At 37.2% G+C, this 280912-nt stretch overlaps 8 protein-coding genes and 1 long non-coding RNA gene across 17 annotated transcripts; 3 read left to right on the top strand and 6 right to left on the bottom strand.

Annotated features, from left to right (window-relative positions):
• Positions 1-12705: 12705 nt before the first annotated feature.
• Positions 12706-27108, bottom strand: b3galnt2 (beta-1,3-N-acetylgalactosaminyltransferase 2). Its single transcript, XM_032554005.1, has 12 exons — positions 26840-27108; positions 25255-25381; positions 24751-24851; positions 20628-20827; positions 20374-20469; positions 18590-18700; positions 18419-18497; positions 17744-17927; positions 16586-16711; positions 16325-16484; positions 15575-15631; positions 12706-14195 (listed from the first exon to the last, which is right to left on the bottom strand). The coding sequence occupies exons 1-12, from the start codon at positions 26958-26960 to the stop codon at positions 14058-14060; spliced, it is 1500 nt and encodes a 499-aa protein (XP_032409896.1). The 5' UTR covers positions 26961-27108; the 3' UTR covers positions 12706-14057.
• A 7339-nt stretch (positions 27109-34447) lies between these two features.
• Positions 34448-49031, bottom strand: gng4 (G protein subunit gamma 4). The gene is made up of 3 exons (XM_032553633.1): positions 48375-49031; positions 45192-45297; positions 34448-36978 (listed from the first exon to the last, which is right to left on the bottom strand). The coding sequence occupies exons 2-3, from the start codon at positions 45288-45290 to the stop codon at positions 36850-36852; spliced, it is 228 nt and encodes a 75-aa protein (XP_032409524.1). The 5' UTR covers positions 45291-45297; positions 48375-49031; the 3' UTR covers positions 34448-36849.
• A 1490-nt stretch (positions 49032-50521) lies between these two features.
• Positions 50522-131774, bottom strand: lyst (lysosomal trafficking regulator). Of its 8 annotated transcripts, XM_032553162.1 has the most exons (54): positions 131708-131774; positions 130116-130368; positions 117603-117694; positions 110687-110885; positions 106827-106917; positions 102724-104812; positions 97068-98016; positions 96176-96337; positions 92393-92549; positions 88629-88843; positions 88478-88544; positions 86475-86584; positions 84573-84936; positions 84348-84504; positions 83145-83318; positions 82322-82482; positions 81454-81644; positions 80831-81076; positions 79690-79863; positions 78395-78544; positions 76793-76930; positions 76513-76711; positions 75645-75773; positions 74333-74948; positions 74086-74266; positions 72929-73098; positions 71779-72009; positions 71487-71653; positions 70335-70487; positions 68544-68735; positions 68239-68450; positions 67144-67353; positions 66883-67059; positions 66693-66769; positions 65945-66133; positions 64973-65118; positions 64793-64889; positions 64662-64723; positions 63738-63793; positions 63513-63665; positions 62897-63141; positions 62692-62758; positions 62457-62613; positions 61077-61217; positions 60776-60993; positions 59965-60195; positions 57762-57951; positions 57549-57685; positions 56586-56684; positions 54565-54704; positions 54389-54486; positions 54127-54283; positions 53272-53343; positions 53050-53188 (listed from the first exon to the last, which is right to left on the bottom strand). In XM_032553162.1, the coding sequence occupies exons 2-54, from the start codon at positions 130194-130196 to the stop codon at positions 53050-53052; spliced, it is 11475 nt and encodes a 3824-aa protein (XP_032409053.1). In that variant the 5' UTR covers positions 130197-130368; positions 131708-131774. The 8 variants fall into 8 exon arrangements, with proteins under 8 accessions (XP_032409054.1, XP_032409053.1, XP_032409058.1 ...); XM_032553163.1 differs by lacking the exon at positions 131708-131774 and having other exon boundaries at positions 50522-53188; positions 130116-130587; XM_032553167.1 differs by lacking the exon at positions 131708-131774 and having other exon boundaries at positions 70350-70487; positions 130116-130587.
• Positions 131775-134197: 2423 nt separating this feature from the next.
• Positions 134198-153854, bottom strand: nid1a (nidogen 1a). The gene is made up of 20 exons (XM_032553668.1): positions 153552-153854; positions 148643-148945; positions 146867-147093; positions 146519-146787; positions 145545-145685; positions 145212-145463; positions 144344-144544; positions 144040-144273; positions 143801-143938; positions 142834-142962; positions 141777-141920; positions 141098-141217; positions 140204-140428; positions 139373-139542; positions 138854-138980; positions 138610-138781; positions 136918-137075; positions 136714-136837; positions 136191-136303; positions 134198-134713 (listed from the first exon to the last, which is right to left on the bottom strand). Exons 1-20 carry the CDS (start codon positions 153753-153755, stop codon positions 134589-134591), a joined length of 3576 nt encoding a protein of 1191 aa, XP_032409559.1. The 5' UTR covers positions 153756-153854; the 3' UTR covers positions 134198-134588.
• A 6126-nt stretch (positions 153855-159980) lies between these two features.
• On the top strand, positions 159981-169602 carry gpr137ba (G protein-coupled receptor 137Ba). The gene is made up of 7 exons (XM_032553354.1): positions 159981-160646; positions 164520-164569; positions 164657-164879; positions 166494-166640; positions 167354-167482; positions 168779-168900; positions 168984-169602. The coding sequence occupies exons 1-7, from the start codon at positions 160284-160286 to the stop codon at positions 169096-169098; spliced, it is 1149 nt and encodes a 382-aa protein (XP_032409245.1). The 5' UTR covers positions 159981-160283; the 3' UTR covers positions 169099-169602.
• A 4451-nt stretch (positions 169603-174053) lies between these two features.
• Positions 174054-197458, bottom strand: egln1a (egl-9 family hypoxia-inducible factor 1a). The gene is made up of 5 exons (XM_032553355.1): positions 196455-197458; positions 180867-180986; positions 174998-175134; positions 174854-174921; positions 174054-174776 (listed from the first exon to the last, which is right to left on the bottom strand). Exons 1-5 carry the CDS (start codon positions 197139-197141, stop codon positions 174721-174723), a joined length of 1068 nt encoding a protein of 355 aa, XP_032409246.1. The 5' UTR covers positions 197142-197458; the 3' UTR covers positions 174054-174720.
• A 1319-nt stretch (positions 197459-198777) lies between these two features.
• On the top strand, positions 198778-205627 carry tsnax (translin-associated factor X). The gene is made up of 6 exons (XM_032553636.1): positions 198778-199104; positions 200257-200346; positions 200437-200551; positions 200814-200944; positions 204779-204900; positions 205051-205627. Exons 1-6 carry the CDS (start codon positions 199089-199091, stop codon positions 205426-205428), a joined length of 852 nt encoding a protein of 283 aa, XP_032409527.1. The 5' UTR covers positions 198778-199088; the 3' UTR covers positions 205429-205627.
• Positions 201669-218118, bottom strand: LOC116713468 (uncharacterized). The gene is made up of 3 exons (XR_004337873.1): positions 217994-218118; positions 203082-203087; positions 201669-201680 (listed from the first exon to the last, which is right to left on the bottom strand). It is a non-coding gene; the product is annotated as an uncharacterized LOC116713468 (long non-coding RNA).
• Positions 209622-265823, top strand: disc1 (DISC1 scaffold protein). 2 transcript variants are annotated; one of them, XR_004337872.1, is made up of 14 exons: positions 209622-210226; positions 215274-216103; positions 217468-217537; positions 219239-219395; positions 219976-220060; positions 220414-220646; positions 224224-224278; positions 227227-227329; positions 227509-227697; positions 241634-241694; positions 250970-251213; positions 252186-252225; positions 253247-253291; positions 259948-260042. XR_004337872.1 is itself a non-coding variant. In XM_032553635.1 (14 exons), the coding sequence occupies exons 1-14, from the start codon at positions 210157-210159 to the stop codon at positions 263397-263399; spliced, it is 2484 nt and encodes an 827-aa protein (XP_032409526.1). In that variant the 5' UTR covers positions 209627-210156; the 3' UTR covers positions 263400-265823. The 2 variants fall into 2 exon arrangements, 1 of the variants encoding a protein (XP_032409526.1); XM_032553635.1 differs by lacking the exon at positions 252186-252225 and adding an exon at positions 263182-265823 and having other exon boundaries at positions 209627-210226; positions 259948-260071.
• The last annotated feature ends 15089 nt before the right edge of the window (positions 265824-280912 follow it).

The following is a 280912-nucleotide window of genomic DNA, read 5'->3' as shown; positions in this document are numbered from 1 at the left end:
TTTTTTTAGATTTGTTTCCTAGAAAGGACTCACTAACCAAAAAACTGATTTAATTCATAATCATCTAGTCAATATTTTTCTAATATTTTAAATTATTTAAGTTGGTCCTGATGTCACAAATTACACATTAAAATACTTCTTTCTTGGAATGAAAAATATTTAATCAAACCCAGCGACATTAATTTCTGATTTGTAGTGGGAAAACAAATGTCAACAGTCACAAAATCTAGAAAACGAGTGTTAAAAATTCCATATTTTCAAACCGGAACTGCCTCGTAAACATCCTAGCAGTTGTTTTTTCTGTAATCGAGAAAGAGCATCTGAAATGAATCACTAAAAGCCCAAAGTCAATGACATTCATGCCTATGATGAGTGGATTTAACCTTCTAACCAGAACTGTTTTTGTTTCTCAGGCGGCTCGCCGTCTACCTCCGTTTGAGAAGCTCTGACTACCAGTGAGCAGAGATAAAGACACCCGAGGTTTTCTTGGATTTTTGTCCTTGTGTTGGTTACAATTCATCTAAATCCGGCATTATCTGCTGTCTGTTAATTTGAGTTTCTCCCTCTGCTGCTGAAAGGAAACGCAGTCCTGTTGATAAAGCCTATCTGTCCCAGACAGCTCTGTTGACTCACTGAAGCCCCAGCTCTTGACAGCTGCAGTTCAATTAATCATGTGTGTTTTTTGGATTGCATTGTGCCATCACATCTATTCATCAAAATGTCAACTTCTTGAAAATCTTTGCCACTGCTAAGAAGTTAAGAGCCGCAGGAAAGCCTGATGCAAATGAACGCCTGATTCGATAAACGGAGAAGAAAAAGCATAAAGTCGGTTTTGTAGATCTAACTTAAGTCCATGACATAAATCAAAGCTCTCTCATGGCTTTCATTTCTCCTCTCTGGCTGGTGAGATTGATTTTTTTTTCACCCAGAGTCTGAGAAAAACAAACAGAATAGCTTTTGTATGAAGAGTCGCCGTCTCCCTCATGCTTTGGATTGTTTCTCACTGAGCTGCGTCGCTCAGATCCAGAATGATATAAAAAAAAACAACAACCTTGATTTGGAGGGTGTAAACAGACTTGTCTTGTTTTTACTGTGTTTTTGTTGATTCTGCAGAAATTTCACTTTTAAAATCCTGAGATGTTGCCATAGTTTTTACAGGTGTTTTATTTTATTTTTTTACACCTCCACGCTGGCAGAAAGACAGTCGTCCTTCCATCAAGGACTGTTGAGCTGTTCCTGGCAGAGCATTGTATTCCTCTTCAAGCCGGCTGAGAAAATATGAAAAACATGTTCATGACAGCTGAATTGTTTCAATTAAACCAGCTTCCAGTTAAAACCATGTTCTGTCATTGCAGCTGAATAAAATACGCTTCAAATGACAGAATTATTAGTTTGCTGCAAGCATCCAATTATGCAGCATGCAGCGTTCAGTGGGGTTGATCCCTCAGGAACCTCTGATTTCCATCTACTTCTTGCTCTCATCATAAAGCCATTTGTCCAGTGACAGCCTTTTTTTTTTTTCTTTTAAATTGGCTTTTGGGCCAGAACAACGGCTTCACAGCAACAGAAGATTAAAAACTGTTGGGAAGCATCTACTGGCTGCAGATTGGTGGCACTTGTGAGTGACAATAACAGCCAGCAGGGCTGACAAAATAAGCCCACAATGCCCAAGCTCGTGCTAATGAGTAAATGTGTCACACTTATGTCAAAAAAAAAAACCATGCAGGAGTGGAGATCTGCTGCTGGGGGTCAGACTCTGTGTCAGCAGAAGAGTTCAAGATGGTGGGATGAGAAGAATGGATGGATTAGGGCCAGAGACGGCAATAAAAACAGAAATAAAATGGTGTTTCTTTAAAAATGACAATGGAGTCCCTGGAGTAGATATTTAAATTGTATTTTTTCAAAAGGTTGGGTGATATTTGCAGGTCAAGTTTTAATCAGGCAAATTTGGGGCAAAAAAATGTTCTTTGGATTCTAAATACAGTAAGTCAGGTCTGATCTGTCGTAGTGAAGAACGAAGTGAGACCAAAAATATTTTTTCTTCATTTACCAGTTCATCTAAATATCTAATTATGAGTAGATATTAAATCATACATCTGTTCATAACAAAAAAATAATAATTACAGGCGTTTTATGTTGTTTATTTGGATCCCCATTAGCCATTGCCGTAACAATGGCTACGCTTCCTTGGGTCTACATAATAAAAAAAAAACAATTTTTACAAAAACAATAACACACACTTAATATAACATAGGACATTGATTCATAGATGTACGATTATAACACTTTATATAATAAAATAATTAAGCAGGTCTTTTCTAAAACTCTAGCATTTGTTGCATTCAAAACAGATGAAGGAAATGAGTTCCATGTTTTCATTCCTCTAAAAAATATTTTGTTGAGCATTCCTATTGGAAGAGTAAAACATACCTTTTATAGTATACCTTGTATTAAAATAAAGTGTAGCTAAATAAAAGATGATTGTATAAAACAATATAATTTCCACATAAACATTTATGTAGCACCAATTCACAACAAATGTCGTCTCAAGGCATTTCAGTTTAAACACATCCATTCCAACTGTTATCAAACAGAACATTTTGATCAATTAATTATTCAAAGCAGTTTAAAAAATTTCTAAACAAGGAAACCCAGCATAAGGAATGGCTCCTAAGTGGGTTCTTGAGAATTAAAACCCAAAATTAGATTTTTTTTTTTTTTTTCAGAAAATCTTTCCAATAAGTCTTAATTTTTGTGCAGGACCAAAAACCGTGGGTGTGGTTTCCCACCTGCAACCCCTCCAACATCGAGACGCATTTAAGCTCCCATAAATGCATCTCTAGCATTTTTACACGCAACACATTTTTCCAACTTATCACCAAGGAGGAAGTTGAAGCAGCGGGATCACAAATATTGCCCTTATCTAACTCTTTCTCTCAATATTTAGCATTTCAAAAACACTTACCTAAACTGTTAAAATATAAAATATTTAGAGAACCATCTTTACATTTCACCAAACAACTGAGGTTCATTTTGCAATATTCATGAAAGTCTTGTTGTGAGAGTCGTCGTTGCTCCCACAGCAACACATGTTCTCATGCATAATTCTGCCAGCTTCCAAAAACCCTCGCTGCGTCTGGATGTCCCATCGGGCTTGAAGAGGAAAAACAAAACACTTCCCACCTGCAGCTACTGTAACGTGTATAAATCTGTCTTGTTACAGCGAGATTTTACCCGTGACGTTCAGATTATTCACCATGGGGAGCTTTAGAGCACACAAACAACAGGACAGATGTGTCTTATTGTTTGAGGTTCTGATGGGGAGCTTAATGGCACCATCACTCTCATCTCAGCTGGGATTTAGACTTCTCTGACAGAAATCCTGTGTTTCAAAACTGGGAAATGGGATTTTGAAGAAGTAGTGTTCACCGGGTTGGAGAGGTCTGATAAAAGATGCTCTCCGGGTGCATTAAGGGGAAGATGTAGGGTCCAGTGCTTTTGGAGAGGGCTTATGTCTGCTGCATCAATTTTCTTTTCATCAAATCCATCACTTGAAAACCTCCCAACCAAATGCAATGGCAAATGGCCCCAGCCCTCAACTGTGTCTATTTGACACGATGGCATTTCTTCTTTACAGCGTCTCGCCACCCTGAATGTCCTCCCCCGGCGGAGACATCAATCAGTTTGTTCATGTCGTACATAGATTAGCATTATGCCCACACGCCATGTCCACACACCACAGAAATGTCACTTTTGCTGTTTTACAGCCACCATTAATTTTTTTTTTGTTCATAATTGCTGCAAGTTCTTACACGTTAACTAATATTTACATGCAAATAGAGATTATTACAATGGCATATTAGGGTCGCTGTAGACAGAAAAAAATGAGTATAATTCTGAAATGTTTAGATTAATCTCAGAAATTTCCTAGAAAAAAAATTAGGATATTTCTGAGTTCCAAATGTTGAACATTTTAAAGTTTCTCCTAAAAATCTGTTGAGATGAACCTAAACACTTCTGGGGGTTTTCTAGCAATTTTTTGATTTTTCAAACTCAGAAAACTCAGTTTTTCCTAGCTATTTTTTTAGGACAATCTAAAAACTTTTGTTTTTTCCTTGTACATTTTTTAAAACTTTTTTTAAATATACTTTTTTCTCCCTTAATAGTTTTTGGCAGAAATTTAGTCCTTTTTTTCTCTATCCACAATGGCGCTCATACATCTTTGCAGATTATAGACATGCGGCTAGTCTCATTGGCAGCTAGGTTGATGTATATATTTGATAATGAGAAAAAGCAGCTTCAGACTACTGCACAAAAATAACTCTCCATAAAGGAAAAAATTAGGTAATTTAACTTTTTTTTTGTGCAAATTGGAGTCTATAAGTTGAATAGCGCTAGCATAACCGTGCTAGCTCTAGGCAAGGCGTGCCCAAAGTCTGTCCAGCATCCTGTCAGGTCCTTAGTTCTCTCCCTGGTTGTACCAACGACCTTTTCAGCATGTCAGTGTTCTTAGACCTTCTAACGAGCCATCATTTGATCCAGGTGCGTTAAACCAGGGAGAGAACTAAAACATGCAGGACGCCGGCCCTCGAGGACCAACTTTGGGTACCCCTGCTCTACGCTAAGCTAAACAGGCTAATCACTGCATAGTTTTCACATGCTAACACAATCCATGTGTTTTGTTTGGGTAAATGAATACATTTTGTTATTCTAATTTTGCCCAATGTTCATTGCTATTTAAGTCCAGTGTATTTAGTGTTATTGACATTGAAATCATTAAATGCTCTTCTTTTGTTTGTTACAAATATTTAAGTTTTTTTTAAGTTAACGCACTTAGTTCAGAACTCAGTGGAGCGGAAGTAATGTTCAGTACGGACTATTTTGTGTGTGACACAAGTGAGTAGAAAAAAAAAATACATTTAAGTAAAGCGTGTGCTTACCTTGCAGGTGGTATCAACAACCTTTTCAGCATGTCAGTGTTCTTCTTAGGCCTTCTAACGAGCCATCATTTGATCCAGGTGCTTTAAACCAGGGAGAGAACTAAAACATGCTGGATGCCGGCCCTCCAGGACCGACTTTAGGCACCACTGGTATAAACAATCTGTAAATAAAGAACTTGTCCCAGTGGTGACTGATGAGCGTAACATTTAGATGAAATTGCCACTGTAGTGTGCCACCCTTCTACAGTTTGTGGCCCCCTAAGAAAAAAAAATCTAGACACTGCCCTGCAGCTGTTTCCAGGAATCTCATGATCAGGCAGACGAGCAAATTCACAATCCTCCACAGACTGGATGACTGTCAGTAATGGCCGGGCTAATTATCTCTCACAAACAGTATCGCAGTAAATCTGCAAAGTTCCTGCAGCATGGGTCAAGTGGGCTTATGAAACTCGCTCAGCGGTTCCTTCACTTCCTCAAAGTATGTAATTACGTCCACCATCTAACAGCCGACCTTTCACCCAAACGTGTCATGGAGCCGATCCAAAGTGTTGCACTCATCGCAGCTGTGTTCTGCAAATGTTTGCAGATAGTAGCAGCCCTTTTACCTCACTCTCCAGCGTATTGTTGATGCTGTGGAAATGAGACTGGGAGGTGTGGGAGGGATTTCAAACTGTTTGCCCCAGTAGGACAGAGCCAGCCGTGTGTCTAATAATATCGCCTTGAATCCTATGAATCAGAACCAGTTAGAAATGGTGGGTCTTTTGGATGCTGGCTGTCATGAATAAATGATTTCCTCTTTGATTTTGTGGTGCACACAGAGGAAGAGCTGACTGACAGGAGTGTGTAGCACTCCATGAGGAAAATCTGGAGTTGTTTGAATGAGTATGCAGATGCATGGCGCTCCATAATTCCCTTTTCCTTTCTGGGAAGGCTGAGCTCAGTCGTCGTTTCATTACTCTCTGACAGAAGCACAATTTCCCTCTAAATGCACCATGTATTTAATTCCTACTTGACTGGGAGTTTTCTATTTGGCTTCCAAGGATTTAGATTCTCCTTAAATCCTCAAAAGTGGCCTTGATTAAACAGAATAGGTTTAGTTGACAAAGATTTTGTTTAAGAGTTTTGCATCTGCAGTCAGTGGATAGTGGCTCCCTTTGTTTCATGAAGGTCATTCAAATTGATTTTTCATACTTTGTCTGCTTTTTTTGTTTCTAATCTCTCCAGTCCTCATCCTTGACTACGACAACATCAGAGCTACATTTACTTGAGTAACATTTAGGGAAAAAATGCATTTTTATGAGTAGTTTCTATACAAAGTACTTTTTACTCTTACTTGAGTAAAATTTCTGTATATTCTGAATGAAGTGCAAATATATTTTATAATCAAAACTTCGCCTTTTTAGTGAAAAAGAACTTATTGCCTTATGTTATTTTCTGTCTACCGACTCTGTTGTCACTTTTCAAGGTCAAGTGAATATTCAGTAAACGCCACATATTGCGTTTTATGCTAATTACTTGCTTAAACAAATTTTGCATGTTTTTTTTTCCCCGTTTTATTTTTTATTTCATTCACTTAATAATAAATATGAATAGTCAAATAAAAGAATGAAAGAAGTATAAACTTATAATACCTGCCCCTCATTCACTTAAATTAAGTATTCAGCTCAGACTATTACAGACATATTTCAAATATACAAAAATACATAAAACATCAGCTTGTTCAATGCCACATTGCTTCATCGCATTGATTTACAACTTTCTTTTAAAAGCAGACATTTAGATTGTTTTTTTTTTTCACTGTCAAGATTGTTCCACAAAATGACACCTTTAAATGAAATGCATCTTTCCGCCGTTCTGAATCTAAATTTTTGGAAAATCTCAGTTCCTTTTAAGTTGTATTTGGTTTCTCTTTTTACAAATCTGCCCTGAAGATTGTTTAAAATAAATCGGGAGATTTAGAAAAGTGTTTCTTCTGCTTAAAATATGGTATTTTGAAATTATGTTGTTTATCCATTTCTTCATTTTAGTCTTAAAATATAATTTCCACATAAAGATTTAAACATCTTAAATCAAATATTACTCACCACTTGAGTAATATCTCAAGCCTTTTCACCAATTTGTTTTTTTTACTCGAGTAATTCCTTGAATGGCTACTTCTTACTTTTACTTGAGTAAAAACATGTTGAAGTTTGTTTTTACTTCTGCAGTAAAAGTGATTTTACTTTTACTCAAGTAAAAGTAAAATCACTTTGACGTTGATTAAAATTTTTGCATTATCTACCCACCTCTGGACAACATGTACATAAGGTAAAGTGGACGAGATTAAGACAAAGGAAGAATAATCAGGTTTAAAACAAAAACACGTAAAACACATGAGCAGTATCTGATAAGCAGCGTCTTTAAGACATAAAAAAAAGATCAGACAAGGCAGAAGCAGGACCAGAGATGTTTTCTCTACCATATGCCAAGTCTTCATCTAACAGCTCTGAGAATCAACTTGTTAGTTCAAAAATACAATTTTCTCTCTGTCAGACTGTTATCTTGGGTATTTTTTTTAGAGATTGATCTGGGGAAATGGGAACATATTGTTGTTTTGAGACAGGCTGTTGGTACCAGAGGGCCCCAATGTCCAATTTATTTATTCACTAGTTCTTTGCCAAGTTGTCAGTTATGTGGAGCCACAGACACTAGTTCATTTTTGAGCTTAGGGACATTATTTTCATGCCTGAATGATACAGTGCCTTCCATGAGGATTCAGTTCCCTTGGTCCTTATTTATTTGCTGTGTAACAACAATGGTGGTGCAGCTGGTAGCACTGTTGACTTGCAGCGATGCTCCAAACATAAGATAAACAATGGATTAATGGATGTTACACTGCAAAAACAAAATCTTAGCAAGTAATTTTGGTCTAGTTTCCTCTAGTAAGATGAAACTAACTTACAAGTAACTTTTCAGCAAGATATAGGAGCTTGTTTTAAGAAAATTATTCCTAAATATTAATGATAAAGTACTAATTCCACTGAAAGATTATGTCACTTATAACAAGATATTTTCTCAACACCAAAAACATAAACTTATTGCTAAAAAATAAGCACTTGAGCTGATTTTAGAAGCAGTAGAGGCCCAAATGGAAGTATAAAAACATGCAAAATGTGAATTTTGCATAACAGAGCAGCACTGTAAAAGGGAGCTTACACCAGTTTTACACACTTTTCAGATTTTTTACTGAATACTCCTCTCTTCGTCAGAATTAAACACTACTTAGTGTTGCTCTGCCACACAGAAAACCAGTAAGGCTTTTAACAAAATGTAGAAAAGCTCAAGGGGTATGAAGGCAGAGAAAGGTGAATTAACAAAAACACATTCATCTGAAAGTCGTCAGGTACCGCCGGACCAGAAAAATGAAGCAAAATATCAAAGAAACCCTTTAAAAGAGCTTCAGAGAGCATAGAGGGAACTATGAAGAGGACTTCAAAAGACTGCAACAAAGTCTAGCAGCTCAAAACGAAAATGAGGGACCTCCTGCTAGTAGACGTTATTAATCAAAGTCACGTAACTGAATTTCCTTTGAGAAGATTAAAGAAAATTAGTTTTAATCATTGGTTGATGTGAAGACTCCTGTGTCAGGCGGATCTTTTCAGAACAAGAGAAAGTCGTTTAGAAAATGAGGCTAAAGATATGAAATGGTGAAATGCTGCAATTCAGTTTACATGAAAATGATCTTATTTGATAGTAAACAGTTAATATAATAAACAAAGAACTGCATGAAAGGATGGGAAAATATGTTAACATGGTAAAAAAAAACAACAAAAAACTGGATACAGTTGAAACCAGATGTTTACATACAGCGAATAAAAAGAGATTTTTTTTTCTCACTTTCAGAAATCAAATGAGACCAAACTTTTCTTGATTTAGGCCAGTCAGAATTACCAAAATTATTTAGATTTGCTAAATGCCAGAAAACTAAGCAAGAACATTTTTTTAGAAAATTTTTCTGCAACTTTCTTTGAATTCAGAAGTTTACATTTATCTGATCAGTTTTAGAGATAACTGTCTTTTAAACTGTATGACTTGAGTCAAACCTTTTGGGTTTAATAGTTTACAGAAGTTCTGGTCCATTCCTTCTGACAGAACTGGTGGAACCGAGTCAGATCTATATGCCTCTTCAGATCTACCCACAAATTCTCCAGGATTTTGACAGCCGTGTCAAAACATCGATTTTGCCTTTAAGCTACTTTATAACCACTTTGTCTGAATGTTTAGGTTTATTGTCCATTTGGAAGACCAAAGCTTTAACTTTCTGGCTGATGTCTTTAGAAGTTGCGTCAATATTTTTGAAGTGCACCACTTCCTCCTGCAGAAAAACAGCCCTGCAACACAATGCTGCCACCTCCGTACTTCAAAGTTAAGACAGGAAAACCGTCCCTATTCTGCCTCCAAATGTAACGATGGTCATTAAGTCTAAACAGATCCACTTTAGTTTCATTAGACCACAGGACATGTCTGCAAAAATTGAGTCCCTGTAATCTGGATTTCTATGTTTCTTTTGAAGTAAAGGTTTTTTGGTTGATTTCTTTGAATTTTTTTCATTATGTTAAATAAAAAAGCAGGTGCGACTTCCATTAACTGAAATGTGTTAACCTATCAGACGTTTGTGGAAGGAAACCCATAAGGTTTTACTGAAGTCAAACAAGAATCCCTGATACTGACCAACTTCTGAATTGGAGGAAAATTGTTGAAAAATATCTAAAAAAAAAATGTTCCTACCAAATTCTCTGGCATTTATCAAATATAAATTTTTTTGTAATTCTAACTAATCTGAAACAAAAGAATTTCGATCTAATTTAACTTCAGACAGTGAGAAGAAAATGTGTATGTGACTTTCTTTGGTGTAAATATCAGATTTTTACTGTATATTAGGGAATGTGGTACAGATAGAGATGGACAATTCAACTTTAAGGAAAAACAAAAACATCAAAAAGCTCTGCTGATTGCCTTGCAGCACATCTAGCAGCTTCTTTAAAATTGTGCACCCATTTCATGCCTCAACGAAGAAAAATTACATATATAGAGAACATATAATAGAGCGTCTGCAAAACCCATTAAAGAAAACAGGACTCAAATTTGTACCATCAACAAACCCTTTTATTCAATCTGCAGCATGAAGATGAGTTTGGGGAAGAAGTGAGACTCAAGATGAAAAGGATTTTCTAAACACAATTAAACGCAGCACGCTCCCCTCCATTTTCTACAGGCAGTGCCTTCCTCATGCTGAACTGATGATTGCACTTTCTCTGGGAAATATTAATAGAGTGAAAATTAGACAATGTGCTCTCTCTCTTGAAAAACTACATATGCTTGAGGACAGACAATTTAACTGGTCTGAGTCTATAATGATCAAACAGAGATGAATTGGATTCTGGGTCAGCCAGATTACATCTTTTCATTAAACCCAGTTTCACTGCTGCGCAGCTCCGCTAGTTCAGATTATTGATCTGTCGGAGATCAAGGGGATTCTTCAGAAACGGTTTTTCAATCTGAAGCCAGTTTAGGAACGTTTTAGCATCTACATCTGGGGATTGACATAGAAACTCTGAAAAGATTGCATTAATTTTGTTACATTACAAGCATTTTATTTGGATTTTGCAGGACAGGGCAACACAAAGTAGAACATTATTGTGAAATAGAAGGAAAAAGATGCATAGTTTTAAGTTTCTCTTTAAAAATTTACTTAAAATTGGGCGTGCCGTGGTGGCGTAGTGGTTAGCGTGACCCGTATTTGGAGGCCTTGAGTCCTCGACGCGGCCGTCGCGGGTTCGACTCCCGGACCCGACGACATTTGCCGCATGTCTTTTCCCCTCTCCTTCCCCGTTTCCTGTCAGCCCACTGTCATATAAGGGACACTAGAGCCCACAAAAAGATGCTAATAAATATTTTTTAAGCAAAAAAAATACACATTTTATTCTTTTTTAGCAAAAGATGCATCTGCAGTTAAAAAAAATAATTCGATCAATTTAACCTTGATCTAATATCAATCCACTGTATGGCTGATCTGTTCGGGGGTTTTTTGGATTAACTGATTAATAACTGAGCAAAAGGCGATTAATAGATTTATTTTTGAACCAGGCAAAGCCTGGTTCAAAGTCACTATGTCACTTTATGTCTCTTGGGAAGTTTGGAATAGAACAAAGAAGTTTTTTAATTATATACCTTAAATGCAAAATGTATGTATTTTTGTAAGGTTTTGTCTTAATTGCTGTTCTGAGTGTGTTGTTTTTTCAGCAAATGGTCTTACTTTGAATCTGTATGCTCCAAATAGCTATTAATTGATTACTAAATTAGTTGATAATTATTTCAGTCATCGTTTTAGTCCTAATCTGATCCTCGTCCATTATGATCGATGGAAGATTTAGTTTGAATTTCCTCCTTCTCTCCATTAATACAGCTTTTCAACTCCTCTTGGGCTACGTTCACACTGCAGCATAAAGTGACCTAATTCCAATTTTTGTCAAATTGGATTATTTAGCAGTGGCCGTTCACACTTCCAAATACATGCGACATGTACGTGGGCTCCAGTGGGAACTGTAAACAATCTTAAAGTGTCCCGCATGCGCAGTAGAGGGCGCAATAATGTCACAGAGAGAGAGAGCGTGCTCGGTGTTTTGCCAACCTCCGTAAAAAAGAAGTGCTCAGTGTTTGCGGAAGTAAACGTGGATGCTAACGGTGTAGCATAGCTTACGATTTTGAAGTTGCCCGATCGTAGCCAGCATATTAACATCTTAATCCTCGTTATTGTCCGCCGTGGTTGTTTTTATTCCCGCTTGCGCATATCAGGGCGCAGAATAGTGACGTTTGTCGAGCATCTATGACGTCGGATGAATGCGACGTGGACGCTAGGTCACGTTTGAATCCGATACGTATTACATATCGGATATCCAAGCGACCTGGGTCGCATTCGAAAAAAATCCAACCTGTGTCCTTCAGACTGTCATGAAATGATCAGATTCATTAATTTATTACTGCAAAAAAACAACAACAACAATAAACGTAATTGTGTTACTTCAGGCTGCAGTGTAAACGCAGCCTTAGTTAGAGTTCAATCTTTAGAGATGTTAATCTGCTGTTCCTAGTTTAGCATTGCTTTGTGCTACTCGCATATAAACAGTTTCACTAGTTATAGCATGAGGAAAAGTGAAGAAGTTCAAAGTGTATGGATACATTTATAGCGACTGATAAACGTTCTATTCCAGAAGCCTAAGGAGAATCCAAACACAATACATTACACAAATCTGCAACTAAACATGCTCCAGTTTGTCCACAGTTCCAGTTCAGCTGATTTCATCATCTGGTAGCATCTGTATGTACGACTGAGCAGGCCTGCAAATCAAGGATTTAGAGGATTTGAGATATGTCAGTGAGTGACAACGTTTCCACATCGCTCATCAAACTTAAGACAAAAATCAATAACTCCATAATCTACAGAGGCACTCGTACAGAAAGCGAGATTATTTTTCATCTCCCGTGTCATTTCCACGCTCTCGGCTCACGACGAGGGGCTCCGAGCCAAATCAGAGGGAGAAGCTGATGGGCTGGAAAAAATGGCGTGCTTATCTAAGCTGAGAGAGTGGAACAGATGCAGGATGTGGCAGGATGTGTTATCATGAAGCCGAGTGAAAGGATGAGAGTAGGGGAAAGGAATATCTGCTGCCATGTCAGGACCTCTTTGGTTGGCAGAAAAAAATAAATAAAAATCCAAACAAAAGAGTTGTATAATTCTGCTTTAATAAAATATGAAGCATCAGCTTTCATTATTTATGAAAACAAACAGCCTGTGGGGGACCTTAGCTGTCGTAACTCAGCTTCGATCTGCCGTCTTCTGATCAACATCGATCAGTTCTCCAAAGATTTTCCAGCAGATTTCTGCTTCCTGTCGCTTCAACACAATTACCGGAGGAGTATTTCTTATTCCTTTTAAAAGAAGACTCAAGTCTGCTGACTCTCTGTTTGGAGAGGTCGAGTTTCCAGCTGAAAATAAACACCAAGCAAAGTCTTCATCTCTCTTCTTGGGTTCTTTGTTTCCCTCTCAGAGCTTCTGCTTGTCGAAGCGTCCGTTTCAGTCGCTCAAGACGTCTGCGGCGAGATCGCACACGTACGGAACGATGGCGAACAAACACGGTAAGGCCACATCACTCACTATTTGCACGAGAACTGATACAGTACAAAGAGTTGCTGCTTGTGAGAAATCTACAAACGAGGGGGGTGACAACATGTTCACAAAATAAAGCAACTCGTCTTTAAAATGCTATTAAATATTCCCTTTAGATCACATTATTAAAGCCTTCTAAAAGTAATTTTGTACATGATTCTTCTCCATCACTTAAACTTTTCTAAAATTGTTAAAACTAACAAGAATTACTGACAGTAAAATACAAGTAAATCTGAGTTTAAAGGTGCAATATGTAACTTTTATATAAAACAAATGTTTTCTCTCACCATGTTATCAATGTTTGCTGTGAGACAGATAATCGGTGAAAAGATCTCCACTGCTCCTGACCAAAAACAACCAATCAGAGCCAGGAGGAGGGTCTTAGCGCTATCAATCAACCTCATGTACTTGCTTCTTAATGTGCTAAAGGCACAGAAGCAACTTACAGATACAGGAAAATTGTTTTTCTGCTGTCATGCTCACTAATCTGAGCATTCATGACGGGTTGTGCTAGCTGCAGCGTAGCAGATAGCAATGGCGGGAGGGAGAGGGGAGGTGAGCAGCGCAAAGACGCACCGTCGGACTCTGGTTGTTTCTAGTTATCACTGGGATCACTGGGAGAAGGCAGAGGAGCTCGATTTGTTCACAGATTATCTGTCACCACATAGTGATTGTTACAACAAATATAAATATTTTTTTTATAAAAGCTACATACTGCAGCTTTAAAACAAACCCTTTATCTGCAGATTGTTTATTTTAATATTTTCAACATTATAATTCAGAAGAAAATCACTTCAAGTCTTTGCATCGTAGCAGAATATCGAACCACTGCTGAGTTTGACGTTATAAGAAACCGAACGAGGGAAAAAGTGTTTTCTTTTTACCCACAGTGCCACTGGAGCGGACCACGATCAGCGGTCCCAGGGACACCCACAGGGGTCTCCGCAGGTCCTCTTCCTGTCCCAGAGGACACGCAGCTCCTTGGCCGTGTGCTGTGGAGACGACAGCATGTCCAGGTAGCATTCCTTCTCACATAGCCAGCCGGCATCCTGCAGACAGACGTCAACTCATTATCAGCAACAAAAACTGGTTATTATGGAGCATGGATTAGTTACAGGCACGCACAACTCCGAAATGCCTCGAAATGAACTTATCTTTTGTTGGTGGAGCATAATCTCAAAATCAAATTGTTATTTTTTGAATCCCACATTAGAAAAGTAATATTTTTAAGATTAGAGTCTCATTTCTCTAAGCCATTTCTTCACTGCACAAACACAAAATTTTACCAAGTATTTTTAAACAGTTGTTAAAGGGATGTTCTCCTTTATTATTGTTGAAAAGCCGCCATTTTGAGAAACACTGCAAACATTTGACACCCAGTGCAAAGTAGTTAGTTTGCACTACCTGCCACTTTTGCCTGTTTTCCCTGTCTGAGCTTAATAATAATTATTTCAAATGCAATTTTGATGACATAGACTTTATTGTTGTTTCCATTTTGTTTTCTACTGTTAAATGTTTTTCAGAAATTAAATTTTTTTTATCTTTGAGTGGATATATGTGTAGTAATAAGCCATTATTATTACATTTTTGTTGAAAATGTGACAATACTATTGTTTATTTCAATAATTTCTAGGATCATTTGTCAGCAAGCAAAATGTGTTATTGTGACAGGCCTAATCTTGACAAAACTAACTTGCAAGTAACTTTTCAGCAAGATATAAGCAAATATTTCCTGATTATTGATGGTAAAAGTTCCAGTTACTCAAATTAAAGGTGGGATTTTTATAAATGTTTTAGTGTGAGATTGAGAGTCTGGTATAACAGATTTATTTGTTTTAAGGATTTTTACTCATCTTTACCAGGCAGGTCAATCAAAGGAAATGGTGTGTTGCTAAGCAACATTAAAAATAAATGCCACAAAGATGTAATATAAAACTTGTTTGCACAACACAACTATTTTCCAACTTAAAACATCTGTAAACTAGTTGAAGCATGCTAGATTAACAGGAAACAAAGCTCTGTCTCCAACTCAGCTGAAATGCATTTGATTGAAATTGAATTTATTCAACTGATAACATCATAAAAGGTTATTAAACATGACTTCTGCTCCAATTTTCTTTTCGAAAGAAGAAGGTATCTGTAAAATAATGACTTACAAACAAATGTACGAATAAAGGTCAGTTTTCTTTCATGCAGCTTTGATTTTATGTAACGTGCAAATGCTGCTGCTTTCCTCTGGAGGAAACATTATTTGTATGCATTATTCATTTCCCTTCTTGAGTTTTTTCTCTCTTAATGTCAAACTCTGACCTTTGTGAATCCAGTGGTAATAAAGGTGTACAGTGAACATCGGACACAACAATGTAGAACATCAAAAGCCTGATTAGTTGTTTTGCAGCTCAGAAAATGTGAATCTCATTTGTTTCACCTGATATTTCTGCGGTCCGACGGCTGCCATCCATATTCCCATGCTTACGTCTTCTCCCTGTGACAAAACAACCCAGACGGGTCGCTCATTTTTATAGAAATGATTATCTGTCACGGCTGCTAAGCATGACGGCTTATGAGGGCGATTGTAGATAAAGAGAAAGGAAGAGTGAATTTCAGCCAAAAGTTTTTAGATTAATCTCAGAAATTTTCTTTTAAAAAAAACAACACATTCAGGGTTTCAAAAGTCTGAAATTTTTGAATTTTGAAAATCAGAAATTTTTAAGAAAATTAATCTCAAAATTTGGGTCTTTTGGCAAAAAAAATTGTAATTTTTGCAAAACTTCTTAGTTTCAAAAGTAGAAAATATTTTTGCTTTTTCATAAAATTCCCTGTTTTTTTTCTAGAAAATTTCTGAGATTAAATAGCAAAATTTGGGGGATTTTTGCCAAATTTTTTCAGCTTTTGGAAAATTTCCTAGTTTCAAAAGGAAAAATATGCTGGCATTTAAGACTCAGGAATTTCCCTTTTTTTCTGTAAAATTTCTGAGATTTTTCTAGCAAATTCTCAACTTTAGAAACCTCAAGTTTTCACTGTTTTTACTAGAAAATTTCTGAGATTAATCTAAAAATTTCTTAGTTTTCTAGCAAATTTTTTGACTTTTCAAACTCATAAATTTCCACGTTTTTTTGGCAGAAATGTACTCTTCTTTTTCTATGTTCTTCTAAAGTTATAGCTAAGTGATCTCTACCTGATAGGCCTTCAGCTTCTCTGCGTTGCTGGCGAGCCACTGGACCAGGTCACGAGAAACCACGTACCCAGAGCCGCAGGCGAACGCTGGGTAAGCCGGGCTGGCATACTCCAGTTCCTGCCACTTCCCGATCCGATCCACGGCCCAGCTCTGCCTGAAACTGGGTCGGGAGGTAATATACAGTCAAAGGCAGAACCGAGGAAAGAAAAAAAAAAGAAAAGACATCATCATCATCAGGATCTGACACCGAGCTGTCCTTACTTCCCCCACCAGAAGTTTCTGCGCTTCAGACCCTTGTGGTCAATTTTCATTAACACCGAGTCCACGTCGATGTAACAATCATCATCCGTCTTCAGCAGTAGATTAAAGTCAGCATTTCCCACGGACCTGTCAGAAAAGGGAATTTGCAACTTTAATTAAAAAAAAAAAAAAAAGCACCCGATTGTTTGCAATATATCAGAGCAGATTTATTCTCTAATACCACAGCGAGAGAGAATAAGACAAGAAGCCTGCAGATAACCTTAGAAGAGCACACACTCCTGGTAAAATGCCAGAGAAAATGAGACTATGACACAAAATTTCCAATATAGTTTTGTGCAATAAATCCCACACAACTCGACAAAAAAATAAAATAAAAAATAGGTTAAAATAGGAGATATTTTATTACTCCCCTGAGGAAAATCGTTGCCACGACAGCAGCAGTGAAGCCATTTAAAACCAAACCGACAGAAAACATGTAACATGGCGCATTAGTAACATAAGGACATTTCCATCAATTATCTATACATGGTACAGTATATGACAATGTATAGAGTCAAATAAATGAGTGAATGGAAGATCCAGATATGACTGTTTGTAGGAGAGTTTAATGGCTGCTAGCAGGGATCAGAAATTAAAAGAAAAAAATAAAAATGTTGAATAACCTGCTGCAGATTTAGTACTTCCTGGCATCAATTAGAGTCAATCTGATTAATCTGAAATAAGGCTGTAGCACTGTTACTTCGCAGAGTATCTGCAGGCTTCAGCAAGGTGTCTTCACATTGTGAACTTTTCCATGTTGAGTAATCAGAAGATGCTTAAACAACCTTTCAGTTTAAGGCTGTTGCAGATTTGTTGATTTAGTTAACCTGCCGGAGATTATTTGTCGTACTCCTATTTTATCGCATCTCAAAAACAGGAATGTGTACACTTTCTAGACCTACTGCAGCTGTCAATTTAAAGCCTAATACCGCTCAGGGAGTACATTCTGCTATCTGATGACTCACAACGGTGAAGCTTCTCCGACTGGCTGATTGCAGCCGTAATTTTAGCACAAAGACGTTTTGAGGCGACGGCACGCTTTCATTTCAGGTTGCTGATTTCCTCTGAGGGCTCAGGCAATTTGGAGACAGAGAATCGAGTCATTAGCACTTGGCATACCATTTATAGAACTGAAGCAACTTGGAAGGCACGTTCCTGTAGGTGTCCACCACGTCTACGAACACCACATCGCCATGCCTGAGGCTTTCCTCCTGCAGAGTGGCGTCCTCCCGCCTCAAACCGGAGGCGTGCTTCTCCATCCTGGCAGCGCGGCCTCGCAGGAGCCCGGACAATCCGTCTTCATCTGACACCCAGATACCACCATGGAGGTAATCAGGAGCAAAACGATAGAAAAAGATAAGAGTTTTTAGATGCTGCAAGGATTTATTCTGCTAGATTTTCAACAAAAGCGCATTCTTGAGATGATAGCTAATTACTGGCTGTCAAAACAATGATAAAGCTGCAGCATGTTACAAAATGGATCATTAAGTCTGTTTTCAGAGACGCTGAATGATTAATTGAACTTTTTTCCACACAAAATGGCTATGAATTCATTCTCAAACAGAAACAGATGTAAACACATACGAGTAACAATCAATAATCCAACAACAACAGGTGTCCATTTGGCATAAGTGCAGGAGCTTTCAGGTATCTCTTAACCTGCCAGAATGAGCAATGCCTTTTTGAGCTTTTAGATTGCGATTATCTTTTTTATAACAGATGGTTCTTGGATGGATATTGATTGAACACTTTTCATAAAAAGCACAGCTGAATCAACGCCGTCGCAAGACTAACCGTAGATGGTAAACATGAATCCTCCAGCCAAACCGGGAAATCCAAGAGCACTTCTGTGAGGCAAGACGCCTTCTGCAATCTGCATTTCCAAAGAGCAAAACAACGGTTTTACAGTCTGAAATATGTAAACATCTCTCCAGGTGTGGCTTTCTTTGAGACGTAAATACTTACAGAGGAGATCTTGAGGACGCCGCCGCCATCATTGAGCTCCACGGACGAGGAGTTGACAGTGGTGAGCGGAACAGAGTCCTGACTCTCCCAAACCAGCGTCCCCTCAAAACCCTAAACAAAAACAAATTCATTCAGGTGCATGATGATGTTCAGATTTTACACTGATTTAAATAAATGAAATAATTGAACTTTTACACATTTTGTCATGTGGTTGTATGTATCTGCTCTGCATCCCCAGGACTAGAACCAAACATGCAGAAGCAGCATTCAGCTTCTATGCGCCACAAATCTGGAACAAACTTTCAGAAAACTGCAAACAGCCGAAACACTGAGTTCCTTTAAATCAAGTCTAAAACCCACATGTTTTTAGTTGCCTTTGAGCCGTTACACTGGGTTACAAAAAATATTTTTTTAAGTTGTCTATTTTTTCAACTGAATTATGACTATTTTGAACCACTGAATCCAAAAATGACACCCATTTTTCTCAATCAGGTCAGTTTTTATTCTAATTTGATCTCAGTGTGAATCAGTTACTTGAATAACTCTTAGGTTCAAGAAAAAACAGTTAAAAGAAATTCATCGACATGCAGACATGGGCTCGGCCAGAACAGGAACAGGCTCATTTTTATTTACTTGTTTTTTTTTCTTTTCTCTTACATTATTCTATTTTGAACTTTGAATGCTGTAGTCTTTCTCTGGAAAACAGATTTATAACAGTTGCTTTATTTATCAAGATGAACAAGTCTTCTTTTCTTCTTAAGTATTGAAATTGACATTATGTTATTGTGGATATATGTCCTGTAAAATTAGCTTCCTTGGGAATCAATAAAAATAAAATAAAAACAAAAGACTTGGGTTTTGTTCGCCTGCTGTGTCGACGTTTCTGTCGTCTCTAGAAATGCAAAGCTGGTGGAGAAATACCCCAAAATGACATGCAGCTATAACTGCAGCAAGAAATAATCCTGCAAAGTATTTACTCAACGGGATGAAGAACCTTTCATATTTTTATTTGCACTTCTTTGTGTTGGTCTAGTAGTGCATAAAATATCACAAATTTGCGCTTTTTAAAGGTCAAAACCTTTGTTATCTAGAATGATTCAGATGTTTTCCAAACAAAACTGCATTAAAGGTTAATGTAAAACCTAGATACTTCATTTTTGAGGCTTCACCGCCATGTGAAAAATGTGATATTCTCAATGAGGATTGAGTAAAGCAAAATGTTTAAAATGTTACAGCATGAAGAGCAGCACTGCTTCCGAGTTTAAATAAAAACAGGAGCGGACTTAAAGTTTTATCACAATATTTAGTGATAATATTGTGATAATGAAAAGTGACAGTAAGAACTATTTATTGCTTTTTTAGGTAACTATATGGCTGCTCTTGAAATACACATAAAGCATAATTTCAATCACTAAAATGCTCCCAGTAACTGCATTAAACTTTTTTTTATTGGTACTTACTAATACACATATTGAAAAAGCAGTGGAAAAAATAGCATATAATCCTGACAACATGCACAGTTTTTAGACATTAATTGGAGTTTATTGTGACAACAATAATTCAAAATCTTATGATTAGAAATTTATGGCAATAAACCCCTGATTAAAAGGTCATTTTTGTTCATAATATATATACAGATATTAGGATTTAAAAAAAAAAATCAATAAAAAAAGAAGGAATGAGCTATTTGTAAAAAAAAAAAAGAATCCATGTTTTTGACTCAAGCCTGAGGGTTTTCATCCCTGGTTTGGTTGAAGCGCGGCACCCAGAGTGGAGAAACTGACCTTGGGCAAGATGAACTGCTCCACTGGTTTGTACCACACCCAGTTCACCACGGTCCCCATGCTGATGGAGCTGAAGCGGGCTGTAACCACAGCCTCCTGCAGAGAGAAAAGAAAAACTAGAGTTATTAAAGAATCAAGAGCGTTCCACAATAAAACATGAAAGCATCAGTTTTTAAAAGTGAGGTCAGCCGAGTCCTCCAGCTGCCCCCAAGCTCAGTTTCTACCGAGCTTCACAGATAAAAGCGCTCCATCACCTCCTGGTCCAGCTGCAGAAGCTTCACCGTCACGTTGCCGTGCAGTTCAGGCCGCGTCCCACTGGAAAACACCCCGAGCCGGGTGATCACCACCGGGTGCAGGATTTTAAAGTCCAGAGCGATGGCCGACACGTCGGAGGAGACGAGCAGCGAGGGGTCGGCCACCGTCACAATCTCCATCTCTGCATCCTGACCCAACACTGCATCACAGGTGGTCGGGAAAACACATTTATTATTTATTACTGACATGCACACAGTACTTTTTCCTGTGATAAACACTCAGCGCCTTTAAAGGAAGAAAAAAAAAACTCTTTAAAGCAACACTAGCAGCTCTCTGAGGAGCTGGTTTTCTGGATTGCTCGCTTCAAAGTGAGCTCCTGCTCACCAGCGTGGCTTCTTAATTACAAAAAGAGAAGTTTATTATTCGGGAGATCAATGGAAAGATCAAGGCTGTTAAAGAGAAGCAGGGTTTTCACTTTAGATGCAATCTGCACCAGTTTCACTGCTCCATCCAAAATAAAGGCAATTAGAGGTGAGGAATCACAGGGAGTGAGTAGCGGTTTATCAAACCAAATGTTTTTCTCCCTGACAGAGTGGAATTGAACTGCAGCATCTGAAGATGTAGGTGATGTTTCTGTGCTGATTAAATGCAGAAGCTTAGCCTGTGCAAGCTTTTCAAAACAAATGGAGCTCCTGCTTGCAAAGCCCTGTTTGTGAAATGTAGATTCGCTATAACATTAGTAATAAAGCTTAATTATCACTTGCAGTAATTTTAATTAAATTAGATTTGGCAGCTAGATACTTCTGAATCTGTTTTTGTTTCGAAGCAATTCAGCTGGAGCATTATTCGTCTCCTGTAGTGTTATTAGCATTAGCCCACTGCGTATTTAGTAACATTAGCTTTGATGGTTTGTTTAGAAAAATGAGTGTAAGTTACTTTGTTCAGATATCTGAAGGCTTTGAAAACTATTACTGCAGTTTGAAAGAAACAAATGTGTAGAACCATAGAGATCTGCTTTTCCTCCTAATACTCTATGATGATAATTAACTATACAGACTTCAATTCTGTACTATAAGTTGAACTGAATTCTTGCAAATCTCTCAAGTGTGTTGGGATGATGTTTGTTGAGAATTTGTGCAGTAAAAATCAGCAACATGAATGTTTTTTTATGTGACATGTTGATTCATGTCATCTGAGCCAACAGAGCCGCAGTAGCAAAAGCAACAAATGCTAAGTTCACTCAACATCCACCTGGTGTGACAGAGGAGAGAGCGTCTGCACAGTCATCCTGAATTAAACGGTAGTGACAGAGGGGAAATGCATGAAGTGTGTTACACAATAGGCAGACTTTCACATAATAATCCTGCTTTTCTGTCTCACAGAACTTCTAAGACCAAACCTGCTTCATTTATAGTGCACTTTGAATTAAAACATGGCTTACAAAGTGATTTACATCTGTGTAGTATATATGTACAGAATATGTACACTTATACATACAGCTCTGGAAAAAATTAAGACCCCGCTGCACTGAAAACCTCCTAGTTATTCCACCAAATATTGACTTCTGAGTTAAAATATTAGTACTGTTGTTTCTAAATGAATATGAACTTGTTTCCTTTGCATTCTTTACAGTCTGGAAGCACTGCATCTTTTTCAGAATTTTGACCATTTCTCATTTTCTACAAATAAATACTAAATTTTTGCTTGGAATTTCATAGACATGTCTAGTAGTTCATAGAATAAAAGAACAATGTACATTTTACTCAAACATATCTCTGATTTTACCTATAAAAAGTAAAATCAGAGAAACTGATCATTTTAAGTGGTCTCATAAACTTTAATTTTGTAAATAAAGCTTAACACTGGAACTGGAAGATATTTTAAGTATCTAAAACAAAACACAACTACAAACATAAAACAGAAAATAACTATAAACCACACACATCCAAAACCATAAAGAATGGATTATAAAGTATCTGTAAACAAAATAGTTAATTTTAAATAATGCCCTCCCCCCTTTAACATTTCCATTCTTTATTTGTTCTTGTTAGTCTTATTTTTTTCTAACACTGCGAAGCTTTATATCTGCTGCTGCTGTTAAACTAGAATTTCCCCTTTATGTAGCAATAAATGCAATTTCTATTCTATTCTTTTTCCATTCTTTTCCAAACCTGGAAAAAATCCTATACGTTATGTTTTTCCAAACTGCAGAGAATAGCATTCGTTGTGAAAATAATTAGCATTATTAAGCATTTCTCATTGATACATTGAGGTATGAAACAGGTTTCTTTTCAAAGAAACCTTCATCAGAAACCATGAAAACTGCTTTACCTCACTATAAAAATATTTTCTAGCAAAATTAAGCATTTATAATACAGCATTTTGTTCTTTTGCTATATAACTTGAAAGCCTGGTAGGTCATAGTAATTATTTACCCGAGCTGAATATCAGAAGAAGCTGCGTGCAAAGTACAAGCTCATTTCAAAAAAACTAGAGCAAAGTTTTAAGGGGCTAATTAACATTCACCTCATTGTAGTCCCTGAGACAAATGCATCACAAACAAACACGTTTCAGCAACAAATTAACTTGTGCTTTGACCTGAATCCAGAGTCCAGCGGCTAACTGTCTTTAAAAGCAGCCGCTGTCTCTCTTTTCTCTTCCAATTACACTGAGCACCTCACACTGAAGCAGCCTGCGATTCGGAGGCAAATCACGTCAATGCGTGTGGCCATTAACACGGCGGCGGTGAGCGAGGGAAAATAAAACGCTGCTCTGACCTTAAAGGCTGTCGTCTGAAAAAAAAGTCCATTCTGATGAGCAGTAATTATGTTTTCGTGCCGAGCAGAAAACACGGAGCTGGACCGACTCTGTGAAGGTGAGAGACGGTAACTATCACTGCAGACGTCCAATCTGACAATTGATTCTGTCCAATTACAGCATATATGGTGCATCTAAGCACGGCTGGAGGGATAACCTTGGTAAAAAAAAACAAAAAAAAAAAAAAACACCACTGATTCACTGGATCAGAGTACCATAACATTTTTAAGCATATTTATTTTTAGTGCATCTGATATTTCACTTAAATAAACAGCTTTTTTCCAGGTTTATTAAAAATGTCCTTGCAGATAACCTCTAATTTGATGCAGGTGGCGTCCAAATCCCTAAAATGTGACAAATACATCCGTTTGGTATGCATTAGTTGTTAAATTAAAAAAGTTTCTAATAAATGAATTTACTAATTTAGAGGCTTTGAAATGATCCAGAACTACTAGAAAAGGTACTTTATGTAGTGTTTGTTAATATGGTAAACCTTGAGAGTGGACTTGTATTTTATATTCAGTTAATGAGAGAACATCTGGATCTTTGAATGTGTAAAAAGTCAGAGCTATGAGATGGTATTATGTCCAAAATAATACCTTGTTGACATTTTTGAGTCTAAAGACTGTAATTCCAACAATTTGAACTCACTCTCCCTTCAATTAATCGCATAATAAATTAAAATTATTCTCATAATCTGCATGTTTTATCATTTATTTCTTTTACTTTGATACTTTGAGGTGATAAATTGTGAGACTATTCAGTTTGAAGTAATTTGTTGTAGCTAAATAACAAAACGTCAAACAGAAAATTAAAATAATTCTCATAATCTATGGCACTGATTACAGTAGTTAAAATGCTTTTATCTATAATATTTATTGGCTGTTCCAGGTTTTGGAAGGTAAAATGTCTATTTTGTAAGTGAATGCAGTAGCCTTTTGTGGGCCAGCTGAGCAGAGAGCACAGCAGTAGGTGGAGGAGGGGCGATGCTTTATTAATCAGTGCCTAGCTTCATTTTATAAGCGCCACTTTTCATATTAGTGAGCCATTCCTTGTTTCATCTGCAGCAGACTTAGTCAGTCAGTCATTTCTGCAAAAGCCTTGGATGGAGAAAAGAAAGTTGTCCTTGAGCTGTGGCTGAGCATGAATAACGCTTTTTCACCTCCTTTTTTTCTGAATACTCATTCTTTTCATTCTCCCAACTCCTCTGCCGTTGTTTTGCCTCCGCTGCTTCTGACAGCACGTTGCAGGCAGAGAGGCGTACCCCGGCATTGCAGACCGCAGAACTCGACCTTCTACTCTCACCTGGCTCGCTGAAGTTCAGGAGGGAGCAAGAGTACGGATCCTCCCTGTCCTCATCCGGGATGGGACACCCATGCCGACCCACGATGAACTTCACCGCCACTCTGGAAGAAGGAGCAGAAACACAGCAGCACGATTCATTTAAAAGAAAAAAAATTAATTATTTCAACTTTTTTTGTTGTCGTTTTGTGCAACATCATCCAGCTACAAACATCTCGAAAGCCTGTCCATCTCTCTCTCTCTCCACCCTCCGTTACCATGGTTACCGGGGGGTTGCTTAAAGGCCATCCACACCTTATCGGTGCCCAGATCACCGAACGAGAAGAATGAAAAGAGAGAACAACATTGGCCACTGGTCAGGCCGAGATAAAAGGATGGATTCCACAGTCAGGCATCTGTTGCCGGCTGGAGGCTTTATTTCCACTATACGAGTTCAGAGTGAAAGTATTAAAAAAAACAGACAGAGAGAGAGAGAGGGCGATGAAGTTGGAGCGTCGGCTCACAAACCTGTGCTGGAAGTGCGGGTGATCTGTAATGTAGCCCAGCCATGTGTCTCTTATCGCTTGCCGGAGGTCATGATGGTGCCTTGCAGACAGAACTCCCACCAAAACGTCAAAGAAAGGCAAGCGCTCATCTGCATTGAAAATGTACAGATATTTCCATGTTGTGTTTGAAGTTTAAGCAAAGTGGTTAATACCATTCGTTCATTAATTTCTATTGATCATAATGCGTCGTCCATAGCCCAAACATCAACTAAATAAATGCCTCGGCCTGAGGATATTTTGGGAATTCCTTCATTTTCTATCTTTGATAGAAGCGACTGCCTCTATCAAAGATCCTGCAGAGCGTATTCTCTCTTTTGCAAGCTATACTCCTTAGAAAATAAATAAATAACCCAACATATCAGAATCCTCAGCTCAGATCTCAGAAAACGCCATGAAATCTGTATTTTAGTTTCCAGTTTTCACAAAATTCAGCTGAACAGTCACTTCTTTTTTGTTGCAAGCTGATCTGGCTACTGAGCTGGGTAGAAAAATGTAATAGCATTAAATACAAATGACATGATGGCTAATTAAACACTAATAATTAAAACAAAACAAAATAAAATAAAACAAAACACAGTGATCTGGCAACCTAGCTTGATTAAAACGAATGTAACATAAACTGGATTGTAAAAATAACCAAGAATGATGCATAGAAATAAAAAAAAAATTAAAAATAAGTATCAAGCAGGGTAATAAATGGCAGCAACTTCATATGAAAGCTTAGTTTTATCATTGCTAATTTAATCTTTTTTGCAAAATACAGATACATATTTAAGACATGCTTTGCTGAAATCATTTAAATTTGATACATTTTTAATGTGCCATGTCCTCAAACTTAAACTTAGCATTCGTTAATAACTCAGTTTTTTATATATGACAGTCACCAAATTTACTAATGTATATCAAGGCACATTTTTATGTCTAAATTCTTTGGAAAAACTAAATAATTAATGACCTTTCTTACAATAGTAAATTCAACTGTATAAACAAATATTAGGATTAGAAAACAATACAGCCAAAACAAAGCAAAAATGATTAGACAAAATATAAATATTTATATAAGCAGGCAGAGATAACAGAGATTCATGTTTTTGTTCTGATAATTAGTCTGTTCAATTATATAAAATAATTCATTCATCATCCATCAAGAGCAGCTTCATTTATACTCAAGTGTCAAAGAAGGTTCCTCATGATTCTATAAGTGGTAATCCGTGTAAAGACAGCATAAAGAACCAGATTACACACAATCCAGGGTCTAAAGTGAGTCTTTATCTACAGTCTGGGGATAAAAGGCTGAGATGCTGCGCTCCCTGACTATCCCAGCAACGCCCAGCACTACTGAACTGGAATATTCACATAATTTATCCACAAAACGCACAGAATAGCACACATTATTATACAGCTTAGCCATTAACTACTTGTTCACACACAAACTGAATAACACAGCGGGAGGTAAGCGGCAAAGTTAGCCAGCTGCTACCACGTAAAAAAGTTCCGAGGCTTCGCAGAGGTAAAGCCCGGATAGGGAGGCTAAAAATTAAAAGTACCCGAGCGTGTGCTGTTCTCCAGTGGGGTGAAGAAGAAGGAGAAGGAGGGTCGTTGTGCCAACCACAAGTGCACCAGGACGGCGACAGCACAGGGCAGCAGGAAGAGCGCTAGCCTCCGCATGGACGGAGCCCTTCATTCAGCCGCAGCAGGCTTAAGCTGGAGCGGAGTGGAGCCTCTTCCTGAGCCACACGGCGCTGCGTGGTGTGAGCCGCTCCGTGTGTGCGCTTCATTTCAGCTCCGCAGATCTCCGCCGGGCTCCCAGCACTACCTCTAGTCCTGCCTCCGCTGCTCAGGGAGCCGGACCAATGGGAGGCGGCGAATTCTGCCGTGGTGCATTCTGGGAAGTGAAGTTGGAGCGTATAGCTAGGAAGCTAGTCAAAGAAATAAAATAAAATAAAAACAATATGTTATATGAAATAAAATAAAATAAAAATTTAATTAAAGTAATAAATCTCCAATTTACGTCAGAATACAAAGGACATTGTAGATAAAAAATAAATAAATTTCCGCCAAAAATCCACAGAAATTCTTAGATTAATCTCTGAAATTTTCCCAAAAAACTTGGACATTTCGCCATTTGAAAAGTCAAAACTTGGCTAGAAAAAAAAAGATTAATCGCAGATATTTTCTTGAAAAAAAATTGATTTTTCAAATTAATCTTTTTTTAAAAATAATTTCTGAGATTAATCTCATAATCTGGAAGGCTAGCCATCTAAAGTAATATACAATTTCAGAATTGTACCATATAAATGGCGAACATAACAAACAACCTTGAGCATTTTCTTCATCAGATAGTGACACAAAAAAGTGTCTTCAGTGAGAGGCTTCTTCAAGATAATATGACTTACAACAGCATTAAGTTTCCCTCTGAGATTAATCAGAACTTAATAATTCAGTTAAAAAACTGTTGTTATTACAATTGTTGTTGTTACTATCACATCTTTTTTTTGTTTTTTTGATAAAGAACAGTAAATAGGTAGTCTGGTATCTCATAAATTAAAAGCACTGTAGTCAGACTTTTTACGTTTATAGCATAAAAAAAACACTTTTATTTCCTTGAGTTTCCTTAATTCAGCTTCCTTTCTTTTCCCTTCAGTTTGCTCTGCGAGTATCTAATGAAAACAGAAAAACACTGTGAACAGAATACAAAATTAGAATATGAATCATTTTAAACTTGGAAAAAAAACCACAGTGACATGTTTTAAATTTAGGTTTGCTTAGAGGAGAACTTTATCAAACCCTTTTGTTCATGCAAGCCATAAATCATTTAAGCAGAAACCTCTGTGCATGCAGATGGATGCATGAAGATGACTTCCTCTGACTCTGAAAGCATTAGTGTTTTTCATACAGAGGAGGGGTGTCTGCAGCCTTAAGAAAGGCTTTGCTGCTGCAGATTTTGTTTGTATTGATTTCTATAAAATTCGGTGCTGCATAAATGGCAGATTAAAAAAAACGTAACACCTTTTCTATTGATGAATAACAATGTAATAGGGTAAAATCAATAACAAACTACTTCAAAATAATATACGGTGGTTGTTAGTAAAATAAAATGAATTTAAGTTTATTCTATATACTCCCTTAGTTTGCGCACACAATTATTTTTCCAGAAAAGATTGTTTTTCTCAGAGTAACTCTTTGCTTTCTTAGCAATTTAAACAACATCTATTGGCATCCCTGGTAAAGATGTGTTGTTATTTTCTCCCTTGCTGTTGATAAATTGATTACATTTATATTAGGGTTAGGGTTTGAGCTTAATATTGCATCAGACATAAACTCAATCTGATCCTTATTGTTCTCTCAAAAAGCAGGTGAAGTTCCTCCACTTTGAAAAGCGAGGCGGTGCCACCACATTTTATGCAACCCCTCTACATCACCTGTACATCAAAGAAAATGTAATAATAATTTTTTTTCTTAGTTAATCTTTGAGCATATGATGGATAACATTATGGTAGTTTAGAAAGCGTTCCTAAAGCTTGATGTTTGTAGGGAGTTTGTGTATTACAGCATGCAATATTAGATTTTTGTTTGTTTTTTCCACTATGTTTCCAAGGTGAAAGAGGTGAAAACATATATATGTTATTTCATTCTCTTTTAGTGCATACATCCAGCAGCAGGCAGCATCACCGAGGAAATCAATAAGGGTGTCCTCTGTGTACCTGCTGTGTTTCTGCTGCAGCACCTCAAACTGCTGGAGGCTTTTAGTGATGACCTACCTGGTGACCAACATGGGCAGTTGCCCAGGGCAGCATTAACCAGTGGGTGAGGGCTGCATGAATAAAAGAAAACAAAACAAAACAGAAAATATTGCAAATATGTTTTAGTAGAAACGTACTTCATCCTCAAATTTTTGTCATTTCATGTTTTATTTAACCCTTTTAGACCTAATTTTCAAATCTCCACCTGGAAATTTTTGCTGATTTTAACTGTACACAGTTCTTTAAATGTCCTATGAGTAAATATATTTGCCCATTTATCCATAACTGGAACTTTCAATATCAATCAGTTATTTTTGCAGTCTGAGTGACCCTCATATTAATTTCATTCCCTGCTACAGTGGGGGTGAAATTACTGTAATAACACAATATTGGCTGGAAAGAGCAACGTCTCCTCTTTCAGAAACTGTTGGAATTTTTCAGCTAGCGCAAAGTGTGGCGGAATTACGGTTCTGCGAATTTGCCTGGCTCATCACCAATCCTTTTGGTCTAGACGGGTTAAAAGGGCAGTATTATATATTTTCTAGGTACATAATGTCATTATATAGCACAATCAAGTAACCATGTTATCTTCAGTTGTAAAAATTCTATATATTTCAAATATGACTTAAAAACAATGTTCACTTTAAAATTTGGCGCTTTGAATTTGGGCCTCTGTCTATTTAAAACCACCACTCTTTCTGAAACGCTGCCTTCAGGAAGTCATCACAATATCGCTCCACTATTAACTCTTTAACAAGGTTTTTCCCAGAGTTGCACAGAGATGTGGCTCATACAATGAGCTCAGCAGATGCACAGCTCCACCAGGTATTTGCTAATTGCTGCTGGCTAGTCTGAAGGAGCAGAGTGGTGGAGACATGGGGGACGCGTGCTCTGTGAAGTGGAAGCTTGGAAACTGCAGCTCTGAAAAGGAGCTGCACCTTGAAGGCGGGGCTTGGTCCATCCAGGCATTTTGCACTGCTGAATGGTTGAAATCTAGATTAAAGGATTTCTCAAACATGCTTAAAACAATCAAAGAAACACACCAGGTATGGTTTTGATGAGCCAACATTATTAGATGATGCAAAGCTCAAAAAAGTCAATTTTACATTATACTGCCCCTTTAATCTCATAATCAATACATCTTATAAATTATCTTGTAGTTTCAAAATGGCATACTTGAGTAGCATGTTCTCCTGTTTTTCCCATTTTGAAACGTGGCTGTAAGAAAAATGTGCCTGTGTCATGTTCAGATTAAACAGATGCGACTCTGATCAGATTAAAAAATATTCATTCAAAAATCTTTCTGGACATTTTTATAGCAATTGTTAAGGATGTTATTTAGATTGGAAACAGAGATTTTATTTAAAATAAAAGAACAAGAAAGAAAAGAAGAGAAAACCATTACTTGTTAAAAGTTGATCTGAATATGCAAATTGATAACAGAAGTTTTCTAAATTTTCAGTGTGGGATTATTTTACTTCAATAACAAAGGCTTTTAGTTAGTTTTTATTCTTGCAGCTTCAGTATAGTGATTTATTTCCTTTTTTTCCAGCTGAAGATAAAGGCTTGTCTCATCCCACTTTACTGTGGCATCCAACTTTTGTCCCCTATGTCTTTTACTTTCACCTCACATTTTATTCATAAACTGCACCATATGCATGCACTAACATCTCATGTTTCAGCTTGTGTGAGTATCTGTGTGTGTTTTCTCCCTTTTCCCCTCGACTCTGCAGCGCTCAGAGCATCCAGGATTCACTGTTTTCTCTATAAATTTCTCTTTATTCATTCCAGTCCCAGCTGAGACTCATGTTCCCCATAATATCAAGTCTATTTCTTGAATTTCACATTTATTTTTGGCACACAGGATATATATTTCTCCCGGTTTCAGAAAACCAACAGTCTGGGGACACAGTCGACTGCAAGGAAAAACTCAGACAACATTGCACTTTGAGGTAAATTAGTCATCTGAATTTAATATTTATGAGTATTTTTACTTCGGTTTGGATTATCCATCAACAAACATTACTGTTGGTTTGGAGAAAAAGCACCCAAATTCCCTTTCATCACGACTATGTGGGTGTGGATTGATCAGATATTACTAGCGGTGAGCAGCTGCACACAGAATACAGTGTATTCATTCAGGACCTCATCATTCATTGTCAGGCATTGACAGAGAAAATGTATTTCTGCTGCCTTTGATTTAAAAGAAATATATGGATGGCACTCTGCAGCACAGCCAGTCCCGAGGCTTCACAATCCTCCTTCATAGCTGCTCATGTTTTTATCCACAGCTTGATCCGTTCAGATTAGAGGAGAGAAATCGTTGAGAGATGCCAGGATTTGCATCATCATGCAAAAACCCTCACATGCAATTATCTGTTTTCATCAAACGTAATCTGCTGCAGCATCCAGGTTCTTTTTTCATGTTTTTCTGTGATACACAGGTGCATCTCAATGAGAGAGAGAGCGTACAGTGGAGGTTTATTTATTTGAGCAATTCAGTTTAACGGCACAAAACAGATGTTTTATATACAACAATGTAGTTGAGCCACTGTAAGAACATAGACAACTTAAAGAGAGGAGTACATTTTTGGCAAAAAACTCAAACATTTTTAGATTAACCTAAAAACATGAATAGAAAAAAATAAAGACATGTTTGAGTTTGGAAAGTTAAATATTTCCTTGAAAAAAATGCTGAAATTTTTAGATAAATATTAGAGATGTTCAAGGAAAATTGACTTTGTGTGAAAGTCGTTCATTGAGTCCATTTTATTTTATTGTTTTATTTTATCTTTTAACAAACCTTTACAGTTGGAGAAACATACATGTTTTTGTTTTGTTTTGTTTTGTTCTGTTCTCTTCTGTTCTTCTACATTGAGACAGTTTTCCACAGGGTGACATGCCTGTATAAAAATCCTATAATTCTGTAACTGTATAATCCTATAACTGTATAATAATCCTAAAATTGGGAAAGCATCATTATCCCTGATGCTTTCCCCAATTTCTTCCTACCACCTAACTTTTCCCTAAAATGTTATCATGCAGCGCTCAATGAACAGTCAGCTGTGTTGGCAATGACCTAACACTCCTCGCGGAGGATATAAGCTTATTAGAAATTTGAGTAATAACAGGAACCAGTAATTAGAGTAATAAATATGAACCAGTAAATGACAAAACAAAAAGTGAAAAATAAACAAAACAAAATAAAAACAACAACAAATATTTCCATACCAAGGCAGGTTGTTAAAAAATAATATAAATTAATGAACAGAAAAGAACATAATCATAACAATTAACAAAATTGGAAGTTTAGCACTATGTGCAATGAATTCATATGACAATGTTTTGACTTTTTAAAGTGAATATCTAAAAATAAATTCACTTTTTGAGGAGGATGGAAAGAGCTATAATATGAAAAAAAAAAAAAACAGTAGAAGGAGCTTATTCTATTCAAAGTTGAGGCTGTGAATGAATGGGCACAAAACGAACAGCTACAAAATAAACATACAATAATAACAAAGGGTATTATTGTATGTATACTTCATGCAAATAAAGGCTCTGCATGCATTATCTTCTCCTCTGTGTGCTTTTGCAGGGAAACAAACTGAGGTCGAAATGAATCAGATATTTTTTTAAAAAGTGTCACAACAGATGTAGAGAGCATCCAGATGGCCTGTGGCTCCACTCAGCCACAGGAGGTCTCCACTGCACAACAGCAGCAGCATGTTTCCTCTGTGAGACTCAACCATTTGGCCTTTAATGCTCCCAGTGTGATCAGACACTGGCTGGAAACCTCAAAGAGGCGAGACATGAAGCGGAGAGACACAAATGGGTTACCGTTTTCCTTTAATTCATTTGATTCTTCAAAGGGTTTACAAAGCCTTCTATTTAAATGCTTTTCCTCCATATTATCATTCATACAGCTGCTCGTTTTATTGGCACATCCAGGCTCCAGCGTGATCATACTGTGCTGAGTACAGGGCCAGCCGCATTTATTGGCACCGCTGGTAAAGATGCTTAAATATTCTTAAAATAAATTCAGCCCGTATTGCAGCATTTTTTTAATCCCACTAAAAAATTTAGAAAAATCCAACCTTTTGATTTTAGTTCCTTAAAAGAAAATTGCTTGTACAGTGCATAATTCCCAAATAACAAATGTACTTTCCTTTTTAAAGTTCATCCAATTTTTCAAGAATGTATTATAATATGACAAAATAAAGCAAATTTCTCTTTGCCAACCACTCTTCAAAATGGTAAAAACAAGAAAACATGGCAATTAAGTGAGGTAAATGTGTAGAAAATGGTGGCATCTTGGAATATGCAAGTCTTTGTAAGAATAAGAAGAGGTTATCCACATGCCGTGTTGTTAAAAAAATGTCTTCTTTCCTACCATATCAAATGTAAACGTGAAATTTTCAAAATGCTTCTGCAAATTTAACTGGAGTCATGTGATTTGGTCAGATTAGGCCAAGATGTTTTAAAATGTTGTCTATATAAAAGAACAATAATATATAAAAAAAACAACTTTATACCTAATGTTAAGTATGGTAGAGGTTCTGTAATGCTGTGGGTCTATTTCTTTACAATCGTCCCTGCTTTTCTTCTGAGAGTGCAAAGCATTATCGGCACCTCAAAATATCAAGAAATGTAAAAAAAAAAAATCTGCATTAAAACTGAAAATGGTTTGCTATTTTTATTTATTTGTTTTTATTTGTATTTTTCCAGGCATACCGTATGAAGAAGCTTCTTGGCTTCATGTAGCCGAGAAACAAAAACACAAAATATCTTAATACACTTGAAATAAGACAAAACTAACTTACAAATAACCTTTCAGCAAGAAATATGAGCTTGTTTTAAGTCAATAACTTCTTGATATTGATGAAAAAGTACTAATTCCATCGACAAATTATTTAATTCATAACATAACATTGTTATAAGTGAATTTATCTTCCAATAGAACTAATATTTTTTAAATCAATATTAAGAAATTATTAACTTAAAACAAGCTCCTATGTCTTGCTATAGAAAAAGCAAAAACAAAAAAAAAGCTTCATTATATGGAGTAGTGATTCAAAACATTTGATCTTTATGGCCATTTATCCTACATCCAATAATAGTCCTGCAGCATAATCTCAACAATCTGTATTATGTGAATAAAAACATGATTACTTCTTAGAATAAGGTTTTTGTCTGCACTAAAATTAAAGGTTGAAATTTTCCCAAATATTCAGTGTGAGATAAATCTTCTGTTTTGAAAAATTAATTGGATTTTAATGCTTTCTACATTATCTTTTACCAGGGGTGCCAATAATTACATCTGGCGCCGAAACACCAATAAAAGTCAATAACAGTGCGACATTTCATATTATAACAGTCCTCCCTGTTGTAGACAGAAACAAATCCATGCATTTGTCATCTTTAGATGTTTTAATCTTTGTTGTAGATTTGGCACCATCTTCACATGAAATAAAACCGTAAACACAACCTGTATCAGGGGTGTGATTCGTATGTTGAAGGTAAAATTCAAGTAACAGGAGGGAGGAAATTTCTCTCAATTTTACAGAAATGAGGCAAAAAAAAAGGCCTGAACCACTAAAGGGATCATATCGTGTAAACAACCCTTATTGTTGTTCTTAAAAAATACAGAGATAGTATCAATAATTGCAATGATTTATAAACAATTGTTTCTTCATACAAGCTTATAGTAGCACTACACGTCATGTACCTGTCAGTGCTGTGCAACAAATATTCAATATTACTACTGATAATAACAATAATATTAACGATCATAACAAGTTATTGTAAAAATTCGCAAATGCTATTCAACTACCATGTAAAGGAAACGTTTCGACAGTGTGCTTTCTCCGCCGAAACGAACAAAAGGGAAAGAAAGGGCTGCAGGGCCTGCAGGGTGAGAATCACGCTGCTCTCACAGAAATTGGCACTGTTAACATACTGTACACTCTAAAAGACCGACAGTCCCTCGGAAAGAGAGGCAGCTGTCAAAAAGAGGAGGAGCGGAGAAACATGCAGGCCTCTGGTCCGGCATTAATGTCAAAGGCCGTGCCATTCACTCTATTGGACAGGCAAAAATAATAATAAACAAAAGTAACCAGTCTCAGGAAACAGGCCCAGAAAATAAACAGGGAGGAAAACTCCTCCTGCAAATTGAAAGATAATACTCCAGTCGGGAGCTACACGACCTCATAATGTCTCTTATTTGTAGGGGATAAAATAAACTGGAAGCAAATCAAAGAAAACACCAAAGCAAATGAATAATTTGCTTGTTGTGATAATCTTGAAAAAGTCACCTGATTGTTGTCATTGCGCCCTTTAATAAATAGATTCAATCCAATTACTTGCAACAGAATTGATCTGCAGCCTTCTCTCTCTTATTGTCAGTGCAAATTAAATGATTTATTACAAGAAACTGTTTCTTTGTGCTTTCGGCGAATCCTGACGGGTGAAGTGCAGATGTTGTTTCTCTCAATTCATAACTAAAGTCATTTTTTCATCAAGTACATGATGTTTAATATGATATTCATTCAGCTGGAGAGACACCTGTGTGGTCATTATTATGGTGATGAACTTAGTTATACAATATCAACAAAAATGTAACAAATGTTGGGTTTTTGCTTCCCAATCAAACCAAGTCTAACAGATTTGGTTTGAGTTTAAGTCAAGTTTTTAGAATTTATGTCTACATGAGGTCTCACATCGTCACAGGAAGAGTGTTCGTCAGGTCTCTTGTCTTTAAAAATGTTTAATTTGTGAATGAATAAAACCATATGCTTTTATTTAGTCAATCCCTGCATTAAAGACATGAACTCATTAACTCTATACTGAACTATTTGGGGGTTACAAGTTTTTCTCCACCTCAATTTGAATTATTTAGAACCGTTTTGTAAAGCCTAACAGGTAAATATGCTCCAAAGTAAGGTATAAATTACAACATTATGCCTGGGGCACTGTGGAAAGAGTAGATAAGAAAGTATTTTGACATTTTTGAATGAAAGTAATGGAAATACTTTTATTTTGATAAGCAGGAAGTGGCTAGAGTGAAGGTCTGCCAAAGCTAATAAATCAAGCTAATGTTTTCATAGGAATATTATGCAAATACGATGTATTATGTGTCAGAGCTGCAGTCATATCAGATTGTTTTAACCTCTGATTATAAAGAATCCCAATCAGACTTGAGTCCCGGTCCATGAGTCCAAGTCAAATCTAGATTTTAAATGAAATTTGAAGTTGCTTTTTGCCAGCTTGAGGCTCCAAAAAAGAAAGTGAATTTTTCTGAGACTCCTATCAGCTTAAAAGGAGGCATCAAATTAAATTTCAATGTTGCTATAAAATCAAACTGCACCACTCTTTGGAAATTTAATTAAAAACTTTGAAAACTTTGCTCTGGATAAAGTAAAAGGGGAAAACATGATGTAGAAGTTTCAACACTGGGCAAATTTTCTGTTTCCTGAGGCAAGTTACGATCCAGCACAAGAAAATTCAAAAAGAAAAAGAAAAAAAACACATCTTTCATCTCATTAAGCACTGAGCAAGGCTGTTCTCTAACAACAAAGCAATAACAAACCTATTTAACAAGACATGGTAACGCTCACTGGGTTGCCAGTTCGGTGGCTGACTCCCCCAAAACCCTCAGCCACTAAGACAGAGCTGACCAGCAACAACAGAGTGTCCACCAGGCAAAACTCAACTCAACGCCTTTGATGGCCAATAGCTTCAGGTGTGGTGAAGACGGAGAAGCCAGGCAACGCCAAGCCTGCACTCGTAGCGGCTGCTGCGGCGGCGGCGATGGCTCATCAGAGGATGTTGCAGAAGAACTTCTTCTCCCGGAACGGGTTCTCAGAGGCGGGGACGGGAACGATGAGGGGGTCCTCGCGTGTGTGGGCGTCGCAGTACGCCATCAGGTCTGCAGCTGCTTTGGAGACCTGGGGTGTGGATGTACAGATGTACAGATGCTCGTCAAACTTTTAAGAGTTTTCATATTTACAGAAATCCATCTTCTATTTGACATTTTAACTGTCAAGTAGACAGTTAAAATGATCCACTTTTTTCACTTCTGATACAAAAACAGATATCTGAGGTTTAGTATCAGACGATACAAGAGGTGAGTAGAATACCCAAAGCACTACTTCCTCATATTTTTATTCAAGTAAAAGTAAAAGTATCCATCCAAGAAATTATTCAAGTAAAAGTAAACAGTATTTAGTAAAAGGTCTGATCAAAATATCAGTCATTTAATTTTTGAAAATTTCATCATCAGACGTACCAAAATACGAAGTTAAATGGAAATTTTAGTATTTTAAGGACCAAAATATACGTAGCAAAATCAGAAAAAAGACAATTTTTCCAAATCAGTTTCTTTCAATAAAAAACTTGATCAAAATCTTTAGCAAAAACTGCAGGTGTGAGTCTGTGTCTGGTGAATTTCTAGTTTTAAAAATGTTTGTTTTTCATTCACTGGGTAGAAAATCCAGAAGTTTTATTCAACTAAGAGTAGAAATACTTTATGATAAATTTACTCAAGTAAAAGTAAAAAGTACAGCATAGTAAAAATACTCCTAAAAGTTTTCTTTTTTTTTTGTAAAAAAAAAGGTTACTCAAGTAAATGTAATAGAGTGAATGTAACTAGTTAGCACACAACTCTGGCCGATTGACTTAAAATGTTCCTTTTTTTAAACTGAGGCATAAATGTACTGAATTGCAGATTTATTTGATTACTCTGCAGCACACGTAAATAGCTTCAAAAGTTTGGTCAAACATGTAAAAACAACAAAACTTGAATTTGTTCAGGAGAATTACAGCCTATTTTTTTTTTAAAAAGTTTAAAAATCATCATGTTGACTAGGTTGGTCAAACATGTAAAAAATAAACTGCAACAAACCTTCTTTCTAATGGTTAGTTAGAAGTTAGAAATTCTAAATATAATGTAAAATAAATAATAAAGCCATAGAGCTACACTGATTAGATCTGCTCTTATGGAACATCTTCAAAGCTAATGGAAATAAATAAAAACGGTAATGAATGGAGAAAAACTACAACTAACTGGAACTATATTGTGTGTTTATTAAACTAACTAAAAGATACTGAAATTACAGACTTAATTAATCTACTTATTAGCCTTTCGAACTGCACACATAAACAGTTTGTATCAGCAAATTACGGCACTTCATTTTCCTCCTGGCAACAGAAAACACCAGTCAGTTTGTTGTTCAACAATAATTGAATAAATGTTTTGAAAATCTTATTTTTTGTTGAGTATTCATTACCTAGTTACAATACGATACTTTGACCTTTTTCTGCACCTAAAAATTAACCAAAGTATGAAAAAACTAAAACATGATATTATAACTAACGGAAACAAAACAATATGTAATTAACACATTCTAAAAATTAATTACAATTAACCGAATTAGACAAAATAAAACTAAACTATATTGAAAAACACAGAACTGAACCTTCAGAGTCACATAAAGACGGTTACAAAGTCAGTCTTCTATCACCCGAAGAACATTTAAAAGGGCTAAAGGACTAACATCCCAACAAGATCTACAGAAACTCATCAATGCGCTTATCGTTAGTCGCATTGATTACTGCAACAGGCCTGATTGAAAAAAATCAGACAGATCCAGAACCAACAGAAGCTCAGGGAGGAAATCGATATTTTCACAGATTATCTCTCATAACAAACAGTCACAACATGGTGACAGTTTTATAAAAGTTACACACACCAGCTCCTTAAAGTGGTTAAAGGAAAAATCTGTAAAATGTGCCTTTTTTATCCCATTTATCAATTAATTGTCAGAATAATCGATTAGTAAGCTAATCGTTAGTTGTAGGCCTGATCTTTTTACAGTACAGCCAGACTGTATGTGAGCGCAAGCTTCCACTCGGGAGCGGAGTGGGAGTTACAGGAGGGGAGGCAAATGGAGAGCAGAGGAGCAGCTGCAGCAGAGGGACGGCCGGGGCCCGGGGATCCGCACGGAGCAGAGAGCCATCTGATCTCCCGCCTGCCACTTCACCTCACCCACTGCTGCTCTCAGGGGAGAATGCATCACACAACGCTCATCATCCGGCCATGTGAAGCACTCGCTTCGACAACGATGCAGCACAAAGCCAAAAATATGATCAGCAACGGTTCCGACTTCAGAAATCAATAGAGCCACTGTTGATGTTTTCTCTAAATGTTAAGGAATCATTTTATGTGCATCTGCATGTCAGACAAATCTTCTGACTTAAAGACGCTGATTTAAAGAGACGCATTTACTTTTAGTACACAATGTGTAATTTGTCAAGGTAGGGTGTCCAAAGTGCGGCGTAGGGGCCATTTGAGGGACTTGGATTGATTTTGTGCGGCCCCTGACTGGAATTCAGGAATGATAAAAACTTGGCCATTGAGGCTTTTTACTTTTGAATAAAATCAATAGGACAAAATAAATATAAAATATTAATTAACACAAAATAATTATCTTTCAGTAAATTACACTTTTTTAATTTTCTTTAATTTCATAGTAAAGAGGAACAGATCTGTCCAGTGAATTTTACTCAAAAGCAGACTTTGGTGCAGCTAAATCTGCTTTCACTAAGTTTATTAAGCTAGGCTGAATAAATAAGCAATTTCAAAGTGATATAAATCCTATTCCTTTTTCTGTTTTCTCCAACTAAGCTCAACATAATTAGCAAATAGGATCTCTTTTATTTCATATGGTAAACATGCGACTGTGACAAATTAACATTTTCTTTTCTCTTTATTCTGTTTAGTTTTGACCCAAAAACTTCAAGTATCTAAATATCAAGAAGAAATGTATTTTTCAGCATTATTCTGAGAACAAGCATGCATCTAAATCTTCCATAAAACGACTTCATGGGAGGAAAAAGTAAAACTGTTTTCAGAACCACATTACAGAAAAACCCATAAGATGTCTGTGGATGAGATGTTCTCAAATCTGAGCGATTTGAAGAAGTTTTGCAACATGTACAGTTGAAATGAAAGAAAGAAACCTTATTGTTTCTGTCATGCAAAATACATCAATCTTACAGCAAAAAATCTATTTGTGTGCTGGTATTGTTTTCTGAAAAACTAAAATCCTGCATCCGTACACAGAGTCATAACTAGATGAGCTAAATTAGATCAGAACAAAGTCTGAAGTTCCCGGTTTTCTCTGCCTGAGTTCCCTTTGTTTATCTTCCAGCTCTAAATGTTGACGGAAACATAATAAATATGATGGATGTTTGTTTATGAAGAATTTCTGGGATGAGATTAAAGCTGGTTAATGAGAAGTCGGACATGATTCATGCTTAAATCCTGCTTAATAAAAGATGGATTTACTAGAAGCAGCAGAAGAGATGTTTACTTTAGACAAATATGTTCATCGCTTAAGCAAAGCTAGACATTTAAGAAAACAAGAAGTGTTTCTGTATCTATTTAATGATTAATTGATTTTTTTTAATCTCCATCCTCGTAGACCATAAACGTTTTACCAGTTCGCCTTGCGTCGATCAGTGCACGCTCTCTTACTTTGGTATTTATGGATGTTGAATTGCTCTTCAGTGATCCGGTCCAGAAGTGATATTACATTTATGCCAGAACTATGAACTTAAACAGCGCAATACTTTTTTTTATAAAACGGAAAGCAAACAGACTCTTTCAACCCCCCAAAAAGTTGCATGAAAACGTTTAACAGCTTTTAGGAGTAGGAAGGAGTTTATGTGAAATTCAGACATGTTTTTTCTGTTTATTAAATTTTTCAAAACTGAAAACTTTCTAATCATGTTCTTAGAAACTCACAAATGTTTGGTTTTATGGGAGGTAAGTCACAGATATGATGGTTCAAAATGTATAACACTTAAAAACCTGGAATGTTACCAGGAGTTTGTACAGTTTTAAAAGCCACTGTAGAAGCGACTCAGCCCACCAGTGAAGATCTCATCGTCCCAATGATTTGAAAAGTGCTGCTGGCATCAAATTACCACTGGGTAGCCAAACAGATTTCACTGCAAAGAAGCAGATTGCAAGAGCTGCATCATCGTCACGCATGGCTAAAACTCTGCACACTTCTGTTTTATTTTTTTCTGCTCTAACTACAGTACCGTCGCTAGTTTCTTCCAGATGATCTACTTCATTTTATTTCTGTCTGCAATGGTACACCTGCGATCTGTTTGCAACTTCTCTGCAGCTAAAAAAGCTCAAAAATCACAAATTATACTTGTGTGAGGATAGGGTACAATTGCTTAACGTGACAATAAAGAATTTCTAAGCTAAAGCTATAAAGCCGAAGACGCCGTCTGTCTACTTTCTGAACAACCCTCTGCTCAGTCCTTCACAAAGTGGAACTTTAACAAAGTCGTCTCCAAAAGAACAACCCAATTATTTTCATAATGAAACTAAATGCAGTAATTATATAAACTGCAGAGAGCAGGAGCCCCACAGGAGGAAAAGTGGTACTGCACTGAGGGTGTCATTAGGCCCAGACTGATTGTAATTACACTTCAGCCCCATGATGGAGGGAGAGTCCTTCTAATTAGCACTGATCACATTTCTTTGGCTGGCTGAGCAATTAATGAGAAAGTGGTGATCCCTGCTCCTTCCACTGATACCAACCTCCTCTCAGCAGATCTCTTACTTAAGTTTAAGAGAAAACCAAAACTCTCGTTGTAAAAATCTGTAATTTTTATGTTTTTACGGAGGAACAAAGATGTAAAAATTGAGGATTTTGCTGAAGAAACTCAAGTGTGAAGACTGTAGTGGTGATATGCTCCTGCAGGTTGAAGGTTATGTACACATAGACTTATTAAAGCTGCAGTATGAAACTTTTGTAATAAAAATACATGTTATTCACATATTTGTATTAGGAGGAGGGTCTTAGTGCTGCCAATCACTCTTGTGTACCCATGTTGCTCTGTGCTACGTTACGTTCATCGTTAGCATCCATTTTTACTTCTGCAACCAAATGGAAAAACATTGTTAAATTTGGTTCACCAAAATGTTTTTCAGCTACAATCCAATAGCTTCACCACAGTTGTGCAAATTCATTCAGGAACTCACTTCAGGCACGAACACAATGTGTGAAAATACGACAAAACAAGCAGCTGGTTCAACAAGCCGGCAGGCGACAGTCACGTCAGCGTCTAATCAACACTTCATTTTCATTTGATGCACATGTCTAGCAAAAGTTCAGATCTATTCCTCATATCTACTCATATTGTTGTTGTTTTTGTAAACAGTTGTGGATGTTGTCCTGGCTCAAAGGGAACGCTGTTTGCACCGTCAGCCTCAGGGAAGAGAGGAAACGACTCCTGGAGCACATGAGGAGCTTCTGAACGACAATGATGACACGGTCATTTCAGCTGCACAACAAGCTCTTTATAACACATGTTAAGACCTTCTATCTAATAAACCAAAATTTCAAATGTCACAGTTATGAGACTGACCTTAACTTTAAAGAGGGAAATAAAAAAAAAACCCTACTGCGGTGCACGCATTTATGTGTTTTTCCTTCAAGTGGGAACTTTTCACTTTGGAAAAACAAAATGAGGAGAACCCAAATTGATCCCAACAGAAAATACCAACAAAAAAAAAAAAAATGGTGCTGGAAGTAGTTTGGAAAAAGTGTGCATTTCAATTTCAATATTTTCAGCATCGATATGATTTAATATTTTGTAATACTATTGTGATAACAACAAAAAAAAAAACTATTTATTACTCCTTTTATAGGTAACTGTATGACTGTGTCTACATGATACAAATGTTTTGTTCTTGAAAAACGTTAATATTTTAAACTGGTTTCTTGACTTAAAAAACTTTACCCTGTAACATCATTTAATAATATTTTCTATTTTTCTCATATTTATTCATGATCTCATGAACCAAACAGTGGAGAAAATAGAAAAAATTACATTTCCTGTCATACTGTTGGTCCTGTTTTTTGTTTACTATCAATAACTAATTATATAACCTTCCTCACTAAATATTTATTAATATTTAGTTTGTAAATTAAATATTTAGTTTGTGAATTAAATATTTAGTTTGGAACTCTGACTTTTTTTCTCTTTGAAAGGTTGAATAAACCAAATTATTAGTGTTGATTTCTGACTGTGCAACTTTACAAATAACACCAAAAATAGCGGAATAGCGGAAAATCTAAATATTTACAAATCATAAAACTATTAAACTAAAATGACACATTTACAAAGACATACGCAATGTTCAACATTATATATACATAGTACATTTCTGTAACCACTTCTTAATTGTTCCTCACACTTCAATACTCATATTGTTTTTACTACTACTATAATTAATTTGAAGTTGAAGAATAGCAGAGGGATGTAAAGAATAAAAGCTCCAACCTTTCCGCATAAAGCAGGTACAAATTATGGATGATAACTTATAAAGAAGAATTAAGCATTTTTATTATTGCCGACCTCCATATTTAAGTAAACTAATATTTACATGTACAAAGTAAAATGAACAAAATGGTAAAATGAATACAAAATGAAAATGAAGAGGGGAACAGACTCAACTAGTAGCAATATTCTACCTAAAGAAAATGTAATGTGGCACGCGTTATGTAATTAAAAAACATTCATCTGCTTTAGAGGAAGTGATTTTGGTCTTGATAGTCATGTTGTTGACAGGCTAAATATTCTTTGCCACATGAAATGTAGTCTAAAACGATATCGGTAAAAAGCGGTACAGGTGTTTAGGATGGGTTTAGCAGATACTGACTGTAGAGAGAGAACAGATATATTATCAGTTTTGTGCTTATGGGAAGAATACTGCAAATTATAGATCCTGATAAAGGCAGAGCTAAAAGGAGCTTGAGTAGTTTTGCCACTAAAACCTAAAAACATCGTGCTTGTGCTTCATTTTATGGAAATCCAAACATGGAGAAGACTGAGACTCACAGGTCTTTGCTCTTTCAGCTCTCCATATGGCAGGTACAACTGAACAGTGTGAATCTTGTCATCATGCAATCTGGAAACTTGTAGGCATCAGCGTCTGCAGACCAACCAACTGAGGAGCAACCCACAGCTTCAGACGTGTAAACAAATCGACATATGTGCGCAGAATGTGTCTGCGATTAGATATGAAAATGTCCCCGCCTGGCAACCAATATTAGTGTTTACCTTCAGTCAGAGAGCAAACTTACGCTTTCATTAGTAACACTGCAACCATTTTTTCAAGGCAACCTCTCTCAATACTGGTCCAGTTAATCGTTTAAACTCAAAAAAAGTTATTCAAATAACTGAATTTTCCTTCAGCACCTTCATTATTATATATACTAGAAAGAGAAATAACACAATGAAATTGGAATCAACAAAAGAATATCTTAGAGTGTTAGGATAAATCAAAAGTTTCTCTTAGTGATTCAAATGTCTGATTAAAGTGGCTAATTGATGTTAAATAAAGCAAAATTGGAGCAGAGTTAAGAATAAAACTGTTTGTTGTTCTGCAAGTTCCCACAGTTTTAACCTGACAGATGGTGAATAGCACAAACATCTCATTAAAAATGTATTCAATTGAGTGCAAAACAAATATTTAGCTTTAATAATCAGGTATTAGAGTAACTTTTCTGAACTTCTCCTGGTCAAAGTCATTTGTAGAGCTATTGCTGCTGTTAACTTTGTGTACTTTCTAAACTTTTCTTTAAATAAAAAGTACTTCCTGTCCATTGATTGTGTAAGTAGCTAAGTGTCTTTCCTGTCTGATGTTATTTACTTTCTTTCCATAATAAGTATTTCTTGTTTAGTGATTGCATGGTTAGCCGTATCTCTTTGACTGTTTTTTTCTTTGTGGTTAAGTGGAGCGCAGTACTCGTCCATTACTGCAGAGTTTATCTAGCTGCTTGCAAATGGTTGCATTCTGACTGGCTTTTTACTTTTGTTTCTCTCTACTGTCACCACTTGATTTCTGCAAAGTCAACAATTCTGCAAACGGCTATTCTTTTTAGATAATCTCTCATAAAATGACAACATGATAACTCGAGTGTATTATAGTGCACTATGCTTACAATTAGTATCAGATACAAATCTAGACCATTTTTAACACTTGGTGTGCAAGAGGACTTTCATGCATCTGAACCAAGAAGAGAAAAACCTGCACAAATGCTGAACCTGAACCCAAACACAACCAGTGTACCTTTATCCTGTCCATGCAGGCCTCCATCTTCAGCTGCTCCACTGCTTTCCTGGCCTGGGAGATGCTGGCTGTGCTGTTGTTGGCGATGCTGTCCTTCATGGTGTGCCTGTGACAGACAGCAGAGGTAGAAAAGAAAGTGAGCAGGAAACTCTGCCACGTCTCCAGCAGTTCGTTCCTACAAGCCTGTTTATTCGTCTTGGAGAAGAGATTTTGTGCAGTGCAGATTATTTTTGAGCAGCTAAATTTTAAGTGTTCGCCACTTATGTAAAGTATTTAAAGTATTTCATCTTGTAACGTTCGCAAACCTGCCTCAATTGGAGAAAATCTGTCCACTCTTTGCCTAGCTTTCTCTTAAAGATGACCTATTATGCTTCCGTGAACAGTTTAGAATAGGTTTTGTGTTTTGGTCTACACAAAACATGCTCATTACATTTTTTTGCACAAAATCATTCTTAGATTATGAAATTTCAGTCTGCTCACTTCTGCCTTTTTGAGCTGTTTTAGGGCTTCTTGTCACTTTAAATCAAACTAAGGGGCTGCTGGCCACGACCCCCAGCTCAACGCAGCACATAAAAATGGCTGCAAACAGATGAACACCCACATCTTTGAAAAGCAGAAGTGGAGCCTCCCGCACAACCAAGAAGAATCCATCAAGTGGTTTCTGAATGGTAAGAAAGCAGCAAAACACTTATCGTTTCCAGCAGCCATTGTACAGCACATATAGCATCCAAACGTGCTGGAGCTCAACTTTGGTTGCTAGGTGATGAGCTGGACTTTGGGGTTGCTAGGTAACAGCGGATTGGAATGTGATTCAACAATCACAAGGTTTTTGAATCGGATAGTTTTCCAGACACCAAAAAATATGAACTGATTGCCAAAAAACAGTGGGATAGTTATTTTTAAGCCTCTGGGTTGTTTTTAGAAGCAGTTGATACCCAAATGGAAGTACAAAAACATGCAAAAATATTAATTTTCCATCATAGGTCCCTTTAAAACATGCCTTAATGCAGCTGCCCCACCTGTTCTGCTAACAAATAATTCTGAACCAGGAAAGAAAACCTGGTTTTAACATTTTTGTAGAAGCAAAAATTTGACAGTTTATTGAAATTCAGCCTCCTTTAATCTGATACCCCTAAAAACATCTTTATCCAAAACACTTAGCATGAACCAAAACTGCAAAACACTGCACATCACTCTGAACACATCATCTCCACAGTGAAACATGGCGGTTGTGGCATTATGCTGTGGTCTGCTTTATCTTCAGTGAGAACAGGAAACCTGTTCAGAGTTTATGTAAAGATGGATAGGTTGGTCTACTTTATTTATTTGTATTTATTTATAATTTGTCAGGTAGAATAGTTTTGCAGTGGTACAAAGCATAAGCATACATGCAAACATACACTGTAAAAACATATAATAATCCTCAAGGCTCCACAAATCAAATTCAAATCAAACCAAGAGACAGTAGAGAAAAATAAAACTTAAAAACTAAATATAAAAATAAAAACATGAATAAGCAAAATTAAATAAAATATGTTATGGATTAAACAAAGAGCAATACTGGAAGAAAACCTGTTAGATTTCCCCTAAACTTACAACTAGAACTGCAATGGAGAGGTTACTTGTGTGTTAGCATGGCCTAGTCAAAGTCCAGACCTGGATTCTATTGAGAATCTCTGACTAATTTTAACAACTGATGTTCACTGACTTTATTCATCCAATCTGACTAAGCTTGAGTTGTTTTGTTAAAAAAAAAAATCTGAAAACAATTAATCTTCTTTCTTGGCCTAAAATGATAAAAAGCTTTTTTTTTTTAAAAAAATCAAAGAGTGTGAATCAGAGTTACATTTACTTGATTCACTTTTTGGGGGGAAAAAAATACTTTTTAGCGTAATTTTACTATGATGCATTTTTTACTTTTGTATGAGCAACTTTATTATGAAGTAATGTGACTTTTACTTGAGTGAAATTTCTTGATCTTCTACCCACTGTGAGTAACTCCACTGAATGAAGAACAAACTTGTTTTAGCCAAACATTTACCGGACACACACCACAATTTCATAAGCTTTTTGTATTGAAAGAAATTGCTTTGGAAAAATGTTTGCCTCGTTCTGTTATTTTGTAATTAGACTGATTAGATTTATTGTCAGCTCTATAAATAGTTTGTTTATAAAAGCTGAGGGCTGTTATAAACAAACAGTCCAGACACATAAAACGAGACAGAAGTTTGATCTGGGAAAGAAATAAAAAGGGGAAAAAAATACTGTTTTTCCATCTCTTTGTTTCTGGTTTTATATAATTATGTTATTTACAAAAATTACTTTCCACTTGGTCTTTAAAACACCAAATTTTCCACATAACTTTCTATTTTGATCCATCTGTTTATGTAATTTTTAAATATTAATTCACTTACGTTTTGATTGGTTACTCGGTACACAAGTTTTAACTCTTATTTTAAGTCTTGGATGGCTCCTTTCTACTCTTACTTGAGTACAAATATGTTGAAGTAGTTACTTGAGTACAATGTTTGGATACTCTGCCCACCTCCAGTCACCACATTTGACAAGCAGTGACCAAGACTTGCTCTGGTTTTGACCCCCCTCAGCGCTGATTTGGCCCAGTTTGGCAGCAGCAGCAGCAGCAGGGAGAGGAGGAGGCACCAAACCACAGATGTGTTTCATAAGGATGAAGACATGAAGCCTTCCACCAACGTGTGGTGCAGCCGGATGCATCCTGCCTTTATTTGTGCTTCACTTCCATCGTATCAAACCGAGATAAGTCAGAGATAATAAAGCAGATGGGAGATAGAGTGTTTCATTTCTAATGCATCGCCTTTTTTTTTTTTGTATTTGTGATCAATTTGCAGCTTCTAATCACACACCCTCGCACGAAGCTACCAGGCCTACAGATTCCCCCTCAATCCGCGCATCGTGAGGCTTCATCCGACTGGATTTCAGCCTCTGATCGCCTGTGTGTCGTTTTATCCAAACGCACCGATGCTGATTGTAGAGTCAAATCTGTCAAAACGAGACGCGGGCGCCTCTCCTTATTTCTAAGGAGACAAAAACAGAGCTGCGGCCCTGCTTGGACCTGAAAAGCCCACGCTACGAATCAGATTCAAAAATCTGGATTTAAGGACTAAAATGCTCGACTATAAGCAGACATTAAATCAGGCTTCCTACCTGAGACGTGCCAATGCTTTTCCAATTTGGAGAATTCCGGGTTGACTCCACCCAACACACACACACAGAAGAAGGAGAAGAAGAAGAAGAAGAGGAGGAGGAGGAGGATGTGTAGGAATAATAAAAAAAATGAAACGATAGGAGGAAATCCCAGCCTCGCTTCTGATCTGAAGGAGGAAAATCCGAGCGGGTTCTGATGCGATCCGAGCGGTCAGGTGTCGGTGCGCTCCACGGCTGGACCCGGAGAGATGTTACGCATGCAGCAGAGGGGGGAAACCTCGGTGTGACGGAGAGATCTGTGATGCACAGGCTGCAAGATCCGCGGACCAGGAGCTGCTGCAGCAGCGACGGAGCGTTTCCAGTGGACAAACTGGCCCTAAACGCACCGCCTGCTACTCTAATTAGAAGCGGACGGGTTTGTTGTTCCCCCTCCCTGATTTACCGCTCCAGAAGGCGGCAGAGATCTGCAGGCTTCCCCGTTTCATTTTTACATCAGCTTTGACATCACCGGGTCCTCCCCGCAGCAGCTGACGGGCCTCACCCAGTTTTAACGACGGCTCTCTTCACATGGATTAATAACTAGATTTTAATCATGCATTTGTTGATATCTCCCCCTTGGCAGAGATGCGTAACAAGCCTTAAAATAAATCCAACATTTAACCTGAGTGCATGTTAATTGATGTCTTTTTTCTCTTCAGCTCACCTGGATGTAAGTCGGGATCAGGTGGCTGAGAAAGAAAGCGGATTTTGTGTCCACTTTTAGGTGGATTTTAGTTGTTTATTTTGGACCGTTATCAACTTTTAAGAGAACCAGCCCACAGCACCACGGATGGTACATGGCGTATTTTCCCAATCTCAATCGTTTATCAAGTCACAAAATCACTAATCATCATATTTTCATATTTATTGATGCTCTAATGAAACCAACAGTAGGCAGGAAATAGCATAACTAATTTTAGATTGTTTGTTGCTATGATAAATCTGAATTATTTTATGAAAATCTTCATAATAAACACCTAGTAGATATAAAAACAGCAGATTTCAGCTGTTTACTTCTTTTTCATGGAATAATAACTGAATTTATACAACAGAAAGATTGTATTAATATTTTTTAAATATTCTTTTATAAGTAATCCTTTGTCATGTTTTATATGTATATCTATATATATAAAGAAATTTTTCACAAGTGGGAAATGGTCTGGGCTTCGTTGGGGTTGCTAGGTGACGTTACATTCCAGGTGTTTTTGAAACAACTCATTTTCCAGGTGCCAAAAAGAATCAACTTAATGGCAAAACATGGCTGAAGGTTTATTTATTTTTTAAGAACTTGTTTTTAGAATCAGTAGAAACCCAAATGTAAATACAAAATGGTGCTAAATGTGAATTTTGCATAACACATGCTCTTTAACAGAGTCCCACTCCCACCAAAACTCTACAAGTATTAAATTAAAGGTTGGATTGTTCTAATTTTTTTCTTGTTCAAAGCAGAATTTATTTAGAGTTTTTAAAGGCAGTGTCAATAAATCAGTTAATTTTCTCGTTCTTGTTCTTCATACAAAGAAATGGACACAATAAAAGCAAGGCGTCGTAATACTTATTCAGATATTTATATACATATATTTATATATTTATAATATTTATCACTTGGTTTGTCCATTCAGACACACACATATGTACACCAAAAAAAAATAGAAGAAAAACAACACAACCATGATGCCAATCTGCACAAAAAACACAATACAAACTAAGACAATGATCTTAAATTATGCATAGCTTAAGTTATTAACATGAAAAATAAAACTTTCTTCAGTCACACGCAGCCTTATTTGACTTCCTCTCACGTAACAAAACAAATTAGAAACTGAAAAACAAAACACTTTGATGCAAAGGAGAAGATAGAGGATTTGTAGATAAGCATTCGAGATGGTAAACAAGCAAAACAATGCAACACTTTCCCCAAGAGTCACTCAGGTAAAGTAAGACGAAGGAATGATGATTAATGAAGAAGACTTCCCTTTCTCTAAGACAAATCAACCTGTGAGGCATTTTTCCTTCATGCTGCATTCAACACAGAGGCAGGAGTTGTTTTTCAGAAGATCTAAAAAAATAAACTAAAATAAAATAAGACATTTCTTGTGAGTGAGATATTGCTTCCAGGTATTTATTTATGTGCAGCATTGAATCACAGCCCCTGCTCACATTAAGACCACAGATTATTCTGCTACTCTGGTAAACAAACAAAAAGTGCTTCTGACAAATATTCAGCTTAAAAACAGCCAACATGTAAGTGCAGCGAGTCTGGTGGGAATGTAGAGCGAAGAAGTGTGGATCTTCCGGATGTGTTCAATGGTCAAACTTTCCTCTCAGTCCATTTCGCTGGACTGATCAGTGTAGTGTTTACAGAGTCTGAGAAAAACCTCAGCATCATCTTTCATCTGAAACTCCCATCAGCCAAAACCTTTTATTAACACTCAAAAGGGCCTAACGAGGACCAATCATCGTTACCAAGGTTACGGTTTAAAAACATTAATGCTACGACTTTAAGTCATACTGTTCCATCTGAAACAGATGGCAGAGTAAAGCCACACAGAGCCGCCCCTCCCCTGCCTTTTGCTGCAAACTGCCAGTCAGCTGACTGAAAGGATCAGAGAGAGAAATTGGAGATATTACAGAAAACACAAACAGTTGTGGAGTGAAAACAAACTGAGGATCCTCCTACCCCCGATATATCTACAGTAACTCATTTCAGCAGGATACACAGGAGCTGATAGCCTGACTAACTCCAAAACATCAAACTTTTAGACACCAAACTACTGCTAAATTTAGCAGGTGGTTTATTCTGCATTTTTACCAAAACAGTAACTTTATGTTGACGTTATTCTTAGCTTTTTTCTGGCTAAGACGCCAATTTCCTGCTTTAAGATCTCATCTGCTAATAAAGAATTAAAGCAATTTGGATTTTGTAAAGGAAGACAATGTATAAAAGAAAAAAAGAAAAGGTTTTAGTTAGAGGTCACAGTTATGAAGCATGACTACTAGATTAATTTATTATATTTTTATTCAGCTACTGAATGTTTTTTTTTTTAGAGTTTGTAAACCGAAAATAGTGAGATCGCTCATATTGGATCCATTTAATAAATAAAGCAAAAAAGGACTACAGCTGATTCAAATCTCTGGTTGACTTATCAGTGCATCTCTAGTAATGTGCAATATTTTACTTTTAGCAGCAGCAGCTTCTCTGTTTTAAATAAAATTCAAATAAATCATGCTATTTTTGTTCTACTTTCTTGTAAAACCAATAAAATCTTGATATTTCTCTTCCAGGTCATCATCTCATGATAATCTCATGCCGGCCCGGTTCTAGAATCAGAGAAGATTCTGGTCCTCCTCCGTAAGCATTTAATGCTCTCTGAGTTTCAGAGCAAAGGACTGACGGTACACTGCAAAAACACAAAATCCTACCAAGTATTTTTCATCTGGTTTCTAGAACAAATATAGTATTTTTGTTTTATTTCAAGCGTACTAACTTTTCAACATTTCAGTAAATGCCTTCTAGTTCTACTGGCAGATTATTTTACCTATAACATGAAAAAATGTTTTTGCATAACTAAAATAATCTGGAACTTGTACTTTTTTATCAATATTAAGGAATTATGTATCCAAAGCAAGCTTGTTTGAGCTTGTACTAAGTTATTTGAGGTAGAAATCAGACAAAAATAATGTTGTGTTTTTGCAGTGTGGCTTTTTTAACAGTTAAATCCAGCAAAAAAAAAAAAATACAACTAACCCCCCCACCCCCCAAAAAAACCAAGAAACATGAGCTTCAGTTTTGAATAAATACATAAATATGAGATTTACTAAACGCAAGAAGACATGTGCAGCCCAGGTAGGCGTTAAGACGGCGAGCTCATGACTGGAAATGTCATCTCTGCATTCACAAAGTTAAGGTCAGCATTATCCTGGCATGCAGAAGTAGCACAGAACAACAGGCAGCACAAGGTGCAATTCATGACATCCCGTCTCCCCTGCGGTTCCTCCTCTGAGCCGGGCCGCAGAGTGAGGCGGGCCGGGCCGTGACACCGCTGTTCAGACCAGAGCGGGGCCGACAGCCGCCTCACGCAGAGCGGGACGCCTCCTGGTGTCAGGCACAAAGAAAGGAAACGGCGGCGTCAGCACGACACGCTCCAGCTCTGGCAGGAATCTGTCAGCAGAGAGGCGAGAGATGAGCGGGGTGGTGGTGGTGGTGGGGGGGGTCCTTCACACTTTTTGGTTCCGGCTTTGCTCAGACAATAGCAGCGTACCCGGGAACAGATACAACAGAAAGAAAAAAATAAAATAAAATGGAAAACAGAAGGAATCAGAGTTTTAAAAAAAAAAAGGAAAAGAGGAGGAAAAAGTGTCTGTTGCAGCTGAAGATTCGTCCACTCCTCCAATATTTTACTTTATAAGTATAAATCTATTTACACATAACGCTCGCTTCTTAATGCTGGGTGTGGTAGCGTTTGCTCAGCTGGGGATGGAGTTATTAAAAGTCAGGGCGGGTTCGGAGAGGTGGACGCCATGCTGGCGCGTCCTTTCCTCCCCGTCAGTGCTGACAGGATCAGAGGGAGGAGGAAGAGGAGGAGGAGGAAGGCGATCTCGCTGGGAAGTGGACAGAGGTAAACATCAGACTCGCTCAGCCGGCCGCGTAGCTGCTCAGGAAGGAGTAGAACATGGGCAGCTTCATACGCTGCTGGTCCCGTCGGCACCAGGCCATCACCGTCCCCTCGCTGTTGGCCGTGTAGAGGTGGTGGCCGTCGCACGAGTACGTCAGGCTGCGGTCGCCAGGAGAGACGGGCATCAGCAACGTATTTATGAAGTAAACAGGAGGTGGAAGATCGTCGTGCTGCTAAATTACCTGATGATGGGTTTACTCGACTTGGGGAAGGTGATTTCTCTGACTGGTTTCAAATCCCAAGTGCTCCACAACCTGGACAGAAGAAAATTCAATTCAATTTATTTAAATAGCCCCAAATTCACAAGTGTCATCTTGAGGCACTTTACGAAAAAAAATACTGAAAAATCATTTCAATTCAACTGTGCATCCATCTGATTTTACTCACTTTTTTTCTGAATGAAGAAATTACAAATGAGATGGGAAATATTTTCAAAAAATGGCTTTTATTTCAATCCTCCCTTCTCTGAGCTGTCAGATGGAGGCAATGAAAATTTCTGTTTATTTACGAGAATATTAGCGGAATAAAGATGCAATTTTATCAGAAAAACATCTTAAAATTACAAGAAAAAAGTCGACTTAATGAAAAAATAGTATATAGTTACTACTTCATTCTCCAAATATTTATTATTTAACAATAATAGGTAATATTATGATTTTATTCTCATAATATTTAGATATTTTTTATCATATGACTTTATTCTGATAGTACAACAACTGTATTCTTGTAACATTAAGACTTCAAAAAAAGATCTCAGTCTGATCCTTATGTTTTGTCACAGAGTTGACCTGAATTCAAAGTCCAAATAAATAGGTGTTAAAAACCCTCGTGAAACAAGATGGCCGCCTTTGATGTGCTGACATCACTCCGAAATAATCCAGATTTTCCAAAACGATTAAAACATCAAAAGACAAAAATCCAGTTAATTAATCAATACTCAAAATCAAAAATTAACTGAATTGTTAGATTAACCTTGTGAATTTTTATTTATTCTTTTTACAGATTTTCACCACACACTTATGGATCTGCTTCAATACCTGACGACGCCGTTCTCCAGACCACCAGCGATGACGTTGACGGAGACACCCTCCGGCTGGTTGGAGAACGCCACAGAGCAGATGGTCTCCCTGCAGTGGACATGACCAATCAGGTCTCCGTTCACCGTCCACAAGCGGAGGTCGCTACCTCCACCCTCTACATGCGAAATAAAATAAAAATTAAAAAAAAATGAAGAGAACCAGTGATTCCAGATTCATCTGTGAAGCAACAGACCAACGTTGCTGAACAGTCAGGTCTCACCAGAGTTACAGACCGTGGCGATGTCACCCGTGGTTTCGCTCGCAGAGACGGCCGTCACTGGACTTTTGTGACCTGTGAGGCTTTGAACGTAACAGAGTCTGGGATAAAAAATAAAAAGAAACAGTTCAGAAACTAAACAAACCGAGGCTTGTTTTTACTTTTAAAACCACGCTGACCTGTTGAGGTCCCAGAGGATGCAGGTGCCGTCGTTGCTGACACTAATGAGGATGCTGTAGGGTTTGCACACAAACAGGCTGGTGACTTCTCCTGTGTGTCCGTACAGGTGAACCTGAGTCTCCACCTCCATCTCTGACGGCTGTAAAAAAAAAAGAAGAAAAGCGTAACTAACCTGCAAATTAACTGTTTTGTTTTTTTTGCTGATAAAGTGTGTAATTAGGTCACTTAAGGCATCATCTTTATGTTTCTGTGCAAATTTTAACATTTTCATGTAAGTTTGTTTAGTTCTGCGCCTCAGTGCTGCCCTCTGTAGGTCGAACAGTGCCTCTGCAGTTGAATTCTCCTATTTGTTTAAAACGGTACCTCTGTCGCCAACTTGTCGATATATTTAGTGATGTCAAAGAAAGGACCAGCAACAATTATAATGGCTTTCTCTGGTTTATCAGAAACTTTGGTGACAACAATGGAAAACACCAAAGGGAGTAATGCCATTACAGCGAGAAGTGAGTTGCTTAAAAGTTGCATTTATGTTACTTTTGTCGTTTCAAGTGTAATAAGATATTTGCACTAGAAACTAAACCAAAAATACTTGGTAAGATTTTGTGTTTTTGCATTATAGAACCACACCTTGCTGTAAAACTACAACATAGCTACAAAAACAGCTGAGCATCAGCAGGAAAGAGCAGCCAAAAAGTTTACTTAAGTACAACTTCAACATATTTTTACTCAAGTAAAAGTAAAATGTAGCCATCCAAGAAATTACTCAAGTAAGAGTAAACAGTATTTAGTAAAAACTCTACTATAGTACTGAGTAACTGATTAAATTATCAATCATTTCATATTTAAAAATTACATCATCAGACGAACCAAAATATAAAGTGGAAATTTTGGTACTTTAAGGATGAAAATAGCAATAATTTATATAATTAACAAAAAATGACAAAATCATACAAAATAAAGTGTTTCCAAATCAGTTTCTGTCAATAAAAAATGAATTAAACTTTAACAAAAACTGCAGGTCTGTGTCTGTGTATGGTGAATTTTTGGTTAAAACATATAAATAAAACAAATAATTAAGCGATTTCCATCCATTTATTTATTTGTGTATTTAATATTTTTTAAATGAAATAAAAATAGCAATAATTGTTGACCTGAAGCAGAGCATCACTACCAAGCAAAGTCATAAAAAACAAACAGTTCTGACAAATTAGAGTGATTCCTACCGCTAACCGTTCAAAGGAATCCAATTGCTAGTGAACTACACATCAACACTCGGCAGCTATGATTTAGCTTCCTCTGATCATATCATATTCCTGGACTTGTTTTCTTTCCACCGGAATCTGCAGCTTTTATTTGTAGTAACCTGGTTTTAAGCCAGTTTCTATCATTATTTTCAACAAAATCCTTTGTTAAACTAGCTGTAGCGTTGCACTTTGAGCTGACGTCACGGTTGTTTACATGCAGTACCTCGCGGACCATTAGGGGGCGCCCGCGGACGAGGTCCACAGTTTTAGAAAGACCGGGTTTTGATTTTTTCGACACTAGTGAATTGGCTCCGCCCAGTTTGCTGGTGTTTTTTTTTTTTACTTGTCAGGGGTGGAGTTAGCTGCTACTCTTTAACACAATAACAGATAATCTGTAACTCAGCTCAGTATCAGACTTTTTTATTTATTTATTTTTTACTTCTTCCCTGAAAAATTACTCCATTAATCAAAATTCAACAAGGCTCTGCAAGCGATCCAGTGCTGAAAAGCCCTTCAGACACACAGAAGCAGGAAACCTCCACATAGTATCGGGCGCTGATGCACGTCTGAAGGCCTCTCTGATGAGTGAACTGCAGGACCCCTAATCCCACTTAGAAACTCGGTGAAATGTGTTTCAAGGGCAGCTGTGATGTGACTAATGAAGCCGAGCGTTTGAGCACGGAGAGGCCGTCTAAAGAGAAAGGGGGAGGGGGGCTTGCGATGGGCATTCGTGCGGAGGAGGAAGGTTAGTGGGGGACATCGCCATGGAAACCTACTGTGGTGCTGGTGAAGCGGTTGCTGTAGGCGGTGATGACTCCACACTTGCTGCCCGTAAATAGCTGGCAGCCATCGGGAACCCAGGCGCAGCTGGTCACCTGGAGGAGACAGGAAGTGAGAAACCTCCATGTTTGTCGGCTCGTCAGCGGTGTAAAAAAAAAAAAAAAAATCAAACAACTGATTTTGATGAGCAGGTTTAAAACCCAGTGATAAATGTTACATTAACCACTAATAATGGTTATTGTTAATGGTTATCACCTACTGGGAATTCACTTAATCTCACCAGTTAATATAAACTAAACAATTTAACTATATTTAGTTTTTATTATAGTAACGTAACTATTTAATTATTTTCTCAAAGTAATTTGAATCCATTGGAAAACTTAATTTAACAATAAAAAAGGATAAAGAATCCATAAATTATTTATATACATATTTTTAATTAATAATAAATTAATAAGATTTGCATGCCATACTTTAAAAAAAACATTATATTTCATGTTACATATTTTTATTTGCCATTATTTTCTATATGATGACTTTTAATGTTTTTGTAATTTCTTCTGTCAAAAATCCCAGATTTTGTTGGTCAGAACTGATTTCTAAAATCAACAAAAGATTAAAACATCCATATGTTACATATTATTTCTATATTTTTTTTAAAATAAAGTGTAGTCTTAGTCTTATGTTTTGGATGACATACTGTACTTGTAATTAAAAAAAACAAAACTATGTATTTCATGTTACATTCCTATTTGCCATCATTTACTTTAAAGCTTTTTGTCAAAAAAAGGTCAGATTTTGTTGAAAATAACTGATAAAACCAATAAAAATACTCTTCCTGTGAATTATATTGGTTTACTATCTAATAAGAACCAGAAGATCTTTGTCATAAAATTTAATTTATAATATAATTCATGAAATATAATCTGTAATCCTGATTATTCTGAGCTTTTGTTTACCTGGTGGAGCTGTGAACACTGAATAAAGTTGATGGGCGGCTCGCTCTGCTTGCTCTTCAGCCTCAGGATGTTGTCGGCGTAGCCCCAGCTCAAGATGGCCGACCACTGGATGTCTGTGCTGTGCATGCTGCGGACACCTGAGGAGCAGAGAGAGCGAGGCATCAGGTGGATGCTGCGGTTTGAGTCCTGATGCGCGCCGCAACTCTTCCTCACCCTGCTCCTTGCTGTAGATCATCATGAGGCAGAAGCTGCGGGACAGACCGCAGATGGCTCGGGTCGGCAGGGCCAGCAGGGATCCGAACCGCTCTCCGTGCGGCTGACTAAAACACACCACCGGGTCCGGAGCAGATGGCGAGCCAACGTACTCACCCCACTTCAGACCTTTGATCCAGGGCAGCGGGCTCTGAGGAAGACAAGGAGGAAAATTTCACACCAACTGACTATGAGCGGGCGACACCACCAAATCTCAAATTCTTTTCATCCAATTTTAATTGATTTTTTCTCTTGCTTTCTCTTCTAAAAAAAGAAAATCCAAATGACAAAATATGTTTTCAAAAAATGGCTTTAATAAGGATCGTACAGGGGCGTATACGGGTCATTTTAGAAAGAAAAAAAGTGCAGAAGATATTTGCACAAGAAATTTCTCCCAAAAAAACTCAAAAACTTTGAGATTAATCTCAGAAATATTTTAGGAAAAACTTGGAAATTTCTGGAAGGTTGATAATTTGCTAGAAAAAAACTCAGAACTTTTTTAGTTTCATCTCAGAAGTGCTTCAAAAGTCGACTTTTGTGTACAAAATTTTTGATTTTTGAAATTCAGAGAATTTCCAAAAGTTTAAAATTTAAAAAATTCAGATATTTAAAAAAAATTTTCTAAGAAATTTTCTGATATTAAATAAAAAAAATTCTGAGTTTGTTTCTAATAAATTTTAGATTTTTCAAGCTCAGAAATTTCCTTGCTTCTTCTAGAGATTAATCAATTTTTTTTTTATTTATTTGCACAAATTTACTGCTTTTTTCTTTCTGGATTGGCCCAAACACGCCGTCGTACAATCAACTCTTCTGTGAGTTGGACAATGGAGTTTTAGAAACAGGCTGTAAACTTTTGTTTGATTATGAGAATATAGTCAGTATCTTTATTTTTATACAAAATGTTCATTATAAATGACACTACTTTTTTCTATATACTAATATCTATCATAAACTGTTGGATAATTTGTATTTTTAGTAATTATCAAATATTTGTTATATCATGTAGTCTTGAAGTTACATTTAAATAATGTTTAATTATATGCTTTTCTCTTTTTCTACTATTTTAAGTAATGTTTTTGTGTGTTAAATAACTTTGATTCCTTCCTGTGACTTCCTTGAGATGCCATCAGCAAAGCCAGAGATAAGCGGAGACAACTCTTCTAGCAGAGTTTATTGCTGGGCAATAAACTCTGCTCTCCTGTGTGATATACAACTTGTTTTACTGGCCGTGTCTGGTATTTCAACTGGAACAAGAAGGATTTAGATTGTAGATAATATATGTCTAAACAGTAAAAGTTATTAGCGCTGCAGCTGTGTGTTGTCCCTCCCTCTTAGAAGCTGCAAGCGCCCAATGTATTAGAGTCCCCTAAAAAGCAATAAAATAGAGGGAGCGGGAGATGTGTTTCCAGGGTAGTCGGAGATTTGTAACTGGAAACATCTCTCTGTCTGCTCTCCTCGCGAGTATACAAGAATCTAACTCTCTTGTCTTTCTTGTGTTATTCAAATTGTCTCTAATAGGTATCTAGACCTGACATAAACCATAGATTATGTATGTTGTTATGCACGTTAGATGTGATTCATTGTGATTTAATGCTATTTAACCTGTAAAAAATTGCCTCTGGATAAATCTAGCATATTTATATGATGTATTCATTTTGATTAATACGCATTGTCCCCTTTATGAAATAAATCATTCATAATATCAGCAGAAAAAAGCCCCAATTTTACTCAAACATATTAAAATTAAGAGAAAGAAAGTCATTTTAATGAAAATAGAAAAAGAAATAGTCATTTGTTTTCAAACTCCGTAAAACCGATAACAAAGGTATTACTTCACAACATGGTTTCCAATATGTGTATTAATGCATATTAACATGTATTTTAACTATTAAAATAGTCAGTTTTAAGTGTTTTTAAAGGGGACTAAAGTATTCTCAGGCAGCTGTGGTCCCTTCCCCCCAAAAACACGACTGAAACTGATCAATACTTAATAGATTACATTCAGCTGGACTCAGTTTACTATGTAAGTGACAACCGAAATCAATTGGTTGAACTGGATAAATGGTATCTGAGTAAATCCAAATGTACGCCACACTTTTCAGATTTCATTTGCCATGTATGATTTTCCATCTACTCCTCAGTTTTGCATTTATGGGAACTTTACCGGGCAGACGATTTCCTTCGCATGTTCCCGCGTCTCCCTGAAGGCGAGCTGAACCAGGAGCCCCATGGCTGCTGGGAGCTCTCCCTCCATCATGAGCTTCGGGGCGGTTCTGCTGATGTGAGTGGCGCTGAAAAGCTGCCTGGGCGTCTGGCCGTACGTTTTGATCATTGTCTCCAACGCCCGCCGCTGAACCGGGTCTTCTACAGCCGATACGTCCATGCCAAAATAAGTCTGGAGGAATGACGCCCATGTTAAAATGGATTCTCAAGCAGAACGCACTGCAAAAACTCAAAATATTACCAAGTATTTTTAGACAAAACTAACTCACAAGTAACTTTTTAGCAAGATATAGGACAGGGGTGTCAAATTTGAGCCATATCAAAAGTCTGAATGTTCTTAAAGGGCCGGTTGTGCCACAATGTATTGATAAAACCAAGTAAACTGTTAAAATATCAATAAATAGTTGTTCCTCCAGGATTTTATAATTGTCTTAGTGGTTTTTGCAATCAAAATTACAGATTTTGTGGTGCCAATTTAGAAATGTCAATATTTGCATTAATGTATGACGTTAAATGTAACTTTTTATCACTCACCCTATCAATCACAGACTATAACATGACATCAAGTGAGGCTAGTATTTTTTTAAAAACTAGTATTTTTTTAATTACTGACTTAAATAAGCTCCTATATCTTGCTGAAAAGTAACTTGTACGTTAGTTTTGTTTTATTTCAAGTGTACAAAGATCTTTGCACTAGAACTCAGGCTAATAATCGTAGCATTTTGTGTGTTTGTGATGTGTTTGCTCCTTACAGCGGGGTGGAAGACGTTGATGGCGTGGACCGCTGCTTTGCCTTTCTGCTTGAGCCCGAACACCAGGTCGATCCACTGGCACAGCGTCTGGGAGACGTGCTCCGACTCCAGGGCCTGCCGGTGGATCAGGATGAACAGACGAGGGTCGTTGCGAGCCCACGGAGGTAAATTCACGTGATTCACTCTCTCGCCATTCTGACGAACCCCGAAATCAAAACCTGCGCCATCATAAGCAATGTGTGTAGTTACGACATAAATGAAAACTTTTGTTCAGCGGCAATAAAGAAAGGAAAATAATCACCTTCCCTGTTGACCAGGAACTCTGGGAGGTAGAAAAACTCTGGGATGAGCTCCTTCACGTCAGTCATGGACTCGTAGGAGGACAGACGCCACGTCGTGTTCATGGAGTGAAACGTCCGGTCCGGAATATCAAAGCTCTGATCTGATTGAGGTCAAAGAAAATGAAATTTAACATTCAAGCTGCTGCTTGAACACACCTCCTTTCATGACCTTAAACACCCGGCTCGCTGAATACATTTACAATCACATGAAAAGAAGATCAGAAGAGAGAGAGAGAGAGAGATGATTAAAAAAACAAAACAGAAAAAGTGTTCATTATCAGAGAGAAGCACAAAAATAAAATCTTTTTCAGAGAAAGGAAAGTATTCTGCAATTAAGCCTTGCTCTTTGCATTAAGCATTGCTCTTTAATACTTGAACCACCTCAGATTTATATTGTCCAGTTTTATTCGATTGATTTCTGCTAGATCCACATTTTAACTTGGTGATGCTTATTATTTTGCAAAAGTTCTCCAGATATATTAGTTTCTCTTATTTTGGCTCTCGACTCCAACTAGGCCATTTATAAACTTTAAACCAGATGTTTTCACAAATTATATGTTCACTTACTTAAGTTAATAATTTTTCTTCGTCTGTAAATATGTATATATTGTTATAAGACACATATTCTTAGCTGACTTTGTTTATTTATTACACAGGATACTGAAATCAACTCATAAATGGCAGTTTTTTTTAAAGTACAGCATAAGATTAATGCTTCTTCCTACTCTCTTTTGGACAAATTATGCTGATGTTACTCTGTTTTTGTTTGAGTATTTTGATTGTTGTCTACTTTGTTTTGTTTATTATTTTATGTTTGTTTGTTTTAAGTTTTTCCCATGTCTGAAAATGATTAAATGCTGTTGCTAGGTTCCTTCAAGCTAAGCTATTATTTACGTCACTAAAGCTGAAAAATAGCAACAATTCAAAACAAGACAAACCTGATAGATTTATTTTCAGAGCTATAATGACTTATAGTAAATTTTAGCTTCTTTATTTTATTAAAATATTGTGTTGTTTTTGTTGTGCAGATAAAAATGAAACATTCTTTTTTTATTAAAAATGAAATAAAAAAAATCTTAATTAGACTTATTTGTTTATTTTTATATTTCTCACTGCAACAAATTTGTATTTTTTAGGTAAATTGTTCAGGATAGAAGTCACATTTAAGGTGGAAAAATAAATTGGTTGAGATAGTTTAATATTTTTACATCACAACCAGCCTGACATTTTTAAATATCCACTGTAAACATATAAATTTTGTTATTACTCATGAACTATAAAACCAAAATGCTGAACTCTGTTTTGTGACTTTCTGAGTTTAACTTTAGAGCCAAACTGACCCTGGTAGGCGAGGAACATCTTGGTGAACGGCGGCATTCGGACCAGGAAGTGCAGAACCGTGCCGCTGTTGGAGTAGTGTGAGCCGTAGTGGTAGGGCTGGACAGGAGGCATGGGGTCGTCCTCATGAATCCCCTTTTTGTACTCCTCCTCCAGGTACTGCGCAGGAAACACAAACACATAGACATACTTTCTCCCAAAAATAACTCTGAAGAAAAGAAAACGTTCAAGCCTTACCCTGTAATTATCAACGTAGCGATCCTCTTTTTCTTTCGACTGAACTGCAATGGGTTTGTTTAAATTCCTGCAAATCAAAATGTGAGCAAAGAACAAATGAGCTGAAAGTCTTTAAATCAACAAGAATTTAATGAAATGCACAACACCCACACACACATACAAGATGATGGCTATCCATTATGCATTATGCAAGGTGTAAGCCAACCTGTAGATGTTTGTGTCCTGCAGGTCGATGGTTTCGCTGACGTAGTCGCTGAGGATGAAGGGGAACACCGGGTACTGCATGAGGTCGTTGAACGAGCGGCCCGCGTGTTTGTTGAGGTGCGTCAGGTACTCGAAGTTTGTGATCTGACCGGAGCTCCACAGCTGGGTGAGCGCCGAGATGTTCCCGTGCTCCAGCAGGTTGGGAAGGTCAGAGGTCAGGATGTTGTGGTAGACGTCATCCCGAAACTAAACCCAGGAAATACAAGCAGAGTTTAAGACAAAAAGAGAAACTTGCTCTTGTTTTTAAGCTTATTTAATAGAGGCAAATTCCTTACTACTTTTATTGTTGGTGTGTTTCAAAATTATTTTTGTTTTATTTTATCAAAGCAGGTCTCTCTTGTAAATGAGATCCTGGATTTTAAAGATTAAACCTCTATAAATACAGGTGAAATTAATATTAATTCATTTATATTTATTAATTAAGGAGAAAAGTGAACACAGCCTTGTTTGTTTTCAATTATGCAGGAAAAATTTTAAATCCTTCTTTCATTTGAAAAGCAAATGTTCTCGACTAAAACCCTTCGAGTTTTATTTCATTTTAAAACTTTCTGCATCACCTTGGTGTTGTCAAAGGCTAACAGCAACGTCCTGCCGTTGGTCAGAAATATCTCCACTGCGTTGTCTCTCAGCTGCCACCATCGCTTGTGCACTTCCTTGATTTCCTCGTACGTCCAAGAGAAAGACGGTGCCTCCGTCTCGCCCTGAAGGATCTATTCAAACGAAAAACGCGTTTAGATTTGAGCGAGTCAGCGGAACATCAGTCCACTAACTCAGCCATTTACTTGGCTGTCGTGAGCATCAGCGGCGTTGTCCTCCACAAAGTACATCCCAGACTTTCCTGTGAGGAAGAGAAGAGTTAGATTCAGAGAACGTTTACTCTTTGTGTCTGTGCCTGCACTGCAAAACGACCAAATCATAGCAATTTTCTTTGTCTACTTTCTATTGCAGACATTTTAATACACTTGAAATAAGACAAAACCAACTAATAAATAACTTTTCACACATGATTTTAATTTAATTTCTTATTTAACCATTTAAGGCCTAATTTTCAAATCTCTGCCTCATTATTTTTGCTTACTTTAATTGTACGCAGTTCTTTAAAAGTCCTGTGAGTAAATATATTTGCCCATTTATCCATAACAACTGGAACTTTCAATATCTAGCAAGTTATTTTCGTCTATTAAAGGATTGTTTCATCAGATTAATTTCACTTCCTGCTACGGCGGGAGTGAAATTACCGTAATAACCCGATATCGGCTGGGAAGCGCAACATCTCCTCTTTCAGAAACTGTTGGAATTGTTCAGATAGCGCACATTGTGGCGGAATTACGGTACTGCAAATTTGGCTGGATCGTCGCCGATCTGTTCAGTTTGGAAGGGTTAATGGAAACAGAAATCTCAAAATTGTGTTTTTGGGACAAAGATTTGTGCATATTTGTAATGGAAATGCAGCTACTTAAAATAAGACATCTTTGCCATTTTATAAGTGAATAATCTGCCAGTGGACCTAGTACTTTTTCATTAATGTCAAGGAATTATTGACTCTAAACAAACTCCTATATCTTGCTAAAAAGCATTTTGTAAATTAGTTTGGTTTTATTTCACATGTACTAAGATATTTGCACTGAAAACTGAACCAAAATTAGTTGGTAGTATTTTGTGTTTTTGCTGTGTGCAGCTGCTGTTAGCGACGGTCAGCGTTTTACCCAGCAGCAACTCTCCCGCTGTCTCTCTGGACGGGGCGACGCTGGTGCATCGTCTGGTGAACCTGAGAACAGAAATACATTTCTTTAACACCTGAGATCAACGTAGCGTTTAGAAAATCAGTGAGCTTTACCTGATGGACTCGCTGGTGGCTTTGTCCTTAACAGTAGAGGAGAAGAAGGAGTGAGTTTTGTCCTCAAACAGGAAGGACAGAGGAGGTTTCACTGTTTCTGAACACAGGACAGAGATCAAATGTTTAAAAATATGATGCAGCAAAAGCTTTGGAAGAGGAACTTAATCAGAGTTTATTCACCCTCAGGTTTCCGTCTGTCTTTGAGCAGGTATTTGTTTGGTATGGTGAGGTAGCACCGCTGCAGCCGCCGCCGTTCCCGGTTTGGCCCTTCAGTGGGATCCAGCTGCCACGACGTCGGGTAAGACGTCTGGTCGTACCAAACGGCGCTGAAACACAAAATAAACCCAGATTTTACTTCTTAGAAAGTCTGGAATACCACTGCAGTTTCTGCATATTTTCATTTCCAAACTGCAGATTTTTTCAGAATTAAATACTCAGACGTCCACTTCGTTGTTGGACAGTTTGTGACATCAAAATACGACTGTTTTAATTCATTTGGTCAAATTTTTTGCAGTATTTATTGATGTGCTATAAGCTTTGAAAGTAGGATTGAAAAATTATTAATTGATAACTAATTTAGGAATCGATTAAGACTTAAGAAAAAGCTAATTGCTGAAAGAACAACACATTCAGAGCAGCAGTTAAGCCAGAATTGTACAAATATATATATATATATATATATATATATATATATATATTTGACATTTAAGATAAAAACAATCCTTTGTAAACCTGTTCTACCTAAAACCTCTCACGTGGCATAGTTTTTGTTTCAAATTATGTAAAATAAAACCTTCTATTAAGAACGTTTTGCTATGCAGAAGAGTACCTGGAGAGAAAACACTTATGCACAGGGAGAACCCAGAAAAACAAAAAACAGTTCAGTTTAATTAGTTTAAAATAAAACAATATATCTTGAACTAGACATCATGTTCAGTGTGAAAATTACTTAGCACAGTTAAGCAATAATTTTTTTCATAAGGTCACATTTTTATGTTGTGGAAAATTTTTATTCAATACATAATTTTATTTTTTCTGTACTTCAGACTTTTTAAGACAACAAAAAATAATTTTAAAATGATATGATCATAAAATCAGCTCGGTTTTTGTAACCAATATTTCTAAAGCAAATGAAGCTGTTTGTTCACCCACCGGTCGTGTGTGAGCTGCTGCACCAGCTCCTGCCAGTGGCGACTGGCGCTCAGGTCGGTCTTGTACAAACCCCTGATGTGCTGGATGACTTTCTTCCTCTCCATGCCTTGCCGTAGAGACACATTTTGGGTAATATCAGCCGCAATCTTGGAAATATCCTTGGATTTCCCATCAAGCCTCTGAATTAGGCTGAGCAGGAATAAGAGAGAATTAAAAATAATCATCCACCAACATTTTTTTCTGTTTAAAGCTGTAATTTGTAACATTTATAAAAACGTATTTTCCAATATATAGTAAAAGTATAGTAGGAGAGATGATCTGTGCTAATAAGAAACAACCAATCAGAGCTCAGAGGAAGGTCTTAGCGGTGTCAATCATGCCCTTGTGTCTGCAGCTCCCTTACTCTCTGGTACGATACAGCTATCTGCAGAGCTAAGGCTAGTTAGCACTGATAATGGTTTTCCTGTAATTTTGAGTTGTTTTTCCTCCACTAGCACATTTAGCACCAAGTTCACGAGGATGATTGACAGCGCTAATACTTTCCTCCTTGTTCTGATTGGTTGTTTTTGACCGGGAGCGGTGCATTTCTTCAGATGGCAGTAGCAGGACAAGGAGGTGGTGAAGGAGATCAATCTTTTCACAGATTATTTGTCTCATGTTATACAGTCACAACATGGCGACAGTTTTAACAATTATGTGAAAAAATAAAATAAAATAAAAAATAAATAAAACAAGACTCCCAACTTACTTTTTCTGCGTGTTTGCCATTTTCTTTTCCCATGCAGCTTTGCTAGTCTTCTCTTCTGCTTCAAACTTCATCTTTTCCTGCATCAATAAAGCAGAATTTTTTTAATATTTCTGACTTATAACGATGAAATAGTGACGGTGATTTCCACCCTGGAAGCTCCCGTCTACTCCTTCACAATGACAGCTTTTACCTCCTTTATGGCCTTGAGCAGGTCGTGTTTATGCGGCGCGTTGAGTGGGATGCAGCGATGGCCACAAAGCTTCAGAGAGGTCATGAAGACACCCACGGCGCTTTGCTCCTCCTTCGTCATCTCGTCTTTGTGATCGTGCAGCATCTCGAACAGGTACAGGCTCAGTTTCGGCCCGTGCTGAGGGAAACAGAGTTTCAGGGTAAAACCCAACGTGAGCAGCTCAAAGGAATAATCAAGGAGAAGCGAGGGTTTCTTATTCACCTCTAGTCCTGGGCTCAGGCTCTCCTTGAGGATATCTATATGCTTGTGATCAAACACAAACTCAAGTGCCTCCTTTCTGTCCTGCAATGGAAGTGAAGGGCTGAGCGTGTGCACCAGGAGACGGCCTATCTGCACCCTGAAAGTGTCCCTGCAGGACCACAGGATCCGACGCCACTGATGGTTTGGGGCTCCGCCACGACCGGTGCTGCCCTGCATCCGCACGACAAAAACAATTAGTAGACAGAAAATACAGAAGATCTCTGACACACAGAAAAAAATGGTCAGTGGTGGAAAAAGTGCTGGAACTCCGTACTTAAAGGTGACTTATTAGATTTACTTGAACAGGCTAGGATAGGTTTGTGGGCTACACAAAACATTCATTACACTTTTTACACACAAAATTGCACTTAGACAATCAGATTTTAGTCTGCTAAGTCACAGGTAAAAATGGCTGCAAACAGATGCGCCATTATGCAATCGTACATCTTTGAAAAGCAGAAGTAGAGCCTCCTGCACAACCAACAAGTGGTTTCTGAATGGTAAGTCAACAACTAAACACCTGTGCTTTCCCACAGCCATTGTACGGCAAATACAGCATTAAAACTAGCCGACCAAACGTGCTGGAGCTCTGCTTGGGTTGCTAAGTAACAATTGCGACTTAATAATCGGGATGTTTTTGAAACGGCCCATTTTCCACACACTAAAAAACATGAACTTATTGGCAAAAAATGGACAGATGTTTTTTTAAGCACTTGGGCTGCTTTTAGAAGCAGTAGAAACCCAAATAATAATAGTTCCTCTTTAAGTGAAAGTATAAATAAACAGACTTATGGATGGAAAAAATGTCTTGTTACTAGTTTAATAATTTGGAGATGAAACTACAAATTTTTCAACGTTAAAGAATTATTTTTACTTAAAACAAGCTCCTACTTCTTTCTGAAAAGTTACTGTATGTTAGTTTTGTCACATTTCAAGTGTACCAATGTAATGCACTAGAAACCAGACAAAAAATACTCGGTAAGATTTTGTGTTTTTGCAGTGTAACTAAAGCACAGATGCTTTAGTGAAAAATGTAAAGAAATAAAGTTGTCATACCAGGCTGATTTTGATCCCGTCCGTCATGAGCTTCAGAATGTCCTTCTGAAAACTCTTCTTGCTGGCATGTGGAAGGATAAAAGGAGTTGGAGAGTGCGGGACGGAGCACGACCCGCTTTCGTCGTGCGCTTGATCCCCCGGATCCGGCGTGAAGATGTGGTGGTCCGGAGAGTCCGGGATGTTCAGCAGGTCAAATAAATCCTCACTCACGTCTGAAACAAGGGAAACATTCAAACAGAAACCAGAATTATATGACAGACGGGGACAATTAGAAGGGATAACTCCAAGGATCAGACGAAGTTTACCGTAGTAGATCATTCTGTTGACGGCCAGAACCACAAGTCTCTGCAGCCGTTGGACAAACTCAGTCTCGCTGGCACGGATTGGGTTTTCCTGGCTCATCCTCCTCTGCATCATCTGGTGGAGCTCATCGCTGGCGACGGAACGCATCCGCATCAGGAGAGAGTCCGTCTGGGCCAGAGAGAACCGGCGCCGGCCTACAGGGGGCAACGCTAACAATGAGCTCGGTTGGTTACAATAACCTCTAAAGAAAGAGTCTGACTAAAATATTCAGACATCTTGGATTTGTTCACATTTGATTTCATTACAACCTAAAACTTCCAATTTATTTTTTTATTTAGTTAAATATGATAAACCAAAATAAAGTAATGCAAAATAGTGAAGTGGAAGAAAAATTACATATAAAATTTTTCTTACAAATAAAAAGGTTGAATTAAAATGCCTGCTACACTTTTGATATTTTTATTTGCGCTTCACAATTATGCACTACTGCAGGTTGTGTTGTTGGTCTGCAACCATTACAACTTAAAAGAAAAACTTTGCTCATATAGTCGCAATTGTCGCATGACTTTATGGCAAAAAAAACTTCTTTTTAAAATATCTATTTTAGGAAATTTCTTCTCAATTTTAAAGAACCAATGTTTTATTTATATGTTTAGGATTTAAAATAAAATAATAAAAGAGAATGCCTTTTTTTTAAAAAAAACACAGTTTACAATGTATGAAAAAACAGATCTAAAGATATATTTCTGGTACTTTTAATGTAATTTTTTTGTGAAAATTGAATACATTTATGGCAGAAAAAATTCAAAATGGTTAAAAACCTGCATTATTTGTTATATCCATATTTAAAACAGATATAAAAACAGATATAATAACTTTTGTAGCTAAAGCTATTAAGACGACATTGTGGAAAGTCCAAAGAGCCAAAGGTTGCAGACCAATGATCAGTTACATGAAATCCCAGTTAAATAAATTGGATGTTTGTGCTTGCAACAAGAGAAAATGTAAAGAAAAAAAAAAACAAAACACGTTTGAGGGTGTGAATACTTTTGCGAAGCACTGAATAAGTTTCCAGATAAGGATCTTTCAAAGAGACGATGATTATACTGCAAAAACGCAAAATACTAGCAATTATTTTAGGTTTAGTTTCTAATGCAAATATCTCAGTATACTTGAAACAAGATAAACAAAAAGAAATATGGGGTTTTTAAGTCAATAATTCCTAACCATTTATGAAAAAGTACTAGTTATGAGTAAAATAATCTGACATTTTCCCCATATTAGAAGTTACAATTTGTGGAAAGTTGCATGCAAGTTTATTTTGTGATATTTGCACAAGAAACTAAACCAGAAATTCAGTGTTTTTGCAGTGATGTTTATTGAAATGCTTGACACTGACTCGTGTAAGCATTCGACTCGAAAGCACCAGCAGCAGCTGAGGATGCCGGGCAACGTTAAACCCTAAAGCGAGGGAAAGGATCTGAGTTCACGGCAAACACGGGAGAGATGCTGGACTGTCTCCACTGTGGACTGTGAATCCCAGCTACCTGCATCACAGTGGAGCATGTACGAAGGCGTGCCGGTGGGGGAGGGGTAAGGGGAGTCCTGGGACAGGAAGCTGAAGGGGGAGGGCATTGGGATTTGGCCATAGGAGCAGTAGTGCTGTCTGGGGATGCGGGGGATAATGGAGTCTTTCATGGCAACGGAACCTTAAGAGCAGGACGACACGAGGATCAACAAACCGACAGATGGAAAAAACCTTTAAAAACACGCATCAAGTCTGTAGCGTTCACCTGCTATGCTCTTACGCTTCTGATAGATGGCGTGATGCGGAGAGGTCGGCGTGTTAACAGCACTGCTCAGCTTCGAAGGCTCCTGGTTGGCCGTCGTCTTTATGAACTCGATGGCTGACTGGAGGACTCTAAACTGCAAGGCCACAGCCATTTCTGAAGAAACAGATTGAACGTGCTTATTTTAAAAGGTTTACCACATGAGCTTTTAAAAAACACCTTAATTTTATGACTTCAGAGTTCAAACGGTTATCAATATATACAAAAACGACAAAGAAAACCCTGTAAAACTTGAGATTATAGTTAAGGAGAGTACAACTACATTCAGTTTTAACATGAGTCTGAAACAATCAGATTAGTCGATTATTGAAATAATAATCAACTAATTTAGTACTCGAGTATAGAGACTATAAAGAAAGAACAACTCAGACCAGTAACTAACCCAAAACTGTACAAAAATAAATACATTTAGTATTTAAGAGACAATAAAAAATCTATTTGTAAATATGTCTTACCCAAAACTCAAGTGGCATAGTTTTAAATTCTGTACAAAAATAAATGACTCAATCTTTTATTAGTTATCTTTGTAGAATCTTTGTCGAATCATTAATCTTCTTTTTAATGTTGGTGTTAAGTTGAGCAGAAAAGGCTGAACTTTTCACATTTTGATGTTAGAAGTGTTTTTCTTTGTTGCTATAAATGATTAAGTGTACACTAAAGAATTGCTGTTATTTTATTTTAGGCAGCAAAATGTTTGTTTTCCAAATTAAATAAGAGGAGCTGAATTGTTTATGTGCATTTTTAATGTATTTCTAATATTTTCTACTAAAAAACTAAATGAAAAATCAGCAAAATGTCCCAATGTATTTATCTGATTATTGGATTAAGTGTCAAAATAATAAAAAAGTCATTAGTTGCAAAAGTTAAAAATCTTATTTTAAAGGTAAAATTGACAGGAAAGAGATATTCCCAGACAGTCAATTTATCAGCAGCAAAATGAGATCTCTTTTCTACTTTTTCACTCTGAGGTTATTTTAGTTTTTTTCTGCAGCAGAACCCGGCCGCTTGGCTTCGTCCTCCACATCAGAACGCAGCAGATGAGAAGCCCGGCTTGCTGTGTGGATGTGTGCTGAATGCTAGAAATGCATCCCTCACCTTGGGTGCGCCTCATCTTGCTGGTTTGCATGAAACCCAGCAGAGTAATGAGGTCTTCGATGATGCGGAAGTACTGGGACCCCGAGGAGCTGCAGGAGTGGATAGTCACAGCGACTAGCATCTGCTGGATGTCACACACCAGGAGCTTGTAATCATTCAGAGGGATACTGCAGAATGGCGAGGTAGAAAGTGGAAACAAAAAGCACACAAAGTCACGCAACGCAGAGCAGCAGAAAGAGGATTAATGATTTAATGCTGTGTTACAACTTCTCGTCTGTTCTGGCTGCCTTACCCATTCTCCATGCCGTTCAGGGTAGAAAGAGTGTTGAAGAGCACGTAGAGCAGCCCGTGGTCCAGCAGGATGTCTGCCAGTTTGGGGCAGGCGTTGACAAGCTGCAGCAGCATACAAAGGATGTTGTGCACCAAGGAGTTCTCACAAAGGGAGTTCTCAATAAGACCCAACACCGGGATGATGCAGCGCCTTCTGAAAGGTGAGATATTTTCCATTTCCTCCAGGTCAAGACTGTGGAGAAGGAAACAAGGGAAAACAATAAGAGGCGGGATTCACAAACATACAGCTCCAGTGAGAGTGATCAATGCACTCACTGTGGGGACTGAGTGGATAATCATGTTTCCAATATTATTTTTAAAGTGATGATTCCACAAAAAAAAAAAAACATTTTAAAAGCAAGAACGGGGTGAAAAAAGTTGTTATTGATGTTATAATAAGAGACGTACTCAGCCGATATTAATTTCTGTATCCATGCCAATATTGTAAAATATTCTACATCAGGTATCAGTGGCTAAAGCATAAGGGCAGATCTATGCTGTCTAATTCTATGCTTTATTATTTATTTTACATTATATTTAGAATTCCTAATTGCAAGAAAATCTGTTGAAGTTTATTTCTTATATATTTGGGCTGTTATACCCCTAATGACCTTGACTGAACAAATTAAAGCTGGTTTTACATGTTTGACCAAGTTATTGGTGTATTTAAGGTAAGTTAAGGTAAGGTAATTTTATTAATATAGCATATTTTCAGCACCAATGCTGTTCAAAGTGCTTTACATGAATTAGAAGAAAATACAAACTGTACTATATTGGTGCAGAGTTATCAAATAAACTTGTAATTCAGTACATTTATGTTTTAAAAAAATATTGTTTTCAGTTATTTCAGCACTTTTTCTCCGTATTGGCCGATACTAAACCTCAGATAACAGTATCAGTATCGGAAGTGAAAAAAGTCGATCTGTGCTTCCATGGTTACAATCAACACAACCATCTTCTGTAGAAAACAGTCCTGGTTAGACAAGACAATGATTGAGGTATTTGATAGTAAAAAGAAATGTGTTTGGAGGAGCAAAGGTGACGCTTTTAAACAAATGCTCCTACCAAGCAGGGTGGTGGTAGTATCATGCTAAGGGGTTCTGTTGACTCACTCTTCTTCTAGGCCCATGGGGCGCCCAAACAGCATCTCCAGAAAGCACTCCAGCAGCCCCTGGCTGCCCTGGTGAATGTACAGCTGGTTGGCCAGCAGCGAGAAGCCGTGGTTCTTCAGAAACTTCTCCTTCTGCTCTTTGAAAGCTCTGCTGAAATAGGCGTCTAGGAGCTGGAAGCAATAAAGAGAAAAAAAATGTCTTTAAACTATGGCTATAAATGCCAACACCATATCACATGGGATTAATCTGAAGAGTTTAGATTAAACTCTCCCGCGGAGGCAGCGCGTTACACGGTCTTGTACTGTGGTCAATAATGTAGAGTCGCAAAGATGAGCGAGGAGAGTCCCATTGGTGTGGCTCAGTGGGAAATTTAAAATAAATAAATTTTAAAAAAGCATTTGGATAATGATGAATTATCCTTCCACTATGGCTGAACAATAAATCAATAACTATATATTGTGATGCACACGTGATCAATATGAATAAATAAAACATCTGATAGAAAATGTAATATTCATTATATAGAATATTCATTGATTCAGATTGATGCTTTCATTTGAAATGTTATGGATTATTACTGGATTATACTCCAGTTACCCCGCCACCGCCATTCAAGTTCTGATCCAGAGACGCACTGCATTCTGGGGATGTAGGCAGAGGAAAGACGTTAGCCGCTCAATCTCTCAAACTAAGCTAAACAAAGTTGGTGGCGGTAGGAGTCTCGCACTTTCTGAACCATTTGAAAGAAAGTTTGTTGCAGTTTGTTCTTACATGTTTGACCATGTTAACCTGTTGTTTTTGTCAGTTTCAGTTTCTTTATTATTTATTTTACATCGGCTGTTGTAGTCCTAATTGTCCTGACTGAACAAATTAAAGTTGGTTTCACATGTTTGACCAAAGTTGTGACGTTATTGGTGTATTTAAATGTGCTGTATTGGTGCAGACCTAATGAATATAAATCAGTACATTTATGTCAGTGTTTCAAAACAGAAACATTTAAACATTTTAGGACTGTTTTTCTGTATTGGATCGGTATTGGCTGATACCTAACCTCCTCACTGTATCTGTTTCTGTAGCGTTAGTAGAAAAAAGATGATTGGTGCATCCCTGCTTTAAACCACAATAATCCAAACAACAGGAAGTAGATTTGGATCCACCTTCATGACGCCTTGCTGGATGAGCGGTGAGGGATGATTGACCAATACGATGAGCGCCTCTGGCTGAATCAACTTGTCCATGACCTCCTCCAGCATGAGGTCAGGCAGCAGCAGCAGGACGCCCCTCAGGAGATCATAGAGTCCGCAGCAGATCAGGACCAAGCAGTCCTCCGTACTGGACCTGAGAGATAAAACCTGTTATAGTACTGACTTTATTAAACAGGAGGGTTGTTTTTACTGTATTGACCTGTCATTAGCCTCTGCCTTGCTGTGCGTTCTGTCGGAGCCGGGCGAGTACGTGTAGCTTTCCCAGTCTTCAGGCATCGAAGCCCGGTCAGCTGCACTGGGCCAGCGGGCGACCGCCAGCGAACCATTAGGGAACGGAAAGGCCAGACCCAAACTGGTCAGGTTGCTGTGGCTCCTCTGGAAGGATTGGATGCCCTTCAGGCTGTCGGGGCGACGCGGCACCTCCTCGCTGGCCCAGTCCTCTGATTCCACCCCCCCCACGCTGCCCTCCACCGGACTGTCTACTTCCGCCGCCTCGTCCCGCTCCTCCTCCACGCTGATTGAAGGCGTCCGTGGCGCTCTGCCCTCCCCCGCGTCCTTGGAGTCGCAGATCGTCTTGGCAGACTCACAGCTGCTCAGGAGCTGCTCGTCGCCTCCGACCTTCTTGAGAGTCTCCGTGCTGCCGAGAGCCTGCTGGGAGGCCCGGGAGACATCGTCGCCCTCGGCCGCGTCGCTCGAGCTGCCGTGGCCGACGCAAGGCATCACCAGAGGCGAGGAGTACGGAGACGGAGCCACACTGGGAGGCCGTAAAGACTGATCATCACCTCCATGTTCAGGCGAAGGAGCTAGAAGATGGCCTGGGAATGATACCAGTTCACTTGTTCAGGTTTGCTGTGCAAGACTTCAGTAAAAAGTTGTCAAATCTTCGCTCATGCATATTTCAACCTATCCCTTTTCCATACAATTTGGCTTTAATTTCTGTCATTCCTTCAGTGAGTTGTACGATGGAGTATTAGGATCAAGCTACAAGAATTTTTGTTTGTTTACAAAAATATAGGCATAATATATTTTAGTCATAATATTTGTAGAATAAAGATATTATTTTACCACAAGAATGTCTGAGAATTATGAGGTTAAAAAAGCAGTTTTAATTAGAAAAAAGGATGGTTAATTTTTCATGTTGGACTTCTCATAACATTTATACGTCATTCTCCTAAAATTATAACTTTATTCTTGCAATTATAAAAGAAAAATGTCTTAGACTGGCTCTTATATTTTGTTGTAGAGTTGACCTGATTTCCAAATCCAAGTGAACAGAAGCTGTAAAACACAACCGTCAAACAAGATGGCCGCCCTGCTCAGGGTGCTGACATCACTCTGAATGATGGAAACCCAGGGAGAGCCTTGGTGAACAAAATCCAGATTTTTCAAAAATTATATTTTCAAAACTAAAAATCTGATTAATCGGTAGAATCAATGTATTGCCCAGCTGTAGGACAAACTGATCATTTGTACTTAATGCTGTAGAGCAGTGTGGTGACCTGCACATGTACCTTCATGGGGGCCGTCAGCAAAAACAGTCGGGGAGAGAGACATGACGGAGCTGCTGGCAGACCTTCCTCCGCTGTTGGAGCGTCTCAAGTACATAATGGACTGTACCTTTTCCTGGTACAACTTTCCATCTGAGAAACATCAAGGAGAGCTCAGAGCTTTGAATCACTAAGGCTTTGATTTAAAGGGCCAGTATCATGTATTTTACAGGCATACAGTGCAATTTTACATCATTTCTTTCAATATTCTAGCAGTTATTTACAATTTGCAGTCAATTAAAAGATAGTTTCATCAGACTAAAATGAAGAAAAACATGCTTCCTGCAATGGCTAGAGTGAAATTACCACAATAACCCCATATTGGCTGGGAAGTGCAACGTCTCCTCTTACAGAAACTGTTGGAATTTTTCAGACAGCGCAAAGTGCCGTGCAGTTACGGTGGCCGACATTCAGCCGAACAGAGTTAACCAATTTAGCAATGTTTTTAGCATTATATGAGAAGTAGCTGATATAATGAGCTCAGTAAATGTTTCACCAGGTGGTTGCTAATTGTTGTTAGCTAGTCTGAAGGAGCCGAGTGAGAAAGTCACGGAGGAGTGCTGCTCCGTGAGGCAGAAGCTTAGAAACTGCAGCTCAGAAGAGGAGCTGCATCTAGAAGGCGGGGCTAGGTCCACTCAGGTGTTTTGCACAGCTGAATGGTTGCCATAGAGATTAAAGGATTTCTCAAGCATGCATGAAAGAATCAAAGCACTCCAGGTATGTTTTTGAGGAGGGAACAAGATTATAACATGATATAAAGCTCAAAAAAGTTAATTTTACATGATACTGCCCCTTTTTAAAGGTGCTGAGTTCAGCTGGACCGCTTCCTTACCGATGTGCAGCGAGAAGTAGAAGCTGGATGGAGTGTGACAGACGTAGGTGTTGGTGGGCGGGTGAACGGCCAGTAGAAAGTTGCAGATGAGCTTCAGCAAATTCATGTCTGGAGGAGAGCCCAGCACTTCCTGGATGATTTTGATGAAGGACAAAGACACTTCCTGAGGGATGGACGTTAGATGGTCGTCCCGGTGCTCCTTAACAGAAACACATTCTTAGTAACAGCGAAAGAGAGGAAGTGGAGGCGACATTAGAGCTGCTTTATTCGGCAGGATTACCTGTAACACCTGGCAGGTGAGCAGGAAGCGATGCACAACTTCAGCGTTCAGGAACTGGCGGATGTTGTAGACCTGATGCGGGTGATGAATCCTGATGAGGATCTCTAAAGCGGCAAGCAGTGTTTCCCACACGCCACACTAACAAATAATAAAACAAGAATATTAGATTACTTTTAAACACTATGTGATTTTATCATTAGGCACAATTTATCTGCATTTAACCCAAAACTTAGGGCTTATGATGAAGGCAAAAATCACTCTCCATCTTTATAAGTCTTGAATAGAAATATTTTAAATAAATAGTCAAAAAAAGAGGAAATTCACCAGCTTTAAACACTGAATGTTGAATCTGAAATATTAAAAATTGTTCTGTGTTGTGCAAATATAAGCAGAGTTGGGTAGTAACAAGTTACATTTACTTAGTTTCACAAAAACAGATTGATGAAGAACCAAAGACAGGGAGAAAAATCAATATATTTCCAATTAAATTATTGAAGACCTCATGACTCCATCTGAGCGGATGACATTTACACACCAAGCAGCCTTGTCAGGATTGATAAAAGTCTGATCTGTGACCAGCCTCACTGCAATGGTCATAAATCTTCAGTCCTTTAGGACTCTGGAAGCTTCAGGTAATAAAGGCTACAAGCATAAAGTCTTAAACGTTAGCAGAGTTGGGTAGTAAATTACATTTACCTCAGCAGCGTTTTGCAGAAATGTATTTTTAAGGGTGTACTTTTTACTTTTACTTGAATAATTTTCTTATGAAGCATCACTACTCTTATTTGAGTAAAATTTCTGGATATTCTACGCACGGTGAGTAACTTCACTGAATGAAGAACAATTTTGTTTTAACCAAAAATTCACCAGACACAGACACACACCTGCAGTTTTTGTTAAAGTTTCATAACGGAGCTAACAACCTTGAAAAGTGCAAAATGAAAATGTTGTATCTCTCTTGAAAACAGGTCTGCAACTTTTATATTCCAACAAGTCATTTCTATGCGCTGTCCAGCTAAATAAATATCAATTATAACCACAAATGATGTATGAACTATAAAATAAGAATGACTTATAAGTTTTGACACGTCTACTTTTTTTTTTTTGAGTTTTAAATAAAGAAAAGTATTGAACTTTTCACAAAGAAGATGCATTTTATTCAATGAGATGTTAATATTTGCAGAAATTTTTTTAAATAACAGCAAAATGGGTATACAAATAATGTTACTGGTATTTTAGTTTCAGAGTGGAAATTCAATGCAATTATTGCAACAAGTAGCTAAAACCTGAGTTTGTTATTCGATATACACAACAGGATGAACTTTTTTTTTTTTTACAAACAAGAAAACATATTACTTGTAGTTTTAGTGTAACATTGCAGGAAAAAAGAGAAAAATGGTTAAAAACCTGCAATTGTTGATATATTTATTTTCAAAAACATTAGTTGGTTCATTATCACTTTTAGTCATAGTTATTAAGAGCCATTGTTGAAGGTCCAAAGAGCCACTTGTGCAGGTTTCAGATCCCTGCTCTGGAATCTAAATATTAATCAAGATCAGTTTTAGACTTTAGGCCAAAACTGATGTCTATGTGTGCGTTCACCTCAGCCATGGCCCAAATCTTCCAGTCCAGCAGGATGTCAGAGAGCAGCCTGATGTCCTGAACCACAGCCACAGACTCTGGGTCCAATCGAAACTGGCCGTCGTCCCCCAGGATGAGGACCGGTCCACTGCAACAGCCGTCCAGCAGAGTCTACAAAGACGGGACGCGTCAGTGTTCAGACTCATCAGGCACACACCGAAACAGATTGATGAAGAACCAAAGACAGGGAGAAAATCAATATATTTCCAATTAAATTATTGAAGATCTCATGACTCCATCGGAATGGATGACATTTACACACCGAGCAGCCTTGTCAGGATTGATAAAAGTCTGATCTGTGACCAGCCTCACTGGAGTGGTTGTAAATCTTCAGTCCTTTAGGACTCTGGAAGACTCAGGTAATAAAGATACAAGTGTAAAGTATTTTTACTACATCGTACTTTTAACTTTTATTTGAATAATTTTATTATGAAGTCTCGCTACCCTTCCTTAAATAAGCTTACTGCAAGGTTGTTTTAATAAAAAATTTACCAGATAAAAACCCATACCTGCAGTTTTTGTTAAAGTCTCATACTGAAAGAAATTGATTTTTAAAAAATTTTTCTTTTGCCTGATTTTGCTATTCTGTGATTATGTTACATATATGAATCATTCTGGTTTTTAAAATACCAAAATCTCCACATAACTTTATATTTTAGTACATCTGAAAATATAATTTTTAAACAAATGATTGATTATCTGATCAGTTACTCAGCATTTGATTTGCCTTTTTATCAAATACTTGAGTAATTTTTATTTTACTTGAGTTAAAATATGTTTCAGTACTTTACCCTCCTCTGCCCACTACTAATTAAACCGTATGATGAGGCTGAAGGGTTGCAACAAAAGATACAAAGGAGATTTAATTTACAGCTTGAACAGAATAACAAAAAATGGTGAGAATAAATCGTAACAGTAGCGCAGCATGTTTCCTTTCAAATTGTAATAATTACGAGAACGTGGCATCGCTAATCAAAATACAATAAAGGATCTGAGGATGTGTAAACCCTAAAGAGAGACATGCAATCAGAGGAGCTGCAGACGTCAGTGTCTCATCAAACCAGACGGAGTCGGTTTCAGCGCGGCTCTATTACACACACAGCCAGAGGGTCAAGTAACAGCGGGGTCACTGACACCGGCTCAGAGAGGAACCGGTCTGTCGCACTGGATCAGATTCACAAAAAAAAACAAAAAAACAAAAAAAGAGATGCAGCATAGAGGATCAGGAACAGCAAGGGGTTCAAGGTGCGACTCACTTTCAGCATATGATATCCTACGATGCATTTGGACTTGATGAGGACCTGATGGATCATGGAGTAACCATGGTAACAGTCCATTTCATGGATGCGGTGTTGGTTGTGCTTGCAGAGAGACAGTAGCACTCGCAGGGCCAGAGCCTGGGTATTCTCGCAGTCACTCAGCTCCACCGTCTGGACGATGCAAAACCCAGAGACAAGGGAGAGGAAAAAAACAAAAAGAAAAAAATCCAGGTCACATTAGACTTTGAACAAAAAGGATGCACAAAAATATAACAAGCTAAAACACCGACAATGTTTTCACACTATAAAAGTAGCAAACTGGGATGATGTATTCAAATTGTCAGAATGAAATTAATATCCAGTTGCTCTGCAATGTCGATGCAACATACATTTAAAGCAGAAAATGTATTTTGATACAGTATTTCTGTCATCCTAATTCAAATTATTTGCTTATTTTGTTCAATAACCATGCAAAACTATAAATAGGCAGAACAAATACATAATGGCAGCATTGTTCAAACTTTTTGAAAGACAAAATCGTCAAGTTAAAATTAAAATACTAAATAATTTAATTGTGAATTATTTTACCTTTTCCTTCTCAGCAGTAACAATACATGGAACATGTTTGGGTTTTTTTACTTTTTGGGTGAAATGTTAACCTATTTTGTTGGTCTGAAAAATATTTTTAAGACTATTCTCCAAAGAAATAAATGAAAACTTTTAAAATGCAACAAAAGTTACTTTGAAAATCATTTCTGTATTTAGCCATATTTACTGAGTGGGTGTTACATACTATGATATTAAAACAAACACAAAATTACTTTGTGTTATAATAATAATAATCAATTTTATTTATAATGCCCTTTACATCTCATTCACACACTGATGATGAAGCTACTGTTTAGTAGCCACAGCTGCCCTAGGGAGTCTGACAGAAGCAAGGCTGCATTTTTTCATAACAGTGTCAATAATCTGCACCATCCGTTGAAAAGCCAAATTTGTTCCATTCTTGAACCGCAAAAGTCCCCAAAAATCCCTTTTGACACCATTGATGAATGGTTAATAATAGAATTCTTAATTTAAAACACATTAAATTATTAATTTGTGTATTTGCATGTATATAAATTAGATGCTCTACCTGTGCAAAAAGGAAAACAAAGTTTCCCGTCCCTCCGATCTTATGCAGGACGGTCTGCAGGCCGTGGGTTTCGACGGGAAGCAGAGATCTAAATGCGTTTGCATCCAGTGAGATGCTCTGCACCTCTTTGGAGCTGAAGGGCCGCTGGGTGACGACTGTCTTGGCCTGACCTTTCAGCCTGATCACAGGCTCGTATATGGTGTAGACTCTTGGACTGCTGGGGGTGTAAACTATCGCCAAACTCTCCTGTAAAGAAACGGAAAATGCCATCATAATTATCTCTTCTGTTTGGGGTAACTTCTGATATTTGATCTGCTTTGTATTAGTTAAGATCCCAACTACAAAGTCAGCTATGGGAGCTTTTACACTTGCCATTATATTCTGCACAGCTATTAACTAATCTATTAATATTTAATGTTCAGTCTCACTTAAATAGCTGCAGCGTAACTGTAATAATTTTTTCCATGTGGGTGAAAATTACTTCCTGCCGTGTGTTATTACTGATCTCAGAAAATCAAAAGGAAACATTTCACTAGCACTTCTTAAAAAAGATGCTTTTACATCTGGCATGAATAAAAGTGACAGCATTGAACACACTATGCATCACCAAATGTTTTACTTACAACCAGTGCTGTTGTGTCAATGTCCTTGTTCTTCATCAGGATCTCTCTGACGTGTTCACACCTGAGGCCTTCCTGAGATACGAACTTGGAGATTGAGCCACTCGACTTGCCGTATTTGCAGGGCATGATTGACGTGAGGTCTGGTCCACTGGAGTAGAGGAAGAAGGCCTCCTCAGATCCTATCCTCGACCCTGACACAGGCAAGTACACGACAAAAAGAGTGAATCTTTATCTCTGTTTTGGGAAATCAGGTGCATCTTATGTTTTTAAGATCTTGCTTATTATTTTTCTCACAAAGAAAGTGCTTCCCAAACTAAATTCAATCAATGCTGGAGAAGTAGAGTTTGCATAAAAACACCAGTTTTTAGGCGACTTCAGTCTCGTTCTTTAATGTGAATCCTTTGTCAGGATATAGAAGATTGGCTCTGCCTCTAGAGAGCAGCAGTGAGGTCTGACTTTAAAGTGATGAAGTTTAAAGAGTTTATGAATTAGGACATAAACTAACATGGGTATATAATTTCATTGAGATATGACGCCTTAATGTCAAATTACAACCACACACTTTTATGTATTTTCTTGGGATTGTTTTTGGTGGATCAACCCAAAATAGTGTATAATTGTGATGAAGTGATTGTCCCTTTACTCTGATATGTCGAAATAAAACCCAGTGCAACCTTGAATGTCAACCCGTGTTTAATTTAATCTCAGTGTTAATCCAGCTGAGCAGTTAACAGTGTAAAGACGGTGAGGAAAAAAACCTCCTGGAGTTTCCAGTGAAGGGCCGAGAGTTGATAACTCAGTGTTGATATTCTTATAGAGCTCAATCCCTGACAGAGGGAAGGCGCTGTAAATATAACAGGAGTCCTACCATTAAAGAGAAGCACAGTGCCCATGCTCCAGCGTCCCGTCTCCTTCCCCAGCTCCTCTGACGAAACCGTGCAATGGCCCAACATGCAGAAAGTTTTGTTGCTGTCAGATGATAAACTGGACTTGCGAGGGAGAGTGTAGTCCAGAGAAACCTCACATTTCCTTAATAAACAAATAAAAAAGCAATTTTAATATTTAGTAAGTGACAGAAGTATGGCTACAACTAACAATTACTTTAGTAATCCATTATTTTAATGATTAATTGGACTAAAAAAAATTGAAATCCGGCATCACTTAAGTCTATTTTATGTAATATTAGAAATACATAAAAATGCACATAGGGAATTAATTAAAATAAACATTTTATTGCCTAAAATGCAACATCAAATAATTTTTTAAGTTTACGCCTGTTTGTAGTAAAGGATGCATATGGAGATAAAAACAAGCGAAAAGCTCAGCCCATTCTCCTTGAATTATCAATACGTTGCTTTGGCTGAGCTGTTGATTAATTTTTGGATTATTTGATTAATAATTTGACAATAAAAGATGCTTAATAGGAGATTAAGTAGTTTTGGGTAGAATATATTTAGAGAGAAATGTTTTTTTTTCTTTTTAATGCAGAATGTGTATCTTTTTAATCCAGCTTTGGTTTAAACAGAGCTCTGTCTGTTATTCTTTCAGCAAATGGCCGTTTATGAGTTTGCATACACCAGTTAACAATTAATCAATTCCTAAATCAATTGATCATTATTTCAATAATCACCAGGATTAATCTGATTGATTGTTTAGCTAAAACACTGCATATTTCCAACAGGTTTTCTTACCAGATGCCACAAACCCACACGACAACGCGGCCGTGGATGTTCTTCTTGCCCTCTGGCTGCTGGCTGTACGTGAGGCCGAGGTGCTGCCACTGCCCTCGTCTGAACAATCCCTCACCCGACTCGGCCTGCGCCAACAGCCCAGCTTTTATGTCGTCGTTCGGGTCTATGCAAATCCTGAGAGAGAGAAGAATTACAATGCATGAAAGTTCAGATCCTAGCAACAGCACACCTTAGAAATAGCAGCCTGTATGGAGATACCAGTGGAGATATAATAAATCACTACAATGGCAAGAATTTGGATGGAAAAACCGCATAAGATAAAACGTAAAACATTATGTTCTTTGGTACTGTCCGATCATTAAAGATTAATGGAAGGAGATAAGTAATACCTCAGTATTAGTATTTTCAAGAGACAAAGCTTATGTATTTTGGTAATATACAAGTTTAAAAAACAAACAAATATCTAATATCTATTAAGAGCAAGTAACATAAAAATGGCTATCACAGGACAAACAAACCTTATATCACTGAAGGTGACTTATTATGCTTCCTTGAACAGGTTAGAATACATTTATGGCCTATACAAAACATGTTCATAAAATGTTTTGCACAAAATCATTCTTGGATAATTAGATTTTAGTCTGGTCAGTTCTGCTTATCTTGAACTCCTTTCAGCTGCTTTAGGGCCTATTGTCACTTTAAATCAAAATTAGCTACTGCTGGCCACGCCCCCCAAACTCAACGTTTACATTCAAACAGCATTAGTAGAGCCTCCTGCACAACCAACAAGAATGTAGCAGGTGGCTTCTGGATGATAAATTAACAATAAAACTCTTGTCCTTTTCAGCAGCTATTGTACAGCGCATACAGTAGTAAAACCAGCTGACCAAACGTTCTGGAACTCTGCTTTGGTTGTTAGGTGACGAGCGGAACTCTGCTGGAGTTGCTAGGTAACGGGCAGTGCCTGCTGATTTTCTGATTAGCTAATTTTCCAGACACCACAAAACATGAAGTTATTGCCAAAAAACAGCTGGATGGTTTTCTTTAAGCGCCTTGGCTGTTTTTATAGGCAGTAGAGGCCCAAATACCAGCATTAAAATTGGCATTATGATATATTGTCTTTGAATTTTACTCACTTGGGAATCAATAACGATAAAAAGTAGAAATAGCAACTTATTCTGCACATAAAGCCTTCATCCTCACCTGAAGGTGAGAGAGCCTTTGGAGAAGTCTGCCCACACTTGAAGCATCAGCGCCTTGGAGCCCATGGAGAGAACATGAACGAGGTTTTCTTCTGTTGACTTTGCTCCAGTCTGAAGTGAAGCATGATGGATCTCAGATGCAGGACGGACACTTTCTTCTGGAAAATGAAGCAAATCTTATAAACTGTCCATCTTTCAAGTAGATCAAGCATTAAAGAATCCCAACCTTTGTCGTCGCTCTTCTCCTCCAGCTCCGTCACCCTCAGCCACAAAGAGGCACTGAAACCGGGGGCCATGTGGGGCCAGCAGTTCTGCCCCACAAGAGGTAGGTGGAGAGGGGCAGTGTGCCACGGTGAGGACCAGAGGTGGCTTGGTCGGTGCTCTGGTTCCCCCTCCCGGCGACCAGGAGAAAGTTTCCCCTTCCAGAGCAGGCTGACGGCTTTGCCTCCGGCAGCGCCGCTCTGCCTGGAGCCAGGAGATGAGCCTCCGGGTGTTGAAACCCCGTGGAGTATCGGAAACGTCAGGAAGTGAAGAGGCTCCATCTTCATGTTGGCTTCAACAATTTGTAGGATACCCTTCAGTAATATAGCCTGTAAACAAAGAAAATTAAAAGGTTGGGATAAGAGCACACAAACATCTCAGATTTGACCTTTTATCTTTATTAGCTTCTTTGCTCCAGGCCACTTTAAACAGCAAATGCCAGACTCTTAGGTCTTGCTAAAATAAGCTCCTATTTCCCACAGGAAATTCATATTCAGGCATCTCTGAATATTAATATTTTTGTAACTTTAAGCGTTGTTACACCCAAAAAAGATTTCATCTTTTGCTTGTTGTTATTTGTCACCTGGAACCTGTCATTTCAGTAGAATAATACAATAATCGAGGGTGCTCAAAAAAATTGATTTTACATAATAAAATACTGTCCATTTAAAAATACAAGAATCCATGTTTTAATCATCTCCACACAGTGACAGTTTTTATGCCTCTGATTGGATGTTCTGTCCTTCGTGATGGCTCTTCAACCAGAAAGGAGTTTGAGCCAAGCTCTGAGTAACAAGAACCAGCAAAAGCAACAAGAAAAGCCATTCTCAACAGGGTTAGAGTCAATACAGATAACCCTCTCAGATTTGATATTAATAAATGTTTGTTTTATGTGTTTATATGCTGTGTTTGGCTGTGCAAGTCTCTTACATTCAACCATGTTGGACCTTACGTCCAACATAACTCCCTCCCAAAAACAAAAATCCCACAAGCTTCCAAAACATTCCCCCTTTTTTTTCCACCCCCTTATGTTAACATATGTATTCAAACTCTAAATTAGGTAATAAAACCTCTGTCCTCTGAATCCTGATAGATAAACCCTTAATAAGTCCCAACATTTAATTTTGTATTCATAAAACTTGTGCAGAAGTAGTGTGCAGAGAACAGGCAGTATAGTAGTTTAGCATCATTGGTTACTACATTTTAGCTCGAATAAACATATTTTCATTTTTTAAATACATTTTTTTTTCTTGTAGCATATGCACCATTACATCAGATAAATTTCCTACTCTGTGAACTTGTTTACTGGCAAAGGCAATAAAGTGATTTTGATTTAATTGTTCATTAGCTGTTGTTGTTTTTTTAAATTAATGATTAAAAGTGTGTTAGTAATAATCTTAAAACATTCTATTTTTTTTTAAATATATGAGGGTTGTTTTAAAAATGGGAAAAAAGATTAATCATTCAGATTAATTTTCGGTTTATAAACCTCCGTTTGGCGTAGCTTAATAATGTAAGAAGCACTGAGAATATTTCCTGGTTTGTAAAAATAAACGTTTCACTTAAACTGAGGCTATGAATAGCTCTCTCCTGCAATCTTCCAACCAAACATACTTGTGCTAATAAGATGCAGTGTCACATCTCTTCCGCACACTTTGGTGTTAACTGTGTGTGATGTGAAGAGGGCTCCAGGGCTTAGTATGTGTTGATGAATTTCAAAGAACCATGAAGTGCGAAGGCAGTGACAGGAAGCGCGTCTTACGCAGAAACTCTAGTTTATATTAATAAACTGAACTTGCAGACTGTGGTCACAAGCTGGCTGCATGTAAGCAAACAGTACAGTGCTGAGTGACAGAGCGGTATTTACTGTAGGTGGGGTTTTCTCCAGGAAGAGGCGGATCAATAGGGCCAGCTCCTCTGCCGTAATGCGCTGGCTCACCATGGCAACCAGCAGTTCCACCAGCACCATCTGGCAATCTAAACACCAGCGATAAAGAACAGGAATATATAAACAGTTTCAATTCAATCTACCAAGACAAGAACACTTAATCGTGTCAGTTTTATTGTCAAACTTGACTTGCAAAAGTATTTACACCTCTAAGTTTTTCACATCATATCCGGCTGCAACCACAAACTTCTGTATATTTTATTGCTGTTTCATGTGATAGACCAACAGTGTAGAACCTTACCATAAAGTAGAAGGACACAGACAGATGGTTCTCACTTTGTTTAAATGAATAAAGATCTGAAAAGTGAGGCAGGAAATACAGCTGTGGAAACAATTAGGAGTTTTCACAGCTGAACCTCATTGAAAACCTCCTGGTTTTTCCACCAAATATTCATTTCTGAGTTAAAACATTTGCATTGTTGTTTCTAAATTAATATAAACTTCTTTGCATTATTTGAGGCCTGAAACCACTGCATCTTTTTCGTTATTTTGACCATTTCTCATTTTCTGCAAATAGATAAAAAATTTCGGAGATATGGTTTCAGTAGTTCATAGAATAAAAGAACAATGTTCATCTTATTCAAACATATACCTATAAAAAGTAAAATCAGAAAAACTGATCATTTTATGTGGTCTCTTAATTTTTTCCAGAGCTGTACATTTACCCGTCTTCATCAGTATTTTTTAGAACCACAATTTGCTCCAGGTCTTTAGGGCTTTGCATATATTTTTTGATCACTTTTTGACTTTTGTTTTCTGCAAAATATCTCAAACTCAGCTAGGTTGAGTTTGAGCACTTATCAAACGTGTATCAAGCACTTATATGCGTTTGATAAGTAAGTGCTTGATAAGTACTTGATATACTTATCAAGCACTTACCAACGCAAGTTTTCATGCCTTTCCAGCAGCACAGTTTGGAGATAGAAACAATACATCCAACTAAAAAAAGACCATTTCCATCACCATTACGTGATATCTGTTATTAATAATGTCTAGTGATTTTATTTTACATTCTACAGAAAACAAAATTTTATGTTTTGAAATGTCTCACTCACATACACCTGACTGGTCAGAGAACAAAACAATAATTTGACAAAAATCTCCCTATTTCAATAACATTTAAAAAATATAAGCCAACCTTTATGTCAGTTACACATATCAATAAGCCACTGAGACATCAAGAATTATAAATATTAACTACATTAAAACAATCCAAACAAATTGTGTTAAGGTAAATGACCTTCCTGCTCTGATTAAATGCAACACAACATACAAAAAAGTTACAAATTAAAAAAAAAAAAATCTAAAAATTGTTCTTTGGCAAAATAGAAAAGCAAATAGAAATAATTTTGGTAAATCAAACTGACCTAAAAGCAGAAAAGTTTATTCAGACTTAACTTCAGACATTGAAAAATATGTCTGTCATTTTATTAAGTATATGAAAATAACATTTTATAAATTTAGGCTTTTAATCAAATATTAGATTGCACTTCATCACAAATAAAGAACTTTCAAGTACTTTATACAGAAATTAAGCTCTTTCTAAATTCAAGCATTTTCAATTGAAGCACCCATACAAACACTGAGATGGAGAGAGTCTGCTAACGTACATCTTTAGGTCGTGCCATAGATTGTAAATTGGCTTTACTAGGTCATTCTTTGGTGATGTGTCAAAGTAAGAATACCTTTGCAGTGGATGGTTATTAAGGAGAAATAACAGACACTGAAGTAAATCTTAAATAAACAATAGAAATTGCAAAATAAATCCAACTCTACTTATTTTGGGTACAAATTTAGCCAAGTATCTAAGCAAAATATTATGCTTGAACTCTGGGGGCCAAGTTAAAACGTCATGTCTGTAAAAATATGAACTTTTAGACATGCTTCACAAAATGTTCTGCTGAATAAAATAAATGACATACCTTTAAAGGAGAGGTCTGTTTGACTGAGGATGTTGTGAAAGCTACAAAGGATGGTTTTGACTCCTCCCTGTGAGAAACCAAAGTGAAGGGTTACATCACACCTGTAAGGCGGTGAACACCAACACAAAGAGGAAGAGGTATTCAGTCTGACCTGGTCGTAGAGCAAGGTGGCGTTGCGGCGGTTGGCATGCACGGCGCCCAGCAGGCTGTGAAACACGTGACCGAGAACCTCCAGGTCCGGCAAGCCAGAGGCAAGAAGCCGCAACTCCATGGTGCATATCTCAGGGAACAGCAGCACGCCGTGCTCCGGCCCATCCTCCGCCGCTGCCGCAAACTCATTCAACTCTGCAGGCTCCACCTTCCCTACTGAGAAAATGTCCAGTCAGCAGGGTAAGATAAAAAAAAAAAAAACACAATCCAAAAGATTATTAATTGGCCCTACAGACTAGCTGACACCATTAACACGAATAGCCTCCAGACTCCATCCTTTCCCAACCACTGATGTTGGAGGAATCTCATGGAAATGAATTAGCCGGAGGTCTGCGCTCAGCCTTGGAGCAGTCTGGGTTTCCCCTCATGATTTACAGGATTGCAGCCCTGCAGCCTCTCACACGGTGCCTGGAACCTCCTTTTATTAATGAAGCTGCTCGTTCCCCTGCGCGCATCTGCACTGCTAGCACAAAAACACATAAATACTGTCTTCTGTATATTTACAGTAAGGTCTAACAGTTTTCCCTGAAGAATGTATAAAGTAGAGAGTAACGCTTGTGATGTATTGGAATGCAAACAACACAAAATTTCTCTGCTCAGAGCAGAAAATTTAAGACAGTAAAGCTTTTTTCTAGATATTCATGAAGCTTACATGTAATGTTACAAACTAGACCTGCGAAATATGGCTAAAAAATAAAACTTAAGATTTTTTTTGTATCATATCCAATTTTAATAAATTTTTTCTCACTTTTTTTTCTAAAATAAGAAATAAATTACATAAAATATTTTCAAAATGTGGCTTTTGCTTCAGTCATCCCTTCTGTGAGTTGGATGATGTCATGTTAATGCCAGATTATGAGAATTTTTGATTATTTATGAGAATGTAGTCATAATATTAGCAGAATAAAGATGAACTTTTTAAGAAGAATGTTTGAAAATGAGGAAAAATGCTTCAATATAACAGATTTGACGTGACCAGTTCATTTTGTTAATTCTTCAAAGTAAACAGTAGTTTGCACAATTGTTTCAATCTCCTGCTACAGATAATAATTTGAAGTTGATGTGTTAAGTATTTCTATTAAATGTTAAGTATTATCTGTGAAACTTCTAGTAAAGTACAACTTCACAAGACACTCAACATGTATAATTTTATTTTTTTGCTTTTTTTGTGTTGGAGTTCCCATAAAATGTATTATTCTAACATTACAAGATATATTTTTATGGTAATATCAGAACTTTTTATTTACATTATTTTGACCCTATTGCTGTGTGAATATTATGACTTTTTTCTCTGAAAATGTAGCCTGGCCCTAATATTTTTTGCAGACCTGAATTCAAAGTCCAAATAAATAGAACCTGTAAAACATTACTGCCAAACAAGATGGCCGCCGTGGTCGTGCTGACATCACTGAACTATGGAACATAAATACTTAAGTACACTGGTGGAAAAAAAAAATCCCAACTTCCAAAAATGTTATTTTCAAAAACGGAGAATTTGATTAATTGTTCAATTTAAAACAGAATATAAAAAAAAACACCAAAAAGACAAACTAAGTTGTGAAAAACATATTTTTGTCAGCAGTTTAACCCAAACCCCTGAAGGTCTGACACTGTTTTTTAAGAACCGTGTCATTAAAATGAAATGACGTTTGCATTCTGATAAAATGCCCAATAAAGGTCACACCATTACTGCTGGAGTAACAGTAACAGATGAGTAAATATCATATCCTAACACATCTGTCACCTGCACGCTCTTTAATCAAAACGCCTCATTCTCTGTCCATTTCCATGTGTATTTTTCTTTTTCCTTGTTCAGAGATACTGGTTACACTGGGTAAGTTATTGGTGTTTTCTAGTGAGGTTGTGTAAAAAAAAAAGCTGCACAACTGATGCAACACTTTGCAGCACAAAAGAAGTCAAGAAAAGAAAAGATTAAATGCATTTATGCCGCAAACAGAGAATTTGTTGGAACTCCTACTAAAAAAATGCCTAAAAAGCCTTTAAGTAAATCTTTTCAAAATCAGGTCTAATCAGCAGCTATGAAACGTCTGACAAAACAAAGTCGAAAAACAAAAATCTTCTAAGTTAAAATTTCAAAATAATTAAAAAATTCAACAGCTGATGAGAAAAAGATGTTTTGAGTTACAGTAAATTTACTCTACGCTCAGTATGTGAAGCAAAAGTACTTCAATAAGTGTGAATGTCTCATTAAGAGAAAAAGGCTCCTTACAAACTTGAAAGATTTTGAAGAATCTCAGACGTCAGTCATGGTTTTTCTAGAGAGCGAGCCGCTTTGATCTCACATCCAAAGACACACATCAGTGCAAATCATTTAAGAGTTGTTTTGAAAGCCTGCAGTTGGAACTAAAACACACAAAATAAGCATAAATGAAGTTGACCTTAATTCTTCTGTTGCACTGCTGAATGTGTTTGGTCTGTGCCTCAAGTTTTTTTTTTTTTTGGTTTTAAAAACAGTTTTTCTTAAATTATTGAATAATCTTATGAAAACAAATGTAAGAAAATGGCTCTAGGTAGATATATGAGAGATTGATGATTAGCACAATACAGTCTAAGCTGAAAGGTGAATTCAACACGTTGGAAAGCAATAATGAGTATTTTGACACATATTTTTTAAATTTATATAAAACTACAAAGACGTGTGTAATGTCGTCTTTACACATTAGACGTTGAATAATAATTCATTTACGCATTGAATAAGGCACATCAATGTATGTGCCTTATTTAAAAATAAATATAAAAAAGAAAACAAATGTAAGAGAAAGACGCCAAAAAATAATATGAAGCAGAAACTCATAAATTTGACACGAAATAAATTATAGATGTTAAAGCCAATGGCCACAGTTATCACTATTTTGCACAATATATGTTTTTTATGTAAAGTAGAAAAAGATACATTGATTGAAAAACAAAGTATCTGATTGTAGTTAGTCTGACTAAAGGTCAAAAAAGGGACCATTTTCAAAACCAGATGAATATTTTACAGAGATAGTCATTTCATAACCGTTCAAAACGTGATAATTCATTAGTTAGAGCTGATGGGTTTTTGTTTCTCATTCTTCAAAATTAAAACGCTCTCTATTTTAGGTGATGCAATCGTTTTTCCATGAAGCCAGCGCCTCCATCAGATTGGAACCTCAAGTCACAAGATGCAGCTTATGAGGCCAAAGCATCTCGCTGCCAGCCAGTTGTAAAACTTATCACAATGAGTCCTTTCTGAGGAGATTAAAGTAAGAAAACCAGTGTAATCAGGCCAATTCGTTAACCTGCATCGGGCAGGTCTGTTTTCTGCTTTGTCATCCATACGCAATAAAAATATCAACTTCTTCTTGCTAAATATCCTCCACAGGAGGATGTAGCTTTATCTCTGTCACACGACAGAACGGGTCGAAAGAAAAAAAAAGGAAAAAAAAGTCCAGAACCATTCAGTTTTGAGTTGATTAGAGTTAGAAATGAGGTTTTCCCGAGGCAAGTTTTCAGCAGGGTCAGAGGTTGAGACCAGCACATGACCTCTTAGTCAAGCCAGATAAGTCTGCTGACATTTCTCAGCAACAAAAACAAGACGCAAAGAGCAGATGACGTTAATAGTAATCCACAAGAAACAGTACAGCTGAAGCAAACGGTTCAGGTTTGCAGTAACAAAGAGTTGTGTACACAGTTTGAGTGTGCATTTGTGTGTGGACCTACCCTCTTCCTGCTGCTTCATGGTCTCCGGGTTGCTTTCACTATCAGCGTCGTAGCCCTCCTCCTCCCCCGGGAGCCGGACACTGCAGCTCTGCACCTCATCCACCTCCTCAGACAGATCTCCTGCCGGAGCCGCCCCCTCAGCAAACACCTGGAGCTTCTGGTAAAAAAAACAAAAGCTTAAATGAAACTAAACCAAGATCCTCCTCCCCAATCCTGCTACCTTAAATGGTGGTAAGATTTAAGATTAATCGCCAAATCTTTTGATGATTAAAACAACAAATCTCCTTGACCAAAAGTATTTCCAGCATGATAAGTAGTGGTCTTTCCACTTATGTGGTGAAAAAAGGGAGGGAAAAAAGTACAAGTTTTTGTCATAAGACAAATATCAGCTGACTTGAACTGCGTCTACACAGCCCAGTTCCTTGTTGTGCACAGTTGGTTATAGTATGCACACATCAGAAAACTCCCAACAATAATGCAGACAAGGAGGAATTATTCTGACACCACCAAGATGTGAGAAACCATACCTTTAACTGTGACGTGTAGGTAATCGTCTCAAAAAATGCGACACCTTCTGTTGCGAAACACTAATTTTAGAGCTTTGCAAATTGGGTAATTCTTAAGTAAACATCACTCTCTGCTGGGTCTACAGAGAAAGTACTAAGCTCTTAGAAAAACAATAAATCTGAGCAAAAAAAAAAAAAAGATGGATAAGATATATTCTCATCCAATACTTTTAGTTTACAGAAACAATGCAGTTAAAGTGATTTAGAAAAGTATTTATACACCTTATACTTTTGCGCATTTTGCACTTCAAAATCATGAATATTAAATAAATGGATTTTAAATCCAGTGCAAAAAAGAAAATCCCTCAAAAGTCAACTTATAATTAAACTTTACAAACAGCCACAGCTCAGGTGGAAGAGTCTGCTAACTGGACAACTATTTTAAAAACAGGTCAAAACTGCACCAATGTGCTGTACAAAAACAATGCCATAATAGAATAAATTGATGGAATTAAAACATAAAAATAAGTAAATAAAATAAAAATAAAACATCACAACAGAAAAGTTACGATATCAGGCCTCAATTAAATGCCAATGAATAAAATAAAGTTTTAAGAAGCAATTTAAAATGACCGAGGGTGTGGGCAGATCTAATCTGGGAAGGTCATTTATTCTAGAGAACAGGAGCAGACATAGAGAAAGCCCGATCTCCTTTGAGCTCAAGTCAAGTCCGAAGGACTTCTAATAGCAACTGATTACTGGATCTTAAGGTTCTGGACATAGATGTGAAGTTTAAAAAGGCTAATCCATTTAAAACTTTATAAGTTGTTAAAAGAATCTTAAAATCTATCTGATACAAAACAGGCAGCCAGTGTAAAGAGGGCAATATTGACCTTATATGGTCAGGCTTCTGGGTGCGGTACTCTGGATCACTATAAGATTATTATTCGTCATTTGATAAACCAATCAGCGATTTATGGAAGAATGACAGAAAGTCAAATAAAAAGTCGAATTTGGAGCTTGAAACAAAGAAAATGTTACATAACTTGAAATTTTGGACCTACATCCAAAACACTGTGTGGGAGAAGACTGACGAGACCCTGAACCCATTGTGAAGCATGGTAGTGGCCTCATCATGCTGTGTGGATGTTGACTACTTCAGCAGAGACTAAATACTCTAAACCTCAGTTTAGAACAACTGAGCTAAACAACAAGCAGCTAAACACCCCTAAATTGGGCCAATATGAAACAGATCACAGCCCATTAATGTGTTTAAGTGGCCTAGTCAAAGTCCAAAGTGAGAAACCTGGAAAACTGATGCTCATAGACACTCTGAGGTTTTTATAGTGCAAAGCTGGTGGAGACACACATCAAAATACATCCAGCTGTAATTATCATGAATAGTTTGATGTTTAAATTAATTTTCAGATTCGTTATAGATGATAAATGTTGCTGATAAAAATAAAATGCTTTAGCACCGAACACAGGAAAGTGGGTGAAACTGAGTGTAAATTTAAATAGGTCATGCTTGCTCTTTGTGGACGCTGTAATTACGTTTCCCATCTTGATGTCCAGATAATGGTTGCTCAGCAACATGGTGTAAATGCTTTACTTTAGTGACTGACAATACTTTGCTGGATGACTGCTTTCCTTTCATTTACGCTCAACTTCTTTACTTATAATATTGTTTTTATATTTTACCATAAAGGTGACGTTATTGTTAGCCAACAATGCTAAAGAAATCAGGTATGTTGGTTTGATACCAATAAATCAGGTAATTCAGAACGGAAACAGCAGAGGGGGTGTTGATAATGTTCATAACTGGGTGATAGTGTCTTAGTTATCACCTTCATGACATCTTGAAAAACAAGCAACCATTTGCCAACTTGCTAAATTCAGTGTTATGGCTGGTTGGAATTTATTTAAAAATAACAGAGCAGAGGAGGAATAAGAGACAAGAAAGTAAAAACGAAGCTAAAAAATTGCAATCTAAACATCCTCTAATCAAAATTTGATATTTTCCTCAATTACTAAAACTCTGCTTTGGTTATAGCAACATTTAACTTCATTTTTTTAGAAGTCAGTTCCACTAAAATACCACAAAAATAATGTATTTTGTTAAATCAGCTCACCAAACTTGAATAAGTAGAATGCCAAACTCTTCAACTGAGAGCACATTTAACATCAAGTACACCCTAAAGACAAACATGTCATGGATCCATGGCTCTGAATGGAAATATTGGACAGGCATGTTTGCGATCGCCTTCACTTTCCTATATCCAAGTTTGAAAAAGCTGCAGCAAACAATAAAAGTAAAATAGAACATATTAATTAAAGTTACTACACTGCAACAACATAAAATATTACGAAGTAATTTTGGTCTAATTTTTTTATGCAAGTATCTTACTACACTTGAAGTAATACAAACAAACTTACAAGTAACTTTTCTTGTTTTAAGTCAATACTTCCTTAATATTGATAAAGTACTAGTTTCATTGGCAGATTATTGCACTTAAAGCAAGACATTTTTCCCATGTTATGAGTTAATTTATCTGTCAGTAGAATCAGTACTTTTTCATCAATATTAAGGAGATATTTACTTAAAATAAGCTTATACATCTTGCTGAAATAATGCAGCAAGAAAAAAAGTTGTGTTGAAAATTAAAGTTTCACTACACACACACACACACAAAAAAAAAATCTTACCAAGGATTTTTGGTCTAGGATCTAGACACCCCACCTTCTTCAAATCAGACAAAATTGGTGTCAAACGTTTGTGCAGCAAATTTTTTTTTATTTGTGCCGCTATCATTTTAAAGATATTTAGAAATGTTTTTAGAGATCATGAAAGGTCAGCCAGCCCCCCTACCGTCTTCGAATCATACAAAATTGGTCTCAATCAACTCAACTATGTTTGTGCTGGTTTGTGGAGCAACAACTTTTGTTTGTGCTGCTTTGGCTTTCAAGATATTAATGAAGATATTATTAATATTAAGATATTAATGCAGGTCATTTTGATTTCGTAGAAGTGGGTGGGTGATGGGGCTGGTTGACCTTAATTTACTTTTAAATTGTAATGTAACTTACTTACCTGTAAGTTAACACACTTGAAGTAAAAAAAAACTAAAATATTTGCACTAGAAACTACACATAAAAATCCTTGGTAGGATTTTGTGTTTTTGCCATATTGAAGTCAAAATCAAAATCGAGTGCCGACATAAACCCATTAATAAAATATGCATAGATTGTATCTTGCTATCTTGGTTCTCTAACTTACCCTCTCTGGTTTCTCCTCAGGTGTATCGGTACATGAAGACACCTGAGCCAAGGCCACTCGCAGCAGGGAGTCGAACAGAGGTACAGCAAGGTCAGAGTTCACCACACCTGAGCGAGACAGTTGGTCTCTCACCTCCAACAGGGTCTCCTCCACAGACTGAGGCTGTTGAAGTTAAAATGCAATAGATCAGGGCTTCTCAAAGTGTGAGCAAAACATTTACAGGTCAGGTTTTCACTGAATGTTATAGTTTTTTTTGTGGCTGAAGTACGGAGAAAATAAATAGAGCTGCAACTAACCAACTATTAATCAATTATTCTGACAATTAATATGATTAATCTTATTTAAAAAGTGGCACATTCTGCAGATTTTCACTTAACCACATGAGCCTTTTTATAAAACATTATAAATACATTAAAATATGCTAATAAACCTAATAATTCAATACCGTTTTAAATGAAAGAAATACACATTTTATTTCCCAAAATGCAATAACAGAATTCCTTTAGTGTACGCTTGATTATTTCTGGCAAATGATGCATCTGGATCTAAAAAAAATAAAAAATACAAAATTTCACATTAACATGTGAAAAGTTCGGCCTTTGATTGTTTGTTTTGATTAAGTGATTAATAATTGGACATCAAAAGGTGCTTAATTTGATCCAGGTGAAGCTAAAACTATAATAAAGGTTCTTTTGATCTTAAATGCCAAATGTGTGCATATTTTTGTACAGTTTTGGCTTAATAATGTCTCCAAGTGTATTGTTCTTTGAATAAATGGCCTTTTTGGAGTCTGCATACACCACTTAGTGATTGATCAATTACTAAATTAGTTTATGATTATTTCAATAATCAATTAATTAAAGAAAACTAGCCATAGAGATGATAAACCAACCTGAGAAGAAAGCTCCGGTTCTACCCTCTGCATGGCAGAGTTAGCGCTGTGTAGACAAATCGCCAGCAGGGCCTCAAGAAGACGAATACTTTGAAGCTGCCACTGTTCATCAAACCTCTTTCCTGGATCTTTGGTCTTCCCCTCAGTCTGACCCAAACTGTGAAAATCTCCTGATTCGTAGGGAGGATCTTCAGATCCCAGTGAAGCAGCAGGAACTGCAGACTCAGGGCTGCCTTTCCCTTTGCCCTCTCTCTTCTTCTTTGTTTTTCCATCCTTGCTCTTACACGAGAGTTTCTGGATGACCATGGCCATGAGGCGCAGGCACACATCCAGTCCTCCGAGCCTGAAGAACTGCCTTTGGAACAGAGGGCTGGCCATGTAGATGAACCGGCACACAGACCAGACGTCAGCGGCTCGCCGTAGCTGTTCTTTAGAGGGCAATGCCACACTGTCTGGGGACAGATACGGCAGGCGGCCCCCTAGAGGTTCGCTCGCTGTACTGTCGTAACCTGAAGTGTCCTCAGAGTCGTTGGCAGAGTCCCGGTCAGAATCCGCCTCTTTGCTGACACAGAGGAAGGCCACACAGAGGAACAGGTTGATCACATGCAGGTGGGTCTCCGTTCTGCTTCTCCCTGGTCCAGGGTTCTGTCCAGTTCGGCTTTTGTGACGTGGATACACTTCCTTTAGGCCTTCGTAGAACTTGCTAAGGCTCTGTGGGCCTTCTCCGACACCTCGTGACCCTAGCTCCTCAGCCAGGCCGAGGATGGCCTCCCTTTCTTTGGTGTCGGCACTCTCCAGCTCATGAAGAAGCCCGTCACTCTGCTGATGTCCAACTCCTATAATCAGAGTTTCAAACACCTTCAAGGCCAAAGAGCGAGTCTGGTCGAGGTAGACGAGCTCTGTCACCTGGTTGAGCCCGTTACAGCTGATGAAAAGGTCTCGCACCACTCTGAAACACAAAACGTGAAACTACAATGAGTAGAGCTACGATGAAATACTTTGAATATGAACATAACTTAAAATCTGATTGCCCAGTTTATGCTTTCTAGTAGAAAAAGGCAACATCTGGTCAGATCAGACCAAAATGTAACTTTTTGGCTTAAATGCAAAATATTACGGGTCTGCAACTAACATTTATTTTTGTAATCAATTATTCTGAAGATTAATTGGTTAATCAGACAAAAAGAAATGGGCACATTCTGCAAATGTTTCTTATGCCTCATGCCTTTTCTAGAAGTAAATAAAAAGTTACTAATAAACAAATAATTTAATTCCTTTTTAAATAAGAAAACAAAACATTTTATTGCCTAAAAAGGCATTCCTTTACTGAATGCTTGATCATTTGTAGCAAAGGATAAAAAGCCGCTAAATAAATATTTCTAATGTCAACATGTGAAAAGCCAGAGTCCCAACTTGAATCTAATATAATTTTTTTTAAGGGAGAAAAATATGAGGGTGATGGAAAGGAGGCTTTCCAACCTCAAAGACCTGAAGAATATTATCAAAATGTTGCTCAGCAGTTAAAATATTTTGATGGCAATGCCTGTAAAGGCAAACTATTTTAAGTGTAAATAAAAACAGACTATTTTTCCTAAAAACTCATACTCTTTTTACATCATTTTATCATCCATAAACGAGAAGCCCGTCTCATTTCACATCAGAAACAAACTTCTAGGTTGAATGAAAATTACCTTAAATCTAAATCTACCAAAGGTATGAATAATTTTGGGTCTAACTCTAATTCAGTGGCCTTTAAATATCACAAATGAATAACAGTACTGGTGAGAAACAGATAAAAACAGATGAAAATTCAAACGTGTGTTTTTAATCTTTTGGAAAACAACCAAATCAAAAGATAGGGAGATAAAATGGCCAACTGCATTAGAGACAGTCACACCCCTAAGGTCACGCTCAGTCAATAAATCTAATTAATTCAGATCAAATCTAGCTATGATTTTTAGCACCAATATGTCCACTGTGATTTATAATACATTTTCCCCTATAATGTCAACCCATACGTGAATTAAACGTACAGGAAACAAATAAATACGTCCCTTATAGTCAGTGGTAAATTTATTCTTGCTTCAGCGATCGTATCCGTGCTTTTAAATAAATACGTTTAATTGACTCTAACACAACATATGCTTGTACTAAGCACAACTGTCTGTCAGACAGAAAGATATATATTTATAGAAAGTATAAAGTATCACCTGGAGACACAACAAGAAAGGAAATCCAAAATAATCCTTAAAAAGTCACTTTTAGCCTCTTTTTGTGAGTGTGGTAAAAATCTAAATGGATAATAGAGCAATTTCTCTTCCTATGTTGGGAAAACCACATGCAGATTATCTAAAGCATGGTCAGCTGTACTAGACTTGCATAATTCACTAGCAGCACCTTTATATAAATAAACCACAATATATGTAACTCAGTAGCTAACAGCTTTAAATGAGCTAAAACTAAACCACAACTGCTACTGTATTTGATATCCATTATGCTTTTTGCTCTTTGTGTTTTATGAGCCATTATAATTATGATGTGGATTTAAATTTGTGTTCAACTTTAATACAAATGAGAGAGATGAATAACAAAATATTACATCTAATACGAAAAATAATCTTATTTAACTTCTAGGATAAGGTCAAATCAAAAAACAATACTTGATATTTCCTGAATTTACACATCAACTCCCTGCCAGTACAAATAATGGTTTTTAATTAAAGTAGTGGTGTCCAAAGTGGAACATTTGAATGAGCTGTGTTGGAGCAGAGACTCGTCTGAAACTGGCAGGACATTGACTTTTGAGGACTGGAGCTGGACATCTATGAATTAAATAGATGCAATTTATAAATTAAGCTGTTATTTTTTCTCCCTGAAATTGAAACCCTTTCCTCACCCTTCCTCCAATTTATCTCATTCTTTATTAGATTTGCTCTCCGGAACATTTCCTGGTTTCATTGGCAACGTGAAATTCCATCAAGATGGCTCATCTTTAACTCCTCATGTCGTGATATGTACGATTTTATGAAAGGGAGTTGTGTTAAGCCAACGGTCACAGATGTAGAGTCAGAGCATAAAATTCCTTGTCTTAATTATCCTCAAACGCTCTAATGTTACCTAATATATGCATGAGAAACTTAATAATCTACCAATTCTGTTTTTATCAAAACAATGTTACCAGATTGGTCCAGCAGATGGAGCTCCTTAATTTACAGAACAACCATAAAAATCAAATGTACTTTTTTTTCTCAAATTGTGGGCTTGTATAAAAGCAATTTCTCCAGTAGCTAGATTTGTTCATTTTGTTTCCTAGAACAGGTTAAATACTTTAAATGTGGCATGTTAGTCCAAGCCAGGCATCAGATGAATTGATTAACCCTCTACGTCCTAAATTTAAAATGTTGGCTGGATATTTTTGTTTATTTTAACTGTACGCAGTTCTTTAAATGTCTTGTGAGTAAATATATTTGCCCACTTATGCATAACAACTGGAACTTTTAATATTTAGCAAGTTATTTTACAATTTACCTTCTATTAAAAGAGCGCCCCTCAGATTAATTTCACCCCCTGCTACGGTGGGAGTGAAATTACTGTAATAACCTGACATCGGCTGGAAAGAGCAACATCTCCCCTTTCAGAAACCGTTGGAATTTTTCAGATAGCGCAAAGTGTTGACGAATTATGATACATTTAGGACTTAAATGTTTAATATGAATATTCGAAGAATAACAAAACGTTTTATTAGAGTTGTGTAACTTTATCCAAAAGATTTTTTTCCCCCACATACTCAGCTGAATTAAATGCGGCACAAAAACTATTTCAACATTAGAGATGCACCAAAAAAACGTCTGAAGAAAAAAAAAAAGTTCTTCAGAGTGGAAGTTCAAAAATCAATAATTTTTCCAATCAGTGAAAGCCCCATATGTAAGCTCTACCAGGTTATAACAACACTCTTTGGGGTGGAAGTGGTTACTGAAGGAAGACAGTTAGCTATTGCTTGCATCAATGAGGTGTTTAAAAGAGTAGTCAGAGGAAGAATATAGAAACACAAGAAGCTATTTAGAGGAAAAGTATGTTTTCTTTGACATGTTTCGATATTTCTACGGTTCAATCAGACTGCAAAACAGCGAGAGACAAGATTTTCACATGAAAACACCAAATTAGAGCAGAGTCCACCAAAGTCTCTCCAGTTTGGAACATGGAGGATATAGGGCATTTAACCTTTTAAAAATCTTTGAGGAATACACAAAATGGCTGCTATTTTAAAAATGCTGTTTGCAATAATTGCTAATATAAGACAGAAAATATTTTGAATGCTGCTGTTAAATGTTTTTGCAGATTTAACAGCAGAGAAATCCAAATTGGCCAAAATCAGTGTCAGTAGTAAAATATTGATCAGTCCATCAAACTACCTGGGAATGCAGCAAAAAAACACAAATAGAAATTATAAATATTATACATAAACAATTAAAATTAGGTGTATTTTTGAGTGAGCATCTCAAAAGTGAGAACGTTTGCTCACTTATCTCTCAGTATACACCAAGCTAGTTGAACCCAATCTAAATGGGTCACAAAAGAAAACACATAATGATTCAATTCCATATGTTTATGTAGATCTTCTTAAAGATATTTTTTAAGGTGTTGAAAAAGAAATGTAGCATGTGGATCACCAATACCTGCCTTATAAAGACAGGCAACAATGTTACATAACAGTCAATAGTCTTGCATCTCTTACTAGAGACACCAAAACAGGATACATTATTGATTAGTGACAATTACCATGGGTTTGGAAAGAGGGATCTCATGACCAAGTGGATACAGTCTTCTTTGAGGTGGCTGGGTAAGTTTTATGTCTCGTGTTCAGACAATCCCTGAACTGTTGAAAATTGCAATGTAGCACTAAATTATAAAAACTGAGAAGTAAATGGATTTATGGTATTTATGCAAATAATCCCAATGTCTTTGGGATTGGTAGCTAGTAAGAGTTGAGCAAAACCAACAAAAGCAGAGAAAACTTAAAGGGGTCTTCTTGTATAAAAATTCAAATTTTCCATTTATATGGAAATAAATACACAGAGACATTTTTTTGTCAATAAATTCATGTTTTTTGGTGTCTAGAAAATGAGCCGTTTCAAAAATCTTCAGATTTTAAATAGCACTGCGCCATTACTTAGCAACCTGAGCTGAGCCCAGCGCCGTTACCTAGCAACCCAAAGGGAGCTCCAGCACGTCTGGTCAGCTGGTTTTACCATTGTATAATGGCTGGTGCAAAAGACAAGTGTTTATTTATTGTCTTACTATTAAAAAACCACTTGCTGCATTCTTGTTGGTTGTACAGGAGGCTCCACTTCTGATTTTCAAAGATGTAGGGTTGTATAATTACGCATCTGTTTGCAGCCATTTTCATGTTTGAGTGTAAACTTTGAGTTGAGGGGCGTGGCCAGCAGCAGCAATTTGGATTTAAGGTGACAAGAGGCCCCAACACAACTCATTCTGAAAGGAATTAAAATATTATTTAAGAATGATTTTGTGCAAAAAATGAGATGAACATGTTTTGTATTGCCCAGAAACCTATTCTAACCTGTTCAAGGAAGCATAATAGGCCATTTTTAGGTCAGAAGATTCCAGATTGAAGAAGAGTGGTTGAGGAGCTCACCTTGATTTGAGAAGTGCTGGTAATGTTTGCAGGTAGATGAGTAGGACCTCCACAGGCAGGCACTGTGTGTGGTAGCTGCAAACCTGAGTGCAGACGGTAGAAACCCCCAGCTGCTGAGCATGGTGGACCAACTCCACCCCTCTTTGCAGAACGGGGTTGAAGATGTGTGTGTAGAGTTGCCACTGCACTATAGCATTGCCGCGTAGCGTTAGATGGCACACATGGCCGGCTATCTGCTGGCTCAGCTGCCATTCCTCACCAAACACTAGCTCCTGGTAAGCCTCCAGAGCATCCCACTTCCAGAGCATGTCCTCAGCCCCTCCTCCGCTAGGCAGGATACCTTGGGAGCGGTAACATAAACTGGTAGAAATGTTTGCAGGTTCGCCTTGTTGCAATGTCTCCTCCAGACCTGGAAGTTGGCTGCTGTCCAGAGTACAGATGTTACAAGAGGCCAGTTTAGCTTTCTCTGACGGCTGACCTCCACCAAGCTGGTCTAAAATCAGCCGACTTAGCACACTGAGCACATGGGACTGGTAACTACGGAGACCTGGAGATTGGAAAGCATGTAAAAGGGGTCCTACAACTGAACGAGGGTCCATGCAGCAGCAGATTCCAACAGCTTGAATCCCAGCTAACACCTGCAGCACAGACGGCCCACTGGGCGAGAGGCGCTGCAGGAGCCGGAGACATTGGTGGGCGCAGGCAGCTAGGCAGCAGCATCTCTCAGGGTAACGCACGGTATCCCCCTCAGATTCCTCTGAGCCTTCCACAACCTCCTCAAAGGGGTTGCGTCTTGCCACTTGCATGAAAGCGGAGACGGGCAAACCTGACAGGTCTCTGTGGTGATGGAGGAAGTGGGAATACTCGCAGCGACGGTGCCGGCGTCGAGCACAAACCGATTGATGAAGCTGTTCTGACTTGGCTTTCTTAATAGCGCTGATTATTTTGAAGACCCCTGCAATGAGGCCACGTATCCGCTCCGACGCCTCTCTGCCTACATCAGAACTGGCCCTGCTGAGTCCCTCCAGCCGCAGAACCGTGGCCTCAAAGAGCTCAAGGCCACGATGCTGGACAAATTCATGGATGAGCTCCAGAGCCTGGCTAAAGAAGAAAGGGTTGGGCGTTGAAGCCTGGAGGCAACTCAGGAGGACTTGTAGTACTCCCTCTAAAAGCTCAGGAAGTAGTAGAGCTCTGTGGCGATAACGGGAAAAAGAAAAATCATCCTGGACCTCCTGTAGGGTCTTTTTCGACCGCGGGGCAAAAGGGTTATTCTGCCTCTCCAAACAGCTTCGGATTTTGAGAGTTGCTCGCAGCAAGTCTGTCAAACTTCGCCTCAGGCTGTCTGGAAGTCTGTCGCTCTGGCTTATATCCACAGACATCAAATGCAAGATGGTGCGTAGCAGCATTCTCTGAACCAATGCGATCGGTTCCTCCGTCCATCCTCCAGCCAGTTCCTCTGCTCCCATCCCTCCTCCTCCCCCCAGACCACAACAGTCTCCAAACTCAGTCAAGATCTCCGTGAGGGTCGGTACAACGCTGATGGCCAGACCGGGGTTGTGATTGATGCTCATGTCAAACTTACACACCTTCTCCAACAGGGAAAGCAACACGTGACAAAGATCGAAAGGAGAGTTCTCCATGCGGTTGAAGATGGATATTGCAGCTGGGTCGGTCAAGGTTTCGTGGTCTATCATCTGAGACCCGGGGGCCCTGGGGTGGGGATACGGTGCACTCATGGTTTCTGTAGTGTTGGTGGCCGTAGACGTCAACTGCGAGGCCTCAGAGCGGTGATGCTGGCAGCTCACCTGGATGGTGGAACTGTGTGGTCTTCGGCTCCTTGAGCCCCCAACGGCTCTGTCTTCAGCGTTGGCTTCTGAATCTGAGGTGGAGACCTGGGACTTGCGAGCATCTTTCACAGAGTATCTCTGTGACGTTCTGCGTGATCTCCTTGATTTCCAGGTGCCACTGCCAATGCGGGACCTCTTCCCAGAGCTCTGCTCATCAGATGCAGCCTTCTGTCCCGTCCTGAGTGAGACGACCTTCACCTCCCGGCTGAGGAATGCTTCAAGTAGGGATGGCAGGTTGAAATCTGTTCAAACACAAAGACATTCACCAGGTTTTGGCATTCTGCATTGAAAGACACTTTCAGTCAAGCATATTTTTGTAGTTAAATGTGAAAAAAGGTGAATACTGAAGAAGGTTATGCTCCACTGCATGTTAAGAGCAGGTTTGGGTCAGTAAGGATGTCTTGCATGCTCGGTTTGATTGGGGATAAAATTTGTAGCAGTTGTAACATTTTCAGTTGGTATGATTCACTTTTACACTGCACTGTGTCAAACAAACCAAACTTATTGAATAACCTGCACTAAGAACCACTGAAGGAAATGACATGAAAACCTCTGAAGACATGAGCGTACGTCTTCCTTCTTCACAAAATGTAAACAAAAATGAAGTAGCATCACAGTTTAGTGGTTGTAGGATTTCTCTTTTGTCTTTCTTCCACTTAGTATTAAAGGTATATCAAGGTCTTGAGTGGGCAGAGTATGGGGCAACTTTTCTGTCCCTCTCCCACCTGTTGCTGTGCACTGCTAGTCAGCAGGTTGAAAGAAGGTTTCACAATCTTATAATAAAGTAAAATTTTGTAGCTGAGAAATATTTCCAGCTTTAGTAAACATATTTATCATGTTGTGTGACATAGAACTTGCTAACAATGTCATCATTTTCACAATTTAAATGTAATGAAACCAATGACGTATTAACTTGTCGATATTATATTAAGTTATGACGTTTTAGGTGCATCATTAAAATGAAAAAAATTGAAAATGTGACAAATAATGGTACAATGGAACACATTTCTTGAAAATAAAAACATTTTGTAGATTTTGTGCATTTTGCTTATCCAGTAGGTATAACAAATGGCATTGTCCTCATATCTACTCATGATGTAAAACATTTTAATTTATAAGTAGACATGATATCATGTCTATTATTTTTATTTTTATTCAGCATTATCACCTCATGGCAATCTCGTAACAGTTCAATACCTAGTCAAAACTCAAAACCTTGTGTGTTAAAAGTTTCAGAAAGGAAAAATTAATTAAGCAAAAAAATGTCTAGACTCCATGTTACAGAAGATCAGCAGTCTTCTTCTAAATGCCGGAGTAGTTCTCAGGTCATATGCCTCTACAAACACAAATGTTCTCCTGCTCTGAGACAGGTCATGCTGCTCACAGCTGCAATAATTAAAAGTTAGTTAAAAACTAAAAATTAAATCTGGATTCCTTCACATCTATTTTTAAGTTTTAGACTTCTAAAGCTGGAATTTCCATATTTCTTGTTACATTCTTTGCTCATTTTTAGGTTTAAATATATAAAAAGAACAATTTGAATTCATGGCAGATAATCATTCAGACAGCTTTGTGCAACACTTCAAATAAATTGTCATTTGTTTAAGAAACTTTCCATTGTTATTATCTGTTTTCTCATTTAAATAGAGGAACATCTATGCATAAAGCCTTAAGGTGCGTCAGTATCCTGCAGATGCAGATGTATGCATCTGCAGGCCTTCAGTCAGGAATTAATATTGATGATGCAAATCTTTTATACAAAAAAAAAATACTAATTTTAGCAACATTTTAAGATACTCTGATATAAAAACAAATACCTGGGAATACGAAAAAAATTCCATAATACACTTTCATTTTTTTTAAGCTACTCCAGACTTGTAAAATACTTAAAGCTTTATGGAGTTTTAAACTTTCAAGGCTTTGTAGGAACTCTGCCAAAAGGAAACTGAGTGCAGTGCAGCATTGAGAAAATAAAGGTTTATTGCTGTCATGTGAAGATGATATCAAACGTTATAGTTAAAATCAACAAGGAAACATTCATCGGTCTTCACATGAACCCGTCAAAACAAATGCTGTAAAGCTGCTGGATGATAAAGTGATGCAACCTCCAAATAAGTTAGGAGGATAAAATAATTGTAACATGAACACGGGCTACAGATAAATAACACAAACACATAAATTACAGTAGGAGTGTGACGGCATTAACAAAACAACAGAAATTAGTAAGTAAGATGGTAACGATAATTGACAACAGACCTGGAGCTTTTTCCTCTTGCACAGGAATCTTCCAGACCAGAGGCAGCAACGACAGCAGCAGAGTTAGCAGCTCTTCCCGACAAGTCAGCTCCTGAGAGTTCAACAGATCACAGTGACTTACTTAGATGGAGAAAGAAAGAAAAAAAATCCTTTCAGTCGTCACTTTGGTCCCACTTCGTCGACACGCCAAGACAAGACACTCCCTCTAAGTCATACTCCACTCCTCCATAAATTTAAGTATCCTTTCAGTCTTCATTGTGTTCATTTACAAGACTCTAATTTATAAATATTTCTAGTTACAAATTATGTTGGGTTTTTTTTGTTTTGAGGTATTTTAGTAGAAATGTGACAGGCAGCAATGTAGCAGCTAGATGATGGGCATACTTTGAGGAATTTTGAATCAGACGTGTAATCCTTGCATTCCTCCGTCATGTGTTAATTAAAAAAGATAAACCTGATCATTTGTCAAACGTAGAAGGTTAAATATTAGGTTAAAAACACTTCGTTCTGAACATAATGTTTCAAGTTTATACTCAACTGTTTAATTATGGTACAAAATCTTAACCTAGAAATTAAGGCTCCTTTATTAATAAAAAACAACACAATGATGAAATAGTCTTCAGATTTTAGAAGAGGCATAAAATTCAAATGAATTTATTTGTATTATTATTTTTTTGAGGAAGAAGACAGATGAGCTTTATTTCGAAATCTAACTCTTTGTCAAATAAGGAATAGAGTATTTTAGGCTGAATGTAGATTTTTTTGATTTGCGAAAAATTTGTAAAACATTTTCAGTTTTAGTGTTTTGTTTAGCAGTTTAAAATTTCTGGTACAATTTAACACAGATTGTAAGTTTTCTAGGAATCAAGCAAGTTTTTAAAAGGTATTTTTTTTCATTTCTGAATGGATGTTTATCAGGTACCTACAGTATTATTGTATTATTAAACAAATATGTAGCAATTTTTTATGTTTACCTCTTCAGGGTTTTGTTCACCATAATTAGTTGCAGTAGCAAGTAGTTTTTCTCATGACCCAAAGCAAACGAGCGAGAGTGTCTGACTGTAGAGGCCATCTGATATCAGTATTTTAATCTTTACCATGTACGACAAGCTTGTAGAGATCTACCAACACGTGAGAAAAACCAAGTGGTGTGACAGAAAGGGTCCTCAAAATGATGCTCCAACAGATACAACCCTATAGCCCAGAATAGTACAATAATATATTGGGAATAGTAATTATTCATCTTTTATTTTTGCTCTTAAACAGAAAGAACCCTGTGTCTTAAAAACGTGTTACAGCAGTATCAAAAATGGCGCTGAATATTATTATGATAAATGGCAATATTGCTGTTTTGAGACAATTTTCAGGTTATGTATTGATAATGGCATAACAATGCAAATCCACCCGGTCAAATTTCAATAAACTTTAATTCTCGAAACACTTAAAACTGGTACTGGGTGATATTTTAAATATCCAAAACAGCCAAAACCATAAATAAAATAGATTATGTAGTTTCTGGAAACAAAATCGCCCTTAAAAAACTATTAATCATCAGAATACAAATTACCAAGCTTATTTTAATTCATCAGTTAATTGATTGATTATCGTGACAGGCTTACTGATACAGAGAATAAGAATGTATTTTAAAATCTGCAATATATATTGTGTAACTTGATACATAAAAAAATATTGTGGTGTTGCACTATTGACCTTGTTGTCCAGCTCTACTTACAGCCTCTTAATATTTTACAGATTTTAGTCTAACTGGAGCAAAACATCTGGCACATGACTCTGAATATGATCTCTACAGACAGCAGAGTTACATTTCCCAATCATAAATGATACAAAACATTTCATACATATACATATGAGGGTATTCCCAACCCAGTGGGACAAATACAATTCATGACACATTTTCTACTGGATCACAAGCCTATCTCTTTGATTTGCAATCAGCATTAGCAACACACAAGCTGATTATAAAGTAGCTCTGATTGCCATGTTAGAGCTGATCCCTAGCGGGACGCTGCTGACGCACACAGCCAGAGCTTGTGATGACAATTTCCACATGCATGCCTTAAATTTGAGGACGAAATGCTAAAACAAAATGAGAATTATAAACAGTGAGTGCATGCCCAAACATGTGAGGTCAAATTTATAATAACTTGCATACCATTCAAGTTTTCTTTAAACTGAAGTGCTGTTTTTTGTAAAACTGATGAAGCAGATGATCATATTTCTCTGTCACACTACAAAAAAAAGACTTACATCCTTGGGGTTTGTTTAATCATCACTTTGCTGTCCTTATGTCATCTCAGTCTGAGTTTCCTGAATGAACCACAGAAGTCTAAACTCTGCTGGGGTTTAACCTGAATATTCCTTTAGGCTTATTCTGCAACGTTTATAAAATATGGACACTAAACGCTTTGCAAAACCCCAAAATTTTATAGGTGCCATCTGACTAAGCAGCAGGAAGACTTCTGACAAAGTGGGCACCATAACTCCCAGCAGTCACATTATTTCCAACTCCATCAAGGACTCATACAGAGAACTAAGAAACACGACGCTCTGAACGGCAATTAAAAACCTAAAAGTTGTGACTGTAATTGAAAATCTTTCCCAGAAGACTTGTGGTGAAGCGTGCAGACAGTAACCATATGAACAGACAAATCAGCGGACTGCCTGAGCCTGGTGTTGGTTGATGGAGAAACAATACCTCCTTCCTTGAGGCCATTTCTACCATTTCACACAAGCAAAGAAAAGATTCCCCTGAAGATCCACATAATCAACAACACTTAATATATATTTAGGCACTGAACCCTGAAGGGTAAACGAAAATATTTCCAACTGATATCAGGTTGATACAGGAGAAGCAGCCGTCACAGACATGTGCAAGAATTTAAAACTTCAGTGAAATTTAAGCATCCTCTGTAGAGAAAAACATTTCCATTAGAGAACTGAAAATGTGGTCAGTTCATAAAACTTTACAGCATCTAATTAGAGCACAACCTTTTTGTTTATATAACCGTTTTATTGCACTGTTATCAGTACAAATATATATTATATCGATGTAAATGTTATAATTTCTCTTCAGCATCCTTACTGAAAAGTCTGTCTGATTCTCTTGTTGATGAAAAACTATTAAATGAATGAAGAATGTTTAATAGCATTGCAGTAGTAGTCTAGAGTTTACCATGCAAAACTAAATCTGCAACTAAAAGCAATTTGGGGTAAATAATACTAAAATTAGGTATGGTATGCTAAGTTAGGCAAGCTGTGCAGGCTTCCAGTAATTTTTTTAATATCAAACACTTTTCTGGTCTCAGATTTCTAGATTTTTTATTTTCTGTAATATTCAGAGAGAAAAAAAATCTACCTGAAATTTTATGAAACATACAAAACCACAAACCTGAAATTAGAGTCAGATTCACTGATGTGGTAAATTGTTGTTTATTTGGTATTCTGGAATTATATTGAGATTGTTTTATTGCTTCTAAATCTATTTCATCTAAAATTGTTATTGTTCTCTTTATTCATTTCCTTTTTTGTGCAACCAAAAAGCGAGTTTTAATGCTTTTACCACATGGTTCCTTTAAATCTCTGACCTTTGACCCTTTTACTTCATCGGACTAAAAACTTGATTTGAACCTACATTAAACTCAAAATGTGAAGTGATTAAAACAGAAGATAAAAGCAGATCATTTATATATAGAAAGCATTTTTAATGCATTTATGTTTATAGATAATAGAGTAATTAATAAAATCTGGAAATATTCTGTGCTACACTTTCAAATTTTGTCTCAGTTTTTTTATCATTACGATTTGACTTTAAGGGAAAACATATATTAGTTTTTTCCTACCTGATCAATGATGGCGTCCAGAGTACTGAGCAGCAGGAAGCCCCGCCCCCTAACCAGGTACTCGCCCAGCGCCACCATGTGACTCTCCTCCTCATCTTCATCCCGCGCCTCGGCTCTTTGGGCCACCGCGCTGCATAGCTGGTGTACATCTGTCAGAAACTCTCTGGCCAGGGTGTTACTGGCCCCACTCATGTCTGAGCTGCAAGGAAAGACACAAAACGTCAAAAGCCTGTAGCAAAAATCGAATTATTAACAGACTAGAGCTTCCTGAACACCCATCACGTGTATGAGGTAATCCTTAACGCAACAAAGATTTGGGGGTTTTTTTAATCTAAGGTTGCAAAAAAACAGAAATCTGGATTGCGTGATTATCCCTCCTCGTGCTTTTCAGAGCAGCCCCAAGCTGCTGTACATGTGTGCAACAAGCACGTGTCTCTAAAGAGATTCTCTTTTCCACAAATTACTGAAAGTCCTTTTTAAAGTCAGCAGAACCTTTAACACATGGCACCAGGATGGCATAATAATTAGAAACCATAAAAACCATGAAGGTAGCACTCGCAATGATGGCATTTTAAGGCTGTTTTTTGTCTTAAAACAGTCAATTAAAAACCCAGAAACCAATCAAAAAGCACAGATCCACACATACAGTCTGTATGATCTTACCAAATGTTGCAGGGCCAAACGGTTTCCCTCCACACATCTTGTATTCGCTCCAAACTTGACTCAGTCCTGCTAGCTGGATATGCACACTTCCTCACATGACTGCTGACTGATTTCTCTGTTCTGCTGTGCAAATTCCATTAAATTGGAATTTCAAATGGAGGCTTTCCAGATTCGCAGCAGATCAGCGTATCACATGAAAGCATGTGATGTCACATGTCGAGGGGACTGGTCTTGGTAACACTGACAAGCACCCAGTGCCCTGCGGAAGACCTCAGTTGGCAACCGTCATTGATAGACACTGGCATTAGTATTTTCCACTACAGCAACTTTGAGTGTCTTTAAAAGCAAAGAAAAATCTTCTTAGGGATAGCAGGCCATAGTATTATAATATAAACCCATTATCTAACTAACAATTTATGAATTCATTAAAATAATACAATAAATGCACAGTATTTTTGACTAGTTTCTAGTGCAAATGTCTTAGTAGTCATAAAATAAAACTAAATTAGCTCACATTAACTTTTTCCCAAGGCATAAGAGCTTGTTTTAAGCCAATAATTCCAAGTCTATAGGGTTTTTTTCACTTATAACATCTTTTTTTCTATATTTTTCTTGTCTTTTTCCTGGACATTGAAAGAGAAATTACTGTCTTCAACTACTTACAGTCCTTCCTTCTTCCCCATATAGAAATGTACTCATGTCTTAGTGCTTTTGTGCTTTCTGTCTTTTTCCTTAATGCTCAACCCCCATCTGGTTGCCCCAGAAAGCTGATTATACTAAGCCTGGTTTCCTACTCCTCTTTTCCTTTTCCTCTTTCTGTGAAAGGGAGTAGACCCTGTCCACTGCTGATTAACCATAATCAATCACTCTGCTCCATTATCCCGTTTTTACAAAGTAGAACATATGATGAACTGAATTTGACTGTGTTGTGTTATAACTGGATTTAATTGAACTGTAATTGTATCTGAATGTGTGCTTGGATGAACTGGATTCATCTGAAATGAACTCGAACCAAATATGACTCAAAATAGCATTGACTTTAGAAATGCTGCAAAATAAACCAAAAGAGCTTAGATGAGCTTGTGCTCTACCAATTCATGAGTTCTTTAGATCAACTGAAGTTCAGCATGCAAAACATTTGACCAAAATATTATTTATTTGCTTTGAGATGTCGGAAAAAACAAGCTTGATAAAAATCTTCAAAAAGTAAAAAGGTAAAAATAAACTTAAACTCTAGGAAAAGTCACATAAAAACCAACTCAAAATGGGAAAAAGTTGGAGACAAAGTAAAATTTGATGCCCAAGAGTATTTATTCTTCCATACATAGAAACCAATGAGTTCCTTCTAGAAAACTGATTTTTTTGGTAAGATAAAACTCTGGTTTTAATCTCAAATACTTATTTCTGCTCTTGGTTTTATCTCACATTTCATTAACTTGTTTAATTTAGTCAAATCAAATAATGTCTTAATTACTGGTTTTGTTGCTGTGTTTGTAATTTTTTTTTGTTTTGTTTTATCAAAACAGGTCTCTCTTGTAAAGGAGATCTTGGATCTCAGTGAGACAATAAAGGTCAAATAAATAAGAAATCACACAAATGAGCTCCAGAGACTTCCGTAACGTGCAAATACAACATGAAGAGCCTTTTTATCTCTAACTAGATGTTAAAAATGTTTCTGCTTTAGGCTGTCCAACTTATGATGTCAAACTCCATACAATTTGTAGGTGGAAAACGAATTATGGCCGTTGACTCTGATAAAGTGTTAAAGTTGTAAAACAACAGCTAACCTGAATAACAGCTATTCTTTGTGTCAATGCTTAGGAAATGACCTGGTAGTCTTTAAATATTGTTGATGTTATGTTCAACTTGGACACATTAGTGTTTGCTTCAGTTTATAACTACAACAATTACGGTTATCATTTGTAATAAACAGGTTTTTGCATATATTTTTTCATTTTGGAGCAAAAAAAAAAAAAATTTAGTAACCTAAATTGTCTAAATTGATTTCATGATTTTCTAATTATATTTCTCTATTTTGCTAAGCAACTATGCTACTGAAAGTTTCATAACTAATACTAAGGTTTCCCCCAGAAAACTTCCTAAGCCCTGTGGTTGGGTGCTTGGGTAGTCATTCATCCAGCGACCCGTCGTGTTTTTGAGTTAAAAAATATTTAAAGTTGACAGGAAATTTCAAAAATATCACTTGATAATTATGTGTCATTAAAACACCTGAACACCAATTATAAAGTCTTAAAAAATTGAAACATTTTAAAAGGACTTAAAAAAAAAAAGCAATAATAAGCCTGCTGGGGGCACAATTAAAGCCTGGTGGCCCGACAGGCTTATAATAGACTGGGAGAAACCCTGTAAAACTGACAACAATAAACGTATTTCATCATTAATTAGTCAGATCTACCCAATCCAGAAGAAGCTAAATGAGCAGGAAATAACACAAACATAATTTTGTGTAGTAATGCAAAATGTGGTTTAAGAGCAACAGCTGAGAGTACGATGGTTGTATAGGAGAAACTTTCAGGGAAACCTCAGAGTCAACAGTGACTAACTCAGATTTTAAATACTTTAACATAGTTACACATATGTCAACTGTGAGTTCTTTAAAATGCCTGCAATGGCATAGAACTTAACCTTTCGCATAACTAAACCATAATTGGGACATTCCTGCTCCCTGTCAGCCGACTTTAGTCTAAACCGTTAAAATACCACAAAATACACATTAACACCAAATATTTGTTGCATCCGTTGAAAATTAAAATTACACTCCGACCAAGACTTCAGTGACACAAGTTGACCTCTTGAGAAATTCCCGCTCAGCATGAAAATGGTCTCTGAATTGAGCGTATTGAAGGTCATCCATAAAGAGGCTAGAAGAAAATTTAAGATGGTTTGACAAGCAGTCGCCAAGTGTGACCAGATTCCTCCTCAAACCACCACAAGATCAGACACATTGTTCAAATATCTGCGCTTTATGTGGCAACAGTAAAAACTACTAGAATATCAGCAAAACTACAAACATGTTATTCATAAAAGATGGCAATGAAACAGTGCATAATGTATAAATTCAGTAATAGATTACTGAATACTTTAGTTTGTATTAAATAGGGCTTCAACTAACCATTATTTTAGTTGTTGATGTCGATTAATCGATTATTCTGACGACTAATCGATTAATCAGATGAAAACCTGACACATTCTACAAATATTTTATGCAAACATTTTTATACAATATTAGAAATGCAGTTAATATGCAAATAAACAAATAATTCAATAAATTTTTTAAATAAAAATTGTTTTTATTTTATTTCCCAAAATGCAATATAATGTATTCATTCCTTCATTAGTAGAAAAGAATACAATTTAATTTCCCTTTGGGATCAATAAAGTAGATTTGATTATACAGTTTGCACTATATAATCTTCAGTAATTTATTAGTTTAAATATTTTAGTTTGTGTTAAATAGGGCTTCAACTAACGATTATTTTAGTTATTGATTAATCAATTATTCTGACAACTAACTGATTAATCGGTTGAAAAAATTGGCACGTTCTACAAATATTTCATGTAAACCATAGCCGTAATACAGCTTACGGTATTAGAAATAGCGTAAAGATGCAAATGAACAAATAATTCAATTAATTTTTTTAAATCAGAAAATAAAATGTAAATGTAAAATGCAACATAGCATATTCCTTCATTCATTTGTAGCAAAGAATGAAATTTAATTTCCATTTTAAGTTGAATTTGACTCTGCAGGTAAAAAATATATTTCCAATGTTTGAAAAACTGAGCCATCTCTGCTTGACTTACCAATATAAATAATAACAATTAGATAGAAAAAGGTGTTTCATTGGCAATTTAGGCGAAGCTAAAACGGTCACTAGAGAAGTTCATGGTGGAACAAATTTACTGACAAAGTTTTTTTCATCTTAAACACAAAATATATATATTTTTATACAAGTTTGGCTTACTTTCTGATCTAAGTTTATTGTTCTTTCAGCCTTTTTTGAGTCTGTATACTTAACGATTAATCGATTACTAAATTAGTTGACGATTGTTTCAATAATCAATTAATTGTGATTAATCCAATTAATAGTTTAAATTCTAGTATTAAATGTTTTTTTTTTTTTTTTTCCCCCAGCAGAGAACGTTGGTTGAACAACAATTACAGCCACTATTTTCTCTGGGGCTTCTTAGTACCATCCTCCCTACCACAAGAAACTGATTAAAGCCAAGTAAACAGAGATAATTGCTTCCACACAGCTGCCGACTTTAGGCTTGCAGTTTTTTTCCCTTCATCCAGTTGTTTTGAGCTTCTTATCTGCAGCCCAGTCATTTCCATCAGAGGCTTCATTCATCAGTTTTTATTTTTGGGGGGGAATGCAGCTTTAGATGTTAGACAAACAGAGGCCTGGTTGGCACAGGGAGGGTTCCTGTGTACAATGCACGGTCGATGGAGACTCTACAGCTACAGTGATGTCAGGGAGACAAACAAGGTTTATCTACAGCATCAGTATATCTGGCTGCAGTGCAAACAATACCAGAGTCTGCAAACACACACGCTACTTTCCATTTGATGCAATGTTGCTAACACTTTCAGTTAATGCAGTTTAGGATTGATTTTATAAGTTAGCCACAGATCAGATTTTTGATTGGAATTAAGCATGGACTTTAACTAGACCATTAAAGGCATAAATATGATGATTTTTAGGGTTGTTTTTCTGCTCGAAGGTGAACTTCCTGTCTAAAGTTTTTTGCAGCAGCTAACAAGTTTTATTCTAGGGTTGCCCTACATTCAACTTTGATCAGTTTCGCTTTTTGGCTGAATTATGCTGCCACACCTCGGAGTATTGTTTTATAATCCAACCCTGCTTTAAACTACTCCACTCCTGGCCTGTCTGCTGTGTTTCTTCATCTTTATGATGAGGTTAGTTTAATACTTTGTAATAAATCTCTGCGATGTTTGTACTGTATCAGTTTGTTTAACTCGTTTTCTTTTAAAGAAAAATGCATGGCACACTTTTTAGATATTTGTCAGAAAATTTTAAGAGCATCCTTTTTCTTCCACTTGACATACAATGCACAATTTTGTCTACTACTTAAAGTCCTACTCAACAACATTAGGACTTTTTGAGAAAATCAAATATGAACATTTTAAGCTGTATTGTCCAGCTGATTTATTGACCCTGATTTCCTTAATTTCGGGAGATCGGACGATACTTATCCATCTGCAAAAGTCTCAAAATCACCCTGAAAGAAGGCTGAAGAAGTTTTATGATGTGAAAAAATAAAAGATTAGAGGAACAGATTTTTTTTGTTTAGCTTAGATGATATAGTAAATGGATAGCAATCTAATTACATTCAAATGTGCAGCTGCAACACAATAGTTTCATGGGTTTTGTTCAATATTTTTCAGTAAAATAAGATTGGAACATTGAAGGTGTATTGCAATCTTATAATATCTGTCAGTGTAAGTTGCAAAAAAAAAAATACATTTAAAAATTGGTGTAGGTCAAAATCTGAATGGGAAGGCCAGTCTTTTTAAAAAGACTGATCCTTAGTATTAATGACTTCGTAAAGTCCTGAAAATCTCTGAATCCCTCGAGTTAAAAACCACAAAGCAGAATAAACAGAAATCAAAACATTCACAATATGAAAATATTTTCTTCTAAAATATTTAAGCACCTGTGATTCAAGTTTCAAAGTCAGTGTTGTAACCTTATATTAGTCTCACTTCAATATTTAAAATGTACAAGGAAGAGACAGCTTTTAACGTGAGAAAAGATTTTAAAATATTCAACACGACTGTTTAAGAGTTCAGGAAAATGTAAAAAGGTAAAGCCGATACTATTTCTGAAAACTACAATAAGACTGATTGCAGTTTTCTTCCCAATAAAAAATAGGGAAGAAATACGAGGAGAAAAAATATTATTAAAATTGGAACAACAATGCATGACATTTAAAATATTGGGTCCCCTCAAATATTGTCCCCAAGCATTTCTTGAGATTGCAATGTTTCACAAACTCATTGTGATTCATTATATTGTGCATCCGATTAGTACTCACTGAACTCTTTGGTCATTATTTCTATCAAAAATTATCATTAAAGGTTTCCTGTAACTCTAAAGAACTGCAGCAGTTTTAATGGATTTCAAATACACCACCAAAGTCTTACACATGCTAAGTAAGATAAACACACTGATTAATTTAAAAGGACGATACAATGAGGAAATCTTACCAGAATTTCAGAGCATCTTTGGTGCTGTTATTGGGGTGGTGTTGCACGTAGTGGAAGAGACAGAGGAAATTCTCCAGACTCTGAAGGCTGATCTGAGAATCGACACAAACGAGAAACAAGAGCGACAACGTGATTGGTACTTGCACAAAGACGAAGAGGAACTGAGATGTGTATCAAGCAAATATTTCCTTTTCTCAGGAAGAGTAACAATGAGTTAGTTTTAAAGTGACAGCTCAGTTTTGATTTTTCATCAGAGATACAAAAACCACTGGAAAGTAGTGTGCAGTTTTTATTTCTCCATTATTTCTCAAGCACAACAAATCAATAATTCTGAAATAACCTAATATTAGATGAAATCTGAGTGAAGAAGTCAGAAAAAGAGAAACTGTGACTTTCTAAATGGCGAGATGAGCCATCTGACCTCGGTTAACAGCATTACTGGTTCCAGAGTAGAATGCTGTAGCTTCCTGGCTCACATGCAAGCCTCTAAGCCAGCGTGCAGCTGTTCTTCATACCACACAGAAGGCTTCTTTACGCTTCTGCTAATCTGACACCGCTGATGGGTTTCATTCAGGCGATGCTGATCCCTGATTGATGTGGCTGCCCTGACTGTCTGGGTCGAGAAGCCTGAGAATCCACACTGCTCCACAACCACTGTGACTTAAGATGGCAACGACACAACTAGAGCTGAAACGATTAATCGGATAAATCATCATGAATTGATTATTGAAATATTCACTGGCTAATTTAGGAATCGATTAATGGTAAACTGGAGTTGACAGACTCAAAAAAATAAAACATATTCATAAACATATGCTTATTCAGAGCAGTAATTAAGACAAAATTGTGCAATTTTGCATTTAAAATAAAGAAAACCTTTATAAATATGCTCAAACTAAGTGGCATAGTTATAGCTTCTATTAAGCACCTTTTGCTATCCAAAAATCAAAAAATAGTAAACAGATCTGCCTTTCAGCATATTGATGTTAAGTCAAGCAGGAAGGTTTTCACATGTTGATATTAAAAGTATTTTGTTTTTGGTTGAAAATGCACCATTTGATACAAATGACCAGGCGTTCACTATAAAATATTTCTTTTCTTATTTTTAAAAAAGAAATTGAATTGTTAATTTGCATTTTTTATGTATTTTTAATATTTTATAAAATTCTTCAACAAAAAATCTGCAGAATGCGCCGATTTATGCAAATAACCTATTAATCAGTATCTAAAATAATCTTTAGTTGAAGCCCTAGAGACAAACAGAGAAAACAGTTTCAAACAACAATTTTTGGTGCTATACAGGTAAAAGCCAGTAAATTAGAATATTTTGAAAAACTTGATTTATTTCAGTAATTGCATTCAATAGGTGTAACTTGTACATCATATTTATTCATTGCACACAGACTGATGCATTCAAATGTTTATTTCATTTAATTTTGATGATTTGAAGTGGCAACAAATGAAAATCCAAAATTCCGTGTGTCACAAAATTAGAATATTGTGTAAGGGTTAAATTTTGAAGACACCTGGTGCCACAAACTAATCAGCTGATTAACTCAAAACACCTGCAAAGGGCTTTAAATGGTCTCTCAGTCCAGTTCTGAAGCCTACACAAACATGGGGAAGACTTCAGATTTGACAGCTGTCCAAAAGGCGACCATCGACACATTGCACAAGGAGGGAAAGACACAAAAGGTTATTGCTGAAGAGGCTGGCTGTTCTCAGAGCTCTGTGGTCAGAAAAAGTGTACAAGCGATAGGGATCACCGTGCCCTAGTCAAGATTGTGAAAAAAAACCCATTCAAAAATGTGGGGGACATTCACAAGGAGTGGACAGCTGCTGGAGTCAGTGCTTCAAGATCCACCACCAAGAGACGCTTGAAAGACATGGGTTTCAACTGCCGCATACCTCGTGTCAAGCCACTGTTGACCAAGAAACAGCGCGAAAAGCGTCTCACCTGGGCTAAGGAAAAAAAGAGCTGGACTGCTGCTGAGTGGTCCAAAGTCATGTTTTCTGACGAAAGCAAATTTTGCATTTCCTTTGGAAATCGAGGTCCCAGAGTCTGGAGGAAGACAGGAGAGGCACAGGATCCACATTGCCTGAAGTCTAGTGTAAAGTTTCCACCATCAGTGATGGTTTGGGGTGCCATGTCATCTGCTGGTGTCGGTCCACTCTGTTTCCTGAGATCCAGGGTCAACGCAGCCGTCTACCAGCAAGTTTTAGAGCACTTCATGCTTCCTGCTGCTGACCTGCTCTATGGAGATGGAGATTTCAGGTTCCAACAGGACTTGGCGCCTGCACACAGCGCAAAATCTACCCGTGCCTGGTTTACGGACCATGGTATTTCTGTTCTAAATTGGCCAGCCAACTCCCCTGACCTTAGCCCCATAGAAAATCTGTGGGGTATTGTGAAAAGGAAGATGCAGAATGCCAGACCCAAAAACGCAGAAGAGTTGAAGGCCACTATCAGAGCAACCTGGGCTCTCATAACACCTGAGCAGTGCCAGAAACTCATCGACTCCATGCCACGCCGCATTAATGCAGTAATTGAGGCAAAAGGAGCTCCAACCAAGTATTGAGTATTGTACATGCTCATATTTTTCATTTTCATACTTTTCAGTTGGCCAACATTTCTAAAAAATCCCTTTTTTGTATTAGCCTTAAATAATATTCTAATTTTGTGACACACGGAATTTTGGATTTTCATTTGTTGCCACTTCAAATCATCAAAATTAAATGAAATAAACATTTGAATGCATCAGTCTGTGTGCAATGAATAAATATAATGTACAAGTTACACCTTTTGAATGCAATTACTGTAATAAATCAAGTTTTTCAAAATATTCTAATTTACTGGCTTTTACCTGTATACTAAAAACATCTACTTCAATAGGAACAGGTTGATAAAATAAACTATGACTAATATTTAGATTACCTAAAATGCAATGCACAAACACAGGTAAGTAAATGTAAACATGTACACCACAAATATGTGGTGTACATGTCTTTTACCACATGTCTCTAGTCAGGATAAAGGTAATTTAAATAAATTCAACATGCACATTTTTAAGTATTAAACATGGAGGTTGTAAATACTTCCGACAATATTTTACCAAGCTGGTTATTATAAATTATATTTCAAGATGCAACACTCTTAAAAACAGTTTTATTTGACAGATCTACTCTAGATATCAATCGATTTAACAACTGCATTTTGTGTAGCAGGTTTGCAACTTGCAAAATATCTTCATCAGAGTGCAAACCTCATTTGTAAAACAGCTGAAGAAATGAACCAAAAACATTTGAATAAATCTAGATATTAAGTGTGTAAACTACATTCATCCATCCAAAATATATGAAACCCTCTAATAGGAAAGAAAATTGACTCAAATCTTGCACATAAAAACAAAAAGACCAATTCTTTTATTAATCTCTATCCAAGTATCCATAAAACTGGATTAAAAAAGAGATACATGGTGCAAAAATAGTAAATAAATGAGTATCTAACTAGTTTGTGTGTTCCTGACTATCATATCCTGCGTATTTTTCAGGAAGCGGATTAAAAACTCACTTTCACTTTTCATTGGTGTACAAATAGCAGAAATTGACCCTCCTCCAGTAAGAGGTGCTGCTGCTATATTTGTTTGCAGGGTGTGAAATTGTCTCTCGAGCTTAGAAATTAATTTTTAAATACATTTAGATCTACATTTTAATTTATTTTATAGCCTCAGATGCATAATTTCAAAATATTCAGATATTTGGGCTATTTTGTATTTGTATTTTTATTTCACTTAAGAGTTAAGAAATATGCATTATTGGATCACTTTTTTCAGAGAAAATGTAGATATTTAGATTGTAAACTTTCAATGAGAATTATCTGAAATTCAATTAAATTCAAAGATACTTTATTTATCCCAAAGGGATATTAAATGTTGTTGTAACTCATATTGTCCTTTTATTTTCCAAAAGTTATTGTGGATGAAGATGTTGTGGGCAGGAAGGATATTCAGTAACAGTCAATCCTGCAGCAAATCTGAAGATGCCTCTGACTGAAGTCCGTTTCAAAGCTGTTATAACATGCTAACAGTTCGATATGCTGGCAACAGAGACATAATGTTACACCTAAATAATCAAAATCTAATTTTACTCTGAACATACTAAAGAAAGAGAATTTTGTAGTTTTAAATCCTGCAGGATGAAGGTGCAGAATGGACCACACTCACCGGGGTCAGGGTCAACAGCTGAGACAAAAACCCAACCAAAGCACTGATGGGTTTGGTGAGCACGTGGGTGGATGGGTGGGTTTGGGTCACAGCACATCAGGGGGCTAACAAAGCCATACGCAGGAGACAAAAAAAAAGGAGGAAAAAGAAAGGAATGGATGAGAGAGTGGAGAGGAAGACAGGGGGAAAACATGAGAGCTGACATGATCACAGTGGTGAAAGAAACAAATGCAACAGATGAGAAGAAGATAAAAAAAAAGCAGGGGAGAAAAACTGGCAGTAAATCAAAGCTGCAAAGCTGCCAGATCTGTCATTTAATTCATATAAACTACGCCCTGAAGCAACTCTGGACCTGAACTTGCGCTGTTAAATAAATTGAAAAATTTGTGTCTATATGGATCCGTTTGTCCCTGCGTTATCTGTGTTTTTGAATTCATCAAATAGGAAAGGAAAACCAAATGGTTGGAGATAATTTCCAAGCAACAGCGTTGTTTTTTTCCCTCCAGGGCTCTAATCCAATATTGTAATGCATTCTGCACCACTTTGATTTGATAATGGCGACATTACTGGCCGATACCAGTGAACACAGCTTAGGAGGGAAATTGGTTCACAGAGCTCAGTGTTTAACCTTCCCTGTGAACTGATTAACGTCTTTCATCATTTGCCACCAAACATTACAGTTTTCTGGATGGGTGGAAACCGACTGCTACAGATTATTGACCCCATTTGTTTGTTGATGGAATCGGTCTCTTTTTTTCCCACTACTCATGTTTAATAAAGATGCAACAAGAATATAATCAAAGCCACCAGCTGGAAACTTTAACAGCTTTATCTTTTTTCCGATAAATTAACTCACCATTCCTTGGTAATACAAGGTTGTACCAATAACACACTTCAGTGTAGAAGCTGTTACTGAAGAAATAACGTTCACACAGCAAATGCGACTCATATCCCAACTTTTCCACATCAAAACGATTGTATTTTTCAGTTTCATTTTGGTTTGTTCCAGAATGTATTGATAAAATCTATTGACAAACTGTTAAATTTGTTCAAAATCTGAGTAAATAGCTGTCTCTGCATTCAATAAATTCTTCTTAAAATTAAATACTGAACATCCTTTAACACTGATCAGTCCCTCCAGTATTTTGTGATTGTTTTCGGGATTTTATTTCATTCAAAATCACAGATTGTGTGGTGCTAATTTAGAAATATTTACAATTTTGAGATATTTGCGTTTATCTGACTGTAAATATGACTTTGCTACTCACCACACCAATTGCGGATCAGAAGTGAGACATACTGCCATCTGCAGGTGGGAGTTTGCATCACTTAAACACAATGATTTTGACCATTTTTGCAGAAAATGTGGGGGTCTGTTGAGTTTGAGTGAATTTCTACAAAAAACTAAAGAAACTGATGTAATTTGGCGGTATACAGGTACAAAACTACATTGATTTGATAAAATAATATTTCAACACTTGAAGGTGCTAGTTATGCACACCTCTAGAGTCTAGAGGGGCCACACAAAAAGCTATAGTGAGCCAGATTTGGCCCCCAGGCCTTGGGTTTGACACATATGAGCTAGAGGGATTCATGTGTGGAACAAGTGTTGAAATTTAAATAAGAAATAATAAAAATAATTTGATAAACAAATACAACAAGGTTTGATTGTGTTAATTTACATTTATAAGCTTGTAAATAGTAAAAGTTCTTCTTTGGCGATATGTTTTAGAAAAATAAACAGGACAGAATCTGCTGTTTTGATTCCAACAATGCTTAAGAAAATGAAAGTGTAAAAAGCTTATGCATCCACCTACTGTACACTTTTATTCGGTCTTCACTTTGTGCTTTTAGAATTTGGAAATGGTTTAGTGATCCCAGCCCTGCTAACCATGCTAACCATGCTAATTCCTAAAATATGAGGCTAAAGTCAGTTTATCATTTGATCTCTGATAATAGAAAAAGACAAAATGGAAAAATAATTTGTCACAGTAAAGGTTATTGACAATGAAAGCAAATAAACTCACCAAATAAAATATAAAAATGTGTACAAAACAGAATAAAAATACTGTACAGAATGGGCACAATTTCAAATTTTGTCCTCTTTTAAAATATCTGCAAAACTTTCACACTGACAGTGTGACATCAATTCGGCTCAATGTAAATAAAAAAGTCAACTTATTGTAGGAAGTCTACAAAGAAACATTTTGAATGCTGTTCTTCTTATATTCTGACAGAATCAGGAGGTCAAAGAGTAAAAAAAACCCTGTAGATCAGCAATCGACAAACTAATTAATCTCCATTATTTGCACTTTTTGAAAACAGAAACTCAAAACTGAATGGAAAACAACAAAACTCAATCCCTCCATTTGCATGAAAGAGATGCATGTTTGCAATATGAAACCCCTCGGATCCAGTGGCTGCGCCCAGTGTGGCGATCATGGGAGAACTGGTCATGGGAGTCTCATAGCTGAGTCACCCACATCGGTACAAACGCTGCAGCTCTCTGGATAATTGGTTAGACTACAACTTGGCAGAGGGAAGAGCCGTGCTGCTGCTTATGTAACATTTTATTTATTTATTTTTTCACTCTCTTCCCGTAAGAAATTCCTATTGATGCAATTTGACATTTGGGTGATGAGCGTCATGAGGAGCGCCTAACGTTCCACATTTCCGCTCAAACTGAGCAAAATGACTCAAACCCACTCAGCTGAAAATAACACGCAGAGGAAGTGTAAACCAATGTTACTTAAAATTATCATCCTGCTCTGACCACTCTGTTCTGCTCTTAAAATTTAGTTTTTTTCTTTTTAAAGCAGCAACGGACTTAATAACGTGTCTGTAGGTGGAAAAAAAGCTGAGGCAGAGGAGCAATGGTTCAGAGGTCTGACTCAGCCTGGAACAAGGGAGATGAATTATTCATCCTTTCAGCCAGTCGAGTGGAACAAGTCAGCGATCGGCGCAAGCTGGACTGAAAATACGGGCCAGAACGATAAATGCAGATGTAAAAAAAGTCCTGACACCTTAAGAACTTCAATTTAATCATCATAAATAACATGAGGAAAGTGTGGAAGCTATAAAAATAAATTACAATGATCAACATGAGGATGCTGAAAGCGGTGTGATAATCACAAGACGTCACAGTCGTATATTTCCCTTAATGAGCAAACAGGTGAGTCATTGTGAATTCATGTGAATTTAAAAAGGGAAAATCACTGAATTAAACATTTTATTCACTGAAAGCAGAGACAGAAAGTAGGTTTAGCAAATGATGTGCAGGCCTTTTTCTATAGAGCTCAAAAAAACCACAAATATGCTTCATTCATGTGGATTTCCTCTTCTGTAATGTTTCACCAGAATTTAACCACAGTTGTCTTCACTTGTTTGCTCAAAGGTTTTACAACCTTTAACCCACTCCTACTTAAGTGGTAATTTATAAATAAATAAGACGCCTTACTGAAGCAGCACTAAAACACAGCTGGGACACTTCAGTAACCGTACCACAAATGCCAAAATTGTGATTCTTTGAGTGTTTGTAGCTAAATATCTCAAACGCACCTTCAGGGGAGGTGAAAATTCACAATAAAAAAGCATATAAAGAAGCAGAAACAGCCCAAGATCAAAGATATGATCAAACTGTTCCTGAAATAAGAGAAGCTGAGGTGAACTAGCACATAGTTTTGTCAAATTTTACAAAAATCTAAGACGAACACATTTATATGTTTTATAGTCATAATAAAAGAAAATCAGAAGTTTAACGTTCTAGGTTGAACCTCATCAATAACAGGAAGCCGGTATCAGCCAGCATCTCCAAATAAACCCCAAAACAGGTAACGGTTTTCATATTTCTATAATATTTGAGAAAAAAAGTCCTCAAAAAGCAAGAACACTTTAAAAAAAGCAATTATAATTTTTCCTCCACACTGTGTCCAACTGATGTGGCTTCCCACACATCATCACTTTTTGCTTTGCAAAGCTTAAGCTGCAATGCTCCTTTCTGCTGAGCTAACTGCTACAGAAACTTGTATGCAACTCTTATGGTGACATATTGCTTAAAACATAAAAAGAGCGTTCAAATTCGCATTGTTTTGTAAGTAAATGCGTAAAAATAAGAGCTAAAGAGAGATTAAATCACTCACCCTTCACCTTGTTCTGCAGCACATTTTGTTGTTGGTTTTTAGCAGTTTTTCCTAATAAACATCATTACACTTTACAAAGTACAGCTTTGAAGAGATACTAGAAAAAAAACACAAAGCACATTGAAAGCTGCACAATGGAGAAATAAAGGTGGATCAGTCTTGTAATCTCTACGAGCTACTTTGTATTCATCCCATTTTGCCATATGCTTTGCTTGAGAAGTTTAATCTTCTTTAGTCAAGCAATCAGGACTTCACCACAGAAAGACCAGAACGTACTGGCACAGGCAAGTGTGAAGACGTAACGACATGAAATGTGGCTGGAATGTGTAACCAGGGTTTCTCTTATTCAGGAAGTCAAAACATTTCAGCAACTTTACCGACACGAGATTGCTGTGAGTAGTTAAGCTGCACTGTGCATGAAAGATAATTTGCATCACAGCTTTTTATGATTGTCAGCCATAAAACAAAAGCAGGACAGAAGGCAGAGGAGATGCAGAGCTGTACTTACAAGACTGATCAGCCATGAGAAGCAGAGTTAGAATCAATCCAGGAGTGTGACTGATTTCACTTGGTTTTGAAACATCCTGTTGTCTCATAATGAAACTCAACATTGACAGGCGACAGAAAACCTGTTTCTTATGCTTGGCTCCTGCCCAACAAACCATTCTGCTAAATTGACTCAGCTCATCAGGATACAGCGAGAATGGAAACATGACTGACCACAAACTGCAGATTTATCTCCCTGAAGGAAGATTTTGTTTTTAAATAGAAGCAAATACTCTTATTTGAATTTTTATCCATGCAATGCAAAAAGGAATTTATTTAACTCTCCTTTATAAACAGAAGAATGTTTTCACTCCAAAACAGAGGAAGTACAACCAATCTGTCAAATAATTTCTTTATCTTAGAAATTCATCTGCTGACCATATTGTCATGGGAGTAAAGGTGACCTGGAGGTCATTTTTATCAATCCGACAGCAGCAAACCTGATCACTGAGCTGTAAAAACACAACAGAGGAAGTTAAATAGACACCAGATCCAACATTTTGCAAAAGTATTCAAATGATTTCAACACTTTTTCCATTTTGGTACAAACTTTATTGCTTTTTATTGTGATTTGATGCGATAGAACAGTAAAGCTGTGAAGTTTGCAGATATAACTAGGCAGCAGCTTAAGCGCTGGTGTTTTCACACTTCTTTTATATAAGCTTCCTCATCAACTGCTGTAAAAGAACGAGTTTATTTACCCTCCATATTTCACTGCAAGGTGTGATCACAGATTAAGATGCAAAACAGAAGAGCAGAGTCCTCCTGCTGTCAGTGTTCAGACATTTCGCACGATCACCGTCTTATTTAGCCTGCATGAATGGACATCTACACTCATCGGGAGTGTAGATGTCCACTCCCAATTTTCAAGCAGTTTTGCTCAAACACTAAATTTCTTTGGTGTTGTTTTTGTGCCACTGTTACGCCCCCTTAGGTCTAGGGGTCCAGGGGCGGTAACATAAAATGTGTCCAGAGATAAAAGTGGAACGAAAGAATGATTTATTACAAAAGAAGGTTTTCACAGAACCAAAACACAATACAACTTAAGCCAATTAAACAAAAGTAAAGAACCAATAAAATTCAGAAATCACTGAGTGCAAATTAAATAACAAGATGTGCCAACACATCAGTCTAAAGTAACTCAAAACAACCAAAAAGAAAGAACAAAGGGGAGCACCAAAAACCTCCCAAACACGAGCCTCTAGCTTGTTCAAAGTTTATCTAAAGCAGATTCACTACTTAACAAAAGAAACAAGAACAAAATTGCTCAAACAGTCACAAAACACAGAAGGTGGGGGTTTTTATGTGCTTATTTTGTGCATTCCAGCTAACATTTCTACATTTCTTGAGCTGCGATGTGATGGATCCCTTCCCAGTCAATTCGCATTTTGCTGCCTACATGCTGTCTGACAAAGAAAAGACACGGACTGCCAAACCCTACAGTGTGCTGTTGTGAAAAAACATAATTTGCTGGTAGCGCAATGGTAGCCATGTGAGCACCACAAACTGTCACAATGTCTTCCCCACATCAGGCTCAGTTGAGAGGGAAAGGTAGCTCTCTGGAGAGGACAGCTGTGTTTAACAGACCCTCTCTGTGTGTCTCATACACTTAAATGATCACGCTTATCTAACTGACAGGTGTAGGAGCAACCGCAGTTGTATCAAGGGAACTATCGTAACAAAAAATGACAGATTTAGTTAAAATATTAGAAAATTCAGACCATCCTCAGTGTAAAGCAGGTAAATAAGGATAAAGCTCACCAGTTTCAAAATTTAGGTCAGTGAACTGTAATGTACCTCATACAATTCAACTGTAAAACAAGCTTTTCTACTAGAGAGAAACAAAGATACAATAATCTGTTTGTATAGGTGTGCACACTCTCAAATGAATCCTCTGTTCCTGCACCTTTTGATCCAATTTTAAGGTTTAGTCCTCCTGGGTTTAGCAGCTCTGATTAGAAATAAAGGGTAGCTGTTCCTCATTTATTTGTGAGGAGAGCCAAGAGTGCAACAAAACCCACAGCATCTTATTTATCTCTAAGAATCGTGAGTAAGAGCAGAAAACACTGGAGAACGGTGAATCAAAATCTGGACGTTTCTCCAGAAGTGATGAAAAGACAAATCGACAAACTGTCTGGTCTAACAGAAAAGCCATTAACTCAAAAAAATATATATATATTCTAAAACCAAGTGGGAAAAACGTGTTGTGATCTCAGTAAATAAGCACCATGCCCCCTATGAAACATGGTGGTGACAGCATCATGCTGTGAGGTTATTTTTCTTCTGATAAAACCAGGGTTTTAAGCCAAACTGGATCAAATTATCAACAGCTGTAAATAACAGTTTGATGCAAAACTTCCAGGCTTGTTTATGGCGGATTTTAATTTTTAGCATCACAGTGATTCTAAGCAATACATTTTCTAATAGATTAAATTTGTCTAAAGAGAACCGTGGATGACAGATGTCCTTTTACAAGCATTTTGCAAGGCAGAAAAACACTGAATGTTTTTGTTTTTCTGATAAATTGTACCAGCATTTGCATTACATAAACATTTAAACCAGTTATTTCTGGCATAATTTTTATATTAAATAAGATCTGGCATTTTAATTGGGGTCTGGACTGTTGAGAGCCACTATATTTTCTGAATAAGTGTGTGTCTGATGAGTGTAAAGACACGCAGTCTGATCCTAATCTAGGTCTCGTGATCCGACTGCCGTTCTGCTCCAGCGGCACAAGGGGAAGGCAAAAGGAGCAGCAGTAGTCTGGGAGAGATTTCTGAACAAACACATCGCAGCTCTTTCAGACAATAATGCACTCACACTGTAACACAACAAGTTGTGGTTTACACCTGCCTCCATCTCTGCTCTGATTCACCACACAGCATGTACGTGCTTCTACTTCAACACTTGTGAGATTATTTCTTTCTACAAAAGCTGGTAAATGGTTCTGAAGTAGGATTAGGACAGATCTGAGGAGTGGTAGCAGTTTGGGTGTACTGCTATATCGGCAATATGAGGTATAATTTAAAGATATTAAGCTGGTGGTATACTGTATAAACATATTCATGAGTAACTTCATGACAAACGTCTTCTTTGGGTTACAACAAGCAGTAAAAAGGCATAAAGTAGTTCTTATAATTAAAACTGAAAAAAACTAAGTTCTTGAATATTTGATTATCATCTCTTTTTAGAAGAAAAAACAGCATCTTCTTAAGCCACCTTAGACATTTACACACTGCTGAACACAATCCCTAAGGTTTAGTGACTCTGGGAAGCCAAAAAACAGGAAAGGTAATTGTTTTAGACAATAAGAATGTCTGAACAATGTTTTCTTTGCATTCCTGATTAGTGCAACCTTGTTGAACAGCCCAGAAGGTTTGGAAAATGATACCAATGCAGACAGAATATGACTAATATAACCCAAGGGAGCATTTTAAGAGTTCAATATGAAGCTAACTATATTTTATATTTACTAAAATGAAAAAAGATACATTTTTATTGCATATTTTCACCTCCTGAACAACTGGCTTGCAGTGTAGCAGTGACAAGGATCACCTCCAACAAAGCTGAGCATGCATCCTATACATACTGCTGCAGAACCTTACCTGCAGATCCGCTCCCTGCAGCCTACAGTCCATATACTTTTCCCACGCATATGACAGATCGGTCTGCTCTAGATGAGCCATGGCTTCCAGGTTCTCCAGGCGCTTCCTCGAGAAAGTCAGGGATTTACAGCAATCCTTTCTTAACCCCCGGGAGGCTGGAAGCGCCCCGGAAAGAGACCCAGAGGTTCTCCTGAGTCTTTCATTGCAGATTCATGATTCACTGCGCCGCTTCGCCGCTTTTAAAGTGGAGCTCCTGGATGGAAATACATGATGTAGAAGGGTATTAAAGCCAAAAAAATAACAAAATATAAGTCGTCTAAGTCACTTGTTCTTAGAAAACGGCTTGCAGATGAACTAACACTTTACTACAGCGCGCTTTGCCCTGACTTGAACCCGAAAAACGTCGGTCTGACGATCCAGTCGCAGCGTAACATAACCAAAACAAAACGGGCTCAAGCTAGCTAACGAGGTACTGCACAGAACTAGCATCAAGCTAGCGGCAATTCCATACCAAGCGATTTCCGCTGGAGAGTTTCCTTCAAAATAAAAGCTTTTACGCGTCACTGAAGTACAAATCAATAGAGAAAAATGTATGCAATTTTAGTTTTGTTTTTTATTGATTCGTTGGGTAATTCGTAAAACGCAACATATGAATGTTGTAAGTAATTTCACTTTTAAAAAATTTATGTTTACTGTTTTTTTCATTTAGTTGTTTTTATAACCATTTTATTTATTCTAGAGTTGTAAAATTGGGAATGTATCAGCAGCAAAGTGATACACATAATGAAAAAGTGAATAAAGAAAGAAAACTAAACAGAATAATTAATACAATATTGTATTTATAGATATCTCCAATATTTTATGTGTAATTTTGCTATAAAACAAAATAAGTATTCAATGAAAATATTTTGAATAGAATACTAAAAAGATTTATTTAGTTTTTTTTTAAATAAATACACTGCATATGGATTTCATTAACATTTCATAGTGTAATAATTTTAGCAATTTTATAAGTGTTGCAAACAGTATCCAGTCTAATTAAAGTTTATGGATTTGTTTGTCAAAACCAAAACTAGGAAAATTTTACATACACAATCTAAAGTCTTATTAGACGATATAATAATATATTTTCTCCAATCTAAAGTGTTTATTTTCTCAGCTAAGAAGGGAGCTTTTACTAGAAAAAAGTCGTGCTTGATATTTTATTTTGAAATTATTTTCCTTCCGTGAGCTTAATGTTATGGCTACCTTAGCCGTAATGGACACGCACAGCACTGGAAACTATAACGAAAATACGAAAAGATTTTTAGATATCAACCGCAGAAGCCATAGATTTATTACTTATAAAACCTTGTCCTAAATAAGTCCATACATTTCAGATTTATAACTCTGTCGCAAACAGTCACAACATTAGCTATTTTATTGGTTATTGCACCGCTTCGATCTGTGTGTTTTGTCATCTGTCAGAACTGTGTCAAAGAGAAATGAACGCATCCTCAATTGCGTTTAAAAAAATAATTATATGGTCTGGTTAAGGCGACACACCCCTTACATTTGCAGAATAAATATGAAGTTTACATCTTTGAACGTACCTTGGTTTGCAGTGACTAAAAAAACAGTTAGACTTCGTACAGCACTGATCAGGCTCTGGGCGATTTTGCCCTCAGCATTTACTGGAAGGCAGCACCGCCCTCTGTCTCGATTGCTAACAACAGAGGCGCCGAGAATCAATATTTAAAGGAAGTCATTCACGAAAGAACGTCTACACGTTCATTTAGTAGTCTTTTTTTTTTTTTTTTACCAGCATATGAAATGTAAAAAAAACTCAAAGCGTAATTAAAACAAAACGTAAGATTAAAGTTATAAAAAAAACAAGTGGCGAAAAAAAGAGAAATTACAACAGTAATTTAATACGCAAATACTAAGGTGTTCGGAACAGAAAATCGAGAATATAATTCCTTTAGATTACGTTCCTTAAATGGAGCTAGTTTCCTTGCAGACAAGTCTGAGGGAGCGCTAAAACAATTATAATCCTTTCTCGTGATATGGGTCCGTTCTTGCTTCCGATTGGACGTCACACAAACCGTGTGCCAATCAATGAAAGGACTGGCAGTTGGCCCAGTGAGCTGTGGTGCGTTCAAAGAACTTCTGTACATTATCCAATCAGTCGCGTTGAGATGGCGTTTTCGATGTTTTAAAAGAGAGAAGCTGTTCGAAATTTTCTTAGGCAAATCTAAATAATATTTATTGAGGAAAGGAAAGTTTGGTACTCTCTGCTACGGAGCCCTCTAGGGGACATGGGGATTTTTTTTTCTTTTGCGTTACCACGCAAAACTTTTGCGTTCCCTCGCAAAACTTTTGCGTTCCCTCGCAAAACTTTTGCGTTCTCTCGCAAAACCTTTTGCGTTACCTCGCAAAACTTTTGCGTTCCCTCGCAATACTGTACTGGTCAGTTATGCAGCATAATTGAACACTGTAAGCCTTTCTTACGGAGGGTGCCGTACTTTATGCTTAATATAAGGTTATGTGATGTTTTTCCATGAATGTTAGAATCTTTTTGTGAAATATCTGAAGTTTTATATCTTTCTTTAGGATAGAAAGGCGCCACAAACCTACGATATAAACAGAAACTTTCCGTAAGTAGGAAAGAAATAAAAATACATCCTAATTTGGACTATTTCTGAGTTATTATCGCGGGTAATAAGTCATCTGACAGTTTTGATTGCGTCTCTGTTGTGTTCGTAGTCTGAATGGTTTAAAGAGCTGCTTTCAGTGCCGCTCCATCTTCGCCTTAACAGACATAAACATGCAGGAAAAAAATCGATTTTCAATTTGTTTTTTGCACCAAACAGTTTTTATTATTAACAAGTTTTTATTATTAAAAACACAACAAAGTAATGATGGTAAAGGGCCGCACTGGGTTAACTCGGGGAATCTCATCTGTCTGTGTATCAATCAACTCTAAACCTTTTCTTTGTTCTGTCACAATTATCGATTTATTCCGTTTTGATGATCATGCTCCAAACTTTGCCAGGACTGACCGCCCCGCTCACCCGCTTCCTCATACACACAAAGCCAGTATCCTTCCCAGTCATACCTGGTGACGTCACTCCCACGTCGACACACTAAGTGTCAAAGCCGCCTGCTCCTGTCATATCAATAATTACTCATTTCATTCATATGGCTCTTACAGAGCCTCCGTGAAAACTTGTTTATTATTATTAACTGTTTGGTGCAAAACACTGATTGAAAATCGATTTTTTTCCTGCATGTTTATGTCTGTTAAGGCTAAGATGGAGCGGCACTGAAAGCAGCTCTTTAAACCATTCAGATTACGAACACAACGCAAAAGTTTTGCGAGGGAACGCAAAAGTATTGCGAGGGAACGCAAAAGTTTTGCGAGGGAACGCAAAAGTATTGCGAGGTAACGCAAAAGTATTGCGAGGGAACGCAAAAGAAAAAAAAATCCCCATGTCCCCTAGGGGGCTCCGTACTCTGCGATGTTTAACATGCTATCAAAAGAAATTACACAAAAGGTGATTTTTGTTACCCATGAACAATTACCCATGATTTATGTCATTTGCCGTTTAAATTGAGTTGTTTGGCAATAACTTGGCAGCCCGGTTTGAAATGTTAGCTGCCAAACATGTTGTGTCGCATTCCAGGTATTTAAAGTATACCGTAGCCAACACAAATGATAAAGTTACTGTTTTTAGTACAGCCTTCCCTTTTGAAATAATAAAATTAATGAATTAATAAAATGAAATAATAGAAGTAAAGTTAAATTAGTCTGTTGTGTGATTTGATATGTTGAACAGTGATTTTCAAAAATAAAGGGCAGCCGCGATGGTCCCCAGTTCACACAAAATGACCTATTAAACATGTGTAGTGATTACAGTAAGGTTGGAATTGAATACTCATAGCGCCATCCTGCAATTTTATATACAAAAAAAAAATATATATATTTACGGCATATAGTTCTCCAAATCCCCATAGAACTGCAAAAATGCTTTAGTATTTCAATTCAATCACCGGACACATGATGGCAGCGTTGCTTTGCTTATGATAAAAAAGCAAGAGCCTCAGAGTGGTAGAAAAACATTTATTTATTAGCTGGCCGGTATGTAACGTGATTCTACCAGCTTTACAGAGATGTTTATCCAATCAAGTCAACATTGAGACCATAAAAGCTAATAAGCTTTTAGTCGGACATGACAGTGTAGCACCACTGACACCAGATGCTGCTCCAATAAACTTCACATTAAATTATGGATCCCTTGAGCTTTATTCTCAGTTTATGTGCACTCAGGAAATAATTAAACATGACAGTGTAATTTTATGTACAGAACCTATTATGGACGAGATTTTAGTGAATAGAAATGTTAAAAAGTTGACTTTTGCTCCAATTTTTTCAAAAGATTTCGCAACACCGAGTGGTCCAAACATCTGAGAACGGTCGACTCTCTGAGGATTTCAGTACTCTCTCTCCACGCAGCCCACGCTCGCTCCGCTGTCGGGACACTTGCAGGAGCGGTCCCTCGGCGTCGCTAAACAGAGGTGAGTGCAGCCGCCGTTGTTCACAGAACAGTAGTTTTGACCTGTTGAAGGAGAGCAAACATTTGAGGACACTTATTTAAATAAGAAGTCTGAACAGCACGGAGTAGCAGGAAACAGCCTCTTTATATATATGAAACACATCCAAGGGAAACACATAGCAAACTCCAGATGTTGGGGGCCCACTCCCTTCACTGCACATTCCCTCGGTTTGGTCCAGCCTTTATCTAGAGGGGAGGATGAAGTCTGGTGCTTTGCTTTACCATGACTCATTCCTCCAAATAAAAAACATCGAGCTGCAAATTCCTGCTGTTACTTTAAGCTCGTTATGCATGCTAGCTATATTTCCTACCAGTTACAACGTCTTACAGTTTGTTTTCTAATTGCAACCTCACCTTCGACATTACCAAAAGTTTTGTGCACATTTGTAATGGAGACAAAAAGCTACCAATGAACTCAATTTACTAATTAGGCCACTGATTTTACAAAGAGGCATCAAAGTAATGAGGGTTTAACAGAAATGCACGTCCAGATCTGATTTTTATTGTCAAATAAATGGGAAAAAAAATCTATATTTTTCTTCCACTTCACAATTGGGTTCTGCTTTAGGTGCGTTTCCATTGACGATGTAATGTGACATTACGAAAATAAATCTGCTTCATAAAAACTGTTGTTTTTCTATAAAAAATGTTGCCAATAGAATGTGTTTTTTTGACTGCATAGAAATTTGCAATGGAAACATTTATTTTGCATCACACAAGTCACATGATCCACCACCAGATGTTGCCAGAGACGCAAACCACGAGAAGAAGAAGACGAGGACGACAGGAAGTAGTTGGGAGATGATGGCGCTGCATGTTTTGTTGTTTGTAATAATTTATCAAATGAACAAACTTATTTACGTGATTTTAATTCCTTTCCTTATTTAATGGAAACGCTGCAATTGTGAAATTGTTTTTTCGATGTAAGTGGAATATTGACAAAATTTTGCACACTTTTGTAATGAAAATGCAGCTTCCGTCGTGGTCTGTCACATAAGATTAGGAGTGCATCAATTGCACTCCTAATTACCGATATTTTAAAAAGCCTAACCTGCCTATTCTAATTTTGTCCGATACCAATTTTTTTTTGTCTGAAATGTTGCTCAATATAGCAAGAAAGTTGCTGAGTTGGCAACAGTGGGGTAATTATTATTAACTGTAAACGTGCAGATATGACCTGGTGGGCCAGTCTGTCAGTGAAACTTTTCTCATGGGAGACCAGAAGAGGACAATAGTTGATTTTTAGACCTTTCCAGAGGTATATAAGATCGATTTCACATGTAAAAATCAGCCGATCACCAAGGAAATCGGCAACGATAAATTGGCTGGCTGATAAATCGGTGCACCCGTACATAAAAACATGAGTCTCAATGTGACAAAGTGTCAAAAACATGCAGTTTGCAACATTTTGAAGAATATTAAAGCAATCTTTTGTCACATCCATTGGAAAAATGTCACACTTTTTAAACCGGTTTACTACCTGGAAGACACTGGGCGTAGGCCGTGGTGATCCCGTAGATGTTGGTCCGTTTCTGTGGCTGGAACTCATCCGACTCCTTTCCAGCATATTGGTCCACTTCAACGACCGCATCCCTGTTGTAAACACAATCAGCATGAGAGATTTCAGCAATGTGGGAAGGTCTCTGCCTGTGGGATCTTCCCAGCGTCTCCTGTTTAGTGTGTAAAGTCTGTCAAGGATGAGTAAGAGTTTGGTTTGGCTTCAGAGCCGCAGTTTGTTGCAAACTGTCTGAAGTGCTCGCCTCCCCCCACAAACACCTCTCAACCTTCTTGTGTAAGGTCCTGCAGAGATCACAGAGAGGCCCCTGGTAGGTCACTGGCAGATGCCTGAGCTGAGAAATTGCAAGCAGCTGTCACTTTTTCGAATTCCTCCAAACCCCTCGCTCGAAGCAACTTATCCCCCAACTCCCGCTTTCTTAGCTGCAACATAAATTCAGCTAAACATAATCTGAGCTTGGGAAAACATGAAGAAACAAACTCCAAACCTTTGCCAATCAGTGTAGTAGAGGTTCTTCCCAAAGGTTGTAATTCCAAACGGGTACTGGAGTCCTTCCAGAACCGTGCTGCGCTGAGCCCGGCCAGGATTCATGCACTCCATTTTATGTGTGCCTGCAGGCAAGAGGGTGAAGCACAGGACTCATCCCACAGCAGACATCAAAGTGAAGGTTAGTCATCCGCCTGAAGCCTACCTGCGTCCGCCCAGCACAGCAGGGAGCTCTGAGAGTCGTACGTCAAGGCGTTCGGCAGGCCCAGCTCGCTCTGAACCAGCAGTCTCCTGTTGGATCCGTCCATGTAGGAGGTTTCGATCTTCGGAGCTTCACGATTCCAATCAGCCCAGTACAAATTCCTGTTGTCAGGAGATGAACAGTACACAATATTTCCAATTAAATCCAATAAAACAGATGGATTGAATTTTTACTCAGCAATAAACAGAAAGTTGATTAATTTAGTAATTGGTAATATAGTAATTGGTTACAGTAATTGGTTACATTTACCAATGTAAATGTAACCAATTACTGTATAGTAATTGGTTACATTTACATGAGTAAAATCTTGGAAAAAAAATACTTTTAAGAGTATTTTTACTATATGCTGTAGTTTTTACTCTTACTTGAGTGATTTTATTACTCTACCCACTGTGAGAAACTTCACTGAATGAAGACAAGCTTGTTTTAACTCAAAATTTATCAGACACAGAGCTGCAGTTTTGTTAAAATTTCATAAACTGATTAGGAAAAATGTTTCTTTTCCCTGATTTTGTTATTTTTAAAATTATGTTATTTAAAGTAATGTTTTTCGTTTTGTTCCTTAAAATGCCAACATTTCCATGCGACTTTCTTTATATCTTTTCCATCTGATGACGTAATTTTAAAATATTACATGATTTATGTTCCGATTAGTTACTCAGTACTTGAGTAACATTTTTACCAAATACTTTTTTACTCTTGAGTAATTTCTTAGTGCTACTCTCGCTTGAGTGCAATTTTTGAGTAATCTACCCATTTCTGGTTTATATAAATCCAAGCCATTAGCTCGGAAATAGGTACAAAAACAGTAATATTCATATTCTGAGACATTTGTTTTAAAAGAATCTGCATAGTGTCGCCTATTTGTAGTCAAATTGATTTACATTTTCCTGTGATAAAATTTGCTCCTGATGTTTTGCTGGCTTGTTTGTGACAATAATGACTTTAAAAAACAAGAAAAGGTGAAAATTGATGAAACTGAGTCTTCTGTTTACCTCTGAAGGCAAAACTTGGATCTCAGACTAACTTACTCACAACTTAACAATGTTCCAGCAGCAAATCATAAAACTTGGGAGATACCTAATTCAATAAAGTTGAGGCTTTTTAAAGCAAACGTCCAAGTAGATTTTGAAGATTTTTATTTTTGCAACTAAAGTTAAATTTTAGTTCGAGTCTCAAACTCTGAGTCAAAGTCCTTTGTAGTTCTTGGAGATTATCATGTTTCCACAGTGTTTGGAGTAGTCAGGCTTATTTTGAGCAAATTAACTAGATTTTAAACATGTTTCTGAAACACATTTAGCGATTTAGTGGAACTTTATAAGAGCCTCTTATTTTTAGACCTTAAGCTCTGCCTTAAATTGGTCTTCAACAAAAATAAGAGACTGCTATGGTATCTTATTTTTTATGTGGGGTTTTGTTTTGTGCACCATTTGAAATTAGTTTTTTTTAGATAAAACTGTTGGTTAAAAATTTCACTGTCCTAAATTATGTGAAAACGGTGGGGTATATTCACTTTTATATTAGTTAAAAATGTAATGTTATTTTTTTAGCACATCCAAGAGGCTGGTGTTTAGCTTGTAATTTCTAGGAAAATATCTGGAAGATATTAAGCTTTTTATTTTAAGAATTACACACCCGTTGATGGGGTCAGTGACGATAGCTCGGGGGTTTACGAGATCTGTATCTATGAGGACTCGACGCTGAGTCCCGTCCAGAGACGCCACCTCAATGCGATCGGCCACGGAGTCGGTCCAGAACATCGTTCGACCCATGTGGTCAACGGCAATCCCTTCAGGGCTGCTCAAATCTGCAAGAATACGAGTTCACTTTATTTCAAAGCAGTCTCTTAATGTGTTAAAGTATAAGGAAGCAGAAATACCTGATGTGATGACAGCAGTGGGTTCTCCTCCATCTATGCTAGCCTTGCTAATCGAAGGAGATGAAATTTCTGTCCAGTAAATCATTTTCTCCATGCAGTCGTAGGCCACTCCAATGATTGCCTTCCCCTGCGGATGGGTCAACAAACAACATTTTTTAAGAGCGTTTGTTCTGAGAGTCGGGGAGCAGATGTGCGTCTAGACACAAACAATTTCAGTAAAAAATCCAGTGTGGGCCACTGAGCCAAACTTCAGACCAGCTGGTTGAAAACATCTCAAACTGATGTTAGTCATTAGAGCGGAGGCCGCCATGTGACTCCAATAAAAATGTAAGTCCTAAATACAAGGAGCAGATGGGAGTCTGACAGAAAGAGAGCAAAGTCTTTGACCCAAGATTCAGTGGCTGTAGCAAGAAATAATTCCTGTTCTGTTGGATATGTTTTGATGTTCAGTCTAAACGTTTTGAATGTTTAGAACTGGATCTTAGACTTACGAGGGAATATTTTATAGAAGAAACTTACAGGAAGATGGAGGACAGCCTTGGCATCTTGCTTTTTCATATTGTAAGCTTCCAAAGGGATGTGATCTATTCTGCCGCTCTGGGCAAACAGGAGGTGTGTCCCTGGGGGCAAAACCACATCGGGTCGAGGTCGGGGTCCAACAGGTGGAGCCACAGTGCCATGAGGGAGACCTGATGAAGTAAAAAAAAGAATTAGGAGTTAAATCAATGGACCTTAATCAAACTCTAAGGCTGATGGTCCGGAAGATTCAGTTCGATTGGGGACCAAAGTTGCAAATTTGTTACATTTTCAGATGCTGTGGTTCGCTTTCAACCTGGACTGAGTCAAACGAACCACACCAATTGAAAAACCTGTTCCCCCAATTATCTGTGGTGGCGCTGCACCAAGAACTACTGAAGGAAACGACATGAAAACTTCAGAAGAAGACCAGCGCAACTTCTTTCTTCACAAAATGTAAACAGAAATGGAGTAGTGTCAGATTTTAGGATTTCTCTTTTGTCTTTGGTAAAAAAAACAACGAGCCATTTCTCCCTCTAGTGCTAGACTCACACATTTGTTTAGGTTGTATTTACCCAGAATGCCCTGCGCTTTAGTCTACTTCCTGTTTTTGGAGCGATCTCCAGTCCGCTTGGCATTCAGATATGCATTCGAACCACACCCAGGTTTACTTTAATCAAACTAAGACCTAGGTTTTTAGACAGACCAAAGTTAGCATTTTTGGTCTGAACAAGACTTTCTAGGCAAACGGACCAGGGTTCGATTAAAGCGCAGAAAACAGAGTTGGTGTGATTCCACCCTTCGTAGCTGTTTTGGGAGCAGCAATTTACTTACAGTAAGGTTGGCTGCCATCGTCTGTGCGAGTCCCAGGGATCTCTTGTCCATTTCGATCCACACACCAGCACTGCCCAGTGCTACCAAAGCACTGTACTGGCCGATAATCACCATTTTCGCCGCACTCAGGGATGAACTGTTCCACAGGTCGAGGTCCACGTGGATTGAAGCTGGTCTGACCTAGAAGGCGTTCTCTGATGTCCTCGCATTGGGTTTTGGTCCGCTCTGAATAAAGAATAAAAGAAATCAGACCTCCAAGTAGCAACAGAGCACTTCTGAAAAACTCCCCTCTCTGCCAGAAGTATAAAATAACCTCAATAAAACTATTACCAAGAACAGAGTAGATGAAACCTTTTAACTCTTTCACCTGAATAAATATAGAACAGATATAAACCGCAGTGTGACTCAGTATAGCAATGGCAAATAGAGCTGATTTTTAATAGCAAATTTGCATCTTAAATAATAAATTCTAAGTACAAAACAAATGGGTTTTTTTTGTTTTTTTAGGCATGTCTTCTTTTGTGTTTTCATTTTATTGCTATCGTAAGTAAGGCCACAAATCTCCAGTGACTTTTCACTCAAAAACAGTAATTAAAATGGGCTAAACACAGTTAAGGGTTTTCAAGGACACTTCTCATTTTTGTTGCTGGGAATAAACAAAAATGTATTTCTTGACCAACAAGTTAGGAAAATGTACAACTTTGAGACATTTTTTCAGACCTTTTAAATTGTAATTTCAATTTGTTGCCGAGCAGGAAAAAAGAAAAGAATTCCCAATAACATTATTTAGCTTTTTTTGCCTAAAAATGGAAATAAACTGTGGCTCATGAGTGCTCTCAACTTGGTGAATTTAGTAAAAAGTTTGGACACTTCTGGTATAAATCATAGACTCACCTGAGGAGCAGTAGAAACCGTCTCCGCTGTAACCCGGCCTGCACTGGCAGATAAATGAACCCTGTGTGTTTGTGCACAACGCGTTCTGATGGCACCTGCTCTGCTGGCACTCGTCTATGTCTTCAGGAAAAAGACGAGAGGGTGAGTGAGGAAAAAGGAGCAGCATAACTCATAGAGCAAACTTCAAAATGATGGTTTTTGACAGTTTAACTCAGTTCAACCCAACTCTGTGGGCTTTCAAGTGGTTCTGAACTGCATGCAGCACAATATGAGGTCCTATTGTTTTGTTATATTGACATAATATTGCACCGTTTCACATGTGAAATAGAGAAGACCTTCATTGGAAAATGTGTTGTCTGGGTGTAACAAGGTTTTCAGGCTTATCTATACACAAACGTCACAGCGAGGTCACTATTCTGCAAAGAAAGTCAAAGGTTTTTCTCCCATATTTATAGTTGCCAAAGCTTCTTAGAAATATATGAAGTTTTTAACTTAGCATATCTCAAATTCAACTGAATCTATTATAAAATTTTCAAATAAATTACAATTCTGTCTTACACCGCTTTATAGTTTCAATTTCCTGCAAATTAAAGGTGTTTAGAAATTTGGATCGTAGACGCACAACGTTCCCAGTAATTTAACTACTTCCAAAAAGCTAACACTCTCTCCTCTCTCCTACCCCGGCACGATCTCCCGTCTCCTGCGAAGCCTGGGAGGCAGGTGCAGATGTAAGAGGAACCTCCATTGTAGTTGCACTGAGCTCGCTCGGGGATGTCACAGTTATGTGTTCCTTCCTCACAGTGGTTCACTGGTCGATCAACCTCTGTGGAAGGAAAGAAATAAAAAAAGAGCTTACGAATGGTATTAACTTCCAAAACCTGTTGAGGAGATTCAGCTCAACATGCTGCAAGTCTTTGTACTTTCATTTGGTTCTTAAAAAACAGCACAAGTGCTTAGAAAAAAACTAAAACGTCACAAATCAGAAGACACTGCCCCTGGCCTAGCAACCCCAGCAGAATTCTGTCAATCACCTAGCAACCCCAGCAAAGCCCAGCCCCTGGCCTAGCAACCCCAGCAGAATTCTGTCAATCACCTAGCAACCCCAGCAAATCCCTGCCCGTTACCTAGCAACCCCTGCAGAATTCTGCCTATCACCTAGCAACCCAAGCTGAACTCCAGAACATTTGGTCAGTTTTTTTTTTTTTTTCCTTCTACATTTCTTACATTAGCTGGCTTTTTAAAAAAAATAATAATAATTTTTACACTTCCTGTCACTTTAATGCTGATGACATTCAGCCTTGAGCTAAATAGTTCATCCTAGTCTACGCCTTAGTCACAACTGATGGGTATCTTTTCAGTAATTATTTCTCATTACGACTGAGACAATGATTATAGCTCCACCCAAAGCTCTTGCTTTCTTTTCCTGAACAACAAAATCCAGAATTTAAAATAGCTTTAGCCCTCCTTTGGCTTTGATTTCGATTCATTTCATTTAGGGAACAATTATAAATTGTGTCATATCCTCTCCTCTACCAAGTCAGAGAAAATTATTGTAGCATTCTTGCTATCATATTTAGATAATTACAAGATCCTATTGAATTTACTACATAGTGAATCATCTTTTAAGCTATTCAAAATGCTGCTGCCAGACTACTTTACTTCATGTTTATATCTGAAACAAACACTTAGTGATGTTTATGGTATTTTTTTTAAAGTAAAGAGATTAGGTCACTCACCGATGCATGTCCGTCCATCAATACCGAACTGATACCCTTCATCACACTCGCAGCGAAAAGTCCCAGGCTGATTGTTGCAGATTGAGTTAGGTCCACAGATCTGAGGATTTTCTCTGCACTCATCGATGTCTGGCAAAGACAACAGGCTCTTATCACTTCCTAATTATTCCCAAGAAATTTTGACTTCTGAAATCTGCATTTATGAAACCCGTCTGTTTTCCTGTCAGATGTTGCATGATCAAAGAGAAAAGCTTGATGAGATTTGGTAATTTTCCCAAGATAGCATCTGTCTGAAAAACTTCCTTCCTCTCTCTACTGTGTGTTCTTCCTGTTTGCTCTTTCATGTAGAAGACTTTTGGTTGTATGGAGGAAATCATGACCACACTGGACATGTCAAAGGGATTCAACACACTGGATAGCCCCTGTTAAGTGGCACAATTGTCCGTCCCACCGGAGGGAAGTTTGAGTTATGTTAATAGTGGGTCTGGAAAAGATATGAGAAGTGTGTGATTCATAGTGGCTTAGAAAACCATCACATTAACTTTTTCTATATTTTGTCACGTTATGATTATGAAATTTAAGAGAGTTATTAGATTCTGTTTACAGTTTTATGATGTATTTTATTCTGAAGTTTCTGTTTGAATCTGAAAAAATGGCCTTAGATTTATTTTCCTTCTTTTAAAATGTGATAAAATAGCTATTTGATTACTGTAAATTGCAGATTGTTAACAATGAAAATGTTAACCCAGTGGTACAAGAAACAAGAGACAGGAAAATAAAAGACAAAAGGAGGAAATTTTAGTAACTGGACCTGATTGAGGGGAGCAAGAGTAAAAGAGGAAAACCATTTATCATTTTCCTTCCCTTTTAGATGTAAATTCTACTTTGTGTAGATATAATGCATAAAAAACACATCAAAAAGAATTGCAGAGATTATGCTGATATATTTCATTAAGACCAGTCTCACCATAACATGTACGCCCATCACCATTAAATCCTGAGGCACACTGGCATGTGAACTCATTTCCTTGACTGGGTCGGCAAATGGCATTGGTATCACAGCCGTGTCTCCCAGTAAAACATGGGTTCTCTTCTGGTTCCCCCCCTGAAAATTACAATTTGTACGCCAATTTTATTGGAAAAGAGCAAAAACAAAACTAAACCTTTTGCGGAAGTCTCTTTTATGCAGACGCTTTATGCCCTTACCATTGACATCTCCAATCTTGTTGCTCATGGCCAAACGGAGGAGCTGGTTTGGAGCGTCATACAGAGCGAAGACCTGATCCACGCTTAGCAGCTGCGTAGGCTTCATGTCCCTTGAAACCTCACCATGCTGGCAGCCCTGGAAGGAAATGGTCTGACGCCACTGAAACCTCCTGTATTCATTGGTTCCTTCGGGGAAAATCAGCTTGTAGTTCTGAGTGGAGGATGAGGTGATCACTGAAACGTAAAATACCCTGATAAGTAAATACAATAAAGACACCCTGAAGGGTCAGACTCTGTGTCTTACGGTTGCTGCTGTACTGGTAGATTTCTGTGTAAGGTTCAGACTGGATGGAAGTGCCTGGAGGAACCTCAGGGATCTGGCCGTTCAGGGTGGTGGTCACCACCAGGTGGTCCTGTTCGTCCGTCCCTTTAAACTCCTGCCTGATGGTTAGCTTCTCGTTTCCAGGTAGAAAGGTCATTTCAGCCTGTCGGGTGAACTCTCCCCCTACAGAAAACAGTGAAATTTAAGACCCGGACCATGGAAACATTGTAATCCAGATGGTAAGTCAGTAAAGCTACAACTCAATCGCAAATGTTCATCCTTCTCCTAGTTTCATAGCATTAAATTCTCATTCATAGTTACCCTGAAAAAGTAACTTGATTACTGATTACTCCTTGAAAATGTAACAGATTAGGTGTGAAAAGATCAATCTCCTCCATCTCCTTCCTGTGCTACTGAAGAAATGCACCACTCCCCACCAAAAACAACCAATCAGAGCCAGGAGGAGAGTCTTAGCGCTGTCAATCAATCTCATGTAGTTCTTGCTAAATGTGTTAATGGCAGAGAAACAACTTGTTGTTACAGGAAAACCATTTATGAGTTGAACAGGCTATGCTAGATGATAGCTGTGATTGACAGCACTAAGATCCGCCTCCTGGCTCTGAATGGTTCTAGTTAGCACTGAACCATTCAGTTAGCACTCTACCTTCTGCCACTGGGAGAAGGTAGAGGAGCTTCACAGTTGATCTGACTCATCCTGTACTCTTATGACACAGTGACAGTTTCAACATACATACCGCAGCTTTAATCTGATTAATAGATTGAACATAGCAACACGTTGAAAAAAGGAGTCTCAGAGTAACGCAATGTCAGAACTGACATCACTGCTCACCAATAAGGCTGAAGCCGTTCTTGAATCCAGGCTGCTCAAGAGCAAACGCCCAGCCGATCACACCACTGATGGCCGACAATGGCATCAACGACGGCCCCAGAGCATCAGGAATGTCGCTGATGGCAACATAGGATCGGCCGTCGTTCACCACCACGTACGAGTGGAGGTCCTTGCTGCTGAACTCCACTGGAGACTGAGAGTTGCCCACAAAAACCCTCCCATTGACTTTACCATTCATCCTTTGTGGCTTTCCTGTAAAAAAAAAACTAATTGTTTATTGCTAGAATGTTCTCACTGTTATTATGTTTTATAATTTCAGAAGTAAAAGCGTACCCTCTGCCACACACTGCAGTCCATTTCCATAGTAGCCGTGTCTGCAGTGACAGCAGAATCCACTGGTATAATCTCTGCAGTCTGCAAACTGGGAGCATTTATTTCTGCTGTTGGCACATGTCCCAAGGTTGTACGAAAACACTGAGAATGAAGAATAAAGACAAAGTTAAGATTTCCCAGAAAAATACTAATAGTTTAATCAATTTTTTTTCATTAAAAAAGGTGTCCCACAGAGGTGTATATTTGAGATTCTGCTGTTTTAATAGACAAATAAACACTTAACACTATTTTATTGGAATGTTTTTTTTAATATAAATTAAAGTAGAACATCATTGTGAATTGGAAGGAAAATTACAATATGTGTTTCAATTACAGAAATATAAATCGGATTAAAGTTTGTGTGCAAATGTATTCAGATGGTTATTACTTGAGTATTCTAAACAATAGACAGATTTGCAAACAAATGAATGAGTGAATCAGTAATTTAATCTCAGGCCTGTTATGGCACACCACTCTGACACCATCATACAGAATCTGAATAAGGTAAAGGTGAAACGATGCCACTTTAGAAGTTCTGAGAATAACATATTTACACAAAAAGAAGGGTTTTTAATATCTTAAATGCAAAATATAAGTATTTCTAGTATAGTTGTGCTCTGAATGGGATGTTTCAGAGTCTGTACTTAAGTTTATTCAAACACTAAATTAGTTGACAATTATTTCACCAATGGATTAATCGCGATTAATCGTTTCAAACTTTCTCTTGGATTTATTTTCGAGCTCTGTGTTATGGCCCGGCTCGGATGGCCGCAACAAAAAATAGGGAGGACATGGAAACCAGAAACATTTTTAGCCCTTCAGAGGCATTTATTAAAATGCCAGTTAACTCCATAGGTAAAGCACATAAATATGAAGTTATGTAGTTGTAATGTGACAAAATGAGAATAAAATTATGTTTTTCTGCACAGACCCACCATCTACATTTATCTCTGGGTCATCGACCACAACTACTTCGGGGTTCTGTGGCTGATGTGGCTGGTATGGCAGAGGAAGGATTTCAAGGACCTCAATCTGTTCAGCATCTGGATCGATGTTAGCATATCTCTGCTGTCCTTCGTGCTCCAAAACCAGCAGCGGGGCCTCCGGCGGCAGATCGGTGACTTCCCCAGGAGCAACATTGGAAAAATGGGGAGACGTTCCGATCTCATAAACCCATACACCACGCATGCCAGAGTTTGTCTTCCTGTGAGAGTGGATGATATAAGTGAGTCTGCAAGATGAACATGGCAGTGAAATAGTGATTTGTTGGGACAGATTCTTACTCCGCCAATTCCCTGACAGAAGTCTCGTTATCCATGCTGGTGCGGTAATATTGTCCCTGGCTGGAAAACAGGAATCCTCGGACCAAACCTTGGCTGAAGCCAGAATGCATGATCAGATCACTGTCTCCTATTGGTGTGGATAAAAACTGAACTCCATCCCTGGCGTAGAGGAGAATTGCATATGAGGCAGTCTCCAGGGAGGCAAGAACCAGCTGGAAGGTGTTTCTCTAAGCAAAAGAAAATGCAAGAAAAGGTGTTAATGTTTCGCTCCACCAAAGCCTACTAAAAAATAGACCCTTGACCCTTGATTGAGAAAGGATTGCTACCTGGAAACGTAGACTCATTTGAGTTTTTATTTTACCCAATTGCTAACTTTTGGCAATGTGCCAATATAATGCTAAGAAGCTTACCGGAAATTGGAGGCCTTTCAAACAACCATTCAGCACCGCTAAAAGAGAATATCCAAACAAGATGGCTGCTAATGTTAATTCAATATTTGAAGGCATAGCCAACATGGACTGAACGGCTCTGTTTAGTTCCTCTGCTGCCATTACTAAAACTACAGGCAGACTGCAATTCTAAAACAGCGCAGAAAATCACAACTTGTCCTCCTTCTGTTTACTGATTGGCCCAGTAAAAATCTACTGGAGGCGATCAAAGTCTCGAGAAGAAAACCTAGACTGTACTGGAAGTGAGATTTTTTTAGCATGATTGCACAGAAAGGTAATGGCCAGGCTTGGAGGTGTGGACTCTATTGAGGTTTTAAATTTTACCCCAGGGTTTCCCTCAGTATATTATAGGCCTGGCGGCCCGCCATGCTTTACGAGCCCCACAGCCAGGCTAAGCCTTTCTTGTTTATGTTTTTAGGAAAATAATAATAAATAGAAAAACGCTATTTTTATTTTTTTTTAAGTTGGCTACGCGGAGATCTCAGAAACTCGCCCCATAAACTGGACCAACCAAAACAGTTTCTGTGTCCCCTTGTTAAAAACTCAACAGACACAAATGGAAGAGCTACTAAAGCCACATTAGCAACATTAAATTAAATCTCCCGTTTGCACATCATTTAACTCGTACAGGGCCGGTCCAAGGCTGTATGAGGCCTTGAGCAGAATTTGACTTAGGGGCCCCTCTTGCTGCTAAAAACATCAGCAACTCTAACAGCTTCTGTGTTAGATTTTCTGAAATCTGGGAGAGGGGAAGTAGTTTAACTGGCCAACCTAAAAAGCAATAAGTTATAATTGTAGTTTACTAGTTTGTATTTGTGAACAAACAGCTCAAACTCAAAGATTAAACTCACAGCATCAGATTGTTGATATGGTAACAAAACAATTTAACTATGAATATTGTTCTTTGAACTTTTACAAAGTAAACTTGCCAGCTCCTTAAAATCTTACATATAAATATTAAACAATTTAAAATATTTTAATTTATGTATGCTGAAACCATTAAATCAAATTTAGCAGCATTGACAATCTCAGTAAATAAATGTAACATTTATGTATCTGTGGTCTGTGTTAAAATATTAGCATTTATGGGGCCCCTGAAGCCCTTGGGGCCTGATGGAGCTGCTGACTTAATTTGGATTAAACAAAAGTGCAAATAATTGATATTCATTTTAATTGTGTTTTTTGATTTGTTGTTTTTAAGACTAGTTGTTTGTTTGTTTACTAGTTGTGGGTTTAAGACTAGCTGGTGATGAAACATCATCACCAGCTTAGCACACAGCTAAGCTAGCTCCACCACAGATAAACTGCAGAACCGCTTGACGCTCACCTTCTTCTCGATGCCATCTCCTCTAGTTTGGGGTTCATGAGCGGCGACATCCAGCCAGGTGATCACCACGGCAGCTGTAGGACTGACCTCATCGTCGTCCGGGAAGGCCCTGTTGATGTGCTCAGCCGCCCGACGCAGAACATCCGGACTGGAGTCCTGACGGAAGAAAACTCTCCCCAAGCCATCGCTTGTGTCCAGATCCCCCTGCAGAGCTGCGATCATGCCAAATTTGGGAGGCATTTTACCGAGGTATGTCGACTCGCTTGTTGGTTCTGCCGTGGCGACAAAACCGTTGGTGTTGATCTGAAATTAAAGGAACAAAATGGCGGCTTGGATATGAAGAAAAATATGAGTGACAGCCTCCTCTTGACACCACAGAAATAGACAAATTTTATATTTGAGCTCTTTTTTTATATATTTTTGAGCTCTTACCATTTATAATTACTTTAAAAAATTTAAAAACGGTTCTTAACACATTAGATCTGTTAGCATTTTGAATAATAAGAACCCTATCCTAATCCCACCATGTAGCCAATTGTGTTTTGCCATGTAGGTGAAGGATTAATTTGGTTTTAATTGTTTATTATATCAATCAATCAAGTTTATTTGTACAGCACATTTATTCAACAAGGCAGTTTAAAGTGCTTCACATAATACAAAATACAACAATAAAACGTCATAAAAACATCATTCTGTTGCTAATTTAAGAAACCAGTAACAAACATTACATTTTGTGGAGTACCATCATCAAAATGATCAATACATACCATATATGTTGGTCAATATTATGGTTTTTGTTATAATATTTGTGTTATAGTTTCCTTGTTTTGCATTTGTTTGTTTTGATTGTATTTGTGTAGTCAAGTCTTTTGGTAACACTTTATTTGATGGGTTGTGAATAAAACTTATGACATCGTCATAACACCTGTCATGAGTAAGTCTTCATGAATATTTATGATTGTTGTCATAAAGTGTCATTCGGTAAATCATGACACTTTTTTTTTTTTTTTTTTACCCCTCCAGGGGGTCTTTTGTGGGCTCTAGTGTCCCTTATATCACAGTAGGCTGACAGGAAACGGGGAAGGAGACGGGGAAGACATGCGGCAAATGTCGTCGGGTCCAGGAGTCGAACCCGCGACGGCCGCGTCGAGGACTCAAGGCCTCCAAATACGGGTCGCGCTAACCGCTACGCCACCACGGCACGCCCAAATCATGACACTTTTAATACAACGTTGACATTATTCAAAATGTCTTTGTTATGACAACTTGTCATTAACCAAGAAATCATGATAAATGATTTATAAATTTGTTATAAAAGTATTACTGATTAAACTTTAAAAATTATGTAGCTTTATGTTATTAAAGCTAAAGTTTAATCAGTAATACTTTTTTATAACAAATTTATGTCAGATCAGGATTTCTTGGTTAATGTCAAGTTGTCATAACAAAGACATTTTGAATAATGTCAACTTTGTATTAAAAGTGTCATGATTTACCGAATGACACTTTATGACAACAGTCATAAATATTCATGAAGACTTACTCATGTTCATGACAGGTGTTATGTCATGTTTATGACGGTGTCATGACAGTCTTATTCACAACCAGTCAAATAAAGTGTTGCCAGTCTTTTTAACCTTGTTTGCATAAACGTTAATTTATCTTGCTAAAAACAAACACTCATTATCCAGGGACAAGAGATGTAAAATAGCCTTTTGGCTAATTCTGGTGCATTTACAAAAATGTTAATTAATGTGTTTTGTCCCAATCAAATAAATTAGAGTTAAACATTTTCCAAACTCATTAGACCATAGTTGTTTTCCATCCAAAAAGCCATATTTGGCCCCACTACTACAAAATAAAACTTGCCTAGAGGCCCCCTAAAAATCTCTCTTTTAAATATGTACAACATGAAATGTTTTATTCTGAAAGCTAACACAATTAAATTAAATGTAATTATATTGTCAGATTTTAAAAGAAAAAAGCAATTCTACAGAATGAGATGAGCCGTTTTTAAAAATATGGGAAATGAAGAAAGATGGAGAGCATAGTTTGATGGTAGTGACTCTTAAAAGCCTGTTGTAGACATTAAAAGCAGATTTTGCTTAAGAACTTACGGAAAATCCCATAAAACTACAATTTTGTGTTGCATTTTGGCTTTGTAAGAGCCACAGTGCAATATTTTAATGATTCAAAAGAGCTATCTTTCTGAGTCATTAGAAGAATGAACAAACAACGTTTACATAACGTAACATAGTGTTTACACGCTTACTGGTTTATTAATGGGAGCACATGTGAAGGCTTAAAAACAGTAGGATTATGTCAAAAACATTGTTCCTGACAAAAAGAGAACAAGAAAACTCTTCTTTGGAAAGGCTGTGCTGTTTCCTGTCTCCTGAAGAACAGCCTCAGAGAGCATAAGGATTGGACACTAATCGTCATTACAGAAACTTCCTGACAAACTGGGAAAACAATCAGCGATTGTCATCTCACAGATGTGGAGCAGAGAGCAAAATAAAAAGAGAGATCTTTATAGATAACTGTCAACATATGTTAAACCTTGATAAAATGCTAATTACACTCATAAGGAGATGATAAACCCCCCCCAACCTGATTACGAAAGACAATTTTGTTTAACCATGTCTGCACTGAAACCGCTGGGAAACAGTTAACTCCCACAGGGCGCAGACAGTTCAGAGCAGACTGTGTCATAAATGAAAAACAGAGCTAGCTGCAGCTGGGAGGCAAGGCTGCGGTCAGCAATGCAGCCGGGAGTCATCCTAAAAAAAAAAAATCAACTTCAAGCTAATGCGTAAACCACAGCTCTATGATTGTGCATGTTTAATTAAGGTTAGCTATACTGCTAAATATGAAAATTATAGTAAAAACCTCTAAATGGCAAAGGTAAGAAAATTAAAGGAACAAAAATAAATTTCTATAATAGATATAACTGCTCAGGGTTTCCCCCAGTGTATATTAAGCCTGGCGGGTCATCAGGCTTTACTTGTGCCCCTACCAGGCTAAGCACTGCTTGTTTTATTTTATTTTATTTTTTTATATGTTTGTGTTTTTTAAGACTTTATAGTTGGTGTTCAAGTGTTAATCTTCCAATCTTTCCATAACACATAATTACCAAGAGATATTTTAAAATGTTCCATCAACTTTAATCATTTTTTAACTCAAAAACATGGCAGGCCGCTGGATGAATGACTGCTTTAACACCCAACCACCAGGGTCAGCAAGTTTTCTGGAGGAAACCTAATTCACACAAATTACTCAAGTTATTATGATTAACGTTTGATTAAAGGACATTAAGGTAAAATCTATATGTTCAAATGATATTAACAGGAGAAAGTTATATTACAATTGCAAGTAACTAATAGTATGATAATGGTTAATCTACAGTTTTTGCAGCTTTAATTTGCTTGAATCGGGCATCCAAAACATACTTTAATTTACACAAAAACAGGATGTTAAGTTGTTGCACATCAATTTTCAAAACAAACATTTAGATTTTTGCAACTTCTTGAACAATAATACAATTAAATAATGAGATGTGTGATCACATATATTATCGATACCAATATCTGGAGCAGCATTAATCCTTTACTAAGTCATTTTTGGGGAGTATAAGAAACTGAGGGATTGTTTCAACAAGAAAAGCAATGTGGAATACCCCAATCACAGATTTTTATCTGTACATATTTATTTAAAGTTAGAATTACGACTAGTCCTGTGTCAACATGTACTGAAATGGCACTCAGCAAGGAACAATCCAGTTCTCCAAAACCAAAATAAAAAGCCAGATTAGTCTGCAAATGCTCTTAGGGTCAAAAACCTGGTGTTTGGAGATGTATTCTGTGACTAGATGAAATGAAAACTAATCAACTTCAAGGTTGTTCCTTCAAACTAGCTAGATGTTTGAAGGAATAAACTTCAAGGAAAGTTGTGAGAAGTATGACGATGGGCTTTATGAAGTTGTCGATGGGCAACCTGTCAAATTTAGCACAAATTGATCTTTTTAAAAAAACAATAACTCAAAGCCTATCGGAAAATTAGTTACAGTCATAACTTTCTAAGTGGTTACCACCAAACCCTAATCTCTGTCTCTGGAAGAAGGATCTGTAAACATGAGATTCAGGTCATGCAGTTTAAAAGGTAATTATACCAAGTAGCTAGAACATGTCTGTAAACTTCTGACTTTGAAAGATGCCTAAGAGAAACTTAAAAATAAATTTATTTTTGGTCATTTAGCAAAAGATTAAATATCAGAATAAGAAAAAAATGACATGTGCCTCTGTATATAAGCTGTATGTAAACATCTGGTTTCAGCTGTAATGCCTTGGAAATTACATTTTGCATGCTTTTGTCCGTTTTGGCGCCTCGCTGCGCAGCACAATTAAAACATATGTTTTACACATCAGATTCAGAGGGGCTGCTTGTTCGACCAAATGGCTCATTTCCTTTTACAAGTAACTGGAGAAAAAAAAGTTAAATTAAAGGAAAGTTTTGATTAGAAACAGTTCAAGAACACATTTTTGACATACCAATGTTTTATGCAACGTGAACTGATCACTGGATCTTTTTGGGGGGTTGGATAACAAACTGTGATTCTTGCCCCTTATGTAAACAGTAACATGATAAGCTCAAGAGAAGCGGATTCCACCAGTCAGAGAAGGCGCAATGAAAAGTAAATTGATCCTAAATGTTTACGGTCGACAGAAAAAGCACAAATCACCGGAAAAAGAATGTTAAACTTCCAGGAATTGCTAATGGATGTGACTTCTGGCCGCGTTCCTGTTTGGATTATGCGCAATTACGCAAAACAAGAGAAAGACTGCCAGTCTATGTTGACTTCTAACCTCCGGTTTGAATATGTTGTAGCGTGATGAATTACTGGTTTACTTACAAAAATGCTGTCGAAAGTGCCATCATAAAAAAACAAGGGCTTGCTGAGTGAGAGGCGGTGGGTCTGGTCATTCCCTGAGTTTAGTGACTGATCTCCTGCGTTGGGACCGAAGGCGAAAAACTCTTCTCGTCTTACGCTCTGCACCGATGCCATAAATCCGACAAAACTCGCCCAAAGGAGCCATCCTGGCTTTACCCAACTCATCGTTCCAGTTTCTGAAGCAGCAGAGCGGCCACTCCTGTGTTTTAAGGAGGACTAATGAATTGTTGGGTCACGAAGTGGAGTCCTAAGGAGTGGGCGGAGAGCTGCGGAGCGCGTCAGACTCAGAGAACAGCTTTGGTTTAGTTGTCTGTTCAAGATCTCCTATAACAAGCTTCTTTTGGAGCTACGTTGAGATTTCCAGACGCATCTTACTGAATTTGGACATCACAGAGAAGTTATTTGTTTTAATGTAAGTGTAAGGTCATGTTTTTCACCGATTCATCCCACGCAGTGTGATATTTAGAAGAAACGGATGTTCTAGATCCGGTTTTATCTTAAATGTTCTCAAGAGCCGGTTGTGTCAGAATCTATTGATAACACTCGTTAAACTTTAAAATATTAATTAATAGTTGTCTCTGCATTATTGATAATTTTTTCACATTGATCAGTTCCTCTAGGATTTTGCGATTGTTTTGTATTTATTTATTTATTGCAATCAAAATCACAGATTTATTACGCTAATTTACAAATATTTGCAAGAAATTTACCAATATTTACGCGTATCTATGACAGTAAATGTGATTAAGAAAGCCTGCGGCAGCTGTATCGTAAAAGTAAGAAATAGTGCCAACTACTGGTGGGAGTTAGCATAACTGAAGCCATGCGTTAGCGGGAGTAGGGATCTGTTGATCTGTTTGGGAGAATATTTGCGATCTCTGAATCGCGGAAAACCGGCGGGTCAGATCTATGTAATTTGGCGTCTGAAGGGCCACATAAAAGCTGTGGCAGGCTAGACTTTATCCAAATTCTGACTCAGGTTTTAACAAAAGTAATTCAAAGGAAAAACCACAAAAGCACCTAAAGGTCAGACATTTGATGATGTATCAAACTTAAATATTAAAACGTATCAATATTGATATTGGTATCTGAAATATTGGCCCTCTCTTAACTTGGTATTGAATTTATACCAAAATATGCATTACTGCATATACTAAACAATATAACTGCTGGTGTTTATATTTTTTTATTTAATTGTTGAACATCTTATTCTTAGTATTTGTAAATGATACAAAACAATAATCAAGTTTTAACATTTTACCTGACTTTCTTTGCTTTTTTTCCATGATGTCAAACAAAGGGGTAACATATAAAAAATTTTTGCCAAAAAGATTTTGGCAAAAAATCACAACCTTTTTCTTTCCAAAAGATGTTTTGGACAAAAAAAAGACTTAGTTCATTATTTTAGGAACCTTACAAGTCCGTAACATAATCATTGGGTTATCACAAGTTGTTTAAAGGTTCAGTAATTCTTCAAAAAAAAGAAAGCCCCGACCAAAGCGTTAGTTGCAGAAGCTGTGAAGTAAAAATCCCTTTTTTATTGATCTTATTTAATATTCTAGCTTGGATTTTTGTCCGCTGAACGCCAGAATAGTCAAAAATCACAAAAGTAAACACTGAAAATATGTTACTCTGCGCACAGATGTATGATTTCCTGGTTTTTTATGTGCTTTGGCTTACAGTTAAACTACTTAGAATTCTTTGTTGATGATAAAACCCTGAGAGGAGAAGAGTTCATCTTCTCATCCTTTCATTTAAAGGAAATCTTAAACCTTCCATGAAGTGTTGCCATAACTCAGAGTCGGTTTATTTGGACGATGATACTGTTATTATACAGCCGGGGGCCACAGAGTGGGCCGTGTCCGGAGGGACAACGCTGGACTCAGGCCAGCGGACCGTCATAACATGGACCAATAACCACAAAAAGAGCTCCAAGTTTAGTTTAGTTTGCTGAAATGTTATGTTAACAGCAGCAACGCAAAGCAAAGCGGCATCCAGTAATGACTCGGGTTGTGCTGCAGCGGCTGTCACAGTCAGCCCCAGCTGGGATAATGAGGACAGGTTTTGGTCTGGAAGAGTCTCTGACCCGCTAACAGATGATCAGTCATCCATCCAGCACTTTGGCCCGTCTAATTGAGAATCGGTTGGACCTATTGTTATGGCATTTGGTATCCGTGGTAACCATTATGCCCACTAACATTCAGTGAAGTTTCATTTTGTTTTTATCTTTTTTCAATGCAAAAAAAGTGGTTCAAAAACTTAGGAAAGCAATTTAAATGTCTCATTTTAAAATGAATGGAAGCTTTTCTAGTCAAATTAAGAAGTTTTTTTTTTTTTTACTTGAAAAATACCTGGAACAAGTCAGCATTTAGTGATAATTAAGCTTTAATTAAGCTGGAATTGTGTTGTATGATTAGTCCAGTTATCTGAGGTTAATTATTTAAAAATAACATGCCACAGATTGGATAGCAGCTTTATTCTTGTTTTAAATAATGCTTGATATTTTAAATATAAAACTATATGAATTGTAAGATTTCCTTAGGAAGATTTGGAGCTTCATAATGAGTAAAGCCAAATCAAATGTTTGTTACTTAGCCATAAAAACAGGAATTTTATTATTTATTTTTGTACTTTTTTTTTTTCTTTAAGTTTGGAGAAAGCAGCATAAAGCTTAAAGAACGTTTTTATTTTCTGCTAAGTTCAATAACTGTAAATTACAATAAACTAAATTGTAAAATGTCACAAAGCCAATTTTGAAAGCAGTTAAGCGAAACATCACTGTTTTAGTACAGTCAGATGGCGCCACCTTCTGTTCGCACTGGGAATCAACTCTGGTAGTTTCTGACAAGTCAGGGCAAAAGAAAACATTTCCTACAGCAGAAGAGATAAATCAGAGATTCGTAAGCAATCGTGAATATAATACTAATTATAGGTTTTTAATGACACTTTGAAACAAGTATTTCTTATACAACCAACAATTTGAACGATTTTAAAGAGAAGAATTGGGTGCGCAGGCTTCCTTATATCAAGTATTTTCTCTAAAACAGAAATAATAGAAATATAGTTCCATACATTTCTATATATATTTAATTAAATGAAAACTACCTCAAAATTCTTCAACCTGCCCTCAGCTTAACATCTAAATATCGAAGTATAAAATAGAATAGAATAGGATAGAAACATGGGCATTTAAGTGTAACAACAGTAACAGATATAAAATTTCACACAAAAAGTTCCCAGTGTGCAATACATTAAAAACAATATTAATAGTAATACTAATATACTGTACAAGACCATAACAGAAAATACTGCGTAGTTGTTAGGAATAGGAATATCAGATCACTTTTGCAAAAATGTGCGTAATGAAAAAGATGCAGACTATCTATAATACAGCATACTATAGGTCGAGGATAATGATAAAGATGACTAGTGTTAATATTTTGGAATAATGTCACCCTCACTTATATTTAAAATGTTTAGGCCTTTATTTAGAACCTGGTCTGTCCTTCCAGTTTAAATAACATAAATAGAATAATTTCAGACCCTTTACAAGAAACAAAACAACCAGATGAAAAGACAACAAATCAGAATGAACAAAAAATAAATAAGCATACATAAATCAATCTTCAAGCTCTTCCCTTTGCTTGTTTTCCACTAATTCTGCCAAGAAGAGAAATTAAATCTACAGGCGTACAACAGAGTGTAGTTTCTCTGCACCTTGCCAACAACAATTTATCCAAATTTTTCTGTGTATATTTGTATATTTTAGCCTGAGTCCATAATTTTGAGCCTTTGTGGAGCAGAAACAATATTTTCAAACTTATGCACCTCATTCTTGTTTGTAAATGGTGAAAGCTGAGTGGTATCCACCAGTGCAGCCAAGAATAAACAGCAACAACACACCTTTAGGCAGCTCAAAACTGGTAACATTCATAACGCTTATATGTTAAAATATATATGGTGATGTCATCAGTGATCGTCACTGTGTTGCCTGGGAACCAGCAGGCTGTTGTCTGATGTGCCCTTAAATGGAAACTGGATTATTTTTTGCAGAAGTGACGATGTCTGTGATTTAAAGGGCCAGAGCCCGACTGTGGAAAACACAATAAAACCCAAAAAGTGTGTGCATTCATTTCTAAATACTGCATACACTGGTTTAAATCTAAAACCTAGCCAATAGGTTTGCACTGCAGCTGACAGCATCCTGTTTGGTGGGGCCTCTGTGGCAAATTAATGCATGAGGAAAGTTAAAGGTGAGCTGGAGTGAACTCCATCTTTGGATTTCCTCGTGTTCTCATGCCCGGTCGCATAGCACAAAGACCCTGCTGCTAAAAAGCAAAACAAAAACCAACCTGACTTGGGGTTGTGCACACATGAGATAAGCTGCTTCTTCTTTGGGTCAAAAACCAAAGTCTGTCCCTGTAATGTTTGGTTGCCGGAATGAAAGGGGAAACCCATCAATGTTGCACATAGAAATCAGTCAATGTGACTCAAAATGTTCTTTCAGTTCTCTGTGGGACTGAAAAGAAAAACAATTCTGATAACATCACACTTCCTATTTTCAGTGGAAAACAAACATGACACAATCTTGGACAGAGTTGAAGAAAAACAGTGACCTTAAACATTTTAACTTTGACACAAATTCTATAAGTTGAATTTAATTTGAGGTCCCACTTCTAGTAAAACCCGTCGTAATTTGATAAATAACTTTTATTGTTGAATAAGAAATTGTAAAGTTACACAGCAAAAAATGAACTTGAATAATTTTATTTATTTAGCTTGTCTTAAAGAAAAAAGAAGTCTAAATAAGCTAAATCAGTCTAATTATTGCTGTTAATTTTTTTACTGTGTAACTTTATAAATGGCGCTGCATATTTGTTGGATTGTTTGCACATTTGGTGATATTATTGTATGAGAAAATGTATTTTTCTTGACACTTTCACCACTTCCCTTCACACACTTATCAAGCAAACAGCACCTGATGATGACAAACATACATATCTTAGCTGTGCATAGGACTGCAACCTTCTGGAAAAAGGTCGCAGCGCTCTTTCTTGGAATCTGCTGTTGCCACTTCCCCCACTTTGTGGATTTCTCAAACTTCTCGTGTTTCTTCTTCATGTTGCTGTCGCTTCTTATTACTAGATAAATAGGAAAATCGATTGTTTATCAAGTCTGAGGACTCCGAAGCATTTTACACTACAATCAGTCATAGTTCATACACTGGTGGATCAAAAACTGATAAATCTATCATTGCTGCCTTCTCTTGTGCTTTGTTCATTGTTGGTTTTTGATCATTTGTTTATTGATCTGGTTCTAAACGTTCCTCAGGATTTTAATAATCCTAGACTTGATGCATACTTTCACAAAGAGTGATGTGGACATTGTGATGAGTGAAAATAAAATAAATAAATCTTAGATTAAACTTTACGGGAAGGTTCCTCTGGGATATTCAGTTTCCAGCAGCAGCACACTGACAGAAAAAAAGACCAAATATAATGAAAAAATAAGAAAATATGAAAAATCAAAGTAGGCTATATAGCATCAGTATTTACGCCACATTTGAATGATTTTGGTAAATACATAAGATTAGTATACATATATGTAAATAATTGGTTAACCTTATCCTGTTGTTGGTATAAAATAAAAGATATCAAACTTGCTTACTGTAAATTTAGTGTTTATCAGCTGATGTTACTTTCAAATAATTAAAATAAGACGGCACATTTAAATACCACCCTGCATCTCAAAACCATGGAAAATTGCCTCCGTTGTAAATAACCATCCTCCACTGCCAAGAGAGAAATACCGAGCCAAACAATATGGCTGCTAATGTTAATCCAATATTTGGAAGCGCGTCCAACGTGGATTGAAGGGCTTTGTTCACTCCCTCCGCTGTCATTGCTAAAACAACATAAAACAAAGCCATCATTCACAACTTCTTCTGTTCACTGTTTGGCCCGGATGAGAATCTACCGGAGTGAATCAAAGTGAATGGGAGAAAGTCCAGACTGTCTGCAAAGCAAGGGTAATGGGCTACGGACGCTAACTAAAAATAGTTAGAAGGTAACTATTTTGTTTACGAAATGTATTATTAGCTGTTAAACTTGCAAAAATTTTCACCTACCCACATAAATTGCATAAAAATTGATACACGGATTTTATTGTTTAAATTTTAAGTTTGTGTGTAAAGCCTTACTGTTGTCCATATATTTGTTTTATTTAACACATATACTAAATGAATCAGTCTGGTTTTCATGCAGGGTTGTAAAACGAGATTAAATGCTTAAAGGAGCCCTGATCTGCCCTCCCGGGATCAGAGCTGCGGTGGGAAGCGCCATCACAGGGTTAAAGGTACAGTAGCATGCGTCAGCTGGTGCGTAACGTCACGTAATGCGCTCCCTGGCTGAGGAGGGGGTGGGGACTGGTCCTGGAAACCCGCCGCAGTCCTGCTCATCATCTCTGGTCATGTGCCACCGTCTCTCCGGCTGCCTCTGGATCCTCTGCAGGAAGTTGGACCGGTTTCCTTCCCCGCTGAGTTTGTGACAGCCGCCCTGCCGTCTTCCTGGTTCTCCGTGCTTTGACTGCGCCTCCTCGCCGCGCTTCGCCTCGGCCCGGGCCTGGGAGCCTGAGAGGCAGGGCTCTGCTGCAAACAGCTCCATCTCCCCTGAAGAGAGCCCGGGAGAGCTGGTCATGGAGGCCCCGGCGGAGGAGAAGGAGCCCCTGCCTCTGCCCACCCTGAGCCCGGCCGTGCCCCCCTTTGTGACTCTGGGTCTGACTGTGGTCTACACCGTCTTCTACTCGCTCCTCTTCATCTTCATCTACGTGCAGCTCTGGCTGGTTCTGCGGTACCGACACAAGCGCTTCAGCTACCAGACTGTGTTCCTGTTCCTGTGCCTGCTGTGGTCGGCCCTGCGCACCGTGCTCTTCTCCTTTTACTTCAGGAACTTTGTCACGGCCAACACTCTGGGTCCCTTTCCCTTCTGGCTGCTCTACTGCTTCCCCGTCTGCCTGCAGTTCTTCACGCTCAGCCTCATGAACCTTTACTTTGCACAGGTGAGTAAGCAGGATCAGACCCGATTAATGCCTCTGCAGGACATGTAGGTAGGATGTGTGCTTGAGCCGTGATGAACGGTCTTGATAAGTATCCACACCCCCTGAAAATGTCTCCTAAAAGTTGAGATGTTTGGTCTTTTATAGCCCCTTTTCTTTCATCTCCATCCATCTTCTCACTACAGGGTGGGCGTTTATCGTTTACCATTCATCACGATAAATTTTGTATCATGAAGAATTTAGATTTATCACGTTGTGACAAATTGCATTCCATAACCATCTGTATTACCAGGATTCTCGTTTTTACTAGTTTCTCCAATATTTGTTTAATAAGAGTATCAATAAATGCCAGAAAATGTGAAAATATTATAACATTTAGTATTAATTGTGAATTAATTTATCATATTTTAATCTAACATATATTTCAATTTAACTAATTTATTACGTTTTAATATATATTATATTAAATGTTACATTTAATATATTTATTCTTAGTTTAGTGATATAAATCAAACTTCTTTATGTGACTGGTGTCCTAAAGAAGGTCATTAGATATAGATGTGTTTTTCTAGAGCAGTATTTATGTTTATGAGGCTATTATTGCTACATCACGTGGTCACAGCTGCACAGTTACCTAAAACAGAAGTAATAAATAGTTTTTATTGTCACTTTTATTGCTATCATAATAGCACCACAAAGTATTGTGATAAAACTTTTAGTCTATATCGCCCAACCTTACTTCAATCATCCCTGACTAGCTTGTCTTCACAGCATTATACTGCCACCACCATGTTCTGCAGTGGTGTGTTCAGGTTGTACTCTCATCTGACCAGAGTACCTTCATGTTTGCCGTTTCTTCTTCATTGCTCAGATTACAAACTGAACTTTATATGTAATTTTCTGCTATTAATATGGATCTCTGCAGCTCCTCCAGAGTTACATCCAGGCCTATTAAAATAATAAATGTTACTGGATGACAAATTGACCCAGGAATTATTGCGATAAATGATAATAATGTGAGTTTCCCCCCATCAAAGACTAATAAACACTGGAACTGGAAGACATTTCCAATATCCAAACAACCAGAAACAATAAATGAAACGAATTATGAAATCTCTCTGTTTAAAAAAATGCTTATCAACAGCATAGACATTATTGAGCTCGTTTTAATTGATCATGCGATAAATTGCTTAGTGACGCCTCTGCTGCTACTTTTCAGTTCAATGCTCTCCTTTCCTCACCTTGGCAGGTGGATTTTGATTAGGACTGTCAAAGTAAAGAGCCCTGCAGACAAAAGCTGGCCACATTCTCATATTTAACTTGTCAAACATTGTGAAAACCATGCATCATTTTGCTTCCACTTCCCTGTCATGTGCTACTTTGTTTTGATCCATCACGTCAATAACAATCATTGAAGTTTGTAGTTCCAAGCCTGTAAAAACTTGTAAAAATTTGAAGTGGACTTTGTAAGAAAAGGTCGAGTCCAGAACCTCTGCAGATGTGAAGTAATGGAAACCTGATCCCAGATTCTGTCTAACAAAACCAAAGGAAGATAGTCTGCGGGTGTTGATAGGAACTCTTTTTGTTTAGATGGGAAAACTTGACATTTAAAGACATTCAATACAAGTCTTTTCATGTCATAGCTTAAGGGAATCTTTGTCTTCGCGTGACCTAGCAGCTGAAATGACATTTTACATCTTGAGCAACAGCTAACTGATTTAGCTGTGTAGCATGTCATTTAAGTCTCCTGACAACCTCTGAATTACTCATATATTAAAGACACAAGTTAGACATTTCAATAAAATCTCTTAAACTCAGTTTAGATGTGGAACAAGGTTGGTTTTTCTACTTGTTCTCTCTTTTTTTTTGTAATTTGTTATTTAATTAGGATAAAATCTTTTCAAAAAACTAAAATATTTCCACTCACACATCTTTCTGATGAAATCACAGAAGGCAAACGGTTAATTACTTTGTGATTCTTCAGTGGTTTTCTGTCTCTTTGCATCCTTTTAATCTAATTCCTCCTTTGTGGGTGTTTACTAGCATTATGTTCTGCTGCAGAAAAACGTTTGAGTTTCTTGTGAAAAACGTTTGAGTTGCATGTGACGATACTGCATAGAGATGGAGCTACACTGAAATGCCTAAATGTAATTATTGAAGGTCTTCAGTGATGATTTTGGTCCAAGTTGGTCAGGTTGAGTCGTTCCATTAAGATGGCGATCCCAGCGATGTTGCCTGCAGAACTGCTGCATCACCAGACAGACGAAGCTAACTCCAGTTAGCTCCACCATGCATGCATCTGCAGACCAGCATGTAGCATCACTATCACTGCTTCCGACTACAGAGGGGGAAAGTTAAAACAAGCTGTCATATAGAGAGAAACTGCATCGTGTTGAGACTGTGAGGAGAAAACAGCTTTTATATGCAAACCACTTTGAAAAAACATCAATACAAACATGCTGGGGCAGTTATAACTTTCATCATTATTGGGTAGAAAAATGATTAAGAGCCGGCCCAAGGCATGAGCGAACCAAGCAGCTGCTTAGGTCCCCATATCTACAGGGGTCCTCGTATAAATGGTTGAATTTTTAATAATATTATAGATCTAGAATTTAAAAATACGCTTATTGAGAATTAGAATTCTTTAAAATTTGATTTAAAAGTTACAATATTTAAAAAAAATTACATTAGAATTAAAAATTTAAAGAACTATGTAAGTTTACTTTTGTAAAAGTCTAAAGAATAATCTTCGTAGTTTCATAGTTGTGTTACCATAGCTACAATGAAGAGAGAAAATGCAGCTACAACTTAAAAAAATTGTGTTAATTGGTCACAAATACTGGAATTAAGTTTGTCAAACTTACTTTATCTATGTTGGTTCATCTTAACAAACTTAGATTGACTCCTTGTGACCAACTTAACTTAAATATATTTATTAATAGTAGCTTGTTTAAGTAAATAATTCATTTGATTTTTATAAAAATGAACTATGTCCTGTAGCAGATTATTTCACTGTTATAAGTGGAATAATCTGCTAATGGAAATAATTCATTTTCATCAATATCAAGGAAATATTTACTAAAAATAAGGTCGTCTATCCTGTTAAAATGTTTCAAATATTCTAATATATTTGCACCAGAAACTGAACTTAAATCCTTGGTAAGATTTTGTGTTTTTGCAGTGATCAAACTCCATTATCCAAAAATATGTAGTTAAAGCAAATTCAGGATTCATCTGAGACAACTAAGACATTCTCATGATTTAACAAGTAAACGTGTTTTCTCAGATCATCTTTAAAATTTGTGAAAAAACAAAGAAGAATAAAGAAATCTGCAAAGAGGAAATACATTTTACACCTGCATCACAAAAGACGCCTGTGAAAGTACAGTTGCTTTACAGTTTCACTTTGCTCAGGATGTGGACGCGTATAAAGCATCAACACTGAGCGCAAGAAACCCTCGCATAAACAAACGCTGCAAAACCTGCTTGTGCTCGATGTGGCACCCTCCATCATTCACCCTCCATCATTCATGTGACTTTAGAGGAAGGAGTCCAGTTATTACTGCCTTCAGTGTGGGAGGCTCGCATTCAGAATCTGCACCGAAATGAAATGAATCATGTCTTCAACCGCTTACGCAATCCACATACGAACCGCTGCCTTCTCCAGCCCTCTGCCTCAGGCTTATTTTTAGCGTAATCCTCTTGTGTTGATACGAGCCACATTTGAGTTTCCATTGAACCCTGGGCTGAGTAGCTATTGTGCACCATAAACATTTTCAACCACAAGGTTCCTGGTTAACCGGAATGGAGAAGTGAAACGGCCTGACATATTTGCATGATTAAATGTTTTTTTTTAATTGTGTTTTTTTTTTATAGGTTGTTTTTAAGGCAAAGTCCAAATATGCCCCAGAGCTCCAGAGGTACAGGTGAGAGCAGGTCTTTTCCGCTCATTTCCCCTGCTGCAGTTTTTTAGCAGCTGAATAATAAAAATGTTTGTGGTCTTTTCCTGCCAGGCTGCCCCTCTACCTCCTCTTCCTGTTCATCAGCCTGGTGTTTTTAGTCGTGAACTTAGCGTGTGCCCTGCTGGTGAGGATGTCCTCTGCAGAAGCTCACACCGTCGTGCTCGTGAGAGTCGCCATCAACGACACGCTCTTTGTCCTGTGCGCCGTCTCGCTCTCTTTGTGTCTTTACAAGATCGCCAAGATGTCCCTGGCCAACATCTACCTGGAGTCCAAGGTGAGACTGAACCAGGAATCAGAAAGAAAAAAATATCTTCTTTTGTTCTTGTTTAGCTTTGAGACCTTACAAAATCATTCAACCTGTGAACTTTTTCACGGTTTGTTAGTTACAGATGTGAATTTTGATGGATTTCATGCGATAGAATAATGCAGAAGGTAAATTGGGATGAAAATAACAAATGCAACGAAATATTAAATTAACTTGCATGTTATTTAATCTCTGTATAAATTCAGCTGTTTTGAGGTTTTAAAGGCTTTTTTCACATTTGATGGTTCGGTAGATTTGGTTTGATTTGAGACAAAAGTTGCAACATTTGTTACATTTTCAGCTGCTGCAGTTCGCTTTCACACCGTCAAATGAACTAAGCTCTTTGCAAAATTTTTTTTACCTCCTCACCTGTGGGGGCGCTGCACCAAGAAACACTGAAGGAAATGAGACAAAAACCTCCGAGGAAGACATGAGCTCAAACGTTAACAAAAAATTTGTTTTGGTTGTTTTTACCCAGAATTCCCTGCTCTATAGTCTGCTTCCTGCTTTTGGAGCAATCTCTGGTCCGCTTGCATTCACATATGCATTCAGTCTGCACCAGAGGTCACCTTAACCGAACCTAGATGTAGGTTTTTAGACCAGAGCTCACTTTTTTAGTCCCCATCAGTGTTTGATTGCACATTCACACCTCCCCATACATTCTAGAGTTAGATTAAAGTTACCTAAATAGGGCTTATGTGAATGCACTCTTAAAGAAATTGGTGAAAGAAAAGCATCACACCTGAATTTAACGAGCGGCTCGTTGGCAGATTCAAATTTCATCCTGATGAGAGAATTTAACTATTTAATTCAGGTGTGTTCGAGAGAGGACGCAGCTAAGGCCCCACCAAATGTGAATTTTTTTTTCTTTCTAAAACAGATCCACTACAAAAACACTTTAATGAAATTAATTAATTACACTCAGCATCAGCTGCAGCACAACGACAAACATATAATCAGATATTGTTATTATGTATGACATTAAGATTGGGCTAATATCTCAGTGTTTTCAGAAAAAGTTGTTTTCATTGTCAAATAACAAAAAAAAGTTCAGCTTTAAAATCTACTTGTGTAGATGTGAGAAACTCATTTTGGATAAAACATTCCCGTGTGGACGGGGCATACAATAGTGTCTTCAGATGACTTGGACACCCCTGGTTTAGATCAAACCATATTTATTTGTTACAACGGCCTAGTCAAAGTCCAGAGCTAATTCTTGTTTAGAATTTAAAGACTTAAAAACCAATGTACACAGAGTTTGAGATATTTTACAAAGAATAATCCAAACATTTCAGCCTCTGGATGCACAAAACTGGTAAAGAATAAAGTTTATTCTGTCGATTATTGATTACTTTTTAAAATTAACCATAATTTTACTTCCATTTCAGAAATATGCACCACCTTGTGTTCATCTGTCACATAAAATCCAATAAAAATAGGCTGAAGTTTGTGGTTGTGATGTGACAAAATGTGCAGAAATATTTATATTTTTGCAGCTCACTGTTCATGAATGTTTCTCCCAGCTTGAGTCGTTTTGTTTTTACCTCGTCTTAAACTCCGGGCCTCTGCTCTGACGTTGTGCAGGGGACGTCGGTGTGCCAGGTGACTGTTATAGGAGCCATTGTCATCCTGCTGTATGCGTCCAGGGCCTGTTACAATCTGGTCGTCCTGGCGCTGTCAAACAAAAGCATCAACTCGTTTGACTACGACTGGTACAACGTGTCGGACCAGGTAAATCACCTTGCCGGGAGGGTTTCAAAGGAAAAGTTCAGGGTTCAGGGTTGGCACAAACAATGATTCTCTTTGTTTACTTTGAATAACTAGATATTTTTTGGGTCTCATAAATATTTTAAACAATAAAGATTGAAGATTATACATCTAAAAACTGGAGAAGTTTGTGTTTTTATTGGGAATTACAAGCATTGCTAAATGAAAAGATAAAGATTGTTTAGATATGGCAGGAAGTAATTAGTTATTTTCAGACAGGCGTTGAAAATTGCCTTCGTCTTCTTCTTTTTATTTCCCAGTTTAAAAAACCCCTGCTTGATATTGAAAGTTAAAAAGAAAACAAATAGAAACCAAAAAATCCCCTAAAATCCCCACATTGCATAAAAGCTAAAAATTACCCACAAGTCATTGAGGAAAAGTCAGGGACGAGTACGACAGTGTACTGAAGATGGAGAAAGAGTAAATTTCAGCCAACAATTTTTCTTTTCTAGGAAATTTGTGACTTTAAACTCAGAATTTCCTCAGATTTCTGTGATTTATCTAAAAATAAGATTTTTTTTTCCAAGTAAATTTGACTTTTCAAGTCAGAAATTTCCATGTTTTTTCTAGAAAAATTTATCTAAATGGGCCTAAAACGTCGTCATAAATAAGTTTTCACAGTCGATGGATGGATCTGTTTTGCTGTTTGTAACGTCTTTCTTTTGTTTTTTATGCAGGCAGATCTACAGTCGACTCTGGGCGACACCGGCTACGTCGTCTTCGGAGTGATTCTGTTTGTTTGGGAGCTGCTACCGACTTCCCTTGTTGTGTATTTCTTCCGGGTTCGGAAACCCAACTTGGACAGGGTGAGGCCTCCACAACACGGCTGAGTGTTGAAACTATTAATTAAGTTTATCAATTATTGAAATAATCGGCAACTAATTTAGAAATTGTGTAATCATTAATTGGGGTGTAAGGACTGAGAACATGGCATTTGTCAGAGCAGCAAATAGGCCAAAACTGTACAAAAACTATGTACATTTTGCATTTAAGATTTAAAACTTTGCTACTTAAGAGTATTTTATAGATTATATTAATGGGCATATTTTTAGCGTCACCTGTTTCAAATTCTGAAGAAAAAAAAATCTCCTATTATGCACCTTTTGTTGTTCAATTATTAATCTGTTAATCCAAAAATATATCAACCCTAAACTGTATTGATGTTTGTTTGCAGTATTTCTTTAGCTGCGGATTAATTTTTTTGCTACAAATTAATCAAGCATACACTAAATGAATGCCAATGTTATTGAATTTTTGCCAATTACATTATTCTCTTATTTATAAAATAAATTTGTTTAAATGCATCTTTTAATGTTGTAAAAAAAAGGCTTAAATGATAAATCTGCAGAATATGCCTTTTTTTATTTATTCGATTAACTGATAAATCTTCAGTTTAACCAATTAGTCGATAACTAAAATAATCGTTAGTTTCAGCTCTCTACTTTCTAGCAGGTTATGAACAGTCATAAGGGGTTAAATTATGTGAAAGTTTGTTTTGAAGTTTCTTAATATGTGGTATACAAATAATATTGAATTTTAGGCAAAATTATTTTCTTATTTAAAAAAGGAACTGAATTGTTTAAATGCATCTCTTAATATATTTCTAACATTGTATAAAAAGGCTTAAGTAAAAAATCTTCAGAATGTGCCTATTTTTATTTATCTGATTAACCGATTAATCTTCAGTTTAACCGATTAATCGATAACTAAAATAATCGTTAGTTTCAGCTCTGTGCTTTCTAGCGTGCTATGCGCCGTCATAAGGGGTAAAAAAAGGTTAAATCTGTGAAAGTTTGTTCTGATTTTTCGTAATGCCGTGTTTTTAGGGGTTTTCTTTGCTCCTGGAGCAAAAAGTTAAAACGCTTCTGACAGGACTTGTTAAACAGTAGAGACACTGCTACAAAAAAACCCATAAGAACCATGGGAATAAAATAAAATCTAATGTGATAATACACATATAAGAAAATATTACATATTTCTTATAATCAAAAGAGGGAACTGTGATGAAAAATTGTTACAGAACAAAAAGTTGATGTTTCTTTACATATTAGTGAACTGTGGTTAGTTACAGCCATCTTGTGGTTTGTCTTCGTCTCCTGCAGAGCGGCTCCGGCCTCCCTGGCCACGTCTTCTCGTCCAGAGCTTACTTCTTCGACAATCCGAGGCGCTATGACAGCGACGACGACCTGGCGTGGAGCGTCATGCCTCAGAACATCCAGGCCAGGTACAATCCTCTCATTTCCTGCCGTTCAGGAGGTTCTGCAAGGATGGTCGATGTTAACCGATGTCGTCTTTCACACCGTCTAGCCTGGCTGCGGACAGCTACGAGTGGGGAAGCCAGAACAGCGGCATCAGCGCCTACATCGGCAGCGAGGACAGCTACAACTTCTCCCGCCCGCCGGAGGAGCTCAGCCATTACTGAGGGGCGTTCAAGGACTCATCTGTATATTTTTGCACAGTCTGTTACTGACCGAGGCACAAGGGTCTTCAGGAGCTGAAGGAAACGACAGACTCCTCTCATTGCCAGTATATAAAAGCCCAGAAATGGGACAGTACTTTTGCACACTCCTTGTACAGATTATGATCTGTTCTTGAAACTCTTTCATTATTTAGGTCATGTTGATTACATCTTAATATATTTCCTAACCTTTGTAAGCTGTACTGTAATATTTTAATGTACTATGTGAATGTTTTTGTTTTCATACAGATGTTTATAATTAAGATTCTTTTAATTCATATTAAAAAAAGTTTAAATACTGTAGAAATGTTTTAATTTTAATATTTAACGGATGAGGTTTTCCAAGGTGGAATCCACAACTTGCACAGCAGCGCCCCCTATTGGTGCGGCAACTCATTGTTCTTTAAAATCTTTGTTTTAAAACTAAAAGTGAATTTAAAACAGTATATGATTTTGTTTTTCTTAGAATCCAGAGTTCCTATATATTTTCAGACATCTGTGCAAAATCAAAAAGTACCAATTTGGACTGGATCATTTTTTAATTTATGGGCAAGTTAAACCAGCTCTGCTTTAAAATTTGTACCAGATTTGTTGTTTTTTAGACCCAAATTATTCTACTATAGATAAAAGTTCAGTTTATTTTAATTCTGTTTCCTTTCATTTTTACCATTTTCCAGACTCAATGCTAAAACACAAGGGTCTAGAAAATGGGTTATTTTTAATTTATTTTTTTCATTAAATAAGGGAACATTTCATTTATTATTTATTATTTTTTAAAAATCAAATAGTTGCATATAGTGCATAAATTTAATAAATAAAAAAACTTTAAAACCAAAAAGAAAATTGAAAAATAAAATTTCTTCCTCTAAATCCAAAGTGATCAATAACTTTGGCACAAAACAAGGTGGGAGGGATGAAGCAATTTAAAAATAGGTATAAATTATGGAAATCAATAAAAGAATCACTTTGTTTTTAGAAAGTAATAAAAATCTGGAAATTTAAACTTTTCTGCACTCAGTTGTTTTGCTCAACAGCCATAGTTGGAGAGTAATAAAAAGCCAGTTAATGTTCCTGAACACAATTTATAAATAAGAATATAATTTGAGTCCCATAACGTGTTGGTTAGAAATATGAAAATGAAATTAATTATTCTAATTAATGGCTGGATGTTTTGATTGATTGTTCATAAAGATAAAAGCTGAATTTAATTTCCTACACAAATAATTCAAGAGGAAAAAACCCTAAAAAATTATAAACTTTAATTTCCATGCAGCCAATGAACCTTTAAAAATACATCCAAGTTGAAAACTGAAAACAAAACAAGATTTGGATAAATTAAAGTTTTTGTTGAGTGGCAGAAGAGAAAGACCAGCAGGCCAGGCGCATTTCGAATTCCTCTCAATTTTATTGAGGAGCTTTTCAAAAATGATGGCCCTCTAAAAAGCGCGACATACACAGTAATGTTCCTGATCTTTAAGACTTCAGCTTAATGATCAGATATTAACTCTGGAAATGTAAAGACTGTCTTGAAATGCTCTGGAAATAATCAAGAACAAACTGGAACCAGATGACTAAACAGGTACATAAAAAAATAAGCATTTTATGAAACAATGCACTGACTGAGGTAGTAATAAAGATGTTTATTACACTGTTTGTTTTACTATTTTAATAATTAGTGAGAGCAATGCAGAATAGTGGAAATTTGATCCAGATAATTTTGACAGATTATAAACAGTTAATACTGCAGGAAAGATCTTTGTTTTTTTTATTTATTTTTGGAAAAGTAAGACTGAAGACATGCAGGTCAGCTGCAGTTTGAGTTTCTGCCTGATATCGAATGAAAAACAGCAGAGGAAATAAAGCTGCAACCAACACATCCCCGCTGAACCGAAAACAGCCGAGAACACAAAGATGTTAGTCCTTCACTACATCCAGGGTCTAAATTCCTTATTAATAAGGTGCAAACTCTTGAGTGTCTTCAGCTTTTGTTGTTTTGTTTCTTTTAATGAGGCAGATTTAGCTTTTTTAGAATACCTTCCAGCCTTCACATCACATCCAACAAAAACACATTTTGTCATTCAGCGGATCGGTCTGAGACGAGGCATGGGCATCGCGCACAAACCTTTAAAGGGACAGCATTATGTGTTTTCCAGGCACATGGTGCCATTTTATAGCACAATTACATAACTATGTTACCTAAAGTTCTTATAAAAACACTACAGCTACAGCTCTGGTTAAAATAAAGAGCCCACTGCACTGAACCCCATTGGTTATTCCACCTGGTAATTCCACCAAATATTGATTTATGAACTCTTCCTGAGTTAAAACATTAGTATTGTTTCTAAATGAATATGAACTTGTTTTCTTTGCATTATTTGACGTCTGAAAGCACTGCATATTTATCATCGTTTTCTGCAAATAAATACTAAACTTTTGCTTGGGATTTTGTAGACATGTTGTCAGTAGTTCATAAAATAAAAGAACAATGTTCGTTTTACTCAAACATATACCTATAAAAAGTAAAAGCAGAGAAATTGATCATTTTGAAGCGGTCTATCAATTTTTTCCAGAGCTGTATGTCAAACCTGACTTGGATGAAATGTAGGGCCTTGAAATTGGGCCTCTGTCTCTTTAAAAACTCCTGCTCTTTCTGACAAGCCGCCTTCAGGAAGCCATCACAATATGGCTCCTCTATTAACCTTTTAATAACGTTTTGTAACCAAAATAACTCATATAATGAGCTCAGAAGATGAAGTTACACCGGGTGTGTGCTAATTGCTGCTGGCTAGTCTGAAGGAGTGGGGAGAGGAGCTGCACCTCGAAGGCAGGGCCAGTCCACCCAGATGTTTTGCACAGCTGAATGGTTGCCATGGAGATTAAAGGATTTCTCAAACATGCATGAAAGAATTAAAGCAACACTCCAGGCATGTTTTTATTTCAGAAACACATTATAACATGACGTAAAGCTCAAAAAGTCTTTCTTTTTACGTAATACTGCCCCTTTAAAAGTAGCTAAATAAAATCTCAAAACATCCTTGATGCCAGAGAGAAATGTAATGCATCACTGCCCCTCCCTCACCTTTTGCTGACCATCAGTATGCAGAAACATTTGGGAGTGACTAGTGCTTTCTCCAGCTCTCTAAAGCACATAACAGCGGACTACCACTTGCTTCTGAGCACTGCAGGTCAGCTGGCTGAAAAGGGTAACTACTCTCTCTTGTTTACAATAATAAAACAAATGCAGCTTTCTGCACCTCCCATTGATGTAGCATTTAAAAAAAATTATTTTTAGAGAAAAAGCCGATTAAGAGTAAATACCACACCTAATTAACCAGATATCTTTTGTCCAAAAAAATTTAAAATAAAATAAAATATTGATTCTGATCATTCTCGTTTCTTTTACTTTCATTTTTTTTTGTGTTTAATTTTTAAGAATTACATTTGTAGATTACTTCATATTATTGTTATATACAGCTGTCTTCAAAATAATAGCAGTCCAACCTCAACAACCAGATTGTAACACCTGTTTTAGTAGAACTTACATTTCTACACAGGAAATAATTTACAAATCTCGAGTAGCAACAGTGATGCTGTTAATACTGCAGGTTCTGTGCATCTGAATTATTAATTAAAAGGGTTTTTATTTAAAACAACAGCGTTGTGGGCAGGCAAGTCTGATTTACAGTAAAAGTTGTTGCTTCAAAATAGAAACAAAAACCAGGGAGATGAGGAAGAAAAGGGAGAACTATCATTTGAATGAATCAAGAAATCGCAAAAAAGTAAATAAAAAAAATTTGTTAAATACTTGAACACTTAGAGGAGAGCTGCTTAAAGCCAAAATTGTTGGCAAAAAAACAACTGTTGAGAAATTGACATGGGCTACAGGAAAATAATTGAGTTTGTTTCTCATTTTATAGTATTAGATATATATTACTAGAGATCTTGGATCAGTCTGAATACTTAAAGGACTCGGGTTGTGTTGCCTGTTGCTGAAGAGTAAAATCTATAGGAGCTTTTGTAAGACAGAAAAACCTCAAAGAAAACAAACGACCGCCATCTTGGTTCCAGGCCTGGAAGGCTAACATGAGAGCAGCTCAGTTCAGAAAACCTAACAGCTGCAGTATGTAACTTTTATTAGAAATATATATATATTTTACTTTGTGTTGATTGTGTCAACATGTTGTAACAGATAATCTGTGAAAAAACTGAACTCCTCCGCTTTCTCCCAGTGCTAGATAAAACCAACCAATCAGAGCAAGGAGGTGGGTCTTGGTGCTGTCAATCACTCAACAAGCTACGTTTCAGCTAGCATAGCATGTTGTGAATGCTAGGCTAGTTAGAAAAGCCACCGATGACATGGATAAACAATTTTCCTGTAACAATAAGTTGTTTTTGCACATTGAGCAACGAGTATTTGGGTTGATTGGCAGCTCTAAGACCCTCCTACTGCCTCTGATTGGTTGTTTTTGTGGAGGAAATTGATCTTTTCACAGATTATCCTTCTAATATTATACTGTCCAAACATGGTGAAAGTTTTAACATTTTTTTATAAAAGTTACGTACTGCAGCTTTAAATTTAAACGAATCGTGTAGTAGTCCAATCATCTTGTCCACAGGTGTCAGGTTGATTAACTCATAGCTAAGTATTAGCTCGGCAGCTCACTGGAAAGCTAAATCTTCAAGCATTTTCTGTTCTTAAAGTAACTGTTTAAAGAAACCTGCAGGTTAATTTCCATGTATGAAAACAAACACTTCTTAAGACATATTGCTATTATTTTGAAAACAACTGTATTTTTGTTTTGTTACAAAGAAGCGGTGCTATTTTCAGTCGTCTCTATCACATCGTGTGAATCTCATGCCGGCCCATGCCTGGTTGAGACCTGGAGATATCCGGCCACAGCAGCAGCAACTTATTTTCATCCACAGATCCAAAAAAAAAAAAAAAAACCAACAAAAAATTGGCACAAGCATAAAGGTGCTGTACACAAGTGTCCTGCAGAGGGCGCACTCTACTTTGCACTGAGCAGATCACAGCAGGTCTCACTGCATCCCACTCAGTCATGATGTTTATGTAAGTTTCTGCAGCTCCAAACAGTTCATGTTACTGAGTGAGAAAAACAAGGCCATTAAAACCTGACACTGCAGATTTAAAAACAAAGCAGTTCTGGCAGAAATTAGTTGTTTTTTTTATGTCCATAATTCCTGAACTTACTGGAAACTGACATGGATGATGAAGCTTTCCTATGAAACCATTTGATGCGAGGAAAATAACACGAAAAGTAAAACACTGTACCTTTAAGAAATCAACAAATTATGAGGATCTAAAGCTTTTTTTTGTTGATTTTAGTCAGCTCAGCTGCACTGTAGATGCATACTCTGTTAATAAGAGGAGAAAAAAAAAGCATACAATCCCTTTCAGTACAATGTTATGACATTCACTGTCCAGATTAAGTGTAAAGTATATTTGATTTCTGTACTCCTATTTTGTTTTTCTTAATGTAGATTAAGATTTTTCAGTTGCACACATGATCTCTGTAGGCCACTTTCTTAGGATAGAGCACTTAGTGGATGTTTGCAGTCGTCCTACTAGCTGGAATCCGATGATTTGTTGAGTTCAACTTTTACTCCCTTTTCTCCTGCACCTGCACACAGAGGAGCCATCAGAGGAAAGACCAGGAAAACAATGAAACCACAGGAGCCAAAAAGCAGTGAGTCTTACCTGTTAAGTACTTTTCTTTAGCTCTGGCTCGCTCGTCTGCATCGAAATACCAGACCGTTATGGCATACCTGCAGAGAGACGGGGAGGAAACGAGGTGAGCCACAGAAAAGCCACTGAGCGCAGAGTGCAGAGTCTCAGGCCGACCTTGTAGAGAAAGCGGGCTGGACCTCGTGGGGGTTTCGTCTGTCTGACCAGAAGAGGAGCAGCCGGTCAAATTTTGGCTCTATATCAGCAAACTGGGCCTTTCCTTCAGGGAAGATTCGCAGCAGGCCGCCGTGTTCCTGACAGCAGAGGAGCATCGACATTAGATACGGTTTGGAATAAAACACCAACACATCTCCCTAAACCAGAAGTTACTGTAGAACATCCACATTGGTCAAAAAGCAATTCGAACTGTAACACGTTTTCCTTCCACTCAACTTTCCATTAAAAATTTTGGACATAGAACCTTTGATGTATTGAACAGCTGCGGTTAACACTTTGCATTAAAAGAAACAACTGGATTAATCCGTTATTGAAATAACTAATTAACTGGAATATTTACAGACTTAAAGATAACCTGCAGTAAAAAAGGCAAAACTGCACAAAAAACATCCATTTTGCATTTAGCTGTACATTGTATTGATGTTAAATTAAGCAGAAATGACTCAGCTTTTCTTATTTGTTTAGTTGCATCATTTGCTGCAACTGATTAGGTGGACATTAAAGGAATGTTATTGCATTTTAGGCAAAATAATGTTTTTTGTTTCCTTGTTTAAAAAGGACATTGAATCAGTTTAGTTTCATTTTTAAGTCTAATATTGCATAATATAATCTTAAGTGATTAAATAAAAAAAAAATCAACAGAATGGGACAATTTTCTTGTCCGGTTAATTGCATTATTATTATTATTAGAAATATTTCTAATAATTAGTATTATTAATATAATTGATATTACTAATATCATTATATTAAAAATATTATTATTAATAATAATATCACCAATTAGTAATTCATTAATTGTTAATGATAATGATTATTAGCATATTATCAATTTATGAAATAAAAGAAATGATGGATTACTAATATAATCGTAAGTCATCTCTCTCAATAGTTTCCTGCCAGTTTTTCTTTCCACTCAACTTTTCCCAAGCTTCTTCTTGCAATGACCATTTTGTCGCTCAGGTTTCAGTGATGATGCTGAAAATCTCTCCAGTCAGCATTTTTTCCCCATGAAGGAAAAACTGGATTTTTTGTTTTGTTTTTGGAAACACAACTCTGTGTTGATTTTCTCTAAACCACAATTATTAACAAGTAAACCAGGACTTTATCAGTCCCTGGATGTAATGAGTTCACTTTTTTAAGTAAATAACAGAAACTGACTTTGACAATAGTTTTTTTTTAACCTACTTGTACCTGTAGGAGGTTATTTAAGGCAGTGTTTCCCAACCCTGGTTCTCAGGGCATACTGCCCTGCACGTTTTAGGCATTTCCTTGCTTCAGTTCAGCTGATTTCAATTGATGACTGATTAACAGGTGTTTGTTGAACTGCAATCAGTTGAATCAGGCACATTAAAGCAGAGAAACCTCTAAAACATGTAGGACAGTGTGCCTTGAGGACCAGGGTTGGGAAACACTGATTTAAGGGACCGTCAGCCATCTAAACCAGATCAAAGAGGAGCGAGAACGTTTAAGGCAGAGCAACACGAGGCTCGCAGAAAAGCCCAGGATAGGAAGCAGCAGCAGGGGACAGCTTTCCTGTGGAGGGATAGGAAGAATAACCCACAGGAAAACTGCTCTCGCTGGATAAAGGACCTGGAGAGTGAAAAAGCAGATTGCTGCTGCTTAAATTCTCACTTTGCTGATATGATAGGACCCTCTCTTCACACGCAAACCTTACGTGCTGAAAACGCTCACGCCTTTCGGTTCGCATGTAATGTTATTCCCATTTGAAGCGTGTTGAATAGGGGGAATACCGGTGGTGTGACTACAGCAAATTAATCAGAGACACTGGAATCTCAATAGGGTCAAAGAAAAAAGAACCAAAGTTTAACACCTGTTTGACCTGCACAAAACATGTGTGGGTTAAAGGTCATGCAGGATAATTGCCATCATGTGCACAGATATTTTTCTTGTTCCTTTTCAAAATAATACATCTATCTTTTCTAAGCTAATACGTATGATCAGATAAAAGCTGATATGGTTGGTGATAGCAACATGGTAAAATCTGCCAGAGAAGTAAAATCCTGACACCCTCATGACATCTGAGAGAAGCTTTCACAAGAGGAAGTCACGTGCCGCCGCTGCAGAAACCAGTAGAGCTGTTTATCTTTCGCATCAAGGTTTACAGTAAATCAGGGCTCATTCTGAAAAACAGGGCCTTTATTCGCCACTTTACTGGCGGTTAATCATGTGAACGTAAACGTGCAGGACCAGAACCAAACTAATGTACGACAACAAAGAAAAGAAAAACTCTACATTTTCTACTGGGAAAGTTTGGGATATTCCAGAAAATCATACAGTTGACATCTGAAACTGAGGACAGTATTTGGATTTAGACGCTTTTACGCTGATACCCCTAAAGAAAATTCAGTGAAACCAAAAACCTTCAGACGTCTTCAATAAAGACTTGAGACGAGGGCAGAAGTTCATCCTTCCAGCAGGACAATGACCCGAAATATTCAGTCAGAGCTTTATTAGAATAATTTAAATTAAAGCATATCCATGTATTAGAGTGGCCTAGTCAAAGCCCACAACTAAATACAACTGGGAGTCTTTGGTAAGAGATTCCCAGTCTCTCTCAATCCAATTTGACTGACCTTTGACAATGTTTCAAAAAAAGAACGGGCAAATATAGTATAAATTCTTTTATATTAAATTCTGAAGAATTAGCACTCTGTATCGATTAAAAAAATTCTTTCCCACTTATAAATATTTTGTTTCAGCTGAAAATGGGTTTGTAGTGGCACAGAAAAGTTAAAGTTAAATCTCTTCTTGTTTTTCTCAAATGTTTCTTTTTAAAACATTTAATTTTTTTAATGCTGTTTGGTCCAGTGCGAGTTAAATTCTTGTTACTGTCTTGAGAGCGTTTTTAACTTTTTATGTCTATTCCTGGATTGGTCTTGCTTTTGTGCAGCACTTTTGGCAAACTTCTGCTTTTAAATGTGCTTTATAAATGATAATTCATAATACTGGATAAAAAACAAGTTTGTTGCACAGAATCAGGCTGCTCAACAAACATGGTCTTGGCTAATAAGCAGCAGATGAGAAACCAGATTGCTGTTGTATGTAACCATCTGTGATCTAGAGCAAAGTTCATCTACAAGTCAGAGGATGAGCTGCATGAACACTGCAGATATCATGTAACAAACTGATTTAGTTAACACAATCCACACTGTAACTTCTGTAGGTATGGACAGAAAATGATAAACAGGCAAACCCAGTCTTTCTTGACCAATTTAAACAGAGAAAAATGGTTAAAAAAAGGGACTTGCAGACATCTGTTAGCTACTTTTACATTTAGTGATTTGACCCCAAAACAGGCCACATCACTTGTTTACTGTTTAAAGGTGCATAGGTCAAAACAGAAAACTGATGCATCCAGAAGGAAAGCTATGTGAAACGCACAACCCCAAAGTCAAAACAAAGAGGTAGAGTTGGGTTATAACAAATCAGTCTGGACAAAAAAATAAAAAAACAAAAACACAACAACTTATAGTCTAATCATAAAAGTAGTGTTGAATTAGGAGTTTATATCTAAAGAAAATTGATGAATATACGACCAGCGATAGTAAAAACTATAGTCCAAAGTCAAAAAGTTGTTTTGGGTTAAAGGTCCAGCTTGTAAAGAGATCAGGAAACTGATTTGTGTGCGTAAGTCATGCAGATTGGAAACTACTGTCGATAATTTAACAAAGATATGTGAACTATTACACCCAGGAATAAATATTTTGGGTTTCCCCAATGTATCGAAAGCCCGGCAGGTCACTAAGTATTACTAGTGCCTCCACCAGGCTAAGCATTGCTTATTTATGTAAGTTTTTTTTCAATGTTTGCATTTTTAAGACTTTATCGTTGGTGTTGAGGTGTTAATCTTCCAATAACCCATAATTATGAAGTGATATTTTCAAATTTCCTGTCAAGTTTAAACATTTTTAACTCAAAAACACGACTGGCTGCTGAATGAATGACTGCTGAGCGCCCCAACCACCGGGCTCAGCAGCTTTTCTGGGGGAAACCTTGGATATTTGATACATTTTTAAAATTCCTGAACCAGCCATGTTGAAACTAATCTGGATTATCGTCAAACAGTACTGGGTAGAGACCTCTATCTCTGAAAATATGCTAAAATATCATCTGTCTGATAAACATTTATGGCTAAAAGGGACAGATGTTTTCTGGCTGCTACATTTTTACGTCTTTTGATACGTTGCATAGTGTAATGAAGAACAATTACAAAGATTTCAAAGGATCTTTAAGCCAAAAGCATAAAATCTATTACATCAGTAAATATTTATTTATTATTGTTCCACTAATCTGGCTAAATCTTGACCAATGTTGACACATTCCTGTGCTATCTGTGTTTGGAGTCTATCCCAATTTCTGCTACAACCGATCAGTATTTTCTTCCACAGTATTGGAAAACACGCAGAAAGTCAACAAACATATCAATAAACTGAGCCTTGATCGTTTGAAGAAGTTCCTCTTAATGTTTTCATATCACTCTTTATTTGTGGCCAGAAGCAACCCCTCAATGATTGTATCACTGTTTTCTGTTTTTTTGTTTTTGCCCATATCCATGGCAACGCTCGTCAACCTGGACGCACAAGCAGGCTGGAGGCTGAAGTCTCTTCATCAGACGGTGGGTTTACGCCAAATCCCTTTCACCTGGTACCGTTCTGAATGTTAGTGGAAGTGGTGAAGATCAGCCCCATCCATCAAGAGCTGGTTACCATGGCGACTGAATGATTCGCAATAATTCGTAGGTCCGACTTATTGCTGCTTAGGCGTTGATAAATTTGCTCTGATCTCCTTAATCTGAAGAAAGTTCCCATGGAAAAATTCACTTTTAGACATTCTGAAGACCTTCTTACGTCATCATCACATCTTTTAGTTGCAATATTAAGAAATAAAAGAGTAATATGCTTCTTTATAGGGCTGCAAATTACAGTTATTTTAGTAGATGATTAATCGTATAAAAAAAAATCCTGGGACTTTCCACAGATTTTTCACTTAACTACTTAATGTTTATGAAATACTAGAAATACATTAAAAAACATTTTTAAATAATAAAATAGACATTTTATTGCCTAAAATAAAATCATTAAGTCATTAACTTGACTTAATGATTGATTCTATATTGCATTGTGATTCTGTGTTTGTTATGATGTAAAGCACTTTGAAATGCCTTGCTGCTGAAATGTGCTATACAAATAAAATTTGATTGATTGATTGATTAAAATGAAGTAACGTAGCCGACCTTTATTTCACCCGAGGTTTTCTATTTGCAGAGAAAGGTATTTTTGTCTTGAATACAAAATGTACATTTATGTATTTTGTACAGTTTTGACTTAATTGCTGCTCTGAATGGGTTTTTTCAGCAATCTGCATTTCTTAAACCCCATGTACTCTAATTAGCTAGTAAAAGATTACTAAATTAGATGATTATCTTAATAATTGATTAATTATTATTAATTGTTTCAGCCCTATTTTCTGGTCTTGACTTGAGGCATTTTAAGATTATTTTAGATGGCTGGTGTGGTTACACAGCATGAAGTAAAGTGTAGCCAAACCAATTTATTCTAGAAGGTTGTGATTTTATAAAGTAAAAACATATTTAACTCAATCTGCACCAAAAATTCCAGGAAACAATACAAATCTACTCTTAAACACATTTATGTGAATATTTAGGGAAAACAAATGAATATTCTTGTTTTAATTATAGAATATTAAAATTCTGACATTATTCTACAAGTATATAAACCAAACACTTTGTGAACTCTCAAAAAAACCCTGATAAAGCGTTTTCTCATACCTTGGCATTCCAATCTCTATTAAGGTAATATATGCATGTGACACAGCGTCCATCGCCGTTGGGGTTATCCACATGGCGCACATAACCTGTTCCGTTCCCAGGGTAACAGGCCACCATTGCCTGAAGAGGGAGCGATGGAAAAATGTGATTAGTACAAACAGAGCACCAGGGAAACCAACAGTCACCTGCCTTCAAAATTAATGAACATAAAGGTGCGAGTAAAACTCAAGTCAGCATGTTCAAACTCTGAATGCAGAGTTTCCTCACCTGAAGATGAATACAAGCACAGGCCACATTTACCCAGCTGCCCCATAATAATCTTTTGAAACATTTGAGGAAATAAACCAAGGATATTGTCCTGCATGACTTCCCTTTGCCCTTTCCTGCTGTAGTAAGACTTCTATGATCTGCTTTGGAGTTGGCAGCCAAAGCCATGAGTTCTTGTATATTTCTTGGAATAAACAGCATGCTGATTCCTGGCTCTGGTGAAGTACAGAAATACCCCGCAGGAAAACGAAAAAGCACAAGCGATAACTTGAACAGTCTGGGACTAACAGGAAAATAAAATACATTTATTTAAACATTTTTAAGCTGCAGAAAACAAAAAGCTTCCATAAGGAAATGAAGTAGAAAATAAAGGTTAATAAAGTTGCATCAAAAGAATCTCAAGAATGTGAGCAGTGGTTCTTAAACATTTTATGACGTTTTAAAAATGCCATGACAGACATTTTAATACTAAAGGATTTGGACATTTTAAGCTTTTCATGCTTTGTTAAAAAATATATATGTGGTGTTGTTTACTTGGTTGGAACATGAAAGGTTATTTATATTCCATTTTTACTCAAAAATGCAAATGTTGAAGTTTGATATGGGCAAAAGAACCCATAATAAACTGAACTGAACATAATCCAAAATGGCTGCCTTTAATCAAAACAATAGTTTTATGTGCAATTTTGACCAAATCTTTCATTCACAGCACTAAGGAACCTCTTTAAAGAATATGTTTCCTACAGTGTTAATAAGAGATGCATAAAAATATATTTTTACTAGTTTATAAAATTTAACTAAAATGAACATCCGTTTTTCAAAGTTGGAGATTGATATTATTCTTAGAAGTCTCAATTTCTGAGAAAATGTAAAAAAAAATATGTTCATTAGTTTTTGAGAGGGTGAATTATCATAATATTACTTGAAAACAACATTATTGTTTATCGCAATAATTTCTGGGACAATTTATCGTCCAGGAAAATTTGGTATCGTGACAGGACTACAGACATCTAACCACATATAAACAACTTTAAAAAGTGCAACAAGTAGGCAAATGCTAAAAGCAATTATAGTTTTTAAAATTAACATGAAGAGAAATGGTTTTAAGCAAGGGAAGACTTTCATTATATTAACTAAAAATGGTCTCAAAATGCCAACTTTATTGATTATTCCAATAATTTCTGGGACAATTTATCGTCCAGCAAAATATGGTATTGTAACAGGCATACAGAGACATAAAGTCACATAAGAACAGCTTTTAAAAAGTGCAATGACCAGGAAAATGCTATAAATAATTAAGAGTTTTTAAAACTGACATGAAGAGAAATGGTTTAAAGCGAGGGAAAACTTTCTTTCTGCCGGCAACTGGAAATACCCAACAGCTGCTCTGCAACATTTTCTGGCATCTCATTAACAAAAAAATAAAAAAAAACTAAAGGAGCAAAAATGTGAATGGTTTGGAGACGCAAACACTGCTGTTTACCCTGACAGGAGTAGGAAGTGCATGGCTAAATACAGCAACAGTGTCTGAGTTGAACGTGGATCTGAGGTGACTGGTAAACGTGCACCAACACAAGCAGATCAGCCCTCATGCACTGCAGCATCAACAGTGATACGGTGGGCAAAAGACAAGTCGGGCCACATTCTTTCAAGACCTTGCATCAACATAAGCCATAGCAACATTATTATAAACAGACTAAATCTCTTCACCGGTTCTTCTTTAATAAAAAAGACATTATTGGTGTATGAGCATTTGAAAGCAAAAGGTGTGCAGAAAATGAAAGAACGAGTTGGATTTAAAGAAGTCCTCCAGCGAGAACAAGCAAAGTCATTCACATCACACGTGCGCACGTCTCCATCTTATTTCGCTGCGCATCTGATCGGAGCTGCTTGCGTCAGTCGGCATTGTGCTCACATCTTTGGAGATGCAGGTTAACGCTGGAATGCACGATATCAGGGCCTTCAAAGCTGGAAAACAACAGAACTACAGCATAAAGAGAAGGAGGGGGGTGGCGATGCCGAGCCTGGCTGCGCCAACATTAAAAAAAAAAAAAAAAAAAAAAAGAGGAGAAGAGAGGAGAGGAAGGGTGGTTCTTGGAAGAAACTACTTCTGAGTGAGGCACACGCACAGCCAACAAAAGGGCTTCCAGTGTGTAAAAGGCGATATAGTAGGATTTCTTTTTTTGTTGTTTTTGTGAGTAAAAGAGAAGGGCAGAGAAAGAGGGGCACAGACGGTGAAAGCACAGGGGTGGGTCTGCAACTCACAGGGAGGAGTGAACTGCTGTAAACTTTGACTCCTGGCCTCCCTCCAGAGGGAGCAGTATTTTAATGGTTGTGCTACGTGCAGAACGTGAGGAAGGTTGGCTTATCCTCCGCTATGTCACCCCTCCCACTCCCGGGCTCACACTGCAAGGCTAGAGATGGGTCAAGTGTGGATTCAAATGTGTGTGAGGGCTGTGTGTGGGCCGACTTAAGGTGACAGACAGAGAGAGAGAGAGAGGGAGGGGGGGAAGAAAGACGGAGAGAGAGGGCAAGCTTTGGCGGACACAGCCTTTCACTGCATGTAAAGGGAAAGCTCATCTTTAAAACACACTTATCTGCACCAGCTGGAGGGGTTTACCAGAATCTTATTAATAAAAGCTCTTTTTCTTACCATATTTATTTTTCTCGCTTTCTTTTCTTAAAATTAAATTGTCAAAAAGCAGCTTTCATTTCAATTACCTCTTCCCTGAGTTGTACGATGGAGTATTTGGACCAGGCTATGTAAAGTTTTGTTTAATTACAGCAATATTAACGAGCAAAGATACAATTTTACCAATTTCATCTGAAAATCACGAGAAAAAAAGTCGCTTTATTAAGAAAAAAGTTTAGACATTGAATTTATCTATTTTTCATATTGTAGTTCTCATAAAATTACTACTTTATTCTTCCAATATTTCGACTTAATATTAAAACTTGATTTTATTCTTGTGCTACTACAACTGTATTCTTATAACTGCGACTATATTTCTATAAAAAATTAAATAAAAATCCTAGCCTGGCTCTTATATTTTGTCGTAGAGTTCGAAGTCCAAATAAATAAAAGCTGTAAAAAAAAATGCTTGATAAAAAACAAACCGGAGGGCCTTTGATGTGCTGACGTCACTGAACTACAGAAACCCAATGAGTGCATTTCCGTAAATAAAATTTTCAAAATCCAAAAATTTTATCAACAACACTGATTACGGTACTATATAACATATATTACTATTTATTATGAACTTGCTGGGATTTTTTTATGATCAACTTTCACATCTTCACAGTAAAAAAACAAATAGAAATGCACTCAAAATACGCGCGTTCCTAATTTATTCACATAAAATACATGACATTCTGCTATTATGTGGATATGCCAACCTGGTATGAAGTGCTGTTTAATTCCAGTTTGCCTTTCATTTGATCTGGTCATGAGACCCAACAAGCTGAAGCACACAGAAGAGACGCATCTTAAGATCAAACCCTTATTCAGGTAGGAGCAAAAACCTTGATAAAGGCACAAAATATAGAGGAAGGTACATTTAAAACATTAGTGTACCATAGATGTTAAATTTCTTAGACGGTTCAGACCAATCCTCCGTCTCAAATTGACACCTTTGCTCTCCGCTGGATATTATTCCCTCTCCATCTCCACCCCTAACCCTATATATCCACTTGTGCTCCCATTCTTTCAGCCACTTACTCTTCCGCGTTCCACTGCGGCCCTCATTAAGCGGCTGACCTTGCTCCTCATGTTGTTTGTTTACATTCCACAAGCACAGCTTCAGAGGCCAACTGGTGTTTCCGTGCAGGGAACTGGAGGAACAGAGGTCACCAAACCAAGCTCCGAGGGGCCTTCAATGAGGCCAGAATGGAGACAAAGACCATAATGGAGCCATGTTAACTTGGTGCAAACATGATCAACCATCATCAAAAGGAAATAATGAAAGTAATAATTGAGTTTACATGATACAGATCAGAAAGTAAATGGCTCAATTCTCCTTTTTAACTACCCGACTTTTTAGGGCATTTTCACACCCAATAGTCCAGTAGACTCGGTTTGATTGGGAACTGAAGTTGTAACATTTGTTACATATCCAGCTGGTATGGTTCGCTGTTCACCTCCAAGCCTGTGGTGGCGCTGCACCAAGAATCTGTTAAAGAAACGTGACGGAAACCTCTGAAGAAGACACTGAGTACAACTTCCTTTTTTGTGAAATGTAAAAAATGGAGTAGCGTCAGATTTCTCTGTTGTCATTTGTAAAAATCCACGACTCATTTCTCCTGCTAGTGCTAGACTTGCACGCTTGTATTGGTTGCATTTACCCAAAATACCTTGCAATTTGGACCACTTCCTTCTTTTGGAGCAGCCTCTGGTCCAGTTAGCATTCATATGCATTCGAACCGCACCAGAGTTCACTTCTACCAAACCGAGACCTACATTTTTAGGCAGACCAGAGTTCGATTCTATGGTGTCCATCAGAGATTAAGTGAATTAAAACAAACTAAAGTGAACCGGTGTGAAAGCACCTTTACTGGTCCGGAAATAAAATCTGTGCAAATATTAAAAACGCTATAGAAAAACAAGGGCGAATAAATCAATAAAGGGTTAAGCACTTCAAGGGGTGACATGTTTAAGTGGGCAGAGAAGGAATGGCAAATCATACAGTGCAGTTGGTGAAATGGCCCTGGAGCTGTATAAAACTATTTATAAGATTCAAAGTGTTCTTTAACAAAAAAACATTTTCCAAAGTTGATTGTGCAAATCAACTTCAATCTAAAGTTTGTTCCAAAGTTAGTGACTCAATGTCAAATATAAAAACTACCAAACGAACTTAATAAAAATTTTTTTTACTGGGACTAAACTGAAATGCGTTATTGTATTTGAGTCATTGTATATTACCGAATTAAACCAATTATATATTTTTGTACATAAACTCGTTCCAGGAGGTAAAATGGAATACCTCCAACCTGATTACTTGTGATAAATTTTAACGTTTATTTTATAGAGAAGTTCTTTTATAATTATTATGGCGCATCAACATAGCCATTTAAATTAATGACTCTCTAAAAGTACTTTCTCCAAATGCTAATTTGTCTATTAAACTTAAAATAACATTAGCAGAAACCATTCGCTGGACAGCAAATGGTTTCTGTTAATGTAACCGTTTTTTTAATTTTAGCCGAGCAAAGTTGATTGAAGAATAACTTTATTGACTCACATTTGTTATGATTCATTAACAAACCAACATCCAAACACGACTGACCCGATCACTGCTGAGGACAACCCGATCACCGGAGCGGTATCAATTCATCGCCCTGCATCCACTGATGTGAGCCATGAAGCGGGGTGTGGCGAAACGGAAAAGCTAAAAGGGATCTGCTCACTTCACAGCAGAGATGCTTATCCAAACATGGAGCACAAACAGTTGGGATTGAGACCTTGTAGCAGGGAGGAGTGTGGGAATGAAGACGGTTCAGGTCACAGGCCGCAAGACCTTGCCGTTTCATGCGACAGTGTCGCCTTAAAGGAAATCCCCGTTTAAAGAAATGACCTACTTTACCCTTGTAGTGTTTACAGTTGGGTTTGAACAATAGGGGACATATATTAGCATTACCTTTGAAATACTGCAGCAGAAATATAGTTTATTGGCAATATGTGAATGCTCTAAAAGCAAGTCATTGATTTACTAAACTCACAAAAGTTAAGATAAGCCGATTAAGAATTAATAAAGGTTAATTATGTGGTATAAACTCAATCTAACAAACAAACCGTGTTTCCATTCTGCTTCTTGTTTAATCTAAGAAGTGTTTTAGGTCTAGTGAGGATGTATAAGACCAGCTTCTCTCCATTTTCTGAAGAAAAGCATTCCTCCACAGCATGATGCTGCCACAATTATGTTTCACAGTTTTGGTTTCATTTGAACAAATCAATTTACTCCACATCTGCTGTGTAACTTTGAGTGTGAGTTTTGTTTTCCCAACAATGTTTTTTTTGTCACTTTTTCCTAAAAGCCAGATTTGCACAGTACACACAACTAACAGCCAAACCCTTTTGACAAAACCAAAGATTTGAAACTCTGCACCTCCTCCAGAGATACCAACAGCCTCCTGACTGCTCCTCTGATTATGACTCTCCTTGGAAACTAAAACATCAGTCATCATTCTTATTAAGGCTACATCAGTTGTGTTTCCATTGGCCATCTGACTGCACAACTTGACATATCAAAAAAAAAACTTTTTTGATTTAAAAAAGTGATTACGCTATGATGAGATGGTTTACTGGCTTATCGAAATTGGTATATTTTGTAAAACTGCATTGAAAACTTTTTTTTTTGCATCAAACGAGTTACATAATCAACAGCCAGATGTTGCCACTGGTGCAAACCACGGAGAAGAAGAAGACAGCAGGAAGTAGTTGGAGCATCATGGAGAGGCGTGTTCCTTTCATGACATCACGTGAACAAATTTATTCAAGTGAGATTTTAACTGTTTCTAATTTAATGGAAACATTGCAGCTGTGAAATTGTGTTTTTCCACTGCAGTTTTTCAGACATTTGTAATGGAAACGCAAATACTAAATGACTGATTACAGACCATGTAAAAGGGGACAGCCTGACTAATTAAAAAAATATATGTTATTTGTGTTACTCTAAAGCAATAAGCACTTGGAAAGTATTAAAAAAATTAATCCTGCTTTGGATACGTATCCACACAGCATTGACGGTGCTGCCAGGGTTGATGTGCAGTGTTAGTATTATGCCACACAGTTTTTTTTGTATGTAGGGCCAAAAGGTTAAGTTTTTTTATACTTGTCCAGATGTCAGTATAGGTAGATTGGTACATTTTGGTAGGTTTGCAGTAAGGCTGAACAATTTATTCAAGATTTATGACTATCAGATTTTGATTGTATGCGATATCAATACTTCCAAGAACTGCATGAACTGCAATATTAGCTACTTATATTAACGTACCATGTATCGTCTCCACAATGTCATCCCTAACCTCAACATTAACACTTAGTAATAAGGGAAATTCCCAAGGCGGACGTTGGTGTTGCATGTTGTTTATGGATATCAGAGCAGAGGTGACTGAATACAAAATGCACACCACTATTTTCAGATGTTTATTTCAAAAGAAATGCTTACAAGCATCCTTTTCCTGTCACTTTTATGTACAAGGTTTCCCCCAGAAAACTTGCTAAGCCCGGTGGTTGAGTGCTAGGGCAGTCATTCATCCAGAGTTAAATTTTAGAGTTAAAAAAATGTTTAAAGATGACAGGAAATTTGAAAATATCACTTGATAATGATGTGTTAATAAAAGATTGGAAGATAATACCCGAGCACCAACTATAACGTCTTAAAAAATGCAAACATTTTAAAAAGGCTTAAAAAAAGGTAATGCTTAGTCTGGTGAGGGCACAAATAAAGCCTGGTGGCCCACCAGGCTTGTAATACACTGGGGGAAACGATGTATGTACTACATTGTGTTAAATCTATCACATAAAATCCCAATAAAAAAAATTCAATCTTGTGTTTGTAACATAAGAAAAATGTGAAAAAGTTTAAGGGGTATGAATACTTTACATCTTAAAGTGCTGCAATAAAATCTTATAAGTTTCAACATTATGCTTCTTTTGCTCTGTCCTCAGCAACAAGGGGCCAATAACAATAAACAAACACCTCTGAAGGTGCAAGAACTAATTTACTAATCCCAACAATTAATTATTCCTCAATGCATAAACCCTGCTCTGCTTTAATTCACCACAAACTAATATTTATCTTTGAATGCAATTAAGGATGCTCAGACTAATCCCTCTGACTGATGGGTAAAACAATAAACAGGAAAAAAAGTGGCACGCAAGGTGCTCCAAGAGGAAGGAAAGACTTTAGCATAATGTACGGCTGGCTCCGGTGCAAGTCGAGCACCATTACAAGACTTCCTTTCCTCCCCATACCCTCCAAGGCTTCAGGATTTAGGTCAACGGTCAACTTCCGGATGAAAACGCACACCCACGCCTCGTCTGTCACATTTAAAATGACAAAAATAAACACGCAGTCACCTTCGACCCACAACTCAGACATGAGGGCAAGGATTGTGTCTAGAAGTATCTCACTTTCCTACTATTATTGTTAAGATTTCACGGAAAATAAGCTCTGTTGTGCAACACGCCGACATACCAGAAGACAGTTTTTACAAATATTTTCTTCCTTTCTTTTTAGTCATTGGATTAGACAGCATATTTTCTTATTTTATTACAATGAGAGTAAATCAAAAAACTAGGAGAGTAAATAAAAAAATAAACATCTTGGAGAATTTGATTCCTTTTTTCAGATCATAGATCCACTGACTCATTCATTAGGTGTCAATTCTTCTGTGAGAAAAAAAAAAAAAAAAAAGATATGCTGCAGTTCATTGCTAAAGTATTCCTCAGATTTTTCCATTTATTACCACATCACAACCACAAAATTCAATGCATTTTACTAGGTTTTCACAAAATAACTCATAATTGTGAGGTGAAAAGAATTGGATACATGGTTTCTGAATTAAAAAAAAAAAACATATCTGAGAAAGCCATGTAGCTTTTCTACTTCATTTCATAAATATGCACTATTTTGCATTTACCTGTTCCACAAAATCCCAAGAAAACAGTTTGTGGATGCATGCAACTTATTTTGGAAAGGTTCAAGACATTAGAATATTATTATTGCAAGTGTTGGTGTACTTGTTTATAATAACTACCGGTAATTAAGCTTTCACAAAATTCTTGATTTTCATGAAAACTGTATTTTTAGCAGCAGATATCTGTGCTGAAACAACCCAGATGCTAACGCTACTCCACATGCTTTTATGTTGGAGACATGATGATGGATGAATTACTTCAGGATGCGTCTTTCAGTATGGCTGTTAGGGGAGTCAGAGGTCACCTTCTGCTTCAGTCTGGATTAAATAGGTTTCTGCCTAATAAAACACGATCACTGTATTGCCTTTGTAAACTACTGAGTAAGCAAAGTCCAGGAAAATTCCTGCAAAAATGCATGCTAGACAGATTTGTATTTTGTGCAAACATGTTAGCAAGAGTAGCAAGAGGAGATTCTTAAAAGACAATTTGCAGTTTGGCAAAAAAACATTTACAAAGCTGTCCTGAAGTCACCACTGGGTCACTCTGCTGCTCATAAATTAAACATTTATCTATGCCTTAAGTGATATTTAAGGCGTAAATAAACATGCTCTGGAGCATACGTTGCCAGGGTCTCCCCCAGAAAACCCACAAAACCAGGTGAGAGGTGTGCTAGGGCAGTCATCACAGCTGCCAGCCATGTTTTTTTAGTTAAACAAAATGTCTAAAGTTGACAGGAAATTTGAAAAAATAACTTGATAGTTATGCATTACTGGAAGATTAATGCCTAAACACCAACTATAAGGTCTTTCAAAAAAGGCAATAATTTAAAAAGATTTAGATAAATTAACAATTCCAAGCCTAGTAGGGGCCCAAGTAAAGCCTGGTGGCCCACCAGCCTTATAATACACTGGTGGAAACCTTGATTGCTGCAATCATCTTCCCATCTATCCTGAGCAGTTTTCACTGACAAATATCACCACATAATGAAGCTGCCACCACCAATTTCCACTGTATGCATAGTATTAGCCATGCGGTGGGCTTTCACACTATAGAGTTTTACATGTTAGCTTCTGCGGTAGTGCCAAGTCTTTTTTCACACTGCGTATCAAAACATTAGGGTATTTTTGGTGTCCGGACAATTAAAATAGTTATAAATGTTTTTATACCTGCCTATCAATTATCTTGCAGGTCCTAATTATTAAAAATCAGTCTCTATTCCCAATTTTGATTGATTTTATTTCAGCTTCACATGTTAACTGCTTTAAAACCAAGTTACTAGATCATGAGATTTGTTTTCCAATCTGGTACGCTACATTTAAAACCCACTCCACCAATGCATTTGCTTTATAGACGCAGAATAAGACTTTTAAATGGTAAATGCTATGAAACCAGGGGTTCCCCAGTGTATTATAAGCCTGGCGGGCCACCAGGATTTACTTGCGTCCCCACCAAACTTAGCATTGCTTATTTATTTAAGGGTTTTTTTATGTTTGCATTTTTTAACACTTTATAGTTGGTGTTCAGATATTAATCTTGCACATACATAACTATCAAGTGATATTTTCAAATGTCATGTCAACTTTAAAAATTTCTTAACTCAAAAACACGAAGGGCCGCTGGATGAATGACTGCCGAGTGCCCCTACCACTGGGTTTAACAAGTTTTCTAGAGGAAACCTTGTGAAACAATATGAGAAACTGTGTTTGATTTCATTGTTTTCAATCACATTCTGAGCTAATTTTATGCCATGGGTGAAGACGTTTTCTCAGATTCGAGGTCCTATAGAAGAACGTAATCTACATAAACTGCCCAGGTTTCAGCAATCCAGTGGAAACGCACATAATAATCCAGGTTGATAAAACGGTTCCGGGAGGATAATTACTGGAGGGGGAAAAAAAAAAAAAACATTCAAGAACTCTTAGTGGAAACATGCCTTAAGTTTGAAGTCTTTGTTTTTGTGGCTTAAGTGCCGCTCCAGTCAGAGTCTGAAACTTGAGTCACCATCTCCGCCAGGAACCGATCCATGCTTGCACATTTCAGAGAAGCCGTACTCATAACCAAAACTTCAACATGAAGCAAGATCAACATTCTACATGCACAACAAACATGTTTATAAAATCTTTAAACTTCCTAATAATATCATAATGGACACAGAAAGCAGCCAACATGCAGAGAAACGTCTGTGGAATGTTATCAAGTGAGAAACGGAAACAAACACAATGGCATTAAATACATATTTGGGCAAAATCTTTTCCTCCTGTGTCTTCCAATCTGAAATGCGCCGACATTGTTTTGTATCCCTTTGAGTCACTGATAGTCATGACTCACAATTTGTGCAAGTCATGCCATTTTCTGCCGGTCATAGTCCAGCCGAGTGTTTGCCAAAACAGCAAGGGCAGCAGATGAGAAAGTCAACCCCTACCGGGAATGATGATTCCAGCTGTAGGGGATCAAACTAAATAATATCTAAAAGCAAATATCACAATTCCTAGTCCTGGGAATTCTGAAATTATTAAAAATGCTAAAAAAAATTACATTGAAAATGAGTTTTAAATTGTACGGCAGATTGCATTACATGTCTACTCGGCCACCGCATAGCTAAGCATAGCTCCTTCTGTCTGATGATTGTTCATATTTTAATATAAATGCACTTTGTGTAAGAACAAAGTCTGCAGTTTTGCTTTAAAGTTGTAGAGATTTACAAAACACAAATGCACTATAACTGTAAAGTCTGTATTTTGTTTTCAGACAAAACTCAGTGCAATGTTAGAGTGAAGGCTGCTTAATTTTTGTAAAATTATATTTTGAATAATTTTTTAAATTTATTTAATGTCAGGCAGGTAAGCTAACGCAATACCCGTAATTTAAGTTACAGAATTTTATCCACAAACCTATTTTTGTTTAAATTAAACCTGATAATAAATTTGATACATTATGGAAAATGATGGGATTGTTTTAAATAAATGTTTTGTTTCTTCCTCATCAGTCACATACAGTTGAACCCAAATATTTACATACACTAAATAAAAAAATAAAATTTTCCCTTTACTGTCTGAAGTTAAATCAGATCAAATTTCTCTTTTTTTAAGTTAGTTAGAATTACCAAAATTATTTATGTTTGCTAAATGCCACAAAATATTTCTTTCAACTTTCCTTGAATTTAAAAGTTTATATATACTATTTGGTCAATATCAGAGATAAATTGTCTTTAAAACTTTGAAAATCATTTCTAAATTTTATCATGAGCACAAAAAACGGAATCAAATTTCTTGTGTTTCTTGATTATGTTGTGTTTTTCAATTTGTAGTTGTGTTTAGTGTTTTGTTGCACTTCAGGGCCACCTTACTAGACACTGAAAGATTCACATTTCTGTTTTTCGTTTTATTTCTTAAATTTAGAAATCTTTTAAAAAAAATAATAACAAATCAGGAAAAACTCAAGCTCAGAAACAAAGACGGCTTCTGTTTGAGTGTCCATCAGTTTTTCTTTCCTTTACAGTCAAAAATAAAATAGAAAGTACCTGGGAAAGGTATATTTTACGATAATTTAATGTATTAGACTGTCGTCAGCTTCTTCTCACTTAAATCCTGGCTGTGCACATGCAGTGTTTCGCTATGAGAGGTGAAAAAGGAAAAGGTGCTCTCTGTTCCTCCCGGGTTTAGTTTCAAGAGAAGAGGTCAAAGCGACCAGATCTGGTTAAAAGAAGTGCTGCAAGCCGAAGACCAAGAAGAAGCCAAACCAGCTTTGTTTCGGCCTGATCGGAACCATGGGAAATCTTACATCGTTGTCTTAGAAATAGCCTCAGAGAAAGAAACACAACCTGGTCAGTGCACTTTGAACTTTGACAACCGAAACGTTCCTCTTTCTGTGGGACGGCTCCATCTGACCACTTATATTGTTGCTGTTAATTTGAACAGTGGGACATTTTGCCTGTGTTGGACCGGGTCAGTCACTTATAGAGCAACGTTCCTGTAATTTATTCACTGCTTTAACCAAAATTTTCACATTTTATGTCTATTTTCTACATTTAGCCTGTACCATATATTATAAAAACACCAGTAGCGTACATTTTCATGACTCTTTTTGCATCTTTCTGAGCTTTAGCGTCTCATCCAATAAAAACATACACCCTTAAAATACTTAGTTTCTTACTTCTTCCTATTCCTTTGAGAACATGTTAAGATTACTGTGGTACAAATATGTCCTTTGCATTCCTTGTTCTTGTGCATGATTTTATACTACCATCATGTTCAAAATAAAGTTTCATTTCATTTTTAGTTACCTGCATGTTTTTTTAAAAGTTTTTGGGGAAACATTACAAGTCTCTCCCGCTGACATCAAATCAGAAATAAATTATTCTAAACTGCATACAGATTCTTTAAAGTGCATCTTAAAATTTTGAATCTGTCCAAACTAAAAAGCAAAGTTGCATTTTGGACGATTTGTTAAAAGCTAAATTAGAGCATCAATCAACCGGATGCGTCTGGATGCAATTTTGTTTAGTTTAGTAAAAATCAAATACAATATAAAACATATGTCATGATGTATAAATAAAAAAAATACATTTTTACAAGTTGTTACAATGATCCACTTGGTATTAAAAAAAACTTTTTTGAGCTCATTTCAAATGCAATGGGCAAGAAGTCAGAAAAAAGGGAGAAAGAGTTAAAACAGCTAAGAGGAATAAAGGGAGATTAGAATATTGGATGGATAGAAATAAATTAAAAAGAGAATGCAAGAAACGCCCTAAAAGTCTGCTCTTACACTTACAGAAAGAGAGAAAAAACAGAGAACGGAGACACCATATGCAAACACCTTTAAAATGAGGACAATCCTGTAATTTCTTGATTTTTTTTGTTTAGACACAAAACTATTCGATCCATGAAGAAATCTTTATCGCATTTTTTTCCTTTACGTGTTGGATAGCACATTCAGAAAGAAAATAAAAAACAAGCTTGCAAGTCGACATTCAGAGAAATGCATTCAAAGAAATGCATCAATCAATTTGCCACAGATTGAAATCAGCCAGTATGACCAATTGGCAGATTGAATACTGAAAAATCAGATTCCCTCCAACGCATCAAAATGCTTTAAAAATTAACTCCCCTCTATTTTTGATTATAAACACATACATCAAGAGCAAATACTTTGATGAGCTTAAAACAAGACTATATTTATTTTTTCTGTATTCAGAAAATTGCTACGTAAAGTCAATTGCCTGCTATTTCATAATTGACAAATAAAACTAAAAGCCACAGTCAACCAAGAAAAGCTTGGTTGACTTTTTCACTTTTGATGATTTTCACTTTTGATGATTTATCTTGGCTAAATCCAGGATTACAGCATCAACCATTCACCTGTTGAAGACTCATTCATCAGCAAACAAAATGACATGAAGATGTCACCAGTAAATCAATTTGTCCCTCATTGTTGAGTAATAAAAATCTGAATGCTTTTTCTATTCATTTAAATCAACAAAACATGGAGCACATATGTTGTCTTTTATATAGTGGTGCACCGATAAATCGCCTCCAATTTAATTTAGGGACATCATAGATCGGCCGATATTTACATGTGGAGCCGATATTATCCACAGATCTTATCTATTTCTGCAAATGTATAAAAAACAAAAAAAGAGAAATCAACCACTGCTACACTGCCAACAACATTTCAAACAACAAAACTCAGTATCAGCAGGTCAGGCTTATTAAAGATCGGTAATCAGCGATCAGTCAGAAAACTACAATCAGTGAACCCTTACTTTTATATGGTATATTCCTTCAGAAATAAAAATGGACAAAAATAGAAGAGAATAGGAAATTGGTAATGGCCAAAAGAAAACCTGATTCGTGCAACACAATGTTGATTCGGTTTCATTCAACTCTTTATAAAAAGGCCGTCAAACTCATTTTCGTTTTGGGCCAAATCAAGATCAGAAATGCTCTTAAAGGCCGGGGTGTGCCAGAATATATTGATAAAACCCGTTAAACTGTTAAAAATATAACTGAATACTTAAAATTAAAAAAATATTTAACATCTTTTCATTTGCACTTATTTATGATGGTAAATGTGACTTTTTATTACTCGCTGTATAGATCATGGACAGATAATCTCACATCACATCAATTAAGGGTGAGGCAGCTGTTTAGTACCAATCAAAAAAAATGACAATTTTTGAGAAAATCTGAAATAACCTCCCATATATGTATTAACACAAAAAAGTATGGGATTCATTGATTTTGCGTGAAATAATCTAATATTTAACCAGACTTAATGTTTAGTCTAGAGCAGGGGTCTGAAACTCCAGTCCTCCAGGCTGTCCTGCAACTTTTAGATGTGCCTCTGCTGCACCACACCTGAACAGAATAATTAGGTCATTAAGGCTCTGGAGAACTGATCTACACAAGGAGGAGGTAATTAAGCCATTTCATTCCAGCGTTTTGTACCTGTGACACACCTAAAAACTGCAGGACAGCGGCCCTCGAGGACTGGAGTTTGAGACCCCTGGTCTAGAGGGTCAGTTTTGAGTTATAAATACATTATGAATAAACCAGAATTATTAGTGTACATCTAAAAGTCAGGGATGATGCATTTTAAGTGAAACACAACAGACCATGATGACTGCATGAATGTTTCTGATCCAACTAAGGATGATGTGTGTGTGTACCTGCTGTCATACTTACTTTTGTCCTTCCGTTTATAGTGTAGTTCCCCAGTTTGCCATTACAGTGTCTGATTAAGTCGTCCATCCGACTCATTAGGAAGCTGATCTTCTCGCAGTGAGACTCTGTCCCGTCTATCCACGTGATTTTGTCCCCTCTGATGTCTTTAGTGGAGTCGCTCTTTTGGCTCACCAGCTGGCCGTCTGTGAACCTGCCCGTCTTGTACAGAGACTTGACGTTCTCCAAAATGCAAAGTCCGGTCTCTGCTCCTAGGAAGTTGTCCACCACGCAGATGCCGTGCTTATTCATGCAGGGGACGATGCACTCCGTTGCCAGTTTCTGAGGGGAGAGGCTGGTCTGGCCGTTAGGCGTGGTGGGGGTGTTGGACCCCAGTTCTCCCGGTCCATCCCCGTCAGCAGGTGCTTCTGTGTTTGGAGATGGGGGTACGGTTGCAGAATCCCCCTGCTCCGTGCTTTTCTTTTCTCGTTGTTTCCTGCTGTCCCCCGCCGACGGACCGTCTCCAGGCTTCTGTTTCGGCTTGTCAGCCTCCTTACAAATCAGCTTGTGTTTCTTCCAGTCCTGCTTCTGGTGCTCTTTGCTGCAGTAGAAGGAACTCCGGCACCGACCGCACTTTAAAAGGTTCTCCATTCTCCCACAAAGTTCACAGACCTGTCTGTCGCGGTCCAGATCGCTCTGCTGCTTCTCCATGTTGGGAGGCTGCAGCGGGGTGTACTGCTCCTTTAAGTCCGATCCTTCACACGCGCCCTGCTGCTAACCGTCAACTTTGGAAAAAGACCCGCTGCTTCTGCCTCGCTACGCCGAGCGAAACGGGGGAATAAAACTCAAAAAGTCGGCATTTTACCGGACACATTCCGTCTCCACGCGGTCCTACCAGTGAAGTAAAACAACAATGTGCTCCCACGGACGAGTACTGAGGGGTGGGTCGAGGTCTCCGGGAGGCATTTCAACAGGCTAGCTGTTGATTTCGCTGTGCTGCGTGTCGCAGCTACGTTTGTACTGTTAGTCACTGGCCCAGCCCACCGTCACGTAGGAGAACAAGCTCCGCCCCCAGCGCTGCCTTCAAAGGTTGCCGGACAAATACACTTTAGAGACACGTGTCCCAAAGTTAAACTGAAATAAATCAGTAATACTCGTTTATTCTATAAATCTATTCAAAGTAGCTTTATTCTCCAATACTCAAAAAGTAATGGAGACAATTTGTATTTTCTTTCAGCTTCAACAAAGCTCCTTTAAGTCCTGGAAGTCCGCTTGGAATGCCAAGGATCCAGCGTATGGATAACACTCTATGTCCATATAGCTATAACTGAATCACAGCAAAGTTTGGCAAATATTTTACTAAATACATTTAATTTACTTAGATTACTCCTTTTGTTAGAACAGAATAATCATATTTTTAAAATGTGCTAATTAATGAAATGCCAACAAATCTTTACATTGATACTAAAAACAGCATGGGTGTTGTTGATGTCCCATTTTAATTTAAGAAAGTGAAATAAAAACAAACAACATAATGATAAAGTTAAACATCCCGGATGGCATTAAACAGCCAGGATAACACAAAGGGCATAGCGACCCATAACGATAAACATTGGTGGATAAAGTTTAACATTGGGGAAAACGTTAAGCTTCGAAGATAAACATTGGAAACAACCTTACACGAATTATGAATTTGATTGCAAGCCTGCAAATCTTAGAACCATAAAAAGTGTTAATAATAATACAGTATCAACATCCATAACAGTATCAACATCCGGCGCGCCTGGTTCAATGTATCAACTATAAATCCGGTCTTTTTCGGATTTGATCTCTGCGTCATTTTTTTATTGCATCATGGAAGAAAAGCCATATGTGAAAATGTAAGGAGTAGAAAGTAGAGATATTTCTCTTAAAATGTAGGGAATAAAAGTTAAAAGATATCAGTAAGAAAAATCAAGTGAAGTACAGATACCTGAAAAATCTACATAAGTATACACTAACAAAGTACTTTTGCTTTCTTACTTTACAACTCTTCATTCAAGTCGTATACGTTTCTGCATTCATTTATTATCGTTTCAGAGCTGTCTGTCTCATTTCCCATCAGAAACAAACTTTGTTGAACTAAAAAATATTTTTAGATATGTATGACACTTTCTGTTTTTGATTTGACACAGTAAAAAGTTTCTCAGTTGTGAACCGAGCAGTGGAGAGATGTACAGAATCACTGTTTAAAGATAAAATAAATTTAAAAATACAGAACTAACTGCAGGAAACAGTTAGCGGGGGGGGGGGGGGGATCACACATTATTCTACTACATTTCCCATGATGCACCACACCACCTTTTCTGTTACGCATGTAAACAGCGCAGAAGCCCCGAGGATACTGCATGGATGCCTGCTATCAAGAAACAAGTAGACTGCATTTATTTGGCCTAATTATTGCGCAGAGATTATTTTATATGTCTATAAAAGCCTGGGAGATGGTAGTGAATATGAGGTAGAGTTTTGTCCTTTTGTCCAAAAATCCAAAAGTAAACTACCGGTTGCATTTTGTTTGCTGCACCCCGCCAACGAAAGCTAATCTAGTAACACTAGTTAGACACTCGTCGAGAGCCGACTTTATAATTTAGGGAAAAAACAAGCTGTACCTCTAAAAGGATGAATAAGCGAGAAGGTAAGTCAAATACAAATTATAATTTCAGACGAATTATATTAGATGCTCAGAGTAAGCTGTTTTATTTAGCTAACAACAAATCTTTTAGAATGCATTTTATGCACTAGCTAACTTCAGCCATAAATGTTTAATTTTTATTTGTCCTATTGTTGTATTGTGCCTTTTTAGCTTAGTGTTAAAGATCTATTTACTCGTATTTATGTCGGTATAGTCACAAAGTTTATTGGTTTATTTTTATCTGGCGCGACAGACCAATACTAAGCAGTGTAGAATTGTGAAATAAAAGGAACAAAGATAAAGTTTTCGGATTATATATCTTAAACTTCTCGGTTTTTGTATTCAACCGTATTCACTCAGATGCTAAAATAATAAAATCTAGATAAATAAATTGCTCAGATTGCATTCTACGGTTTTATTCGTAATAAAACTTTATTTGAATGATTGAAATGCTTCCGAGGCGCGCTTCTTGTTGATTTGTGTTTTATAATATTAGAAAAACATGCAACTGTGATGTTATTATTGTTGGTTGTTATGACAATATTGTTTGTGATCATTCAGATTTCCTGTTATTTGCACCGGCACTATATCCCAGCCACTCTCTGCCAGCTTTAGGATCTCGGGCCCAAAATTATATATCAAGGGCCGTGAGAGTTCCTGCCAATTTTCAAAGTATAACAGAGCATGAATGCATGACAAGTGAAGTAATATAGCCTCCTAAATATTTCACACATTGTTACTGTGGTGATCATTTCACTGGCCACATGTCAAAGCTGAAACTTAGTCATTCCAACTCCAGGCGGGCAACAGAAGATCCACACTGTTAAATAAAAAAGAAAACACCACGTTCAGGTCCCTTTCATATAGATTTGGGGTTAAAAGGGGTGGAGGTGTGCACAAATGCCTACAAATTTGTGGAGCCTATCAGCAGATAAGCTGCTAATAGTGAGAAAATGTGAGTTCTTCGGCCAGGTGTTGTTTGAACTCTGTCTAGAATAATAATAATAAAAAAAAGCAGCAGACAAACAAAAACAAAACACTTTTTTCACATTGTGAGAGTTTAAATTTATCAATCTAAGCTAACAGAAAATAATAACCAATCTGATTTTTAAAAATGTTCATTATCCATCACCGCATATTTCTGCATGGTGTCAGGTGAGGGCTGGTCACGGAGAAATGCTGAAGCTGCACAGGAGCGTGATGCGCATGCCAATTCGTCCTCGCCAATCATCGCTGCTTTTAAAGGTAAGTCCGTCCTTAGCAGTTTGACGCCACTTTTTAAGGTTTAAATTTCTTTCATTAATAAATATTACAACTTTCTTTCTGTCTTTAAAGTTTTCCAGCAGGAGCTCGACACCAGACATGACAAATATGAGCGCCTCGTTAAGATCAGTCGAGACGTCACCATCGAAAGCAAGAGGAGCATTTTTCTTCTGCACAGAGTGACTAAGTATGTTAAGGTTATTTTTCTGAGAAATTATTTTCTTTCTTTTATTGAAAAACTTATTTTGAATTCCTGTTTGTTAATTTTTTAATTTGCTTCTTGCACATTGAGAAATTGTACATTTCCTCAGAATCGGGACTAGACTTAATTTAGCCTATCACAGCTACTATGTTTGTATGCAAAAGTTCTGTTTGTATGCATGGTGCCACATACCAGCTCTGATTTCCAGTTAAAATAATTCATATTTTGTTTTTCTCTGGCTGTAAAGCATTCCGGATACTGAGGGAGTTTTGAATGAGGCCGAGAGCAAACTGGATGGAGTCAGGCAGAAGATTGGGCAAATTGCTGAGGAGCTCAGAGGAGAGGATATTTATCAGTTTCACAGAGCTTTCACTCCAGGTGAGCTGTTACAAACTGTGTGAATACTAAACTTTTTAACACATTTTCTTTATACTTTACAAATCTAGAACAAACTTAGAAAGTACCATCTACTTAGCAACCCAGAACAATTGGAACCAACATTTAGTTTTATACTTAATGTAGTGACTATTTGTCCAAAAACTCAAAATCCAAAAATCAAAAAACTTGAAACTTAAAAGTGATCAAAGTGAATGTGAATTCGATTCAAATAGCCACTTGATACACCGTGGGTTTCTGGCTTACGCAGTTCCAAAAAAGATCAAAAAGTCAAAAATGCAGTTCTTTGTTTATTCCATAGTTCCAGGTAAAGCATGGTACAAATTTCACAGGAGCCCTATTGTTTGGCTGCCTGATTGTCTCACCTGCGGAGTGACGACTGATTGACTGACTGGATAGACTGAAAGGTGAAGTGACTGATTGACCAGCTGGGTAGACTGGTAAATAAACCATGTGACCACCCGCGTGCATAAAGAGCTACCTAAAACCTACGTATTTATGCTGTGAAACACCCATGTCCCAAAATTAAATTAATTAACCAATTAAGTGAACTACTAGCCAAAAATCTCATTCTAAATAACTAGAATTAAACAAAAATTCTAATTATAAATTAACTAGAAAATAAACAAATAAAATAAACTAAATAATCTAAATTCTAAGATTTAACTGAAAATAAAGAAATACCTCCTACACTTAACCAACATTTAGTTTAATACCTCTCTAATCCAGAACAAACTTAAGAGAAACCCCTATTAGTTTTCAAAATTCTTTTCTACTTATTCTTTTTCTTATTAAACATGGGGAACCAATATTTAGCTTTGTAGTTCACCTTTTTGTTTTTCTTTTGGTTGTTTGTTTGTCCTTCTAATTCATGTAAAGCACTTTGAACTGCCTTGTTGCTGAAAATGTGCTATATAAATAAAATTATCTTACCTATCAATAAATATTAATTCATTTGAAAATATGTTACAAATCACTCTTCTTTTTGTGACTGGTGTACTATAGAAGCGTTCTGATTTGCTTCCAGGTTAACCAACTGTGTAAAAATATTGCTACATAACTTAAAGGGCTATTTGATTCTTCTTTTTTCAATAAGTTGTATTCATATTTTATTGAAGTAGGAGAAAATGTGACTGAAAATGTCTTAAAAATTAATCCCGTAGTTTTAGTACATTTATGTAGCAACAAAGTCATGGCAACAAAGTAGCTTTTTACAATGAGTATGGAGAGTGCTGTATTGTGCGTCGCTACATGCATGATTTCAGTGAATTGTCTATTTATACTTTGGCCATTTTTTATCCTCGCTGGGTTTATGTGAAGTGAAAGATAACGTGACCTTGATGCTGCTGTGGGTATAACAGACAACACCCTCCGATAAAGCGGTTTTCTGACTAACACCACTGCCGGTCTTTTTGAAAGCAGACATAAAGTCTGCTGCGTTTGGAGAAAAAACATTGCTGGGAGTGAGAGTGAGCTGTTATCTAGCAACTTGGAAGGGGTTTTTTAGATTGCGGCCACTCAGGGAATCGGCGGTGCCTCGTCCACGACGTGACCAGTGGCAGTTTCCACCAATTACTGGTTTCAGTTTTTTTAACCTTATTAGATGGTGCCTGAGCTCAGATCATGGGTTTCCCTGATAATCTTTGCTGTAGATGTCCCCAGGCTTATATAATGGGTCTGTCTTTTTTTGTTTGTTTTGTTTGTTTTTTATAAGGACTGTCAGAGATATTGTGGCTAAATATAAACACAATTACCACTGATAACGCAGCACTTTGATAAGCTATTTAGCTCGACTTCAGTAATGACGCTGTGAAAACAGAAATGCACTTTTCCCATGAATCACTCGCTTCTCAGCGAATCTCTCGGTGGCCCAACGTTAATCAAATAAAACCTAAATATTCACTTGTCTCAGTATATTAATAAACCATCAGTATTTATAATGTACAAAGAGCTATTTTTGTCGATCAGATCCCAATAGACTGTCCACGCAAATTTAACCCTCAACTTTTCCAAATGTTGTGCCAATAAAATCTCTTCTATTTTCAGTTTGTTTTTCCCTTAGTCATTGTTTATGAATTTCATTGACCAAAGGTAATGGCCGCTTTACAGCAGATAGCACAAACAGCTCCAGGCAGTAAACTCAGGAACTGAAACTTGGCTGCTTGCCTCAAGGCTTGTGTAACCTTTTCATGTCAAATATCCTGTCCACAGTCAGAGACTCCACTTTTCTTTGCAGGTTTGGTCTACATATGGACAATATGGCTAAAAAAAACTATCACAGTACAAGTGTTTCATATTAGTCAATATTGATAATTATTAATTTTTTTTTTTTTTTAAATATCTGAAATACTTACTGCCAAACTGGTAGTGTGACATTTTATGCTTACCCAGTTTTCACTACATGCCGTTGTTATTTCATATTTAAGCAGTTATGAGGTTGTTGCTGGGTATCCAAAGTTTAAGTGAGGTAGTCGATACAACCATTCTGTATTACTATTACATTTCCCAGAATGCTGTGGAGTTCAGTGAATATTCTATTTATTGAATATTCAATCAGACATAATACCTATCGATATTAAACACATATCTGTTGTGATCTATATTGATATTGATTTATTGTCCAGGTGTAATATAAATGTTATATTGTTATTATTTTAAATAACTGCAAATATCCCCAAAAACTGTAATACTTGTGCATTACTGAGTGTAGCGCAGACGTTATACAAGATGAATGGGAAATTAATGTAAATATATTTGGCACGTATAGAAAAAGTTGACTGCAATCGACCCAGATTTGAGATATAATTTTTTTTCAGGTTTATTTATATAGATGAATGTAAGAATCTAACTACTTCAAGCCCAATTCTCAAGTATAAAATAAGGGACTTAAAAGTCAACAGGCAGCAGATTCTTTGATTTCACACAGCTGAAACATGTTGCCTTCAATAAGCTGTTAAATTGTAGTAAGAAAGTTTGGTGCAAATAGTGATTATTTTAGTTATCAATTAACCTATCGATTATTTTGACAAGTAATCAACTAATCCTTGTTTTTATTCAATATTAGAAATACATTGAAAGATACAAATAATAAAATAAACATTTTATTGCTTAAAATTCAACAAGATAGCATCCCTCTGATATACACTATGCAACTTGAGGAGTTCTGGGTAGAACATGTTTAATTTTAAAAATAACAAAGCATATATGTGCTCCAGTTAACGATGAATTGATTACAAAATTAGTTGATGATTATTACAATAATCGATTAATCTGATTCATCATTTCAGCCCTAATTCAAAGTAACTTATAGTTGGGAAGAAAGTAAAAATCAATAAAGGGTCAATTTCTTTTAAACCCTCTTTGCTCTGAAACACCAAATAAAATCCAGACGATGTTTCTAATTAATAAACGTTGTCTACCTGTGTGTGATGTCCCTGTGAAGAGGCCCTCCTGCCTGCTTGTTGCTCCACACAGCAACATGAACGCAGCGCGGTGGAGCCTTTGAAGCCCGACTGCAGCTCCTAAAGTAAACTTCAGACACGACATCTTCCGTCCTGCAATTATTTGATTGTTGTTTACTCAGGTTCTGAAAACAAATGAGGGTTCATCTTAGCCGCTACAAAAAAATCATCACCATTTCATCAAACAATAGAGGCAGGAAACAAGATGATTATTTTCATCTGTGCTCTTTAATGCACAAGGAGCATTTAGCATTTTCTGCACCATTTAATTTCTGCTGAACAACAAACAAAATAACTTAATGCATTTTTTATAACATCTTGTGCTGATTTATATTAGTTATATTTTGTGCTTCAGGAATTCAGGAGTATGTGGAGGCCGTCACCTTCCTGCACTACATCCGTCATCGCAGCCTTATCAGCCTGGAGGAGGTAAACGCGAGGCTCGTCTTCATGAAAACCGACAACGCAGATCCAAAAGTACGTTTGACAAGTTATCGTCTCAAATAACATGTCTATCTAATGTTCCCTATCAAACCTCACATAACATACTCTGATGAATTTTAAAGTGGTGTGAGTAGTTTTTATGAAGCAGTTGAAATCTTTTTTCATTAATTTATTTATTTTCAGGACTCGGCGGAAGCCCCGCCTTCGTCAGCTCACGTCCTGACCTTCCAGGTGACGCCTGCCGACTACCTGCTGGGCGTGGCCGACCTGACGGGAGAGCTGATGCGGCTGTGCATCGGCAGCGTGGGCAACGGCGACATCGACACGCCCTTCCAGCTGAGTCAGTTCCTCCGGCAGATTCATGACGGCTTCTCCTACATCGGGAACACTGGGCCTTACGAGGTCTCCAAGAAGCTGCACACGCTCCGGCAGAGCCTGGGCAAAGTAGAGGACGCCTGCTACACCCTGCGTGTCCGTGGCTCGGAGATCCCCAAGCACATGCTGGCGGACGTGTTCTGCACCAGGACCACCCACATGGACACAGAGGAAGGAGTGGTTTAGCTAAACACTCTTCATCACCTTTGGTGTGTCCTTGTTTGGTATATTGTGTTGCATTTTTAATGCAGTGTGAGAACCGTTCTTTCAGCCTGCTTGTTAACGTAGCATAAACATTGTTAGAGTAGAAAATCTGGTTTTTTTGCTGAAATTTTGAATATTCTGCTGTTTTGCATGAATAAAAGTGCTCTCCTTCAGACTTCCAGCTGCTTTGATTCAGTTTGCTTATTTTCTCGGTGGCCTTCTTCTCTATCACTCAGATAATCTGATGGTCAGGTTGAACCATCGGATGCTCACAACAACTTTTGTACATCAGCAAACACAAACAAACCCCTTGCTTCAGCTCACTTGTTTCTTTAATCAGTCACCACCACATTTATTTTCATTTTATTTCAAGCTCAGAGCATTCAGAGAAATATTAAGGGTGAGGAACTACTCCTCCTCACCTGAGGGGGCTTATTGCTTCAATTCAGACCAAAAATTATTCTTGTTTGCATCACTTCTTGGTTCAAACATGTCTAAAAGTTTCCCACAGAACTGCCTTAATCCAGACCCAACATTAGGAGTAAACCTGAAAGCCAAGAAGATCAGCATTATTTAAGGTCACTTGTTTTCTGAGAACACATTTCTGCACATATTTAGCTTAAATATATTACACTTATGTTTTTGTTTGATCTTCTCCATCTCTTCTATGGATTTGACATTGAATACATTTATTTTTTTGTGCTAAAAAATCAAAATTTAATCTGGTTTAATATGTGTAAATGTCCATATTTCTACAGAAATCTACTTAAAAACAATAACAGGTCAACAAAAATGATGATAAAGTAACACAATTTTTGTTAATTAATTGTTTTAGTGGAAATAGTCATCAGGAAGCGTCACATTTAAAGACACTTATTGAATACTTTTCATATTTTTTCCAGAATCATCACTCACTATATGTGCTTTTGATAAATAATTATGATTGGCTGATTTGTATTACTTCGAAAGTACTTTTCACATTGGTCAACATTATCCAGAAGATGTTTATTTTGGCCTTGACCTTGATAATGATTTGAAAGCTCCAGTTTTTACTTGTATATTAATGCTACAGTATATATTATTGCTATATTAATGCTGCCATCTTCTGGACAGTATTGGTACCAGCTGCAGTCTCCATTATAATTGAAAAGCCATATTCTACATAGAGCTACATACAAATTAAAGACCCACTGTATGTACATTTTGGTGCACATTTCTCCTTGTAACGGCCAAAAAGAATTGACACACAAAGAACACATTTAAGTAAAAACTAAAAGGAAGTTGATAAGTATAGCTCCTTAAAACTTAATGTGACCAAATCCAGAGATTTTGAGTAGATTTTACCAGGTGAAGAATCTGATATTGATTGACTGAAAATTCTGATAGATTTAGGAACAAGCATTTCAGCTCCTCATCGACTTTGTCTCTACTAGGCAGACATAGAGCTGTTATTAAAGCAAAGTATCAGCAAAGTACAGGCCCTTGATACAAATTAGATTTTTATTTGCAATTAATTATATTTTTTTGAATAATAATAATGTGCTCTGTTTCATTAATAAACATTTGTTTCTCTGTCAAATAAATTCCCGATAAAATCCTTTGTGACAACATGTGAAAGAACGTAAAGAAGCCATTTACTGCCATCTGGTGGCAGTCGTTAAATACAACATCAGAAACGAGAAAAGCACATTCCATGTTCATTTAACTACCGCCACCAAAGTAGTACGTTAATTTTTGAAATAACATACTGACGATAATAAATAATAAATAAATAAATCTGGTTATGAGTCTCTTTTCATTTAGAGGAAGTTTGCTGATTTGTCTGCTGCATTAGCTGTTTAATGCTGGCGCTCCCAGTCCGCATACAACCTGATAAAAGCAGCTCCATCCTCCACTCTGTGCTGAACTGAGCCGCTTTTATCTCGCAGTGTTGTCCATCAGCCAGCCAGGCTGAATGAAAGGAGCCTTTGGAAGTGTGGGAAAGAAAATGAAAAGACTCCAGCTTCTGTTCTGTGGTGGTTTTCCCATGGATTTCCCCTCAACTCTTAACCAATGAAACATGTGAGGAACCATGTGGATATCAACATTTATCCTTGTCAGTGTTGTATAAAGTACTGAAATCTCAGAGTCAAGTAAAAGTACAAGTACCTCTCCAAAATATGACTTTGGTAAAAGTCGAAGTCACTGACTGAAATGTTACTTGAGTAAAAGTCTTAAAGTATTTGAAACTTCTTGTACTTAAGTATGGAAATTACTGTAAAAATGGATGTACTCAAGTAATGTAATGAAAAGTACAAGTAAAAAGTAAAACAAAGCAAATGCAGTTTGAATGACATTTTTTATATTTTGGTAAACTTGTCAAATACACTTAAAATAATGTACCCAACCAAGTGCAGGCAAAATTAAACCTGCTAATAGATATACCTGCAGGCATCATTTAGTTAAGAAAATTAGGTGCTTTACCTATAGCACAAGGTTAACTTAACCTGCTTTACAACTGAACCAGCTTCTTAGTATACCCTCCAGGACAGAAAATACAAAGTTTTTGTAAGCCTTAAGTTTTCCCTTCAAGTAAGGTCAGTGCTGAAAATGAGAAAAATAAATAGTACAGAAAATGCGGCCAACATGAAGAAAAAGAGCTGTTACGATTACTCTACTTCACAAATCAGTGAATCAGTCAATGCTACAGTCAGTAGGTGGTGCACACAACTGGTCATTATGCAAAAGAAAAAAAGAATTGGGAGGGAAATGCAGCTTATTGGCATCTGTAAACCTGGTTTTGAACTTGCATGCCTTTCCTATATTCGTTAAATTTAGTCTAAATTGCTATTGCTATGGCTTCTGTCCCCCCTTGAACAGAGGAGTCTAGGTAGCCTGCTACAGTCAACATTAGGCCTAAGCTAAATACACCACGTGTGGAACTGAAACAATGCCAAACAAAGTTCATTTATGGTCAAGATTTCACAATACAGTAGTGCCTAGTGACCAAGCTATAGTTACTGAAACAGGAGGATTATAACCATTTCATAAGAAGTTACCTCGATGTGTTTCTTCAAGTTGGACGGGGAGTTTTTGTAAGATAGAATTTCCATGTGACTGCTACTGATTGCGAGACTTGCTTTGTGTTTAATGGGAGAAGCGAAACAGGTGTATCCTAATTAAAAGTAAAGAAATCAAGAAATGGCAAAAAATGTGGAATGAAGATAAGAAAGGAAGAAGATTATATGAAGTACAAAAGTCAGTTTGAATTCGAAGCATTAATGAATGAAACAGAAGAGAAGAAATAATAATTAGTAGATTAAGAGTAGGTCATACCTACTTAAATGACATGCTTTATAAAATAGGGAGGAAAAATAATGATAAATGTGAGAGATGTGGAGAGAAAGAAAATGTAGAACACATATTGATGAACTGTAAGTCAAATGAACTCGAAAGGGAAGAATTAAAGAGAATAGTTAGAAATATGGGGCATGAATGGAATCTTAAAGGTATATTAGGAAATGAAGGAAACATAACAGATATTCACAAATTAAGGAAAGCATTGTTTATTTATCTTAAGAATACAAAATTAAAAAGTAGAATTTAATAGGGTGGCGGTATGCACCTTAAAGTTGCTTGTGATCCGCCATAATAGAAAAGAAGAAGAAGAAGAAGTATCCTATTGGTGGTGATGAACAAGCCCAGGCAAACAGGCTTCGGACTTTGTTCGGTAGCCTGCTTGCTACTTGCTAATCAGTAGGTGGGATCAAAACACTTGCGTTTCTCTCTCTCGCTTTTTTGTAACGAGTAACTAAACCACACATTGAAAATGTATCGGAGTAAAAGTACGCAATTAAGTTCGGAAATATAGTGAAGTAAAAGTGAAAGTCATCAAAAATTTTCATACTCCAGGAAAGTATGAAGTACTCCAAAATATACTTAAGTAAAGTAGTGAAGTATTTTTACTTCGTTACTATACAACACTGATCCTTGTTTACAGAAATTTATTTGAATCGTCAATATTTCTTAGCAGGTTTGGGCAAAATGACTCAGACAGCAGATCCAGCTGGTTATTTCCTAATTGCCTGCCTTTTTAAATAAAGCACGAATAAACACATATAGCTACAGTGTTTAAACTGCTGCAATTGTGAGGCGGTCTGAAGGAGTCTGGAGGAGTCAAATTCCTGAACACGTAGGAGCTCCAACACGGCGCATGACGCAGGGCGCATGACGCAGCGCGCAGCGGCGACCGACTAACGGATTTACTGATCGATTACCGATCTGACAAGACAAAGTAGATTTCTATTCACTGTAATTTCTTCATATTGGATAGTCCTTTTTGTCGTCCTGATTTTAATCTCTTGAGGAAACAAGACTACAGGAGCAGCTTTCCTTTTCCGCCTGTTGAAGCACAACTGAACCTACTTGTTTGGTTTTCACAGAGGAGAAAAAAAAGTAAGAATCTGATCTGATCAGCTGTTAATACTTGAATTTTAAAAAAAGCATTTTGAAATGGAAGAAGAATCCCACTTTTACACGACAATTAGAAGAGGAATTCATTTTAAAAAAGCAGCCCGTGCTTAGTTTCCACAGCGGAAATGAGATCAGTCCGTTCGCCTGGCTCCACTTTTTCTAAAACATGGTGGATGTAACTCTGTTGCTGCAGGATCTGTCATTATCGGACTTCTGAAAACCTTTACTTTTATAGTTATTGATATAATTCAAGGAAAGATGTTTGCTGGGCTGATGGGACTTGACTGTCACCTGAACTCTCTGCATCACCGCTGCGAAAGCACAGAAGGTAAGAAATAATCTGCTTTATTTCTTTTTTCTTCCGTTTAAGGGACCGGTATTATAGAGTGATGTGAAAAAAGTACGTAACTCATTGCTTTATATCTCCAGAACCCATTACACTCACCCAGTGAATGGTCCAAATAGCCTCCAGCTTAATGTAAATAAGACAGAAAACAACATTTTGGGGTCAAGATCAGCTCTAATCTAGACACTCAAGGCTAAAAGTCTGCTACTAAATGAGTTTATAATGTTGTAAAACATGGCCAGGGTAATGCGTTCAAGTCAAAACATGACAGAAATCTGGTGCATGTCTTTATTTTCATTAGGCTAGATTACAGCTATTGTATCTTTACTTGTCTCTGTGGAAGAAAAGGAAAATACCAGGCAGCTGAAAGTCATCAAAACACTGCTGCCAGAGTCCTGACCAATGATGATGGATGTTTTGTCACTTTGGAGACATTTTGGTCCAATCTTCTTTGCAGAATTGCTTCACTTTTGAGGATTTCTTGCATGATTAACTTGTCTGAAAGGATTTCAGTCTTGACTTTGAGTAGGCCACTTTAACACCTTATTTTTAAAGTTATTCACAGGTGGTTTTGATGGTGTTCTTTGTATCTTTATTCTGCTGCGTAACCCAGGTGTCCTTGACTTCAAGTTATGCCAGTTGTCTTTTGCTTTGTAAACCTTTGAATTTTATTAAATTTTATGATTAAATTGCTGTATTGTCTGCCTCCTGCTGGCTTGTAGAGATGTAGGGATGATGTGGTTTTCTGCCATTTTCACTCTTCGTTTCGCACCAAACCAAAATGGACTGTTTTTTGTTGTGAAAATGTCAATCTTAGTCTCATTTAACCAAAGTACGTACCAGCTAAGGTCCCTGTCCTGTTTAGCAAACAGGACAGGGACCTGTTTGTGATGGTTTGACAACGTCCTACGCCATCACTTCTACACCACCAATTGGGATGTAAACAAGCTATATTAGTTCTAATAGAGCCTTTTTCATAAACATAGGTCCTCTTCCTGATGGTCGATGTCTTAAAGAAGTTGGGTTTTATTTTGCTTCATGTTTATACACAAAGGAAACAGAAAATCATGAATTAGAAAATGCTCAGAAATTGGGTTGACTTCAAAAACTAAGTCTGGGTCCAATCCTGACTGTTGATTGATTACTCTAAATTTCCCTTGACTTTGGTGCACGGATGGTTTATCTTTGTTGTAACTTGTGTAAGTTGAACTCCACCTTTTGTTCAATGATCAGAGATAAACACCAGACAATGGATGGATATTCCTGTTACATTTATTTTAAAGGGACGTTTGGGGTACCAATAATTGTCACAGCGCCGATTTTATTGTAGCACCTCTTTTTTTTTTCTCACTGAATAAATGAACTCAAATTAACGGTTGGATTTTTAATACTTTTTTAATGTCAGAGATTATAATATTCTTCATCAGGGTTCTGGTGAACAACTGGTTACACTTTCTAAAATTTAAGAAAAAATATTTATCATAATGAGGGATCATATTCTGTCATATTTTCTGTAAAGTTCAGAAACTTCTTCTCAAGCTGCCTTTTATCTGAACATGTTTGATTTTATAAAACAGAGAGCATAACGCGTCTAAATATCTGTCCACAGCATCAGCTCTGTCACATTTTGCTGGTTCATGATCGTCACAGGAATATACAGGAAGTCAGGCATTAAGCCTCACACCCGCAAAGATTTTTAATGCTGGACTTTCACGGGTAATATTCAAGCTTCCTGTTTATAAAACTGGCTGGTTTTCAGATAGACTCTTGGTTTACTTCACTTCCCTTTTTTTCCTGCTGCTCTTCATCACGAATGCCGAGGCGTCGCACATCTGCCAAGCAGCGCTTCTTCTGAGGAGGTTGCTGGCATGCAGGATTGCTTGTGCGCTGATCCTGTTCCTCACATGTTTGTGTTTTTATGAGCTCCTCTGCGTTCTTCTGTTGTTTCAGCGGCCAGTAGTGACACGGTGTTTAACCTGAGGGCCTCTTTTAGCTCCAAAGGTAAATAACTGTGACACTTTGTTTTCTCAGACTTCGCCAAAGCAAAGAGTTACTGAGGGGATCAATTGTTGCTGCAGCAGATTTGATTTTTGGTTGTTGGAGCTTTTTGACTAGGATGGTAAAAACAAGCCCCTTGCTTCATACTGAGTCTGGACTATTGAGAAATGGTTGCTTGATACAAAAGGGATTAAGGTAATATCCCCCCCACCCCCCAAACAAATTCTGACTTCTTTTCTCAGAACCGGAATTGTTTAAGTTGTTTATGCACCATCAGGCAAATCTAGTCTTAAAACTCAAATCTACCAAATAAATTTCGGCCAGGCTTTCGTTGTGGGCAAAGTGTAGGTTTACAAATCTTACAACAAGGAAAAAATAGTTTCATGATGATTATCACGATTATTTTTATATGCTAACAACGTAATTGACATACATCTAATCTAAGAATGTTTGGTTATTTAATTAAATTTTGATACAGAATTAGAATTCTGAGAAGAAAGAAAATCACAATTGTTTTTATTTTTTTTTAATTCCAGTGGCCTTAATCCTACTCCATAACTGTTTAGCCGTTACATATATAATGCGCCAGTATGATGCTATGAAGCTTACCAGAAATTGGCTACACTGTAAACTACCAGATGTGTCGACCTTAACGAGGCGACCGTTAATGTCCATTCAATATTTGGAAGCGTAGCCAACAAGTGAACGTCTTACTAAAACTACAGGCAGACTACAATTTTAGTTTACATCATTGTTGACAATTTCTCCTTCTGTTTTCTGATTGGTCCGGTTAAAATTCCGCCAGAGAAATCCAAACCAATGGGAGAAAGCCCAGACGAAGCAGAAGGGAGATGAGATTCAAGCATAGGAAGACAATGACTATTCTACTTTCTGATGGGATTCCTGGCAAATTATTTTTGCTCACAGCCTCACAGGAAGCAGAGAAAGACATACCACTGAAAGGCCAAGAAGTTGATGTCCCAACACAAACATGAACACGCACACACACACAGTCAGACAGAATGAGCCCCTAGGCATTTCCTTCCCTTTTACTGGGAAAAGCGGTCTGTGTGCAACTGAATCATGGCGAGGATACAGTGACACCACCAGCAAGTCCTTCTCCTTTCACCAGCCAGGCTCTTTTGCTCTCCTGAGGGTTCCCTGTGTAATAACAGCGACCACACCAGATGGTGGATGGTGCTGTGGTATTTGGTCCTTATGATGAAGGGTTGGGTTCCTTCAGTCTTTCATGGGACAGAAGCCACGTCTATAGATCCACTTTAATGAATGGAGCTGGGTGGAACTTGAGCTTTCGTGTTGCGGTCCCAGTGGACCGGGCGCTCTCACCGAGCCCAACCTGGGAATAAAGGAGGCAGCTTGTTATCACTCTCTGAGCCTGACATCCTGAAGTGGATTCTGTTTATGCCCTCTGCTCCCAGCCACATGGGACGATTGCATCACTGGAAGTCACTGCGGGCTGCGGCTGCTTAACCCATTTTCTCATCTTGACACATTGCAGAGAGACATGGAGTCTGCACATTCAGACGACAAACTACAATAACTAGCCTTAGGATTCACAACAGGCTATTATAGTTAAAGTGCAGCATAGCCACAAGAGATTGTGATTGACAGCCTTAAGACCCGCCTCCTGACTCTGATTGGTTGTTTCTAGTTGGTACTAGAAGCACTGGGAGAGGGCAGAGGAGGTAAATTTTTGGGGGGATTATCTGTCTCATAATAAAAAGTCGATTGAAAACAAATTTAAAGAATCCTTGAAATTTGAGTTCATATGCCACAAAAAAACTGAATTTTAGCAGAAGGAAATTGTTCATGGGTATGAATTAAAATTTGGAGATAAAACGGTTACACATACTGTAAGCATGAAGGGGGATAGAAAGACCCAGAGCCATCCAGACTTTTGTTTGTTTTGTTTTGTTTGCTTAGCTGAAAGCAGCTTCAAATCAATGGGGAAAGTAAAACCAAACACACTCCCACACAACTAAAAAAAGAAGTCTTAATAAAAGCTCAGATAAACTCTGTTGAGCTAAAAACACTTAGAAAGTAGGAAAGCGTTGTCTTTGTCAATCACATTTAATTGAGCTATGAGCCTAATTTTCTTTAGGATGATAAAGAAAGCTCTGTTTGTGCATTTAGACACCTGCTGCTATGCAATTTGATTAAAACATATAATGCATTGGATTCAATAGAGGCAAGCTGAGATGTTGGGAATCAACAGCCTCTTTGTGTCCAGCTGCGCTTCCTACTTCTGACTCTCACTTTTCTCCCTCCACTCATGCACACACCAAAAGCACAGAGGCACACTGACGCTTTTGTGCCGTAAAGAGAGGAATCAGATAAGCATTGTCCATCTCAGACACACTAAAAGAAGTTAGCATGGCAACCGATAACAACAGACAAGCGGGTTTCCTGTAACCCTAAGTTGATTCTCGGCCTTTAGCACATTGAGCAGCGAATACACGAAGTTGATTGACAACATTAAGACTGTCATCCAGGCTCTGATTGATTGTTTTTGGTGCATTTTCTCAAGCGGCAATAATTGCTCAGGGATTAGGCGGAGGAGATCGTTCTTTTCACAGGTTATTTGTCTAACAACATGGTGGCAGTTTTAACAAACAGTAAAAATTGATATATTTTTTCACAACAATTACAAACTGCAGCTTTAATTACGTAATCTAGAATATTTTCTCTCAAGTTAGAGGATTGTTGTTCTGAGCAGAACAAACAGAAGAAATGTTTTTCACTTTTTCATAGAGAGGCGTGTTTCAGTTTCAAATATGACTGTGGTATTTCCCAACAGCTGGAGCTGAACTGTGGGAAATGTTGCACAGCTTGTTTTTTCATCAAGACAGTGATGCAGGGCTGGAAAAGTCCAGTTAAAGTAAAGAACAATGTAATGCTCCAGAGTTTCAGTCTTTCATGCTGCAGTTGCTCCTTCCAGCCTGATGAGCTCATACTTTATCTCCCACATGAACCTATCGCCCAGATTAATGGTTAATCTCTGCATCGACAGGTGGCAAAGTATCTGGGACAGCTGGCAAAGTATCTGGGACAGCTGGCAGCTCTGGCCGTAAGAGGCTGCACAGGAGACCAGGGTACATGAGAGGAGAGCAGGCCAGGCTGCAGTGCACTGCTCATGCTCAGGATGAAGAGGAAGACGAAGAAGAGGAGGAGGAGGAGAGCATTGCCTGCATCAGGAATGGAAAATCTGGACGCCACGCTGACATCACCAAGGCAACCAGAGTTCAACAGTTGAGTCAAGCTCCTACCGTCAAAGTGTCTTCAATGAATGATCTACATCACAAGCGATCCACGTGTAGTTCTTCAGAGAGTAAGAATTTGGCCGACCCTTTAAATGGAGTTCAAACCACATCGAATGAACTTAGTCCAAGCCTCCAGTCTTCATCTGCGGTAGTCTTTAACTCAAGTTTTAGTTTCATCCAGCAGTCTCTAAACAGCAACCAGAGGACAGACCCTGCTAGACCGCCGCAGGAACCAGAACCAACAAATCAACAAGCTAATCTAGAGAAAAAAAGAGAGGAAATCGCCACCAAATCCAGTCAGGTCCATAAGGAGGAGCGTTCATATGGTGGGAGATGTTGGGGGGACTGTCTGTGGACTGGCAAGGAGGAAATGTCCCACCTTCCGAACTCTGAGTCCCAGTCTCTTGACATAGAGGTCACTTCCTCCCTGTCGGTGGACTCGGACACGGCCTCAGCCTCTTCTGTCACCTCCGGCTATGAGAGCGCGACGCCTGCCTCCGAGCAAGGCTGGGACAGCCTAGTGAAGACGTACGACAGCGCCCTGCAGGACTGCCTCCAGAACAACCGCACTTACACCAAGGTGGGTACATCACACCGCTCGAGGCACTCAAAAAAGTGTATTTGGGCTGCAGTTCATGTTAAGGTCTTTTTTGTTTTTACATTAATCTCTCTTAATTCGTTTGGTTTAGTGATGACAACTTACTTTTTTGTGTTGACTTGTACAATTTTAACTTAATAATTTCACTTTACATGAAACAACTTAGTTCAATGCCACATTCGTATCCTACGTCTGATGTTATGCAAGCTTCACCAGGGACAGATCCTCTATTAACCAGGTGCTGTGGTGGTGCAGGGGTTAAGGACAACTCACATAACGAGGCCTTTGACCTCAACGCGGCCTTTGCAAGTTCAATTCCTGGCCTGATGACCTTTGCCACATGTTTTCCCCCTCCTTTATTACCCACTTTTCTTTCTATCTACTCTCAAATAAAGGCCAAAAAAAGATTTGTTACCAATTTATTTGAAGTACAATAAATGATTTGAGTAAGACTGACTGAAATTTCAAGTTGAACCAACTTAATTAATTTAGTTGGATAAACTTAATTGACTTGTTACGGATTGAAGCAATTTAATTAAGTTGGTTCAACTATTTTCTTCTTTCAGTGTGTGACGGGACTCAGGTCTGATTGTATCTAAAATTAAAGAAAGGATTTTTAAAATCTTTTTTTAATGTAAAAATAAAACACCTTTTTTGTAACAATCTGCAAGTTTTTGGTTTCTTCTTGGGTTGTTTGGAAGAGTCAGTCGAAATTGTCTGGTTTCCTACAGGCCCGGTTTTAAAACAGTCCATAAAACTCCATTAGGTTTGAGTTTGGCTCTTTGATAGAGACTCAAAGTGAACGTTTCTAAAGAGTAAACAGTGATTTGCTACTTCCAGCAGCAGAAATCTCCAAGAACTTCATATGTGGCGACTGCTTAAAAAGTTGAACTACAGAATAAGAAACTAATGATAAAACTAAAGATAAGTTATATTATTTTTTGATTGATCTTTTTTATTTATTTGGACTACTTATGTCAGTTTCACATCACTTTAGTAACCAAAATGGATTTTGTTTTAATGCAATGGTAAGGTACTTGTGAAAAATCACTACGGTCACCTAGTGATTTTTCTTAAAGCCTTTCTAAGGATGACTGAATATCATAAACTTAAGGCGTTATAAATATGTACTGGTCAGTCTCATTCAAGAAATATCCTAAAAATGAGATGTTAAGACATTTGGCCTAATTGTGAATTAATCTAATTTTATGTTGATGAAACGTCCAAAACTCTGTGACCGAGTCACTTTGACATGGCGGTCGCTGCTCTCTCACTCTGACCTGTGGAAACCTTTTAAAGAGTTTTGACCCGATGGACTCACCGCTCTATCTTCTATTCCCTCAAAGATCGAGTCCATGATGTTGAAGCTGCAGAGGCTCCAGCAGAAAGCCATTCTGGATGACGACTACGACGCAGGTGACCTTTGAACCAACGTTTTGCTTTGATAAATATTTATTTAATAATACGAATAATCAGGTCGTAGTTGTGGAGCTGGTAAGCTGAGTTTGTGTTTCCATATTAAAATTTGCTAAATGAAAGGAGACCTTTGTAAAGTGCATTTATCTTTTTGGTTTTTAATTACATTGTTTATTCCACGCTGTTTATTTATTTATACAGACAAAATTTACAACATAACCCTTTTAAAAAGAGAGATGCATGGCACCAGGTTTCCAGATAATCAAATATGATTTAACAGATTATGACTTGGCAAGGTTTCCCCCAGAAAACTTGCTAAGCCCGGTGCCAGGAGGGCAGTCATCCAGCCAGCCGCCATGTTTTTGATTTAAAAATGTTTAAAGATGACAGGAAATTTGAAAATATTACTTGATAGTTATGCATTTTTGGAAGAATGGAAGAATAATATTTAAACACCAACTATAAAGTCTTGCAAAAAGGCAATAATAAAAAAAACACTAAGTTAAATTAACAATGCTAAGCTTGGTGGGGGTACAAGTAAAGCCTGGTGGCCCGCCAGGCTTATAATACACTGAGGGAAACCCTGCTTGGTGAAAAATCAGGTTTTGTTATTAATTACACACATGCTTGATAAGTCACAAATCCTTATTAATCTATTACATTTATTTGAAAATATTAGTTTATTCACAGATTAGATGTAAAACAAAACTTTTTATTTATACACTTTTTATCTTACATACGACAAATGTTAAAAGTCACCTATTTAAAACTTTTTTCTTTGGAAATGAGGCCCACTTTCTCATGGACACAACCTAGATACCTCATAGATTTATTTATTACATTTGTTCATTTATCATGTCTGTTCTACAAATATTTATTAATTCTGTTAATTTTGATCTATTTAAACAGTCATCTAGTCACTCATGTACACATCCATTGCTGTTGTCGTTTTCATCTGCCTGATCTGAGAAAAGTTTTTTAAAAACACGACACTATTTTGACCCATTTCTTGAGCTTTGTGACAGAAATAATTCAAACTCCAAACCTAAAATTTTATTTTTTCTTTGTCTGAAAAGAGATTTTGACGTCTTTTACAAGTCGGACCAACAAAGATCTAAAAACATTCTTATTCTTAAGATCTCATTATTGTTATTTTAAATGAGTTTTTATTGTTTTTACATTGGTTAATGCTTTTATTGTCATTTTGAAGTCATTTAATTATCTCACATGTAAACTGTGAGATAATTAAAGTTTTATTATTATACTTTTTAGAAGCAGAGTGAATACTTCAGCAATAGAGCTATTTAACAGAGATTAGAGTCATGTTCAATATGCGTTCGAATGAGGCTGGGTTGTCAGATTAAAAGTATCATTAAAACATTAAGTAACATTAAAGTAACAAACTTTATGCATTTATTAAACATAATTTTCATTAAAAGTCCACATTTCTGCATTGAAAATTATGTTTCTATTAGTCTGATGTAATATTATGATCTTAAATGTCTAGTTTTTCTTAGCTGTAAATGGAAATCATCATAAGTAATATAAATAAACGTGTAAAAACATATTCATCTGTACAATTTGTTTCTATTAGTAACATAAGTTGTTGAAATAAAAGGAGTTTTACTGTATGAAATGTTAATTTTCTACACTGACATAATAATCATCTTCTCAAAGTTAATTGGCATTTTACATTTTCAGCTGAGCGCTTTGGGAAGAAGCTGGAGGAGCTCTGCAGAGAGCGCGGCGCTCTCAAACTGGGTTTACCCTCCATGCAGCCCAGCATTGCCCACTTCCTGGAGAGACTCTCAAAGGTGGTGCACAGTGCCCTCCAGAGGGAAGACTGCAGTCATCGCAGGTCAGTTAAAACCAAAATGACCGTCATTTTCCATTTCAGTGGAAATAATGTTGACTGTAGTGAAAGGCAGCATTTTGCGCTGGTTACAACCCACTGCACCCATCAGACTGCCTTGTTGGCGTTCTTATGCTGTTGTTGTCAACAGAGGAGATCCTGGAAACAATAACCTAAAGCTTATGAAGCATTATAGCTACTCTGACACAGGGTTTCCCCCGGAAAACTTACTAAGCCCAGTGGTTGGGGTGCTGAGGTGGTCCACCGTGTTCCCAGCGAGGCAACTCGCAGAGGCGCCAGCGGTGTGATTGGCTCTTTGAGCCGCCTTTTCCTTTGTCTATATCTCCCAATTATTGAGTATTATATTAGGTGTATTATCTGTTGATATTGATCATGTGTCTATATATATTGTTATTGATTCATTGAGTAGCTCTGACTCCATTCTTCTTTTTTTTTAAATGGGGCTTTACAGATAGTGGGTAAAGTCGCGGTGAAAATTTAACAGTGAATTCTGAAAACAGATGTCCTGGGACCTTACTTTTTGTGATTGATGTTTTATGTTTTTTTATTGTTATTCTTTTGGCAGAGAGGGATCAGAACCGGACTCAGTGGAGCAGTCTGACCCAGCGCAGCGGAGGGATCGCTTGATTCAAGAAAAACATCAAGTTGAGGTAAATGCAGTACGGATTATTTAATGTTCGTCCTTCCCAGGTTTGGTGGATAAATAAGCCCATCAGGGATTCCTGTAATTTTCTGACTTGAACAAACTTATACTAACTTATATTTCAGAGTCTTATCGGTTTTATTGATCAGGTTTATAGGTTTACACAAGCAAATGTCACTTTGTTCTCAAATATATATACACGTTTGACTGACTCTTAGTGCCGTCTATTGGCAAATTTATTTACATTTTGATTTACTTTCACTGCAAAATGATACATTTTTCATTAAATAATGCTTAATTTAACTGTATCTAAAAACAAACAGTGCAGCTAATGATTATTCCTGTGCAACGTGTCACCAGGAGGAAATTGAGAAGCTGCAGACGAAGCTGGCGCAGCTGAAGGATCGCAATCTAAATCTGGAGCATCTGATCCAGCAGGAGGAGCAGCGGGCTGAGGCTGTGGACCTGGAGGGGTCAGTGCTGCGGAGCTGCACCGTGGCCCAGCTCCGGGACATCAGCCGCACCCTGCAGGACCTCATCTCGTCTGAAAACCGCACACAGATTTCCGTCTCTCATCCTCCTTCAACGCTCAGGTCAGGAACGCAGAGGGGAAGAATATTTCACCGTCTAGCAGCAAATTTTGGTGTGTAGTTTGGCATATTCTATCCACTGAAGCAACTAATCGATTATTAAAATAATTGCCAACTAATTTAGTAATCAATTAATTGTTAACTGGAGTGTATGGACTTGAAAAAATGCAAATTGATGAAAAAACCAACACCTTGAAAGCAGTAATGATGACAAAACTATACAAAAACTTTTTCTTCACCTAGAACTTCTCAAATAACAGTTTTAGCTCCACCTGGCTTAAATTATGTAAATAAAAATCTCCTTTTAAGGACTTTTTGCAGTCTAATTATTAATCACTTAATCAAAAAGAACAGTCAACAGATTAGCTCTACACTGTAAATAATCAATCCAAAAGATCTGAGCTTTTCACAAGTTGATGCTAAAAGTATTATTGAGCTGCAAATGCATTCTTTGCTACAGATGATCAAGCGTTCACTAAAGAAATGCAGTTATTGCATTTTAGGCAATAAAATGCTAATTTTCTTGTCCAAAAAAAAAAAAAATGAAGTGAAGCATCTGTTTGCTTGCATTATTTATGTATTTCTAATATTGAATAGTGTAAGCCTAAGTGGTTAAAATGAAAAATCTGCAGAAGGTGCCAATATTTCTTAATATGCATGCATACGATACATATTTATTTCTGTTGGTTTCTGGTAGCGATATAAAGTGAGACATCTTTTAGTAATACTAGTAATCACAGAGTCCCAAAACTAAGTGTTTAGTTTAACATAAACGCATCTGTGGATGGATGCAGTAATTATCTGTGCTTCAAAAAACTATTTCAACCATTTAATCAAATGTTCCTAACAAAATAATGAAATTTGTATTTCAGAATAGCTGAAGCGGAAATACAGTGACTAGAAAATCCTTCTTTTCAAATTTAGTCGCATCACAACCACAAATATGTCAATTTATCGATGTTCGTCTTTTGCTGCAGTTAGTAGGTTTTTCTCCTGGAAGTTTGCAAGACTGGTGTTGACAGCATCATGCTGTAGCGTTCAGTAACACAAAATATCATTCATATATGTGCAATTATATAACTTAATGCAGCATAAAAAAAATATAGATTCACATCAGAACAAAGTTTTTGAATAACTCTTGCTTTTTTCATTAAGCTTAAACAATTATTATGAAATAGAATAGAATAGAATATACCTTATTGGTCCCCAAGGGGAAATTGCTTATTCGTTGACAAGCTACACAATCTAAGATGTTAAGTATTAATAATATAAATATAATCATAAGAGATAAAGTTTAAAAAATATATATACATACCTAAGAGTGATGCAAGTAATTCAATATGACCGAATATAAGTAAATAACAAGCATGCACATGCAAATATGTTAATCTAAAAATGATCTAATCAGGGGGTAACTGCAGTACTTCTAGTCTGCCTTTAGGGGACACCAGAGAGCTGTGAATGTCGCTGACAGAACAAGCTGCACTTGTACTTTCCTCTTTGTTGTCTTACAAGATTTCTCACATCTAGAATAGCTTATTTGGAGGAGATTTTATTTGTTTAATTTCAATTTTTTTCCTCTAACCAAATAAATATTACAGTCAAGTTGATTTTTCCCTCAAAAGGGTAAAATTGTGATTATTCTGAGAAACTCACATTGGCATTAAACCAAATCTGAAAATCTGAAAGAAATATTTGATAATGTTCTCTATTAAAATAATAAAAATAAATAAAATAAAAAAAACCAACAACAACAAAAATCTGCATTTTGATGCAGGCACAGCAAAAATAAAAGACAGGCAACAGTTGGGTGAGACCTGAAGAATAATTTATTTTTCAGGCTGAGTGAGAATGCATTAAGCAGCACCAAGTACTTTATTTTATTTATTTATTTTTATCCAAAGCGTCCTCTGTGCCGCCAGCCTTCTTCCCTCACACCTGCTTGCTGCTGCTTTGAATTTTAATGGTTTTTCTCAGATGCTAATGATTACTTTGGATCTCATCCTCAGAAGTTAATAGCTTGCGAAGCAACCCTTGCGGAAAGCCCCTCTGTCTTGACACTCGTTACAAAGACATGCAAATTGTACTTATCGCGTTCTGCCGGTGTGACCCACCATCAGGGCAATAATTTGATACCTGACACATCGCCACCACAAATGCAACACATTTATCTGATTGAAATCATGGTTTCCGATTGGATACCCACACGACTAACTCTGAGCTCTCCTTTTTCATGTTGAGGTATTTCTAATGGCGGCAGATTAGAGTATTCATAAAAAAGTTGTTGTCCAACGGATGATTATTTTGGAACATCAGCTTGAATAACATGCAAAGGGCACAACAGATTTTTGTGATATGAGAAAGCTGGGACTTCCTCAAGGTGACTGTGTTGTGCTTAATGGATTTTATGCTCCATTTTCCTCATCTTCTAATTAATTTATACCTCTGTCACCATATAATGTCACCTTGCATATTTGTCCTGTTTGCATGTTTAGAGACGTATAATCAATGTGACCTTTGCCCTTCAGATTTGACAGAATCGTGTAAACACTCGATTCAAATGGACGCGCTAATGAAAACACACTTATAGGCAGCTGTGGTGAAGATGTGTGAAAATCACACTCATGCTCAAAAACACAAAATTTAGTAAAATTACTTTTGTTTGGAAATAAAACACCCATGTTAGAAAAATTTTTCCCACCAAATTAATGAAACCACTTAATTTTTTTTTTCCCCCGGTAATTTTAAGTTCCAGTTATCAAGCTAATAAACAGGCACACAAATTTTAAATCAGCAATTCATGTCTTCCAAATTCCCTGGATTAAAAATGACATGACACAGAAATCCATTTGTCTTAGCCACTCGTCAAAATGGGAAAGACAATCCATATAAGTTGTGGAATTGCTGCTGAAAGTTACCAGTTTAATTAAAAAATTAAAAAACAATTAGGACTGTGACAACAGACTGGACAAGGACTCAAGTTCATCTTCCAGGCTTTCCCCATTAGAAATGGGAAACCAAAGCAAACCAGCAACTTACATTGGCAACGTACATCAAATATAAGTCAAAAAATACGCACCTCTTCTTTGTTGCTGAACAAATCATACCAGCGGCCGAGATCTCTGTCAAACCCGTTCTTCTCAGAACCATTGACACTTCAGATGGTCCAATTATCTTTCCTGTCTTGGCATGCTTCAGCTCGACACATCTGATGTCTTGACAATACAGAGTTCAGGCCTAAATCTGATGAAAGTCGCGTTCGTTAGCTTGAAGAGATAATGATTGAGCTATACTGCAAGACTGAAGATGATTCTGGTGTAAAAGAAAGGATGAAAATGCAAAAAAGTGCCCTATGTCCACTGTTAAGTACAGTGGAGGAACTGTCATGATGTGGGACTGATTTTCTTTCAAGACTTGTTATGGTCTTTAGCATCATAAACTCAATTTAAATCAACCCAAAATGATATCCAAAATTGTAAACAGCAAGCTATTTCCTAAATTTCACAGTTTAGATTTATTTAATTTGAAAAGAAAAATATTTATTTGTATCCTTATTTGTAAATCTACACATTTTGTGCAGACTCCAGTTACAGGAACAGGCGCTGAACCTTTCCATGAAGGAAGCTACAGCCAAGGTAAGCTGATTTTCCTTCCTTGAGCTAACCAGGATTGACTGAATGTGAATGAAAACATAATGAATTGTGAGTTAAAATAGACGACATATGTCTTGTGTCAATGTCTGTGTGCTCACAATGTGTACTGATGTCAGAGTTGGTTTTGTTATCTACTCTTTTTGATCTGACAAGGCAGTGATTTCCTCAGTTGTGTGCTGGAGTCAGAAGCAGCAAGATATGCCATTTCGAATAAATTCTCCCCTGATTCACTGTTTCTCTAAAGGAAAAAAGGACTAAAAGTATAAGAATAAAAATGAGAAAAAAAGGAAACGTTGGGAATCTAGTCGGTATTGAACCTTTGCAACTACGTCACTTAATCTTTCAAGGTGCTATGATGGACGTTGGAAGTGAGGGACAGTGTTATGCCGAGAAACGCTTGACCTGCCGCGTGAATGCGCATCGCTCTAAACTCTTGCAGATTGATGAGAAAACTGACTGAAATATAACAGAAGAGGCAACTTATAAAGATATTTGTAGCGTTATTATGTTTCTTAACCATGTAAGCGCTAAACCGGTGGGTTTTATTTCGCAGATGAATTGAAATAAATATAGTTTTGATACTTTTATTGAGACATCTGAGTCGAACATTTTAGTCAATGTCTGATGAATATGTTCTCCACTAATGGTTTGCAGTTTCCCGCTTTTTCTTTTAACACCATAATAGTTTAACGCAAGACAAAACAGAGGCCCATTATGTAGAAAATTTGATATCACCTTTAACTGTCCAGTCTATTAATATAGGAGGAGATGGATTTTAATTTCTGAGCCCATCAATATCTGCATCCCCTGTCCATTGTCTTATTGATATGAAACTTTTACCAGCAGTTTATAGAACAAGTGTGATTATGTAGAAATGTTTTTCCAAGTTTGGAGGGGAGAAGAGAGACCGACATCACTTGCAAAGGGTCAATAGTGGTGCTTCTGTGTGACTATTTGGTCAACTAAAGCAAGCAGAAACCAATAACTTTGAATGGTTTCAGGACAGGAAGAGGTGTCAGACTTTTCTATGTGAAGCGTTTTTCTCCCGTCACACTGTCCTTCAGAAACCCATCATCAAATCGCTGGTTGATGCTGAAGCTGCACTTCAAAGAAACCTAGAAGCTCTTCACAAAGAGACGCTTCTACCCCGGTTACCATTGTTGTGTTGGAAATGGAAAGTTTGCTTCTTAAATGAAATATCCATCATGTTGAAAATGGCACACCTGCTGTGACAAAACGATTGCAGGCATGAAAGTAACCCTGGCTTCTCTCCATTGACATTTTTTTGCAACAACAACTAGCAAAGAGCTGCATGTTTTGGAAATTAAATCACAAGTGTTAGAATTATTACAGTTTGAAAGGCACTCCAAAGTTGTTTCCAGTTTGTAGACTGTGTGAAATTAAATTATTCAAGCCTGTTTTGCCGGATTTCTGTGCGAGGAAAACTCCCAGGAGATGTTCTGCCTTTGAAATACCAATCAGGACGACATCCTCTCAGAAAACTGTGTCAGATTCAGGAAGAAAAGGAGTCGGAATATCCAGTTCGAGTTGTAAAAACAATCCCTTAAAAGAAGGAGGTTCATTGTGGCAACAATACAGTACTACAACAAATATTGCCAAATATTTCTGGTCTAGTTTCTTAGTACACTTGGAATAAGGCAAACTAACTAAAAAGTAACTTTTCAAACACATATTGGAACTTGTTTTGAGTAAATAATTCCTTAAAATTGATGTGAAATACTGGCTCCACTGGCAGATTATTTGACTTATGGGAAAATGTCTTGTAATAAGTGAAATAATCTGTTGGTGTAAGTGGTACTTTATCATCAGTATTAAAGAGTTATTGACCGCCGGACATGTCCACACAAAGATCAGTGTTATGCGTACGCATGCTCAGGAAAACCATGGTCACATCAATGTGCTATTCTGTTCGATTGGGGATCAAAATTTCAACATTTGTTAAATTTTCAGGACTGTAGTTCGCATTCACACTATACTGTGTCAAATGACTCAAACTAACTGAAAAACCTGTCCCCCCCATCGTCTGTGGTGGCTCTGCACCAAGAACTACTGAAGGAATAGACACAAAACCTTATTGATATAATCTGGAAGTCAACGGATAAAAACTGCTTTGATTTGATTGCTAAAATAACATTTAAGCACAGAAATATTATCTCGATGAGTCTATTTATGCCTTCCTCTAGAGTCTAGAGGGTGAAACTGTAGAAAGTTTGGCCCCCAGGCCTTGAGTTTGACACGTATTGTAGGTGATTTGAAGCTCACCAGCAAGCCAAGAACTATATTACTAAAAAAAACAAGCTGGTTACACTCAAAACCTTTCCAGTGTGACCTTAAAACAATTCTGCAAAGAAGAGTGGGCCAAAGTTTCTCCACAGTGACTTGTTGGCACATCCAGGGGAATTACTCCTTCCTCATAATCATAACTTAATAACCGCATTTTGAGTTTTCTAAGCTAATATTTGTCAGAGGAAATCCGTTAGGGCCTAAATGCTTTTCTGAGCACCGTATTCCGCTTTGGTCACAGTGAAGCAGAGGTTTAACGGATGTAGCGAGTGAGAGCAGATGGAGGCCAGAATCCTCAGCGGCCGCATCTCCATCAGCCGCTGACATTCAGCTTCCTTTTCTCTCTGACCTTCTAATGATATCTTTCATAGAGATTCCTCATACCGCTGTCCCACCCTGTTTTGTTCTTTCTAAAGGTTACAGACAGGTAACACGTTCAATGTTGATTCACAGCTGCATATTCCAAGCAGGGCGAGCACAGAAGGATGCAAATGCACCCGCAGAATGGAGGCAGAGGAGGAAATGAGCATTGCGTCCTGTGGGATACATGTGCCCGCAAAGGTTTTGCTAGTTAGCACCATCCCCCCACTTTCTACTTTCCATCATCTTCTCCGTTTTATCCCCAGGTGGTCATGAGTCAGAGGCTGGGCAGCAGCCTAAGGAGGAAAGTCAGCGAGACTGAAACGCAGCTCTTGGCTCTGCATGAAGCCAAACTGGCGGCCATATCTGGTAACTTTCCACTCAACTCCACTCCGAAAAACATCCCTGCTACATTACACATCCTTTATTTACCCCATTTACTTGAATGGCGGCTTACCATTAGCCGCACTTAATTACGCCATTAATGATGAAAAAGCTCATTAATGGGCGGTGAAAGTGTAACGTCCTCCTGTGGTGCGCCCGTGCAGGTAATGACTTCGGCTGTGCCAAGGAGCTGAAGGCGGAGATGAAGGCGGTGTACCTGGAGCGGGACCGCCTGGAGGTGCTGGCCAGGCGGCTGCACAGCCTCAGCTCGGGCAGCAGCCAGGAGCTGGCCAGGATGAAGGAGCAGCGGCAGCAGCTCAGGCTGGAGCTGGAGCACAGGGAGGCCTTGCATGGTGAGCACTGCCGGTTACCTGGAAATACTGATTAATAATTACTTCCCCAAGAAAGTAATCCAGCTACTTTACCAACTACTTATTTTCAAAAGCAGTTCGTCACTAGGCCTAAGTCTCAAATCTCTGCCTGGATATTTTCTTTAAATGTCCTGTGAGTAAATATGTTTGCCCATTTCTCCATAACAACTGGAACTTTCTATATCTAACAGTTATTTACAATCTACTGTCTGTTAAAATGGTATTTCATCAGATTAAATTGAAGTAAAACAAGCTCCCTGCATCGGTGGGAGTGAAATTGCCGTAATAACTCAACATCGGCTGGAAAGCGCAACGTCTCGCCTTTCAGAAACCGTTGAAATTTTTCAGATGGAGGAAAGTATTGCAGAGTTACGGTACCGCAAAGCTGGCTTGTAAAAATGTGTCGTTGGCGACATATTTTGGCTGATGAGCGTTAATTACTTTGTTACTTCTCAAAAAATGACACACAAATGCTCAAGGTGCGCCAATAAATTGGTCCCGATTTCCTTAATCTTGAAAGATTGGTGATCAGCTGATGCTTAAATGTGAAGCCAGTCTTCTCCACCGATTTTATCTGCATGTAAGGTCTAAATATCAACCACTGTCCTCTTCTAGAGAGGTTTGACCGACAGACCAGGTCATTTCCCAACGTTTGCAGATAACAATCTTCACCCCGCTGTTGCCAATTCAGTAAATTTCTTGCTATATTTGGCAACACTTCAGACAAAAAAATCAGAATCAGCTGATTTTTAAACATTGGTAATTGGTGCACCCCTACTAAATATGCAATTAAAGCAATAATTTTATTCTTTCTGCATATTCCATCATATAGAACTAAATCAAATGAAACGATTTCCTTTTAAAATTTGATTTGTTTTGCTCTTTTAACTTTATGTACATTGCATCATCAAAACTGAATAATGCAACAGTCTCTTTTAAAAAAAAACAGAATTATGTTAAATATTTGAACCTATTCACTGCGTGTTCAGCTATATTTTCAGAAAATTAAGTCTGTGAATCTGTATTTCATTTTATTCCACCATATAAAATACAAGTAGTTTTGTGTTTTCACTCCTTCATATAAATAGATGCAAAATACCGCAATTAAACAAAAATAATTAATGCTCCATGACTGTCTCTATACATACAGTATCTATTTACAATGTGAAAAAGGCAAATCTTTGTTTTGCATAAATCCTGCCAGTGACTTACAGTTACACCATTACATAACAACTTTATAAAGTTCACACCATAAAAGATTTAGTGGTTTTGTGAAACTTTTTTTTTGCATAAAAAGTCAAATTCTCACTCTGTGTGCATAAAAACATTATCTTAGAAATTATTGATGCCCCCAAAATAAATTTAATTTTTAAATTTTGCTCTTTCTAGATGAATATTTAATGATCATTCAGGAAATTTTGCTGCTTAAATCTTTTTTGCTTTCAGACTGAGAGATGAGGCTTTCTGTAACATAATTACAGTAGAGATGTTGTTTGCTCCTTCATGTAGATCCTTTAAAAACTTAATTAAAAGTTTAACTTCATTAATTAAAATTTTAAGTTAAATTTGGAACAATTCAGAAGAGTTTGGTGCCAGGAAAGAATCTACTTATAAGACAGGAAGGAGTAGCTAAGTCTACTTTCTCAGACTTTTCTTGAATTGAAAGCAACTAGCTTGCTGCTGAATGATTAACAAAAATGTTTTGAACAAATAAAGATTTAGTTAAAACTGAATTTTATCTAAGTTGATTCAGGCTTAGTTAGTCTTTCTTACATTCTGAAGCTTTTGCCTGCACACAAAATCACATTGACACTTAAGATATTATTACTTTATATTTTTCTTTCCACTTCCATTTGTTTACCATTTCAAAACATATTTCTGCCTCAGATAGCTGCCTAAGTACATTTGCTGAAATATTATTACTTGTTACAACTATTAACATTCATTTAATTTAAGATATTGGACAATCAAGAAAACTGTCTGGTATACTATGAGGTTATTTAGTTCTTTCTAATGTCGCTTGCAGACATTTTCCAACAATCTTGCTCAAAAATAGGAAGGTATTAATGTCAGAAATATTTTCAAATACTTTTTTTTTTAGTTTCTTCACTTGACAAATATAGCATTGAGTGGTTCGAAAAGCAAAGCTGTTTGCCTCATCATAAACTGAATAATACTAAGAATAAAATCCATGTTTGTGTGGATAATGTTATGTTAATGTTTATTTCTGTTTGTGTTTCAAATATAAATGCAAAACAAGATCTGGTTGGATTCCAGATTTCTTCGTAATATCTTGTTGATGTGCTTCAAAGCAAGGCACTCAACCCCAGGTCAGTTCAGTTTAATTCAAAAAGACTTTATTTATCCCAAAGAGAAACTAAATGTTGTCGTAACTCACATCATGCAGCACCTTCAAAGAGTCGTTACGGATGATGATGCTGAAAGTATCTATGGAGATATTTCTGGTGCAAAAGTGTTTGTGTCTTGTAACTCAGAGAATTTGTGAAGGTGAATCAGGAGTTTTGCTTCTCTGAGTGATAAAGAAATCTTCACAAGTTGTTTTTTTCCAGGCATGTGGATTTGTTTTGCGCCATTTGCTTTGGATCATTCCAGGCAAAACTGGAAGATTTTATTTAACGGGTGACTCAAAGAACTTCATTTGTGTACTTGTTTGTCAGAATTTGAAGAGGTTTCATTTTTGTTTTGTTTTTATGAAAGACTGAAAAAAATACTTCAGCTTCACAGTTGCAGTGCACAAATACTTTTGCACCAAAATACCTCAATAAGGATTTTTGGTAGCTGTCAGTCTTCCAACAAATCTGAAGGCGCTTCTGACCGAAGAGTGTCACTGTATCACAGTTTCATGACTGTCCAGTCAGTAAAGGCAACATTTCACACTAATATTACACCGATGACATCATCAGTTGTTGGTAAGCACTACTAATCCACCTCATTTGCTTTTGCCGCTCCACTTCAGAGCACCGTTTGGTTAGAAATCCGGCCCTAATCTCTCTGCTCTTTGGCCCTCCTCTGCATCCAGAGAGCTTAATTTTTTAAGTCCACTGGGATTTAGGGACAGAGATCCTTTATTTAAAGGATCCAAGTTGCAAAAACAATACCTTGTTGTCACGGTTACGCATCGTAACTACTGACCAAACGTAAAAAAGACTGCACAAATCTCTCCAACTGACAGCAGAAGGAATAATTATGCAAACATGCAACAGTTTAACCAAGAAATCTATGAATAACTGCTCTGAATTTTGGTTTATGAACTAGTTGATGGTGGTTGATATGGCTAAAAAAGCTAAGTTCAGTCTATTTCCATGTGCATCCTTATAAATGCCTTTTTATCCTTGAGTTTTCTCATATTTTTTCGTGTTTCTTTTCTTTGACAAGAACACTTATTAAAGAAACATTTCTGTTGCTTCATGCAGAGCACGTAGTTTGTATTATCAGTTTTTAAAGCTGTTAATGGTTATGTTCTATAACCATTTTAATGCATAAATATGAATAACTGCATGCAACCTTAAAAATAACCACCATAGATCTTTTTTTAACTGCCTGCAGGTAAAAGAAAACTTGTTTTTTAAAGGATCTTTCTTTGTCTTTCAAAAGCAAAATTCAAATGCGAGTCATGAAAACTCTTTAAATGCTGCCACACACTGTGAGGACATCAGTGACTTTTCTCCAAACCTGAGAACTGGCAGAGGAAGAGGAAGAGGAGGAGGCAGTGGCGGTGGCGGTTGATGATGCTGAGCCTGTTACCTTGGAGTCCCCCAGTGCACACATGATGCATCAGCGATCGGACAGTCTGCGTCCAGATCACAGACCCCGAACGCTGCATAAATACGGGGCTTGCTTTTTAGGGTTGGGGATATTGATTCGGCACGCTGGCGCTGGCAGAGATTTAAATGGGTTTTGACGGCACCACCTGCAGTGCTGCTCTCTGTAGTCCATCAGTCAGACAGATTTTCTAAAAAAGGTCACTTCGCTCTCTCTGAGGCGCAGAGATGAGAGAGCAGAGCGGAGAACAGCAGCTGTAGATCTGGGTTCTCCTGGAAACCTAAAGATTAAAGTCACACATCAAATATAAATGTTTAACATCTCCATAAATTAATGTGTAGTTAATTCTTTTGTTTTGTCTGGCTGCACCCTTTCCTGTCAGTAGAGGGCACTCTTTTGTTGTAAGATTTCATTCAGGATGAATTGCATCCTCTTTTTCATGGTGTATTCCTGCTTCAAAGATATTCAAATCAACTATTATCACTTAATTTTGTCAATTCCTTTCACCCATGCATAAAATTCTGGCTCGCGCTGTGATTTCTGGAGCCCAAAACAACTCGTCCCGGTTGCATTCACAACCCTGATCCACATTGAGCAACAAAGACTTGCCCAGCTTCAGTGCATTACAGTGCAGATCTTAGACAAACAGGCTGGGGAAAACCAGTGACATGATAATTCTGCGGCCAAACAAAGGAGAAGCAGTCAGGTGGGTGTTACATCACAAAGAAAACGGCGAGTTAATGGCTGGGTGTGTGTTCTGATCAAATGCTTAAGTGGGTGTGAGCGCTACGGGCACAAAGTGTTACAGACACCAAGGAAAGGGATTCATTAAATTGTCATCCTGTTTGGTAATAAGCAGGTTGGCACACCCTGACTGGTAACTGATAGCAAACGGCACGTTGCTGTTCTTAATGTGGACTGGATTAGGAATTACTGTCAACATCTAGATGTTGAGCTTTTGCTAACTGGAGCATTTGTGGTTGATTCTTGTCATCTCCCCTGACAAGAAAACCATACGTTTCATTGTGGAAAAGCTTTTTGTCTTCACCTAAGCTCTGGAGGAACATATAGTTCAGATAATGGCGTCATGCGTTCGTTCGCCACTTCGGCATGTTGGAGCTGCTGGCCGGGGAGCCATTAGGTCCCTAATTGCTGCTGGCGTTGAGTGTTGATGAATACCAAATTGAAGGTTTGATTCCCTGCTGACCGTGCTAGCGACGCTAAATTTACAAATAAATAATTGAAAGGCTGGGAAAGATGAGTAAATGACCCTCAGAATGGGGGTTTTTGAACTTGGAGTGCTTTCTTTTTTATTTATTTTGGAGTTTTCTTATAAAAGCATTTTAAATGGCCTCAAGTTTAATACAATTAAGTCGACTATGAGAGTTTCTTTATGTATTTTAGGGGATTTTATGTAATAGAATAACATAAAGTAGTACAGGACTGTAAATTGGAAAGAAAATTATGTCTAGTTTTCTTTTTTTTAAAATTTGAACTAATTTATTTATTTCACACAGGTTTTTTAAAAACAAGAATAAATAGCAATCAGTAGGACATACATAACCAAGAACAAAATATTTGTTTACCACCACTTTTCTGTTTGGAAAAATTTATTTGACTCCTGAGTCAATTGAATTTTTTGCCTTAAATCTTCTCTCTATCATTCAGATTAGATTAAAAAACATACATTTTAACATCTTACCACAAATATTCAATTGGATTTAGGGTTGGAGTTTGACTAGGCCATTCTAACTCAATTTTTTTTTTTTAATCTAAGCTGTTCTGTTGCGGCCCTTAAAGAGAAGGAGGCATTAAATTATGAAGTCAAATTTGAAACATAGCATTTTTATAATAACTGAAGGTAATATATTTACTTTATTCTGCTGTAAAGTGGCTGGAAAACACAGAATACTTTAAGGTCAGCTTTAGTTTTTCAGCACACAGATTTTTGCATATTGGGCAGAAAGTTTAATTTTTACAGTAGATTGTTGCCTTGTCTTCTAGAAAATCTATACAGGTTTTCTAGCAATGGTTTTTGTCTTTCAGCTCTTCCATAAAAGCCAGATTAGTGGAGTCAAGAGAAACCAGAGGCATCCCACACTTTTGACATTTTTCTTTATAAAAGCTTTTGGCAAGATGTATAAGAGAAGCCACTCTTTCTTTTTTTAAACTGAACTTAGTGACATAAAGTGAGTCTCTGATCTGAATTTTTTCATATTGTCACAACATCCTGGTAACAGCAGAAATAGTTGCCCCCTTTATATCTGGTAGCTGTTTTGCAGTACTCAAGATATAGTAATGATACTTCAAATATTTAATTTCTCTTTGGGATCAATAAAGTATTTTTGAATTTGAACTCGAATTGAACATGTTTTACTAGAGTAACAAGTGAAATGTAGCCAGCCAAGAAGTTATTTGTAAAGACTCTATTCAAATAATGAGTAACCGATCAAATTGTCAATCATTTAATATTTAAAAACTGCATAATCAGATGGACTAAAATATAAAGTTAAGTGGAAATTTTGGTATTTCAAGGACTATAATTCATATAAGTAACAAAAAGTAACAAAATCAGGCAAAAGACAATTTTTCCAAATCAGTTTTTCTTAACAAATTTGAGCAAAAACTGCAAGTGTGTGTCTTTGTTGGGTGAATTTTTAGTTAAAAATGTTTTATTTTTCATTCAGTGAAGTAGAGAATCCAGACATTTTACTCCAGTAAAAGTTACTCAAGTAAATGTAATTGAGTAAATGTAACTAGTTACCACTCAACTTTGCTCTCGGTGAAATATTTAAACTCAGTTAATTAAGTGCATTTAAGAGTTTACGTCACTGGTTGTAAAGATAAATTACTGAATGAAAATGAGACCTTTGTTGAGAAACTAAGGCTGTGAATTCTGCAGCTGTGTCTTAGGAAGGGGTTGGCTAGTAATTAAAGTAAGATACAAACACTTTTTATGTGGTTTTTATGTTATAAAGTGGCGGTACAGTAGCTGTTTAAAGTCCATTTTGACACAGTGTGACTCTGCTGGTGCAGGATTTTGCAACCTATCCAGGTCAAACTCGGCTTAAGCAGCTGAAGTGCACATCACAATGCTGTCAGTCCACGTCATTTAACAAATGCAATTCCCCACATGCTTCTGTGGCACTAGAGAAGGCGAGGACGTACGTGATTTATTCATGACCTCTTCTTCTTTCAGGGTGCTCCTGGTGAGTACATGGTGGAACATATGATAGCGCTTCTCCTAAAGAGCATTTGAATGACTGAGACAGTTTGAGCAAAAAATAAATATATTTCTGCTGTAGGTTTGGACAGGATGCTGCACGGAGGTGATTCTGCATGTGGAGTAATAGACCGTGTCAGAACTAAAGGAGGTTTATGATTATTGTCAAACCACTTCATACGTCAAAAGTTAAATGCTAAACCATAAAACGTCTGCCACTTAAACAAGACGACACACACCGGATAACTTTTTATTGTTACTTATATGAATTATTGTCATTTTTGTCCGTAAAATACCAACATTTCCACTTAACTTAATATTTTTGTCTGATTATGTAATTTTGGAATACTAAATGATTGATATTTTGACCAGTTACTCAATACTAATAAATTAAAAATTAAACAAAAAAAATCTATTGAGTGCCATAAATGTATAGACAAATTATTGGACAAATAAAAAGAAAATTGCTTAAAGAAACTGAAAATATGTAATAAAATTATCAAACGACAATGTTATTAAAGTCTGAACTTGTTTAAAATCATAAGTATTTTTTTCCATAGTTGTGACAATTTAATAATTTATTATTTACATAAATAATGTGGTAATGAGGAATAAAAATATCTATCTATCCATCCGTCCATCTGGGAAAAAAACAATCCATTAAAGTAACCATTTCAGTATCCCATTGATTGATTGATCAATCAGAGGTTTTTTGAGTCACAGGTAAAATAATTTTATGATACATTACGTCATAAGAGGTTTTATTGTTGAATTTAAACTATTGATTATGAATACAAAGGAATTCAAAATGTAATCGTTGATTTCCATATTTAATTAAATAAGGCATTTAATACATTACTGAGAATGGATATTTCTTATCAGTTGCATTTAAATTGTAAATAAATAATAATAAAAGTTACTTATCTGTTAAAGTATAAATAAACTCCTGGTTCTGTGTAGACAGAAATTTTCCTGGGGAGAGTGACTGTGCCAAATTCAGAAAAAAAAACTTTATTTTGAGAGAGTGAATTAGCTTGGATTTCCCGAAGGAAGCCAGAGAAATAATAAGATGTGAGATTAATGGAGCAGGATTGTGAGCAGGTGGAGAGTTTTCAGTGTTTCTCACTACATATTTGGGGGAGAGTTTCCATTCCCAGACTCGAGTAAAACATCTTGGCAGCCTGCAGCAGTCGATTTTTGATTTCACTCTGCTAACAGAGGTGGAACAGGACAGACAATAGCAGGGAGAGTGTTTCAAGATTACACCCAAAGCCGAAGAATTGAACTATTTTTGGACAAAGTGTTGCACATTTTTGCAGACCAGCGCTGGAACATCACAGTTTATCGATTGTCTGTCAGATATCCGCCTGCAGGTCGTTTCCCCTCTCAGCTATCCTGCTGTGACGTTCGTATACAATCATTCAACATGTCTGCATGTGCTGACTGAGCGTTAGTGCAACCCGCAGTGCTTCTGCTCCCAAACATCCTGAACTGAGCTGAAATGCATTAATCACAGCTCTGCTCATTTATGAAGCCTTACATACTCTCTCCTACATTGTTATGCAGACATATCATCTGTACTAGTTTGGCAATTTAATTTATGTCAAAACATTAAGATTACTGTTGCTTGTGTTCCTACAAAGCAGTGAAAAATGTAAAGCATAATTAAATTTAAGTCAAAAAAGATGTCTAGATGCTTATATTACAGATTTATATGCTAATGATAGCAGGTTGACTCACAATGCTTTGCACAAGCATTCATACACATTTACTGTTTCATCTCGATGTATTTTATTGGATTTTTTATGTGATTGACCAAATGAAGGTAGTGCAAAATTGTGAAGAGGCAGAAAAGTCCAAGACACAGCAAACATGTGGAAGAGGTCAGATTAATATAAAAAATGCTATGTATGGGAGAAAACTCTTCTCAACATCAGCAGCATCAAACGTTCCAAATAAAATGTTTGGAAGAGAAATTATTACACAGCAAAACATTTGAAAGTGGTTTAATTTGATAGCGAAAGTAAACCTGCTGCCTTGAAAATGCAACAAAAAGCTGCTTTGGTTTTAACTCAGAAATTAAAGTTCAGGAAGTTGATTTAACAACAAGAAACAAGTTGTCTAGACATTGTTTTTTAAGTTCATTAATCTTAGATTGTGAGTTTTAACTTAATGCTGCAATTTAAACTAAATAATAATAAAAAAAACTGTCCTCACCTAGTTAAAGAGCACACATTTCTGTGTTACTTTACTCACACGATTAAAGTAAAAATAATTATTTTACTTTAGAATAATTAAAATTCTTATTTTAAATCACATGAACAAAATTTCTGATCTGATAATGAATTTTATTAAACACCCCAATGAATTCTGCTCAAAAACATTTAGTGTGAACAGGACATTAAAATAAACATTTACCTTAATAAAACACAAGAGTCAGATCCATCTCAGGATACAAAAACCCACCGCTAAGCATTCTGGGAAATAGTTTCCACTCCTGTCTGTTTCTTCTTTCAATTTCTGGTTTATTCAACTCTTGGAGGTTTGACAAAATCAACTACTGTAAGTTTATCTTTCACAAACTTTCACACATTTATGTTTAAAATCTAAAACTCGCTGAATTTATTTGACTTAAAGAACAGAAGACAGTAGGCAACTAAATTTGGCTCCAATGTTTTACAGTGTACTACAATAGATTTGTGACTAAAGTAGAGTTTTACTTTCCTGCAGGTCAACAACCTTTGAAAATACAACCTGAGAAATAGTGGATCAAAGCATAATTAATGTGTTACAGTGGTCTAGTTAAAGTCCAGACCCAAATTCAACTTAAAAACTGTGGATGGCCTCCATCCATTCCTACTGATTTGAAGCCATTTTGCCAAAAGAATGGGTAAGTTTGTGCTTCATGACAAAGAGCAGAGAAGTTTAACTCTGTTACGGCTCTGTTCATCATTAGGATGCAACAACCTGAGTGCAGCTCATTCTCCTGATCTCTCAGAAGCATCCCGGTTCTGTTTGTGTTCTGAACGAACGACCTCTTCCCAGTTTGGCCGGGGCCCTTGGCAGCAATCAGCGATGTCTGACGCCTGCTGGGATCACTGGGGGCGACGGCAACCAGAGCTCATGAATTTCCAATGCAGCCTTTCTCTCTCTCTGAGTGGCTTTGTGGAGTTCCTTCAGAACCAGAAACACACCGCTGCGCGTGTCGCCGAGTAGCCGAGTGCCTCCCTCTTTAGTGCTGATTTTATCCGCATGGCCTGCCAACGACGGCAGCCTCCCGCAGACGTACAGAAAGTGGTAACATCGCCCGGTGCGCGCAGCGGGGGGAGAAGGAAGGAGGGGAGGGGGTTCTATTAGGGGAGAATAGTTTTTCCCCAAATAACGGCTCTCTAACCCAACTGGTTGCCATGGAGACAGGGTCATGCACAGAGTGTAAACATGGGGAGGGATTTTTGAAAGAAGTTATTATGCAAAATTTGCATTTTGCATGTTTTTGTACTTCCATTTGTACTTCCGTTTCTACTGCTATCAGGAACAGCCCAAATGCTTGAAAAAAGAAAACACCCAGCCGTTTTTTTGGCAATAAGTAAAGAAGCACCCATTACTCCTGTTCTCGCCTACCTGCACTGGGTTCCTGTGAAGGTTAATTTTAAAATTTTGACTTTAACTTTGAAGGCCATCCACGGCCAGGTTCCTAAATACATTCATCTTTTAGCTTCATCTAGAACCATGATGTCTTTGAGTCAAATGGGGGCAGATTTCTTTAAGAAAGAAGAAACAACTAACGACATTTTTATTCAGACCGGAGGTTTTTTATAATTGTTTTATTGTTGTTATTTTTGTTTTGAATTGTCCTGTGAAGCACTTTGTGATCTATATGTCTGTGAAAGATGCTATAGAAATACAATTTTACTTACTTGAAATTTTATGGTGTCTGGAAAATGAACCATTTCAAAAACCTTCCTCATTCAATGGTCACTGAAGCGTTACCTAGGAACCCCAGCCAAGCCCAGCGCCGTTACCTAGCAACCCCAGTAGAACTCCTGCACTTTTGGTCAGTAGGTTTTACCGATGTATGAGCTGCACAGTGGCATACATGTTTTGTTATTCACTTATTGTTCCGAAACCCTTGCTGCATTCTTCTTGGTTGTGCAACAAGAATGCTTTTCAAAGATTTATGGCTGTATAATTGTGTATCTGTTTACAGCCATTTTCATCTGCGAGTGTAAACGTCAAATTGGGGGAGCTCCAAATGGGCAATACTGACTAAAATCTCATTATCTAAGAATGATTTTGTGCAGAAAATACAATAGAAATGTTTCATATAGACCATAAATCTATCCTAACATATTTACGTAAACAGTCTTTAAGTAAACAGTTGGATCTGTGACTCCTTTGATATGTATCTGGTTGTAAATAATTTTCTGAATCGAGTTTTGTCTCATGAAGAGCCTGCTTTGTCATTTTGCATGTGCATGCTCTGTGCCATCCAGCGTCAGGCTTCATGTCTGCATGCATTATTCAGCAGCTATCCCGTTTCAGGCTGCTTAACGGGGTTGGCATGAATGGAATCTGACAAGAGAGACTCTGTCAGGTGGGACAGGATCTCTGCAACGCTGCAATTAGGTGATGGGTGGCAAGTGAGCTGTCTGGATCACCTGCACACACACTAAAGCCTTCACAGGCCTGACTCTGTTAATCAGATTTAGTTACTTTAGATGAAAAACTTTAGGGAGAGATTCGCTTCTTTGCTTACGCCTCCTCGTAAATAGCCCTACTGTCTCCAGCTCTGAGTTATTTCAGTAATCTGTTTTAGTGGGTGTGTGGAAGTGTGTGTCACAGCCACTTTCTCCAAGACATTTCCTTTTCTCCCCGCTGAGCCTGGCCCCGAGCCTGTCACATCCTTGAGCTGAAGCTGTCTAATAACCATCATCAAGACAATGATACAATTATAACTCAAACCTCTCTGTGACTCAGATCGTCCAATTAGGTGACGTTTTTGGTGCGGATTCTGCTCAGTATGAGAAGGATGAGTGGGATTAAACTGAAGTAGTATCCACTCATATCCATTTAGACTTTAAATTAAGTGCTTTCTTCGTTTTGTCTGTGAGAATACCTTCTCAAAGTTTTTCTGTAAAACTTTTAATGGGTTTTCTAGAAAAAGCAAATGTATTTATTTGCTTGGACATAAAGGAAGTGAATACAAAACTAAGTTGGACAAGACATTCCTGAAACTGCAAGAGTACAGTGTCTTATAACAGAATGTTTATTTGTTCTGGGAGAAAATTGATTATTTTACAAGCATGAAGTGTTAAACACATTCACAGATTTCTTAGGTTAATCTCTTTTGGAGCTCAAACCTCAAGTAGAGCGTGGAAAAACTCAAAATGAGTCGTGAAGTTTTGAATTTGGGCAATCTCAAAACTGTGTTTTCACTACTAACTACACTGAAAAAAGAAAATATACATCCAACTTTTAAAAAATTAGTTAATTTGTTACATGTAATCAAATTAAGTTTGTCAAACATACTTTGTTTACTTTTTATAAACTTGATATATTTACTTGGACAAACTAAATTTGGTTACTTGTAACACATTAACTCAATCACTTGTTTCCTTTTGTCAGTGTAGAAACAACCAATCAGAAACAGGAGGAGGGTCTTAACGCTGTGAATCACAACCTCCTGTGATGCTGCTTCTCCCCAACAGCGGATCTTGATGTGAATGCTAGGCTAGTTAGCATAGCCACCCATGGCAGCGGAGAAACGGTTTTCCTGTTACAGTAACTTGTTTCTCTGCGATAAGCACATTTTACAGCGAATACATGAGGTTGATTGGCAGCGCTAAGGCCCTCCTCTTGGTTCTGATTGGTTGTTTTTGGTCGGGAACGATGCACTTCTTCATATGGTAATAGCAGTTTTGGGAAGAGGTGGAGGAAATTGATCTGATAAACAGTCACGACATACCGACAGTTTTAATAAATATGTATAAAAGATTTTCTTTTTAAAAGTTACATACTACAACTTTAACCAAAACATTTGGTAAAAACAGAAAAATCTTTGCTAAGATTTTGTATTTTTGCACAGAATCTTAGCAAAAACTGTTTATTTTGCTAAGAAAAAACAATTCCACTCTTAAACATATTATACAAAGCTAAAAATAAAATGGAAAAGTGTCTAAGAAAAATTGTTAACCCTAACAACCCTAAATATGTCTAATATAAGTTAGAATCCATCGTTTCGAAGGGGATTTTCTGTCTTTTTACCCTGACGACATCACTAAATTGGCTCGGCTATGATCTTCCTTTTTCTTTTTGTGCTTAACTACATATATGTGGAGCAATTTGATTAAAGTGCATCCTATTGTGTTCAAGGGTCTCCTGCTGTGTGGGGCATATTCTCATGTTTCATACATGAGCTCATTAACGGTGCTCAGATTGCCCTCGTCTCCAAACCGAACGCCGTTCTGCGTCCTCCACCTGCCTCCTCGGGCTTGGCTCTCCGCTGGCAGGAGGGCACAGGAAACGGCAGCATAAGCTACCCATCCATCCATCCGTCTTGTGCCCTGCAGAAAATCTGGCAGGTTGAAAGGAGCGGCACCATGATGAAACCCTGAGTCTTCCTCAGGCTGTCTGAAATTTGATTCCCTCCTCAGATGTGTGCTAGCATAGCGAGAGGAGAACCAGCTGGTTCTTTGTACTGTTTCAGTTTCTCTGCACAATGCCGTTGCCAAGTGCGATGATGACTACCTTTCCTGAAAAGGCCCATATAACACAGCTAATGACAAGTGGGTTTTAATAGTATTAGCGCCATGATTTGTTGCTAGGATACCACATCTCTGCCAATAAAAGCTGGCGAATGAAAGTGAAAGTGACAATATGCGTTTTCCTTTTTGTGCCTTTGTCTCCACGCAGAAAGCCGGCTGAAAGAGAACGCCGCCAAGTATGTGGAGCTGCTGGAGGACAGGCTGCAGAGGTATGGCTGCTCTTTTTCTCCGTGTTCCTCCAGTGGAAGACATAAACAGAGCAGAACCCTCTGAGGAATTTCCTCTCACCTCCGCCGTCCTCTAACCAGATCGCCGTCTCCTCAATGCATCACCTCACAGACAGCTCCGTGCAGTCACACCTTGTTGTTTCCCAGAGCCGCTTTCTCACATTTCACTCCGTCTCTCACCTGCACTTTGTCTTCATCTTCTCACCCTCTAATGTATTTTATGTCTTTACCTTCATTTCTATCTTCCCTCACATTCTTCTCCTCCAAAGAAACTTAAAAGTGGATCCTCCTGTTGTGTTTGCTCACACAGGTAGAAAATTTGACATGCAGAGTCAATAAATTCAACACCCACTTTACGTTTTGCACCAAACTAAAACTGCTTCGGCTGTTGCAGAACAATTTGTACCAAATTGATAGAAAAGTACCTGAGTTAATTTCCAAACAGGGCCATACTGGAACCAATTTTTAATCAAATATCCTGTTTTTCTTCTTGGCATTTTGTGGCTTCCTGTGTGCATCCTTTAGCAGACAGAGTCACCTCTGGAGGAGTTTGTGCCAGACAGAAATGAGTCACTGTCAACATAGCTTGTTGAGTTCCTACCCTTATTTTGCATTAAAAGTACAAATAATATTATTAACGCTCAATCTTAAACCCTCTAAAACACGGCCCAAAATAAAAACTAATTTTTAGATCTCGAATCTTTTTAAGAGCCAGTTATGTGAGTATGTGTTGATAAAACCCATTTAAAAAAACTGTTAAAATATCAATAACTAGCTTCGATAAATACTTCTTAGAATTAAATAATATTGAACATATTTTCAAGCTGCAGGACTCCGTTATTGTTTTTTTTTTTTTTTTTTTTGTGGAGCCACTAGAAATATTGGCAAAGAATTTTTAAATAGTGTTGCAAATTTTTTGCTCAGGTCCCTCTTGAAAATGAGATCTAGATCTCAACGGGGTTTACCTGATTAGATAAAGGAATATTAATATGAAATATTTGTGCTTACGTACGACAGTAAATGTGACTTTTTGTTACTCGCTGTGTCGATTACAACTTGACATCAAGTAAGACTGAGGAAATGGTGTAAATAGTGCCACCTGCAGGTGGGAGTTACCACCAAATGTTTCTCACCAGTTTCTGGAAACATTTTTCAATAAACTCCCAATGATGCATTAGTGTGAAAAACTGCAGGGGTCTGTAAATTTCCACGATCGCAAAATTGTGAAAAACTGGATTGACGTAATTTGGTGTCTGGAGTTTAGAGGGCCACATAAAAAGCTGTAGCGTGCCGGATTTGGCCCTCAGGCCTTGAATTTGACACATGTGGTCTAAAGTGTTTGAGCTTAGGTTTTCTTTTATTAACCCTTTAAACATCCCATTTCTATCCGATGTGTTGAAGTATTCATCTTTTTTACATCTTACTTTGATCAGTCGACTGTTTGGCTTAACCAACCTGCAAACCTTGCATCTAATCTCAGCAGATTTTATTGAAAGATTGAAAAATGTAAAACAAAATTGACTTTCTTGATGTTAATACACAGATTCAGTAATTAATGCCAGTAATCAAATAACTGTGTAAGGATCTATTCTGACCAATTTAAACCAAAATGTATTATACAAACTAACTGAAACTAATTCAGAAAACATTTTTAATAGAAATAATTTAAAACTGCAATTAAGTTGTGAGTTCAAAGCGATTAAAACAGCCTCTCGTTACCTGATTAAAGTCTTGCTCTGTCTCACTTTCTCATAGCCTGTTCAGATTTCAGATGTGTCAGAAAATACAATTAAAATAAAAATAGTTCCTGACAGCTTTTCTGATTCTCTTTACTTTGATTAAACACCTCACTGATATTTAAAACAATGAATTCGGAGTCTTAACTAACAACCTTTACAAAATGACAAAAACACAAAATCCTACCAAGTATTCTTGGCAAATGTGAAGTGCAAATAAATTAGTACTTGAATTAAGACAAAATTAATTTACAAGTAACTTTCCAGCAAGATATAGCAGCTTGTTTTAAATAAATAATTCCTTGATATTACTAGTTTCACTGGTAGATTATTTCTAATTATAACAAGACATTTTATAAGAGTTTTATTTACTTAAAACAAGCTCCTATATCATGCTGAAAAGTTGCTTGGAAATTAGTTTTGCTTCATTTCCAGAGTACTAAGATACTTGAACTAGAAACACTTGGTAATATTTTGTGTTTTCGCAATAAACAAACGAGTGTTGCTGTCGCTTTGACCTGATATGTGAATCCACTGATGGTGAATGGACCAAATTTATATTTTTAAGTCGCAGCAACGAATTAAAGGGCTCAGTAATTGTCCTTCATCACACTCACAAATGAGTTCAGTTTCTCAAAATGATTGAACTAGAGTAGAAGTCTTGCTCTCTCTTGCAGCCTGATTGAATCTGATCAGAAATGTTTAAGTTTTCAAAAGGCTCTGGTATGCAGAAACACATATTATTCTTGGTAAAATACACCACATACAGATGCAAAGATCACCTATCAGTCACTGTAAATATTCTAGACAGTGGTGAAGAGGTAGATTAGTGTCTAGTCTCTATGGCGACGGAGTCCTCTGAAAAAATAAAAACTATTATCTCCTCCATACCAAAGACTAGAGAAGAATAATAGAGTTGTGCAGAAGCTGCTAAGTGTGTCACCAGACAAAAATTAATTTAATTCAAATTAGCTTCACCTCGGAGTTGTTTAAAGCATTATGTAGATGCTTCATTAGTAAGTGCTTCTTGTGTTTGTCCCACTTTTTCACACTCCTTCCTCTGCAGAGACTTGGCTGCTATTTATCATGTATGATAGATGCAAACCAGCTGGGTGTGGAAGTCATTAAAATGCTTGGGCATGTTCTCCTCGCAGAGGTTGCAGACATGCAGTTTGCAAGTAAGCAAAAAAAAAAAAAAAAAAAAAAGGAAAAATGAGCAAAATCACAACATAGATTTAGGAAACCTTGAATGGACGTGTTCTTACCGAACATAGTGAGTCTTATCCACTTGTTAGTGCCTTGGAAAGATTTTTGTTTTGAAACATCTCAATGATATCAAAAAAATATATTTAAAAATTGTTTATAATTTCAGCATTTTTCAAACCTAAAATCATTCTTTCACTAAATTTCTGACCATTACTGCCCTCTCCTACTCTCTTTAACCCTTTAAGACCCAAGTTTCAAATCTCCGCCTGGATATTTTTCTCTTATTTTAACTGTACGCAGTTCTTTAAATGTCCTGTGAGTAAATATATATTTACCCACTTATCCATAACAACTATAACTTTCAATATCTAGCAAGTTATTTTCACAATTTACCATCTATTAAAAGAGCACCCCTCAGATTAATTTCACTTCCTGCTGTAGGGGGTAATCTCACCCAATACAGCAGGGGTGAAATTACAATAATAACCTGATATTGGCTGGAAAGTGCTTGAAGACCAATAAAGATCCTATTTTCTTTGGATTTTGGTACAAAATCTGTTAATATTTGAAAGACTTCACTATGCCATGCATTCAGTCGATGTTCCCAAAGCCTTGTATAAGAGGGAGAGAGAGAGGCCCTCAGCATCACACATCCTTCACTGTACTTCACATTACTTAGGCGGTGCTTTATTTCTTGCCCTTTCCACCTGGTTTTCTGGAAAACAACATGATCCTCTCTGTGGCTTATGGCATAATAAATAAATGTCCTAGTCCAACTTTGTCACCAGTAGATAAACAATCTACTTCTAACTTCAAAAAGAAAACACGAATAAAAAAATCTTTGGTTACATTTATGTTCAGGTAATTTTTGGGAGTACCTGTATTCTTAAACGATTCTGGTTAATAGTTGGATGTTACGAAAACTTTCAGTGTAACAATATATTGACAGAAAAAGAGATAAATATAAGTTTCAGGTCTTTTTGCACATCATCCCATTGTAATGTTAATAAACGTGGTCGCCGTTGCTCTTTTCCCATCTGTCACTCCTACCTTTTTAGACCCTCTCTTTGATTTCACAGTGTTATCGACACCTTTTTCACAGCTGGTTGTGTTGGAAATTAGAACGCTAAGATGAAACATTAACATCCATTTCTAAAGTGTGAATACCGACTGCAGTTTGTTAGATTTTCCTTTTGTAATTCTCTTCTCAGTGGGAATTGTGTTTGCTTTACATTATTTTCCACCCAAAACCCAAAAGCTGAGCACAAACTTTGTGCGATTCTTTAATGCACCTTTTTTCACGCTCCAACCAAACCTGCTTGCACAAGCAGGACAAAACCAGAGCCTCTTTGCTCAGCAGTTAGCCCTCGGTATATTTATAGCGCTCCCTCGGCGGCTCTCTGAGCTCAGACGTAACGTCCTCAAGGAGAAAGAGCAGTCCTGTCAGTCTGCGGTCCCTCAGGACAGCTGGGTGTTTCTCCTTCCCCTGACTGGGCCGTCAGCGGCGCAGCACGCCCACACCCTGCCACTGTCAGATGGAAGACCGAGCGGCTGCCACCAATTAACCCCCTGAGTGGGAAGTTCATAGTGACGGGCACCGGGACGCCATCACAACAAGGAGGCTTAGGCACTGATGGGTTTATGTGAGCTTTGATGCCGGCTCTCCACAGCGAGTCTCGGAGAAGATTTTCTGGCATATTTATATTTCCCAGAAACCCATGAACCTCCAGTTGATAATGATTTAGGAAAATGCGCGTAAGCGAGCATGCGTGTGCCTCTCATCTTCAAAAGAAACAAAGGAGTAGAAAAAAATGGCTCACTGGGTGCATCCCCACTATTAGAAGAACTCAGAAACACGAGTGTTGAGTAGAAAATTGGCGAGGGCAGGGAGGTGGGGACGAACAATCTCTCTATTGTCTCTTTGCCAAATGAAGGTTAGAAAACAGCTGAGAGGCGTGCGTTGGCAGGGAACAGAGGTTGGCAGCCTTTTCAGGCGGGAGATGGGCTGCAAAACAAGTGGCATTCAATTTTGGGCGCTGAGACTCTCATCGCTGAGTAAAGAGATTAAACAATATCATCGGAGTGCGTTTTGTGTTTTAGTTTGTTGACAGACGAAAGAGAAAAAAAGAGTTTTACACTCTAGGTAAAAAGACAATACTTTGGATGATTTTTTTCTTTTTTTTGTACATGTGGCTCATCATTTTAAACTCTTCAAAAGATCCTTCTTCCTTTAGGATGGTGAAAATGTCAGTTTGAGTTTAGTTTCTGATTCATTCCTGAGATTAAACTTATTCCTGACATGTAATCCCCTGAGGAAATCTTTGCTGAAAAGACAGAGACATAACATTATGTTACATCAAAACCAGGAAGTTTGTGGTGTTTCAGTAAGAATCAACTTTATTGCTGGGTTGCAGATGAAGTAGTACCGACGTCACACAATGCAGATGAATCGTGCTTGAAGAATGGTGAGGATGGAAGCGTTATTTTCTCCATAACCCAGGTTATGGAGAAAAATTATGATTTAATGAAGACAGTACGCAAATATCCAAAAGTCCAGGCAGCACAGAATGAGCGGAAGGCTAAGGCTCAAAACTGGTAACAATCAAATAACAGACAGGCGACTTGACGGTAGACACACCAAGACATGACAAAATGACTAGAGAAGACATTGACCCAACAAGGAACACAGGTGGGTTTAAATACACAGGGAGACAATCAGGGGAAACAAGGAACAGGTGTAACTAATCAAGGGGTAGACGGGACAACAATTAGAGCACAGAGACCTAAATACACACACAGAAAAACTCAAATCCTCACAGACAATATTGAGCATAACCTAAATATACGCATATTTCTTTGAGATACCTCGTCTGCCAGCCCATTTAGCGCATCATCGTACTCACTACGACCCATTTTGTTGTTTTGAACCGGAGTAATTCACTTCCGGACCCCCATCTGAATTCCACACGTCATCCGGGTCCCGTGTCTGAAACCCAGCAATTGGTCAGGAATGTGTGCACCAATTTGGATACTTATATTTATGATAGCCAAAGTCAGTCAAGTTGTAAGCTTTATCTAAAAGGAACGTTTTTGTTAAATATCTATAAATAAAAGTAATTTATTGAAATGTTATTTGACATGCTAATTTTTCTCCTCAAGCTAGCAACGCAGGGCCCACTAAAATCAGGAGATAAGAGGCAGCATTATGCGAAACAAATGTAATAATTATTGAGAATAGAGAATAAAAGTGAGAAAAACATTAGAAAAGTTTGTTTCTTTACATATTTTTTTAGCATTGTCTTCTGGCCCCAAGCCATTAGCTTTATAACAAACAAATCTACCGCTTAGTTTTTGAATGCTAACAGATTAATATGTTTTGTTTGGTTAAATAAATTGTTTTGTTTTTAAACTTTTGGCCCACAGTTCATTGTAATCTAAAACTGAAGTTCATTTAGCACTTTTAGAAACTCTAGTAGCCACAAATAAACTTGGTTTGGGACTTCTGGGCTTGAAATTGTTTTCTTAAAGCAGAAATTGATTTGGACCAGAAACGGTAAATATGTCCATAAATATTCAATGTTTGAACAAAAGGCTGAGTCAAATACATTGTTGTACATGTTCAGCGTCTCGGTACATTTTTTTTTTTGGTGTGATATGTTAAAGCTAGAATGTGTTTCTATGAAGATCAATGGATATAAGTCGTAAAATGTCACCTGCTGGGACTGAAGCCAGCTGGTAATAATTTGTTATCTAAAGGTCACTAAAAGAGGAAGGTGAATACATAAAAGTACTGAAAAGGTCAGGAAGAGACTTCCCATCTGAAACTGTAGAGACGCTGTTTGATTTGAAGCAAAATTGAAAAAGTATAGAAGATTTTCATACTACACTAAACAAAAAGATGCCAAACAAGGATAAGAATTACATTTTAAACCACTCATAGCCACCAGTGAAGCATTAAATGGACTGAAAATAATTAGTTTTGCATCTCCAGGTGAGTTTTTTTTACAGGTCAGAGCGAGATATCGTAACACTCAGAGAGCAAAAATCTTCCTGTTCTCTTTCATGCTCAGAAAGATGAAGACATCCACGCTCCTTTTTCCCTCCATGCCGCCTCTCTTTGAAGCTAAAGGGCAACCTGTCAGGAGCACATTCGCTCTCGTTACGTTTCTGTCAGCGTCTCCCAAACCCAAATGACTCCCTCTCCTCCTGTCACTCTTCTGTCAGTGCTTTAATGTGGAGATGCTGTTAAAGATGTCCTTTACCGCGCTTCTGTTCTCAGATGGTGTGACCGAATTTAACACAGTCATTTTAGCTTCTCATTATTATTTAATGGTCTTATTAGAGTTGCTTCTTATCAACGTTCTGTAGATTGCCACATAAATCCACATCTCCTCATTTATGCTTTAAATTTATTAAGGGGGCGGTTTTATGTAAAATCAACATGATGTTATAATGTTATCAAAAACATACATGGAGTGTTGCTTTGATTCTTTCATTCATGTTTGAGAAAAACTTTAACCTCCTAAGACAACCATATGTGCAAATCTCCACCACTCAGCTCCTTCAGACTAGCCAGCAGCAATTAGCAAACACTTGGTGGAACGTCACGCGTTCTGAACTCAATATATGAGCTACTTCTCAGTTCAACGATGGTAAAACATTAAAGGGCTAATAGAGGAGCGATGTTAGTTTCAGAAAGAGCAGGAGTTTTTAAAGAGACAGATGCCCAATTTCAAGGTGTTAAATTAAAAAGCCAAATTTCTTTGAAGTCATATTTGAGAAATATTGCATTTTTTAACAAACGCAAGGCATCATAGTTATTTGATTGTGCTCTAAAATGAAGGAATGTCCCACAGCTACATGTCAAACAAGAGGTTTATGTAGCCAACCCACGACTGTAGCTTTTATATCAATATCATACAGTAAACTGTTGTGTCTGTTTCTGTAAATTTCACTGTAATTTGTAAAAACATAATGCTGTGCAGTACTAAATAACTTCTTCCAGTGTAAAAATACAAAGAAATAAAGTGTGAAATGTTTAACTCATGGCTTGTTTGAACACTAGGTGGTGCTCTTTAGGAAATTAGCACTACTCATTAAGTGTCTATCTGTTACTGCCTGGGGGATTTCTTTTATGGTGTTTAATTTAAATCCAAATGAAAGAGAGAAAATCAAGACATAAAGTGTGTATGGCGATTTCCCAACTAGGGTCAAACCTGAAGGTTGATTTTATGGACATAAAATAAAAATACGACTTGCCATAAACTTGCTATTATACGGTTATTGGGCATTTATCCACGTCTCACTGTCCACCAGAAACCTACACACACTCTGCTGATTGAACACACACAGTTGGAAAATCCTTTTATCTATTTTTATTACTTTGGTGTGAAGAGTAGATAGTGTCTTAATATACTCATGCTATGTCAAGGTGCTTGACAAAAAAAAAAGAAAAATTAAATACTTAATTACAGTACCGTGATTATTTGGTACAAATACATGCAAACCAATATGAACATAAAAATTTATCACAATATTTTACAGTACTATTAGGATAACGATAAGAATGACGATAAGAACTATTTCTGTCTTCTGTTTTAGATAACTGCACGGCTGTTATTGTGTCGCAGCAATTATAACCCCACAAACACAAACACTGCTCTTAAAAACATTCCTATTTTTAAAAAAGTAGTAACTGTATTTTCAAATTTATTTGTATTTTTGATGTTTTCATTGAACAAACAGTGCAGAAAATAGTAACACTAGTATTATTGACAATAAGGATTAATAGCGTAATTTCCTTAATTTTGGGAGATCGGTGATTGGCCGATTTTTATATATGAAGCCAATCTTATCCACCAATCTTATCTAGCTTGGCAAAGGTCTAAGAATCAACCACTGTTTTACTCTCCAGTGAAAAACGTTCGACTGTCAGACCACCCCACCAAGTTATGTCTGCATGTTTACAATTAACAATAGTGACTCCATTGTTGCCAACTCAACAACTTTCTTGCTATATTGAGCAGCATTTCAGTCAAAAAAAATTGGTATCGGTCGAAATCGGAATCGGCAGATTAAGCTTTTTAAAAGATCGGTAATCATCGATCAGTCAGAAAACTGCAATCGGTGCACCCCTAGTTTTATTATCTTCCAACAAATGGTAAAACTATGGGCAGTTTTTTGGTTTTTTAAACATCCTTAGTTGGGATTTATTTTAACGACAATAAATCAAAAGTCTTATAATGAAAAGAAATGTATCACGATAAATGTCTGAAAACATTTTGTTCTTTTCTCTCTCTCTCTTTCTCTCTCCAGCTGTGGCTGTCCCGGTTTGGAGCAGATCTGGGAAGCCGACCTGGAAGCGTGTCACCTGTTCCTTCGAGGCCTGCAGCTGCGAACCTCCAGCTGCGGCGGCCCAGACGTGGACGACGCCCCCGATCCAGCGGTTTATACCTCCAACCAGCCCTGCACCAAAGAAGAAGAAGACTGCGCCATGCTGACTGCGTTAGGAGGCCGCTGGTGTCCTGAGGCCAACTTGCAGAACTCAGAGTTCACAAAGGTAACAGTGAATGTATTCTTACCAACACAACATGCATTATTCATGTACATTCATGCTGCAGTGCATAAGAGATATGAAGTTTCTTGAATGTATAAGATCCCCCCTCTCTGGCTTTAAGGCAGGATAGTAACATAACCTATGCTTGCCACCAAGAGGTTAAACTGAAGCACATGTTTTTAGACTCAGCTGCATTTTTTTACATGTAATGTGGTGTGAAGCGTGGCCTCAAATACAGCATGCCTGCTTTGTCAGCCATCCCACTTGACTGGAGAGGACGTTTTCAGTTCACACCGCTGTGAGAGCCTAAAAATCTGCCGACCGCAGAGAGTCGAACAGCAGCCTATTAGCCCGTTAGCTCGGAGGTATTTCTGAGGGACGTGGCCATTTGGAGACGCCATCAAAGAACTTCATCCAATACACCGCTGAATTTCAGAGTTGGTTTCTACATGTTTACATGTGTTTAGTGTAAAGCAGGCGTGTGTGTGAGGTTTATTTTAACCCGAGTGAGAGGAGAGGTCCCGCTGCCTCAGGGTCGAATCGGACTCGCTCTCTCCTGTTCTCGCCCTTCCCTCCGCCCACACGGCCTGGTAGATTCATCTGAGGCAGGAACAAAGCCAGCAGTGGAAGAAATAACTCCGACATGTTTTAATCCTTGGCTGTTATGGATTGTGATTTAAACAACGGTTTTTCTATAATTTTGCTCATTCAGATATGTAATTTCACTGATGCATTGCAAAAAGTTTAAATTTCATAATCTTTCTCTGAGAGCTTAATAATCCCTTGCATGTATTAAAACTCATTTATTTTCTTGCACTCTTTAAACCTTTTTAACTTTTCTTAAACCTGCTATTTGCCTCCATTGCGGTACCTTCTGCGTTGATGTTTACCACTCCCGTCTCCTGCATTTTACAAACTGCATGCAGTCATTTTCTCTGCCTGCTTTGTCTTTCTGTCTTTCTTTTCTTTCAAAAGCCCCCAGGCCCATCCTAACGTCTCTCCAACAGCTAAAAAGGTGAGACAGAAAACCATTTCTCTCTTTTTGTGTCAAGGATACTCAGTTTTCCTCTTTCTCTGCAAAAGAAACCTGAAAAAAAAGAAAAAATTATTTTGTGGCTCATGTTTATGGTAAAGATGTTCACAAAGTCATCAAATAAATTCAGATTTTATGGCAGAAGCAGGTAATTTTAGACTTAAATGTGGATTTTTTTCAGAGAGGGAGAAAAAAATCCTTATTGTTTAGAACCAAATTGCAAGTGTCAAGTACTTTGGTTCCCTGCTATTAATTTTAAATAGGACAGCACTTAGTCTAATGTAATATTCCACAAGGTTGGAATATAAAGAGAGAGAGGAATCCTTCACCATTTCTCTTGGCTAAAGATTGCTTTTTAATAGAGATATTTTGCAAATGAGCCGAATGAATCATGTTTTTTAAATTAAAAAACTCCTAGTGATAGTTTGTGCTTTGCAGTGCGACATAGCTATTTCTTTTGCAAAAATATTTACTTCTTCCACTATTAAAATTTTCCTGTACATTTTCTTAACCGGGTTGCAGTTTTGCCTTCTAGCTGCAATCATAGTTTGCTTCCCTGCAGTGTTGGAAATAATCATTTTGTGAAAGAACTCTTACTGCTGGTCTGCTGTGTTTACCTGAAAGGAACAAACGTCTAAGGCCTCCGTTTTTAATTAAAACCGCTGATTATTATTTGTTGCCTCTCTTATGAACTTTCCCTTAAGCCACAAACAATACGCCGGCCTGCAAGAGGAACGGTAATTACTTCCCTCCTTAGTGAGGAACGCGTGATTACATATCTTGAATACAAACAATAAAAACCTGCAGCAAAGATAAGACAAATATTCGTTTTCCTATTTTTTTCATTATTATGCTTGAATTGGGGATAAATAATCACGACCTCTTCACAACATGATGATGCTGCACACATGGAGCCCTCAACCGGCATAATTGGAGTTTTAATAATTCATAAGCAGGTTTACGACCGAATGACCTCAACAAACGTTTCCCTCTTTTGTTGCAGAAGCTGGAGGAGTTTTTGTTCTGCATGGAGGAAAACCACCCAGAGGTTGGTATCCTGAACGCTCTCGCTAGATGTCATCGCTGTAATTGAAGTGTGTTGACCTTGGTTGATGCAAAAGAATCTCATAGTTGACTTCAACTTAAACATGACCCCTGACAACATTCTCATCGTCAGATCAATATTTTCTACACGAGAAGCCTTGGCTGCGTTCCCAGACTGTCTTTGGTTTTTATTCATCTGGACGAAGACAGGCGTCTCTTTGCTGAGCTTGTTTCTTTTCAGCACTTTTAAACATTTGTATTGTTTCTTTTAATTATAAACACAAATTTATTCATAACAAATGTCAACCTGTACAAGGTTACTATGTACGGCTAGCTTAAATGTGCAATTTCAGTTACAACAGCAGGAAAATTGCCTCCAAAAATACAGTATCCTATGTTTACCCCAGAAAACTTGTCAAGTCTGGTGAGTTAAAAAATGTTTAAAGTTGACAGGAAATTTGAAAATATTACTAGATAGTAAATCATTTTAGGAAGACTGGAAGATTAATACCTAAACACCAACTATAAAGTCTTAAAAAAGGCAATAATTGAAAACATAAACTAAGATAAATTAACATTCTAAGCCTGGTTGGGGGCACAAGTAAAGCCTGGTGACCCGCCAGGCTTATAATGCAGTGAGGGAAACCCTGGTATCTGTCAAAAGTAGTTTGCTTTAATTTAAGTTTTTTCCACTTTTATTGGGATATTGTGACTTTATGTGACCAAAGCAGTGAATAACTGCAGTGAATATCTGTGTGTTTTTCAAAATATATTTAGAAATAAGTTTTAGAGTACATAATGCATTCGTTGCCTCTGAGCCAAGTAAAGTCAGAACCACATTTATGTCACAATTACAGCCGTAAATCTTTTGGGATATGTCTGAACCGACTTTGCATATTTAGATATCTGATCAATCAAACAAGCTCAAGTATAATCAAATTGGTAATCCGAGACTATAATCTTGGGCAAAATTTCTATATTTAGACCTAGATCCCAGTATTATCCAGATATACTGGGATCAAACCCATTTCATTGTAGTTCTGGCTCTGTGTTTGGGGTCATTGTTCTGCTGAAAGGTGAACTTCTACTCCAGTTTCAAATCTTTTCCAAATGTTTCCTGATTGTCCTTCGTTTACCTCTGTTCATTTTCAGGTACGTAGAGTTTATGACTCTGCCTGACGAAAAACATTTAAACAGCTGGTTTTCATGGTGTGTTCAGGGTGACGTTGAATAATGGGCACAATTGATTTAATATTTAGAACAATTTGATATTATAAAATAACTTTACTTTAAAGCACGGGTGTCAAACTCATCTTCATTTTGGGCCATATCGAAAATCTGAATGTTCTTATAGGACCGGTTGTGCCAGAATATGTGATAAATCCAATTAAACTGTTAAAGTATCAATGAATAGCTCTTCCTCCAGGATTTTGTGAGTCTTTTAGTGGTTTTTGCAATCAAAATTACAGATTTTGTGGTGCCAAGTTAGAAATGTTTGTAAGGAATTTGCACTAATGTGACTTTTTATCACTCGCCTTATCAAATACAGACATCAAGTAAGGCTGAGGCAGCAGTCAATTAAAATTTTGACCAATTTTGAGAAACTTTGCAGTAAAATCAGTAAAACCTGTTAAAAAAAAAAAAAAGAAAACATCCAGTCATTTTTTTAAAATAGTTTTTTGTCTGGAAAATTAGCCATTTCAAAAACCTTACAGAATGTAATGTGACAAATCAGCAGGCGCTGCATCGTTACCTAGCAACCACAGCAAAGCCTAGTCCGTTACCTAGCGAAGTGGAGCAAAGGGAGTCAAAGGAGCTTGTGACTAATCTCAAATATAGGGTTGGGTATACCTAAAAAAACATTAATAAACAAACATTTAGCAGAGATTTTTTTATTTTTTCCCCTCCCAGGGGTCTTTTGTGGGCTCTAGTGTCCCTTATATGAAAGTAGGCTGACAGGAAAGGGGGAAGGACATGCGGCAAAATGTCGCCAGGTCCGGGAATCGAACCCACGACAGCCGCGTCGAGGACTCAAGGTCTCCAAACGTGGGTCGCTCAATCCCCTAAGCCACCACAGCACGCCCCTTAATAGAGATTTTTTAAAGAATAATAGATAGACTGCAGTGATGTGTGTGAAAAAGAGGCATTAGTTATGAAACGTCCCGCTGTAATTTGTGTTGGTCTATCATGTAAAATCCCGCTTAGATAGACTGTGGGGTTTTTAATGTGATGAAATGTGGAAGGGCTCCAGGCAGTTGGATACTTTACATTATGGTTGTATGTCCTTGTGAACTCTTAAATCACTCTGGGTTATAAAATCTGGCTGACGTACAAAAATAAAAAAAAGATTCAGTCACAATAAAGTATGATGCATCACTGAGTCAAAGGATCTGATGGCCGTTTAATGGGGCCGGTATCGCTCTCGTCATGGTGTTGTGATAGCGCCGCGCAGGAGCCGGATTCTCTGCTGAGGCGCTGACCTCTTTCTCCTTTCCATAATGACTTTAAGTAAATGATTTCCACTTAGCTGCTGCCAGGCCGCTGCCCTGCTGCCACAATGGAGATTGATTGGTGTGTGAGTGTGGGTGTTTTAGGCCTCTTATGTTTTCTTTTAATCCTCGCTAATTGTTCCTTTATCATCTCAAGGTCCTCGCACGCCCCTCTTCACAATGGTTCACAACAGCAAACAAGAATTAAATCGAAATGCTGAAGGCTCGATAATTAGCTTTGTTGATTACAAAACAGATCCTGGATCCCGACTGAATAACCTGTAAGGGAGAAACATTGATGTCACAAATGTCACAAAATCTGCATTTAAGCCCAGAGTTATTCATTGTATATTTATTAATATGCACAGATTTATACTATAACATGATTCTTCTCATTGGAAGTGATATAAACTTTTTAAAATGGCCCACCAAGAGTCCCAACTGGAATCTGAAAGAAAATTTGGGGAGAAAGCTAAAGATTAGTTTGATAATAAGGAAACCTTCAAAATTTGGAGCTCATCATAAGATATATAATTAAAATCCCAGTGGAGACCCGAAAAAACCTGCTGAGCAGTTATAAGAAGAGTTTGATTGCTCTAAATCCAATAGATAGTTTCCCACTGATTACTGAGAATGGTATCAATGATTCCTACAATGAAGTCTTTTTATAAAATGTAAATATAAACATTTATTTTTCAAGATTGATCCTCCTTTTACATATTTCTATCATATTTGTGCTTCTTTTTATAAAATTTAAATAATTATAAGTCTAAATCTGCCAGAAATATGAATAATTTTGGGTTAAACTGTGGACACCGTTAATGTGCAGGAAGCTGGAATCTCTTTCACAACCTCCGTCAACTCCAAGTCAGATCCACGTCTAAACAGAAATACAGGCCACAAAAATCAAAGTTTTTGTTTGCTTTAAACAAAAGCCAGAAAGATTGTTTCACAAATAAACAAATTAATTATAACTAGACCACCATGTCAATCTTTAAACTGGTGTATGAATGTGTGCTTCTGTGTGTGAGTGCATGAATAAGTGCTTTAGTGAGTCATTAAGACTAAAAGTGCAGCCCATTTACCGTGCATTGATTTTTTAAATATTGCACTATAAATTACCTGTAAGCATTCACAAGCTTTGACAAATCAATAGCTTTCAAATTCTGTATCTTCCTCCACATATAATTGCCACTTTTCTAATTCCTGAAATCTTCCTGCATTGACTTAATGCATTATACAGAACGTAGATGGTAAATGGATGCATTTCCTAACAACATCTCAGTGAAAATTGAAGATACTACTTAATCATCTGCTACTTAATTTCTTATTTAACAAGAATGCAGGAAAGTTTTTTTTTTTCCCTGAAACCAATTACAACCTCAAGTGTAACCCCGGCACAATATAAATTGTTTGTGTTGTGCGCCTGGTGAGAAGTATCAGGCAGAACAACACCCTAGGGAAGTGGCAAAATTACCTTCTGCCTCTCGTTCATTATTGCTTAAATAATCATACTAAGGCATGCATAAGTTTGACTACTGAATTCGAAAATAATTTCTATCAACTTTATGTGTTTTAATATTAGCACTAACATGGAGAGAGAATTACAGAGACTACAGGTGTATGCTTTTAATTCATTCCTGCAAATTAGCGTCTCACTAAAATCTCATTTATGATGTTTTTCTTCTGTGTTACATGGACAGTAATTGGTTTGAACACCAATTGGAGCAAATTATAGTCTTTGGAATATGTATTTTTAAACGGTTTGTGTGTGGAGAGAGAAAAATCTACCATTATCGTGCAGAGTCAGAACTATTGGAGACCTAAGTTGACAAATTTTTGCCTCAATCTTGGCTTTGCATCAAGACAAGCTGGAGGACATATTTGTGCTACTATTTCTCCTCTTACAATTCCTCAAACATGGAAAATAATACTGTGGACTGATCGTATCTCTTTGCCCAAGTCTTCCTTAATTCTGCAGTTACATCAGGAATGATATGCTCACATTGACGGGCCTCTTGATGTTTTACGTTTCTTTGGGGTATTGCATCATCCAAAACGGGGTGCGCAATTACAGGCAGAGATCAGATCCAACTTTCTGGTGATTGCTCCGACACCTCAGAGCTGCAGGGAGCTGATATTTTTTTACCTGCAGCTATGAGTCAGATTAGGATCCCTGTGCGTTGTTTGAGGAAAAAGTTGGGATTTTGTGCATGTCTGTGCCTTAGCGTGTGTGTTTGTGTTCTCTATGCCCGATAAGTGTTAAGAAACTGGGACACAATGTCTGCAGAGGGGGCTGGTCTAATTATGGCCAGCCATACTCCGAGTGCTCTGTCCTACTGCACTCTGCACCTCCATCAAGGTGCCATCCTTCAAAACACACTCTGCACTGCTGCATTCACTGCTGCAATGTATAGATACGTTCTGGTTATTTATATAAATTTGACATGATGTTGCCAAAACATTTTTATAACAAGGAGCAGGTTCAAAAGGAGATTATTCAGTATATCATTGTTCTTTACTGGTTAAATTAGAAATATAATTGGAAGAAGAAGTCGTCTAAATTAGTGAAACAAGACATTTTCTCCATATAATACGTTTATATAATACATTATGTATTATAACAACTTCATATAACAAGTAATTTTTCCTATAAGATATAATGTGGGATAATATGGAGATTATTTAACTTATGACTGAAAACCGTATAATGACCGTAAATTGAATCAACAATATCAGAAATTATTGATTAGTTTTTTTTAAAAAAGGTTTTGTTCGCTCTAGTGGCGTTTATTTGAAAGTAGTTCAACAGGAAAGAGGGTAATGAGAGAGGGGGAAGACATGCAGCAAATGTCTCCAGGCCGGGAATCGAACCTGCGACCGCCGCCACGAGGACTAAGGCCTCAATACATGGGTCGTGCTTTGCCCCTGCGCCACCACAGCACCCCAGTTTTTTGTTTTAAATATATGAAATATTGCCAAACTGTTGACGTCACCGTTCTTATTTTATCCACAGTTTTCAATCCACACCATTTTTTATTTTTAAGCAGTTATGAGGCACAGTACAAAAAAAAACTTAAACTACTGCAGCGCTAGTTACTCGACAGGTTGTTGCTAGGTAACCAAAGAGGGAGTGAGTTGCTAGGTAGCCAAAGAGGGAGTGAGTGAGTAGATTCCACCAAACTTGCTTAGTTAACAGTGAGAGATTTAGCGGCCAAAGCCTTTTTTTTGCAAATATGTTATATTGATCATATTTCTTTTGCGATATATTGCTATTGATTTATTGTTTAGCCCTACTTATCACTAGTATTTTTTTTCTTAATCAGAATGACATAATTATTGACTTTAAACAAGCTCCTAATAACTTCTCTGTTAGTTTTGTGTCATTTCAAGTGTACTAAGATGTTTGCACTAGAAACTAGACCAAAAATATTTGGTAAGATCTTGTGTTTTTGCAGGCGGCGTGGTTCTAAACGCTTTTTCATGGTCCTGCGTATTCAGCTGCCAGTTGGAGTTTCAAACGGGGTTAAACCCAAATTGCTAGTGCACGAGTATGTTTCATGCTTTTTTCAGGCAGTGACATTTTTTTTGGCCGCCAATTCAATTTCAATTCAGTTTATTTATATAGCACCAAGTTACAACAAATGTTGTCTCAAGGCACTTTACAAAAGAAAAAAAAATGTAACAATGCCTTTTTTACATTGAAAACGGGCAAAATAACGTACCAAACCTCACCGACCTGCACAAGCCAAAATTTTAAAAACTGTGTAAAAATAATTTAATTCAACCGCTCTGAACTTCTCTTTGACAGCAATAACATCAACATTACTTCCGTTGTAGTCTGCTATGCAGACCCTCTGTCTGCGCTGAGGAAGTTTTTCTCACCTCTTGAGATCCTGAATGGATTCAAGTGATAGTAGCCCGGGACATTTTTCGATTAGTTCAATTGATAATTATTTGTTCAACAGTTTTGTTTACTTCTGTATGTTTTATTTTTTCATAATGTTCACCACAAAACCTTAAGTTGTGTAAATCTGGGGTTCATAATTTACATAACTATGACGTTCTGTTGAGGTAACAATGGTTGTGTTTTGGTCTTTTTAGTATCAAACACATATTTCAGAACAGTTTGATTTTTTTGTTGTTGTTCTGCCTTTTCTGTGCCATCCAGGATGTGTGCAGCGAGGCCGACGCTACAGACCTGACGGAGCGCTGCGAGCTCATCGGTGACAGACTGATCGCCTTGGAGGACAAACTGCAGACAGCTTTACTGAATCGGGATCAAGCCCTCACCCATATCCTTCCAGTTCAACCTAAATGTATAAAAATCCTGCCTTTCTTTACGTCTGTCCCTTCGGATCCTCTCAAGGCTTTTTGACTTAAAAGTAAACATCAAAACCACTCAAACACTGACAGATGTTTGCTGTGCCGACTTTACCTTTAAAGGGGAAAAAATGTCATATCTGATTTCATGAATCCATTTTAGGGAGAGAATAAAGGATAGACAGCGATTAGTTTTGAGTTTTTTTTCCTGAAAGACTGGCTGGGCCAACTGGAAAATGAAATACTAAAAGTCCATGCGAGGTTATTAGAGAGCCGCGGATGTGCGCTGCCATTCACGACGGGCTGAGATTAAAGCGGGCCGATGGAGGCTGGGCCCGGGCAGACAGAGGAATGTCACTGTAATGACTCTGGCCCTGTCATATCTTAACGTCCATCCTCCAGCTGACCCTCCTGTCCTCCCCCTGCTCTCCCTTTCCCCATCTGCCCAATTCCACTTTCTGGGTCTGGCAGAGAGGAAATTACAATATCCGTGATAATGACTCGAATCAAACTGTTCTGGCTGATTACAGGTCACAATACATCATTCTCTGTGCTAATTAGAAAGCTGATTGGAAATAGATTAGTGTGTTTTTCTGGCTCCACCTTTCTCTCCCCTCCTGCTTTTACTAAGTGAGATCATATTTCAGAAGCAAAATGAAGAAAATCTGCCAACTAACAATTATTTCCTCAAATAGTGGACGGGAGATCTTATCTGGACCCAGGTCAGCTGTGATTGAATATTTATTTAACTGTGCCTCTCAGCTAATGCACAATAACACATTTTTATGTGCCTGGCTTTTCTAGTCTGAGCAGTACACACTGTAACATGGCTGGAGCCACAGGAAGTACAGATAGAGATTGTATTTAATGGTGTCAGCTAGGGCTGGACAGTACGACTCAAAAATGTAAAATAACATAACCATTTAATATCAGTCGATATCAATAACTATTGATTTGGTTTTTGTTTTAAATATCTGAAATATTGACAAACTGAAGCATAACCTCTCTTGTTTTTCATTCCACAACTTTGTTGTTTACTTTTAAGCATTTGTGAGGCACAGAGGAGGAAGCTGAAACTACTTCTGACTCAGCAGGTTGTTGCTAGGTAACCACATGTTACTCAACAGGTTGTTGCTAGGTAACCAAAGAGTGACTGAGTTAATTCATGCCACCAAACTTTCTTTTGCTCAGAATGCTTTATTGTCCAACCTTAATGAAGATTTCATTAAAAAAATTACATACATTCAATAAATTAAAATATTATTGAAAATTCAATTAATTTCAGGAACTTTTTCCCTGATTGAACTAAATTATATAGATGAAATACACACAGATGGCTGCCTGGAAGTCTTTATTTCTGTTGATGATGATTTCCTGCTTACAGTTAATTAAAAAACTGATGTTTAAAATTAGAATATTACAGAAGACCAATTAAAAACAATTTTTAAAAACAGAAATGTGGGCCGAAAGATTATTTATTGTGAAAGAAATAACATTTTGGAAGTCTTTATACTTCCATTTGGGTCTCAACGTCTTCTAAAATCACCCAAAGAACTTTTAAAAAAGTTCTTTTAATGGGTTTTTTTTGGTGTCTGGAAAATGATCAGTTTCAAAAACTTCTGGGCACTGTACCATTACCTAGCAATCCCAGTGAAGCCAGCCCGTCACCTAGCAACCCAAGCTAAGCTCCAGGACATTTGGTCAGCTGGTTTTACCACTTTATGCTCTATACAATGGCTGCTGAAGAAGACAAATATTTTGTTGTTGACTTTCCATCTAGAAACCACTTGCTGCATTCTTGTTGGATGTGTAGGAGGCTCCACTTCTACTTTTCAAAGATGTACAGTTTTATAACTGCGCCTCTGTTTGCAACCATTTTCACGTGGGGGGAAGGGGTGGCGTGGCTAACAGCAGCTTATTTGAATTTAAAGTGACAAGAGGCAGTAAAACAACTCATAGGCAAATCATAGAATGACTTTGTCCAAAGAAAAAGTAATGAACATGTTTTGTGTAGCTTATAAACGTATCCTAACATGTTCAAGGAAGCATAATTGGTTACCTTTAACTAAAAGTATGCTCAACACCTGCTTAAAGATTATTATTTCCAAATGGAAATAACAATTTGATCTACGCTCATTAGGATGTATATTCTAATTAACTGAGTGTGACTGTAGATGTCCATGTTGTTATCTGAAGTGTTTGGGGTCAGTCCGCTCTCCCCCATCACAGGCCGTGTACCAATGCAGACTGGCAGGTGGAAACGTACAAAGACTGACCTGCTTCTTTCCACCTCTCTGTTCCCAAGTCCTCATGTGTCATTAATTTCTCATAGCAAGAACTCACTGCACTCTGCAGTTGTGTGGTGGACTCCTGAGTACAGTGGAGATGCAGAAATTGAAGAGAAACTGTACTGCCCGTGATGCCGCGGTTACCATAGTAACGGTAAGATCAAACCAGCAGCCAATATGGGTTTTAATTGGAGCCCTGCTCTCAATAACAAGAGGTTGCATGGACAGCCTCAGAGAAATGAGGATAAGTTTTTCCATCCTGTTTGGACAAAGTTGCCTCTAAAACTCGTGTCAAATTTTTGCAGCATTCATGATCTCTTTTGGTTAATTATAAATAAGGACGTCTGTGTCTATTCAAAAAGTAAAATAAGCCATCATGCTCCGTCTGCTCCTCCGTTACAGCAATCTCTTTGCTTTGCAACTCAGTGCAGACGCTCACGGTTGATTTAAGTTTCCAAGCAGATTAAACATTCCCTCTGCTGCCGCCTGCTTTTTTACCGTTTCATCAATGGTTCATGAATAATCTAACTGGGCAATCTGCTTGCATGGCTGCAAAGTTTAGATGGGCTCATAAATACTGAATTAAATAGGGTTAAAGTGGGGATAACTTGATGATCTGTCCCAGTAATCTGTTGAAAATTGATGGCTTTATTGGGCAGTGGCTGTCTCAAACCATTACTGTTAATAGTGTTGCATTGCCCCTGACATTTTGTCTGTTAGTGTGTTTTTTTCCCTTTTACATACTAATATGCATTACACTGAAACATCAGATTCTTCCCTAACCTTCTCTGCACAGTGTTTGGAAAAAGAAGTTCAGGAGGTGAAATCCACCTTACAGCGCATGCTAACGCAGCTCCAGGTAGAAGAACAGCAGGAGGACGACACAGATGTGTCGGATGAGCTGGTGAAAGGCGAAACTCGGGTGAAAGTAAAGGCAGAAGAAGAAGAAGATGAGGAAGAAGACGAGGAAGAAGAAGAGGACCAGTACTTCAGTGACAGCTGGGATATTTGAGATAGACGCCTGTAGAGTTTTGGGAGCGCGTACACTAGCAGTTTGATGAGAGCGTAGCCTCAGCGCAGCAGCAGATGTGACCTCAAATCAGTTTACTGTACAGCTTCACAACCAGCTTATGTGCCGTTATACACATCTAAAAGTATAAACTTTATACTGGCTTTCTAAAGGTTAAAATTCAGTGAACCTCGCTGCAGAATTTAAAATCTTACCAAGTATTTTTCCTTAGTTTGTAGTGCTAATAACTAAAACTCCACTGGCAGATTATTTAATAATCTAGCACTTTTTTCATCCATATTAAGGAATTATTGACTTAATACAGGCTTCTGAAATGTTGCTTATTATTTAGTTTTGTTCTATTTTAACTTTAATAAGATATATGCACTAGAACCTAAAAAATACTTGATAAGATTTTATGTTTTTTCAGTGCCTTTTCCACATTTTTTCATGTTACAACCACAAACCTGTAAGTATTTTAAACTGGGGTTTTATTTGTTAAACCACCACACACTATTTATTATAAAAGTGATACCTGCTTTAAATCTATACTGCAGCCCCTGGAATTCACAGCTTTTGCTATTTGTGTTTTGTCTCTGCCAGCTCTGCACATCTGGAGGCTGACTTTTAAAAAAAATTAAATTCTCATGTTTTCTTTCAACAATGTTTTTATATGCCATAAAAGTTGTTTTACGTTTTAAAGTACATGAATCAACAGATTTTTCTTCCTAATTTCCTCCAGAATGACTATTTCCCATTTGGGATGGGCTAATACTGTACGTATCAAGTTGTCCTGCAATTTTTCCAATTATTTGATGATACAGTAAACTAAATTAGACTTTTGTTGATTTTTATAACTTGGCACTGCTTTAGGAATTGGGTTTAGGGATAAATCTCAACTTTAAACCTCTCTAGATCTTCATCACTGAAATAATTAAACAATTTGTGGTTCTAATGTGAAATTGTGTAAAAATGTCAATGCTTTTACCAATGTAAACTGAAAAATATTAAGGATTTGAAGGATAAAATATGTTTGTAAGACGCTTTCAAGTTTTTTAAACCACTTGGGATCTTTTTGCAGGACCAATTTGTGACAAATTGTTTTTATATGAAGTTTTAGTGTTAGTCTTAATCTGCAGTCGGAGCAGTTTGAAGAGTATTTAACCGCTGGACTCAAAGCTGCCATGGACAATATGAACACTTTTAACTGTTAACTTGTTTGTTTTTTTGCACACAAACTAAAAGTTATCTTATTTTAACATCAGAAAACTACTTTTTCCTGTGTTTTCCCTGTATTTGCACATAATGGTGTTCATTGAGGAACTAATTTTTGTGGTGCTACAAAATGTGAGTTAACTTAAAACACTTTATTTTACACTTTGTGCGGAAAAATGCAATATTTAGGTTGTTTTTATAATGCAAGAAATGTTCTGAAAAATAAAAGTGTAAAAATTGTCTTACAGATTTTGAAGTTTCCTTTTCATTGCCACCCTTTTGATTTATTGGTGTAATTTTACTTCAAAATGCACTTAGAGACACGACTTCTTCATCTACAGAGCGGTTTGAAGTCACTGTACGAGACTTCATATTTATTCCTAACAGCGTCTCACTAATTACATCACGTTGCGTTCAGCCTAATGTTGCGTCCTGCTGTTTTCTTCTTGGATTAAATCACGGCCCCCCTCCGGTGAGTCAGGCGCGCTGCCAGGCGAGTGAGGGCAGCGGTGACATGTAGGAGACATCACTACGTTAATATGTGAGGTCTTTAGGGGATACATGGCTTTCTATTGTTATCTCACCTCAGCAGCAGCTCTGTGGCTAATTGGTAGGCAGACGCACAGAGGAAGTGGTTCTGTTTGGACTCCATCTCATTCTGGGTTGGTTGTTCTACCATCCAGCACCCTGGGCTCCAAACACAGCTGAGTGCTCAGGGCTTTTTGTTTTTTTCTTCTTCTGCAACAGCAGAACACAACGTGCCGTTCTCACGTCTCTGCCAGGTTGCAGAGCTCATGCCTGGCCAGAAGTCTCTACATCTATCCGCTTCAGGCAGCGTGTTAAGATCTGGAGCCCTGGCACAGCGCGCCTTCGTGCCAGACACCCCCACCTCATAACAAAACCTGAGGCTGTGCCACACTGTGCTCCACGTGGCAACTCGGCTCATAAAATGACCACCAAGAAACACGCAGATGGGTTTCAGCAGGCGGAAATGGCTGGGTTAGGTGTTTCTTAATGTAAAACGAAGCGCCACGCAGCGTCAGGCCCTTTATTGCTGCAGTTTGGTTGCCAGGATGTTGGGCAGCGTTTTGTGAAATGGATCACTTTTCTAGTCTTTGTTCCATCTGGTTTGGCCTTTTCTGTTCATAATTGTGTCATATATTAAACGTTTAAATGTCACCAAATTAAAAAACGCAGCTCATTGTTTACCGACCTCTTTATGTTGTTCATGCTTCGTTGTTTTTGCATTCTTCAGTTTTAATGTTATCTGGTGACCAAATATGAGTTCCTTTAAATCACAGATTCTTTCTTTGAGATGGGGTTCTGTTGAAAGATCTAAAGCAGGCAATATCTTACCTGCAGCAGATTCTTCAAAAAGGTAACTCATTCACAGTTTTCATTTTCAATTAAGGCTTTTTGTGAACCCCCTTCCGCTCCCCACAAAAAAAAAACAAACAAGTAAAATATTTGATTAATATGCAAGTTACATAAAAAATAGGCCTGGGAGGTAAAGTTGATTTTATTTCTTATTTGAATTATTGTTTTTGATTATTTAACTTTTGGAAAATAAGGATTTTTTCCCCCACCATTGCACTCCTTGGATTTCCATACACTGTAAACAAACAAAACAAATTCAGTAAAATCTACCATATAAACTCTAAAATGTATATGGTAAATTTTAGAATTTACCATATTCTAAAATTTTGAATTTTAAATTTCAGAATTTAGCATTCTAAATATTTACCATATTTTATAATACAATAAATTGTAGAACTTACCATATTCTAAAATTTAGAATTTTAGAAATTTTATAGTAAAATTTACTATATTTAAATTTTAATGTAAATTTAAATATAGTAAAAATTAAATGTATTAATGTATTTTTAATGTATTTATATGGTAAAAGTCTGGCAACCACAGCTGCCGGTATTTTTGTATTTATTTTTTTTACAGTGTAGTTCAGAGTGAGGGCCGCCATCTTGTTTGACCTGCATATTTTACAGCTTTTGTTTATTAGCACTTTGAATTCCGGTAAAATGAAGGTCAGACTACAATTTTTATTTTCTAAAGTAATAATTTCATGGGTAAAAATTAAACAATTTAAATGAGGAATGTTGAGCATCTTGTGAAGTTTTATACTAATACTTAACAGAAATAAATCAGAATCAAATTACTATCATCAGCAAGACTTTATTTTGAAGAAGGAAGCAAACAAACAAACTTGTATTTTTTAAGATGTTTTTCTTGTGAAATTGTGAAAAAATTGTGTTTTTATTTTGCTAATATTATGATTCTTGTAGCCTGCCCCTAATACTTCGATGTTCAATTCGCAGAAGGGATGATTGAAGTAAAAGCGACTTTTGAAAATATCTTTCATCTTTTATAATTTATTTTTCTAGAAATGAAAGCAAGATTTTAAAAAAGATTAAAACTGGATCTAGACTGTGAAAAATATTTGTTTTTATATTTTTTAAACCATATCGACAAACCCTACACAAAAACGTAACATTTATTTTTGCTTCCTCTGCTCTTCCTGCAGATTTTCTCAAGACGTTGCTTCATCCAACAACAAACAAGTCTGTGAATTGTTTTTTTTGTGTGTGTGTGTCTCCGTTTCTTTCAGTTCCTTAGAGATTTCTGTAATTTAAACCTGACACGTTTCCCCTTTTTATTGTGCGAGTGACTTCATGTCTGATTTTCATGAGAGGTAATTCAGTACCAGGTGAACCTGCTGCTTTAGAGACAATGTATCTCTGCCAAACTGGGCTTTTATTTCATTTTTCTCTGTAGTTTCAAGAATCTAATTTAAATTTATTCTCCCTTTTGTCTTGGCCGCTGAATAAATTTGCAAGATTAGTTTAAAATAAGAGAAACCCCTCAGGAATTAAACTTTTTAAATAATTTAAATAGAGCTTTTCCTAATTCAAACTGCATTTTCACTCTCAGATCAGAAAAAGACACAAGGGAAAAAATAATGACAGCCGGAAATTGCATTGCCCTTAAAATTTAACACTGATCTTTAAAATCAAACTCAATTATAAAAATTGCCCTGAGGAAATAACCAAAGTAACAAGAATTTGTGTGAATTATTGTGTGGAAACCAAGAATTGAACATCATAAACTCAGACACATGTATTAAGTTTTTACTTTGTATTTAAAGGCTGACACAGAGATCCTCTGACCCAAGACATTTGGGTTCAAATGTAATCAGAATTTCTGCTTTTTCTGATATTTTATAGTCTAGAATACTGTAAATATTTAGAGATGTATAAACCACAAAATCATTACAAGCTGTAATCTCTGTCCACACCTTCATTTGTATTATTAATTACATAATACGCCTCAGAATAATCCTTTCATACCAATCTTGTCAGTTGTAGAACGACTAAATCTGAACTTGTGTTATGGAGCACGATGATCTTCGAAACATTGACCCTTTGCATGTGACTTCACTGTAGCATCGATGCGTGAATGCACATTACGACAAGGTAGGCCGGATTCATGGGTAGCACAGATAAACAGAACACCGGCTTCGCCATGACGGATGACGAGACAACCTATGTGCTCCTGTGTTTTGCAGTAAAAATGGTCACAGGGTGCAAAGAAAGACGAGGGTGAAAACCAAACTCGTCATTTTATTGTATACCTTTTAGAGCGATGAATAGCAGCCGTTAATCATAATGACTGTCAGACTTTGGTGTAACCGCGGATTTGCAGCAAAAACGTCTTATAAGGTAAGAAGATTAACATTCCTAAACTTTATAAGTAAGTATGGTTAGAAAGATGTGAAATATTGGCATTATGGCGAAGGTACCGTAACCATCAGTAACTATGGAAACAATTCCCCACCTGTCATGGTGCCTAGCATGTACAAAAAACACTGGTTAGCATCTCGTCTTATGCACGTTTTAATGCTGCTCCCGTTTAAGGAGAATCGCTGTTTATGATACAATGATATAAATCATGTGGTGTGAATTCAGGCAACGTCGGTAATTTGATCAACACATCAGGGGGGAGGAAGTATGGCCCGGTTTCTAAGGTAGCTGTTTCAAGCTTCTGTAAATACCGCCACCGCCGTCTATGAGCCCCAACCAGGTGTGTTATGTTCAAAGGCAAATTAACTTCACTCAGCAAGTAGAAACCATGAATAAACTGGCAAAAACAACTTTGGAAAACAATTTCAGTCGCTCTGTTCAATACTCCTGTTCCTCACTTCCAACGTCCATCATGGCGCCTCGACGTGGCGTTGTTGCAAAGGGTCAATGGACTCTGCACGTATGGCTCTGACGTCACATCCACATGAGTGAAATGCTGCTTTCTTGTTTCCGCCATGACAGCTAGAAAAGACAAAGTCGTATTTCAGACGCAAATAAAGCAATACTATGAACATTGTATTGTTCATAGTAATATAATGAGTTTTCATGGATTTCCAAAAGATCCTGAATTAAGAAGACAGTGGCTTGGAAATATTCATCACTACAAGTTAAAGCTAATGCTGCACAGCAAAGTTTGCAGCCTTCACTTCACTCCGGATCATTTTCTTCAGCCTAAAACTATCGGGGGGAGGCGGAAGATAAATAAAGGAGCTGTCCTGTGTTATTTCTATGAAATCACTTCTGTATTCAGCCTGAAAGAGCAAGTGTATGGGAACGAGTGAGCAGACCACAGCCAGGCAGCCGAGCAACTGATCCGCCTGTACACACCGCTGTAAACACGATCCTATCTGAGCTCTTCACAAGAAGCATGCAAAAGTAATAAAAAAGTAATAAAACGAAATAATGCGAAGACCTTAAGGAACACAGCCATATTTTTCTAAAAGCAACAACTTTGAACCTGAACAGTCAGCTGAACTAGAACACTGACACCAGAGCTGCTCTACTGTTAAGCCAGTGGTTCCCAAAGATTTTCTTCTGGGCCCCCTATGGATTACAATAAAATCCCCCCCAAAAATGAAAAAAAAATTCAACTGGGCACACACTCCGTTCAACCAGACATAAACTTATACACATATTTTGTTTTCAAATTCCACTGAAGTTTATTTCACACTTCAGGTTGCAACAAAACACACTACAAACCATCTTTACAGTGAAACACTTTTGTGTAACTGTTTTTTTTTTCTTTTTCATTCATCCATACCGCTTTCAGCGCCCCCCTTGCAATGGCATGGCAACCCCCCTAGGGGGCGCGCCCCATACTTTGGGAACCACTGTGTTAATCTGGGGCTTGTTGTGCTTCCTCATGCTTCGAAAGCAAAAAGCCTGAACTGTAACCCCTTACTTGGTCTCTGACACTAGCAACAATAAACACACATAATTGGAAATAAGTACAAAATAAGGTAAAAACATTGTCCGTTAGAATGGATAAAAATGTCTAGATATTTAAATAGCACATTTTTACAAAAATGTTAGAGAATATTGCCTACTAGCATAAGCCAAAGTTAATTTTGGTAATAAAGTCATAAAGTAAAACTCACCTTCATATCCGTGAATGTATAACGAGGTGTACATCTTAAAATCTTTCTCCAGCTTACTTCTTGGAGCTTCAGATCGATGTATGTCATTAATTGTTACCTTGGCCAAACCCTGCAAACACTGAGTGTAAAATGCCAATTTCAATAGACCGGAAACGACCAAGCTGCTTTTCCCAGAACGCGGAAGCTGACGTGCAATGAGCCCCTAGCAGTAGTTTTTTTAAAAAAAGCTCTCAGTTATGTATACAAACTGCATTATTAAAAAGCTTATCATTTTATTTTTTACCCAATAATTTAATTATCACATTTTTCACCCACAGCAGACCTTTTGTTTATTTCCTTGGTTGTAAATATTTCAACAGGCTGCTGGTATTTTCAGATTCATGGCTGATAGAGGCTGAGAGTTCAAAAGATTAAAACAAAGCATCGTCTGGTAATCCATTTATCCGATCTGCTGCTGCTAAGCTCCTCTGTGACAGTTTGACGTGACTTATTCTGATTTAAATGTTTGCACAAAATATATAACTAACATGTAGTTTATATTTTAAACACTAAAATTTCCTTTTTTGCACCTGACATTAAGCAATAGAATGCTTTTGAGTAATCTAATGATGTAAAGATGTTTAAAACTATAATACAGTTTATTCTGCAATACTTACAAAAAGAAGAAACTAAATCAATTTATGTATTCAACCTAAACAGGAACCCAGAGAAAATGTGACTAAATGCTTTCATTAAAAAAAAATTATTAGCTGATTATCCAAGCATCCAGTAAATAATAGAAGGATTGAAAGTTACATTTATTTTGTTACAGCTCTGGAAAAAATTAAGTTTGCGCTGAAACCCATTGAAAACCTTTTGGTTATTCCACCAAATATTGATTTCTGAACTCTTCCTGAGTTAAAACATTAGTATTGCTATTTCTAAATGAAAATTAACTTGTTTTCTTTGCATTATTTGAAGTCTGGAAGCACTGCATCTTCTTTGTCATTTTTTGCAAATAAATACAAAATTTGTGCTTGTAATTTAGGAGACATGTTGTCAGTAGTTCATAGAATGAAAGAACAATTTTCATTTTACTCAAACATTTACCTATAAAAAGTAAAATCAGAGAAACTGATCATTTAAAGTGGTCTCTTAATTTTTTTTCCAGAGCTGTACGTATGAAAGGAAGCCACTCTAAGTTTTTTCTTTTTAAAAATTGAGTTTTAGCACCAGTTTGTAACATAATTTATATATATATATATATATATATATATATATATATATATATATATATATATATATATATATATATATATATATATATATATATATATATATATATATAAAATAGAGAATCAATTCATGAAAAGACAGCCTGTCTCCACTGAACCCAATGCTCTCTTTTGGGAAGGAAAATCTGTATAAAAAGAATTTAAACAATTTGACAAAGGTCCACTTTACCGCTAGAGTTTGTGATCTTTGACTCTCCGGTCATCAGACATTTAACGCAGATTATAAGGTTCAAACTGTGGTCATGACCTGGCTTTTATATAGAGGGAGGATAAAAACGTCCACATTACGCCCCCTCCCCCTCTGGCCAGATGTGAGTTTGCATTTACAGATGCAGCGATGCTTTAACCTAATTCCTGCTGCCGGCACGCAAACATGTATATGATGTTTACGCTGCCAAAATCAATGGCAAATTTATTTACGATTCCCTTTAGAAAGTGTTCAAATCCCCAGAATATTTAATGGCTAACATTATGAAGCAGATAAATGTCTTTAATACATTAAATTCAGACGAAAACTGTGCACACGCAGAAGATTTTTGAATAAAATAAAGAAAACTTACAGGGGAAACTGCAGATAGTAAACAGAAGAAACCAACAATGAAAAACCAGAAGCTTAAATACTGATGCAGAAAATGGAAAAGGTAAAGCAGGTAAACAGAGGGGAGGAGCTAAAAAAGAGGAGGCCTGACAATAATCTAATAAATAAATTAAAACATACAAGGAAAGAATATAAGAATAAACAAAGAAACTAAACATAAAGATCGATTAATATATGGCAACACCTTAATAATAATAATAGTGAGCAGAGAAATTAACTGAATATGGCAAAACTTATAAAATATAAATAAACAAGGAAATGATCAAAACACAAACCAATGGATTGAATATACACACAAAGTTGAGTCCTGCAACAATTTGGAATAAAAATGAAGATTTTTTTTTTTATTTCATTTTACTCGTTTTTTGGTGCAGTTAGCCTAATCAAGCATCAAACGACATCAGCCACATCTTTCCCACAAAGTATTTTCGTTTTGATTTAACAGTTATGCCTTGAGTATTTAAATTCTACTGAAAAAACACAGAGCTTCAGCTCTGAGCAATGAATCAAGCATTAAACAATCCACTTTTATCATATGGGGTGCCAAAAACAATCTTCTTCGTGACCAAACATTCAAAGTTAATTTAAAGTGAAAAATTAATTTCAGTGCTGCAAACTTGTTACATTTTACTAAAAAAATGTGCCACACGTTATGAGTTAAATCCCAGTTTGAGGCCTACCAAGTGCTTATGTCAGCCTGCTCTAAAATATTTTTCTCAGGGGCAATAGCTTTAAAAGCTTAAGGTCGCTTCACTTCCCAAAAATACATCAAAATAATGAGATCAAAGTAAGGTGAAACTATGTGAGACACAGCAGCAAACCTGGTCAAAAGGATTTATGATATCCATTTTCTATTGCGAAGCATCAGACAACGGTTATGTCGATAACAAGTTTGCTTTTGGTTCAGGAAAGATGTTCCTAGAGATACGGGTTGTGGCCTATTGTAGAAAACTCTGAGAACAGGAAGCAACAGATGGATTGTTATTTCAGTGTCCAGGCCAGGAAACATGTTCTTAGTAACTCCTCCAGGGAGAGTTCGTCCATTTAGATCCATGAAGGAAACACTTTCTACAAGACGGCAATTCTCCGGTTCACCTTGTGCATCCCAAGGGGGGGCAGCGCTGTCACTGGAACGCTGAAATATCTTATGCCACTTCTGCCAACCTTCACATTTGGACTGGAAAAAAGGGAAGGTACTCCACCAGGGGCAGAGGAGATCAATAGATGTGATGGATGGATCTGGCTGCGAGTTGGCAGGAGGGCAGAGGTAATGAAAGTTGTGGTGAGGGATGGAGAGCTTCCTGGTCCTCTTTCCTTTTTAAGTGGTTCTGCCAGTTTGGCCTAATGGGACTAAGGAGTTGGCATTGCTGCTGCTTCCCAGCATCTGTCTGTTTGGGATGATCAGGTCCCACCCACAGGGAAATACAAACACAACATATGGTATTAGTGGAGTAAACTTGGTCAGTACACCGTTGCTCATCCTGTTAGCTTAACGGGGAAAACATCCAAGGTGTTCCTAATAAATCTCTCTTAAGTCATCGACATTTCAAGGTACCAAACCCAAGAACTGATTATCCAACTTTATGAAAGCAATTCACAAAAAATCTGTTTTAATTTTACAAGAAAGTGTTTTCATTTATTTTAGGAACAAACCTTTGACATTTATTTGACACTAATTTCTTAAAGGTGACCTATTATGCTTTCTTGAATAGGGGAGGTGGGATCTACAGCTCTGTAAAAAATTAAGAGACCACTTAAAATTACCAGTTTTTCTGATTTTACTCTTTATAGATATCTGAGTAAAATGAACATTGTTATTTTATTTCATGAACTACTGACAACATGTCTTCAAAATTCCATGCAAAAATGTTGTATTTATTTGCAGAAAATGAGAAATGGTCAAAATAACGAAGAAGTTGCAGTGCTTTCATACCTTAAATAATGCAAAGAAAACAAGTTTATATTAATTTAGAAACAACATTACTAATGTATTAACTCAGGAAAAGTTCCGAAATCAATATTTGCTGAAATAACCAGGAGATTTTCAGGGTGGTTCAGTGCAGTGAGCTCTTAATTTTTTACAGAACTGTATGTGCTTTACAAAACATATTCATTAAATTTTTTTTTTTTGCTCAAAATCGTTTTTAGATAATTCAGGCAGAACATTTCAGTTCTGCCTATTTTTAGCTGCTTTCAGAAGGAGAAGTGTCAGGGCTTCCTGTCACATTAAATTCAAACAAGCTGCTGCTGGCCACGCCCCCTCCACATGAAAACTAGTTGACCAAATGCTGGCGCTCCACTTGGGCTGCTAGGTGACAGGGCTTGGCTTGGCGGGGGTTACTCGGCAACGGCGCAGAGCTTATGTATTGTGACTCAACAATTGGGAGATTTGGCTCATTTTATAGACACAAAAAACTCATTAATTTATTATTTAAAAACAACTGGGTGTTCTTTTTTTAAGTGTTTTTTTTAGAAACAGTTGGGACCCAAATGGAAATGTAAAAACGTGCAACTATAAGGCAATCTTAACTTTTAATGAACTTCTTCTGGTACTAGCGAGACAACCATTTTTTGGGCACTAAAAAAAACTGAAAAATGTGATCTTCTGGCAAAATTCTCCCACATATTTCAACCTTTTGCTCATGTTAAACACATATATTATTGTTATCATCCTGCACGTACATGGTTTGGACTTCTCAAGCAGAATAATCCATCCCACAAGAGACGCATGGCAATATCTGCTGCTGTGTAAAAGGTCATCACTCCAGGGGAATTATTTTTCACTCACCCTGACAAATAGCAGCATATGTCAGCATTTGTCCAAATAAATCAAATATATATCTCGTTGACCCCTGTGACCTCGAATTAATGTTATTAAAATATGGCATTTTCCCCCCCCCAAAAGATTACAGCAGTGATCCTGTTTGGACATCTGACTCGACTTTTGGTGCACACATCTATTCCAGTTGAAAGGGGTCGCCTTAAGGGTCAAGCTGGTTTAACACCGGGGCATTAAATGACTTCATCTGAGCAGCAGCCCCCCCTTAGTGAAAATAATTTCCTTAATCTGGAACCAAGGTTTCTGTGATAAACACTTATCAAACTTGGACTTTATTTCAAAAGGTTAAGCCAGTTATAACTCTGTGCACTGACTCCATTGGCCTCTTTCCCATAACCCCTCCTGTTAAAAATGGATGCTGACCCTTTACCCAAACTGTTGCACTGTAAAACATTCGAGCCACATTTAGTTGTTTACTGTCTTCTATTCTTTAAGTCAAATAAATTCAGCGCGTTTTAGATTCTGAACCTAAATGTGTGAGTTTGTGAAAGATAAACTTACAATGGTTAATTTTGTCAAACCTCCAAGAGTTTTTAGGTTAGCACTTAAAAAAACTGAAAGAAGAAAAAGACAGGAGAGGGAACTATTTCCCAGAATGCTTAGCGGGATCCTGAGATGGATCTGACTCTTGTGTTATTAAGGCAAATGTTTATTTTAATGTCCTGTTCACACTAAATGCTTTTGAGCAGAATTCATTGTGATGTTTAATAAAATTCATTATCAGATCAAAAATTTTGTTCATGTGACTTGAAATAAGAATTTAAATTATTCTAAAGTAAAATAATTATTTTATCTTAATATTGTGAGTAAAATAATAAAAATGTGTGCTTTTTAACTAGGTGAGGACAGGTGTTTTGCATATTGTGAAGTAATTATTTAGTTTAAATTGCAGCATTAAGTTAAAACTCAAAATTCAAGAAGAATGAACTTAAAAAATAATGTTTAGACAACTCGTCTCTTGTTAAATGAACTTCATGAACTTGAATTACTGATTTAAAAACAAAACAATTTACTTGTTAACTTAAATTGCATTTTTAAGGTAGCAGGCAGACTTTCATTTTCAAGTTAAACCATCTGTAAATGTTTTACAGTGTAAATTTTTCTAAACTCCACAAACAGACCCCAGACCTCGAGGGTATATTTGTTCACCACAATGACTGCAAGTTTATAGAATCACTCCCTAAGTCTTTTACACGATTCTTTAAAAAAAAAAAAAACAATTTTGGAACATTTCCCAAGAATGCCAACACTTTATTTTGAGCAAATTGGCCTTGAGCCACGCAAAACAGCAATAAACGTGTCAAGAGTGGCTATATACTGTAGGTGTCCTTAAACTTTCCCCGTTCTTTGCAGCGCTAACGCAACAAGACGATGAAGAGCAGCCCAGGGACATCAGTGTCATTTGGGATTTAAGATGGAATCAGGGTGAAAGAGAGGAGAAGAAATAGAGAATGACAGAGAAAACAGATAGCAGTGAGAGCATTCAGGGATGCGGCCTTTGGCTAGAAAAGTTGCAGGCTGTGACAAACATCCGAGAAAAGATGCTTCTTGGAAAATTCCACGGTTCTTCATCGACAACAGGAAGCAGTTCTGAAATGTTTTGGTTCTTCGTTTGAACTCCTGTGCCTCCGTCTGCGATTAGCCGCATCAATCATTTGAATTGCACACCTAGCTACATCTCTGCAACGATCATGTGGCGGCTGTTATCCAAATGAAACGGAGGCGGTAAGCCCTGATAAGCAGATCTAGAGCTACGGGACACGAGATAAACTTAAATGGAAACATCAATATTCTTCTTGAGGCTTTGGAATTGATTAAACTTTAATATTATGCCTAAATACCAAGTGTTAGTGGATTAGAAATTGTGTGTTCGTGTTCTCCCATTTAAGTAACTGTAATTTTATTTTAATTTCATTTTTATTTCATTCTCTTAATGAATATGAATAGTTCATGTAACAACTAAAAGAACTCATGAATGAAACGGAGCAGAAAGAAGTATGGCTCTCTAACACATTGAAAAACTGAAAACAGTATAAAACATATATATACTGTATATATACAGTATATATACAGTATATATACAGTATATATACAGTATATAGCCATTGAGATTTTTTGAAATAAAAGGAAAATGAGAGCAGAACATTTTTACTGTATTCTTGATCCAGTGTGGATTTCAGATAATCCACATTAAATGCAAATTAGCAAACTCTTTAAAGTACTGGGACCAAAAACAGCCTTACAAATTCAAAATTTATGAATCACCCGTTAAGTTGTTGCCTTCCTGAACACATCCCAGTATCTCCAGGGGAATGAAGCAAAATTCAATCAGTATTTCATTCTCCCGCCTTCCTGCTCCTGTTCAGTGTGTTGCAACTTTACAAATTATGGCCACATAGTTTCAAGGGCAAAAGAGGAAAACAGCAAACACGTTAGAGAAGCAGCAACAGCGATCTGTATGGTTTATTAATGTACAGCTGTCACATTCATAACAAACATCCAGCTTGGCTGACAGACAGGATATCTAGTGGAGAGCCAAGGGGTCACTTTGTGGCGTCTCCCCAGGAGGTTTCCAAATGCAGGCAGTCCTCCCGCCGCGTAGGAAATGAACTTGAAGAGCCCTTTGAAAACTCCCACCGGAATCTGCCTGGACGCGACCCCGAGGTCACGGACGCAGTGGGAGGAGCTCCGGCTGAACAGGACCTCAGTGTGAAGCCTGGACTCTTCAATAAATTCCTCATTAATGTTGTCAAGAGCGAATATTAAGCTCTAAAATAGTTATCGCCAGTAAACACGCATGCAGAATTTCATTAGTAGAACCTGAATCAGATGGAGGAGTTATCAGCAATGAGAAAAATTATTTATAATTAGTTTTGTTGCACAAATTGCACAGAAAGCCAACTGAAACCATCAGTATTAATGAGCTGTCAACCTGAGTGAACATGTTGCCACCAATGATAAGAGAAATCCAGGAAAAAGAGCAGGAGCAGTCACCGGGGGAGTCTCAGCCGTACCGCCCTCCTTTGTTTTGGTTGCCATGGCGCTGCTGGCTCCTCCATCCCTCACGCTTCTCCCAGGCGTTTCGCAGTCCGGCCAGTGTTACTATTACTCCCTTCTCCTCCACACGTCTCTAGCACACCCGGCCGCCTCATCAGTACCAACGTGCCATCTGCAGGCTCAAAACCCACTGGGTTTTTTCTTTTCCTGTCACTAGGCAGCTGAGGGACAGGTGAGGAGGCGAAGTGAGAAATAACCTTCTGGCTGGAGGCTCCAAGTAGCCAAAAGAAAGGAAGCCCCTTTACAAACTGAAATAATAATAAAAAACTGAAGCAAATGCATCATTCTTGATCTTTTTGGCAAACATTTTAATAAAAGCCACCTGTTTAGATTATATTGACCAACATATTGATGGCACTCATCAGAATATAACACCTATTCAGTTGTTGTCTGGATGGTGTTTTATTATGTAAAGTTGAATTGAAACATTATAAATAAAACATTAATCAACATTCTGATGTGTAATGCTATGATTTTGTATTTTTATGATTTAAAACATCTTTAATGAAATGTACTATAAAAATAAACTTTAATTTGATTTTCATTTGATCTGGTTATTAATGTGACAAAATAGTCAGGCAGCTAATTCATACGTCATAGTTGTATATATCACTCAGCATGCAATAAATATGTGTAATGTAAGAGTTTTGCTTTTTGAAATAGATTATTTAAAATACATTTACTTTTTACTATACAAGTCACATGTCCAGTCAGGCAGAAATGCAGAAGCCTTGGTAAAAAAATAATATCTGTGGGCTAATTTGTCAAAAATGTTCAGTATTTTTTCCTATTGGGAAGAAAATTGAAATAGTCAATTAAAAAGGTCAAGAATAATTTTGAAATTATTTTGAAACTAACTGGTTGATGACCAATAACGTACTTTAAGATAGCGTGATCATGCTACAACACAGCGGACATTCATTTAATGAATAAGTAGATTACATGAAATTCAGAATAATACTGCAATCTTTGTTGTCGATGTTCTGCATACCTTAGAAACTATTAATGTTCATGCTGTAAAACTCAGCATAAGCTCGGTTTGGGTTTACCTCCAAAGTGTGACTTAATGAGAAAATAGTTGCATCTTGAAAGGTTCCCTGTTAATGACTTGTCTTGTATTTTGCTTCCATCCATCAGCGATGTGGTTGACTGCTTCGGCATAAGCAATTACCACCCCAAATGGGCCTAATAACACTGAGTGCTGGGGGTCTGCAGTTCACGGAGCTGCCATGTGCTATTTATAACTCTATTGAACGAGCTCCTGAAGATGTAGGGCTGCAGTGAAAGAATAATCACTATTTACGAAATACGAATCGATTCACGTACTATAACCTACTGCTCAGCTACATTTTTAGCTAAATTTTGCCTCAGTCAAACTCTGATAGTTGTTTTCCTGTTAAAAAAAATTCCCTGCGTCAGGATGAGTAATCCATCTTTCCCTGCCACCTCTCGCTCCGCCATGGTGGCAACATGACAGCTTCAGAACAAGTATCCCCAGACAGATTGATATCTCCGGCGGCAACCCCACTCAGGGAGAATGAAAATGAATGACGGCACGTAAAAAACGTCTCTCAGATTCTCCATGCTACATTAACTACTGCCAGCAGAGTTTATCCTTTTTTACTTTTGCCAGAAGGACAACTCCACTTTCACTCCGAGCAATTGTCCCACTGGATGCAGCTTGGCAGCTACAGTCGCTTTAACATGACCAAACTCGACATGAACAGTAAAAAACAAATGACTGGCACTTACGTTTTACCAACCACACATAGTGGATTAGGCTGCAATAAAAAAGAAGCTGTGATGTAAACACAGACACACTGAACTACACTTAAAATAAGTATGTTTTTCTCAGAAATGTGCTAAAAGCAGGACGAGATAAGCACAAATAAATCAAAAGTACTTTTTGTAGCAACTCAAGAAGCACAGGAGTTTTTCAGTCGGTGTTGTAACTTATTCACAGTTAAGCATAATTGACATGATTGTTACTATTTACTGAACTTAAGCTTGTACATAATTAAAAAAAAAAGAAACAAAAACATCTTTAAGCAAAACATGATTTATTTATTTTGGAGCGTGGAAGTATTTTATTTTAAAGAATTCTTAACAGGGTCTAGTATCTTTGTCTTCCGTTGATTTCGGTTGCTAGCCCATTGTTTGTGCAATAAAAACTGAACAGAAAATGTTCAGCAGAGACATCTGAGCCTCCGTTATGATTAAAGAAGCTTTCAATACGTAATATTTTGGTGCCGAATCCTGAGAATAAGAACTTTATTGAGTTTTCTGAATAGACAGATAGACGAGCAGGTTTTGTGTGACAGAAGCAGACTGCAACAAATGCATACAGAAAGAGTAACTGACATTTCTAAAGACCCTGAAAGCAGTTCCGTTATCTATTAAAAACAGTTGCAAATAAACGTTAATATTGTTTCTTTATCCTTGTTTTATTTTCTCTAAAGTTTCTACATTTGTATTTATGTCTATACACCGAGAACGCTTGAAAACTGAACTCAGATTTCTCATTTGCGCACACAGTCTTGGTCAACAAACCTGATTCTGCTCTGATTCTCAAATCAGTTCATATGTTTTGAGTAAATAAGTGACATGACAAAGGTAATAAGCAATAAACATGCTTACTGAAATTCTGCATCTGTTTTTAATTTCAAAAGCATTCAGACACAATCCAAATGAAATATTGTGCTTCTTCAACATTTAACACTGTAGCACACACAGATTGATTAGCATTTGTATGTGTTTCACTATGATTACTGCTAACACCTGCTGTGAATTTCATGTCAATAGGCTAATTAGAGACATATTTACTCAGAAACATGCTGAAATGTTCAATACTTGTGTTCCCTCGATGTAAGTCTTTTGTCTTTTGGTTTTCTTGACAGTTTTCCTTTGAATGTGATACGACTGGTTTGTCTGTAAATATATCAGACATGCAAATAAATAACTGAGATTTGGTCTCGTCCATTAAAGCCACAACAGATTGCAGACTGTTGATTTTCCAGTATGCTCTCAGGATTGTTACATGCGTTTTACACCTCCAATTCA

This window comes from Xiphophorus hellerii, chromosome 22 (assembly GCF_003331165.1).
Source record: "Xiphophorus hellerii strain 12219 chromosome 22, Xiphophorus_hellerii-4.1, whole genome shotgun sequence".
NCBI lineage: Eukaryota > Metazoa > Chordata > Actinopteri > Cyprinodontiformes > Poeciliidae > Xiphophorus > Xiphophorus hellerii.
The sequence above is the reverse complement of the archived record's forward strand: the minus strand, read 5'-3'. Positions and strand labels throughout refer to the sequence as shown.

What these genes read in the sequence shown, in the direction of transcription:
- b3galnt2 (XM_032554005.1), bottom strand. Translation starts at nt 26,960, where the DNA reads ATGCGGAGGCTAGCGCTCTTCCTGCTGCCCTGTGCTGTCGCCGTCCTG. An exon ending in TTCTGCAGCTGGACCAGGAG is followed by an intron (nt 20,470 to 20,627) that starts GTGATGGAGCGC and finishes TTCTCTCTGCAG; the next exon opens with GAGGCTGTGGTTACAGCCCG. An exon ending in AGAAGCTGAAGGCCTATCAG is followed by an intron (nt 15,632 to 16,324) that starts GTAGAGATCACT and finishes GTTTTGTCACAG; the next exon opens with GGAGAAGACGTAAGCATGGG.
- gng4 (XM_032553633.1), bottom strand. Translation starts at nt 45,290, where the DNA reads ATGAAGGACAGCATCGCCAACAACAGCACAGCCAGCATCTCCCAGGCC. An exon ending in CCTGCATGGACAGGATAAAG is followed by an intron (nt 36,979 to 45,191) that starts GTACACTGGTTG and finishes TCCACACCCCAG; the next exon opens with GTCTCCAAAGCAGCTGCAGA.
- lyst (XM_032553162.1), bottom strand. Translation starts at nt 130,196, where the DNA reads ATGGCTCATCTAGAGCAGACCGATCTGTCATATGCGTGGGAAAAGTAT. An exon ending in TGGAGAAAACCCCACCTACA is followed by an intron (nt 84,937 to 86,474) that starts GTAAATACCGCT and finishes CTTTGTTTACAG; the next exon opens with GCTATATTACTGAAGGGTAT. An exon ending in TTGACACAACAGCACTGGTT is followed by an intron (nt 81,077 to 81,453) that starts GTAAGTAAAACA and finishes GTTTCTTTACAG; the next exon opens with GAGAGTTTGGCGATAGTTTA.
- nid1a (XM_032553668.1), bottom strand. Translation starts at nt 153,755, where the DNA reads ATGAGTTGGGTAAAGCCAGGATGGCTCCTTTGGGCGAGTTTTGTCGGA. An exon ending in CCCAGAGATAAATGTAGATG is followed by an intron (nt 145,686 to 146,518) that starts GTGGGTCTGTGC and finishes CTTCATTCTCAG; the next exon opens with TGTTTTCGTACAACCTTGGG. An exon ending in CTACCAGTACAGCAGCAACC is followed by an intron (nt 144,274 to 144,343) that starts GTAAGACACAGA and finishes TTTACGTTTCAG; the next exon opens with TGATCACCTCATCCTCCACT.
- gpr137ba (XM_032553354.1), top strand. Translation starts at nt 160,284, where the DNA reads ATGGAGGCCCCGGCGGAGGAGAAGGAGCCCCTGCCTCTGCCCACCCTG. An exon ending in CCAGAGCTCCAGAGGTACAG is followed by an intron (nt 164,570 to 164,656) that starts GTGAGAGCAGGT and finishes TTTTCCTGCCAG; the next exon opens with GCTGCCCCTCTACCTCCTCT. An exon ending in GGAAACCCAACTTGGACAGG is followed by an intron (nt 167,483 to 168,778) that starts GTGAGGCCTCCA and finishes CGTCTCCTGCAG; the next exon opens with AGCGGCTCCGGCCTCCCTGG.
- egln1a (XM_032553355.1), bottom strand. Translation starts at nt 197,141, where the DNA reads ATGGAGAAGCAGCAGAGCGATCTGGACCGCGACAGACAGGTCTGTGAA. An exon ending in CAGCCCGCTTTCTCTACAAG is followed by an intron (nt 174,922 to 174,997) that starts GTCGGCCTGAGA and finishes GTCTCTCTGCAG; the next exon opens with GTATGCCATAACGGTCTGGT. An exon ending in TAAAGAAAAGTACTTAACAG is followed by an intron (nt 174,777 to 174,853) that starts GTAAGACTCACT and finishes CTCTGTGTGCAG; the next exon opens with GTGCAGGAGAAAAGGGAGTA.
- tsnax (XM_032553636.1), top strand. An exon ending in AATCATCGCTGCTTTTAAAG is followed by an intron (nt 200,347 to 200,436) that starts GTAAGTCCGTCC and finishes CTGTCTTTAAAG; the next exon opens with TTTTCCAGCAGGAGCTCGAC. An exon ending in CTTCTGCACAGAGTGACTAA is followed by an intron (nt 200,552 to 200,813) that starts GTATGTTAAGGT and finishes CTGGCTGTAAAG; the next exon opens with CATTCCGGATACTGAGGGAG.
- disc1 (XM_032553635.1), top strand. Translation starts at nt 210,157, where the DNA reads ATGTTTGCTGGGCTGATGGGACTTGACTGTCACCTGAACTCTCTGCAT. An exon ending in GAAGACTGCAGTCATCGCAG is followed by an intron (nt 219,396 to 219,975) that starts GTCAGTTAAAAC and finishes TTCTTTTGGCAG; the next exon opens with AGAGGGATCAGAACCGGACT. An exon ending in AGAACTCAGAGTTCACAAAG is followed by an intron (nt 251,214 to 253,246) that starts GTAACAGTGAAT and finishes CTTTTGTTGCAG; the next exon opens with AAGCTGGAGGAGTTTTTGTT.